The following is a 288,358-nucleotide window of genomic DNA, read 5'->3' as shown; positions in this document are numbered from 1 at the left end:
CAAACAACAATGTTAGATGGTTGTTAAGAGAAATTAATTAACAGAAAAGATGCGTAAAAATATGTAAAGAAACGCAAAAATACGCATAGATACATAAAAATACGCAAAAATATGTATAAATACACACAAACACGTAAAAATATGCACAAATGCATGAAAATATGCAAAATTATGTACAAAAACATGGGAGAAAATGAACAGATGAGGTATGGGAGTATCTGTGTGTCAGGATAATAGAAGAGAGGGGAAGGGGGTTTGTTAGGTCAAGATTCACAAGTTCGTGTGACATAGGTAGGTGTGGAAAATAAAATGCAAAAATATGCAAGGACAGATGCTGCATCAACAATTCACACTGCAGCTTAGCCTTATGATATGTGGAGACAGGATCATTAATACAGTGTGGCTCGGAAGTCATAGCATGTGTGGTTTGGAAGGCAATGAATAAACACAGCAAAAGAGAGAAAGAATGGACACTGAGAAGAGTAATGCTATACAGAATAGTAACAAAGGAAAACATCACAAGGTTGAGGGATAGAAGGAAGGCCATTAGGAAAAATTGAACAACGGAAACTCCAGGTTGGAATATCAACAATATAAGGGAAAAGATGGACTGCTGCTCACCATAAAGATGACATGATGAGTCGCAGAAAGTCACAACAAAAAGACTGCTACACATTCAACTGTTGGCCAGAGCCTTTTTCGGAAAGAGGAACACATATACATTCATTCACACAAGCAAGCACACCTCATGCACCCATGACCATCTTGGACACCACAGACCGGAATACAACTGTCACTTGGAATGAAAGCAACAATTTAGAGGGGGTGGGGAAGGGGAAGGCATAGCAGTGTGGTGTGTGGGGACTAGATGGACACATGACAATATTGCCTTAGGCACAGCAGCGGGAGGCTGTGAGGCCAGGGGGAGAGGGCAGGGGGAGAAAGGGGGGCGGGGGGGTAGAACCGGAAATGAAAAAGGAGAGGAGCAGGGAAGAGGAAGATGAGCAGGTACGTTGGCAGAGAACAGCACACATTAGGGATGGTCCACATGAATAAGGATGGGGTGATCCGACAGAGGGTGGTGAGAACTATTGAGTGGAGGGTGTTGGGAGAGTAAGTTACCATAGGTTGAGGCTGGGATGATTTCGGAAATGGATAATGTGTTGTAAGAATAACTCGCATCTGTGCAGTTCAGAAAAGCTGGTAGTTTAGGAGAGGATCCAGAAGACCTGGGTTGTGAAGCAGCCGTTCAAATCAAGCATGTTATGTTCAATAGCATGTTATGCCACAGGGTAGTCTACTTTGCTGTTGACCACGGTTTGGAGGTGGCTGTTCATCCTAGTGGAACGCTAGTTGACAGCCTTATCATATAAAAAACTGTGCAATGATTGCATCAGAGCTGGTATATGACATGGCTGCTTTCACAGGTGGCCCAGCCTCTGATGAGGTAGTATAAGCCTGTGACAGGACTGGAGTAGGAACTTATGGGTGAGTGGATTGGGCAGGTTTTGCACCTTGGTCATCCACATTGATATGATCCTAGAAGCAAGAGGTTGGTTTTGGTTGTGGTACAGGGATGGGCAAGGATGTTGTGGAGGTTGGGTGGGCAACAGAACACAACTTTGGCTGGGATGAGAAGAATCTTCATTCAGAGCATTAAGGTAGGTAAGAAAATCCCTAACCAGGGATGTCATTCAATTGATCCAGCCAGGGGTGATACTGGGTGATGAAGGGACACTCCTTTGTATCTCATCCTTGGGGGTGATGGGAGGATTGGAGGTGTGTGGGGAAATGGCATGGGAAACCCATTTGCGGACTAGGTCCGAGGGTAATGCTTGTTTGTGAAGGCCTTGTTGAAACCTTCAGCATATTGAGCCAGGGAGTTCGTGTCACTGCAGATACGCGGTCTTGGATGGCGTGGCTGTATGGAAGGAATTTTTTGGTGTGGAAATGCAGGTACTTTTGGTGGTTGGTGGATTTAATGTGGACAAAAGTGTGGATGAAGCCATCAGAGAGGAGGAGGTCAATATCCAGAAAGGTGGAACACTAGGTTGAGATGGGCTAGGTGAAGGGGATGGGAGAGAAGGTGTTGAGGTTGTGAAGAAAATACAGATCATGAAGATATCGTCATGAAGATATCATCAATGAACTTCAACCAGGGCAGCAGTCTGGCATTTAGGGGGGGGGGGGGGGGGCTAGGAAGGACTCTTCTTGATAGCCCGTTAACAGATTGGCATAGGAGGGTGTCATGCAGGTACCCATGGCTGTGTAGTGGATTTGTTTATACACTTTCCTTTCAAAGGAGAAGTATTTGTGAGTTAGGATAAAATTAATAAGGTGTATGAGGAATGAGGTAGCAGGTTTGAGATTCTGAAGGACATTGGGGAAGGTAGTGGTCAATAATGGCAAGACAATGGGTATGAACGATGAAGCTGTATAGGGAAGTGGCAACAACAGTGACAATTAGGGAACCAGGAGGTAAAGTGATGGGGACAGTGGATCGTGAGTGAACTGTGGCCAAAAGTAAAGTAGACCACTCTGTGGCACAACATGCTACTGAACATAACATACTTGATTTAATGGCTGCTTCACAACTCAAGTCATATGGATCCTCCCCTAAGCCATCAGCTTTTTTGAACTGCACAGACAGGAGTTAACCTTAAAACACATTCTCGACACCTGAATTCATGCTGGCCTCAACTTACAGTAGCCTACTGTAGCCTCCTCCTCCCCTCCTCCTCTCCCTCACCAAACAGATTCTGCTACCCTTTGTCCTATCACCCCTGCCCTATTCATGTGCTTGAATCTCATTGTGTGCTGCCATCTACCAATACAACTGCCAGTCTTTTCCCTTCCTCTGTTTCCTCTCCTTCTCTATGTTTTGCAACAACCCTCCCCCTCCCCCCATTTGCTCCCCTTGCTCAACAGCCTCCCAACTTTGCACCAGGTGGCAATCTTGTCATGTCTCCAACTAATCTCTGTACTCTCCGCTAGATAGTGCCCTTCTCTCCCCCTCCCCATACCCTGATATCCTTCCCCTCTCCACCCCTCTCTTCCTCCCCACCATCCAGAGTGCTGCTTTCATTTTTCTTTTCACTTGAATGCTGCATTCTGGTTCAAGCTGCCCAAAATGATGGTCATGTGTGCATGAGATGTGCTTGCTTGTGTGAATGAATGTGTGTGCTTTTCTGAATAAGACTTTGGCTGAAAGTTAAATATGTAACAGCCTTCTTGTTGTGTCTGTCTGTAACTCAACATGTCATCTTTATGGTGAGTAGCAATCTATCCTTTCCTTATGTTGTTAGTGGTTAATTTTTTATGACAAAGTTAGTATCAGTCTTGAGAAGAAGCATAAAATATTCCAGGAACGTGTTTCCATCAATAACAATGAGCTTTCCAGTTATGTTGTTATTGCTAACCTATCACTTTTAACAGGATAGCTAATGGTGGTCTTAAATAAAGTACTAGATCATTTGTGTCGCATGAACAGTAAATGAAAATTATGTAGACATCTCACACAGAATAACAGACTTTATGAGTAATGCCAATGAATGGAATAAATTGTATTTACTCCCTGAACAGTAAGCTATTACTGGGTTCTTTGAGGAGATTTTCTCTTTCTTCACTGAGATGAATGGTACTGAATTTCTTAAGCTTCTCATCACTTGCTTTTAGTTCTTCTTCCAAGTATTGCACAGATTTTTCATGTTCCTGTATGTCTCCAATGTCTGAAAAACAACAAAATACAAATTATTATTTTTTTGTGTTTCAAACGAGAAATTGATTATTTTAGGCAGTAAACAAATATATAACTTTCTAACAAAAATAAAAGTGCACTTTGTCAATGCACCTAATGTTGATTTTGCAATGTATCACTTTCTCCTTTTCATTTTAGAAAATTACGGAACACATTGATTTGTATTACATCATTTTAACCTTGATACTCATCCAACACTCCTTTGCATTTCCTTCTTTGTCTCTGTCAGTAGTGGTTAGGTCCTGGCTCCTCTTAACTTATGTTAGGTTCAGGGACAAATGAACTAATGCTGAATCTAAAGATTCAGTGTGGCACATACAGCATTTCATATTCATATGGCTTCATACCTCTTGTACCCATTGAACTATTGTTCCCAAGAATTTCAATGTTTAATTACTTAATGTTTGCTGTCTCATTTGGTACATGATCTCATAAATGGTTAGTAGTTGCTGTCCTGTCAGTGTCTGCGAGTTTTTCCATATTAATGTGTAATTCTAGATTCTCTAAGTTTTGATATGACCAAACTCTTTCACTGAAGTTCCAAATTTTTTGCCATGATATTTTTCTCTAACAGTTTTAACTGCTCAGTTATTTCTGTCCTTACTCGAACATGTAGATAAGTATGGGGCTTAAGGTTGATAAAGAGGTACTTCCTTCCTGAAAGTATTCATAATTTTCCCAATTTCCACAGGTGTTCATCTTTGGGTTTCTCATAATCCCAAAAGAAGTGTCAATGGACGCACTGATGTTCAAAAGGATGCATCCATTGGTGCAGTGGTTTCCTCCTGTACTGAGATCTAGACTTCATTGTTACTGTACAGGATGACAAGAGTGGGATGTGGGCTGAATGAAAGAGGTGGATTATCAGGGGCAATTAAAAGCCTTACAGTTAATGAAAATGTCTTGTTTATTGTAGGTTTAGATTACAGTGGGACCACCCAGGGAGGATATAGTTTTTCCACATGACAGTTACACAGGCAACAAGGGTGGGCAGCCAAAAGTTAGAAAATATTTGAAAGGAACAATACTGTGGTGTAAGCCAGCTGCCCAGGGGGACAGCTGAAACATGAAAGAGGAAGATTCTGAAGCATCTCTCTGCAGGCAGACATTGAAGGCGGTCACATGGCCTTTTTCACGCCTTCTGACTAGTTATTGGAAGAATGTTGTGCTACGCTGTATCTTGGCACAGACTCTGTACTGCCCCAGACTTTGATCTATCAATTTAGCATGTTTATAGTGCCACTTACAGATGGCTAGAATAACTGGGTATTGATCATTTACAATCTTAACAAGAAAGAAAGCCAATAAAATTTATTAACAGTATTAGAGAAGGAAAGTTGCTACTCACCATATAGCGGAGATGCTGTGTTGCGATAGGCACAACAAAAAGATTCACACAAGTATAGCTTTCGGCCATCAAGGCCTTTGTCAGCAATAGACACACATACACACATGCACATGCATACAAACACTCACCCAAACACAACTTGCACACCTGGACAGTGATCCAAGTGCTAGCCAAGCCCGACAGTGCTTAACTTCGGTGATCTGATAGGAAACAGTGTTACCACTGCCACAAGGCTATTTGCCAAAACATTATGACCACATGCTTAATAGCTTGTTTGTCCATCTTGGAAACAACATAAATCACTGATTCTGCATATCATGGTTCCAACCATTCATTGTAGGTTTGTGGAGATGTCTAAGCACAGGTGATTTAATTCACATAAATAACGGGCCGTTGATTTGCGTATGTGATGAGGGGCCTGATAGCAACCCAGATGGTTTCCATAGGATTTAAATAGGAGAATTTAGTCACCTACACATCTACATGAGTTCACTATAATGCTCCTCAAACCACTGTAGCATGGTTCTGATTCCAAGACATGGGCAATTGTACTGCTGAAAGATGTTGTGGAAGGCATCAAACATGAAGGGATGCAGGTGGTTTGCAGCCAGCTTGCCTTAGATTACTACCACAGGTCCCATGAAAGTGCAGGAGAATGTCTATCATGAAGTAGTGCTGCTCCCACCAGCCTGTGTCCACAATGTGTTGCATGTTTCGAGCTGCTGTTCACATTGATGATGGCATTTGTAGAGACAACCATCGACCTAGTGGAGCGAAAATGTGATTCACCCAAGGAGCTGACATGTTTCCATTGATTGCTGGTTGAAATCTAATGGCCCCAAGCCCATTGCAATCATAATTGATGATATTCCTGGGTCAACATGTTAACATGTAGTGGTGGTCTGGTGCAGGGATCCATATTCAACAATATACGATGAACAGTGTGCTCCGTAACACCTATGTATGGACCAGCATTGTGCTCTTTCCACAGATGTGACACAGATCACAATCTATCTTACTTTACAGAGTAAACAAGCCTCTGAAACCCACATTCTGCAATAAACTTGGATGTACTACCATTTAGCGCCTAATGGTACTTTCACGGCCTTTCTACCTCTTCACATAGATGCTCATGACTGTGGAATATGAACATTTGACCACCTTTGCCATTCACAGGTTCTTAGTAACAATAATCTGCCAATTGTCAAAGTTGCTTATCTCAATGGATTTCCAAGTTTGCAGCTCATACCTTCACCGGGATGATCCCCTTCCATGTCTGCTCTGCTCATATACTTTTGTTACTGCATCGTGCACCCGCAAAGCAACAGGTGGCATCCATTGTCGTGAAGGGCATTAGTTATAATGTTTTGGTTTGTCAGTGTATATCATGAGTATTGTCTGTCACAGTATAGGCTATAAGACTGGCGTAGACAGCAACACATTATTCAAAGTGAAGTAATGCTTGAATTAACAATTGTTTGGTCTGTTATGCAAGGAATAAGTAAAGTTTTGTCAGTAATATTGTTGTTTGTTGCTTTGAGGCTTCATCCTTTAGAGTAATTTTTGTGAATAAGGCAAAGCAGTGATCTGATGTTTAATGATATTGTAATGAAGAAGCATATAGCGAAATAATGATGTAGTAATGGAGCGATAACAAGTGAAACCATCTTCAAAACAACTAACACCACACAAATAGACAAAATACTCAAAACAGAGAGAAGAATCATCAGAATGGGCATCACCAAATCGTACGAGAAAGATGGACACAGGAGAGTAGCTACAAATGAAACAGTCTACAAGGAAATAGAACCGGTAATGAGTACAATCAGGAAGAAACACATTTTATTTTTTGGACATCTAAACAGAACACCAGAGAACAGGATCGTCAGGAGAATAACAGAAAAATTGTGGAATAGTAAGTACAACATTAAGTGGATTACAGAAATCAAAGAAGATATGGATGAGCAACAGATTACATTGGAAGACCTAAGAAACAAAACTGACAAAATCAGGAGACTCACAAACAAACCAGATTGCAAACGAGAATCAACAAACAGACAACAGGAAGGGTGATTTCCAATGAAGAAAGAAGGATGAGATCCAAGAGAATGAACAAGTACTGGGCTGACAGGAAACTGAAAAATTCTTTGTATAAAATTGGTCAGAGTGGTCCAATGAAGGCCATAAAATTAAATAAATGGAGCAATATATTGAGTTATATGAAATGATGAAGTATTGATGAAGTGGTATGAAGTACACGTTGTAATAAGGCAGTAATGAAGTTAGTAATGTATGGTTAGGAACATTCTTAGGAACCTTGTCTTTGTAACACTTAATATTGTGAATACATCCATCAGTTAACAAGTTGTAAATAATGAAGTAGATGGAATAACAGACATTGAGAAGTAGTAAGGTATGAGTATTTACAAGAGATAATGTTAAATCTGGTAAAACCATTAAGTGAGCTGGGAAAACAATTTGCTAATTTGTGTAATAATTATAGCACTACAGTTACAGACAGTGTAGTAATTGCTGACTAGTAACAGTAATGTACTGACAGTGCACACAGTGAAAATAATTGTGACACAAAGTGTTGCAAGTCAGAGCATGATATTCAGTGTTAGCATAACCACTAATGTTCTTTATTCTTTGTTCTTCCTTGGTTGCTAAGTGTATTCAGAGATATCACTCACTCACATTTTTGTGCATGCTGTGTTCATTATATATTGGAAATAAATATCTTGTTGTAAGACCCATCATTTATGCGTGACCCCAATGTGCTTGTTAGATAACCATGCTGGATACAATGTGTTTAGCAAAAAACGATCACACCATGTGATGTGATCAAGACTCAGCTGTGCTGCAATGTGAACACATTAAAAGCTGTGTCATGTACTTCAGCCATGCTGTGTATCTCCTAGGTGATTTATGTACCGTTTCAGACTTTACTGATTGTTAAAAGAAAAGAAAAAATTCCTTAACGTCTCTATTTATGTGCTGCTCCATGACTCTGCTGTCAATATCTTTATTCTTGGCTTGTGTGTAACTTCTGTGTTTTTTCTTACAGTAAATGTGTTTTTTTTTCGTATCCAGGGTGTAATTACAAAGCTAATAAAATGTTTTCTTGCCTTTAAATAATATTTTTCATCAGGTTATGGGCCCAGATTTGAACGTAGCAGTACTCAGCGTTTGAATATGTTGACTGAAACATTTTTCCGTGTTAAACGTGATGAATCGGAAGATGTTAGTGCACATGTGGCCAAACTGCAAAAGTTATTTGTGGACCTGAACAATGAGTTATCAAAACATGAAGAAAATACGCTATCTGAAAGAATCTTAAATGGTCGAATTTTGTCTACACTGGGAAAAGACTATGACAATTTTAAGGATCTCTGGGATACGATACCGACAGAAAAGCAAAGCTTGAATTTATTGATTGAAAAACTCTGTACTATTGAACTGCGTGAACAAGACGTTAATGGAAGTGCAGCTTTTGTCGTTTCTAAACCAAGAAAACGGCAAACAAGTAATCAGCAAGTAAAGATGACGAAGTCACAATTAAAACAGAAGTTTCCGTGTAATAAATGCAAACAATTAGGTCACTGGACAGCAGAGTGTCCACAGAACACTCGTGAAAGCAATAAAAGAAAAGAGAAGAAGCGAGACAGTGAACACGCTGCATTTACTTCATACGCTATGGGTGTGTGTAGCAGTAATCACAGTGACCCAAATAAATGGTATTGCGACAGTGGCGCTACAAATCATATCACTCCCAACAAACAGTATTTTGTTTCGTATAGTGAATTTGATGTTCCTCAAGTAATTTCATTGGGAAAACAAGATGTGAAAATGTGTGCGTACGGTCAAGGAACAGTTTACATCCAAATCCGACGAAACAATAAATGGTACAATGCTAGAATGGACAATGTTCTATACGTCCCTGATGCAAGTGCTAATCTGTTCTCTGTGAGAGCCATTGCCTGCAGAGGCTACAGTACTAATTTTAGTTATAATAATGTCTGTGTTCGAAAACAAGTCAGTGGCAATATTGTTATGACAGGTTATGTGAAAAATGGACTTTATGTGTTGAACATGCGTGTTGTTAGAAATGCAAAAATGAATCATATGAGCTTGATGACTTCATCCGAAACATTGCAAGTGTACCATGAAAGGTTTGGTCATCAGAATAAACAACATGTGAAGAATATTTTAAAAGGAATGAACATTAATGTGGAAGATGCCAAGAGTGAATTTTGTGACGGCTGTGCGGTTGGAAAGATGCATAGGCTGCCATTCAAAGCACGAACAATACGCGCTACCAGTACTGGTGAATTAATCCACGCGGATGTAAATGGACCAATGAGCACGAAATCTTTTGGAGGCAAGCATTATTATGTATGTTTCAAAGATGATTTTAGTAAATTTCGTCGAATTTTCTTTTTAAGACACAAAAGTGAAGTGTGTACTGTGCTTAAGCAGTTTTTAAATGAAGCACGAACTAATGGACACGTTGTCAAACAATTTAGATGTGATGGTGGCAAAGAATTTAACAATAAGAATGTCAATGAACTGCTTGCAGACAGGGGAATAGAGCTACTGATTCCTCCTCCTTACACTCCTGAACAAAATGGTGTGGCTGAACCGGAAAATAGGACCATTGTTGAAGCTGCCCGGTCAATGCTAAATCCGAGTAAATTACCTAAAGGGTTGTGGGCAGAGGCATGTAACACAGCAGTCTACCTAATAAATCGTACTGGAAAATCTTCAGTTGAAAATAAAACCCCTTATGAACTATGGTTTAATCGACCAGTAGGACGACTTGATCATCTCAGAATTTTTGGTACAGGCTGCTATGTTCACATTAACAAACAATTCCGTTCCAAGTTTGATGATAAGGCAGTTTTTGGACGACTTGTTGGATATGTTAATGACGAAGATGGGTTCAGAGTTTGGATTCCATCTAAAAGAAAAGTGGTGTTGAGTCACGATGTAAAATTTAAGCCAGAAATTGTTTGTGATTTACATAGTGATCATGTTGAATTTGAAGTCCCTCGGGAAGAATTTAATGATCCGAATTCATCTAAAGATGACCAACGTAAATCTCCTAGGCTGTACACTTCTGGAGGAAGCCAAACTCAAGAAAAAATTGTCACTCTCGATTCTAGAGAAAGTCAAGAGTCGAGTGAATCTGAAGAAAATAAAGAATTAACAGAATTTCTAAAAGCAGAAGCTGCTGAATCTTCTAATGAAGAAATACACAGAAGAAATTCTGCAAAGATTTCGAATGGCAGAATGCAATACAATCTCAACTCCTATTGGACGTGAGGACAATAATCAAAACGAAGAAGTTTCGTCATCTGTACCCTACCGTGAAGCAATTGGTTGTCTCATGTACCTTTCAACAGTAACTCGTCCAGACATCACTTTTGCAGTCAATAAAGCTGCTCGAGCTATGGAGAAACCAACCACTGAAGACTGGAATAGAGTAAAGCGCATTTTCCGGTATTTGAAAGGGACCTTAAATTTTGGAATTGTATATAATAAAAAAGAAGAGTTAAAGATTTACGCTGATGCAGATTTCGCAGGTGATAACCGGACAAGGCGCTCAACAACTGGAATTCTTGCAAAGTACTCAGGTGGTGCAGTGTCATGGACAAGTCAGTTGCAGAAAGTAGTGGCCACATCCACAACCGAGGCGGAAATAATTGCAGCTAGTGAAGGAGCAAAAGAGTTAGTTTGGTTACGTCGTCTGCTATCAGAATTAGTGGAAATGTCGGGGCAGCCTCCAGTTCTTTACATTGACAATGCTAGTGCATTGAAGTTGGCAAAAAATCCAGAATATCATTGACGTTCTAAACATATAGAGGTCTGACATTTCTATGTTCGTGAAAGATATTTGAACGGTGAGATTTTCTTGGAACACATTGATGGACACAATCAATTTGCAGATATTTTGACGAAACCTCTTGAACGAGTTTGATTTAATTTTCTATGTTCAGAAATTGGCATGCAAGAGACAAAGCAATAATTTCATGATTTTTTCTTTTGGAGGAAGTGTTAAAAGAAAAGAAAAAATTCCTTGACGTCTCTATTTATGTGCTGCTCCATGACTCTGCTGTCAATATCTTTATTCTTGGCTTGTGTGTAACTTCTGTGTTTTTTCTTACAGTAAATGTGTTTTTTTTCGTATCCAGGGTGTAATTACAAAGCTAATAAAATGTTTTCTTGCCTTTAAATAATATTTTTCATCACTGATGACAGCACCAACAACTGCAGACGAGGTGCCAGTGAGCATGGTAGTCAGCCTCATTGCAGTGAACTCACATCCATTTTAGCAACACAATCTGGTCCTTTTGTGTATCAGCTGCAGAACCAGTTTGGGTGGGTACACATTAGTGCCAATGACACCAAACACAGTTACATTGTTGCAGCACTAAATGATGATATGGCCAGCAAAGTGCAGGACATTCTAGCCAAACCACTAACTATGGGAATGGTATACAGCACTTAAAAATGCACTGATTGAGTGCATGCCATATTCTCAAACTAACGGATTAGAGAAGTTGCTGCAGATGGAAGATCTCAGTAATCGCACACTGTCACAGTTGCTACAGATAATAGTGAACAGCGCAATAAGAAATGACATTTTGAGAAACATTTGATTGTTGCACCTGCCATCAGATGCATAAAAAATACTCAAAGTGTGTGCAGGAGTATTGGATGCACTCGTACAGATGGCTGACTGCATTGCCGAAATGCATCTATCTGTGAGTGTGCCGGCTGTTGGACCACAACCAGATAATACAACAATGTAAATCTTTGCTTCACTTCAAGCACAGCTGGTGGAGCTTATTACACAAGCTGCAGTTTCTCACACAAGTATCAGCTGACGATGACGGTATCACTCAACAAGGAGTTGCAGTCAATCATCAGCTACAAAATTATGCTGGTAGCACAGACACTTTGGCACAGAGGCAAGGAAATGCATCCTACCGTGCGAAATGAGAACACAATGGAAAGTCAGAAATGATGGCAACTGACTCTCCAGATAACAGCCATTTTCTCTTCATTAATGAGCAATACAAAGCAACCATTTTTGTTGGACACAGGCGTGAATGTTTTGGTTTACCCAACCATCCACCTGCGTCACTGTAGTCATGATGATTACCATCTGTTTACTGCCAGTGGCTACACCATTCAGATGTATGGATATGTAACATTGGGCCTCAACCTGGGTCTCTGGCTTAGATTTGAATGGTGGTTCGTAGTAGCTGATGTGGTGCTCCTAGATTTTCAACACTGCCGTCTTCTGGACACAACAACCAGCCTAAGCAGCCAGTGTCAATTTCATCACAATTACAGTGCTAGAGTGCAAATGATAACAAGAGACTCACTATATATTACACTCCTTAGGCAGTTTCCAGAAATTATATGACACTCACCCACACTTGCATCGTTGCAACATAATACAGTACATTACATACTGACAACACCAGGTCCACCGAGTCACATGTGGCCATGGTGTTTGAAATCCGAAAAGTTCAAACCAGTGAAACGTGAGTTTGTCTTCATGTTGGCACAGGAAATCTACCAACCATCTAGTAGTAGCTGGGCTTCACTGCTCCATGTGGTGCCAAACGAAAGTAATGGATGATGCACTGCAGTGATTATGATCAATTTAACAGTCAGACTATACCTGAGCAATACCCTGTGCTGCACATCAAGGACTTTGCACATACTGTTCTCAGTAAATGTGTCTTCTCTACAACTGATCTAGTGCATGCATACTACCAATTACTGATCGTGCCAGATGAGACCCCCAAAACAGCTGTGTGTATGCCATTTGGACTTGGCAGATGCAGCACAAACTTTTCAAAGGTTTATGGATGAAATGACTTACAATTTTGAATTTTGTTTCATTTACATTGGCGACATGTTAATAATGTCCAGTTTAGACGCAGAACATTTACACCAGCTATTCAACAGTCTTTGCATGCATAGTTTGCTCATTAATGTGGCAAAGTGTGTTTTGGAGCAACAAAGGTACATGTCATTAGCATTCTGTAGCAAAACTCTTTCCATAGCACAACAAAACTGGCCTACGTATGATCTTGACCTACAGTGAGATGAAAAAAGTCAAGGGATACCTCCTAATATTGTTTTGGACCTCCTTTTGCCCAGTATAGTGTAAGAACTCAATGTGGCATGGACTCAACAAGTCATGGAAGTCTCCTACAGAAATATTGAGCCATTTTGCCTCTACAGCTGTCTGTAATTGACAATGTGTTGCCAGTGCAAGAGATAGTGCGCTAACTGACCTCTCGATTATATTCCTTATATGTTTATTGTGATTGATGTCATGTGATCTGGGGGGCCAAATAATTCACAAAAACTATCCAGAATGTTTTCAAACCAATCGTGGACAACTGGCCCAGTGGCATGGTGCACTGACATTTGTAATCTTATCCTCCCATACATCAGTATTAAATTTTTTTTAGTGTCTTCAGAGTTTCAAAAGCTTCGAGAGGCGTAAGATATACAAAAGAAAAACTTTTTACTTATCTTCATTTTATCTTATTCTTGTTGGCTCCAATTCTTGCATCTAGGCATGCATTTTTGTGGCTGAAATTTTGAATTAATGTAGTGGGTTCCTGATGACTAAATAACTGATGAAGTACTATCTGTTGCTATAATTTTCTTTTATTTCATCCCATTCTTCTATATCACACTGACTTCATAATCTGCATTTTCATAAAGCCATCGATTACATTGTTGTAGACAAAATTAAAAAACACATACATTTCCATCAGAGGCATGCCCACTACTACTACTACTACTACTACTACTACATTCTGCAGTACTCACAATATTCCAAGGAGGTTACAAAGCAACAGAATTTACATACTTTCTTGACCAAAGAAGTATATTTACTAAGCCACATGATTATTTTATAAATGAATCCAGAAATAAATTTAATAATTAGTGTTAGAGTGTGCAGTTAATAACATGAATTTTAAGTGTGCCAGAATGTCTAATGTCAAATATTTCTAAAACAAGAATAATTTTAAGTGTTAGTACATATTGATTGTAACAAATTAATTTCTTTTTATACACTTTAGCCTGAAATATAATACATTGTATACAAAGTATAAATGGTATTGGTTATTCCTATAAAAAAAAGTTATGTTAGAAAAAGGTGTCCCCTCACACATTTATAAAAATTCCATCATTGTTTGGGAAGATCAAGTCCATGAATGGCTGTAAATGATCTCCAAGTAGCCAAACATTTGGGTCAGTGGATCCTGTTCATACCACTAAACGCAGCCCATAACATTATGGAGCCACCACCAGCTTGCACAGTGCATTGTTGGTAACTTGGTTCCATGGCTTAATGGGGTCTGTGCCATGCTCGAACCCTGCCATCAGCTCTTACCAACTGAAATTGGGGCTCATCTGACCAGGCCATGGTTTTTTAGTCATGTAAGGTCCAAGTGACATGGTCACATTCCCAGGAGAGGTGGTCCAGGCAATGCCATGCTGTTAGCAGAGGAATTGCATTGGTTGTCTACTGCAATAGCCCACTGATGCCAAATTTTGCCAATGTTCTAATAGGTATGTTCATCATATAACCCACATTGCTTCCTGCACTTATTTCATCCAGTGCTGCTTGTCTGTTAGCACTGACAACTCTACACATATGCTGCTGCTCTTGGTTTTTAAGTGAAGACTGTCGAACACTGCATTGTTTGTGGTGAGGTGTAATGCCTTAAATCTGGTACTCTTGGCACACACTTGACACTGTGGGTCTCAGAATATTGAATTCCCTAACAACTTCCAAAACAGAACACCCCATGTGTCTAGCTCCAATTACCGTTTTCATTTGAAGTCTGTTAATTCCCGTTATGTGGCTATAATTTTATCACATGAATCATTTGTGTGCAAATGTCAGCTCCATCAATGCACTGTTCCCTTATACTTTGTGTACGTGATATATTAACACTATCTGTATATGTGCATATCACTAAACTATGCCTTTTGTCACCTCAGAGTATATGCTGCATATGTGACATTAAAAGGTTTTGAAACATGCTGGAGGGGCAACAATTTACCATGATTACTGACCATAGGCCTCTCATGTAGACATTTTGACAAAGGATCATAAAGCTTTGCAGTGCCAGCTCCATCAGCTAGATTACAATTGGCAATTCATGACCAAAATCATAAACATCAACAGGGAAAAGCCATCACCTTATCTCACATCCAAGAGATCAAGAGTGCCATGGATTATGAAGCTCTCACAGCAGCACAGTTTGATCCAGAGTTACAAGATATTTTAGTATAACTTTCCAGTTTATAATTAAGGCATACCCAGCTCCTGGCAGAAAATGCATGGATATATTGTGGCATCTCAACATTAAGGGGATGCTTTTTTGAGACAACATGTTTCCAACAACAAGCCAATTAATGACATCAACTGTCGCATCTGGGGGTCCATGGTGCTACCAGTTTCATTGAATGATCTTTTGTGTGGCTGAGTTTAGGTGTAGATTGCAAGATTTATGTGTATCAATCTACATCTACATCTACATTTATACTCCGCAAGCCACCCAACGGTGTGTGGCGGAGGGCACTTTATGTGCCACTGTCATTACCTCCCTTTCCTGTTCCAGTCGCGTATGGCTCGCGGGAAGAACGACTGTCTGAAAGCCTCCGTGCACACTCTAATCTCTCTAATTTTACATTCGTGATCTCCTCGGGAGGTATAAGTAGGGGGAAGCAATATATTCGATACCTCATCCAGAAACGCACCCTCTCGAAACCTGGCGAGCAAGCTACACCACGATGCAGAGCGCCTCTCTTGCAGAGTCTGCCACTTGAGTTTGTTAAACATCTCTGTAACGCTATCACGGTTACCAAATAACCCTGTGACGAAACACGCCGCTCTTCTTTGGATCTTCTCTATCTCCTCTGTCAACCCGATCTGGTACGGATCCCACACTGATGAGCAATACTCAAGTATAGGTCGAACGAGTGTTTTGTAAGCCACCTCCTTTGTTGATGGACTACATTTTCTAAGGACTCTCCCAATGAATCTCAACCTGGTACCCGCCTTACCAACAATTAATTTTATATGATCATTCCACTTCAAATCGTTCCGCACGCATACTCCCAGATATTTTACAGAAGTAACTGCTACCAGTGTTTGTTCCGCTATCATATAATCATACAATAAAGGATCCTTCTTTCTATGTTTTCGCAATACATTACATTTGTCTATGTTAAGGGTCAGTTGCCATTCCCTGCACCAAGTGCCTATCCGCTGCAGATCTTCCTGCATTTTGCTATAATTTCCTAATGCTGCAACTTCTCTGTATACTACAGCATCATCCGCGAAAAGCCGCATGGAACTTCCGACACTATCTACTAGGTCATTTATATATATTGTGAAAAGCAGTGGTCCCATAACACTCCCCTGTGGCACGCCAGAGGTTACTTTAACGTCTGTAGACGTCTCTCCATTGATAACAACATGCAGTGATCTGTTTGCTAAAAACTCTTCAATCCAGCCACACAGCTGGTCTGATATTCCGTAGGCTCTTACTTTGTTTATCAGGCGACAGTGCGGAACTGTATCGAACGCCTTCCGGAAGTCAAGGAAAATAGCATCTACCTGGGAGCCTTATCTAATATTTTCTGGGTCTCATGAAAAAATAAAGCGAGTTGGGTCTCACAAGATCGCTGTTTCCGGAATCCATGTTGATTCCTACATAGTAGATTCTGGGTTTCCAAAAACGACATGATACTCGAGCAAAAAACATGTTCTAAAATTCTACAACAGATCGACGTCAGAGATATAGGTCTATAGTTTTGCGCATCTGCTCGATGACCTTCTTGAAGACTGGGACTACCTGTGCTCTTTTCCAATCATTTGGAACCTTCCGTTCCTCTAGAGACTTGCGGTACATGGATGTTAGAAGGGGGGCAAGTTCTTTTGCGTACTCTGTGTAGAATCGAATTGGTATCCCATCAGGTCCAGTGGACTTTCCTCTGTTGAGTGATTCCAATTGCTTTTCTATTCCTTGGACACTTATTTTGATGTCAGCCATTTTTTCGTTTGTGCGAGGATTTAGAGAAGGAACTGCAGTGCAGTCTTCCTCTGTGAAACAGCTTTGGAAAAAGGTGTTTAGTATTTCAGCTTTACGCGTGTCATCCTCTGTTTCAATGCCATCATCATCCCGGAGTGTCTGGATATGCTGTTTCGAGCCACTTACTGATTTAACGTAAGACCAGAACTTCCTAGGATTTTCTGTCAAGTCGGTACATAGAATTTTACTTTCGAATTCACTGAACACTTCACGCATAGCCCTCCTTACGCTAACTTTGACATCGTTTAGCTTCTGTTTGTCTGAGAGGTTTTGGCTGCGTTTAAACTTGGAGTGAAGCTCTCATTGCTTTCGCAGTAGTTTCCTAACTTTGTTGTTGTACCACGGTGGGTTTTTCCCGTCCCTCACAGTTTTACTCGGCATGTACCTGTCTAAAACGCATTTTATGATTGCCTTGAACTTTTTCCATAAACACTCAACATTGTCAGTGTCGGAACAGAAATTTTCGTTTTGATCTGTTAGGTAGTCTGAAATCTGCGTTCTATTACTCTTGCTAAACAGATAAACCTTCCTCCCTTTTTTTATATTCCTATTAACTTCCGTATTCAGGAATGCTGCAACGGTCTTATGATCACTGATTCCCTGTTCTGTACATACAGGGTCGAAAAGTTTGGGTCTGTTTGTTATCAGTAGGTCCAAGATGTTATCTCCACGAGTCGGTTCTCTGTTTAATTGCTCGAGGTAATTTTCGGATAGTGCACTCAGTATAATGTCACTCAATGCTCTGTCCCTACCACCCATTCTAAACATCTGAGTGTCCCAGTCTCTATCTGGTAAATTGAAATCTCCACCTAAGACAATGCACCACCTGTCAGCGCAGTAAAATTACTCGACATGTTCATGAACCACTTGGTACATTCCTATTGCCCAGTCAACATTTTGAACACATACATCTGGATATAAAGGAATTTTTGCCTCCGTCTGAAGGATTCACCTACTGTCTTACCACATTTGATTGGTTTACACACTGGCTGCAGATTTTCATGATGGCAGATATCACAGACGAGGCAGTAGCTACCAGCTTTCTCTGTGGGTGCACCACCCACTTTGGGGTTCCTTTATATATCACCACAGATCAGGGCTGACAATTTGACTCATGCCTGTTCAAGGCTCTCACCATGCTGTTGGGCACAAAGGGGATTAGAACCAATGTGTACCACACAGCAGCAAATGGACTGATGGAACAAGAGATATAAGGGCACCATTATTTTGTCACTGTTAGCAGCACTGGACAGAAAATCTACTCATCACTCTATTGAACATTTTCGTGTTTATAAAGGAGGATTTAGGAGCCATGGTAGCCAAACTGGTACATGGACAACCAGTTCACCTACCAGGTAAATACTTTGACAGCAGTCTAACTGATGTTATCGAAGTATCGGACTTTGTTATTAAGCTGCTCATACAGCAATTGCATCCAGTGGTAATGAAAACACAGCAGTCTTGCCATCAATTTGTTTTCAATAAGTCATCAAAATACAAGCAGGTTGTCTTCTCAAAATGATGCCATGCATAAATATTTACAACCATCTTATTATGGACCATACAACATGCTCAGCAGAGGTGACCAGCACTTTAAGTTAGGCACTGGAGGAATTCCTACTATAATTTCAGTCAACAGGTTAAATCCCTTTTATTGCATCTCCTACACCAACTCACAGATACACCAACTTTGGTCCCAGCTCTGCTTCCTATGACAGGCGCACCACAACCAATGTCTAGCAACAACAGTGGTGACACCTCAATGGATGAAACCAAGCAAGCTGTTAGGTGGTTGAAGTGCCATATGAGATTCAACTGGCAGTATCATTAATACTGGGGAGGGGGAATGCTGCAGTGACATGGCACATAGTGACAAGTATCATGATGCAAAGTGTTCCAAGTCAGAGGTTTGTAATGCATGTTATTCAGTGTTACATGACCCCTAATGTTCATTCTTTGTTTTTCCTTAGTTGCTATGCGTATTAGAGATATCACTCTCTCATGTTTTTCTGTATGCTAATTAAATGCTGGAAATAAATATCTTGTTACAAGATCCACCAGTAATATCTAAAGAATACAGTGAAGATAGTTACAAGTGCTGAATGAAATCATGAAACCTTTAACACTTTATTTGGTATACACTGCTATAAATTTTGTTTTCGGAATACTGTTGTGCTTACCTCCTGTATGATGTGAAATTGTCATTGATGCTTTTGTACTAATGATTTCAGGTGGTTGTTTTTTATGAAAAAAGTATCCAAGCAATTAATATGAATAAATAAGGAAATGTGTGAAAACATGGAAGAAATTAACAACAGACAGTAATAATGGCATTTGGAAACACAGTAATTTGCTTTAAGTCTGAGACCATTTGCATCTCTAATACAGATCCCAAATGATTAATAGAGAACTTGTGATATAAAATTGCAAAATATAATAAATACTACCTGCTTGTGGCAGGAACTTTAAATTTTTCTGCATCTATTTGTAGATTTGGACCGTTGATTGCTAATGTAAGTTTATTTGTTTGTTTCTCCATGTACTCACCAGTATGGACACTGAGTAACATGTTGACAGCAGCATAAAGGCCTATAAAGGGCTCTCCCCAAGGACTGTTTGATATTGGGGCTTGAGATAAGTAAAGGACTTCTGGAAAAAGGGATCAATAATTCAGTGACTGCAACATGTTTAAAAAGTGAGATTTTGCTCAGTCCTTATAAAACATAGGGAACGTGGAAAATTATGTTAGATGTTTATATCAAGGATATATCAAGACTGAAAGGAAATTTGATAAATCACTTAAACATTTTAGAGATTTTAAAAAATTTCTTAGTATGGCACTGTGATTTTTTTTTTTTTTTACACTGGATTATCCAGCTACTTATTGGTAATAGTTTTATGTCTAATCCATATGGAGGGAGGGCGGCACTGTGGTGTAACAGAGCAAGGTCAAACCATACACTTGTTGTTGTACCATTCCTCTCAGTAATACAATTGTTTTTCTTTAATTGACCATGTTTTACATAAAAGAAAGTACATGAGGAAATTATCTATACTAGTTAATTTTGTACTGAGGCCTTATTTCATAAGAATTAATTTTTTAAGATACAGTTTCTCAATCACAGACAATAGTATTGTAGTTAAATTACACGGAAATAATTTACATACAGAGATTTTTGTGAAGTAAGATGTTTCACGAACATGTGAAGATAAAATTTGTAGTGAGCTAATAGGCGTTGTATCTTAGGTCGAAGCCCATATGTTCCTCTTCTTAGTAAACATTGTTGTGACAGTGCCACAAGATTTAAAAGTGTCGCTATGTCAGTACGCGAACACGGCGATAGAGACGCTCCGCAGCTCGGCTGAGTGCGGGAACGCCATCTAGCTATGAACGGCGCCAGCCGCATGTCACGGCACGGCAGTTGAGTGACAGATACGGAGTTGGTAGTATGAAACTCACTATTGTTTCTATGCTTGTATATCCACGCATATTATTAGTGAACTAAAGGTTATAACACTTTTTGGCGATTAGGTCGGATATTTTTTTTCCTGCGTTGGGGAATTGTGCGTTCGTGTCTGGGCAGACATGGAACAGCTTCTGCAAGCGCTCATTGAACAACAAACACAGCTGACGGCTGCTATTCAGGCGTTGTCGGCGTCGCTTACTCATCGTCTGTCTTCCGCTTCTCCGCCTCCGTTCCCTCCTTACGACGAGGCTGCTGAAGACTGGGAGGATTATGAGAAGCGTTTGCGGCAACACTTCTTGGCTTTCGGTGTTGTTGACGCTCCTATGTGTAAGTCGTTATTTATATCTTGGATTTCCCCACCGATCTATCAGCTGCTGTCTCAGTTAGCCCCTCTGCGGGAACCTGCCTCTCTGTCCTTCCAAGAAATGTGTGACTTATTGTCTAACTATTACCGAAAAAACACACACGTCGTTGCCGCCCGCGTGGCGTTCTACCGGTATCGTAAACAGCCCCATCAATCTTACCAGGCTTGGGTGGCGGAACTACACGGTCTGAGTAGGAAATGTCAGTTTGTCACAGACACTCATCATGAGTCTTACGCTGATTCAATGGTTAGGGATGCTATTCTACGGCTTGCTCCTGATAAAGAAGTTCGACAACGTGCCTTACAACTGCCAAACCCATCGTTGTCGGAAGTCCTAAGCATCGCTCAATCTTTTGAAGTGTCTCACGCTGCTGGTGCGCAAATAGACACGTGGTGTGATGTAGGCGCTATACAGACCACTTTCGACACGGACAATTTGCCTGTTTCCCAAGGGACTGACGATGTGGCGGCGGTTCACTCAAGTCAACAACGTCGCGTTGGGCCGCCACGCTCGCAGCGAAAACAGCAGCCACAGAAGCAGGTTCGTTCCGCACTTCCTTCTTGTCCACGTTGTTTCGTACAGCATGACAGGGCCGCGTGTCCAAAACGTTGGGCCACGTGTAATTCATGTAGGAAAAAAGGCCACATTGCTTCTGTGTGTCAGTCCCCTAAAGTTCCTATCGACGAGGACGAGGCATCGGACATGGATGTTAACTGTGTGCTTTCTCAAACAAATAAGTTGTTTGTTACTGTTCGTGTTCTGGATAAAGACATTTGCATGCAAGTGGACACTGGCTCTGCAGTAACTCTCATTAATTCTTGCATGTATTTGGAGTTGGGCTCCCCTCCCTTGTCTCCAGTTACGCGAAATCTGAGGACTTATAAAAAACAGAAAATTCCTATCGTTGGCCAGTTTGATGCTTCCACTGCCTACAAGTCTGCTGTTCGGCCCCTCACGTTTTATGTGGTGGATCATGCGGGCACTGAAAATCTGTTCGGTTATGATGATTTCCAGTTGTTTGGGTTCTCCAGTGATGATGATGTGCACCTCATTTCGGAGGATATTCCGTATCAACAGCTGGATGGATTGTGTTCTGAATTCTCGTCCGTGTTCTCTGCTGGTCTGGGTTGTGCCAAGGATTTTGAAGCCCACATTACTCTTACACCTACAGCTCGCCCTAAGTTTTTCCGGGCATGCCCTATTCCGATGGCATTGCGTGCACCTGTCAAGGCTGAGATAGACAGGTTAACAGCTTCAGGGATTCTCCTTCCTGTTACCTCCAGCGAATGGGCATCGCCAATCGTGGTGGTTTCTAAACCAAATGGGAGTCTGCGATTGTGTGGTGATTTCAAAGCCACTGTCAATGCTCAGAGCCTCATTGACACTTATCCTCTTCCCCGTCCTGAGGAGTTATTTACCAAGCTCGCTGGGGGCCAGTTCTTTTCCAAACTTGACTTATCGGAGGCGTACCATCAGTTGCCGTTGGATGCGTCTTCCAAGGAATTTCTCGTCATCAACACTCCTTGTGGGTTGTATCAGTACCAGCGGTTACCATTTGGTGTCGCTAGCGCGCCGGCCATTTTTCAGCGGTTTTTGGAACAGCTCACGGCTTCCGTTCCTGGCTGCATCAACTACCTGAATGACATTGTTGTCACGGGGGCCTCCACTGAGGAGCACCTTCGCAATTTGCGTTCATTATTTCGGGTTCTGCATTCGGCTGGGTTGAAGTGCAATCTGGACAAGTCACAGTTCTTCCAACCCTCCATTGTGTATCTTGGTTTCCACTTGTCCCGTGAGGGTATACGTCCTCTACGTCAGCACATTGCGGCCATTACCGCTCTACCCCGGCCGTCTATGGTCAAAGAACTTCAAGCGTTTCTAGGCAAGATTGCTTATTATCACAAATTCATTCCATCTGCGGCGGCGGTGGCTCATCCTCTGCATCAGCTGTTACGCAAAAACGTTCCTTTCTGTTGGTCCGACGAGTGTGAGCAGGCTTTTGCCCGCCTGAAGGCTCATTTGCAGTCGGCGCCTTGTCTTGCCACATTCCGTCCAGGTCAGCACTTGGTTCTGGCTACTGACGCGTCACAGTATGGCCTAGGGGCTGTTCTCGCCCATCGGTATGAGGATGGGTCAGAACGACCCATCGCCTATGCTTCCAAGAGCCTCAACGATGCCCAACGGCGTTACTCTCAAATCGAAAAGGAGGCGCTCGCTATCATTTATGCTCTAAAAAAGTTCAGCGTTTTTTTGTATGGTTCTAAGTTTCACCTCATCACCGACCACAAGCCGCTGGTCTCTCTGTTCAGCCCCTTAGCGTCGCTTCCGGATAAGGCAGCTCACCGCCTGCAACGTTGGGCCTTATACTTGTCTCGTTTTCACTATGAGATTCACTATCGCCCCACGGCCCAGCACGCCAATGCTGACACGTTGTCGCGTTTGCTGATGGGCCCCAACCCGGTTTTCGATCAAGATGAACTACTCTGTTTCCACATTGATGAGGAAGAACATCGTGCGGTCGAGGGTTTTCCACTTACATGTTCGCAGGTCGTGTCGGCGGCTGCGCGGGACCCGGTCCTGCGTCAGGTGATCGGTTTTGTTCAACGGGGTTGGCCGGACAGGACCAAGGGCCGGGCATCAGATTCCCTTCGCAACTACCATGCCTTGCGCCTTTGTCTGTCTGTTCATGAGGGTGTTGTTCTTCTGGCCACGGATGGCGCATCTCCGCGGGTCGTGGTGCCAGCTTCTCTTCGCAAAGATGTTCTCAAACTACTGCATGAAGGCCATTGGGGGATTTCTCGGACTAAGTCCCTGGCCTGCAGGCATGTTTATTGGCCTGGTATCGATTCGGACATCACCCACATGGTCGCTGCGTGTGGTCAGTGTGCTCAACAACTGGCTGCACCCCGTACAATGCCCTCTCTGTGGCCTGATCCAGCGCAGCCATGGGAAGGGGTGCACGCTGGCTTTGCCGGCCCCTTCCTCGGCACTTATTGGCTACTGTTGATTGACACCTTCTCTAAGTTCCCGTTTGTTGTTCGATGTCCGTCGCCCACCACTGCGGTGACGACGCTGGCTTTGTCCAAAATCTTTGCGCTAGAAGGTCTTCCATCCACGATTGTCATGGACAACGGCCCTCAGTTCTCTTCGCAGGCCTTCCGTGATTTTTGTACTGGACAAGGGATTCATCATGTTACAGCACCGCCCTTCCATCCCCAATGGAATGGGGAGGTCGAACGCCTTGTCCGCACTTTCAAAAGCCAGATGAAAAAATTCCTTACTGATTTTTCTACCGATGACGCTCTGTTGCAATTTCTGAGTTCTTATCGCTTCACGCCTCTGGGTGATTGCAGCCCTGCTGAACTCTTGCATGGCTGCCAACTGCGCACTCTGCTGCACCTGCTTCACCCTGTCAGGCCTAGTACTGTGTCCCCTAGTGCGGGAAAATACTCGGTGGGCGCCGACGAGTGGGCACGAGGGTATGGATCTCGCCCTAAATGGATTCCAGGGGTGGTCAAGGCTCTTCGCGGCCGCCGGCTTTGTGAAATACGTATGGACGACGGCATGGTTGTTCGCCATTATCACCAGATGCGCCCACGAGTGGTAGCCACGTCGGTGCCACCGCCCCTTCTTTCGCCTCCACCAGCCCGAGAAGCCAGTCCTGTCGCTGCTGCCGATCTCCCATGCGTGTTGCTGCAGCCAACGTCGCTGCCGCTTCCAAGTACGCCGGAACTGGCCCCAGTCGCGACGCCGCCTTCTCCGGGACCCATCTCGCTGGACCACACCCCAGGTCCATGACACCTATGGATGCTGCTCCGGAGTTTTCACCCATCATCTCATCCAGGAGGCATGTTCCATGCACAAGCTTCCATCCTAGACATTTTCGACCATATTCTCGTGTTTCTCCGCGGGATCTTCTCGGGGTCTCCCAAAAGGCCATGGATGTCTCCGCACTGTCCGTGTCTCCAAGGAAGTGAGTGTCTTTTTTTTTTTTTTTTTCTTCTAGGGGGGAAAAGTGTTGTGACAGTGCCACGATATTTAAAAGTGCCGCTATGTCAGTATGCGAACACGGCGATAGAGGCGCTCCACAGCTCGGCTGAGCGTGGGAGCGCCACCTAGCTATGAACGGCGCCGCCCGCATGTCACGGCACGGCAGTTGAGTGACAGATACGGAGTTGGTAATATGAAACTCACTATTGTTTCTATCCTTGTATATCCACGCAAATTATTAGTGAATTAAAGGTTATAACAAACATCTTACCTTTTTCTAGAACTTGCTATTTTAAAAGTTATTTGTAATTACAATTTTCATATTTTGAATGTTCAATTTTTAACTGGTGGTTACCAGTACTTCCAAAATTTAGTCCCATAGTTTTGTAGCCCTGATCTTTCTGCTTTCAAAAACGCCCATTCATAGTTGAAAACTTATTAGTTTTGCTACTTCTGTGCTCTGGAAAATTTCAAATTTTAGCATTTTTTGGCAGGATATGTGAATTTCTGTATGGCTATACATAATATTCACAACATAGTTTTGATAAATTCACCAGTTTCCACGTTATCCAACCTAGAGTTAAACAGGTTTACTTCTCTGCTCATTATAATTTCATGTCCACTAGTTTTGCTCTCTTTCCTAATATAAATCAGAATGTAATAATACACTTCCATAAATAGTTGTGGAAAACAATGCTTCAGTCACACAGTGTCTATTGGTTAAAGTGTTAACATCTCATGATTGCTACCAATCAAAATGTAAGATTGATTTGCTAGCTAGTCAGAGTCTGATACTGAAATTTGACAACGCTATGTAAGCCACTCATGGGAACTTATGATTGCCCTGAGAATATTGGATGTTGTGTGAATATTAGGCAACTTTGAACTAGTGTGTGGAAGAAGTATTTACATGCACCTTATCTGAGTAACTGTGATTTAATGTCATCTATGAAATGTAATATTGTTTGTTAATGAGTGTAGCTTAATTAACTAGCATAATTTTTGAAACTCATTACTGCTAGAAAGCTTATCATCATAAAAGCAAAAGTGTGTTACAAGAAATGTGATTGAGACTGAAAACTACATTCTGAGGTGTATGTACATTATTTAATGAGTGTCAGTCCAACCACTTAATACCAGGCATGTAATACAAAACATCAAAATGACATGAGACCGCCAAAGACTGACAATCCAATAAATTACAGGGCGATGCATGAATCACATTCGTGTGTGAACATACCTCTCCCTTGAGAAATATTTCAAGTGTTCTATTAACAGGTTCCACGAAATACTCCAGCCAGGGCACATCACACCATTCAAACATTCAAAAGTGGGAAGATAGTCACTCTAGTGTGAGGTGAATTCTCATCAGTGTGACTGATGTCGTCCTTAATTTTCTAATTATGGTTACAATCCAAATTGTTAGCTGCATCCCCTGCTTTTCTTAAAAAAGAAAAAAGGAAAAAAAAATTGTGCATAGTGCATATGGCATCTGTGGCCAGGATCCTCCTTCTGGGGAATTTGGCAGTCTGGTGCAACTCTTTTTAGTTGATGGCACTTCAGCTACTTGTGTGTCAATGATGATGAAATGAAGACGAGGGCAACACATACACCCAGTCCCAAGTGAAGAAAATCCCCAACCCAGCTAGGAATTGAACCCATAGCCCTGAGAGCAAGAGGCAGCAATACTAACCACAAGACCAAGAGCTTCTGACCATCCCCTGCAACTACTGCATGATCTTCTTTTCCAGGATCCTTCCCAAACAAGCTTAGATCCACAGGTGACATCACTAAGCCCAGAAATTGGCTTAAAAATACTAGTTACATGACCATCACTTCTCTAAGAGATCTGTACTAACTCTAACAGTCCTTTCCCATTGCTATTATAACACAATAAGACTATGTTGGTCTTCTTAATGCTTTCTTTTCTAGACTTCGCTTACACCTTATGTACTGAACTTCTAAGATTGTCAGAATCTTTAGTCCACAGTCAGCAAAGCATTGAAGCTACTGAAGATAGATTGAAGCTATCAGATTTGTAGTATCTCCTAGGTATTTTTACTGATGCAGAAGATTTAACTGTAGTCCAGTCTAGCCTTAAAATTTCTGATGCAAAGTGCAGTGCACAAAAGTGCTACTCTTCTATACCTACATGATTATTCTGTAATTCACAATTAAATGCCTGGTACTGCAATTAAATGCATCTTCAGACTATTTCTTTACTGTTACAGTCTCAAACAGGACACAGGAAAAATGAACACTTGAATCTTTTCATTCAAGCTCAGATTTCTCTTAGCTATTATATCATTTTTCACAATGTAGGTAGCCAACAACAAAATATTTTGACATTAGGAGGAGACAGTTAGTGATTGAAATTTTGTGAAATGATCTCGCTGCAGTGAAATATGCCATTGTTTTAATGACTGCCACCCCAATGCACATGTCATATCCATGACACTCTCGCCATTGTTTTGTGATAATATGAAATGAGCTGCCCTTCTTTGAACTTTTGTGGTGTCCTATGTCATTCTACCTGGAAAGAGTCCAACACTGTGCAGCAATACTCCAAAAGTGGAAGTACAAATGTAGTGCAAACAGTCTCCTTAGAGGACGTGAAAAAATACAGTCTTTGATTTGCCGTCTGCCTGCTTAGTTGGGTGGTAACGTGCTCGCCTCCCATCCGAGCGGGCCCAGGTTCGATTCCTGGCCGGGTTGGAGATTTTCTCTGCTTGGGGACTGAATGTTGTGTTGTCCTCATCAACATTTCATCCTCAAGTCGCCCAGTGTGGTGACGACTGAAATAAGACTTGCACTTGGCAGCCGAACTTTCCCTTATAGGGCCTCCTGGCCAAAGATGCCATAATCTCATTTCAAATTCATTTTTAATTTGCTTTCCCCACAACACTATCTATGTGATGATTGCAGTTTAGGTTGTTTGCAATTCTAATCCCTAGGTATTTAGTTAAATTGACAGCCTTTAGATATGTGTTATTTATTGTGTAACAAAAATTTGATGTACTGCTTCTAGTAGTCATGAGGACGATATCACATTTTTCATTATTTAGAGTCAATTGCCACCTTTTGCATTAAACAGAGATCTCATCTAAATAATTTTGTAATTGAACAATGGAAAATCAGGATGCAATAGTGACAGTATTATGAAAATGAAAGATTACTAGTCACCATAGAGAGGAGTTGTTAAGTTGCAGACAGACACAACAAAGAGACTGCCATACAAGAGCTTTTAACAAAAGGTCTTTTCCTAACATAGAAAACACCCACACATTCACACAAGCACAAATTTCTTCTCTCTCTCTCTCTCTCTCTCTCTCTCTCTCTCTCTCTCTCTCTCTCTCTTACACACACACAGACGACCACTCTCTTGCCACTGGAGGCCAGATATAGTGGTCATGTGTGTGTGAGTTGTGCTTGCATGAATTTGTGTGTGTTGTCTGTTTTAGAATAAGGCATTTTGGCCAAAAGCTCAACATGTGTGGCAGTCTTTTTATTGTGTCTGTCTGCAGCTCAACACCTCCTCTACACTGTGAGCAGCAATCTTTCCTTTTTATAATACTATCATTTTGCAAGTGGTTTTGATCTTCTGGTGACTTTACTAGATGGTAAACAATAGCGTCATCTGCATTCAGTCTAAAAGGACTGCTCAGATTACCTCCTAAATCATTTACTATACATTAGTAACAACAGAGTGCCTATAATATTTTTTGGGGAACCCAAATGTCACTTCTGTTTCACTTGATGACTTTCCATCAGTTACTATGAAGTGTAACATTTTTGACAGGAAACATGAATCTAATCTCTCAACTGAACTATTGTCAAATCAGCTCAGAGTTTCCAGATAAAAATCACTGTATCTGCAGAAGTGAAAAGCATCATTCCTCAGATTTGTTGTATTACAACATCCAATATGAAAACCGTACAAATATTTCTCTTGCTGACTGCCATTCCTGATTATTCTTTGGTAGTATGATCATTATGACCATCAGGGTCTGCTTAAGGTATTCAAATAAAAAAGTTTTGTTTGATGAGGGAAAACAACAAACAGGTTTGTAAATCAAATTTTTTGACAGAACAGATGGTAAAGAGGATTATTTAGCAACAATTGTGCTATATAAGTGAAATGTTGGTTTTAAAGACCAAAACTTCATATAATGAAAATTGATTACAAGAGAAAATGAAAATTATTCATAATATATAACTTTATTTGTGAATGATAATTAAAAGTATTTATGAAAGATTATGTTTGCATGATTTGTTTGAATTTTTTGACCAGTTTCTTGGAGTTAAACTGTCATACAATGAACATTATGCAATACATGAAAATGTTTGATGCCACAGTAAAAGAGGTTAGGTTGGTTTGCATCCAACACATATTTGTTGCTAATAATACTAATTCATTTCATTTCTGCTCTGGGTTACACAATAATAATACAGGATAGAAAAATGATTTCAACACAGATGTTGCCTCTTTGTCTAGGGTTCAGATTGGGATTCAACATTACTACGCATCAATACCTGGTTTCAGAGTAAGGACTGTAGTGCAAATTTCTTCTCCTGTCAACACTGATGACCCTCAGTGTTCAGTAGCATGACAAATGACACAAAATTTCTCTGAAAATAAATCATGTTAATGATTTTGAGGTATAAATTTGGTTCTAAATATAACCCAGTCTTCAGAAATCTCACCTTCTGTAGCGTTAACAGTTAATGATTGTAAATATGTTTTAACAATTAATGACTGACTTGCAGAATGTATGTTAGATAAGGCAGAGAGCCAGCTTCTTTTGCTGAATTCCTTCACCTTCTCACAAAATTTCTCTCGATGTTCCCATACTGCTCTCTGCATTTCATCCTACAACAGAATTATCTCTTGAGAGAAGAACATGTTTGTGGATTTATAAATTGAATCAGTTATCTAAAATGCACAAGAAAATGTTGGTGGTTGCAGAGGAACTCACCAAACTACTTTCTTCCTTTTGGAGATTTTTTTCTTTCTCAGAACACATTTCCTTCAGTAGTGACTCTTTCTGTTGTAACATTTCCAGTTCACATTTCTTCTGGCTTATTTCGTTTAGGAGATCATTTTGACAATTCTTGAGCTCTTTTATTTTCATCGAAAGTAGTTCTGTGTCTTGCTTAACTTTTCTTGTTTCTTTCTCAACTGAAAATGGCACACAAGCAGATACAGTTATTGTTTTAAGAATGACAAAAATCAGTTTTTGTTGTAACACATGATTTCAGCTTTCCCTGTAAGGTATCTTAGTAACACACATAAAGAACACAAAGCAGTAACTGAAAAGAGAGCCTCTGTTGTTACATAGGCAGTGTGATGCTATCAGAAAAGAGCACCCGGTCCACAGACATAAGAGGTTAGAATCTCACTTTTGCACACAACAGGGCTCTAACCTATAACCCTTCAGTTAGATGTAACTGGCTTATTAAACATGCCTAACTAGAGCAATGTTTGATGTGGGGGACATTTGTAGTCTTTCTAGTGCTAAATGGAGCTAGAATCTCATGTACAATGAACAACAAACTGCCTGTGTTTCACTATATCATATAATATTTATATCAAAGATACATAATTAACTCAGCATTCTAAAAACTGAATATTAAAGCACTGTGATATGAAAAATGTGATGTTAGTTGTGCTCCACACATTACATTCACAATAAACATTATGATGTGGACTGTGTCAACTAAAAAACATAGAACACATACTTCAGTTAAATTAAACAAGTAAAAAAGATGAAAACATATTTATATGGCTCCATGTTGGTCAGTTACAGCCTTTTTTTCTTTAAAAAATATAATTGTATTCTAACAAATGCTGCTGTATTGTCTATTTTATTTATTGAATGTTTAACATATGCAGGAAGTTTCCTCAAACAGGTTGTCATTATCATAAATACACACTTTTACTTCTGTACTGAAGTTTACAAGAGGAAAAAAATGTAGCCTTGTAAGCTTCTCTGCAAAAGTGAAACTTCATAAGTATTTATTATAATGATAACTTGTTTGGTAAAACCTTCTGTTTATTATAACTTACATGTATTCTGTGTGAATATATAACATTTTTACATATGCTGAAGATTCAAACATTCACCTATGGTACAGAAGAAATAGTGAAGGAAAACTAAAAACTAAATTCTGTCCGAACAGGCCTTGGAAGGCCCAACGGTACTGACTGGCCGCCATGTCATCCTCAGCCTACAGGCAGATATGGAGGGCCATGTAGTCAGCACACTGCTCTCCCGGCCATATGCCAGTTTACAAGACCACAGCCGCTACTTCTCAATCAAGTAGCTCCTCAGTTTGCATCACAAGGGCTGAGTGCACCCCACTTGACAACAGTGCTCGGCAGACCAGGTGGTCACCCATTCAAGTGCCAACCCAGCTGGACAGCGCTTAACTTCAGTGATCTGATGGGAACCGTTGTGAAGGAATACTGGTAACATATTTATCTACATTTGAAAACATTTCTGCTATCAGTTAGACGTTTACTTCAATGGATAGATTGCCAATGATTTTTTTTTTTTTTTTTTTTTTTTTTTTTTGAGAATATCTCAGCTACTCTCAAATTCTGTTGGATTATTCATACTAAAATTTGTTTGTGTGAATAAATGTAGTTGAGACTGTGGTTAATGTTTACAGTTACTTAGAGAGATACTTGAGAGATGTACATGTGCGAACTCCACATATTGTGAAAATAAAGCTAATTACAATACACCCAAGTGTTTATGCAGTTTTGTTATATCTAGCCCTATGCATTATTGATCTTTGACGACTGTCATACTTTTGTGATGTTTGAGAGAAATGTTTCACTTTAATGCAGCATTTGATGTTTGATTAGCACAAACAAAACTGTGACCATTTGTGTTACCCTTCACTGTATGCTTTCCATTTTCCCTGTTAGTCCTATTTGGTATGGGTCTCACACACTTGGGCAATATTCTAAAATGGGCTGCACAAATGATTTCTAAGCAATTTCCTTTGCAGACTCATTGCATTTCCCTAGTAATCTGTCAATAGACCAAAGTCAACAAATTGCTTTATCTACGACTGAGCCTATGTGATCATTCTATTACATATCCCTACATGGTGTTGCACCCAGGTATTTGTATGAGTTCACTGATTCCAACTTTGCCTCATTGATACTGTAGCCATTGGATTACTTTTTTTTTTTTTTTAATGTGCACAATTTTTATATTTTTGAACATTTAAAGCAAGTTGCCATCCTTTGCACCACTTTGAAACCTATAACGCGAGAAGTCAGATTACTATGAATATTGTCTGCAATGTAATTGAAATACAACATGGACAGCAAGAGTCTGAACACACTTCCCTGTGGCACACCCAAAGCTACTTTTGCATATGTCACTGACTCTCCATCCAAGATAACATGTATTGTATTGTATATTTATTGGTCCTGTGAATCATACACTGAACAGGGGTACATAATGATATAGGACAAGTCAAATAATTTGCAATAAATTTTAACAGAAAAAAACTGTTGTATGGTTTTCAGTATATAGCAATATAACTCTAACATATGGGAATAACATTTCACAACTAAATTTTACATGCACACATTTCACACTTTTGGCCTTGATTGTACAGACACACACACATATGTAATAGACAACATATAATACACAGATAAATCTAATGTACACATTTCTTATTTTGGCCTTAATTGTATAAACTATTTAAATTTTTCACATATTTACATTGTAGATAAAAATTCATCAACACTATAGTAACAATTCTGTAGCAAGTAGTCACTCACTGCAGTTTTGAATTTATGCATGCCAGTTATTGCCTTAATTTCTTTAGGTAGTTTGTTATACAGTTTTTTTCCTGCTTGCAAGGGTCCTTTTTGTTTTAGTGTTGTATGTGAAAACTGCATATGTAAATCTTGATTATTTCTTGTGTTGTATGAATGGATATTTTGGTTTTTTGGAGCAATCTTGTTATTTTCATCTACGATTTTCCTTATAAACATTATTGTTTCTAGGATATATAGGCATGGTAATGGAAGAATATGTAGCTTTTTAAATGAGGGTTTGCATGAAGATTGAGGTGCTAAGCCTTCCATGGCTCTTATAATTCTTTTTTATGCAATAAAACAGCTTTTGCTGGGTGGTGAATTTCCCCAGCAAATTAAACCATATCTTAGTAATGATTCTGCTTGGGCATAGTACACATTTTTTATGGCTTGCATAGATGTGCATCCAGCAAGAATTTTTATACTATAACAAATGGTATTTAATTTACTACATAGGTGTTGTGTGTGTTTCTGCCATCTTAGGTCATCTTGGATCCAAACTCCCAAAAATTTGGTGCTGCTTACAATTTCAAGTCTTTTGCCTAACAGTTCTATGGTTGCAGTTAAAGGCTGTTTATTCTGCACTGTGTGTAGATGCAAAGTGTTTGTTTTATGTGTGTTTATTATTAAGTTGTTCATTGCGAACCATTTTGATACATGTGTAGTGCTCTTTTTTATTTCATTTTGGAGCTCTTCTTGGGTCTTTCCTTTGATAAGTATATTTGTATCATCGGCATATTTAATGTACTTATAGTTGGGGCTGGATGGTTCCAGGTCATTTACAAACAGCAAGAACAGGATTGGTCCCAATACGGAACCCTGCGGCACACTGTATTTAACACACTGTTTTTCTGATTGATAGGAGGTTAAATTTTTTCCTTCTTTGTACAAGACTTCAACTATTTGGTGTCTGTTTTGTAGATATGACTTTACCCATTCATAGGCTGGACCTCTGACACCAACATTTTCTAGCTTTCTAAGCAAAAGACCATGGTTAATGATGTCAAATGCTTTTGAAAGATCTAGGAATATTGCTGCTATGTGTTCTTTTTTATTTAATGCATTTAAAGCTTCATTTAAGAAATCGATAATAGCTGTCTCAGTGGATTTACATTTTCGGAAACCATGCTGTGTGGCTGACAAAATTTATTTTTTTCAATGAAATCTACGAGTCTTTTATAAAAGATTTTTTCAATTATTTTAGAAAAAACAGATAGTAGAGAGACTGGCCTATAATTTGTTGTATCTGTTTTTTCACCCTTTTTGAACAATGGCTTCACTTTAGCTATTTGTAGCCTTTCTGGGAAGATTCCCTGAGAAAGTGAACTATTTCATATGTCTACCATGGGCTTAACTACTAAGGGTGCACATTTTTTAATGATATGGTCTGGTATGTTGTCAGTACCATAGGAAAATTTTGATTTTAGCTCCCCTATTGTTTTTAGCATTTCCTGTTCATCTGTTGGGTGTAGGAAGAGAGACTTGTTACTAGGGATAGTTTTAATCTGATTTGCAGTGACAGCATTTTGAAAGTTTTGCTTCACCAGAATCTCAGCTGCCTCAGAGAAATATGAGTTAAAATTATTTTCTGTCTGCTGGGGATCAGGTATTACAGAAGTGTTTTGATTCAGTTTGATATTATGGTATTCTCTCCGTTTTACTCCTGTTTCATGCCTTACTATCTCCCATATGGCTTTCATTTTATTTTGTGCATTTGCTATGAAGGAACTATTTGCCATTTTTTTTTTTTTTTTTTGCTTCTTTTATTCTTTTATGACTTCTGTTAAAATCTTTTTGTAATTCTTAAAATGGGAATCAAATTCTGGGGATGTGGTGTGCTGTCTAGATATTTCATGAAGTAGTCTCTTTTTCTGCAGAGATATTTGTATCCCTGTTGTGACCCATTTTATTTTCAGATCCTTTTTTGTGACTGTCTTTTTATGGAGTGGAAAGCAAAGTTCAAAATAGTAGGTAAAACTATTTAGGAATTTATTGAACTTATCATTTGTACTTTCACATTCATGGATGTCTTCCCAAGTTTCTTTACACAGATAGTTAAGGAAATGTTGTATATTCTGGTCATTATACTTCCTGGATGTAGTAGTTAGACATTCAGTTGAACTAAGCGGTTTTCCTAATCTTATACTAATTTCTTGGGCTGTGTGGTCCCCAAAGCCTGTTTGTGGGTTTGTGTTGTATGTTTCAAGGGCACATTTGTAAATATTCGATCAAGGATTGTGGCTGAGGTTTTTGTGATGTGTGTCGGCGTTTCTATAGTAGCCTTTAAATTGAAAGTTGCTAAGAGGTTCAGCAAAGCAGTTTTTTTATTATACTCACTTGCAAAGTCAATGTTGAAATCCCCACATATAATTAGTTTTCTATTTTTTTGTGTAGTCTTATGTAAGATATTTTCAAGGTTCCTTAACATAATGTTAATATTGCCAGTTGGCGCCCTGTATAGACAAATTATAGCAATTTTTTCGTCGATTTCAATTCTATTTACATCAATATCTTTTCCTATGGATAATTTTTTACATACGGCATACATTTAAAATTTATGCTATTTTTAACATAAATGCAACTACCACCATGTTTATACAATTTATGACAAAAATAACTACCCAATACAAAATTTGGAATGCATAGCATATGAAGTTTCTCTTTGTCAAGCCAATGTTCAGTGAAACATAATACAGAGGTGTTTTTCATGTCACTTTCCAACAAAATTTGAAATTCGTTTGTTGGATAGGGATTGTACATTTTGATGAAATACCGCCAGGTTTGGAGTTAAACACGAGTTTTGAAACTTACTATCCTTAGTACTTATATTTATATTGGAATTTCTGCCTGGAAGATATTTTTTATTTTCAATTTTCACTTTTGAATTTTCACCCCCTCCACATGGTATCAGTTTCCCTTGTTCTTGATGATTTTACAGATGTCTGTAACCATTTTACTGAAATTCATTGAGCCTAGTCTGTTTAAATGCACGCCATCCTTTCCCAAGCATTTGTCACTTAAAAATTTGTTGGGGTCAACGAATATTGTCCCGAGTTTGTCGCACTGTTCCCTGATAGCACTGTTTATGTTGCTTATATAAGAACTGCTTACTGACCTTCTGTGCAGAATTCCACTTATAACCAGTCTTGAGTTTGTGTACAATGCTTTGGCTGAAAGAATGATGTTTCTCGTCTCACTTACAATGTCTCCCTGACTGCTGGTTCATATTGAATTCGTCCCAGAATGAATAAAAACACCTTCGTAATTGGTCTTTGGATTGTTTCCATTTTTAGTTGTAGACTGTTTTGCACTTAAGAGATTTTTAAAATGTTTGTTGAGCTGATGAGGTCAGATACCAGGGCGAACATCTATTTCACAGTTTGGTGAAACTACATTTTTTAATATAGAATCGCCAATAACAAAGAACTCCTTTTCATTACTCTGCTTTTGTGAGGCAATTTCACGTTTCACCCTTTTATTATTTGTCACTGTTTTTCAGCTGTATTTACTTACAGATTTTCCACAGTTTAAAAACCCTGCGTCTTTTTCGATTGTATTTTGCCCATGATAATTTTCACTGTTCCTTTCCACACTAGGCACAGGATTCGTAGCTTGCACACTAGAATTTTCACAGTTTTTTTCCGTGTTTGCTGTCTGTATCCTTCCTGCCACCCAACCTACTCCAAAAATTTTGCTTGATACTCCATAAGTTCATTCTTTTTATGATAAGCATAGAAGTAGTACTAAGTCAAATGCTTTTCAGAAATCAATAAATACTGTTTATCTGCCTGTCTGCCTTGATTCAAAGCCTCCAAGTTGTCATAAGAGAAAAGAGCAAGTACGATTTTATATGATCAGTGTTTTCAGAATCCATGCTGGTTGGCTAGTTGGAGATAATTTTGTTTAAGAGGCCTCCTCATTGTGTTTCAGCTTAGAATATATTCCAAGATTCTACAACAAATGGATGTCAAGAATATTGGATGGTAATTTTGTGGACAGGTATGGCCTGTGCACTCTTCCAACTGCTGAGTACTCCTTTTTGTTCAAAGGATCTATGGTGGATTATGGTTAAAAAGGGGGTTATGTAGCTACAAATTTGGTATAGAATCTGATAGGTATTCAATTGGGCCCTGGAGGTTTATTTAATTTTAGTGATTTCAGCTGTTTCTCAATATCACTGACACTAATATATATATTTGTCTTTGTTGGACTGGTGCAAGAATTAAATTGGGGCAATACCTCTGGGTTCCTCCTCAGGGGACACCACCTTAATGTAGCACTATCCATATGGGTGAGGAGGTTTGCATGCTCTGGATCTGGAGGGCTATGCCGGCAGTATCTTAGCTACAAGAAGAGTCACCCAAGCCGGATAGGCCAAATGGGAGGAGCAAACAAAGTGTGTCACACAATGCCCTATCGCTCCCCCTTTCCTATCCCAAACCTGTCCCCACTATGTCCTTTTCCTGTTATATGTATAAGACCTCAACAGCAGAAAAAAAGTCTCTTGGAACAGTGAAGCTAGCGGAAGAGGCACGTTTTTTCTCTTTGGGTACAAAAGAGTACAAGCAGTGACTGTACTCCAGAGGGACAGCTACAGACAGTGTCTGACTCATAGTGAGCAGCTGATTTTAGGCTGGGCAACCTTCTGCCAATGTGGAAAGTAACGGGAAACTACCACATTACATTCCCAAGCTGTACATGGTATGTCTCTCTATGTGAAAGACTCCGGAGTTAAAACTTCCCCTCATCAGATATCTGGGAGGGGAACACATTGAGAGCAGACATATTTGAGAGGAAGAAAGGGACGATAAAGGAAGGAAGGAAAGATAAGGATTCGAACATAGAATGTGAAGACACTATTGCAAGCAGGAAAGCTAGAGAATGCAAAACTGGAGATGAAAAGGAACAGATTAGATGCCCTTGGTTTGTGTGAAATGAGATGGGGAGAGAATGGGGAGATAGAAAGTGGAGATTATAAGCTCTTGTACTCAGGGGAAACCAAGAGTGGTGAAAACAGAGTAGGAATATTGATAGGGCAAAAGTTGAAAAATAAAGTAATGAAAGTACAATATATTGATGGAAGACTGATGATAATATGACTGAAGGGTAGTTCAAAAGATTTGGTGTTAATACAGGTATATGTGCCAACCAGCCAGCATAGAGATGAGGAAGTGGAAGAATATTTTGAGAAAATACAAGAACTCACCAAGAAAGAAAATAGAAATGCCTGCATTATCATCATGGGGAACTGGAATGCAGTGGGGGTTGAAGGAAGATATGAAGATACAGTAGGTAAATTTGGATTAGGAATAAGAAATGAGAGAGGTGAATGACTAATTAGTTTCTGTAAAGAAAATTCATTAGCAGCGGGTAACAGATTATTTGAACACCACAAAAGGAGACGTTACACATGGATATCAGATTTGAACAGGGAAAGATATCAGTTGGACTACATCCTGATACAAAATAGGTTTAGGAACTGTTTGAAGAATGTCAAAGCTTATCTAGGAGCAGATATAAATTCAGACCACAACCTAGTAGTGGGAGAAATACAAGTAAAGTTGAAAAAAGTCTGGAGAGGTAAAGTAAAAGAAAGACTAAACGTAGAAAGACTCAAAGAATTAGGAAAGACGTCAGATTTGGAAAGCAGCTTTATGGAAAAATGGGAAAGAGGTAGTATTGATGAAAGTGTTGATGACAAATGGATAAAAATGAGAGAAGGATTCATGGGCTCTGCCAAAGAAGGAATTAGAGTATCCCAAAGTACCAGGAAAGAATGGATAACAGAAAATATGTTGAAAAAGATGGAAGAGTGAAGAAAGTGGAAAAATGTAGAAACTGAAGAAGGCAAAAAGAGGTACAGAAAACAGAATAATGAATTAAGAAGAGAAACTGAAAAAGCAAAAGAAACATGAATGAAACAGAAATGTGACGAAATAGAGAAAATGGAGAAAGAGGGAAAGTACAAAATGATGTATAGACTGGCTAGTGTGATAGTTTTTGAACATAAAAGAAAGAGGAATAACATGGAAATAGAAAGAGCAGATGGTACTCTAGCAGAAGAACCACATGAGGTTTTGAACAGATGGCAAGAATATATTGAATGCCTGTATAAGGGGGATGAAGTACAAAGCAAAATTAAGGTTGAAGAGGAGCAATATGTGCCGGAAGATGGAAAGGAATTCACCATCTAGGAAGCAGAAGTGGAAAAGATGCTGAAGGAGATGAAGAATAGGAAGGCATGTGGAATTGATTATTTGCCAGCAGAACTGTTGAAGGATCTGGGAAAAATGGTAAGAGAAGAAATAGTCTACCTCTGTAATGAGATATATGACAAAGGGGAATGGCCTGAGGCCTTCCTTGCAACAGTTATGTTACCAATAGAGAAAAAGAGAAACACTAAAAAATGTGAAAAGCATAGGACCATCAGTCTAATTTCTCATGCAACTGTAAGTTTTGCTAGAGTGTTGAATAGAAGGCTATATGACAAGCTGGATGGAGGGAGCAGTTCGGATTTAGAAGAGGAAAAGTAACAAGAAATGCTATTGGCCTGTTAAGTACTATAGGGGAAAGATATATGGAAAGAGACAGAGAAATCTTTGCTGTTTTTATAGATTTAGAAGAGGCTTTTGACAGAGTTCAGTGGAACAAGTTGGATTTTTTGAAGAGGAAAGGAGTAGATTGGAAAGAGAGATGACTGATACAGAACCTATATTTATGCAAGAAAGTAAGGATAAGGACTGGAAATGAAACATCAGAAGGAAGCAGTGTTGGATGAGGTGTTAGACAAGGTTATTGTCTTTCTCCACTTTTGTTTAACAAATACCTTGATTACTGTGAAAGTCTTAGAAGGGAAAAGAGGAATGTGTATTGGTGGAAAGAGAACTGAATGTATAAAATTTGCCGATGACATGGTATTAGTGGCAGAAAGTGATTGGACAGTGAATAACATGCTAAAAGATCTGAATGAAGCTTGTGTGGAATTCGGGATGCAAATAAACGAAGCAAAAACAAAGGGTATGGTAATCAGTATAAGACACAGACTGTCCAATATTAGTATAGGACAAGCTACCATTGGACAAGTAAGTGCATTTAAATATCTTGGAAGCACAACAACTGAAGACTTGAAATGTCACCAGGAGGTGAAAACTCAAACTGCTACAGCGAAGGAGGCATTCAACAGAAACAGGGGACTGTTATGTGGAAAATTATACAAAAATCTAAGGAAAAGTCTTGGAAAATGTTTTGGCTGGAGTGTGGCACTATATGGGGCAGAAACATGGATGCTGAGACGATAGGATGGAAAAAGGTTAGAAGTATTTGAGATGTAGATGTGAAGAAGAATGGAGAGGATAATCTGGATCAAAAAGAGTGAGTAATGAAAGAGTACTGGAAAGGGTTGGTGAGAGAAGATGTCTGCTGAAGAAAGGAAAAAGAACTGGCTGGAACATTCATTGAGAAGGGAGTGCTTGTTAGTAGATGCTTTGGAAGGATTGGTTTGTGGGAGAAGATTGAGAGGAAAAAGGAGATACAAGATGATAGGCAACATACAGAGAAGAGGAAATTATACGGACCTGAAGAGGATGGCAGAAGACCGGACAGCCTAGAGAACTACTATATGAAAACCTGCTTTCTGGCAGAAGACTAATGATGATGATGACCTCTGGGTTTTCCTTTGTGAAAAAACATTTAAAAATTGATTTCAATGTTTTTGCTTTTTCTTTGATAACCTCAATTTCAGTCCCTGTCTTTTCCATGAGTGTCTGGACACTAATGTGTGTACCACTAAAAGCCTTTACATATGACCAGAATAATACATATGAATATTGTAGAAAGTTAGAATTTTAAATTTTTTGAATAACAGCATAAAGCTGTCCGTTCTTCTTTCATTAGCAATTATTCCGATTGCTACTTTTTTAGGTTTGAAAAGTTAATTGCATCACTCGACTGACCGTATATTTCTTTGCCATAGGCCATAATATCATTAAAATAAGAGAGATATGCCATTCACATAACATCATCTTCTACTTGTGGGTTAATGTTTTAGAGAAAAAGTATGGTGGAACTTGGTTTGTTAGTTATAGTAGCAATGTAGTCTTTCTACAGAAAACAGTTATATACAATGAGTCCTAAGAATTTTGAGCTTTGAATGACATTTATACTCAGCACTTGTAATTGTGAGGATTCCTCTATTTTTGTTCTGTTATTTTTCCTGAACAGCATTGTTTTAGTTATCTCATTATTGAGAATCAGCCTGAGTGACAGACTCAACTATATGTCAGGGGCTCACACAATAGGCAGGAGTGCATAATTCATATAGGTCAATGGACACCACTTTTAACATAAAGTTAGATTTTTTTTCATGGCACATGTACATTTTTTTCCACAGAAATGAAAACTAGATGAACATTTAGTAATGGGAGACTTGCTTTCACTGTTATAAACCTCATACATACTGGGATATTAGATTTTAATGAATGGTAACAGCACTGTGTTTTCTGCCATAATGTGCAGGGCAAGGACTACTTGCACTGTACTGGAGTCTACTGTAAATAGATACTATATATATATATCTAAAAAGAAAGATGATGAAACTTACCAAACAAAAGCGCTGGCAGGTCGATAGACACACAAACAAACACAAACATACACACAAAATTCTAGCTTTCGCAACCAATGGTTGCCTCGTCAGGAAAGAGGGAAGGAGAAGGAAAGACAAAAGGATATGGGTTTTAAGGGAGAGGGTAAGGAGTCATTCCAATCCCGGGAGCGGAAAGACTTACCTTAGGGGGAAAAAAGGGAAAAAAGGACAGGTATACACTCGCACACACACACATATCCATCCACACATACACAGACACAAGCAGACATTTGTAAAGGCAAAGAGTTTGCCTTTACAAATGTCTGCTTGTGTCTGTGTATGTGTGGATGGATATGTGTGTGTGTGCGAGTGTATACCTGTCCTTTTTTCCCTTTTTTCCCCCTAAGGTAAGTCTTTCCGCTCCCGGGATTGGAATGACTCCTTACCCTCTCCCTTAAAACCCATATCCTTTTGTCTTTCCTTCTCCTTCCCTCTTTCCTGACGAGGCAACCATTGGTTGCGAAAGCTAGAATTTTGTGTGTATGTTTGTGTTTGTTTGTGTGTCTATCGACCTGCCAGCGCTTTTGTTTGGTAAGTTTCATCATCTTTCTTTTTAGATATATTTTTCCCACGTGGAATGTTTCCCTCTACTATATATATATATATATATATATATATATATATATATATATATATATATATATATATATATATATATATATATATATATATATATATATATATATATATATATTTTTATATTTATATTCTGCTTGTGTCTGTATATGTGTGGATGGATATGTGTGTGTGTGCGAGTGTATACCCGTCCTTTTTTCCCCCTAAGGTCAGTCTTTCCGCTCCCGGGATTGGAATGACTCCTTACCCTCTCCCTTAAAACCCACATCCTTTCGTCTTTCCCTCTCCTTCCCTCTTTCCTGATGAGGCAACAGTTTGTTGCGAGGGCTTGAATTTTGTGTGTATGTTTGTGTTTGTTTGTGTGTCTGTCGACCTGCCAGCACTTTCATTTGGTAAGTCACATCATCTTTGTTTTTTTTATATATATGTATATTTATAGTTATAATAGAGGGAAACATTCCACGTAGGAAATATATATCTAAAAACAAAGATGATTTGACTTACCAAATGAAAGTGCTGGCAGGTCGACAGACACACAAACGAACACAAACATACACACAAAATTCAAGCTTTCGCAACAAACTGTTGTCTCATTAGGAAAGAGGGAAGGAGAGGGAAAGACGAAAGGAAGTGGGTTTTAAGGGAGAGGGTAAGGAGTCATTCCAATCCCGGGAGCGGAAAGACTTACCTTAGGGGGAAAAAAGGACGCGTATACACTCGCACACACACACATATCCATCCACACATATACAGACACAAGCAGACATATTTAAAGACAAAGAGTTTGGGCAGAGATGTCAGTCGAGGCAGAAGTGCAGAGGCAAAGATGTTGTTGAATGACAGGTGAGGTATGAGTGGCGGCAACTTGAAATTAGCGGAGATTGAGGCCTGGTGGATAACGGGAAGAGAGGATATATTGAAGAGCGAGTTCCCATCTCCGGAGTTCGGATAGGTTGGTGTTAGTGGGAAGTATCCAGATAACCCGGACGGTGTAACACTGTGCCAAGATGTGCTGGCCGTGCACCAAGGCATGTTTAGCCACAGGGTGATCCTCATTACCAACAAACACTGCCTGCCTGTGTCCATTCATGCGAATGGACAGTTTGTTGCTGAATAGAATGCGTCACAGTGTAGGCAGGTCAGTTGGTAGATCACGTGGGTGCTTTCACACGTGGCTCTGCCTTTGATCGTGTACACCTGGGTGGTGGTGGGAGGGTGCAACTGTCTGTATATGTGTGGATGGATGTGTGTGTGTGTGTGCGAGTGTATACCCGTCCTTTTTTCCCCCTAAGGTAAGTCTTTCCACTCCCGGGATTGGAATGACTCCTTACCCTCTCCCTTAAAACCCACATCCTTTTGTCTTTCCCTCTCCTTCCCTCTTTCCTGATGAGGCAACAGTTTGTTGCGAAAGCTTGAATTTTGTGTGTATGTTTGTGTTCGTTTGTGTGTCTGTCGACCTGCCAGCACTTTCATTTGGTAAGTCACATCATCTTTGTTTATATATTCTGTTCAGTCTACTAATGACTTCTGCTTGGCCTGTTGTACTGCTGCCAGTGTCAAACAGGAAATTACACTTTGATGCATTTAATGTATGATTCTGACAGTGCTTTCCCTGCTTTGGTGTGGCTTGTGACATTTGCAGTCATCTCATTGATACACTGGTCTTTAGTAGTGAAGAAAAACCAGATATAATGTTCATTCATGGCAATGTCAAGGAATGCAGCCGCAGCTGTGGCAGTGTATGCTGAACACTACTAATATCGACAGTGTCCTTCATGTTGTACCATTTACAACATCTGCTCAAGTCTCATGGAAACAGGCAGCTGGGCCAGAAAGTGTCAACATACAAATGCAGCAACTAACAATGGCAATAGAACTGCTATTTTGGCTGCTGTAGTGCACAATCCTGAGGTGAGTGTACTACAGACTGCACGGAAAAAAAAGGACCACTGCAAACAAATTTTCACCAGGTTAGGAGTTCCGACTGTTTACAGCCAGTATATATTGAACTGCCTCTTCCACATAAAGAGAAACCATGATATCTACAGTAAGAGAAATGACGTTCACAAATACAGCACTTGCAACAAAGACAGTATCGACATGCCAAGGTGTCGATTAGCAAAGACACAAAACAGCTTCCCAATGGTGGCCCTAAAATTGTTCAATGCTCTACCTGATGACATTCAGTCTTTACCATGGGAGCAGTTTATTACTATTATTTTGTGTAAGCTAAAAGAGCAACACTTCTACAATATTGAAGAATTCTTCTCTAGTAATAGCATAGTGTTTACTTGAGCTGCAGCTCAGTTCCATGACTCCAACAGCAACTGTTATATTTAATTTTATTATACACTTGTATCTATTTTATTGTTGTGATATTATTGTAATCTAATTTATAACTTAAATATGTCTTGCAGTATTAAATTATTATCATAGTAGAGTTGTATTCATGTATTTTGATAATGTTGTATCTTGATGCTGTCTGTCCAGCTGTGGCTGGTGAATGATATAGAATTGGTAATAATAAATGTAATAATAGGCCGTAGGAGTAGTAGTAGTAGTAGAAGTAGTAGTGTGTGGAGAATTTTTTGGCATACATTTCATCTGTATCGTATCTCACTTCACCAAGAACAGTACAGGAATGACTTTGAATCCCACATTGAATTCTACCATTTTGATCTTCAGTGGTTGCAAGGTCATCCTGACTTCCTATGTGATTCATTGTTTATGGATGAAGCTTTGTTCACAAATCATGTTCATGTGAATCTGCAGAAAATGCACTACTGGTTCATGCAAAATCCCCATTGGCTACACATGGTTACTCCCAATGACAGTGGAATGTCACTGTTTAGAGAGGTATCATCGGTACCACCTACTATAGGTCCCTACTATTTTCAGGGAACATTAACCTGATGGTAATATGCATCATTTCTGTAAGACACTCTACCCTCTATCCCTTCTCATGGAGGGCTTGGGATTGAAAATGCGCCTACCAATGTGGTAACAGCATGATGGCTGCTCCACACACTATGTAGATGTTTCCATTGAAGTTGTGGATGCAATGTTTCAAAATAGGTTTATAGGAAGCAGAGATCCTGTGAGCTTACCAGCCCAGTCCCCTGACGTGGTGCCATTACACTTCTTTCTCTGGGTGCAGTGAGAGTGTGTATGTCCCATGCAAAATGGAAATGATTGTATGTCATTGCTGAAAACCCCCAGTGCCACCAAAGGATATGCAACATATTGATATGTGATATGTGGTTTATTCACCTCATTACATACAATTTTCAAATCATTTGATGTGATGTACAGGAGACATGTCAAGGTTTACAAAAGAAACTTTTTTTCACTTTTTTAAGAGAAATACAAAAGTTTACATTATATTTTACATTTCTAAGTTACAGCTACACATGTGCATAAAATAATAAATGTAATACAATCCCTGTGTTCAGATTGTGAAGCTGTCCTCAATGAATTCATCGACAGAATAATAACACTTTCCACCAGAAGAGTAAAGAGCAATCTGTGCAACACTCACTTTTTCACCATCTCCACAAGCATACTGTCACAAATGGTGGGCAGTTCGAACATGTACTGAGGTGACACAGGTTCATTGGATGCAACATCACCAATTATCTGTGAGTGCATTTTCTGTGTTGGATATCATGCACAAACTTTAAGTTTCTGTGGGCTATGTGCCACAAATAGTTGTGTTTAGGACACTAAAACCATGTTAGCCCTAAATTGTATCTCTAATTTTCATTTCTGTAGGGAGGAGGGATGTGCCATTTAAGTTAACATAACTTTGTGTTGGAAGTAATGTTTCTTTACTTTTATTGATTATGCATTCCTGCCCATTGTGTGAGACCTTGACAGCAGGCTCCAAGACAGTGCAGGAAACTGCAGCATTAATTCTACCTCTAGTTTTCATTTCTGTAGAAAAAAAAATATATTTGTTGTTTAAGGAAACATAACTTTGTGTTGAAAGTGGTGTTTGTTGACCTTTATGGATTATGCATTCCTCCACATTTTGTGAGCTCCTAACATAGATGCATCCTTAACCAATTGCATTTCCCACATTTTGTTTCATTTCGAAAATATATGAGATGGCAGAATTAGATGCTAGAACACCCCGTATATATTAGGAACAAGAGAGGTCCTCAATACTGCCCTGTACCATGATTTATTGTTAAAATTCTGATAAATATTTCTTTTGTTTGGATTGCATTTCTGCCGCTTGTTTTTTATTTTTCAAATATGATTTAATGATACCGAGAGCATTTCCTCTAATCTCATAGTGGTGAAGTTTCCTATGTAAAATGTCATGGTCATCTAGGTTGAAAGCTCTAGATAAGTCACAAAATATGGACCTACATTAAAACGATTTTGGCCTTGGTCTAATCCCCTACTGAGTATATATTTAGATATTCAAATGCAGGTAAACTGTTGATTTTCCTCTGTGGAATCCAAGCTGTCTACCATTTATTATAACAATTATTTCAAAATATGACATAAATCTAATGTATGTTTTGTTTCCAAGAACTTTTGAGGAAAGGGGTAGCAGACTAACTATTCTGTATCTGTAAGAGCACACTGGAGCTCCTTTTTTGTGCGATGGCAAGATTCTAGTTATTTTCGTTCCATCTGGAGAACTACCTCCTTTAGACACAAAATAACTAAGTAGTAAAGTGGTTTCAGATTTAAAATTTTATTTGAATGACCATTTACGTCAGTGGAGGTATTTTTATTTTTTTACCATTAACTACAACTTGCTATGTAGTCGAATACAAATAACATGAGTTAATGGTAGAGTCTTGTTTATTTTTAAGCAGCTGTGAGGCTTGCAGAGGATAACTTTTGTTATTTTATGTAATTCGTCAGCACATGTTTGTAAATACTTGCTGAAAATATTGTTAGCAGTTACAGGATTTTTATGCTATTGTTACTTTGAGCTTTAGGCTTTTGCTAATATTGCCTGTCAGTTTACCTGTTTCTCTGTTAATTATCTTCCATATGCTTTGTTTTACACAATATGCAGTAGATTCTGTTCTTTTAGACATTTCTGTACGCCTTGGATAGTAATTCCCATAACGAACTGTTCTACTAGTTACATACCTACCAAGTAGATATGCAACTATTCTTCTAAACCTGTGCCACAGCTCTTCTAATTGCTCATCCCCAGAAATATCCTAGATAAGAATTATATCTTCAGTCATAGTGATGAACATCTGCATCAATGGTTTTCATTGTTTATAGATAAAGTTGTTCTACTCAGCTACAAAAACGATGTACATGAATTTATGTTTTACTGTAAATAATAAGTTTTTCCACGTCTTTCTGAAGAAAGAATGATATTTCACGAAGTCATACATAACACATCATTTTTCATATTTCTATTAATTCGCAACTCTGAATTTGTCAATTACCTACGGGCAAACTACCCCCCATCTAAGTTCGCAACCAATCATATGCGAAATAATCCATGCCTCTTGATGTTTACTATTATTTTATCACATGTAGGGCACTTTCTTACATGCAACACTAATAAATATTCGTGGATAAAATATACGAAATACAAATACTGATAATGACATATTACACATTTGTGCACGTTCGTAATAGTGAAATTTAATGCATTTTTCTCAAATCTTCAAAATTTGTTTAAGAAGGCCTAAATAGGTCTACACTCAGATCGCATTGGACATTGACTGTAAGAACAATAACTAACATAAGGGTTGGTACTGTGCTCAGTGTGACAACAATCACAACAGTGGAGCTTCCAAAGTAGAAGATGAAAGAGCATTAGATATTCACCAGTCACTTCAGTGGCGAATATTGACATGTAGATGATGAACGACAACTTATCGCCATTAATTTCCTTCAACACTGGTCAACAAGGGTGTACTGAATAATATCTGGAAAAAAACCGTGTAGCACTGTTGCTGCAAAGTATGAAATTGGTGTAAAGCGTCGTTTTTAAAGATTCACTAATTCACGCATTTGACAATAGTTCGACACAAAATATGGTAAGTTAAATTACTGCTGCAGCAACAATACCTGTTTGTCTCTTATTATAATGCCAGTACCAAAGTCATGTAATATTTGTGATTTTTCCTGTTACATTGTGAAATAATCACGCATTAACGGACGAAAAGTCGCCATGCTACTTGTTAGACAAATATGGATAAAGTGAACAACTAATGTGATGAAGTAAGCCCCACAACAAGGGCAAAACTATTACTTAGATGGTGACATAGTACGAAGGATCAAGAAAAAACTGGAAATAAATTTAGCTATCTCCTACTTGATAATAAACGTTGTCTTTTTTTCTCCATTAACTGTTCAGTCTCCCGTACTTTATTGATTATAGTGTCGATAGATTCCTCCATTTTTAGATATCCCACGTTCAGCAGAAAACGGTAACGCGATTGGAAAAAAATGCGTGATGCGTTCTTCGGTTCCAGTTCGTTTAAAAAGAGCGCCACCAATATTAAACAGTTGCGCCAACGGTATACATGAAAATACATTTTGTCTTATTATCTTTGCTAATTTGTTTATCAGTTAGTAAAGGACGAGTCTGAGGTGGGCGTTTTGTACAAGTTTAGTGTTCAGTTAAACTGACATTACAGCAGTGAAAGTGAAAATGTCAGGAGGTTTTGTACCAGGAACGGCAGCACAATGCACAGCGGAAGTTGAGCTCTCTATATCTTGCAGGTATTTGTATTGTTAATTGAGGAAGATTGTAATTTGATGTGCTTCTCCGCTGAACCGAAAACAAATGTGACAGTTTTGACATACGCACTGTATCATTTGTATTTGCTGCCAGTCCTCGCACATTTCAATTTCTGTCAAATATTACTCTTTGATTTACGGAATGACTTCGTTATTTATGATCAAGGAAGCTTACCTTACACTGGAATGAAGTTAACTGATGGTCCAAGTGCATCCCGAAACGCATAAACTTTCCCATGACCACGTAATATATCGGGAAGAATGAGCAATGAGGCGGTTAACTGTTGCCAGTATTATTAATTCTCATAGAGTATTTGATTTGCATGAGTTAATTACTCGCGGAGGAAATGGAATCTGTATTTGAGTTTAGAGTGTGAGAGAAAGTGTTGAATAGGCAGAATGAAGATATTGTTAGTTTTGCGAGACCTCCGCAGACGATAGAGCTGTGGCCGCTGACGTTAAAAGCTGTGGGCTAAAACGCCAATTTCCATTCGGCCATACCAGTTCAGCTCTCAATCGACAGGAATACATACGAAACCAAAGTGCAGGTTTAGGTTACAGCATCTTATACGTTAAGAAAGTGTGCTCAGACTGAAAACGCCTATAGAGTGTGGCTACATCTATTTGTTAATTAAGAAAGCACTTAGTCGCTCATATTGAAAGTGTTGTCCTTATAAAACAAACATTCTGTGGAAGCCCCATACAACATGAAGTTTTGATCTAGCAGAGGTTCTTTACTTAGTGATCTTCTGACTACTGCACTTACTGTTGTCTTATATTCTCTCTTTGCGTCCTTTCAGCATATTGTCATTTTCATGTTTTCATGGTATTCACCTGACTGTCACAGATTACTCCCACCTAATCAGTAATTAGATCAATCTTTTCAATTCTCTGCAAGATGCATTATCTTGTACATACCATGTCTTTATATTTCATTATTAGATGGAAAGTGATGAAAATATCTACTTATACCTCTTTATGGTGCCTTGTTAATCAATAATTTAAGATGGTTTATGTTATTATCAGGTTTTAAATAGCCTTCAAATCAAGAAAATGAATAAATTCCCATAAAGATAGACAATGAATTGATCTGAGATAGCTCTCAAATTGCAGAAACTTTTTTTTCTGTCAATAGCAGATAATTTAGGTTTGAACACTTCCTTAGTAGTTGGCTTACAGTTCCTAAGAAACGCTTCCAAAACTAGTTTAACAAAATTCAACGTCATCCAACACTTCCAAAAGAAATTTTCAATTATATCAACTTGCAAACATATATGTTAAAGTGGTTACGATGAATAGGTAAAAAAAAAAAAAAATGTTGTTCAGCTGAAAATAGCCATACTTGGACAATGAAGCTTTTCACAGGTGGGTCATTCCATGTCAAAGAGACCAATATTAAAACGTGTCCCTACTCACCCCTCTCCAAATCTAATGCAATTTGGTGTGAAGGTTCTATATGACCTTTGATGATTATATACCAAATTTCAATCCAGTATCATCAGTGGTTGAATTTTTAGGGACTTTTAAAGAGAGGCTACTCATCTTCACATCACATATGAAGGTGCAAATGTGCCAAGTTTGCTAGGCTTTTTTAAAAGTTCTAGAAAACATTTGGTCATTTGCTTTAATATAAATGGACAACATTTTATCCTGAATCAAACAGTGGCAAAAATTAGGGATTTAGCCACACCTGAATATAGAAACAAGTTTATGAAGTAACAAAAAATTCATTTCACTAATCTGAAAGCCAAGGTTTGACTAACCACTGCTGCTTTTTATATGAACCAATCACATGAAAACTTCAAAGGTTATTTCTGTGTATGATGTCTATGTGTGGATCGAATTTAATTAACATTGGATGCCTAGATGAAAAGATATGCACATGCAGAGTTGGCCAAAATTTTCTACATGCAAATTATCGGATGTTTTTGGGGGGCAATATCTCAATTGTGTCTTGTTCAATCTTTTTTTCTTGGCACAGCTGGAAAGAGCCTGCTTTAAGCTTTCAAAGCTATATCGTTTATGTTCTGGAACTTGCATATTGATGAGTAAGAATAGGGAAAATGAATTATCGATAAATACAAAAAAATTAATACAGTTTGTAGGTGTAAGTCAAAAAATGTGTAATTGTAGTGTCTTTTTAATAGTATAAGATTTGCCTGTGATTTAGGATAGGTAACTATACTAATAAGAAGTGTTTTTACGTTATTTTACAGTATAGACTAAAAATATAATAAAACTTCAGAAACTGCTGTTAAGATTATAAATTCTAGACGATCATAATGGAACATTATGTTGCTTTAGAATGTTTTAACCCTACAATGCACAGTGATGCATATATGGATTTTCACTCAGTTTCCATCACCATTACAAAGCAGTAATAGTTTTTTAAGACTCACAGCAGTGGTACAGTGCTGAATCACCACTTTGTTGGTTTCATTATTGCCAATTTTCATAATGTCAGTGTTCTGTGCAGTGTAATCATTGTTGTTGACGTACAATCTTAGTGTTTGGTACTGAGTGTTTGAATAATCAGTAATCATTGTTGTAGCTGAAGGTAAGCACTAAAACAATATGTTGTGATATGTTAATTTGTATATTTTATATGCAGATAAGTCTGAATCTGCTATGCTTCAAGCCACAATATTCATGAGCTTTCAAAATTGCTTTTTGTAAGTTAATAAACTATTGTAAAAATGAACGAAGAAACTCTTGCACCCTGCTAGTTTGGTGGATCAAATGGAACTGGTTGTCATAAGTCATCACCTTTCTGTTATGGTAAAAGTCTTCTACAATCATTTAAGGAAATGTCACCAGTGGACAAGGAGCTTCTACGACGTAGGTCCGGGCTTGATTTTACTGAAGATGCCCATATTTGTCCATACCATAATGCCTTGTTGATGATAAAATTTCAGTTCCTGCGGAAGACATGCTTCAACCCATTTAGTAAAGAAAAATGTGTAATGAAGGCTCTAACACCAGTAACCATTGCAATGTCTGACAGGTTGAAATTGCTGACTGACCAAGTTTTTAAACTTGGTCGGAAAATTTGTACTAAATATAGACATGAAGTGGCCCAAAAACAATCATCCCACCAGGATAAGCAAGAATCGCTATTCACTGAAGACATGGATGTTGTTGATGCTTGCTTTACTGCTAATACTTCATCATCATCATCAGTTGGAGAGTCACCATTAAAGATTCAGCGGATCAGCAATAGAGATTCAATGGGATACATGAAGCGCAAAGTTCTGAAAGCCCAAGGCAGCATTGCGAAGGTAACTGTCACAGCTGCTGGTGTGAGCCAAGTGGATGTTGCTCAAATGCAAACAGAAGAGTGCCAAAAATGTAAAGACGTGGATGTCGTAGTTGAAGACTCTAAGATTAAGCTTCAGACATCAGGCAGTTGCAGTAAAGCTCAAATTTTGACCCTGACCTCAAATAACAGGACTATTGAAAAAAGGCTAAAGAATTTGCTGTTCCAACTAAAATGATGAAGAAGGCTAGGAAACTTAAAGAAGGAAGATGGGATTTTGGCAACACCTGCAAACTGAAAAGGGAAAAAGCTCAGTATTGAAGTAAAATAAAATGTCCTCGCGTTAGTGAAGATGAGTTTTCTCATTTACGTTATTGCAAAAAGGGTTGTGTTGCAGTAAGAAAGATTCACTAGGAGAGATGCCTGTTCCTTTATAACCTGAAAGATATCTTCATTGCTAATTGTAAGCAGCATGGAAATCAACTGAGATTCTCTAAGTTTTGTGAGGTCAGGCTGAAATGGTGTACTGCAGCTGATGCTTCTGAATCACGTTCAGTATGTGTATGTGCAATTCATCAAAATGTCAAATTAATGTTGGCTTCAGCAACATCCATCCAATATGACTACAAGAATTTGATGAAAAGAACTGCAGGCAGTTTGGAATCAAAAAGACGATGGCTCTGAAGAAACAATGGAATACAAGCAATGGTCCATACTGACACACACATTAGAAATATGTCAGAGAACTGTTGAATATTTCATCTAGGCGCTGATTTTGAAAATTACCGGTTTAAGACACCATCACTTTGTGTCAAAACACCAATGTTTATACCTTAACCAGCTAAAAAGAAATCTTGCAGAAAATTAATTAGTTATATTGATGGAGTTTGCTGAGATTTATATATTTGTTGTTAAAGATGTTGTGCAAGGATTTCATTGGGAGAATAGTCAGGCCACATTACATCCATTTGTTGTCTATTTTGTTGGCAAATAATGTCAGAGTATTAGCATTTATATGCTCAGCAACTGTCTCCGTCATGATACCATTGCTGTTCATGCCTTTCAAATAAAGTTAATAGCATATTTAAAGACAAAGATTGAAAATGTTAAGAACATTTATTACATTAGTGGTGGTTCAGCCGATCAGTATAAGAATTTCAAAAATTTCATTAAATTATGTCTGCACGAAAATATTGAATAAGGACGACACGGGAAATAACTGTCTGCAATGTGTGTATTCATCCAGGTGGTGCAGTACCCTTGAATGTATTAGCAGCACTGATTGATCAACTCCCTAAACCTTTCCTACTTCTGGGAGATTATAATGCCCATAACGCCTCGTGGGGTGGCACTGTACTTACTGGCCGTGGCAGAGACGATGAAATTTTACTGTCTCAGTTTGACCTCTGCTTCTTTTAATACTGGGCCCGCCACACATTTTAGTGTGGCTTGTGGTAGTTGCTCGGCCATTGACTTATCAATTTGAAGCACAGGACTTGTCCTATCTATCCACTGGAGAGCACATGACGACCTGTGTGGTAGTAACCACTTCCCCATCTTCCTGCCACTGCCCCAATGTCAGACTCACAACACCTGCTCAGATGGGCTTTAAACAGGGTGGACCGGCAAACTTTCACGTTTGCTGTCACCGTTGAATCTCCCCCACACGCTAACATTGATGAGATTGTTGAGCAGGTGACAACAACAATTGTTTCTGCTGCAGAAAATGCAGTCCCTCGCTCTTTAGGGTGCTCGAGGCATAAGGCAGTCCCTTGGTGGTCACCAGAAGTTGCTGAAGCAATTAAGGAGCATCAGCGAGGTCTACAGCGGCCTAAGCGGCACCCTTCCCTGGAACACCTCATAGCCTTGAAACGGCTCCATGCCTGCATTTGCCAACTTACCAAATGATGGAAGCAGGAGTGTTGGGAGAAATAAGTCTCGACCATTGGGTGCCATACGTCACCTTCCCAAGTCTGGGCAAAGATCAAACGTCTTTTCGGGTACCAGACCCCAACAGGTTTTCCTGGTGTTACCATAAATGGCGTGTTATCTACTGATGTAAACACGATTGCTGAGCACTTTGCTCGAGCCTCTGGGTCGGAGAATTCCCTCTCCAGCCTTTCACACTCTCAAATGGCGGCTGGAAGGGAACATCCTCTTTCACTACACGCCACTGTGAATCCTATAATGCCCATTTACAGAGTGGGAGCTCCTCAGTGCCCTTGCACATTGCCCCGACACAGCTCCTGTGCCTCATCGGATCCACAGCCAGACGATTAAACATCTCTCATCTGACTGCAAGCGACATCTCCTTGTCGTTTTCAACCGGATCTGGTGTGATGGCATCTTTCCATCACAATGGCGGGAGAGCACCATCGTTCCGCTGCTCAAACCCAGTAAAAACCCGCTATCGGCCCATCATCTTCACCAATGTTCCTTGCAAACTGCTGGAACATATGGTATGTAGGTCCCGGAGTCATGTGGCCTACTGGCTCCATGTCAGGGCAGCTTCCGCCAGGGTTGCTCTACCACTGATAATCTTGCGTCCCTCGAGTCTACCATCCGAACAGCCTTTTACAGACGGCAACACCTGGTTGCCATCTTTTTTTGACTTAACGTAAAGCATATGATACAACCTGGCTACATCATATCCTTGCCACATTGTACAAGTGGCGTGTCTGGCACTCGCTTCAGATTTTTATCCAAAACTTCCTGTCGCTGCGTACTTTCCATGTCCAAGTTGGTGCCTTCCATAGTTCCATCCATATCCAGCAGAATGGAGTCCCGCAAGGCTCTGTATTGACTGCCTCTCTATTTTTACTGGCCATTAATGGTCTAGCAGCTGCTGTCAGGCACTCAGTGTCACCTTCTCTGTATCCAGACGACTTCTGCATTTCGTACTGCTGCTCCAGTACTGGTGTTGCTGAGTGTCGCCTATGGAGGGCCATCCACAAGGCGCAGTCATGGGCTCTAGCCCATGGCTTCCAGTTTTCAGCTGCAAAGTCATGTGTCATGCACTTCTGTCAGCGATGTACCATTCATCCGGACCCAGAACTTGACTTTCATGACGATCCACTCACTGTAGTGGAGACAGATCTATTCTTAGGACTGGTTTTCGACACTTGATTGACTTGGCTTCCTCATTTTCATCAGCTTAAGCAGAAGTGCAGTCAGCACCTCAATGCCCTCTGTTGCCTGAGCAACATCAGTTGGGATGGAGATAGCTCTACGCTGCTGCAGCTCTACAGAGCTCTTGTCCAATCCCAAATTGACTAAGGGAGTGTGGTTTATGGTTCGGCAGTGCCCTCAGCATTACATTTGCTCGACCCTGTGCACCACTGTGGGGCTTGACTAGCAACAGGAGCTTTTAGGAGGAGTCCAGTGACCAGGTTACTGAGGGAGGCTGGGGTCCCTCCATTGCAGACCAGACGTGCACAACTGCTCGCCATGTACACAACACACATTCGTAGTTCTCCTGAGCATCTGAATTACCATCTCCTTTTCCTGCCCGCAACAGTCCATTTCCTGCATCAGTTCCCCAGTTTGTGGCAACGATTGCGGTTTGCATGCAGTCCCTTCTCTCCAAACTGCAGTCCTTCCCTTTACCACCTCTACTTGCGGCCCGTTCACGTGCGCCTCCATGGTGTACGCCTTGGCTGCAGCTTTGTATGGACCTTTCACGTGGCCCTAAGGACTCTGTTAACCCTGCCACTCTCTGCTGTCACTTCCTATAGATTCTTAACGTATTCCGGGGCTCTGAAGTGGTTTAAACTGACATCTTGATGGCTGATGGTCATGTTGGCTTTGCCTAAGTTCATGGCAGCCATATTGAACAGCATTCCTTACCCTGATGGCTGCAGTGTATTCACTGCAAGGCTGGTGGCCATTTCTCGTGCACTTCAGTATCTCCGTTCATGCCCTGGGGAGTCTTCTCTCTTATGTACTGACTCCTTGAGCAGCCTGAAAACAATCGATGTGTGCTACCCTCGTCATCCTTTGGCAGCATCCATCCAGGAGTCTATGCCCTGGAATGGTCCAGTTGTTCAGTGGAGTTCATCTGGACCCCAGGTCATGTTGGAATCCCAGGAGATGAACTTGCTGACGGGATCTCCACTTATGGAAATGGGCATCCCGGAAAATGACCTGCGTTCGTTATAATGCCGCAAGGTTTTTCAGCTTTGGGAGATGGAATGGCAAAATCTCAGTGCGCACAACAAACTGCAAGCCCTTAAGGGGACCACGAATGTGTGGAAGTCCTCAATTAGGGCCTCTCGCAGGGACTCTGTGGTTCTCTGCCAGCTCCACATTGGCCATGCCTGGGCGACCCACGGCTACCTCCTGTGCCATGAAGACCCACTTCAGTGTCGGTGCTGCGCCTGGTTGACAGTGGCCCATATTCTTCTGCTCTGTCCTCCTTTGGCTGCCCTGCGACTTCATCTTCGGTTGCCGGACTCGTTATCATTGATTTTAGCAGACCACGTCTCATCGGCTGATTTGGTTTTATGTTTCATCTGTGAGGGTGGGCTTTATCATTCAATCTGAGTTTTAGTGCATGTCCTTTGTCCCTCTGTGTCCTCCACCCTAGTGCTTTTAGGGTGGAGTTTCTAACGTGTTGCAGGGTGACTGGCTTTTCCTTTTCATTTTTGTGCTCGGCCAGCCACTGTAATCTGCTTCCTCTCTTCCAACTGTTCCTTGCATCTCTCTGTTGTTTTCTTTTTTTTCTTTTAGTGTTCGTTGCCTTTCTTTAGTTCTTGTCTTTCCTTTCTTTCCGTTTTGTGTTATATGTCTCGTCTGTTTTATTCTCACACTTGTGGCATTGTTTTATTAGGAAAAAGGGGCAGATGACCTCATAGTTTGGTCTTTTCCCCCTGTTTTGAACCAACCAACAGTCTCTTTCTATAGTATTTTGAAACTAGAACTTTAATTATGGACAACCTGTATTTTTTAAGTGTATTTAGGTCAGGTTTGTTAGATTTGGTGTTCATTGAAATAGCATTATACAGTTTTTGCTGAAATAGTGAACTGTGTTTTGTACTAAGTTGAGGCTTTTTACTTCCCTCTTGTATCAAATCACACTTATTTTCTATTAAAATAATGGTATACTTTGTTCATTTCTTACAGCCAAAATTTTTTGGTAACAAATGACATAAGAGGAAGAATGTACTGAGCTGTCTCATGATGAGTCTGCGTAGCTGTTTGAATAAGTTTCTCCATAAACATCTTGGCTGGGTTCCACAAGTGATTCTGATCATTTGCATTTTTACAGTAAAGGCTTCTTTTGCATATGGTTAGTTGCCCCAGAATATTATCCCGTGAGATGTGATTGAATGATAATAGCCCAAGTACACAGCTCTGGTTACAATCGTATCACTGTCTCAAACAGTATTGTGGATAAGTAAAGAGTACTGAGATCAGTCTCTTACATGAGTCAGGGATGTGTGCAGACCCATTTAGCTTGCATATTTGTAGATGGCAGAATTATAATGACTGCACTCCCATTACTTAAACAGTACATTTTTTCCCCTCTGCTTTCTGTGATGTGTAAAGCTGTGTGAGTTGTCTGGCTGACATTAGATTTCAGACCATTTGCAGTGAACTAGTCCAGGACTTATCAATATATGATGTATAACATTCTATTTGCATTGCTGTTATGAAATTTGTTAAAATATTTGTCTCATCTGCAAAGAGAGGGAACTGGAAGGTCATTTATAAATATAATGAATAATTAAGTACCTAACATGGGACCTTGAGGGATGCCACAGGTCATGTGGTATCCCAGTCAGATGAGGCTCTCATCCCCTTTGCATTGTTCAGAACTACGTTGTGCTGTATACCATAAGAAACATATTTGCTGGCTGTCCACTTTTGGACATCGTCTGCTCGTGAAATCTCTGGAACATCCATTGAGACTGGCATTGTCTTCACATTGCAGCACCCACCTCTGATCCATAGCAGCTACTTTTGCGTAACAGTTTGCTGCATATAAATTACTGTATTGGTGTGTGAATTCCCACGAAAATATATTCTATAAATGATATAAAGGAGTTAGTGCTGTATCGAGCAGGTTGTTGATAGAAATAGATGCATGAATGAATTTTTGAAGAACTCAGTGCAACTGAAAGTGATACAAAGATATTATTTTATATATTACCCAGAGCTGCCTTCCCCTCCCTCCTCCACCCCCCCCCCCCCCTCCTACCTTGTCCAACCATTTATGAGAATGTGATGGTAATAATGCCAGTGTCGGCAAGTTTGACAGATGGGTGACAGAGCCAGTAAGACGTAATTTTTTACGCAAGATGTGATGAGAAAGTTTTAGAAGTATATAATCGTGATTCAAAGTTACCTGAAAGTTCTAATGAATTAAACTTTTGTCATTATTATCTATTGTTAAAAGTAACTGCACTAACCGAAGAACAACAACAACAATCATAATGAGTCAAATATTTGTGATAACAAAGAAGAAATATTGTCTCATTCTTGTGTCAGTATACCGCAACCCCCAAAATCTTAACACATTTGGAACAAATAGGCAAATATTTGGCAACCAAGATTTTTAATTTGTGCTATTAGGCCCAAACCTAACCACAACCTTGTGATTCACTGTCTTGTCTGCTGCTCTCTCATCGGCTGGACAGACCCAGCAGTTAGCACACCCTGTTTCCTTCCTACCATACATCTCAGCAAGCACGACAAACATCACTGCACGAAACATGTAGATCTAGACTTTTACCTATTTCTCTCTCACCAGACCGAGCGAGGTGGCGCAGTGGTTAGCACACTGGACTCGCATTCGGGAGGACGACGGTTCAATCCCGCGTCCGGCCATCCTGATTTAGGTTTTCCGTGATTTCCCTAAATCGCTCCAGGCAAATGCCGGGATGGTTCCTTTGAAAGGGCACGGCCAACTTCCTTTCCTGTCCTTCCCTAATCCGATGAGACCAATGACCTCGCTGTTTGGTCTCTTCCCCCAAAACAACCAACCAACCAATCTCTCACCAGATATTTTGTAATTCTGAAGAGTACAAGCATTTCTTCTTCTGAAGCAAGCCTTGTCACTGGAATACCATTCAGCTTCTTTTTTATTGGTCTTTTGGACAGGCCTCCGTAAGTGGTGAATAAGAGTACCATAAGTCACGAAATGTTCACGTAGATGACCAAAGAGAAATTTCGTAGTATCGGTGTTGCTTCAAATATCGTACACAAATCTACACTTTACAATTGTGAACATATTAGTATAGTTTCTTCTCTTACCTCAAATCTACTTCACACTTGACTTTCATCAGGTATTTGCATGTCCCATGAATCATAATTGTGACTTACGACAGTTATACGGAACAAAGTCAGTTTTGCAATTATAGTACATCTCGGTGGACAGTGTGGCAATATGCTTACCGTTTATATGATTTATTAAAATATATATATAATATATATATATAATCTTTTCATATACTTAGTAATCTCTTAGACCAAAGGAAATTCCATTTTGACCACAAAACCATTATTCTTTGTTGAACATCTTGAGGACAGGTTTTGGCGAAGTAGCAGTGGTTTTGAAAATCAAATTGGTTCAGTTCTCATTAAGATGACATGCCCTGTTCAGTCATGGGCACTGCTTGCCTGTGACAAGCTGTGTGACATTCCTGTAACTGTCATCCCCCCTGATAGGCTTAATAAGGTACACGGTATCATGGTCCACTGTAACCTCCCTTTAATGACCAATGACAAGTTGCATGTCAATATGGTGTGCCTGGCTGTGCATTTTGCTCTTGTGCCCAGTGGGGACCAAAGAACAATGGATACTGGGCCTTCATCTTGGCCTTTGAAGGCGACTCATTACCTGAAAATATTGATGTTGGTGTATCGATTCCCAGGGTTCTACTGATCTACAAGTGGATATGGCTTTGTGATCCTCCTTTTGTGGCAGCAGATGAGCCTAGGGTATGATTTGCCTTCTTGGTCCCTCCCTGGTCTCCAGTAGCACGATCTTCCAATGTAATTGTTGCAGTTTTTCTCACCACCTGGCGGAGCTACAATGTTTACCCTGCTTTCTGCATTGCCCTCCAGGAAATTCAGTTCTCAGCATTGCAAATCCCTTCTATCCATGCCTATTAAGGCTATTTTAAGAATCAAACTGACTAGACAAAGCATTGGGTGGAGTTTGCATGTACATTCTGCACCATGTCTACAGTGAACACATCCCATTCAATACAATTTTGGAGGCTGTGGTTGTGTGTGTTTAATGTCTACCTACTTCCTGATAGTGAACACAGATCTCCTCTTGATAGTGAAGTTTCTCAGACGTTGTCTGCTCTGATTTCTAAGCTCCACCTACCCTCCCTCTTTTTGGGTGACTTCAATGGGCACAATATTGTATGGGGTGGAACTATCTCAACTGGCCATGGTAAAGCTGTGGAAACTTTGCAACTTTGCTCTCACAGCAAGATTTTTCTCTCTTCAATCCCAGTACCCCACACACTTCAGTGGGTATGTATCTTATTCGGCAATTGATCTTTCCATTTGCAGCCCTGATCTTCTCCCTCCAATCCACTGGAGATTCCATGATGACCTGTGTGACAGTGATCGTTTTCTAATCATCCTGTCCCTCACTCAGCATCATTTGCCTGATTGTCCACCCAGATTTGCTCGCAGTAATGCTGACTGGAATGCCTTTACCTCTCCATTTACACCTACATCGATACTCTGCAAACCACCTGACGGGGTGTAGCAGGGGATATTTCTGGTACCACTAACTGATCCACCTGCGCCCTTCCCTGTTTAACTTGTGGTACTCCTCATTTGCAGCTATGGGCAAAGGTTCAGTACCTCTGCAGACACCAGTCACCCACAGGTGTACCTGGTGTCTCCCTAAATGGTGATGTCTACACTGACCCAGATGCTATCGCTGAACATTTTGCTCTGCATTATGCTTGAGTCTCTGTGTCTGAGAATTGTCAACCTGCATTTCGTGTCCTCAAACAGTGATTGGAGTCAATTCCCTTACCTTTCACTACACATCACCTGGAGCCATTAATGCTTTGTTCAGTGAATGAGAATTCCTCAGTTCCGTAGTCCTTTGCCCCAACATAGCTCCAAGGCCAGAGTACATCCCTAGGCAAATACTCAAACACCTATCGGTGGATTGTCATTGTCATGCCCTTGCCAGTTTCAGCCTTATTTGGAACGAGGGTGTGGTACTATCTCAGCGACGAGAAAGTGTGATCATCCTGGTACTGAAATCTGGTAAACACCCCCCTTGAAATGAAAAGCTACTACCCAATTAGTTTTACAAATGTTTTCTGCAAGTTACTTGAATGAGTATCAAGTCTTTTGGCTCCCCTTCATCCCAGGGTGGTTTTCACCAAGGCCATTCTACTGCTGACAGTTTGGCCTGTCTGGAGTCTGCCATCCAGTCAGCTTTTGCCCAGCATCAACACTTTATCATTGTCTTCTTTGACTTGCAAACAGCTTATGACACTCTGTGGCATCATCACATCCTCGTTACCCTCCATGAGTTAGATCTCTGAGGCCTGCTCTAGATTTTTGCCAGGAACTTCTTGTCACACTGTTCTTTCCAGTTCAAATTCATAAGTCCCACATACCTCTGATATACAAGAAAATGGGGCCTCGCAGGTCTATGTACTAAACAGCCTCCTTTTTCTAGTGTGTATCAATGCTTTTGCATTTACTATTGCTCTCCCACCATGGATGTTGCAGAATGATGACTGCAGGGTGCCATGCGAAAGTTTCAGTCCTCGGCTCTCACGACATCCTGGTTTCAGCCATGAAAACACATGCTATGCACTTCTGTTGCTGTCGTAATGTGTACTCACAATGAGAACTCTACCTCCACAGCCATTTGCTCAAAGTAGTGGAGTCTTATCGCTTTTTGGGACTGTTCTTCAGTGCCCGGTTAATGTGGCTTCACCATCACCACCAACTTATATGGAAGTGCTGATCATGTCTTAATACTCTGTGCTGCCTCAGTACCACCAGCTGGGGCATAGACCTCTCTACCCTTTTGCAGCTTTACAGCGTCGTGATCCTGTCCTATCCTGATTGTGAGTGTCTGGTGTATTGTTTGGCATCGCCTTCAGCACTGTGAATGCTGGGCCCAATATACTATTGTGAGATCCAGCTTGTGATAGGTGCCTTTCGGATCTGCCCTGCAAACTGCCTACTTGAGACTGGGGTCCCTTCTTTGCAGATCTGGCTTCAGCAACTATTGCTCAGCTATGTGAAGCACATTATTCACTGCTTCCCTGAGCATCCGAATAACCATGTCTTTTTTTCCTAGTAGGGAAATTCACCTCCCACATTAGAGGCACAGGTCTGGTGTCATGACCGCAGTTTGCATATAGTCTCTATGCTGTGAACTCCAACTTCCAACACTGTCACCTCTTGTAAGGGAGCAATTGCATACTCCCCCATGGTGTGTTCCCTGTTCTCGGATCTGTCTTGACCTATCCTTTGGACCAAAAGACTGTGTTGACCCCATGATTTTTCGCCACCTGTTCCTGGCTGCCCTTGATACATTTCTGGTTTCGGGAGTGATATACACTGATGGATGGACTAAGGTCCATGGATGGACTGGTTTTGCATACACACATGCAGCTAGCAGTGAACTACGCTCCCTGCTGAAAGGTGTATTCACTGCAGAATTGTTGGCCATCACTCGAGCCCTCAGTCACATTCGTTCTTGCACTGGCGAGGCATTTGTAACTGGCAGTGACTCCCAAAGTAGTCTTCAGGCTATCGATCAGTGCTACCATTGACACCCATTGGTTGTGACTATCCAGGATTTCGTTTCTGACCTCTATCAAACTGGTTGGTTGGTCATTTGGGGAGGTATCAGAACCGAATTTTTGGTTGACTCTGCCGTCAGTTGTTGGAGGCTTGGAACGCAGATTGGTGTGCTCTGGTTTCTCTGAACAAACAGCGAGCAGTAAAGGGGACCATGACCATGCAGCAGTCATCTGTTTCTGCTTGTCACAGGAATCTACCATTCTCTCACACTAGCGTCACTTTACTAACCCATGGTCACATCCTATGATGCAAGGACCTGCTACACTTGTCAGAGTGGTTCCCATCTGATGGCGGGACTCTACTGGACTGCTCTCACTTGGCCATCTTCCGGTAAAATATTAAACTTGCTGACATGCTGCTTTTGGTGCTTGTGAGCTACCCATGAATGGTTCCTCCTCCTCTCCCTGAGGTAGAGCACATTGGCCTCATTAACTGCTTGAAGGAATGGAGGGGTGCCTTGTCGTCTGCTCCTCCAACCCAGGGGGTCCATGGCTGCCCTTACTCGATGGTCCAGCCTGGCTCCTGCTCTTCCCATACCTTTTAATTCTTCCTATTTTTTACATCTGCCATTGGTTTACTGTCTCATGCTCATTTTTCTCTTCCCTGAGATTTTATCCACTAGTCTCTCTCACTAGTTTGCTTGTGGTAATGGAGGGTGAGGAAACATTGATTGGATACAGAGTGCGCATCTCCCATCGCCTAACATGGTCTGAGGGCCTCCAGCTGCGTTCTGGACAGATAATCTCACCCACCTTCTTGTTCGTATCCCTGTCTCACTTCTACTTGACTGAGCAAGGTGGTGCAATGGTTTGCACACTGGACTCACATTCGGGAGGACGACAGTCCAACCCCACATCCGGCCATTCTGATTTAGGTTTTTTGTGATTTCCTAAATCATATTAAGCAAATGTCAGGATGATTCTTTTGAAAGGGCATGGCCGACTTCCTTCCCCGTCCCTCCCCTATCTGATGGGACCGATGACCTCGCTGTTTGGTCCCCTCCACCAAATCAATCAACCAACCAACTTCTACTTGCTTCCATCTCCTGGTTTTAGTGATTCTCTCTTACAGTTGGTTTCAACAGGATTTGTCTTGTCCCGTTCCTCTCTGAGGACTCTTCCCAGCTTGATACATACAGGATGGAGGAACTGATGACATCATACTTTGGTCCATTTAACCCTATCAATCCAATATCCATCCAAGTGTATACATTGAATGCACAGTGTGTGAGGTAACCTAGTTGTCCTATTGCATCAAGGTGTAACGCACAAATTTCTAATAGTTCACCAGCCTGGTGTCCTGAGGATAATGGTGTCCCAGCACAGAAGCAGCATATAGGACATGGTGCCCGGCTCTCTTGATGTGAGGCTGCAATGAAAGTCACTAGCAAGTGTGCTAAGTCTCTCCAGCTACTGAATGCCAGCGTCATTTAATTGTAAATATGGACACTGTAGCAGAGAGAAACTACTAACAAATGAAACAATAAAAGATCGATTACAGTCACGCATTATATTGTTGTAATTAACAATATTGTTAAAGTTCACAAAACTTTATATACAGCCTGTAATAAAGTAACTCCTATTCACACAATCTATTCTGCGTTGTGCACAGAGTTGTGGTCCATTAGTATTTACATACTTGATGAGCAAATAAGATCTTACCCATGTGGTGCTGCCTACACAGAAACATGTAGCCACTGTTAAATGAGCATACACCTGTTTGCATTCAATGTTCAGCGCCAACTATCAGAGCCTGAAATATCCCATTCGGCTTTCATTGTTGGTGCGTTGAAGGCATGTGAAGTGTTTTGTCCACATTGCTTCGTGTTAAAGTTATGAAAATAATGTAATGAAAAGAACTTGAATGTTGTATATGATCTCATATTGTTAAAGGTATTTGCTGTCAATATCAATCAAATAAAAATTTAAATATAAAAGAATGTTAATAAATGAAAATTGTCTCCACCTCAATCCATAACATATATCACATTAGTAAAATAACACACACACACACACACACACACACACACACACACACACACACAAAAACAAGGGACAAACTACTACTACTACTACTACTACTACTACTACTACTACTACTACTACTACAACTACACATTGTATGGAACGTGAGGAGTCGCCAAGCACATAAGATTTTTTTTTTTTTTTTTTTTTTTTTAAAGATTCAATTTTATTATTGCTTATTAATTTATTTTGTCAACCAGTTTCTGTGGACCAGATTGAACTTAACAAAAGTCTGACCCACAATTTTTATTTAATATTGTCTTATAAATGCCTAAACAGAACCTAACTTCCATCCCCCCCTCAGAGGGCCATAGACATAGGTTCCCAGGTAGATGCTGTGTTTCTTGACTTCTGCAAGGCGTTTGATACAGTTCCCCACAGTTGTTTAATGAACAAAGTAAGAACATATGGACTATCAGACCAATTGTGTGATTGGAGTGAAGAGTTTCTAGATAACAGAACACAGCATGTTATTCTCAATGGAGAGAAGTCTTCCGAAGTAAGAGTGATTTCAGGTGTGCCACAGGGGAATGTCGTAGGACCGTTGCTGTTCACAATATACATAAATGAGCTTGTGGATAACATCGGAAGTTCACTGAGGCTTTTTGCGGATGATGCTGTGGTATATCGAGAGGTTGTAACAATGGAAAATTGTACTGAAATGATCTGAAACGAATTGATGCATGGTGCAGGGAATGGCAATTGAATCTCAATGTAGACAAGTGTAATGTGCTGCGAATACATAGAAAGAAAGATCCTTTATCATTTAGCTACAATATAGCAGGTCAGCAGCTGGAAGCAGTTAATTCCATAAATTATCTGGGAATAGGCATTAGGACTGATTTAAAATGGAATGACCATATAAAGTTGATCGTTGGTAAAGTAGGTGCCAGGCTGAGATTCATTGGAAGAATCCTAAGGAAATGCAATCCAAAAAGAAAGGAAGTAGATTACAGTACATTTGTTCGCCCACTGCTTGAGTATTGCTCACCAGTGTGGGATCCGTACCAGATGGGGTTAATAGAAGAGAGAGAGAGAAGATCCAACGGAGAGCAGCGCACTTCATTACAGGATCATTTAGTAATTGCGAAAGCATTATGGAGATGATAGATAAACTCCAGTGGAAGACTCTGCAGGAGAGACGCTCAGTAGCTCGGTACGGGCTTTTGTTGAAGTTTCGAGAACATACCTTCACAGAGGAGTCAAGCAGTATATTGCTCCCTCCTACGTATATCTTGCGAAGAGATCATGAGGATAAAATCAGAGAGATTAGAGCCCACACAGAGGCATACCGACAATCTTTCTTTCCACAAGCAATACGAGACTGGAATAGAAGGAAGAACCGATAGAGGTACTCAAAGTACCCTCCACCACACACCATCAGGTGGCTTGCGGAGTATGGATGTAGATGTAGATGTAGAGGCAGTCAATTTATTTGAAACAACGTCTCTCATTTCACACTATTGGCTAGTTTCAACTGTTCACTGAATTTCAAGTACACGTTTTCATCTTCTGGCACGTATGACGTTATGCCTTAATAAAGAACCAAACATGATATAATACAGCACCAGTACTCCAAGAAAATTTGCATCCCGAAAACTGCACTGAAACCTTAATATCAGGTTGGGGCCTACTCCATTGTGAATCTTGACATATGAATGCCCATTTTAAGTCGAATTATGCATTTTGGTATGATGTACGAAATTCCGATGCTGTTGGAGTAACCTATTTCTTTTATGACGCCATGTAGGATCTCCTAATACTATATATATACAAACATATGGGCTCCCTACGTCATCGTAGCTGCCCACGCGCAGTAACACCTGTTTTCTGGTGTTCTCTGCAGCTGCTGAAACGAAGCTATTTCTAACAGGTTGCGGGAAAATATGGCGAATGGTGCTTTGAAAAGCATTTGTTTCAAAACAAATTTCCTTTTACACAGGATGAATTATGTTATGTGTGCAGATGTTGCAATGAATTTCTTAGATCACAGTGTGTTTGACTCTTATTTAAAATTTAACACATTGAGGACTAGCCACTTAGAAGAATTTTGAGCCCAGTAGACCAGATATTAATCTCATTATTTAAAATTTTACTGGTACATTCGTGTGATGGATCTTAAAGGGTAACACACACAAAAAAGACCAACATTATATGTGAAAGCTTAGCTGCTCTTGTAGCTAAATTAATATTAAAGACCAATATTATTTTGTGTAGCTACACTATGTACATAAATTTAAACTATTAACTTTTCCTATTTGTGTATCGCCACTATTTAACAGTGATGTTGCTATTGGCTGACTACGTCACATGTCACATGCTCTGAATATCTGTTATTGGCTGGTGAGATCATGTGACATGAGCTATGACTGGCTTACAAAAGTGCATTTCAATCTCGATTTCAGTGCTTCGGAAACTAACATGCTGTTTAAAATCTATACTCTCATAATACAAATACAAAAATATGCTGTGTATTGTAATATGAAAATATGCAGTGTAAATGCTGCTGCACATCACAGATCTTTTCAAAACTTTTTTTTTTTATTTGCCGAGTTTTTTCATTCTGTGAAGTTCCACGCTGGTTATAAAACTTTTGCCATACAAAGGTTTGATATTTTTACACCTACAAGGGAAAGTATATTGTCACTTATCATGGAAAAAGTGTATTTTTCAGCTTGGAAGAAGTGTATTTTCATGTGTGGAAAAAGTGCGTTTTTGACTGGGATATACAAGAATTTTTTTTCTACACCTTGTTTCTAATTTTGCCTATGTTATATCCTTTCCCCCTCCTTCCTCTTCCTTGCCCCAGGCTCGTCCCTTTCTCTTCTCCCCCTCCAATGCCCTCCCCTCCATGCGCTGCTCCCCTTCCCTGGCCATAAAAGTGTCCCCCTTCTTTGGTGCCTGTTGGTGATGGGTCTCCCAGAGGGCTGCTTCCCCAACTCAGCCACAGAACACACAGTCTGTGTGCACCAATGTCACTCACTCTTTTGGTTCCAGATCTTCCAGAAGCCTCTCTTCCTCTGTGCCCTGCCCTCCTCAACCTATGAAAGAGGAGAAACATACGTTCCAGGACAGACTCCCCCCCCCCCCCCGTCCGCCCCACCCCCCCCCCCCTCCAGTGCTGTTGGAGGTGCCATCTCCTCCTCATAACCTGAGTCTAACATCTTATTTATGATGTCACCCCATCGTCATTGTGTGGGCTACACTCCCCACATCCAACGTTGTCAGCGGCAGTCTTACATTCTGGGTCTTGCCCTTCGAGGTGGCCTTTGTACAGATCCATCAGTTCTCTGGAACTCCTCGCAACCCGTTTTGTGATGGCATTGGCGACGGACACCTATCCAGCTGCCTCCGGGAACAGTGCTGAAGGTTTCTCTTATTTTTTACCCCTTGTGAGGCAGAATTCTATAATGAAGCTTTTACTGAATGGGAGCTTCTTCTGGCCCTCTCTTCTTACCACGATTCAGTTCCTGGCCCTGATTCCATCCATAACCAATTGTTTCAGTACCTCAGTTCTCCACAATGCCAGTATCTCCTCCAGGTGTTTAACCATATTTGGCTCCAAGGCATTTTCCCTTCTCAAAGGAGAGACAGTATAGCAGCTCCTGTCCTTAATCGTGGCAAGAATTTGTCATCCCTTGATAGTTACTGGCCCATTAGACTGATCAGTATCCCCTGCAAGTTACTAGAATAGCTGGTGTCTCATGGGCTCTGTTGTGTCCTTGAATCTTGGGACCTTTCATTCCTTAACAGTGCAGCTTTCAGAAAGAATGGTCTCTGATTGATCATTTGCTTCAATTGGAAGCCACATTTCGGCAGGTCTTTTCTCTACACCACCATCTTGTTGTAGTTTTCTTTGATCTTCATAAGGTCTGTGACAGAGCTTGGCACCATCATATCCTCCTTACACTCCATGAGTGGGATCTTCAGGGCCCCTGCTGATTTTTGTTTGCTAGTTTCTGTCCCACAATCAGTGGAACTGCTGCAGAGGTAACACAGGTTTCTGTCAGATCACCAAAGTTAAGTGCTGTCGGGCTTGGCTAGAACTTGGATGGGTGACTCTGCAGGTCCGCTGAGCGCTTTAGCAGTGGGGTGTACTCAGCCCTTGTGAGGCCAACTGTGAAGCACTGGTCATGAAAACTGACTCAGCCGGAAGCGTGGTGTGCTGACCACATGCCCCTCCATACCTACATCCAGACACACTTATCGGATGACACGGTGACCAGTTGGTGCTGTTTTTCCTTCTGAACCCCTTTTCTACAGAGAGAGAGTTTCTGTCCCACTGGTCATTCAGAGTCCGGGTTGACACAGTTCTCAGCTCTTCACAGAGCCAGGAGAATGGCATTCCACAGGCTCCATATTAAGTGTCACTCTTTTTCTGATCACTGTTGATTGACTTGGGGCCTCTACCAGCTCCGTATGTGGATGACTTCTGTATTTGGGCTAGCTCACACTCAGTGGCCTCTCCTCCAGGTGCACATCCACATGGACAGTCTTTTACAATTTCCAGTTCTCTCCCCTTAAGTCGAGGCCACGTGGGGTAGCCATGCAGTCTGAGGTGTCTTGTCATGGATTGCGCGGCTCCCCCTGTGGAAGGTTCGAGTCGTCCCTTGGGCATGGATGTGTGGGTTGTCCTTAGTGTAAGTTAGTTTAAGTTAGATTAAGTAGTGCGCTCATAGTCCTTACCACAAATTTCAATTTCCTTAAGTTGAGGGCAGTGCATTTCTGTCGCTGTACTACAGTCGATCCTGATCCAGAGCTCTACCTCGATGCCTAATGCCTGACTGTGGTCCCCCAGTTCTGTTTTTTGGGTCTTCCATTTGACAAAAGTTACTCGATTGCCCCATATACACCATCTGAAGGTTGACTATTTGCGTAAACTCAATGTTCTTCACTTCTTTGCCCATACCTCTTGGGCTGTGGATGTCTCAACCCTTCTCTGCCTTTATTGGGCATTAGTTATGTCTCATCAGGATTATGATCGTCGAGAGTGTGAATTAGCTGCCCCTTCCATGCTGCTCCTCTTCCCCTTGTTCACCATTGTGGTATTTGTTTAGTCACTAGTGCTCCCCTTTAGATTTGGTGGTGCCAGCTCCTGGTTTCTTATGCCATCACTAACTGCTGTTTCACTGCTCACTATTTCTATTCTATTTTTTTCATGCTGTGGGCCATTGCCCACCCGATTCCTGCCCTCTGGTGGGTTTACCAGTTGGGCTCCACCTCACTTCTCTCTGCCGTGACTTCCATCTCCCTTCTTGTCCTCTTCCCCATATTCTCTCCTGCTGCCCCCCCCCCCCCCCCTCCTCCTCCCATGCCACCGTGGCTAGTTCCTCGGCCCTGAATTTGGATGGATCTCTTCCAGGGTCTGAAAGCCTCCATCGCTCCAGTGATGTTCCATTGTTTGTTCCGAATGCTGTTATGTAAGTTTCAGGATGCCATTGTTTTTTATACTGATGGCTCTAAATCCACTGGTCATGTGGGATATGCCCTCACACCTTATGTTGGCACAGAACACCATCTCTTGCCTGCCATGTGTGGGGTCTTTATTGTGGAATTGATGGCCATCTATTGGGCCTCTGTTTTATTAAATGGTCGTCTCTCATCCGAATTTAGTTATGTATATACTCAGTAATTACTCAATTTGCTGTTGATTAGCTGGGATCGGTGGTGGGGGGAGGGGGGGGCGGCGCAATCTCCTACCGCTGTTCTCTATGACCCAGGGACAGATTTACTGCCTTACATCAAATCCCTTTGTTCAATCATGGGCTGACTCTTGGAAAGCCATCCCCTTGTCTAATAAACTACATGCCATCAAGGAGACTCCCACCATTTGGAGTTCTGACCTTTGCCTCTCCAGGCAGGAATTTACCACCGTCTGCTGTCTTCGTATTGGCCATACTAGGTTGACCCATGGGTTTTTACTCTGCAATAAGCCCTCCTGCCCTTTGTAGTTGCGGGGCTCCACTCATGGTGATCCATATTTTGCAGGAGTTGGCTCTTCGCACTAAATATACCCTTACACCTTCCTTGTCTCGGGTGTTAGTGGATGACCCTCGCATGGTTACACCTGTCCTTGGTTTTCTTTGCAAAAATGGTTTGTACTCTCAGGTATAAGTACGTGAATTTTCCACTGGAATTTGAGTCCCTCAGTCAGCATAGGCATTAGTTATGGAGGCCTTCACCTTGCCTTCTCTCTGGTCAGACTCTCCCTGCCTTTTCCCTAAATTTTGTCTGAAGTGTTGAGCTGTTCTGTTTCCCCTTTCCTTGTGTCTTCTTCGTGTTTCATTGTCCCCATTGTATTGTGATTAATAGTATGGTATGGTAAGGGTATCAGAATGGTTCGGTGGTGGTGCTGGCGCCCCACCGCGCGTAGTGTTTCTGGGGCACCCCTGGTCTCCCTTTTCCTCTTCCTGCTGCGCTGACAGCTCTTTTCTCTCTTTGTTTGCTCCTTATCCCTTCCCCTTGACTGGAATGTGCTGTTTCTTTGTTCCTCCCTTGATTTCTGTCATCCTAGATCATGGGACCACTGACCTTGCTGTTTGGTCCCTTCCCCAAATAAATCAACCAACCAACCAACCAACCAACCATTGATCCAGGTCCTCTGCCGGAGAAACAAGTCACGGTCTTTGCATGTGCAATGTAGAAAAAGAGCAGCTACAAGTCACAGTCCTGTGTGTGTGCTGCTGAGTGTTGGCCCCCATTTTAACTGTCCTAATTTCAATCCCCCATCTGTGTTGACTCGCTAGATTCTGTATTCTCCAACTGATGATACCTTAGTAACACCAGTACTGATTCCCAAGTGTTGAAATCCTGTTCTGTGTTTATCAGGTTGTTAGTTATAGGTATTTTGACTGCTTCTTTAATGATAGTCCCAGTACATGGAGACGGACCATAGGGTCATTGTTTTTCCATAGCTCATGCTATGTCCTGTTTCAAGACAGTGTTGAGCAACAGCAGACTTTTCTGGCTGACATAATTTGGTTTGGTGTTTATGTTCGTCACATCTGACTATGTAGTGATGTGTGACATGTCTGGCCAATGTATGGTTCCCCACACTGGCATGGAATTTTATATATTCCTGGTCTTCTTAGACCATTATCCTATGCTATGCCCGTGAACTACTGAAGCAGTACAACAATGAGAAAATTTCAAGCAACACTAATTCTCTTTCCTTCCTTCCTTCCATTTCTCCTGTATTTATGCATTTTATAGTGATTGTCTGTGTGCTCCATGTATTCTATCTAAAATTAACAAAAGGAAACCACTGACCTATAGCTGACTAATGTGTAGTGCATAGAAGTATTCAACAGAAAATGTTATTTGCACTAGCTTGCTCTTTTTCCAGCAAAAGTACACACATTCACAGACACAGGCCTACAGAACCAAAACGCCACACACCCATGGCCGCAGTGAGACTGTTGATTAACTATTATTGAGAGCGGCTGCCTGTTGAATGGACGAGGAGAGCAGTTAGAAGAGACATGCACAGAGCAAGAATGGGGTAGCTGGATATTGTGAGGCAGTCATTTGACAGATGTCTCCAGTGGCTGCACAAGATGAAAGCAGTTCAGAGGGTAGAACATATAAGAGATAGAGAGGAGGAGAAGGGGGTGGGAAGGGGAGGAAAAAGAGAAAGGTGGAGATGAAGGGACGGAGAAGGGAGGGAAATCTGTGTGTGTGTGTGTGTGTGTGTGTGTGTGTGTGTGTGTTGGGGGGGGGGGGGAAATGTTGGGAGACGTTAGTACACAGTCTGAACAGGGAAGGAGTTGTGTGGACAGGAGAGAGAAGGGGAAAGATAAGGTGAGGCATTGGGAGACAGATTAATGGAGGTTTAGGCCAGACAGATTGCGAGAACGCAAAATACGCTGGAGACACAATTCCCACCCTAGTAGTTCAGACAAATTAGTGTTGGAATCTAGTGTCCAAATCACTCGCATAGTGTAGCAGCTGTTGCCATCATTTGTGTTGTGGTGCCCAGCATGCCCACATGAATGCTGCACAGTAATTGTAGCGTAAGTGATATATAACATGACTGCTTTTATTTGTGGCTCTTGCTTTTATAGGGTGGGAAATGCCTGTGACTGAATTGTGATGGGCAGGTGTACGGGGCAGTTCTCTCACCTGCAGGGTGATACGAACCGGGACAACCGGGAGATCCGGGAAAAACCTGGGAATTTTTTCATCCGGGAGAAAACCGGGAATTTTTTAGAATTCCAGGAAGTTTTCATTGTTTTTGTTTTCAGTTAAATTTTTGTCATTTTGACTGGCAAGAACCAATACTCTAACAAAGGATATTACTGTATACCACTATTTCAGAATAATACTGCAACAATAAAACATTCACGAGAGAAAAAACGAAAATAAAACTTAATTTGCAAAGGAAGTGCGCCATATACAGCAACAAAACACAGTGCTCATACAAGTGTCTGCCAACAGCAAAATGTGTCAAATGCTTTAGGAAGATTATGCAATGTTCCGTAACAACAAATTGCCTCCGATGAGCATGACATCACAACTGTTTGCATTAGATTCGTTTTAGCAGTTATGAGCAGGATCATGCGCATGCACAGTTGAGTAGTACCTTCTCCCACTTCTGGCTACAGAAATGTGGCTGTTGGCTGTGTAAGCAGGCGCAGCAAGCAGGTAGATGCTACCGGGAAAAATTTTACTGGCGTGCCCAAGCTGCCAGATTCTTGCATGCGCAGCAGGCCCAGTTCTAGGAGGGAGGGAGGGGGGGGGGGGGCAAATTCATACTATTGAGGGAAAAAACCTTGTTTCACAAAGCGACTATCATCCAGCGCACATTAGTCTATTGATTATTCATATGACTTGGAAATGCATACCAGTCGGTTTTTGAACATTTTTGGACACATTCTAAGTTGATTTCTGAATGAATCTTAAGTTGATTTGTGAAATCATACATAGCGTACATGGTGTCTCTGTCAGCGGAATCCTCGTCGCATGTAGAAACAAACTTTCCTGCAGACAAAAAGGGCTATACGAGCTGAGCGGGGTAGGGCCGAACGGATGAATGCCAAGCGCTGTCTGATTGTGTGGTTGGTTGGGTTTGCGAATGATGAGCGTTGTTATAATTACTAGCTAAATCCATAGATTCAGACTACAGGAGTGGAAATAAACGAGTAACAAGTAAGAAAGATTACGTATTACCTTCTCGGTGTATCCAAGAAAATGAAATTTTGACAGAAAATTTTTGGCCAGATTGCTATACTAGTAAGGGCCAGTTGTACAGTCCCTGGACCAAGCGAGTGGCTAGCACACTGGACTCGCATTCGGGAGGATGACGGTTCAATCCCACGTCTGGCCATCCTGATTTAGGCTTTCCGTGATTTTCCTAAATCGCTTCAGGCAAATGCCAGGATGGTTCCTTTGAAACGGCACAGCCGACTTCCTTCCCTAATCCGATGAGACCGATGACCTCGCTGTCTGGTCTCCTTCCCAAAAAACTACTACTACTACAGTCCCCGGCTAGCAGCCGCTTTAAATTCTAGTTTGGAAGAAGCGCGGAAAACGCGTTTTACGAACATGTAGCAACGCCTAACTGGAGAATAATCGAGGGATAACTAAACCGGTGATTATGGCAAAGTTAGTGGAGTTAACCTGCGAATAAGCTTTGACATTGGCAGGAATAGTTACAGGATTAGTGATAACAAGACTGTTTGTTAGAACGAGGAAGGAGAAGAAACGGGGACATCACACAAATTATGGAACAATATCACGATTCCAAGTTTGTATAAAAATTTCGTACTACTACTTTTCGATCTCATACTTGAGAAACTGGAGTGTATGAATGAAGTGTGGAACTATTTCCTAACGTAAGGCTTTTTGCTTGTAGTAGGGCCTAATAGGCATTTGATATTGGTACTTTGTGAATTATATTCTGTCGTTACAAAAAAAGACCGTTTGTGTCAAAACAGTCTTGTTTATTTGGTGTGTATTACAATTGTTGCAGTATTAGAAAGACCTATTTTGTTTTATCTAGCAGAGAGTGACAAAATAGACATAATCAGATCGGGAAACCACACCAGTCTTAGGACCTATTTGGATTATTAGCTTATTCACTATTAGACAACGACATTTCGACTTTTCATGTAGCAAAACATTTGGCGAACTTTGATGAGGTAATAGATTCTTTCGCAGAAAGGAAAGCACGCCATGTAAAGCTGTAGCAAGATTAGCGAGAAAAAAATCCAGGAACTAAGGATTGAAGAAATGTGTATTGTCTTGCTTGTGTCATGTCTACCGGGTTTATGTATCCTATATTTAATTTTATGTCACACAAAGCAGCAAGTTGTTAGCTGATAGGGAATAAAGAGTGCAAATTTTCTGACGAGTTCTTAACAAAAAAAAAAAAAAAAAAAAAGAGGGACAAGATGTCAAACTGGCCAATTGTAAGCAGGAGAGGCACCACAGGACATTTTAATTTCCACTGTCCTGAATATGGTTTGATGGCATCAGTTACTAAATATACACATTTCAATTCCACAGAGCGAAGTACAGTGACGTGTGATAGAAGAATGCTGTGTGAGGAGGCGAGGCACTGCACTTTGGCGCACTTACGACCAAATAACATGTCATGCATTTCCTCGATCACATGTTTTATGCATCAGACTCTTCAGAAAGATGTGCGCTACTAAATGAACGTATTTTTCAAAACTCGATTTTTTTTAAATTTTTTACGTCCTGTGTCAAACGCTCGAGGGAGTGGCGGGGTATTGCGCCGGTTCGGAAATATTGTAGATCCGGCGCTGATGCGCAGAGCAGTCTTAGTTACAGTGGCGTAGTGGGTAGTCTCCTTGTGACCCGTGTTTACACTTAGTGATTTTTGCTGTTTCCTCTTCGTTTACTGCTCTCACGTCAAATGAAAACAAAACAGATTTCTGATTTCCACCTTTCTGACAGTCAAGCATTAATTGCCTTGCAGAACAATGAAGTTACTTTTGTCGGTTTGCTAAAGAAATTTTCTTTTTAATTCCACACACTGTTCGCTACATTTCAGTTGCACGTTTTCAACTTCTAGCACGTATGGCATTATGGCATAATAAAGAACCAAACATGAGAGAACACAGTACTGGTACTCCAAGAAAATTTACATCCCGAAAACCACATTGAAAAGCTTAATATGAGGTCGTGGCCCACTGAACTGGGAATATGGACATACAGATGTGCACTTTAAATGTGCACATTTTAGTATGGGTCTCAAAATTCCAATGCTCATGGAGTATCCTCTGATGTCTTGTTTCTTCTATGACATAATGTACGATCTTTTCATGTTTTACACGTACGAACATATGGGCTCCCTGCGACATCGTAGCTGCGCAAGTGCGGTGACGCCTGTCATCTGGCGCTCTCTGGCATCTGCGGAGACGAATCTATTTCTAACAGGTTACGGGAAAATATTCCGAATAGTAATTTGAAAAGTGTTACCATCAAAGTACCATTCTGGCAGTTACAACGGAGCTATGTGCGATAATGTACGATGAATTTCTTAAATCGCAGAGCGTTTGACTCTCATTTAAAAATCAACTCTTTGATGACGAGCCATTTAGATGAATTTTGAGCCCAGAAGATCAAACATTTAAGTCGTTATTAAAAATTTTATGATCACATTTGTGTGATATATCTTAAATTGTAATACGCGCATAAAAGACCAACATGGTATGTGAAAGCTTAGCTTCTCTTGCAGCGTATTAATCTTACAGACGAATATTATATGTGAAAGCTTTGTGTTCGTGAGGAAATGTTCAAATGTGTGTGAAATCTTATGGGACTTAACTGCTAAGGTCATCAGTCCCTAAGCTTACACACTACTTAACCTAAATTATCCTCAGGATACCCCCCCCCCCCCCACACACCCCCCCCCACACACCCCCCCCCCCACACACACACACACCCACACACACACACACCCACACACACACACACCCACACACCCACACACACACACACCCACACACACACACACCCACACACACACACACACACACACACACACACACACACACACCCATGCCCGAGGGAGGACTCGAACCTCCGCCGGGACCAGCCGCACAGTCCAAGACTGAAGGGCCTGAGATCACTCGGCTAATCCCGCGCGGCTTTGCGTTTCGTGTAGCAACACTATGTATATTGATTCAAACCATTAACTTTTTCTGTTTGTGCGTTCACGCTACTTAACAGTGATGCTGCTATTGGGTGACTACATAGCGTCTCCCCCTAAGCTCTGAATACCCGCTGTCATCGGCTGTCGAGGTCACGTGATGTGAGCTATGACTGGCTTACTAAAGCGCATCGCAATCTCGATGTCAATGCTTCTGAAAGTAATATGCGGTGTTCGATGGAATTCGAATTTATACTTTCGTAATACGAAAATATGCAGCGTACATGTTGCTGCACATCAAAGATCTATCAAAAACGCGTTTTTTCCCCTGTGTTTAGTTTTATAAAGCGCTGGAAAATTCTACTCCCATCTATAAAACCATAATCATTCAAAGGTTTTATACAGTTTCGAGAGAAAATATACTGTCAGTTAACAGAAAAAAGTATGTTTGCACCTGGGAGAAAGTGTATTTTTAACCGTGAAATCCGGGAGAAATCCGGGAATTTTTTTTCCTTGTCCACGTATACACCCTGATCTGGTTCGACTGCAAGGGTAGGACCCATGGGGTGCAGGATTGGAAGCAGGATTAGGTTGTGGGTGGACAGTGATAGTTTAGAAGTTGGAAAGGTGATGGAACAGTACTTTGGTTGATAGGGTTCAGATTTTGCGGGGGTATCCTTCATGTCGGGGCATATTACTGGTATATTTCAACATTTTTGCTGCTTTCCACTGCATATGTGTTGTAACAAGTACTGAAAATGTAAGGAAGAGACTTTTTGACATGGAATAGAGGACAACTGTCAAAGTGGAGGTATTGTTGGTGGTTGGTGTGCTAGATATGAACAGACATAGTTGTGGAACCATCTGAGAGGTGGAGATTGACATCTAGGACAGTTGCTCATTGAGTTGAGAAAGAGCAGATAAAGTGGATTTGGGAGTAGATGTTGAGTTTATAGAAGAGAGAGCAAAGGTCGTCCCTGGCATTAATCCAGATCATGAAAATGTGATCAGTTAATCTGAACCAGACAAGAGGTTTTGGATGTTGACTGGATAGGAAGGATTCCTCCAGGTGGCAGGTAAATAGTCGGCAGAGGATTATGCCATGTGAGTACCTGTGGCAGTATCATGAATTTGTTTTTAGATTTGGCCTTTCAAGGTGAAATAATTGTGTGGATGCAGTTGGATAGTATGATTAGAAAAGAAGTGGTGGGTTTATTACCAGGAACATGTTGGGAAAGACGATTGTGGGCAAGGGGGGGTGTTGGTTTATAAGGATGTCACACCCCCAGTAACCAACAGGGAACCTGGTGGTAACGGTACAGGAACAGTGAAAAGGCAGTGAAGGAAGTGAGCATGCGAGCCTGGGAGGTTATGGACAATAGTTTGAAGAGGGTGGTCAACAAAGGCAGAGGTTCATTATGCGGGAGCATTGTACCTATCAACAATGGCAGGACCTGTAGAGTGACCTGTGGGGTTGGGTTTGTGGAGCTTGGGGAGTAGGTAACAGGTGAGCATGGGGTTGGGGGGTTGCTGCTTTGAGTAGGGAGATGGATTCACGTGTTACCTTTTGGTTGAACCTAAAGCCTTGAAGAGCTGTTGAGGTCCTGTTAGACCTTTGGGATCATGGTTGTAACATTTGTGTGTCTAGGTGTTGGAAGGTTGTCAGAGAGACTCAGCTGCAATCACTATGATTATGACCACTGTGGGGAAGCCTTTGTCTCTGTGAAGGAAGATAACTTCCAGATTGGTTTTCGGATTACAGATGACTGTGTATTCCATAGGAGTAATGTTGGGCTAAACAGGGAGGGAGTTAGGAAAGGAAGGTGAGACCAAGTTAGAAGTGAGGATTTCGGTTGGAGGAAATTGGAACTGTTTTAAATAAGGTTCTATGTGAAGTTTTGGTTGGCTGTTGTCAGTGGGGTGTGTGGTAAAGAACTGGTTGTATTTTATTTTATATAGAGGACAAGTGAAGAGAAGTAGTATCATCCTTACAGTCTCATCAACCATGACACCACCTCTACAGTGAGAAACAAGTGGTGTCAAAATATACCAATAACCTTAACAGAGCCTGTACTGACAGATTGTATCCTATCCAGCTCATCCGTGAACATATCTTCTGTGCCATCTCCTCCTCTGAAACTACAAACCTGTTAACCAGCCACTGACCAGCTCACCCATTATCACCATGGTCTTGAAAGGCTCAACCATATCATTCACCAGAGGTTTGACTATGTCTTGGTGTGTGAGATGAGGTGTATCCTACCCAAAATCCTACCCACATCATCCAAAGCAGTGTTCTGCCACTTCCCAACCTACAAAATATCCTTGTCCACCTCGAATCCTGTTTCCAGTCTTGCACCCCATGGGTCATTCCCTTATGGTTGACCAGATGCGTCTGTTCGTCTCTCCATCTCTTCATCTCCACATGTCTCTTCATCTCCATCTTCCTGACCTTTCCTCCCCCCCCCCCCCCCCATCCTTCTACCTCCTATATGCTCTAGCTCTACCCTCTGAGCACCTTTTGTCGTGTTGTGCAGCCAGTGAGTCATCTTCTGAAAGATCTGCCTCACACTATCCTGCTACTCCCTGCTCAACTTGGGTGTCTTTCCTACCACCTCCATCTGACAGGCAACTGCTCTGAATATATGTTAAATCAACAGTTAGTTTCACTGCAGCCATGGGTGTATTTGTTTGGGTGCTTGTGTGGTTTATGCAAAAAATCACTTCTGTTGCCTGTTTCCATGCATCACACATCAGTCAACAAGCGAGTTGTGACCTTTCCTTAATTTTACATAATATTCCATCCACGAGTTCCCATTGTTATATTAAATGTATTCTGTTCTTTTATACTACGTACATCTTCCCTACATTAAGAGAAATTTTTCGTACCATGGATATGTAAGTTAGCTTGTTTCCTTGGTACATAATTTAGCTATGTTTCCTGTCACAATCCTCTACTTCATCTTTTACTCTGTTTCTGTATCTCGTTCCTCATGCAAAACCTCTTCAGGCTGTTCTTCAATACTCTTGTCTTGTATTAATTTTATTGTGTGCATTACTTTAATTTAAATGGTTACAAAGGAACTTGGCGAGCCCCCCTCCCCCCCCAAGGGGTTTAGTATTCTTGTTGTTCTGGTTTATTCCCTATACATTTATTTATTGTGTAACTTTAAATTTTTAATTACATTACCACTGCACTGTCAAAGATGACATTTACTTCATGTTTGTAGCTCACTCCCAGTGGGAAAGACAACTGTCAGTGTGTGGTTCGCATATTGTAGCCTCTTTGACGATGATTGTCAGTTAAGATCTGACTGTGGTCTTGCAAGCCGATAAGCAAAAACCTGGTTAAGAGAATATTAATTTACTGTGGAATGTGCACAATAATGTGATTTCCATTTATAATTATGAAATTGTTCTACCAAGAAGCAGTGGAAGAATCAGTTGACATAAAATAGATTTTTTTGTGATTATTGACTACCTCATTTCTTTCTATGCCATACTAAAGCTGAGTTGATTGACAATGTAAATCATTTCTCCTTTTAGCAATACATTTATGAGTGTTGCAGTTGTTTTCAAACTAAGATTGATTGTTGATAGTGAACTTCATAAAGGAGTAAGCGTACTGCGAGGCTGTTCTCATTATGTCCAATGGCTTAAAGCGCTGCCAACAAGAGCTTCTAGAGTAGGTACCACATTTATTCTTATTACGTGCTTCTGTGCAACAGACACTGTTTTCCTCAGTGATAGTTACACTGGAATATGATGCCGTAAGATGTAAGTGAATGAAAATTGAAAATGAAGACAACTTTTTGACATTTGTATCTCAAAAACCTGATATTATCTATGACACAAAAGCTGCAGAGCACAGAAATATAGCATTTGTAACATGTGACCTACAATTCAGTTTCTTATCCGTAAAAACACCAAAGAATTTATTGATTTCCTGTTGTGCAATCTTCCTAATGGTGTAGTCAGGCCATGGGCAGTACTGAACTATGTGTGTTGTGGTTTATCTAAATTCAGTGACAATCCATTTGCAGAGAACAAATTATTGATTTTCAAGAATGTGTGATGTACATTTCTTAGCATTGAAGTTCCTCTATTAGGGTTCATTGTAATACTTGTATTGTCATTGCTGAGAATTTGAGAATTATTTCTGCTTCTTGGTTATGTGATGGAAGATCAATTATACAAAAGAACAAGAGTTAATCCATTATTGATTCCTGCCACACACATGTAGTCGTGTCTACATCTGAATGAGAGTGTTTGTCGCTACAGCTTGAGAGAAGTAATTGATCATGGTCAGTAAAACACCCACTGCCCACAGTGCAGAGTTTGTACACATCACTGAAAACTTCACATTATTATTATTATTATTATTATTTCTTTCCTTTCTCAGACGTTATGTCTGGTTAAAAATGGAGAGTGACGCGGACCTTGATCAAGCGTGACTTCCTTTTAACTGTACGGTATATGTTAAATTGCATTTAGGAACTTTTGGGTAATTGAACATGTATCAATAATTACAGATTTCTGTAGTTGTATATATATATACGTTTGGATGTAGCTGTATTGTGTTGATGTACTGGTGGATATTGTGTGGTATGACTCCTGTAGTTGATAGTATAATTGGTAGAACGTCAACTTTATCCTGATGCCACATGTCCTTGACTTCCTCAGCCAGTTGGATGTATTTTTCAATTTTTTCTCGTTTTCTTCTGTATATTGGTTGAATTGGGTATGGATATTTTGATTAATTGTGTTAATTTCTTCTTTTTATTGGTGAGTATGATGTCAGGTTTGTTATGTGGTGGTGTTTTATCTGTTATAATGGTTCTGTTCCACTATAATTTGTATTCATCATTCTCCAGTACATTTTGTGGTGCATACTTTTATGTGGGAACGTGTTGTTTTATTAGTTTGTTGTATGGCAAGTTGTTGATGAATTATTTTTGCTGCATTGTCATGTCTTCTGGGGTATTCTGTATTTGCTAGTATTGTACATCTGCTTGTGATGTGATCTACGGTTTTTATTATTATTATTATTATTATTATTATTATTATTATTATTATTCAAGCAGTCATCATAATGAGTTGGACAATTCTTTCTGCAGTTCAGATTTAAAGGTCTCAAAAGATTAAAAAATGTCCTTGAGGTATGTTGGTCTGTGTTCGTAATCTCTTTATTAAAATCACTGTAATTGATGGCATTCATTTTTTGGCAATACTGTCACCCAAACATACTGAGGTGACGTTATGAAAATGGAACATATCTACCTGCAACTTTTTCTTGTGTACAAAAAAAAAATATATATATATTTTGTTACTGGGTAATCCTGAGTGAAAGATAAACAATGAAATGAGTGAAGATAACCACCCACCATAGAGTGGAAGTGATGCATAGTAACTAGGTGTATAAACAAGTGAATCGTGTGTACAGCTTACAAACTTGCACCTTCATCTCAGCATGCAGCTATATTGACAAGCTGTGTCATTTAATTGGAGTCAAGGCTTCCGCTGGGTGGATTAATTGAGGTCAACAAGAGAAAGGTGACGAGAGGACAAACGGCAAGGAGGGGCAAGGACAAGGAATGGGAGGGACTGCATTGGAAGTCAAAAGGAATACAGTCTCAGTGAAAGTAAACAACAGTGAGGCATAGATTCTTTAACACATTGGGTCCAGGGTGGATGGGTGGGTAGTGGAGGCAGCATAGAATGAAGTGAGAATTTTGAATTTAGTGGTTGATACATTTTGTACGTCATGCCCTAGAACGAGATAGTTTTGTAGCTTTGTGTACAGGATAATGGAGTTCCCTGAACAGTAACTAGCAATGTGGTTTGAGTCCCCCTTAATTTCTACTGTTTTCATACTGCATTTTGAAAGTGAACTTTTTACAGTTTATTTATGTCGTGTGACTGATCTCACTACAAATCAAAGTCTTTTGTACAACTTCAACAATGGGAATAAAAACTCGGTTAACAATTTTGTCACACTAATAAAGCACAGTTCTTTCAGCTATGATTTTCTATGGTACTTCATTCTAAATAGATTATTATTATTATTATTATTATTATTAAACTGGGATTTCTCAAGGCACCAATTCATTATTTTTTTTCTACACTGCCCAGAAGTCGTCAGCACTGTTTCATAACCATGCTGTTTGTTGCTATGCATTCTCCCTTTGCACTACATTTCAAAAGCTTCTATTCTCATTTTGTCTGTATTGTTTACTGTCCATATTTCACTCCCATATAAGGCTACTGTCAAAACAAGTATTTCTACACAAGATTTTCTAACACTTAAAATTTCTCTTTTCCAGAAAATATTTTCTTGCTATTGTTAATCTGCTTTTTATAACTTTCTAACTTCTACCACTGTCAGTTATTTTGCTACATGAATTGCAAAATCTATGTACTCCTTTCAGTGTTTCATTTCCCAGTCTAATTCCCTGAACATAGACAGATTTAATTCATTAACACGCTGTTACGCTAGCTTTACTTTAACCTGTAATTTTCCCCCCGCTTGATCTTCGTAACACGTGGTTCCCTCTCAACCAGTGGTCTGAATTTCAATTAGGTACAGTAAATGAAGCTCGATAATAAGTCTATTAGTACAGATTATATTTAAATGTGTAGTAGTGTACAACTCAGTGACAGGTGACAATAATGCACAGATGGGATAAATGAATAAAAACAAAAGCTTCTGACATGCGGAAGTTAACACAAACCAAAAAGCAGTGTTGCCACCTTAAAACAATATTAACATTGTACCACTAACACCCTGCCTCAGTATTAATTACCAGTGTTACAGGAACTAAATTATAAGATTTTCCAATGAAAAGTCACTAGTGTCGTTAGTGCCAACCACAGAGAGCGTTTAATGTGCACATGCCAAAGTAACAACTGGCAGTTCTGATTATGTTCCGTTTGGGGAAAACAACATACGATCTACATTTTATTGGCAAGGTTTGGTAATGCATGAACTACACCTTTGTTGTTGTTGTTGTTGTTGTTGTTGGTGGTGGTGGTGGTGGTGGTGGTCTTCAGTCCAAAGATTGGTTTGATGCATCTGTCCATACTACTCTATCCTGTGCAAGCCACTTCATCTCCGAGAAACTACTGCAACCTACATCCCTCTGAATCTACTTACTGTATTCATGTCTTGGCCTTCCTCAATGATTTTTACCCCCCCCCCCCCCCCCCCCATGCTTCCTTCCAATACTAAATTGGTGATTCCTTGAAGCCTCAGAATGTGTGCTACCAACTGACCCCTTCCTATAGTCAGATTGTACCACAAATTTCTCTTTATTCCCAGTTCTGTTCAGTACCACCTCATTAGTTACGTGATCTACCCATCTAATCATCAGCATTCTTCTGTAGCGCCACATTTCAAAAGCTTGTATTCTCTGCTTGTTTAAACTGTTTATCATCCATGTTTCACTTCCACACATGGCTACACTCCATACAACTACTTTTCAAAAAGACACCCTGACACTTAAATCTACACCCGATGTTAACAAATTTCTCTTCTTCAGAAACACTTCCCTTGCCATAGCCAGTCTACATTTTATATCCTCTCTACTTTGACCATCATCATTTATTTTACTCTCCAAATAGCAAAATTCATCTACTATTTTGAGTGTCTCATTTCCTAATCTAATTCCCGCAGCATCTCCTGATTTAATTCGACTACATTCCATTATCCTCATTTTGCTTTTGTTTATGTTCATCTTCCTTCCAAGATACTGTTCATTCTATTCAACTGCTCTTCCAAGTCCTTTGCTGTCTCTGACAGAACTAAAATTTCTTCAGCAAACCTCAAAGCTTTTATTTCTTCTCCTTGAAACTTAATTCCTATTCCAAATTTTTCTTATGTTTCCTTTACTGCTTGCTCAATATACAGATTGAATAACATTGGGGATAGACTACAACCCTGTCACACTCCCTTCTCAACTACTGCTTCCCTTTCAAGTCCCTTGACTCTTATAATGACCATCTGGACTATGCGGTTTCTGCACAAATTGTAAATAACCTTCCACTCCCTGTATTCAGAATTTGAAAGAGGGTATTCCAATCAAAATGTCAAAAGCTTTCTGTAAGTCCACAATTGGTATAAATGTAGGTAAATGTAGATTTCCCTTTCCCTAAATTATCTTCTCTGAGAAGTCATAGGGTCAGTATTGCCTCGCATGTTCCTACATTTCTCCATAATCCAAACCGATCTTCCCCAAGGTCAGCTTCTACCAGTTTTTCCATGCTTCTGTAAAGGTTTTGTATTAGTATTTTGCGACTGTTACTTATTAAACTGTTAGTTTGGTAATTTTCACACCTGTCAGCACCGTCTTTCTCTGGAATTGGGATTGTTATATTCTTCTTGAAGCCTGAGGGTATTTCACCTGTCTTGCCCATCGTGCTGACCAGATGGAAGAGTTTTGTCATGGCTGGCTCTCCCAAGGCTATCAGTAGCTCTAAAGGAATGCTGTCTACTCCTTGGGCCTTGTTTCGACCTAAGTCTTTCAGTGCTTTGTCAGATTCTTCACAAAGTGTCTTATGTCCCTTCTCATCTTCCTCTACTTCCTCTTCCATTTCCATAATATTGCCCTCAAGTACATCTCCCTTGTGTAGACCCTCTATGTACTAATTACATCTTTCTGCTTTCCATTCTTTGCTTAGGACTGGTTTTCCATCTGAGCTCTTGATATTCGTATAGGTGGTTCTGTTTTCGCGAAAGGTCTCTCTAATTTTCATGTAGGCAGTGACTATTTTATGCCTAGTGATATATGCTTGTACATCCTTACATTTGTCCTCCAGCCATTCTTGCTTAGCCATTTTGGCTTCCTGTTGATCTCATTTTTTAGACGTTTGTATTCCCTTTCACCTGCTTCATTTATTGCATTTTTATATTTTCTCCTTTCATCGATTAAATTCAATATATCTTGTGTTACCCAAGGATTTCTGATAGACCTCGTCATTTTGTGTACTTGGTCCTCTGCTGCCTTCACTATTTCATCTGTCAAAGCTACCCATTCTTCTTCTACTGTATTCCTTTTCCCTGTTCTTATCAATTGGTCCCTAATACTCTCTCTGAAACCTTTTACAAGCTCTGGTTCTTTCAGTTTATCCAGGGTCCATCTTCTTAAATTCCTGCCCTGCAACTTGCTACCCCTCTGTAGGAACCACATGTTTGTCTGGCCTCTCAACACATACCTCTCTGTTGCAGTTGCTCCTATGGTATGGCTACCTGTATCATTGGGGCACGGAAGCCTCCCCAACTATGGCAATCTCGATGGTTCGTGGACTGTTCAAGAATTCAGATTGTCCATTGTTTGACAATAAATATATACTTTTATCTAACACTGTTTCTACCAAAAAAGATTAGAGTTTCAGCTTAGATACAAAAAGCATTCCACTAAGTACTGTTTTGATAAATTTCATCCTGTTCCATGCATGTAGTTCCATAGTACTGTGCCCAGTCATGTAAAGTAGTTTACTGTCATCCACAGCAACTTTCATAGAGGTTTGCACTGTCAGGTTTTTTTAAACAATCGTCTTATTGCACTTATAGTCACTAACAGCTGTATCCATTAACTGATAATCGTGTGGGTCAGCGCCTTGACTTCTACACATCAAGGAGCCTTTTTGCCTTCTTTGTACTTCAACAGTCTGCAGTCTGACTTGAAACAAACTATTTTTTTTCCAATAACAGGAGCCTCTCATTTCTCTGTTCACTTTATTTTTACAGTCCTTTGCAAAATGACCCACTAACAGATAATTTTTTGTTTTTTGCTGTGTACTTAGAGTGGCCGAAGCTACTTCTGGCTGATCAGACTGATTGTTTCATGTTTCTCACTGGAGCAACTTGACGTTAACTCATTAAGTGTTTGTTTCTCAAATGGGACAGGTTCCCGTGCTGAATGGAGATATTTGTGTATCTCTGGCAACAACAACAACAACAACAATAACACCTAGATTATCATTATTTTCTCTGAAAGTTTTTCACCTTTCTGCTTCTGTTTTCAACATTACTGTAACCACTTAGTTATCACTAAACTGGAGCGAGAAAAACTTTTGCTGAATTAGGTGATTGCTCACTGTGGACTCTTCCTCATACGTGGTCTTCAGTTTAGTCCACAAGCCAGCTGATGCACACGAAAGTAAGTGGGTGATTGGCATTACCTCTATACACATCAGAATATGTTCCTGTGATTTTGTATCCTTTTCCATCCATGTTTTTACATCAGCTTCTTTCTCCTTTAGAGGCTTAATAGCTGTGCTATTGGCAGTATCTAGAAAGTCTTTTTCTCTAAATCTCAATTCCATTTGGAATGTCCACATCGCTCATTTGTTCACTCCAGATAACTTCAAACATTGATGCATAGACTGTTCCATCACATCATGCTGATAATGTTAAATTTGCTGTTGCTTACAGTGCCACCAAAAACTATGCCACTACCAGAAAAAGAGACTTGTGTACCTGGGCCCATAACCCTTACTCAGGTGCGGTAAATGGAGGTTGACTTTTTTTATTAAGTCTTTGAGTGCGTTGTCAAGTTGTTGTTGCAGTATTATGTCATCCATAGCATTTTCATCTTTGTTCTCATTTATTTTCATAATATTATCATAATGTTTCCTTCCTTCATATTACCCCTCTGTATATTCCTTCTGGCATTCAGCCTTGTCTTCTTTGGTTGGTACTGCCTTGTCATCACAGATCTTATATTCATACATCTGCTTGCCTTTTCCAGAAACATTTTTTTAAAATTTTCTTTAACTGGCATCTACATTTCCTGTAGTTATGCATGCTTCTGCAGCTTTGCTTTTCTTCTCCAACCATTCCTGCTTTGCCACCTTGTGTTTCCTCTAAATCTCATTTACTGTATTGTGCCTATTTCATTTGCTAGATTTATAAATTGCTAGATTTTCTACATTCATAAGTAAATGTGTTATCCCAAAGATTTCTGCTGGGTCGTGTCTGTCATCTTAGTTATTCCTGCACTTTCACTATTAGATGTGTCGCTGCTAGTCATTCCTCTTCTATTATTTTCTTTTTCCTATTTCGGTCAATCATTGCTTAAATCTCTTTTTCTGAACTCTCAGTAATTTATACAGATCCCTTCTCCTTGATTTCCTCATCAATTTCTTCAGTTTCAGTTTGCGTTTCATAGCCAATAAATTGTGATCAGAGTCTACATGTACAAGCATAGTCACAATTTGTTTCACTTCCTAATATGCCTGTAATAATATTTCCACCCTGCAACAGATATATTTTTTGACTGTCAATTTTTGAGCACTTTCTGCTCATAACTCTGTGATATCCATCGGCATTGTCTTCAAACTGCAGCATTCACCTGTGATCCATAGCAGCTGCTTCAGCTCAACAGTTTGTGTAGCAATCATCTGCCATTATGCAGTGTTGTTGCATGCACATTGTGCATGTGTTTACAAACTCTGCACTGTCAAACATTTCATGCCAGACACCAGAGGCACTGTGTTCTATATATGTGTTTTGGTTTTGTTTACACTTTGATTTATGCCTTTTATGTTTTTGTTTCTTCTATGACTAGTTTTTAGTGGGTAGTTACAGGATAGCTTGAATATTCTGTTACTGGTGTATTAATGTTCAGTTTTGGGTTGCATTGTCTGAAGCTGTTATATTTCTTCACCGTTTCTCCTGTTACCACATTCAGTAAAGTTTGTCACTGGTAGCGCAAGTGAATTTATTGTGTAGTCCAGTTGTGCTGTGTTGAGACATGAGTGAATCATAGGTTGGCAAATTGCTCAGCTTGTACTGGCAGTTTAGTACAAATTACTGTACTGTTCTGTGATTTTCCACAGAAAAGTCTACTATAAACAGTTAATACTAAAACGTTTTCAGTGGCATTAAGCCACAGTCATACAATACTTTTAAAAATGGGGAAACTGCCATTGGACTATGTATTATTATATTTATCTTTTGTACTATCCAGATTTTGGCCTTTATACCATTGTCAACTACAATGTTAAAAGGTGTTAGACCATTATTAAGCCATATCTGTTAAGGCAGTCCAAAGGCTAACACATGTCTTTATGATGTAATGTTCATCAAAGACATTAAATTAGCCCTACCAAAAACAAAAAAAACGAACACCATCGAAACAGGCTTTGAAGTCCCTACAGTACCAACTGGCCACCATATCATCCTAAGCCCTTAGGCATTACCAAATGCAGATACGGAGGGACATTTGGTCAGCACACCGCTCTTCCGGCTGTTGTCAGTTTTTGTAACTAGTGCGGCTATTTCTCAGTCAATGAGCTCCTTAATCGCCCTCACAAGTGTGAGTGCATCCCACTTGTTACCAGCACTTGGCAGACCTGGACGGTGACCCATCCAAGTTCTAGCCAAGCCCGACAGTGCTCAACGGCGGTGATCTGATGGGAACTGGTGTTAACACAGGGGCAAGGCTGTTGGCATTGACTCCGTTACTGAATCATATTAAGCTGCAGATGGAACAATGCATAAAGTAGCAGTTTGTTCTTTAAAAGTTTTGATGATCTGAATGTGAAAATATCTGAATTAGGAATAAACAGCATCAGTTGTGGGCACTGTTTGAACCCATCACTTAGCTAAGCTTGGTAAACCACTGTTGTGCAGTTTATGTTATAGGTTGGCCAACAATACATCTCAGCACTGTTTGTAGCTTCACTTAAGCTTATTTTGGTGCTCCTTCGACTCCTCACCCAGCAGTGCCTCATATGTCTGACAGCCATACTGTGCTTAACGGAAGGAGATACTCAGATCCATTGGAGATTGGCTGTATTGACATCTTCTTCCTACTATTGGTGTTGTTTATACTAGGCAGAATTCCAGGAAATTTTGTCATACACTGATAGCCTGATGTGAAGTTGAATTACATGATTAATTTCACTTGCTTTTCTGTCAAATTCATGACATATTCTCCATTATGTATACATAGTTGTATACGTAACAGTTGTTCTTACCTTTTATGTTACGTGCTGTCTCCCATACTTGCTACTATGTCCCCAAGTCGCTGGATACCAGTGCACATGACAGAAAAAAAAAAAAAAAAAAAAAAAAAAAGGTGAAGAATCATGACGACGCAAGGTGGGAAGGCTGCCTGCAGATGGGACTCAAACCCATACTAGAATCAAGTAACAGGGCAGACTGAACTGCAGACCCGACACAAGAAGAGCAAGGCAATAGCAATGTAGGCTACAACAAAGTGTGAACAACTTTTGACTCAACACTTTCAGCAGATCAAGTGAGAGCCACAATCCAGTTCGAGACCAAACAGGAAAACCAGTACCAAAGTAAAGTCGTCAGCAAGTAGTCAATAGTGCAGTGGAGATAGTGTTTGTTACTATCATATATTGTACATGAATGACTGAGTGGCCGAGGTGCTGCAGTATTTATACCAGCTACTCGGGACACTATTGGTCGATGTATTCACATGGCAAGATGATGATACACTCACTAGGCAAATGCAGTGCTGTGATGACACTGCCCTCTATCGTCCATCAAGGTCCATTTGCTCTGGCTGGCATTCAACTTCTGTGCAGCCCGATTCCAGACCTTCCATCAGAGAAATAAGAAGAGTATTCATAGCAGTAATTACTACATAAACAGCTCTGTTCATGACCATTTATGTGGACTGTACTTAACATTTACCACGAAGGAATAAACTTAAATGCAACGGAGCTTTTTGTGCAAAGGAATAAAGTTGTATAATAGATTACATAAGGAGAGAAAGAGATTAATAAAAAAACTTATTTAAAAGGGCAATTAAAAAGTACTGGTTAAACTATACATTCCATACAGCATAGGCTTTTATTAGATAACACATTTTTACCAAACTCCTACTCTGTAACAGAAGTAAATAACAATAAAACACTTCTGTCATTTAACAACACACTTTCACACTGCAACCTCCCTGAAAATGAGATACCAAATATCTGCAATGGATAATACTAACATTATCTTAGTGTGTTCAGCATCTCACTCATTATTGAGGGATGCTGACTCACTTTTTCAGGCAGACTAATGGAAACCATACATCATTGCTATGCCCCTGATCTGAGCTGATACTGTATGTGTAATGCATACAGTAATTGGTGTTGAAAAAAATGAATTGTATAATGGTAGATTTTTACATTATGGAGGAATGTGTTTAGTTGAGTAATGATGTTGAGAAATGAATGTACACTATATCACTAGCAGTTTACATTATGTATTAGCTTCTTTGCAACAACTTATAAACAAAACATTGTATGGCAGCAGTAAACTGAGTGCTGTTTGAAGCAAGCTTTGTATTTAGTAGGATGGCGAATGTTAGCTGCATCTGGCTGTCCCGATTTAAATTTCCTTGATTTCCCTAAATTATTTTAAATGGGGGCATGGTCTCTGGTATAAGATCCAACTAGACCTGTAAATGTGTGAATATATTAATTATGTTTTAGATATTTAATTGTAAAACTATGACATGTCCAATACGTTTTTAAAAGTGATCCACTACTACTACAACTACTACATTTCAAAGCAGTCAGTTCCATTGCCCGAGTAAAATGCCATGAAGGTTAGCTGTGTGTGTGTGTGTGTGTGTGTGTGTGAAATAGATGAGACACAATGACAAATCTACATAGAAGAGAATTATAGTCTTCATTGTAATCAACAATCTCCTCTTGCATAATTTATTTTAGGGAGGGACAGATGCGTTTTTACATTATGGAGGAATGTGTTTAGTTGAGTAATGATGTTGAGAAATGAATGTACACTATATCACTAGTGCGCGCAAACACACACACACACACACACACACACACACACACACACACACCTTCCTTAATAATAGCAGATGACAGTTACTGCCAATTTCATGGGCTTTTCCTCTTCTTTGTTTAACAGTCAAGCTAAATTTCACAAATATTTCGTATTCTCATGATTTTTGTGTATTTATTTTATCACCAAATTAATTATTTTCCAGGAATCTAATAGGTAAAGACATATTGAGCAAATCGGACCCCATGTGTGTAACATATATGAAACCATTTGGTGAGTCTCGTTGGGTTGAATACCATCGAACAGAGCATATCAAAAACACACATGATCCAGATTTTACAAAGAAAGTTCACGTTATGTACCGATTTGAAGAACAGCAGCCAATAAAGTTTGACATCTATGATATCGATTCCTCAAGTACAAATCTTACTGATCATGATTTTCTTGGATCAGCATACTGCACCTTGGGACAGATTGTGTCAAGTGGAAAGGTGAGTGCAATTGATTGTGAACTGCATTAAGCACCTTTAATTACTGTTAATTATAATTTCTCAAAGGATGTATCCTATGTATTTGTAATGATTTTCACCTTTTGTAATGTGTGTATCTGGCTATAATGTCTCATTATAGAACACAGTAACAAGATGTAAATGCAATGTGTAACAAATATCAGTTTACAAACTCCTCTGCACTTGAATCGAAGAAGAACGGCCAAATCACTGTTTACATAAGTATGTTTCATAGAATCATGATCTGAGACAAAATACATACCATCAAAGCCTGTAAAGTAAGTATTTCACAAGTACCTCATCACACGTGCGACTTGACATGTAATGGTAGTGGGTGTGTGCAAGATTACTTATAGGACGACAGCATGCATTTCACTCATTGCTGTTTTTGCCAAATGATAGTATTTATCTGAGTTGTAAAATTTGGTGATCATTGTCTTTCAGCCAAGATGATTAGTATTTATAAAATGGTGAATCTTGTGAGATGTTTGCATAAAAGCAATTGTGAGAGGATTAGTGGCACCTTAGGGATAACTATTCTAGAAACTATGGAGATCCACATGACATTATTGTGAATGTGTGTGAAGGCCGTCAGACATGTCATCATGTGCTAATGTGCTGCAGCACATTATAAATATTGCACTTAAATTGTGTTATTTCTCTTCAAACATGTGCTGCTATGCAAATGCAGTGGACAAAAACATGTTCAGAAACCAGTGAAATAATGGTCAACCACACTGCAATCAAATTAGAGAAGGGATGCACCTCTCTATTTTCTACTGTACATGCTTTGATGTGACGCCATCCCTTCTGACACTGTGGGTACTCCCCCATTTTTTGTTACTCGGTGACTTTAATTCACATCACTCCCTTTGGGTTCTCCCAGGACGTGTCAGAGAGATGCCCTCTTGGCTGACCTTCTTAACCGACTTAACCTCTTCAGCCTTAACACTGTAGCACCCACTTTCCTTTCTGGCTCCTCGCCCACCTATTCCCATTTGGGCTTATCCTTCTGCACTGCCCAGCTTGCCCATCGTCTTGAGTGGTCCTACTCGAGCAACCATTTCCTGTGTGCTATCCATTTGCTGGTTCCTATCCCATGCACGTGCACGCCTAAATAGCAGCTTCTTAAGGCTGACTGGCAGCTTTACTCCTCCTTGGCGACATTCGAAGTTGTGTTGACTAGGTCGAATATCTCACAAATGTTATCCTTACTGATGTAGAATGTTCCATCCACTGCACTTCCTCTCTACCACGTCCTGTCCCAGTCCCTTGGTGGACTGAGGCATACCGTAACGTAATTTGCGTACGTAGACGTGCTCTCCCCATTTTTAACTGCCACCCTATGCTGGCAAACTGCATTCATTATGAACAGATGGATACAAAGTGCCGTCGTGTTCTTCGGGATAGCAGAAGAGCTAGCTAGATTTCATTCACTAGTTCTTTTAACAGTTCCACACCTTCTTCTGTTGTGTGGGCCAACCTTAGATGGCTCTCTGGCACCAAGATCCATTCCCCAATTTCCGGCCTGACAGTCGCTGACGGTGTCATCGTGGACCCTATTATTACCTCAAACACCCTGGGCCACATTTTGCAGAAGCTCTACCCACTATCACTCTGCCTTCCTCCATCGGAAACGAGTGGAGGAGGCTCGGGTGATACTCTTCTGTTCTCCAAATCGTCAGTGCTACAGTGCTGCCTTTACTATGAGGGAACTAAATCATGCTCTCAGTTCATCCTGATCCTCTGCCCAAGGGCCAGATGCCATTCACATTCAGATGTTGCAGCACCTTTCTCTTGCGGGCAAGCACTTTCTGCATAGCACATACAACCGCATCTGGGCAGAGGGCACATTTCCTGGATGCTGGTGTGGAGCCACAGTCATACCCATACTGAAGTCTGGTAAGGACAAAAGCCTTCCTTCTAGCTACTGCCCCATCTCTCTTACCATCTGCGTTTGCAAGGTGATGGAATGTATGATTCATGCCTATCTAGTGTGGTGGCTTGAGTCTCGCCATTAACTAACGAATCCACAGTATAGATTTTGAGCGCGGCAATCTGCAGTTGACCATCTCGTTACTTTGTCCACCCATGTCATGAATGGTTTTCTGTGGAATTCCCAGACTGTGGCTGTGTTTTTCGGTTTGGACAAAGACTACGAAACCTGCTGGAGTGTTGGTATCCTCCGTACTCTTTACATGTGGGGGCTTCCGTGGGCGCCTGCTCTGTTTTCTTTGGGCATTTTTACAAGACCGAGTTTTCAAGGTGCATGTGGGTTCTGCATTGTTGGACACCTGTATCCAGAAAAATTGTGCCCCCTAGGGTTCGGTTCTGAGCATCGTCTTTCTTATTGCCATTAACCCTATAATAGCCTGTCTCCCGCTGGGCATCTCTGGCTCTATTTTTGTTGATGATTTTGCCATCTATTGCAGTTCTCCACGGATCTGTCTCACTGAGTGGCATCTTCAGCGCTGTCTTGATCGTCGTTACCCCTGGAGCATTGATGATGGCTTTCACGTTTCCACTGACAGAACCCTCTCTATGAATTTCTGGCGGTGCAAATGGTTTCTCCCACCATCTCTACACGTTGGGCCTGTTGCCCTTCCGTTCGTTGAAACTACGAAATTTCTGGTGCTCGTGCTCAGTAGGAAACTCTCTTGGTCCTCCCATGAGTCTTAGCTGGCAGCCTGGTGTACGCGGTCCCTCAATCTCCTGCGTGTCCTTAATGGTACTTTCTGGGGTGCTGAACGAATCACCCTCCTCCATTTGTACCAGTCCCTTGTTCATTCGAAACTCGACTATAGGTGCTTTGTTTATGCTTCTGCACGCCCATCCCTCTTGCGCTATCTCAACACTATCCACCATCATGGCAACCATTTGGCCACAGGCACCTTTTACACAAGCCCGGTTGAGAGTCTGTGTGCTGAAGCTACTGAACTACCACTTTCCTATGGCCGTGACTTTCTTCTCAGCAGGTATGTATGCTGTTTGTCTGCCATGAGTGGCCACCTCTCCTAGGCCTCCTTCGTTGCCGATTCCTTTGATCGGTTGTATGGGGCTCGTCCCTCTTCTCTGTTACCTCCTGGAGTCTACTTTTGCCACTTGCTACAGTGACTTAACTTCACACTACCTGCAGTGTTCCCAGTGGGTGTGAACCTTTCACCACTTTGGCTTCATAAAGTGGCCCGTGTTAACCTTGGCCTTCATTCACTTCCTAAGGACACTACTCCAGCCTCAGTCTATTGCCTCCAGTTTCACGACCTTCACCCCGGAACTTCGCGATAGTACCTTTGTATACACTGATGGCTCTCGGACTGACCATGGGGTTGGGTGTGCGTTCATCATTGGCACCCCTGTCTTTCGAATCGACTTCCGGCACACTCCTCAGTATTTACATCCGAGCTCTTTGCCTTGTAATTAGGCCATGGAGTACATCCAGCGACACAGCCTTTCCAATTGTGTTCTCTGCGCAGACTCACTCAGTGCCCTCCAAAGTTTCTGTGCACTGTACATTGCTAATCCCTTAGTGCAGCAGGTCCAGGAAAACTGTCACTTGCTCACTCTTGGTGAAGCCAGTGTCATGTTTCTGTGGGGCCATGGTCATATCAGTCTGCCAGGAAGTGAGGCTGCTGACACTGCTGTCAAGGCTGCAGTCCTCATACCTCATCGCGCGAGTACCTATATTCCCTCTGGTGATCTCTGCATTGCTATCTTTCAGGAGGTGGTGTCCCTTGGGCATCGCCAATGGCCCTCCCTTCACAGGGACGACCTCCTCTTGGCCCTCCCTCTGGGCGGATGTCATTTTAACTAGGCTGCATATTGGGCACTGCCTTTTTAGCCATTGTCATCATTTGCTAGTGGCTATTCCACCACTTTGTACACATTGCGCCCAAATTTTAACTGTCCGTTACATCCCCCCTCCCCCCCTCTCCATGAATCATGGACCTTGACGTTGGTGGGGAGGCTTGCGTGCCTCAGCGATGCACATGGCCGTACCGTAGGTGCAACCACAACGGAGGGGTATCTGTTGAGAGGCCAGACAAACATGTGGTTCCTGAAGAGGGGCAGCAGCCTTTTCAGTAGTTGCAGGGGCAACAGTCTGGATGATTGACTGATCTGCCCTTGTAACACTAACCAAAACGGCCTTGCTGTGCTGGTACTGCGAACGGCTGAAAGCAAGTGGAAACTACAGCCATAATTTTTCCCGAGGGCATGCAGCTTTACTGTATGGTTATATGATGATGGCGTCCACTTGGGTAAAATATTCTGGAGGTAAAATAGTCCCCCATTCAGATCTCTGGGTGGGGACTACTCAAGAGAACGTCGTTATCAGGAGAAAGAAAACTGGCGTTCTACGGATTGGAATGTCAGATCCGTTAATCGGGCAGGTAGGTTAGAAAATTTAAAAAGGGAAATGGATAGGTTAAAGTTAGATATAGTGGGAATTAGTGAAGTTCGGTGGCACGAGGAACAAGACTTTTTGGTCAGGTGAATACAAGGTTATAAATACAAAATCAAATAGGGGTAATGCAGGAGTATGTTTAATAATGAATAAAAAAAAAATAGGAGTTCGGGTAAGCTACTAAAAACAGCATAGTGAACGCATTATTGTGGCCAAGATAGACACGGAGTCCATGCCTACTACAGTAGTACAAGTTTATATGCCAGCTAGCTCTGCCGATGATGAAGAAATTGATGAAATGTCTGATGAGTTAAAAGAAATTACTCAGGTAGTGAAGGGAGACGAAAATTTAATAGTCATGGGTGACTGGAATTAGAGAGTAGGAAAAGGGAGAGAAGGAAACATAGCAGGTGAATATGGATTGGGGGTAAGAAATGAAAGAGGAAGCCGCCTGGTAGAATTTTGCACAGAGCATAACTTAATCATAGCTAGCACTTGGTTCAGGAATCATAAAAGAAGATTGTATACATGGCAGAATCCTGGAGATACTAGAAGGTATCAGATAGATTATGTAATGGTAAGACGGAGATTTAGGAACCAGGTTTTAAATTGTAAGACTTTCCAGGGGCAGATGTGGACTCTGACCACAATCTATTGGTTATGAACTGTAGATTAAAACTGAAGAAACTGCAAAAAGGTGGGAATTTAAGGAGATGGGACCTGGATAAAGTGACTAAACCAGAGGTTTTACAGAGTTTCAGGGAGAGCATAAGAGAACAGTTGACAGGAATGGGGGAAGAAATACAGTAGAAGAAGAAGAATGGGTAGCTCTGAGGGATGAAGTAGTGAAGGGCGCAGAGGATCAAGTAGGTAAAAAGACGAGGGCTAGTAGAAATCCTTGGGTAACAGAAGAAATATTGAATTTAATTGATGAAAGGAGAAAATGTAAAAATTCAGTAAATGAAGCAGGCAAAAAGGAATACAAACGTCTCAAAAATGAGATCGACAGGAAGTGCAAAATGGCTAAGCAGGGATGGCTAGACGACAAATGTAAGGATGTAGAGGCTTATCTCACTAGGCGTAGGATGGATACTGCCTACAGGAAAATTAGAGAGGTCTTTGGAGAAAAGAGAGCCACTTGTATGAGTATCAAGAGCTCAGATGGAAACTCAGTTCTAAGCAAAGAAGGGAAAACAGAAAGGTGGAAGGAGTATATAGAGGGTCCGTACAAGGGCGATGTACTTGAGCACAATATTGTGGAAATGGAAGAGAATATAGCTGAAGATGAAATGGGAGATACGATACTGCGTGAAGAGTTTGACAGAGCACTGAAAGACCTGAGTCGAAACAAGGTACGGGAGTAGACAACATTTCATTAGAACTACTGACGGCCTTTGGAGAGCCAGTCCTGACAAAACTCTACCATCTGGTGAACAAGATGTATGAGACAGGCAAAATACCTTCAGGCTTCAAGAAGAATATAATAATTCCAATCCCAAAGAAAGCAGGTGTTGACAGGTGTGAAAATTACCGAACTATCAGTTTAATAAGTCACATCTGCTAAATACTAACGCGAATTCTTTACAGACGAATGGAAAAACTGGTAGAAGCAGACCTCGGGGAAGATCAGTTTGGATTCCATAGAAGTGTTGGAACACGTGAGGCAATACTGACCTTACGATTTACCTTAGAATAAAGATTAAGGAAAGGCAAACCTATGTTTCTAGCATTTGTAGGCTTAGAGAAAGCTTTGGACAATGTTGACTGGAATACTCTCTTTCAAATTCTAAAGCTGGCAGGGGTAAAATACTGGGAGTGAAAGGCTATTTACAATTTGTAGAGAAACCAGATGGCAGTCATATGAGTCGAGGCACATGAAAGGGAAGCAGAGGTTGTGAAAGGAGTGAGACAGGGTTTTAGCCTCTCTCCGATGTTATTCAATCTGTATACTGAGCAATTGCCGATCACACTTTAATTCTGTGAGAGACAGCAAAGGACTTGGAAGAGCAGTTGAATGGAATGGGCAGTGTCTTTAAAGGATATAAGATGAACATCAACAAAAGCAAAACGAGGATAATGGAATATAATCGAATTAAGTCAGGTGATGCTGAGGGAATTAGATTAGGAAATGAGGGAAATGAGACGCTTAAAGTAGTAAAGCAGTTTTGCTATTTGGGGAGCAAAGTAACTGATGATGGTCGAAGTAGAGAAGATATAAAATGTAGACTGGCAATGGCAAGGAAAGCGTTTCTTAAGAAGAGAAATGTGTTTACATCGAGTATAGATTTAAGTGTCAGCAAGTCGTTTCTGAAAGTATTTGTATGGAGTGTAGCCATGTATGGAAGTGAAACATGGACAATAAATAGTTTAGACAAGAAGAGAATAGAAGCTTTTGAAATGTGGTGCTACAGAAGAATGCTGAAGAGTAGATGGGTAGATCACATAACTAACGAGAAGGTACTGAATAGAATTGGAGACAAGATGAGTTTGTGGCACAACTTGACAAGAAGGAGGGACCGGTTGGTAGGACATGTTTTGAGGCATCAAGGGATGACAAATTTAGCATTGGAGGGCAGTGTGGAGGGTAAAAATCGTAGAGGGAGACAAAGAGATGAACACACTAAGCAGATTCAGAAGGATGTAGGTTGCAGCAAGTACTGGGAGGTGAAGAAGCTTGCACAGGATAGAGTAGCATGGAGAGCTGCATCAAACCAGTCTCAGGACTGAAGACAACAACAACAACAACAACAACAACAACAACAACAACAACATACATTCCAGTTTGGGTTTGCCATCTGATTTATCAGCCATTTTAGCGAAGGACGTGTGGGCTGTCGACCGCGTTTTACTATGGCGAAAGCAGTTTAATTATTAGTTTTTGATCTCCACTTCTGTATGACGTTTTTAGCTCTTTTTCCACGTGCCTGTTTTTAGCTGTCTCCTATTCTGTCTATTGGGACTGGCGTACAGTCGTTTAACTCCTCTCTGTGTGTTCATGTTCTATAGTTTTGACTTTGGGTGCGTGTGACCCCAGTTGTTTTTTGCGCCCTAAAACAAAACATAACAAGCTATGTTGTTCACATCAGATCAGTGTTTTTCTTTGAAAATTTGTGTAAAGTATTGTGCAAGCGTAGAGTATGAGGGATTTTTGAGGAGCAGTTCACGTGGCCCAGTGGTCAGCTGCACCAATTGGCAGTTCGTCAGCTCTGGTTTGATTTCTGCCACTGTCAAATTTTTTTCTCCAGTTTATTGTATTCACACATTGTTAAACTATTTATTGTAAAATTTAAATGTGTTTGAACAGTTCACTTTATACACGTAAAATATATTCAATTTACTTACAATCACTACCCTTTAAGTGAAAAGGCTATAGGTGATTGTAAAAAAAGTGGTTCTATAAGTAAATTTAATGTGGAAGTCCATGAAAAGAGTCGGATTTCTGTGTGTGATGTTTGCAATGCACCTCTTCATTTTCAGTGTTTGTTATTCAGTAACAGTGATGTGTGAGATAGAGAGGAAGTGAAAGATCTGGGACATATTAATGCATTAATAAAGAAACAACAGAATCAAAAAAACAACATACTTGACCTTAGAGTATGAGAGAAAACTAATATTGTTACAATATTAAGTCACATCTATCATGATGATGCCGTGAAACACAATCTTTTTTTGTAATATTGTAGCACAGTTATAAAATTTTGCAAGGGCCGCTACTGTATCCAAGTACAAATTGTTGGAAAAATATTTCTGATTAAATGATATATTCTGAATATATATGTTCCTTTTTTGTTATGAGAAGAATTTGGTATTCTACGAAATTTATAAAAATCAAACATAACTGCCCTAAAATATTTAGCTAGAGCAGCTTTCTCTAAAAATTGTCTAGAATGAACAGTCAGGCATCCAATCATGATTGAAATGCACTTGATTTATTGACAACAGACAGACTTGACCTGCTTTACAATGTTCACATAATGATGGGATCAGTGATCACAGTATAACTGTAGCAACAATGAGCAAGGTACAAAGGGCTAGAAAATGAAACAGGAAAGTTTAAATGTTCAGTAAGTTTGATGAGGAGGATGTTATCTCATTTCTCAGAAAGGAATTAGAATCAATTTATTCGTGTAGTGGACATATAGTGAAACAGTGACTCAAGCTAAAGTGAATAACTGAACAATCACTAGAAAAATACGAACCTTGCAAAGTAATTGTAGGTGGGTGACATCCCTCTTGGTATTCAGACATCAGGAAACTTATTAAGAAACAACACCTGTTGTGCAAAAGATAACAAAACACAAATCTGCAGACAGGCAAGTGATAATTGAAATAATTTCAGCCATCAGGAGGGCAATGCATGGAGCCTTCACTTAGTATCATTCCAAAATACTATCACAGGGCATTGGAAGAAAATCTGATCATGTGTTAAGGCAGTCAGTGACCCAGAAGACTCACTGTATAGGCACTTGAAGTCGAGAAATAAACCAAAATATAAAACAGTGAAACAAAAGCCAGGATGTTGAATAGTAACTGATAAAAACTGCAATAATATGCAGTTAGATCTCAACAAAATTTCAACCAACTTCCGCTTATAGGGAGATGGAAAGCTGTTGTTATCCCTATTCTGCCAGTGCCATTTCACCCTTTGAATAGGTGCACTTCTCAAAAGAACTGCGAGTGTGCAGACTCTAAAATTTTTGCTGAATGTATGTAACGTATATGCTTGCATTTACATGTAAAATGAACAAAATGCCTCTTATAGATTGAAAATAGTTTTTATTCTTTCACTCATAAAATTTCGCATTTTTAAATACATTTTTTAAAATACATTTTTTAAATACATTAAAGTACCTGTTGAGTTGGTGGTTCTCAATTTACCTGTAATAACTTGTTACCATGCTGAATACAAATTGGCCAAATTTATGAAATGGAAAGTTGCAACTCACCATACAGCAGAGATGCTGAGTCCCATATAAGCACAACAAAAAGACTGTCACAAATAAAGCTTTGGACCATTAAGGCTTTTGTCAAAAATAGGTATCTCTCTCTCTCTCTCTCTCTCTCTCTCTCTCTCTCTCTCTCCACACACACACACACACACACACACACACACACACACACACACACACACACACACACACACATGCAGACTCGTGTGTGTGTGTGTGTGTGTGTGTACACCTTTATTTGTGACAGTCTTTTTCTTGTGCCTATTTGCGACTCAGCATCTCCAGTATATTGTAAGTGGAAACTTTCCTTTTCATGATATTGTTGCATTCCATCCTGGATTTTCCATTGTTTGAATTGACCAAATTTCATGTTTCTGGCCAGTTAGTTTAGAGGATAATGGTACCTGAAAGTCAAAAACTGTAGTTTTGAGAAAAAATCAATTTAAAGTTTAGTATTGCAATTTTAGTATAGTTATTGATGAGAATTACTTTCTACTAATATTTTCCTGCACCATACTGAGCATCATGTGAATCATACTGATCTTTCCTTCTCTTGGTCTCTCGTCTTTTCTCTATAGATTCTTTTGTGCATTTTAAATTAGCAATTTTTGCTTAGCTGATCCTCATTATCTATTTGCACCAAGGATTTTGCAGTATTTCCACTAATTTTGTGCCTAGTACTTCCAAAACATCCAGTTTTCTTGTTAAACTATAATTGAAGCATAAAATAGCATCATAAATGCCAAATTTCTGTCTGACACACCTGTTTGCCACTGAACAATTAAAGATCCTGAAAAAACTCTTGCTGCTTCCATCCCACCACTTGGACTAGTACAATTCATCTGACAATTATGTTCGTGCTCTTTCTCAGTTTCACTGCCACAAGTTTTACAGTACTTGCTTACAATTTCTAGATCAATTATCTTACCTGTATCAAATAATGTAGCTGCCATGACACCATTTAGTGAAGTGTGGCAAAGTTTGTGCCAGCTGCCATCAAAACATGCACCACTTTCACTGTAATCAATTTTCTGGACTTCTTCTTCAACTTCTTCCTTCATTGAGATGTTACAAACTTTAGCAACAACAGTTCCAATAATTTTATTGGTAAGACATAAATTTTGCAAGTGGGTTTGGAATGTCAGATAATGCACATAAGTTTGCCTGCTTCCATCCCTTTACTAATAGATCTGAGACTATGAACTAGCCTTATGTTGTTATTCTCATACAAATTATTATTTGCCATTTCTGATGTCATTGTTGTAGCAACTGCACCATATTTTGTACAATTCAATGCCAGGTTTGACACAGTCCCTTTGCGAAGGCACTGATTCTCTCCCAAGGATACTTCATCACCACATATTCTGCACACAGTATTTTTGGAAATGAAATCACAGAGCACGCTAAGGTTCACCACAATATTTTCAAACAAGTGTTCATCTCCACTATCTGACTGGTAGGAAACTCCTAGAAAACACTGCAGTCTCTTTCTGGAGGTGCTGATTATGTTTACGTCTAAAGTTCTTGGTTCGTTTGACCCACTAATGTCATTTACCATTACATATTTATTTCCTCTGAATTTTAATTTAGGTGAGAATTTCTTCATTCACAGCATTTTTGTGAAAACTTGCAAAACCAGAGAAAATATAAACCAACACATACATCATCACTTGCAACAAGTTTCACTAAATACAATCGATAGTGCTTGGAAACAATAACAAACATGATCAGAATGATGAGCATCGATAGTAGATACCGGGTAGGGAACCTCGACACAATATAACTTCAGAAACAGGGAGTAATGTGTAAAGAATAAAAGGAGCCTGTGCATTATCTCTGCATGATGCAAAAAAGGAGGTGTGGCATTTAAATGACAGATTGCATAAAGTGTGAGAAAAACCATCATAACTCATGGAAAAAATTGTTATATTTATATGAAACAAAAACTGCAGGAAATAGCAGGCATATCAAATTCACAAAAATCTAAAAATTGGTTTTTTTGAGCCTATTTGCCTACTGCCTCCCCTTAATAAGGAGCAGGGCTGGATCTGAGTTTTATGAAGGGGGGCAACCTTAAATTTGCCGCCCCTTCTTTCACCCCCACTCATAAAAATAAAAAAATTTTGAGAGTAATTTGGGTAATATATTTCGAAATAAATATCAGTATCTGACAATATTAACTTATTTTGTTAAACGAATTAATGTCAAAGAAAACAAACATAAACAATTTTAAAATATACAAGAATATACCATAAGTCTCATACAGTAATCAATTTAAAACTTTGCTTTCAGACCTTTTTTTGACTGCAAAAACATTTATGATATCATCATAGTTTATGGAAGCAGCTCATTTGTTCTCTATGGAGATAATACTGAGATATGTTAATCTTTGTTCAGCAGTCAAGCTCCTCAAATGATTTGTAATTAGTTTCAGCTTGCTGAAACTTCTTTCTCCTGAGGAAACAGATACTGGTATGGTAAGGAATATTCTTAAGCTTGCAGTAATGTACCAATTTATTTTAATACATCAAACTTAATGTGGATGATGCAGTGGCATTTTGCATCTCTCTCTCTTTTACCAGGGCATGGTTTTTGAAACTTTCAATTTCAAAAATAAATTCTTCCTTGTTTAGCTCTTCTTTGTAGATATCAGACAGTTCTGTTGCTTTGGCCTTTAAGTCTTCCACTTCCATTTCTTGAATTTGAACACCACACAGAAAACTATATTTTGCACTAATGTTCTCTAGTGCAGTAAACTGGGTACTCAGCTCCAGTATCACTCTGTCAATTATTTCTAACAGGGACATACTAAAGAAATCGTCCTGCAAAATGTTTGGATGCTTCATCCTCGCAAAGCTCATCCGTCATTTTTTTTTCTTTCTTTCTTTTGGTCCATTTTTCTGAGAATACCATTGATACCTCATAATCTTCTGCTAGCACTTTGGCCTCAGAAATAGTTTCAGAGGTACAAGAGTCACTGGAAATTTTCAGAAAGTTCAAAAGGCCTTGAATGTTTCGGACAGCTTTATCAATTGTAAGGTCTTCTCTTTGCAGAAACTGATTAACATGATCTATTTTTTTCAATATTGCATACCAGAAACAAATTAAGCCAATAAATTTTAGTTTTCTCATATTTTTTAAAAAGGAGCTTGCCTCTGTTTTTGTTTCTAGTGTTGAGAATTTATAAGTTTCAATTTCTTCCAGAGCCTTTACAACTTTATGAAAATGCTTATAAACTGCTTCAACTGCCTCTACTTTTGCAGACCACCTAGTCTTGCTGTGGGGTTTTAATGTTGTGGGTAAATGTTTTTGTAAGATTTCCCATCTCGATGTGTAACCCACAAAGAATAGATACAAACGGTGGACAGTTCCAAAAAAGGTTTTTGCATCAGCAGATGTGTTGGCTGCATGTGTTCCTACTAAATTTAAAGAGTGAGCAGCACATGGTACGAAATAGGCCAGGTTATTCTTCTCAAGTAATCTTGACTGGACCCCTTTGTACTTTCCAGTCATGTTTGCCCCATTGTCATAAGACTGACCTCTGCAGTATTTAATGTTCAACCCATCTTGTTCCACTTTTTTAGTATTTCTTGACCAAGACCTTCTCCTGTTTTGTCTGTAACTATAAAAAAGTCAACAAAACTACTTGAGTCATCTGCTCATTCTGGCTGATATCTGGAGTGCAGTTAAACATCAATGAAAAGTATGTAGCATCTAAAATATCTTTAATTATGTCTTGTCTTATTTTGTGGGCAATCAAGTCAAGGAACTCACCCTGTATACGTTTGGAAAAATAGCTAATATGCCCTTTTTGTGTGGCGTTCAATATGCAGATGAAGGGGGACACTATAGTGTGATACAAGAGCAATGGTATTTAGAAATTTCCCACTGTGGACCACCAAAATCATCAACCTCTTTTGTTCCTCTAAACGGACTTCTTTGCTTGGCTAGAAAAACAGCATCAATAATACAGTGCAACATTGCTCTCCAGTGAGATTCCTCTTTTTTTTATCTGGTCTTGCATCCCTCTGTCAATGCTTCCTCTTCCGAGAGAAGACTCTAGAGCCTTCGAAGAGCAAAAGCAAAATTTATGGTTTGGTGATCTTTCATGGGCAGGCAATTTTTCACCAACCTTTTTCCAATTAACAATCCCTTCCTCTTTAGCTGAGAATGATTTTGAATGAAAACGAGCCTAAGTGACAAGATAACCTGCAGGGAATACAATATAAAGTGTTTTTGATTTCGCTATAACCTAGCCATGATATTTTAACTTTTGTCCCATTTTTTAACTGCTTTAGAAACCAATCTTTACTTAAATTGCAACCTTCTCTATAGCTCTTACTGATGTCAGGATCATGTTCATTTTCTGCTCTCATTTTTGTAATGTTACATCTTCCAGAGTCAGAAAACCTCTTCGGCCATGTACCAGGATCGTTAAAATCAAACTAAAACTCAGAAGTTTCATCCTTTTTGCTGAACACTAGCCACTGTTCTAGAAAGTTATCTTTCACATTCCTTCGCAGTGTCATCTATTACATTTGTACTCAGGCCATAATCCATAATGAACTTGGGAGATTTACTGTATGAGTAATTTGTTTACATCATTCTCTGTTGTGGTAGTGTTACAGTAACTTCAAGGGATTGATCCCTGAGTCAACCCATATGAAGTGGTCCAGTGAGGATTGCTTGACCACTTTTAATTATTTCGATTTTTTTTATGTGATTACCCTATAATTGAGAAGTTCAAAGCACCCTTTAAAAAAACTAACTTGCACTATTACTGAATGGCGGCCATTTTTATTTGTAAGTGCAAGACGATTTTCCAGTTTGGAGACTTTAGCGATAATTTGAAGATCTCAGATTGGGATTGAGTTACAACTTTGCAATTGGCATGCTTGTTTTTAGAAAAGTCTCCTTTACAACCTTGTCCATTACACAAAATACCCTAAATACAATTTACATTATATAATCTTACCTGATGTTTTGTTTTCTTTACTGACAGCAGGTTTTGTGAAAAAGGAATCCAATTTTCATGTATAACACCTCACTTATTTTTTTCTTCCTCTCTTCTGCTATTTTTCTATACGTCGCCCCACTACTCCGTTTTCTGCCATCCATCACTGTACAACTTATTAAGCAAATTTAAATACACAACAGAAGAACAATAGAGATCAATACCAACTTGTACTTTTTCGCAACATGTAAAAGAGTGCTGTCCTTAAACTGCTGGACTAATAAGCCACGGTAGTCAGTCATGTTGAACAAGTATTTGGGGTAAGCGTGTACAGAGACATGAAGTGGAAAAATGTTTTATGCTCAGTTGTAGTTAAAGCAAATGGAAGGGCATGATTCATTTGGAAATGGCAGTTTGTCGTCAAAAGAGGTGGCATTCAACACAGTTGTGCAGTCCATATTTCATTACTGTTCACACATGCCAGGTTGGAATAACAGGGAGCATGGTGTGGGTACAAAGACTGGTGGTGGAAATATACACAGACCTGTTTGACTGTCAAAGTGTGTCTGAAATGATGAGAAATAACTGGCGCACACACACACACACACACACACACACACACACACACACACACACATGAAGAAAGCTGTTGTATTTCACATGAGCACATGCTTAGAAGAAAACCTTAAGAACAGTCTTTCAGAGCAGAAACAATAAAAATATTCTTTAGTGCCTTCATCACAGAGGTAAAACTAAAGCATATAACTGCTTGGACAAAGGCATGCAAACAGTCGTTCAGTCATGATTGCTGTCCTCCATCTATGAATGGAATGGGGAAAACCTTAACGTATGGTGCAACAAAATTACTCTGTCACACAATTCATAATGATTCACTGAATATAGATGTCAAAAGTTAAAAACGTCTATTTTCCTTTTCCTGTTAGAATAGAATAAATTTTTGCACGTTTGTGGAATACAAATTATGATGACCCATTGTGCTTCAACATATGGCAACAGTAGTTAACGTTGGTATCCGTACTAATGGAAAACTTTTATTTATATTATAAAACATGCATTAATTTATGTCTGTTTTGGTGTTACTTATAAAGTAACCATGCATCGTGTAGTGACAAAAAGGTTAACACATTTTATTAACTTCTGTGTGAAAGAGGCTTCAGATCCCCACAATGGCATTCAAGTTTAGATTTTTTGTAGCTTACTTTGAAAACTTTTGATGAATCCTTGAATGGCTCCTTCAAATAGCATGTAGCTGATTCATTCCTCAACTGCATCTAATCTTTAATAAGAGTCTCCTTTTTGTGTGTGTGTGTGTGTGTGTGTGTGTGTGTGTGTGTGTGTGTGTGTGTGTGTGTGTGTGTGTGAATAATTAAAGCAAAATTAGCTGTGGCAGAAAATGAGCAATTGTCAAAACTTATATTTGTCTGTTATAGGAATCAGTATAAATATGTGTCATTATTCTTCCAGCATCGTTATTCAAAAACCACTAAAAATGAGGAATCTTGAATTTTCAAGCAGACGTAGCCGCTGCAACGGTGTGATTTGCAATTTTCAACACTAATACTAGCGTAGTTCAGATAACTGGACTAGAACTGAAGCCTTCCAAATGTCAGAAAGATACAGAATAGCCTGCAAGTCTGATATCTTCATTCTAGCTATATGCAGTAAATTGCAGAAGCCTTCATAATAAATTCTCTGAATTTATTGCTCAATGAAAAAACTTAAAATTGTGCTCAGAATTGAGAACTGGGTGAAACCCAAAGTAGAATGCTCAGACATATTTTACTAAGCATGAAACATATGAGTACATTAGAAAGATGTTCGTTATTACAGGAGGGGGAGTGTTCATTGCAATGAACATTTATGTCTGTTGAGATCAAAATTGGGTCTGACTGTTAAGTTATCTGGGCGTGAATGACCAGCCTAGGTGAATTCAAATTAATCGTTGGATGCTTTTACAGTACTCCTCCAGTACAAAGATGTAGAATAGCCAAAAGAAAGTCTTTTTTCAGTAGCACAGCAGTACCTTGATCATGCAATATTAGTTGGATGTGACTTTAACGTTCCGAGGATAGCCTGGAATGTCTAACGATTCCTTGCATGTGGTAGGGCAGACAGTTTTGTGAAGACATTCTGAGTGCTTGCTCAGACAACTGTTTTGAACAGCATCACAACCCATATGCATGGAAAAATTTGAGACTCCTCATAGCTACAAATAGACCTAATCTTATTGCAGTGTGAGTACGGGAACAGGAATTAGTGGTCTAGATGTCATTGTAGCCCATTAGTTATTAAAATAATAGCTAGTAAAGTTAATAAATCCATCAAAAAGACTACAGGAGTTTCTATGCTGGAAAGAACAAATAAACAGTTGTTAGCATTGTACTTAGACAATGAATGAACATCATTTAGTTCCAATATGATGGACATAGAGGAATTATTTGCTCTGGAGAACTATGTGCTGAGGGATGGGCAGTACAAACTGTAATTTAATAACAAAATTGAAAAAGTGGTGAGAAAACAAATAGTTGCACCCTTGGTTCAAAAAAGAATGCCAAATGCAGGTTAAAGTTAGTAGAAATTCCAGCATTTATAAAAAGATTGATGCGAGAAACATATAACTGTCATTCTCAGGTGTTAAAGATCTTGCTAGAATCCGAGAAAATCACTAAGTTGGTTATGAAGACTTCTATTCAGTCATTTGTAGAAAAGTCTGGTGTGATAATAGAAAACACCAAAAGGAATGCTGAACTTTTAAATTTTGCGTCTACAAAATCGTTCATGCAAGAGGGTTATAAAGGCGTACCGTCCTTTGACTGCTGCACAAACTCCCAAGTGGAGGACGTGGAAATAAGCATTCCTGGCATTTAAAAGTAGCAGAAAGATTTCAAAGCAAATTAGTTGCCAAATTGGAATGAATGGAATGTCGATCCAGATTGAGATAGAATATTCTTTAGTATTGGTCCAAACTTAGCATGCATTTATTGTGAATCTTCAACCCAACGTAAAATTTAAAGTGACTGGAAAAACACACAGGTGAGTCCCGTATACAAGGAGGGTTATACAGGAAGAGTAAAAGAGTGGACTTACAAAATTGCAGACCAATATCCTTAGCGTAGATTTGCTGCAGGACTTGTCAGCCCATTCTAAGATCGAATGTAATAAATTTCTTTGAGAGTGAAAAGCTTTTACCCACAAATCAACACAAATTTAGAAAGTGTCACAAGTGCTAAACACAACTTTCTCTTTCCTCTCATGACGTTCTGTGAAGCATGACTGAAAATACAGGCAAAGTCCATATTCCTGGATTTCCAGAAAGTATTCATCTCAGTGCCATGTTGTACTGTTAACTGGCTGTTAGGTACGTGGCTATAATGTTCTGACTGATCGCTGTATGTGCTCTAAGATCCTGCTTTTTTCATTTTGTTACAGCTTTCTAATAATGCGATCTTGGTGGATAGAACTGCATCGATATTTATTAGCCTTTGAATGTCACCAACATGATATGCGAGTCCATGTAAAATCTATAACCCAGTTGCATACTTTGTCTGGTATTGTGTGGGCAACTATTCTGTTTTAAAGTTTATCAGGCTGGATTCTTGAAACATTTAGGATTAATTATTCTTCATTGTTTCTCTTCAGTTTCAATTACCCAGTATTTTCCCTGATACAGCAAATATAACCTGATCTACAAAATTTGTACCCTTTACAACGTGTTGTTGCAATTCTTGGCTTGAAAATTTTTTAGGTCATATAACCCAGCTGTATTGTCTTCGATGGCAGGCGACAAAGGTATTATCAGGAGTGCCCCAGGGAAACATGGTAGGACCACATTTTTTTCTCTATATACATAAATGTTCTGATGGATAGGGTGAACAGCAATTTGTAACTTTTTGCTGATGATGCTGTAGTGTATGGAAAAGTGTTGTCTTTAAATGACTCTAGAAGGGTACTGGATGATGCGGATAGAATTTGCGTGTGGTGTGATGCAAGACACTTTTCTCTAAATATAAAAAAATGTAAGCTAATGCAGATGAGTATCAGAAACAATCCTGGAATGTTTGAATACAGTATTAGTAGTGTGCTGCTCCCCTCAGTTGTATCTTTTAAATATCTAGACATAAAGTTGCAAAGCAGTATAAAATGGAACGAACATGTAACATCAGTAGGAGGAAAGGTGAGTGGTCAACTTCAGTTTATGATGAGAATACTAGGAAAGTGTAGCTCACCTGCAAAGAAACTATGTTTCTGTATTACTAACTGACTAACGCGATTCATGGTCCATGATTCACAGATTACAGTCCCAGTTGCAGGTTGCATATGTAACAGGTTCCAGGGGCAATAAAACTTTGATTTTCAGTATTTAATATAATTATTGACCAAATTTAAAAATAAAAAATGTGTCATAATTTAATCATTAAGAAGTATAATGTTGTTCAACGTTTAACAAAGTAAGTATTACAGTTAGAAACTGTGTGTGTGTGTGTGTGTGTGTGTGTGTGTGTGTGTGTGTGTGTGTGTGTGTGTCTTGATGCAGCATAGTTCACTACACGCAAATTACCCCAACTGTATTCATATAGTGTTTGAGAATGAGAACACTTCGTGACTTCCAACATGCTTCAAATTTAATTTCAAAGAGCTTCGAAACTTTTTCTCACTTACATGCTCAATGTCCAACATTTAACATATTGACTTACCCGTAAAGTAATCAGATGTTTGAAACTGTTTTATATGTGGGAGTTCGATCCTTTAAAGAATCGGGGGTTTACTGGGAGAACAGGATGAGACGCATTTTTGAGTGCTACGAGAGTGTGTGGGATCTCCACCAAATCAGGTTAAAGGAGGACGTTGACGCAATCCAAAGGTGTGCTGCTAGAATTCTTTACAGTGTGTTTGATCAATGCACGAGTATTCAGGGAATAGTCAGTGAACTCAAATGGGAATTCCTGGAAGATAGATAATGATCTTTTTGCAGAACACTGTTGAGAAAATTTAGAGAACCAGCATTTGTAACTGACTGCAGGGCAATGCTACTGTCACCAACGTACATCTTGCATAAGGACCCTGACCACAAGATAAGAGAAATTGAGGCCCATGCAATAATTCTCTTTCTCTCATTCGATTTATTAATGAAACAGGAAACAAACTGACGTCATAGTGGTACAAAGTACCATACCGTCTGTCACTATGTGGTGGCTTGTGTAGAGAGAGAGAGAGAGAGAGAGAGAGAGAGAGAGAGTGTGTGTGTGTTTGCAGATGTGGATAATATGACAAGATCAGAAAAAATCTGACAAAATAACATGCAAAATGCAAGTGAAGATCAGAAAGAAAGTTTTAGAAAAACCAAGATCATCTTGTTGCCATATAACAGTCGTGGGAGGACAACATCAGAACTGATATAAAACTGTTTAAATGAAGAAAGCCACATGTGTAAGTGAAATCACTTGTGAAATAGGTTCTCAGGTTATTAGCACTGTCAGAGTATAGCCTGCCATGTGAAATAGTGTCAGTTTCATTCAGTAAGTCAGTGGCATTATTAATAAGGGCAGGCAGAATGAACTGGAGTTTGTTATGTTTTCTTGTGCGATAGTACTGATTAGGTAGAAATAGAGATTTTTCAAGTTTTTGATTATTTCCCACAATAAAGTTTAGAACATGAGTAGAAGGGATTTGTGCAACAGCCCATTACAGGTTGTTTTTAGACATAACAACTTCCAGTGATGTAGTGTGGATGGGGGTAGGGGAATATTTAATTGGCCATGCCTTATAGACTACACACTGCCAACTTATTGGTGTATATTTGTCTGTGTAGGCATAATTGACTGTCAGTATGGGGGTCATGTGTTTAGTACATCACTCTTCTGGCAGTTAATATCTAGTTTCCCAATCAGACTGGAGAAACAACAGATACTTCGTCTTCCAGGTATCCTTCTGAGTCTGTGCACACTGTTCTGTTCGTCCGTACCAGGGCAAAGGTTTATGGCAGGTTTGTGTACCAATAATGAATAATTAATATGATTATAATGGCTAAATGTTGACAGGGAAACAAGCCAATCAGTTAGGCTTACACAACAAAAGCAAAATACTTTGTATCAGAATCACAATTAATGAGAACTTTAATGCTGCCTTAAATATATTCTTACACCAAATTTGACTGTTATTTATTGGGTATGGAAGGTGGGAGTAAAATTATACAGAAGTAGGTAGAAAGGATGGAGTACATGGATGTGCATACCTGCTGCTACATAGGGTATGCACAGTGCGTATTATGGCCATGCCAGCTGACGCGTGTTTACCTGTGGGCGTCAGTAAGTCGAGCAGGCCAGTGCTTGTGCCAACTACTGTGGACTTCGCCCTGCACATTATGCTGAGAGTCAACAGCCACCTGCTGTGTTACCCCTGTGCACCACTCTAAGAGGGTCTGACTTTCTGCTTCCTGTAGATTGACTCTCACAACGAGTTTCCATTTCCTCTCACTGTGTTCTGTTCCCCTGTTATTATCCAGCCACTGTCAGCCCATGAAGTACCCATGCTGACAGTGTAGTGTAGTGGCATTTTCACACCAATTTAGATACTAAATAGACATTATTAGATTGCTGGAAAACAGTCAGGCTTGCAGCTATGATAGTGTTCCCAATCTAATATTAAAATTTTGTACAAGAGTGTTACGAAGTACTTGCTCTTCATCCCAAACCATTTTTGTTATATGGCAGTGACTCAACTCTGATCTATAAAAACAGGCACTTCAATATAGCCTCTGACTGCAGACAAATTTCTTTCTTTTCAATCTCTCTGAGTGAGATATCAGTGTTTGACACTAGACTTCTATTTAGGAGGCACTGAAACCATTTTCCAATCATCCAGATTTACATTTTTTCATTACCATCAACAGTGTCACATTCATGAGACACTACAGAGAGGTTTGAAATGTAATCCAGAAAATTGACACAAAGGCTGGTGATAAGGGAGTACGCCAACACCTCTTTTTCCTTGTGCCAGCCAAATATTGGCGGTGAAAATTTCATCCACACCAGGATTTGACCTGGCTTACCTGATTTGAACAGCACTGCACAGGCAATGAAGTGTTTTGTTGTTTGTGGAAATGGATAAGATTTCAGATTACTGTCTAGGATGTTCTTAATTTCTGAACCAGTATCTCTTGAATTACCATTCTGCTAAACTAAGTAGTTCTTCTGATGGATGTCTTCTTCTCCACTGTAACTTTACTTGTGCTGAAATTTGAATATGCTTATCTACTTCTTAGACTTTTTTCTAAATTAATAGAAAACACTCCCATAAAAAGTTATACTGAGCCATCAGATACAATATGCAAACACTTCAGTGTCTTACAAACATGAGTCATGACATTACATGCATTCAGTACAATGTGACCGACAGGTCTTTTTAGAATGACATCTCAGCATGCATTAGTGACCTCAACTATGGAGACAGGCATTTCTCCTAAAACATTAACAATTGAATTCTTTAATCATCTTTATCCAAACTCCCCCCTCCCCCAATGAACCGTGGACCTTGCCATTGGTGGGGTGGCTTGTGTGCCTTAGCGATACAGCTAGCCTCACCATAGGTGCAACCACAACAGAGTGGTGTCTCTTCAGAGGTCAGACAGATGTGTGGTTCCTGAAGAGGGGCAGCAGCCTTTTCAGTATTTGCAGGGGCAACAGTCTGGTTCATTGACTGATCCGGCCATGTAACATCAACCAAAACAACTTTGCAGTGCTGGTACTGCAAACAGCTGAAAGCGAGGGGAAACTACACTCCTTATTTTCCTGAAGGCATGCAGCTCTACTGTATGGTTAAATGATGATGGCATCATCTTGGGTAAAATATTTTGAGGTAAAATAGTCCTCCATTGGGATCTCCAATTTGGGACTACTCAGTAACATGTTGTCATTAGGAGAAACAAAGCTGGCAGTTTACATACTAGAGACTGGAATGTCAAATCCCTTAATTGTGTTGATAAGTTAGACAATTTAAAAAGGGAAATGAATAGGTTGAAATTTGATGTAGTGGGAATTAGTGAAGTTTGATGGCAGGAGGAAAAGATTTCTTTTCAGCTGAATGTAGTGTTATAAATAAAAAATCTAATAGGGGTAATGGAGGAGTAGGTTTAATAATGAATAAGAAAATGGGAATGTCGATTAGCCTCTATGAGCAGTATAGTGAAAACAGTGTTGTAGCCAAGATACACACACAGCCCACACCCACCACAGTAGTAGCTCCTCAGATGCTGAAGAGGTTGAAGAAATGTTTAATGGCATAAAAGAAATCATTCAGATAGTTAAGGGAGACAAAAATTTAATTGTGATGGGGGACTGGAATTTGATAGTAGGAAAAGGAAGAGAAGGAAAAATAGTAGGTGATACGGACAAGGAGAAAGGAATGAAAGAGGAAGCTGCCTGGTAAAATTTTTCACAGAGCTTAATTTAATTATGACCAACATGTTGTTTAAGAACCATAAAAGAAACTTGTATACATGGAAAAGTCTGGAGATACTGAAAGATTTCAGATTGCTTATGTAGAGTCCAGAACCAGATTTTAAATTGTAAGATATTTACAGGGGCAGATTTTTACTCTGAACACAATTTATTGACCAGTTCAGGGGCTGCAACCAACATGTGTGCTAGACACACTGGACCTACCTTTCAAGTTATGGTCTGGGGTTTGGTTTCGTATGACAGCAGGAGCACTCACATGGTTATGCCACACACCCTGATTGCAAAATTGTATGTCAGTCTGATAATTTGATCTGTTGCTACCAGGGGTTGTTTTCCAACAGGATAACACTTGCCCGCATATGGCTGTTGTAACCCAACATGCTCTGCACTGTGTTGCCATGTTGCATTGGCTTGTTCGATCACCAGATCTGCCTCCAATTGAGTGCTTATTAGACAGTATTGGGTGACAACTCCAGCGTCATCCACAAACAGCAGTAACTGCTCTTGTATTGACAGACCAAGTACGACAGGCATGGAACTCCATCCCACAAACTGACATCCAGCACCTGTGCACAATGCATGCGTGTTTACATGCTTGCATTCAACATTCTGGCAGTTACACCATGTATTAATGTACCAGCATTTCACATGTGCAGTGGTTTATCTCGCGCTTACATTACCCTGTGATCTTTCAATGTTAATCACTTAAATGTGCTACCCAAACAACTATATTCCCAAAGTTTCATTACTCTAGATTAACTATTTTTTGGTGTTGCGATTATTTTTTTCCCTTCAATGTATATTCATATATACATTGCTTTAGTAAAAGGACAGATACATTGTTGGACAGGAATAATCACAGGCAATGTTGGACGACACGATACAGTATGCATGTAACAGAGGTGGAGTGGTATATTTATAACAAAAAATTATACGTATTTCACCACTTAAGAAAGCAGCTTAACAGACATAAATAATGTTTGTGTTTGACACAGATCAAACTCCCGGCATAAAGGTTGATAACAGACTCTGAGTAAGGACTATGCCCTCCTTTGGAATTAATGCACATTTTGCAACTGTTATTTGTGCTGGTTACCAAACTGTTCAGGAGTCCTTGGGGATTTATACCACTACTGTCAGGGCGGTTTTTCAGTTCTTGCGTGCTTTGGGGATAGGTTGTTCATTGGGAAACACATCTGCTAAGAGCATTGCAGGCATGCTCTAAAGGGGTTCTATCCAGGATGTATGCAGCCCATTCCATACATTCAATATCTTTACTTTCCAGTGTGGCAGAAACCCCAGCAGACTTATGTGGGTAGGCATTGTCATCCACAAAGTTGGAACCTACTGCACTCCTAAACGGATGAACAGGATCCAGAATAATCTCCCTGCAGTACTGCTGTTCTGTAACGTACCTCCTGCAAAGATATGCAGCGCTGTTTGGCTATTTTGCGTAATGCGTGTTCAAACCATTAATGCTATGCTATACCGATGACATTCGTGAACATTCTTTGGTGTATAACATGTTTCTCCTCTCCCTCCACACTAACTGGTAGCCAAAATCACTTTCCACAATAAAGCAGGAAGAGTCAGAGAACATAACTGTGGACAACTGTTGTTGACCGCAATCAACATGCTCCCTACAAACGAACTCTTTCTTGATGATGGTGTGGTTGAAGCAGATGAATGTCACAAGCTTCTGAGCATACAAAACAGCCTGATTTAATCACTGCACAATAGATCAAGCATAGTCACTTATACCAGTAGTGGTTGAAGGGTCTGCAGTGGTCTGGCTGGGAGTGATACGTCTGTTCTCTCTTGCCACAAGAGCTTCATATTGACCCTCTTGCAGTGTGGTGGTCTGTGGCCACCTGCATGCTTTCGCATAGCATTTCCACCTTCAGTGCCCCCCCCCCCTCCTCCTCTCTCTCTCTCTCTCTCTCTCTCTCTCTCTCTCTCTCTCTCTCTCTCTCTCTTTTCGTGGTATGACATTGTAGGACACACCCATTAGTGTGGGCAGGGAAGTGACACTTTTTCAACCCATCCAACTGCTCATCCGCCATCGTAAGCACTCAGACGATGTCTTGCAGATATGCTGTACCACATGGAATGTTGCATTAATCGGTTCCACAACGACCTTCATCAAACCCGACTTTGCTGCAGTTAATACACACACCCACTAAATTTTCTTGTACTATAATTGGTCTGTTGTTCCATAACAATTGTCGGTTGTTCCATGTAACTGTTGGTTGTTCCTTAGCAAGTGTCAGCTGCTTCTTAGCAATGTCAAGAAGTGTAATATACACAGAAAGATTATATAACATATGCCCATCCTAAAGCTCATTCATGTTGTTGTTAACTTCGGTCCAGAGAATTGTTTGATGCAACTCTCCATGCTACTCTATCCTACACAAGCCTCTTCATCTCCCAGTAACTACTGCAAGCTACATCCCTCTCAATCTACTTACTGTGTTCATGTCTTGTTCTCCCTTGGCAATTTTCACCTTCCACGCTTCCCTCCAGTACTAAAGTGGTGATCCCTTGATGCTCCAGTAGGTGTCCTACCAACTGATCCCTTCTTCTAGTCAAGTTTGCCACAAATTCCTATTCTCCCCACTTCTATTCAGCACCCCCTCATCAGTTACATGATCAACCCATCTAATCTTCAGCATTCTCCTGTAGCACCACATTTCGAAAGCTTCAATTCTCTTCTTGTTTAAACTATTTATTGTCCATGTTTCACTTCCATACATGGCTACACTCCATAAAATTACTTTAAGAAAAGACACCCTGACACTTATATCTAAACTCAATCTTAACAAATTTCTATTCTTCAGAAACACTTTCCTTGCCATAGCCAGTCTACTTCAACCATCATCAGTTATTTTACTCCCCAAACAGCAAAACTCATCTACTACTTTAGGGGTCTCATTTCCTAATCTTATTCCCCTCAGCATCACCTGATTTATTTTGACTGCATTTCATTATCCTCATTTTGCTTTTATTGATGTTCATCTCATATCCTCCTTTCAAGAACCTGTATATTCCATTCAGCTGCTCTTCCATGTCCTTTGCTGCCTCTGACAGAATTACAATGTCATTGGCGAACCTCAAAGTTTTTATTTCTTCTCCATGGATTTTAATTCCTACTCCAGATTATTCTTTTGTTTCCTTTACTGCTTGCTTAATATACAGATTGAATAACGTCGCGGATAGGCCACAACCCTGTCGCACTCCCTTCCCTACCACTGCTTCCCTTTCATGCCCCTTGACTCTTATAACTGCCATCTGGTTTCTATACAAATTGTAAGGAGCCTTTCGCTCTCTGTATTTTACCCCTACCAGCTTCAGAATTTGAAAGAGAGTATTCCAGTCAACATTGTCAAAAGCTTTCTCCAAATCTACAAATGCTAGAAACTTAGGTTTGCCTTTCCTTAATCTGTCTTCCAAGATAAGTCGTAGGGTCAGTATTGCCTCACGTTTTCCAACATATCTACGGAATCCAAACTGATGTTCCCTGAGGTCGGCATCTACCAGTTTTTCCATTCGTCTGTAAAGAATTGGTGTTGCTGTTTTGCAGCCCTGACTTACTAAACTGATAGTTCGGTAATTTTCACTTCTGTCAACACTTGCTTTCTTTGGGCTTGGAATTACTACATTCTTCTTGAAGTCTGAGGGTATTTCACCTGTCTCGTACATCTTGGTAAATATTTCTTAGGGCTAGCTCTCCCAAGACCATAATTAGTTCTAATGGAATGTTGTCTACTTACAGGGCCTTTGTCTTAGGTCTCTCAGTGCTCTGTCAAATTCTTCACGCAGTATCATTTCTCTCATTTTGTTCTCATCTGTGGTCTCTTCCATTTCCATAATATTGCCTTAAAGTACCGGGTGATCAAAAAGTCAGTATAAATTTGAAAACTGAATTAATCACGAAATAATGTAGATAGAGAGTTACAAATTGACACACATGGTTGGAATGACGTGGGGTTTTGTTAGAACCAACAAAATACAAAAGTTCACAAAATGTCGGACACATGGCGCTTCATTTGATCAGAATAGCAATAATTAGCATAACAAAGTAAGACAAAGCAAAGATGATGATCTTTACAGGAAATGCTCAATATGTCCACCATCATTCCTCAACAATAGCTGTAGTCGAATAATGTTGTGAACAGCACTGTAAAGCATGTCCGGAGTTATGTTGAGGCATTGGCGTCGGATGTTGTCTTTCAGCATCCCTAGAGATGTCGGTCGATCACAATACACTTGTGACTTCAGGTAACCCCAAATCCAATAATCGCACGGACTGAGGTCTGGGGACCTGGGAGGCCAAGCATGACGAAAGTGACTGCTGAGCACATGATCTTCACCAAACAACACGCGCAAGAGATCTTTCACGAGTCTAGCAGTGCTTTGGTTTTTTTTTTTTTTTTTTTTTTTTTTTTTTTTTTTTTTTTTTTTTTTCCCCTATTAAAATCCCACGTCATTCCAAGCATGTGTGTCAATTTTTACCTCTCTATCTACATTATTCCGTGGTTTATTAAGTTTTTAAATTTATACTGACTTTTTGATCACCCGATAAATTTCCCTTGTATAGACCCTCTGTATACTCCTTCCACCTTTCTGTTTCCCTTCTTTGGTTTTCCATCTGAGCTCTTGATATTCATACAGGTGGTTCTCTTTTCTCCAAGGGTCCCTTTAATTTTCCTGTAAGCAGTATCTATCTTATCCCTAGTGATACATGCTTCTACATCCTTACATTTTTCCTGTAGGTATCCCTCCTTAGCCGTTTTTCTCTTCCTTTTCGTCTGCTTCATTTAATGCATTTTTATATTTTCTCCTTTCATGAGTTAAATTCAATATTCTTCTGTTACCCAAGGATTTCTACTAGCCCTCGTCTTTTTACATACTTGATTCTCTGTTGCCTTCACTATTTCATTTCTCAAAGCTTCCCATTCTTCTCCTACTGTATTTCTTTCCCCCGTTTGCGTCAGTCATTCCCTAATGCTTTGTCTGAAACTCTCTACAGCCTCAGGTTCTTTCAGTTTATCCAGGTCGCATCTCCTTAAATTCCCACCTTTTCGCAGGCTCTTCAATTTCAATCTACAGTTCATAACCAATAGATTATGGTCAGAGTCCACATCTTCCCCTGGAAATGTCTTACAATTTAAAACCTGGTTTCTAAATCCCTGTCTTACCATTATATAACCTGTCTGAAACCTTCCAGTGTCTCCATGCCTCTTCCACATATACAACCTTCTTTCGTGATTCTTAAACCAAGTGTTAGCTATAATGAAGTTATGCTCTGTGCAAAATTGTACCAGTTGGCTTCCTCTTTCATTCCTTACCCCAATCCATATTCACCTACTACTTTCCCTTCTCTTCCTTTTCATACTATTGAATTCCAGTCCCCCATGACTATTAAATTTTCATCTCCCTTCTCTATCTGAATAATTTCTTTTATCTTACCATACATTTCTTCAATCTCTTCATCTGTGGATTTAGTTGGCATATAAACTTGTACTATAGTAGTGGGTGTGGGCTTCGTATCTGTCTTTGCTACGATAATGTGTACGCTATGCTGTTTGCAGTAGCTTACCTGCACTCCTATTTTTTTTTTTTTTAAATTCATTATTAAACTTACTCCTGCATTACCCCTATTTGATTTTGTATTAATAACCCTGTATTCACCTGACCAGAGGTGGTGTTTTTCATGCCACCAAACTTCACTAATTCCCACTATATCTAATTTTCACCTATCCATTTCCCTTTTTAAATTTTTTAACCTACCTGCCCAGTTAAGGGATCTGACATACCACACTCTGACCCGTAGAATGTCAGTTTTGTTTCTCCTGATAATGATGTCATCCTGAGTAGTCCCTGCCTGGAGATCTGAATGGGGACTATTTTACCCCTGGAATATTTTACCCAACTGCATGCTCTCAGGAAAAATTACGGCTGTAATTTCACCTTGCTGTCAGCCGTCCACATACCAGCACATCAAGGCCATTTTGGTTATTGTTACAAGGCCAGATTGGTCAGTCGTCCAGAGCGTTGGCCCTGCAACTACTGAAAAGGCTGCTGCCTCTCTTCAAGAACCACATGTTTGTCCGACCTCTCAAACAGGTACCCCCTGTTGTGGTTGCTCCTACGGTATGGCTATCTGTATCGCTGAGACACGCAAGCCTTCCCACCAATGGCAAGGTCCATGGTTAATGGGGCTCATTAGAGTATCATGTAAAACTTTGAAGTAAATTGTCAAGTACATTTGAAGATTTTTGGTAACATCATTAAATAGTGACTTATCTTATATAGTAGTATATATTGCGTAACAATAGGAAAAACATTACAGAAATCTGTAATCAACATTCAGAAACATTTGTTCTTTCAGAAATAACTGGCAGAAGTAGCAGATTGAAGAGAGTTGAAGTAATATGGATGGTTTGCAGTGGTGTCTCTCTTCAGCTTTCCCCATATTGTCATGTTTTATTTGTTTGGTGTAAATTTATAAATAGTTAACTTGTGAACAAAAAGAATGAGCTCAAATAATATAAGTTAATGGCAGATACGTTCTGTAAGCTGTTCGATAAAAACTGCCAATATGAATCGTGTAAGCATAATAAACAAGTCAGAGTTGATGTCAACAAGAAAAACTGAAGAGCTATACCATAGGAAACTTCTCAAAGTACGCCATCTGTCTCATACCTGCTAATATTTTTCAGTTATTGCTAAGAGAAATCATCTCCCTGAAATTTCCTTACAGATTTCTACATGTCCCTTTTCTTTTGGTTGCAGAATAACAAATAATACTCCCTACTCCCCGTGACCCTCTAGGGATAGATTTATGGCTGTACATCAAATTCCTTTGCGCTAAGTCGCAGGCTGAGTCTTGGGAGGCCACCCCCCTTGTCTAAAAAATTTTGTACCATCAAGGAGACTCCCACACTGTGGCATTCTTACCTCTGCATCTCATGGTGGGAATTTACCATTCTCTGCCATCTTCATATTGGCCATACTACGTTGACCCAGGGTTTTTTACTCCACAATAATCTGCTCCTTCCCTTCTTGCTAGCAGTGGTTGGTGTAGACAGGCTTCATTTCACATCTGCACTTGAGTTTTTGGCATTCTGCTTTATTTCCTGTGTGGCACTATTTACACTTGACTTTCTGAAATGTTTTTCATTTTTCACTGCCTCAGTTTTTATGCCTATTCAGTTTTTATGCCTATTCGTTTGTTTTCATTCACATTGTGTATGTTGCCAACCTATGAAAGGATTTGTGTGTGCGTGTGTCCCCCCCCCCCTCCCCCCTCCAAGTGCAGGAGGGGGGGGGGGGGTGGGGAGCGAGGAGGAAAGACAGGGATGTGTCTGGACAACGAGTCTGTCCTATAATCACTGCCCAGACCGATAATATTTCTCTCTCTCTCTCTCTCTCTCTTTTTCTCTGCGCGCGCGCACACACACACACACACACACACACACACACACACACACACACAAATCCTTTCATAGGTTGGCAACACTCACAACGTGGATGAAAACAAACGAATAGGCATAAAAACTGAGGCAGTGAAAAATGAAAAACAATTCAGAAAGTCAGTTGTAAATAGTGCCGCACAGGAAATAATACGAAATGCCAAAAACTGCCAAGTGCAGATGTGAAATGAAGCCTGTTGACACCAACCACTGCTAGCAAGAAGGGAAGGAACAGATTATGTAAAGAAACACTGTAAGTAGCTTGCAGACCTACTTTATGAAGAAAACGCTGTAGTTAACCTAAGACAATAAAAAAAAAAGTACAAACGTATGTATCCAATTTACAGAATAACCACAGAGGACGCTTTTTAAATAAAAGCAAAACGTGTCTGGAGTAATTCTTTTTACGAGGGTAATCCCAAAAGTAGGGTCTCCTATTTTTTTATAAGTACAGAACTCTGTTTGTGTGGCAGTTGGTCACACTGTTATGAAGAGTGCTTCACGTGCTGTGTGTAAACATGCGCAAGGCGCACTGAGGTGCTCAGTCTTGGCTTGGCTGCTGTTGAGAATGAAGCTCCCATTGGATGTTACCGCCAAGTGCAAATTTCGCGCGCAGTTATTTGGTTTTTGAACACAAAGGGCACTGCGCCGATTGAAATCCATCGCCAATTGATGGAAGTGTGTGGTGAGTCGTGCATGGATGTCAAAAATGTTCGTAAGTGGTGTAGTGTGTTTGCAGCCGGTCGGACCGAAATTCACGATGAACAAAGGAGTGGGAGACCGTTAATTTCTGAGCAGACAGTGTTGAAGGTTGAGCAAAGCCTGCGTGAAGATCGTCAGATTGCCCTGGATGATCTCTGCATGTTGGTTCATGAGGTTTCCCAAAGCACTGCTCACAGAATTTTAACGGACACATTGAACTACCAGAAGGTGTGCGCAAGATGGGTGCCACTCGTGCTGACTGAGGACCACATGCGGCAACGAGGTGATGCTTCCCGCGCACGTCTTCACCGCCTTGTAGCTGAACAGGATAACTTTTTGGACTCAATTGTCATGAGTGATGAAACCTGGGCATACCACTTTACACCTGAGACTAAGCAACAATCATGCCAGTGGCATCATCCTCCTCCGCCAAAGGTGCGGAAAATTAACACACACAGTCTGCCGGTAAAGTCACGACAACCGTTTTTTGGGATTGGAAAGCGGTATTGTTGGTCAATTTTATGCCCACTGGGACCACAATTAACGCTGACAGGCACTGAGAGACTCTGAAAAAACTCAAACGGGCAATTCAGAACCGGAGAAGAGGAATGTTGAGCAAGGGCATACACATTGTCCATGACAACACTCGCCCCCACATCGCTCTGCAAACCGTTGCTCTCCTGCGACAGTTTCGGTGGAACATAATCACCCACCCACCCTATAGTCCTGACTTGGTATCTAGTGACTATCACCTGTTCCCTAGGTTAAAAGAACATTTGGCCGGAAAGCAATTCAGCTCCAACGTCGAGGTGAAAGAAGAGGTTCATAACTTTCTGAACACCATGGTGGTGAGCTGGTATGACATGGGCATACAAAAACTGCCACAGCGTCTACAGAAATGCATCAACAGAAATGGTGATTGTCGAAACATAGCTAAATGTTAAAGCTGTAAACTGATGTAAACCATTGTAGAAATAAACAGGTCTACGTACTTATAAAAAAATAGGAGACCTTACTTTTGGGATTACTCTCGTAATTAGATTGGAGTCAGCTCAAGACAGATAACCTAAAGTAACGGATGTTAACAGCTGCTGCAAAAGATGTCCACAAAAACAAATGTAGCTACTATTTCGTTGTGACATAACTTCATGAGCCCTATTCACGGACACTTAGTTTATGAAAATCACACAAGGCACTGTGGAGTTATAGCTAAAAATAAAACTTTGACATTGTATAACCTAAAAACTACTTGCTTGATTGAGGGTGAATTTTCAAACATGTGTTTGTCTTATTTTTCTCTTTGTAGCAATGATATTGGCTTTTCAGTAACTATTTGGATTGATTTTTATTGAACTTAGGTTTACTTAACATCTCTGCTGGCCATTTAGTTCAGCCGTGTGGGGTACCCCTGCTATATCCCACGCCAATGTCTATAACTGGTTGGGTTTTCCCAATCATCTTGCCAAACCATCAGTTTATCTACTCCCATCCTGTAGATGTGGATTTTTCATAGTCTCAATCTCTGTCAGTCACTGAGACTAAGAACTGCCGCTATCTATTTTGGATGCTGTGACACTTGCACAGTGCCTCTGAGCAAATCCCAGCATGGGAACAGTGCCTCTTTTTCTGTCAAAAAATCTCATGCACAGCTGTCTTTATGCATTCCCCCCCCCCCCCCCCCCCCTTTCGCCTTCTCCTCTCCCACCTGTGCATGGCTGTACTCTCCTATTGCCCAACGGGTTTGCCACTGCTTAGTGCGATATACTAAATATGCAAATCTAAAAATCAGTGTAAAGGAAACACAATTTCTCACCTTTTATGAAGTAGAATATTCCTTTTCAACTGGAGGTGACCATTATTGCTCTTGTTAAAAACGAAAATAAAAACCAGTCTGAAGGACCTTACTACTTGGGTCACCTTTATTATTTTGGCCATCAAGATGTCCACCTGCCAGCAGAGTGGTTACTCATTTAATAAAGTTTTGGCGTCAGTGGTTATCGTAGAAGAATTTTTGCCAAAATAATGAAAGTAGCAAAAGCATAGCAAAGTGGACTGAGATATGTATGTAGCTTTAAGACAACCAAGTGAAACATAATCACTAAAGACTGCCTACATTTTCATGTTCTACCTGTACATAGTACAAGTAGCCCTATGCTAACAATGAGTGTGATTATTTCGGTCAATTTCTGAGAGTGTCTCAACAATCAGTAGCAACATTTAAACAGTCAGTCATTTAACATTCTGTTAGTCACAGACTGTTCTAACAGATCGAAACACATTTATTTTCTCAGAAAACTAGAGAACGTAGTCTCGCTATTCCCTCCAATTTACATTCCTCTGTTAGGAGGTATGTTTATCAGTGTCATCACTTTTGTGAAAGATGCATTATCATTGGTGTGAGAATCAAATTGCACCTACAAGGTACAGTATGACAAACTGTGTAAATTTTATTACTGCAGAGTAATTTAATTTTTATTTTAACTGTCTATAAGTACTTCAATTCATAAATGCATCAGCTTATCACATTATTTAAAAATAAATGCACTTTAAAATTATCCATATATCTAAAACATGACTGACCATAAGTGTTGGACTACTTCTTTATATTTCCATATATCAGTGTTTTCGTAAATTTAAGATGCATATGCAGTAATAAAGGTAAGTATAAGGCTTATGAAGAGACTTCAGAAATTAGTACAGTTATAAGGAGGAAGAACAATAAAGTCCCAATATTTACTATAGAAAAAATGACCATACCAAATTTTCATGCATGCCTTCCATTAGTGAAGGGTGCTGCAGTTCGTTCTCATCATACTGTTGACAATCTATAACTGGTCAAAGACCTTTGTTGATATTATCACATTTGTGTTGAGTTATTCTTTATTGCTATGTAAAAAAATAATAAAAAATATTTGTAGCAGGTATGATGTAATTATTAGTGCCTTCAAAATTTGGAAAATAAATGACATTTTCACGTGTACTATTCATGCCCACATTCGTGATGGAGAAGTCATAGTGAGGGTAAACTATTTTATGAGAAACAATATGACTAATGTGTTATTACTGTTTGTGAAATAAGTATATTTTTAATTAAGGGGTTATAAAACTTTAAAAATTGCATGCACTTAATAGTATTTTTGTCAGCAGATAAGGGGGAAAAAAAAAAACAGGTTATAAGCTCACAAGTGGTATAGTAAGTTAAGAATAATGAGTGCGAACATTTCCATGGGTCTAGAACAAGACCATACAAACTTAATGTGCAAAGTAATTAACAGACTTTGAAGAGTAACACATTGCAAAGAATTTATGCGTGATTTTTTATAAGATTAGGTAATGAATCCATATGAATTGGACGTTGATGGTCCTGTATTCTTATTGCATATTTCATTCCAGATTCCTTCCAATACTCTTCCAGTTGGCAATGATAAATGCTCCAGTTATGTAAGAATGACAAATTCTGCTAGTGGTACTAAAAGTTTACAAACAGTCCTACCATATAAGTTTTAATGATGAAAATTCTCTGTTCCATAGTTTCAGCCCCAGTGATGGAGCATTCTTACAGATACTGTGCTGCCTGTATTTCTATAATCATGATATCGTCTACTTAACACTCCATTAATTCTGTCTCCTGGCTAATAACGTTTGTCGCAAAGTCTCTCCGATAAACATGTTTAGTTTCAGTTTAAATAAAATCAAATAGCAAATGAAGGTATCTTGGACAGAATAAAGCAACATAGTCAACAGTATCAAACTTCATGAACCCTTCTTTCTTTACAAAATACATGGTAAAGTGTACAGAAAACACTGTGTGGCAGTAGCAGTTAACATCTCATTGATTTGTATATCTTCTCTGAAACAGTTGTTTCGTCCTCACAGCTGTTTTTGCATATTAAAGTGCATGCAGGAGACAGAGATAAGCAAACTTTTCATGTTATTGGAGATTTATTTTCCTTCTGTCATTATTTATGTTTCATCTGTGTGATTGTAGCACTTTGTTTGGTTTCACTTGTCGATTTCCTTCCTTTCCTTATTAATTCCTAGAATTTGCCAATCCGTAAGGGGAAGTCGAATGAAAACAAGACAGATGGAAAAAGTAAGTAAACTGTTTATTACTTCAAAAGTAATTTCTATAACTGATTAAAACATTTATCCTACTGAGAGATGAGGCTGCCAGTGCCTTCATGGAAGAATGTTTGCGTTTTCCTACGGAACTATGATTGTACCCAGATGTGCACTTCATCTGAAGCAAATTGAAGGTTATAAATATTTTTCTTCAGGGCAGTAAAAACACAGAAACTACAAGAAGACAGATTGGAACAGTATGGAGTGTGTTTAAGGGCTTCCCAGTGAAACTTCCGCAGCATAATCAAAACAACCTTAGTGACATATCTCATATATAAAGATATTAGTGGATAGTTAAAAGAAAATTTAATTTTTTCTTAAGTAATAGAATTTATGCATTTTGTAGATGCAGTTCATGTCTCACCTGTCACTAAAGTCAACCTATTTCCAGATACTAGTAGGTAAATAGGAAGGGGGGGGGGCTGAGGATCGTGCTGTTTTATAATTTTCTGAGAAAATAAATGTGTTTGCTGCTGTTAGAACACTGTGACTAACAGAATGTTGAGACTGATTCAGTTTCCTTCTGTTTAACTGTAACTAGATTGCAAAAAGTGCCTGATAAATATTTCAAACATGGGAAGGTTGGCTTCAAAACACATTTGCAGAGAGTAACAAGGATATTATAAATAAGGAATTGGTTTCATACTCCAATTGTGAATAATTCCATCCTTATGGACATTTACCTTAGACTGTGTTTATTCCTCCTTCCATTATTATGTTCAGTTATCAGAATTTTCCTCTTAATTGTAAAATTGACTCAGTCTTTTGTAATTTTAGATAATATGCCAGCCTATCCTTCTTGGCCATTTTTTCCTCATAAAATACGTAAATGGTGCGGGTAGGCTTTTGACAAAAACCTTTAATAATTGGTGAATGTAGGTGTGACTGAAACCCATGTAAGCAAACTGTTACGTGACAAAACTCGCTATGGGCATCTCCTCTTTGTCTTATCATCTTTTCAACAATGTCTTTGTTCCCCCAAAAATACTGTTGCCTTTGCCAGCAATGAATTTTTCTTTGTGACTCAAACTTAAATTTATTTTTTCATCTTGCCACACCATCTTTGGTTGTAGGACAATATGATTCCAGAAATATTAGAGTGGTGTGCAAGTAAAAAGTGGATGTGTGCTGCATTCTGTTCAATCAGATGGGGACGACTTCAAGTTTGTGGCAGTATTGTCCTTATCTCTGGACACCACTCTCTCCAGCTATTCTCTCCTCTTGTAGTTGCCAATACACGGGTACTTTCCATCTGGGGCAACTGTTTCTGCTCCTGACTTCCTCCCAAAAAACTATTGCTGACATTTGTTTACCTAATATTTCATCCAGTGGCATTGTGTCACCCATGATCAATATTATTATGTACAGATAGCTTTATCATACTAACATGAAATCATTTCTATATGCAAGCCAAAGCACTCACAACAGACAGATGTAGCTGAATGGAACTATTATCTTGTACATCACGTAGTATCCCAATGCAAGGCACATCCAGAAATTAAGTTTTGTGATGGTGTTTCCTTTAAAATAGGTGTATTTAGTCGGGAAAATTGTGCATGTGCAACAGATCTATGACATGACACTCAAATGCCGCCCAGACACGTCATTCCTGGCAGCAGTACCGCAGCAACAGTGCCCCGAAATGGCATCTCTTGTTCATTCTCCCGCTGCCTGCCTGCCAGTGATAAGGTTCTTTAATGCACAAGACATAGTGCCCATCGAAATTCATCGTGAGCTCTGTCAGGTCTATGGGCAGAATATCATGATCATACAGATGGTGCATCGCAGATGTAGGCTTTTTTCTGAAAGTCATCAAAGTGTCCATGATGAAGAGTGCAGTGGGTGACCTTCCCTCATCAATGATCACTGGTTGAACTGCCATTTTCCAGGGATATTGCGATTCTTGTTGTATGAAATTGTCGCTAAGCACCTGCTGTTTGAGAAATTGTGTGTCAGGTAGGTGCTAAGAAGCATGACACCCGAGCACAAAACAAAATGCTTTGGGGCAGCATTGGCACGTCTGCAGCAGTATCACGATGATGGTGACGAGTTCCTTGACAGGATCATCACGGGTTATGAGATGGGGATTTCTCCCTTGACCACAGAAACCAAGCAGCAATCAATGCATTGGCATCACAGTGGATCTCTGGTCAGGACAAAATCCAGACTGACTGTGTCAGTGCGGAAAGTGGTGTGCACGGTGTTGTGGGACAGGAAGGGCATTCTGCTCATTGACTTCCAACTCAGAGGTGAAACAGTGAATACTGACTGTTACTGTGAAACAATGTGGAAACTGTGACGTGCCGTTCGGAACAAGTGGTGTGGAATACCTACTGCAGGTGTTGTACTGCTCCATGACAACGCTCGTCCCCACACAGCTCGGCACACAGCAACTGTTTTTGCAGAAGTCTGGGTGGGAGTGTTTGATCGTCCAGCATACTGTCATCATCGTGCTTCCAGCAATTTCCATCTTTTCTTGCACCTCAAGAAATTCCTGTGTTCCGGCCAATGTTTTGACAACGATGAAGAGCTGAAGACGACTGTCACACGGTGGTTCCATTCACAGGTGGCAGCCTTCTATGAGACTGGAATACAAAAGTTGATCCCAGGATGTGACAGAGTCTCAATTCATTTGGTGAATACATCAAAAAATAGCTCAGACATTTCTGTAGGTGTTGCCAACAAAGTTTTTCATGTAACTAAATTGTCTTTGTTTAGAAAGAAAAATAGGGAAACTTACCGTTGGGATGTGCCTTGTGCTTGTTACTATACAACACCCCAGAATCCCATTCTATATGTCCATCATTCTAGCAGTGGATTCAAACAACCCCAGTGCACAGAAGTAGACAGCTTTGAGACTTTCAGCCAAGGTTGTGTCTTGTATAAGAGATACATATATAATAGTCCAGTACCAATTCTTTAATTTTAGAAGCTCTGAGAAATATCCCACTCAAGCATTGCACATCAGTATGAGACAAGGAAAAAAAGCACTAAATATTAATTGTTTCTGTATTAATGTTTTGAATAAATGGGGCACAAATGTAAAGCCAAGAAAAATGGTTTTTGTTCATATTTAAATCTCTTTCTTAATGTAATCTGTGCACATACTAAAAATCTTTTGTAGTTAGCAAAGTTTTCAGTCTCTTTTATTTTCCTTTCAATGACTCAAGACCAGTTTCACTTGGTTTGTAGTTACCTTTATTTCTTAAATAATTTGTTTGAATTGTATTATTAAAAGGATAGATTGCTGTTCACTGTAAAGATGTCACATTGTGTTACAGACAGGCACAACAAAAAGACTTGCCGACATTGAGCTTTTGGCCAAAATCTTCTTCAGAAAGGATAGCTTACACGCATTCATACGAGCAAGGACACCTCATGCCTCACAGCCATTTTCCTTAGCCAGAGATACAGTGGTCATGTGAGTGTAATGTGTGTTCTCTCTCTCTCTCTCTCTCTCTCTCTCTCTCTCTCTCTCTGTCTGTCTGTGTGTGTGTGTGTGTGTGTGTGTGTGTGTGTGTGTTTGGGGTGGGGGTGGGGGGAAGACTTTGTCCAAAAGCTCAATGTGTAACAGTCTTTTTATTTTGCTTGTCTGTAACTGTGTCATCTTTACAGTGAGTAGCAATGTATCCTTTTCATAATATTGTTAACATTCCAACTTGAACTTTCCATTGTTTGTCATGTTTGAATTGGATTATTTGTTCTAGTTAGATTCAGAATTCATTCAGTAGTGTTAGTTTCAAGGAACTTATTGCATATGATGATCTTAACTTATAGCTGGACTTCTATTCAGGCATTTGATGAACCATGTTACATGAAATTTGGAACTGCCTTCTAATGCCATCTTTGATAAGGTTACAAAAGGAAAATCGGATATTATGCATCAGTTTGATAGGTAACTTTTAAAATTTATCGTAGTTACGTATAATAGACTCAATATGTTTTAAAGATATTTAACAAATGTAATATTACTTTAAAATATTAAACCTGAGTTTGTATAGAATGAAACTTAGGTATTATAATGCATGCAGGGGCTGCATTTTACCTGATATTCACATAGTAGTGGCTTTCTGCACCACACCACATCTTATTTAACTAGATAGAATTCAGAGAAAGTCACAATAATATGGTTATTTGTTACTCTAACTGAGGAGAGAACGAGAATGTTCTTATGACCATGAAATGAAATAGCAGCTGCAGAATGCTAAAAAAGGAGGAATAAATGTGAACAAATGTTTTCATTGACAAAGTACTGTAGTGAAGTTTAAAGAAGAACAGATGTTTTGAGCTTCTGTAAAGAACTGACCCAGGTCAACAGCTACCAGCCAGTGGAGTCGCTGCTCTTAGAACTTAGTCATGTCTCTTATATGTAAAACATTCTCAGTTTTCTTGCTGCGTCAATTCGGGATAAAATCTCAAGCCTTTGACGATTACCTGTATCGTCGTCATAATCATCATCATCATCATCATCATCATCGTCGATGGAGGTAATCGTCGAAAGCTTGAGATTTTTTCCCGAATTGACATTGACGCAGCAAGAAAACCGAGAATGTTTTACATATAAGTGCTGTTGTGAAAAACTTCGTTTCTATGTCTCCTATATTACTCTTGGGTCATGCTGCTATGTTGATATTACTAGGCACAGTTTTTAAGTACATTATGTGAAATTTTGCCTTGTTCTTTTGCGCTTCCTCATGCACTGTGAGCTATTCTTTGGTGGACTGGTACCTTGAATACAAAACCTAAATGAGCCATACTAAAAAAATACTTCTTCTGATGGTTGTTAATTGGTGTTGAGAACTAACATGCAGCTTGTTACAAGAACTGGAGAAGCTAGCTCATTAGATAATTGTAAACTATAAAAAAATTATGATGTGTGTCTCAGAAGAAATTCTCTTTAATCATAAGAAGTAGAATCTATTTGATGACGTGTTATCATTTCATTTCAGAAACATCTAGAGAATTTAGATGCTAATGTATCAGTAAAGAGACTGCAAAATGGGTCACTTTCAGGTATAACTGCTATCTCTTGGGCAACTACCCCCCTTAAAATAATCAGGCTAGAAGGATGTCTTGTTACACTGGAATTACACACCACCTTCAATGTTGGTATGATGTTCAGTGCATACAACTTGTGCACATTCATGAATCAGAAGTGAAGGAAGAAAGGGGATAACATTCTAAGGTTATAAAAAAAGAAATTCATTGCATATTAGAAAAAATACCTATCTTCACTTTTAACTTCGACACTTAAACATTGCCGTGTAATATCGAAGTTGAGTTTATCTGCCTTGCAGTATCATCATATATTCCAAGTTATGGTGCCACAACTGGTAAAACTGTGGACATGTCACTGTTGAATGTAGAGGCAACGAAACTTGTGGTAAATGTGTCCCGATGGTAAATGGAAGTGGGATACTGTGCAAAATCCATAGTGCAGCTAACAGGGTGGTTTGGAGTAACAACTGCTTTGAGCTCCCTTATTAGAAAAAATAGAGTTAAGGTTTGCCAAATGAATATGTTGTAATGAAGTGTGAAAATCATTTCATTTTAAGCATGCCAAAGATTTTACAAAGCCAATTGCTGGGCCTTGAGAAGACATTACTAAAGATAAGGCAGCATCTCAGCAACTGCCAGTTGCATATGTAATATGTTTTGTATGACATTGTACACAACATTAAGGAGTTGGGGGCTACAGAGTGGTGCGGCAACTGTCATCGTAGGAAAGCTGGACAGGATCAGAAATTATTAATGAACAAGATAATACAATAAACAGAAGATTCACTTAACTTGTATTTCTCTAAGCTTATGAAGACTCATGACAAATAATGCAGCAAGAAACAGAGTCCACGTATCACAGTATCTACGAGGATGAGGCTCGCTGCACTAATCATGAATGATGGTATCATAGCGAAGAGGCTCAAAGTGCAAGTGGGGCTGGGCTGAGCAGCTGCTCCCATCTGTCCTTTTATTACGGCGGCAAAGGCTGCTCGTAGCCTGGAGCCACTAGAGGTGTGGCTCAGAGAGCGTGTTCCTTTTCTAAGGGACTAAAACTTGTGTACGTAAAATTATCTTGATGGCTATGTGGCTGAGAGTGTGGTGGTTACATTTATTGACAAAACATACCAGTGTTCACCATTTACAGTTGTTGCAGTGATCTGAAAATACATAGAGGTTCTTAGGTATCTTCTTAGACAACTCTCCCAACAATTTTATGGTTGAATGTGGGGTTGTGTACTCTATTATAAAAGGCATTTTAACAGTATACTATAAAATAAAAGCAAGAAATTGGAAATATCTGAAAATTCAAAATGAAATTTTAGAAAATTGAATTGCTTCAAGCTGCAGAACGTGACTCAACTAAGAACTGAGGCAAACAACCTTGTAGTTGGGGCAACCACAGTCATGAGTCTTCACTTTGGGTATCAATAACTGCTTCAGCTGTATTTTGGTCCTTTTTATTACTGTACCACTACCGTTTTAGTCGCCTTAAAGCCACATCTTCAGGTGACTTACGATCAAACCATAGACCGGGAAGACTCAGCATCTTTTATCCCAACATTCGATGTCTGTCAAATACAAAACACCGCTAAAAGACAGTATGTCATAGATTAAAAACTGTCAAAATCCAATATAGTGGATGGGTCCAAAGCAAATTGTATCATAGTGGCACTTCTCCATCTATACGGAACTGCGTACAGGGGACGCAACCATGTGCTCTGTCATACTGAGAGCGTCGCCCGTACGCGGTTCCATATAGTTTGGAGAAGCGATCATTATGATAAGATTTGTTTTGGACCCATCCACTATATTGTATTTTAGCAGTTTTTAATCCATGACATACAGTCTTGTAGTGGTGTTTTGTATCTGACAGACGACGAAAGTCGGGATTAAAGATTCCGAGCTTTTCTGTTCTAATGTTTTAATCATATGTCACCTGAAGATATGGCTTTAATGCCACGAAACCAGTAGTGGTGCAATAATAAAAAGGACCAAAATACAGCTGAAGCGATTAATAATACTCAAGATAAGAACTGAGGAGAAGCCATAAATTTAACCTTGGTGGCAATTAAGGGAACCAGTGAGGGTAGATTCGAACAACCAACTCACATTATTGCACTGTGCAGCTTTTAATAATCATAAAGTAACAATCATGACTGATCATTTAGTGGGGAACAAATATACACAGACTGCTCACTACAATGTGCAGAAGACAGCAGTCGGTTACACTGTACCCTATCAAACAACTATTTTACAGGAGATGTAAAGACTGACAGTTAACTGATGAAATTGATCAGAGGTGAGAGCTCTGCTAGCATATAATAATGTGAAATGGCAATACTGATAATAGAGTAAGAGATTCAGAAGCACTCAGGTCTGGGCAGAGACTGCTGTGAGTGTATCTTGCAGAGGTATAAGACAGATCATTCTTCTTGCCAATCTCTTTGATTCCTTGCAAGTTAATATACAATGGGAAAGGTTGACAGAGACCTTACTGTCATGATTTCATGGGACACTTGTATTCTACAAAGAAGTGTTAGGGGTTAGTGGAGTTAGAAATCTGACAGTGGCTTCACGCCCAGCTGCTCCTGTGCGTGCACCTTGCCGTAAGAAATTTTTTCTGAATATTACTAACCACATTGATCATACTGCAACTATTACTTTTTGTTTAGGGTTGTTTAATTGGAAACAGGGAGAGTAGTACTGAAACTACTTACAAACATTATCACAAATGAGCTCTTTTGGTTATGCTTCTGTAAACGTATTGACAGAAAAATGAACTTATTGTACAATGACAGTGAACACTGAAAATATATGTTAGCAAAAGGCAAGTATGATTTTTAGTTCTACAAATTTTGTTCTATAGAACCATTGTTCAATCTTTACTGTTGGCTGCATTATTGTGTTTCCTGGTTGCCGCTTTTGGTTTCACCTTACATCCTGTGCAAACGACTATAAATGCAGTAGAACAGATAAGTTACTAATTGAAGGAGTAATCTTCCTGATTGCCATACAGTCTATACCAGGAAAGGAAATGGTCTAGAAAGATCAGGAAATTATTCTCCTTTTATGGAAACGGAACAAAGTGTTGTTCTGTTAGGTGCCTGGGCTTAAAGAAATTCAGTCAGTATAGTGGCAAAAGTGTGATCCTAAGGACACTTGTAGCAAACTGCCTCACCTTGTACATGCAATCACTTTTCTGCTGAACAGAAGGGTTCTTGGGTCAGTGTGAAATGGAGTGGCTGTAGGTACATAATAAAATGTTTTTCAGTCAGCAGTTGCCTAATTCTCCCTTTCAAACTGTCGACAACTTCTGGTTCTTTCAATGTACACTCCTGGAAATTGAAATAAGAACACCGTGAATTCATTGTCCCAGGAAGGGGAAACTTTATTGACACATTCCTGGGGTCAGATACATCACATGATCACACTGACAGAACCACAGGCACATAGACACAGGCAACAGAGCATGCACAATGTCGGCACTAGTACAGTGTATATCCACCTTTCGCAGCAATGCAGGCTGCTATTCTCCCCTGGAGACGATCGTAGAGATGCTGGATGTAGTCCTGTGGAACGGCTTGCCATGCCATTTCCACCTGGCACCTCAGTTGGACCAGCGTTCGTGCTGGACGTGCAGACCGCGTGAGACGACGCTTCATCCAGTCCCAAACATGCTCAATGGGGGACAGATCCGGAGATCTTGCTGGCCAGGGTGGTTGACTTACACCTTCTAGAGCACGTTGGGTGGCACGGGATACATGCGGACGTGCATTGTCCTGTTGGAACAGCAAGTTCCCTTGCCGGTCTAGGAATGGTAGAATGATGGGTTCGATGACGGTTTGGATGTACCGTGCACTATTCAGTGTCCCCTCAACGATCACCAGTGGTGTACGGCCAGTGTAGGAGATCGCTCCCCACACCATGATGCCGGGTGTTGGCCCTGTGTGCCTCGGTCGTATGCAGTCCTGATTGTGGCGCTCACCTGCATGGCGCCAAACACGCATACGACCATCATTGGCACCAAGGCAGAAGCGACTCTCATCGCTGAAGACGACACGTCTCCATTCGTCCCTCCATTCACGCCTGTCGCGACACCACTGGAGGCGGGCTGCACGATGTTGGGGCGTGAGCGGAAGACGGCCTAACGGTGTGCGGGACCGTAGCCCAGCTTCATGAAGACGGTTGCAAATGATCCTCGCCGATACCCCAGGAGCAACAGTGTCCCTAATTTGCTGGGAAGTGGCGGTGCAGTCCCCTGCGGCACTGCGTAGGATCCTACGGTCTTGGCGTGCATCCGTGCGTCGCTGCGGTCCGGTCCCAGGTCGACGGGCACGTGCACCTTCCGCCGACCACTGGCGACAACATCGATGTACTGTGGAGACCTCACGCCCCACGTGTTGAGCAATTCGGCGGTACGTCCACCCGGCCTCCCGCATGCCCACTATACGCCCTCGCTCAAAGTCCGTCAACTGCACATATGGTTCACGTCCACGCTGTCGCGGCATGCTACCAGTGTTAAAGACTGCGATGGAGCTCCGTATGCCACGGCAAACTGGCTGACACTGACGGCGGCGGTGCACAAATGCTGCGCAGCTAGCGCCATTCGACGGCCAACACCGCGGTTCCTGGTGTGTCCGCTGTGCCGTGCGTGTGATCATTGCTTGTACAGCCCTCTCGCAGTGTCCGGAGCAAGTATGGTGGGTCTGACACACCGGTGTCAATGTGTTCTTTTTTCCATTTCCAGGAGTGTATTACTCTTCAATTTATAACTGATAAATTATGGCCTGAGTACATACCTTTCCCCCAAGTCCATGTTCTACTCCTGTTTTTCCTTCTCTTCCTTTTCCTACTGTTGAATTACAGCGCTCCTGTAACAACTGTATTTTTGTCTGCCTTAATTACCTGAAACATTTATTTTGTATCATAGTACATTTTTCAATTCCTTAATCATCTGCAGAGTTAGTAGGCATGTAAAGTTGTACTACTGTGATGTGTGTTGGCTTTCTGTCTATCTTGGCTATGATTATGTATTCTTATTCCTTTCTTTCTTGTTTAACCTACTTGTTGATTGCTCCTATTTGATTTTGTGTTGATAACCGTGTACTCCCTTGTCCTGGAATCAACATAATCGTTTCTATTTTTTTAAATTCTCTAACGTAGACATCTCATTAAGGGTTCCAGCACTACATGCTCTAAATCTTGAAAAGTCAGTTTTATTTTTCCAGTTGATACATTCCTTCTGAGTAGTGCCCACCTGTAGATCTGATGGGGGACTATTTCACCTGCAGGATAATTTTAACCCAAGAAGATGCCATCATCATTAAGTCATACAGAAAAGGTAGATATTTTGGGAAAATGACTGTAGTTTCCCCTTGCTCTCACCCATTCGCAATACCAACTTAACAAGGCCATTTTGGCAAAAGTTCAGATCAGTCAATCATCCAAACTGTTGTCCCTGGAACTACTGAAAAGGCTGTCACCTGTCATCATGAATCACATTTTTCAGCCCACTCCACAGACACTCCTGTGATATGGTTGCTCTTATAGTATCGCTGTCTGTAGCGTTAAGAGACACGCGCCACCCCTCCATGGCAAGGCCCACAGTTGATTAGGAGGTAAAATACTTCATTCCGTTCCAGTGCCCACCTTCCCTTCAGTCTGTTGTTGGAAAACAACTGACTCATTCTGTTGTAGTTGTGCATATCAGTTCAATTATTCATTCACTCTTTTGAGTGACATTAGTCCATGAGAGAAACTGTTTTTGAGTTTTTAAATGTGTTGTTTAAAATTTCTGTGAGAAGTCCTAAAGAGAGGAAAAGTATATACAACCCAATGGGAATCCCATTGACAGATAATAAAACTATACTCTCTCCTGTTCGATGATGACTGGGTGATAATTGATGAATGACTGATTGTATTCAATGGGAGCCTTATAAAGACGTGGGGCTTAAAAATAAACACAAAGAAAACTGTCAGACTGTAGGTCCCCCTACAAATGGCTAGGTTAGTCAGTTGGAGGAAGGGAATGGCATACCACCCCCAACTGGACTATGCCTAGCAAAGCACAATGATTTTTAAAGAAATCTCCATGTTTGTTACTTTTTTCTTTCTTTAGATTCAATCAGTTGGAGTAATAAGGTCCCACACAAAACTAAAAGTACATTAGAAGCCCCTTATAACGCGATAGTCAGGTGACGTGTTACGCCCACGGTACATCGAGATTGAGCTGTGTAATGACAAACTGCACATGGAAAGTGAGGAAGGACGAACAATGCAATATTATACATACTTTATTTGACTTTAAAGAACATTTTCAACAAACATCACTCAAACGCTACCAAACAATAATATGAAATTCAATGTGGCATATAAAATACATTATCAAATACAGTATGATGGTATACAACACTGCTTGCAAGTTAAATTATGTAATTATTCTGCTGCTTGAAAGAAGTCATTCTGCTTTCTTTGGTGAGTCATTTCACTCAGTTTCTTTAGTATGTATTATTTTATGCTTATCCAGTGCAACAGCTTAGCTTAGTTTGGTTTGGTCCACTGTGTTGATCCATCCACGTAATCACTTTATCTATATTATCCAATATTTTGCACATACTGGGGACATCATCTGTACATTCTTCTTCAGCTTCACCATCCTCATCTTCGACTGCTTCACTTTCTTCATTTCAAAAAGCATCCATTATGTCCTTGTTACCTGTGATCTCCGCACTTGGCTCTTTTTGTCGACAACTACATAATGATTCATGTCTCGAAGATCAATACTGCACTGTAGAACATCACATACAGACTGGTGTCACTGATATTGAAGTCTATGTCACTACAGAGTTCATTTCTTGCATTTTCTTCAATGGAACACTTGTTCCAGCAATTCCTAGTAGCAACTGGACTGATGCTTTGCCATGCCAGGACTACTGAATATGCAACACTCTTAAAATTTATAGATTTTAATAAAACCTCCAGTTTCTCATCTGTATTTACTATTGAAGTGAGCAGTTCACAGCAATAATGAACGTTAAATGCTCGTATGATGCGCTGATCCAGCGGCTGGATTAATGCCAACATCATTTTTAACAAAAATAAAGTTTTTATTTTTCCATCTTGTGATTGCAGCAAATCAGCAAGTGGATGAGCTGGACAGTGATAAAGGATTAGTAGAGCTCCTTTTCTCACCTTAAGTGACTGCAGGTGCTTTCTCACTGACCGAACAAAACTGAACAAACTCTTGTTGAAACCACTTCATGAAAACGTCAGATATCACCCAAGCATTCTTTGAATGCTTCTGAATGAATTGTGTAAATACGAGATGCTTGAAACATATTGGGCTTTTATTTTTGTCTATACAAAGAGGTTTCAGCTTATGGTTGCCAATTTATTTGTGGCAAAGAGGAGAGTCTATACTCATTTTCAAACCCTTATTTCCGGATTTTATCTTCAATAGTAAAGTACCATTCCATCACAATTATACACTTGATCATATAAATTTTCATCCACCATTATTTTGTGTAGAATTTCAGGAAGCTGTGTAGCAGATGCACTGTCAAAAGGTTTTATTTCTCCTTCTGTGGTTGTTTGGCAAATTCCATGGCAACATTTCCATCTAGAAAACAATCTGTAAAATCTTTGTTGCCTTGTAAATCAAAGTGAAATTTTTCTGGTTGGGCTTTAATAACAGGCCTATAAAATGGCATACTTTTGCTTCTCTTCATTGGAAACCACCTATAAAGGCATTTGTCAAGTTCATTATTGTTGCTAAGTGTATGCCTTTTTCTGTCCTTTCCAACATCAGTTTAAACTGTGTTTAGAAACTTCTAAGTTTATTCTCTTCTGTTACCCATACCCCAATTGTTCCTGCAGCACCATTCTTCACACAATCAATAATTTTTAGTTTAACACTCACAGAAAACACTTTCCCTTTTTGTGACATAACGTAACATGAAGTGGGAGAATTATTTATAATCCACATGACAGTTATGCTCATTTCAATTATTGCCAAGCACTGTGTACAGTCACTATGTTGACTGCATCACAGTATTAACCATGAGATGTGTATTCAAAGCTTGTGTCCAGGAACAACCCCAATATGCTGATAAGCTAGGTTGAGCTTAATTGCGTTGATCCTTTTTCACTATTGTTTCGAGAGTATGGAGATTGCAGCAGTAAATTATACTGCAGAGAGACTATATGTTTCAAGTTAATAAAATGTACTTCAAAAATCATTTATCAATGATATTTTATTTTGGAGGACATATTTTATACTGTGTTAAATCTAAATCCACGATATATCGGCTGACGGTACATCAAGCTTCTACTGTGTTTTATATGAAACAATAATAGAAAGAATGTGCATTTCTGTCAGAAGCTTGGGACATATGGAAATGGGTAGAAATCGAAGTCAACTTTTGTCCAGGATAGTTCATTACTTGAGAGTAAGCGCTGGTTTCTCAAGCTTAGACCATGCCAGAAATTCAGAAATAAAATAAAAATGAAAAAAATGGAAGTGTGAAGGATCATTGTGGAAAGTATTGAGAGGAGACATTACCATGTGTTGCCATTTAGAATGAACAGATAATAATAGACAGCCAAAGAAGATACAGAGATGGCCTCTAAAGGGAAAAATGAAATGTTTTTGACTGCTTACGATATTTCAAAAAAGTTTTGTGCTTCGGGAGTCTCAAAGAGTGGGATGGGGAAGACCTCAGATGTTGAGAGGTGAGAAATGGCATTAGCTGTTTGCAAAAAAAAAAATATATATATATAATCACACACACACACTGTCTCTCTCTCGTTCTAAGACAAGACAAGACATGACATGAGAATAGTTAGCAATTAAGACATATCCAAATTTTATAGACACAATATAATGAAGCACGGCATGACACATTTTCCATTTTTTTTTTTTTTTTATGTTGAACACTCAACCCTTGCAGATGGTACTTACCTTACAATTTACTTTTCAGCAAAATAGCAGCCTGAGGAACTAACAAATTAATCTGATGATTTCCTTTTGTTGCCATCCAGGTTCAGCTTCCTCTACAATCAAATGCAAGTCAACCTGTGGGGGATCATCAGAGCTTTATGGTTATTACTTCTGAGGAGCTCTCATCCTGTAAAGATGAAGTTATTCTAGAGTTCAGTGGACACAACTTGGAGAAGAAAACATTTCTGTTCTTCTTTGGACATTTAAATCCATACCTTGTATTCTATAAATCAACTGAATCTGGAGATTTCTCTGCAGTTTTCAAAACAGAGGTTTGTATCTTTTCAATGAACGTCATGAAATATATACATATAATATAATGTGTTAATAGGCTTACACCATACAGGAGTATTTCCTTGTATCTTTTCAATGCATTATTTTACTGTCTTTTCAAATTTTGAAACAAAATTGCTTTTGTATGTTGGATCTTCACTTATCTTTAATACACAACTGACCAAAATTTAGATTCTAGTTATTATCTCTAGGATTTATTGTGGCATCATAATATTCACTGCTGGCCATTGAAATTGTGACACCGTTAAGGCGGCACACTACAAATGTCAAATTGGCATAAATGTACACACTTGGGTATGCAAATTATTAACATTTCAGTGCAGCCACACACTTTAGGTTGGAGTAACACTGGCTACTTTCTGTACATAAGAAAATTTTATGCAGCAGGATTCTCATTCTGAAAATACATTTGAATGTTGGTTGTTTATGAGAAAATCATGTTATGTTCCTTGCAAGGAGGGGAAATGTCTACAAGCATGTGTCGAAATTTGAAAACAGAAGAGTATTGTGGCCCCTCAAGGCTGCAATTTATTGTTTAGCAGTATTGCTGCTTGCATTCATCAGGGGGGCACCACCCATATCTAGTGTAGATGTGAAGGTGAAGTGCAGAGCAGTCTGAGTTATAGTGGGGAAGTAGGCAGTCTCCACATGAGCTGTGTTTACATTTAGTGATTTTGCTGTTTCCTCTTCATTTACTGCTCTCACTTAAAATGAAAACAAAACGGATTTCTGTGGCCGGGAGCTATCAGGTGAATTAAAATACATCCACATAATTACGGAAGGATACTTGCTCTTCCAGGAACACATACTACCGTCATATATAGGCTAAAATATGTTATTAGTTTCAGATTTTACTTTATTTCCACCTTTCTGACAGTTGAGTATTAATTGCCTTGCAGAACAATGAAGTTATTTTTGTTGGTCTGCTAAAGAAATTTGGCATTTATTAATCTTTTCCACCAAGGCAGTTTGTATTTGAAACAAAGTGTTTAATTCCACACTATTGGTTAGTTTCAACTGTTCGTTGTATTTCAAGTGCACATTTTCATCTTCTAGCACATTATGGCATTATGCCATAATAAAGAACCAAACATGAGATAATACAGTACTGGTACTCAAAGAAAATTTACATCCCAAAAGCCACACTGAAAAGCTTAATATCAGATCAAGGCCTACTTCCTTGGGAATCTGGACATATGAATGTGCACTTTCAGCCAAATTATGCATTTTAGCCTGGTTTACGAAATTCCGATGCTCTTGTAGTATCCTCTGATGTCTTGTTTCTTTTATGATATAATGTAAGATCTTTCAATGTTTTACACATAAAAACATAAGGGGTTCCTACGTCATCGTAGTTGCGCAAGTGTGGTGGCGCCTGTTATCTGGTGCTCCCTGGCAACTGCTGAAACGAACCTATTTGTAACAGGTCGCGGGAAAATATTGAGAATGGTGGTTTGAAAAGTGTTACTTTCAATGCAAATTTCCTTTTACGCAAATTGAACTATGTGAGAGATTATACAATGAATTTCTAAAATCACAGAGCGTTTTATTCTTGTTTAAAAATCAACTCTTTGATGACGAGCCATTTAGAAGAATTTCGTGCCCAGAAGATCAGACGTTTATGTTGTTATTAAAAGTATTACTAGCACATTTGTGTGATATAGAAATGTAACACGCGCAAAAAAGATCAACATTATATGTGAAAGCATAGCTTCCCTCACAGCTTATTAACCTTAGAGATCAATATAATATGTAAAAGCTTTGCTTTTCTTGTGGCAACACTACATACATTAATTTAAACTACTAACTTTTCCTGTTTGTGTGTTCGCACTACTTAACAGTGATGTTGCTATTGACTTACTACATCAGGTATCCTATGCTCTGAATATCTTTTGTAATCGGCTGGTGAGATCATGTGACATGAGCTATGACTGGCTTACAAAAGCGCATCACAATTTAGATTCCAATTCTTTGGAAAGCAACATGTGGTGTTTGGTGGAATTCGAATTTATGCTTTTGTAATATGAAAATATGCAGCGTACATGTTGCTGCACATCAAAGACCTTTCCAAAACGTGTTTGTTTTCTAAAGTGCCAGGAAATTCTATACACCATAACCATTCAAAGGATTGATAAGTTTTATAGTTCCGAGGGAAAATATACTGCCACTTAACCTGGGAAAAGTGTATTTTTAACTGGGAATTTTTTTTCCATGTTCGCGTGTACACCCTGAATACATTAATTGTCCCTTTAGCTCAGCTCAAGGATTAAAATTCATTAAAAGGATTACTGCAAAATGCAGTCGAATACCTATAACAAGTGTATTGAAGGTTGGGCTCACTCCAAACAAGGTCAGGATACATTGTCGTACATAATGAACCTGGAGTTCCTAAGCTGTGGGCTGTCCAGTGCCACAAGACATCTGTGAACTCTAAACATGCTTCAGTTACCACTGTGGGTCGTACAGTGGAATGCTGTGTGTTTCAGAGAGCAAGGCTCTTGGGTTTCACTTCCTGGATTGTGGGGATGGTACGAACCTCTGTAAACAAATCATTCCCAAGGGGTGCTGTGAGCTGGTGAGATGGAAAGTTGTGGAGGCAAAACTATTATTAGTTGTCAACCTGTTGTGAATTTGCCGCACCTCAGTTGCATAATGTACACCAATTCAAGCTTGGCCATTGATTGAATAGATTGTATTGATGCATGGGTGTTTATGAGGACGTAATGGATCCTCACAAATTAATATCTCAGTGATATGGGTGTTCAACATAGCCATCTGAACATTTTACAGTAACCTGATTATTTTCAAATACCAGTCCAACATCAAGGACATGGTGAAACATCTCTCAATCAAGATCCACCGTGATCCACAGAGCTTCTGATGCCTCTGTTTCAGTCGTCTGACAAATGGCCAGGTCCATGTTGGAGCAAGGAGAGGCATGTAGCCATCAGGAACACTTGGGCAGTACTGTGAAAGATCCATTATGATCTATCTGCAGGGAGTCTTGTAGCATATCGCATCACTCAGGCAAATGGTTGTTGCAGTATCAGAGATAGTGTAGAGCTCTAGAAATGTAACTAACATTCTGATGGCTAGTGCACATTATGGACTAATACCACAGGTTTCAAATTATACCCATGTGAATGAATTTAACTACATGTATCAAGTTTTCAATTAACCTGAACTGCAATTGAGTGACACCATTCTTAGTCCAAGGAGTTAACGAAATCCCCAGCCCTCTTTTCTTTTTTTTTTTAATGAAAAACTCATTTGGTTATCACATCTGAAAAATCACCGGGCAGGAACTCTAAAGGTTCTAAGGACCTTAAAATATCTTAGTGGCAGATGCTGCGGGCAGAAAGTCCTCCACGTTATTATATTATAGAGCCTTTGCTTGCTCACAGCTGGTCTGTGGCTGTTCTATTTATGGTTCTACATCTACATCTACATCTACATTGATACTCCGCAAGCCACCCAACGGTGTGTGGCGGAGGGCACTTTACGTGCCACTGTCATTACCTCCCTTTCCTGTTCCAGTCGCGTATGGTTCGCGGGAAGAACGACTGTCTGAAAGCCTCCGTGCGCGCTCTAATCTCTCTAATTTTACATTCGTGATCTCCTCGGGAAGTATAAGTAGGGGGAAGCAATATATTCGATACCTCATCCAGAAACGCACCCTCTCGAAACCTGGCGAGCAAGCTACACCGCGATGCAGAGCGCCTCTCTTGCAGAGTCTGCATGACTATCCCGCCTATAGACCTTGAATCCTGTTCACTATGAGAATGTAGGATCCTTCAAGCAAGCCACATAGCCAGCCTTAGTACCGAGTCTCTATATCCACCTTTAACCATCTGGCGGCATTTCGCGAACATCTCTAAAAATCAGGTTAATTCCTATGTCCCTAACCCTTAAATTATTTAACTGTAAGGAGAAAAAGTGTATGTAAATTATGAAATAGTAACTGGCTCATTCAGGATCAGGGCAAAGAAGAAACTTGCAGGAGTTCTATGTGTCGCACTCAGATGTTTTAACACAAGGGTGGAGCAAGTATCCTCCCTTATTAGTAATGAGGTCCAGGCTGTTTTTAAATTTGACAAATTAAACTAAATGTTACACACAAGATTTTATTTTTAAACAAACCTTTCACAAATTTTCAGATGAATTCTGAAATTTAGCAGTTATTTATACCAATAACCCTATACAGGGTCATTCAGTTACCTGCTCAGTAGACTGAGTCAGTAGGATTTGACTTCAAAACACATTTAAAGCCTTTGATTCAATGCTTCATGCAATCCTGAAGACACTGGAGCAGATGAAGGGCAGTCAATGTTTCCTCTACTTTAATTTATGAGTGCCCAGACCATTCAGCAAGTGTTTCCAGCTGGCATAATGAAAGAAAGATACAAGATGCCCTTCACTTATTAGAATGACAAAGGAAGTAAATATCATTCTGCTGGATACTGGACCATGTAGGACCCTATGGAAATGAACAAGATGACTTGACAGCCATGAACTTTACAATGAAATAGTGTCCTAACATGTGCTGTGGTCATGGGTTTTACAATCTCTTTGTTGATGGGGAAAGTTGTGTGTCAAGGGGATTATGAGTGGCCAGAGCTACAAAATAACAAACTACAGCAGTTAAAACCAACAATTTTTCTATAATGAACATCCTTCCAGACACACACATGGAAAGAAGTTGCTTTAAAGCAATTAATAATATCTGTTTCACTGTCCTCGGCAGACATCGCCTTAGTTGAGAGTACCCATCAGTCAGTGTAGTGGCACCACCATTTAAGATAGGAAAGTTACATTCAGTGCAATATTTCTCAGCACACAAGTTACAGCCAGGTGCGGGCCTGTTGACAGTAAGTTACACTGACCAGCAGTTGCAAAGTAGAATGGAGGCCACAGGACAGTCGAACCACTGAAAAGAGTAAATGCAGCAGTTTGCATGGCGCAAGTTACAGGCAGAAGGGGCCCACTTACCCAACCTAGGTGTTATGAGTACGTGACTCGGAGTGGCATGTTAGCGAAACAGAGGCGCACAGCTGCGTATAAATAGGTGCCAGTTTTCTAATGAGGGGGGATTAAAGTGTGGCAGCTCTCCTGAACGGCGGGGCATGTCACACCACCGGCTACATGCAAAAGCAGATGGGCACCTACATTTCAGTCCATGGTGGGTCGCTGGTTCGACCCTCTGAGGCAAACATGGGGTCCCTTAGCCAGCCAGTGGTGGGCCACTCGATGGCTTGCTACCGCGAGCAGTCTTGTTGGCTCCCAACACGTGCCAGAGGCATCCCAAGGCGAGGGCTGCAGATTTGGCTGTCGAATCACAGGCACTTGTCACCCGTGATCTTAACCACAACGGCAAAGAAGCACACAGCAGGCCGCTGAGTCGGCTGCGGGCGCATCCTGACGTCATCAAAACTCTGCGGCTGTACATGGCCAGCATGCTGCAGTACGTTGCGCGGGTCACTGAGGTAGCCCTTCTGCGCCAAGCTGTTTTGCAGACAGCGAAGTGGCATCTTCGGTATCATGGGATCCTGTGACATAGACAGAGAGGAACGTGGCACTGTAGCTGGGTATAATAGAACACTTGAAGATCACAGCTGAGTTTTAATATGGCGCATTCTGACAGTTTCCATCCATGTCCTACATTCCTCCACAACACACCATCATCTACGTGTGGCAGTGACAGCTACAGCCAGTGAGAAGAGCATGGAAAAAGTTTTAAGGTTTTATGCATTACCAGTGCCCCTGTCCAAATTATTGGTTAGATTATTTTAATGTGTCTCTGAGTGTCTGGTTCATTCCTTTTTAGTCAGTGGTTATCTGCAACACTTGTCTGTATCTTGATTTTACTCTTTCAATTGCTTGTCCAGCTCTCTTTTAAATTTTTTAAAACTAAAACTCAGTTTTTATTTAAGCAGCTTTAACATCAAAGTATAGAACAGCAAGAGGCTGTATGTTAACCAACATAACTTTTTTTCTCTAGGGTTGCTTTTTCTATGTTTCGATTGGGGTACAAGTGATCAAGCCAGCTACATGTACCTGGAGAAAAGCTTTAGCACTTTTATACAGCTAATTTGTGTTATATTTAGTATTTTCTAGTTTGACTATATATTTTTATTAAGATGTGATAAAATATGCTTGTTTTTATCCTCTATTTCAAGATACTGATGAGCTACTATTTACGTGTTTTGGACTTACTGAGTCAACAAAAAGTTTTCAGGATGCTTGTAACGGAGCTTTAAAAGATGCTGTTGGGAAAAGGGGCACGCATCCATTTTAATATCATTGATATTAGTATTTTGTGTGTTATATAGCTCAAAGTGTTTTCTCATCTCCTCCACGGTGACTGGTTGGCCTGTTTTTTAGTGTGAAAACCACATACTTGTCAGAAGTTTACCACTTTAACAGTAGTTTTGTTCTTTTATAAACATGCAATGGATCAAACTTATTCATTTATTCCTCCCTAATATGCAGTTTGGATCATTTCTGCTTGTATAATATTTTACTGAATTGTTCATCATTGTTTTTGTAGCATCAGACCCACTTATTTGCTAGTTTCTTAACAATGAAGAGGAAGGCTATGAACTGGCCCCAGTTTCTGAAAGCAAGTATGACAGGTAATGTTAGTGTTGGTATTGGTATTGGTATGGGATGTGAGGGTCAGCTCTTGCTGCAAGTATGTCCTCAAGGGGCAGCCTTTATTACTCTCATAAATTTTATTGCGATGTAACATTCATAATAAAATGCTGATTAATCAAAACCATTTCACATAGCAATAATTTGAATTGTTGTTCATAATCGTTAGTCATTTAACTTTTATCTGTGGACTTTCTGGTGTTAAAGAGGAAATGCTGTGAGTAGCCTATCCTGAGCCATTAGTAGAACAGTCTACGTTGGAACTGAACTGGATTTGGAGGGCTGGTTCTTGTTGAACTTCTGGCACTGAGTTGTTCTTTTTTTGCCCTACCAAAATTGTACCATTCAAAAATTTGTTCTTTTTCCAGTATTATAAGGACCTGCCTAAGTTTACTTTCAGCAGGTACACTTAGCACACTATCCCAGTAATTGGAAGTGCAGATCAAAACCTCAGTGGTGTTATAGTTCACGTGATGGCCAGAATTGAGGCAATGTTCTGCGATCACTGATTTGCATGGCTCTTTTGTGTGTAAAGCTTACATTCCACCCAGCGGTCTTCAACTATCCTGGTAGTCCGACCAGTGTATGCTAAGCTGCAACTGCAAGTGATACAATAAACACCTGCCTTGCGTAGCATTAGATAATCCTTCACAGACCCCTAAAGACCCCTGATCTTTCAGGGAGATTGGAAAACTCTCTCTTAAAGACATGACCCATCTCCTTCAAAACGCTTCCTGCATATCGAAAGAAAGCTATTCACTTAGAAGCCTTCTTCTCAGTCTTCTCATCCTCTGGACTTACTGTGAGTTGGTGGTGCAAAGTGCATCTTATGTGTCATTCACTGTATCCACTCTGGCCAAAATCGCAATGTATGTGAACTAATTTAGCTGGCACGCTTGGAGAGGCAGAGAAGGCATGAGCCATGCACACCAAGGTATGAAGTATTGCCTCAGATTGAACCAAATGCTATCATGTGTCAGCACTGAGGTACAAATCAGTATGAGTAAGCTTTGTATAAATTGCATGCTGTAGTGTCCCATCACCCGCCTGATCAACACATCAAGAAAGGGGAGACAGCCATTCTCAGCTCCATCACAAAGCAAATGATGTAGTGAACAGGCTTGAGGTGTTCCAAAAGGATGTGCAAATTCTCACTTCTGTGACACCAGATAACATTTGTCATCAACATACATAAAAAGAAAGATTCAATGGTTTGTTACTCAGAAGTTTCTGTATAAAGATTAGCCCCTATGAGGGACAAGGAACTTTCCACAATCACATCATCAATCTGGTTATTAAATAAAAAGTATGTGGATATTAACACTAATTGCAACAAATTAGTCAGATAGTTGACACACACAGCCACAACAACTCAGGAATTGGAGCACGAGTTAAAAGAGATACTACATCAAAACTCTAAAACATCTTAATTTTTAAGGGTTTTCATTACATGAGGAGGTATTGATTCACGCACAATCACAGTGGAAATGTCTGCTAAAATATTTTAAGCTTTCAGAGAATATTCTTCTTCTTGTTATTCCATCTTGGTATTATCCTTGCAGTTGGCATCGAAAATCTAAAGTGTTCATGAGCTTCTCTACAACATTGCAAAAAAGTGTAGCAAGATGCTATACATTATATGTAGGAGCATCTTTGCAGTTGGCAGTAAACCAAAAAAGGGTGTTCTCTTTATGGATTTTGATAATGACATATGGAAATGAAATGAGCGTTTGGCGTCATTGGCTGGGAGGCCCCTTTCGGGGCAGGTCCGGCCCCCTTCGTGCAGGTCTTATTACATTCGACGCCACATTGGGCGACCTGCGTGCCGAATGGGGATAAAATGATGATGAAGACAACACAACACCCAGTCCCTGAGCGGAGAAAATCTCTGACCCAGCCAGCCGTGTATCGAACCCGGGCCCTTAGGACAGCAATCAGTCACGCTGACCACTCAGCTATCGGGGCGGACATAATGACATATAATCTGTACAGTAGACTGATTTTGGTTTTAATACTTTCTGTAAATCATCCCCCCCCCCCCCCCCCTTTCTAGATCCAGACTAATTGGAGACCTTATTTTGCTGCTGCTCACCAGTATGCAGAATTTCATTTCTGTGGCCTATTGCATCAAAAACCTTCACTGTGTTGTATGGAAATTAGTCTCACTGATACGTCTGTAGATGATGCACCTTTATCCACACTTCAGGAAAGTTTGAATTTTTCACTGACTCCCAGTTGTTTGCCCATCATTGACTTTATTAGTTATGTTGACCAGACGGTTTTTAATTTACTTTAGGGCACTAGGTGGTAAGCATGCGGATTTCTGAGTGGGACAAATCTGCCCAAGAGCGTCAGCTCATTATCAGAGAAGTCAGTCTTGTATTCTCGTAGGGAAGACCATAATACAGTTTTGTTACTTGCTGATAACAGCAGTGTCACTGTTTCTGGATAAATGGGGCTATATTAAAAATATAGGGTTTGTTAAGCCATACGGCTGACCCCAAGTTCAGATACAAAAAAAAAGGGGTGGGTGCGGGTGGAAATAAGAACCAACACACTCCATAAAAAAATCTCGCTGTTACAAGAAACCATTAAAAGTCATACTCCTTATTTTCCATTCCTCTGTAGGTAATACATATTTCACAAAACCCATTATGAGAGCGTCCATCTTGGGCCTGTCATTTACTGCTCAGCATCTTGCTAAACATCCAACTATTGGGGCAGTGTTGCAAGGGAATGCATTGAAATTAATATGCTACATGCCTTTCTAAAGAGGGACAGAAGAGTTTGTTTGAATTCTTTATATGACCTTGCTCTTTTTCTAGTGAAACAGCATACTGTTAAATGCAACTTACACACACATGACCACTGTCTCTGGCTGCTGGCGCCAGACTGCAAGCAGCTGTGCATGATGGGAGAAGTAATGTGGGTGGTGGTTAGATTAGATTAGATTAGATTAGATTAATACTAGTTCCATGGATCATGAATGCGATATTTTGTAATGATGTGGAACGAGTCAGATTCTCCAATACATGACATAATTAAGTTAATTTAACAATGAAATGATAATTAAATAGACACCCTAGCTGCAAGCAGGCGTTGATACACTTCATTGGGGACATGTTGAAAATGTGTGCCCCGACCGGGACTCGAACCCGGGATCTCCTGCTTACATGGCAGACGCTCTATCCATCTGAGCCACCGCGGGCACAGAGGATAGTGCGTCTGCAGGGACTTATCCCTTGCACGCTCCCCGTGAGATCCACATTCCCAACATATCCACAACACTACATTCGTAGTGCGCCTAATAGATGTTTGCCCATCATACTCATTACTCGTGGCAGATTAATCTACCAAGTCCCGTACGAGTTCGGGCATAGCGTGTGCGTTTGCACAAGAAGGCCAAAGGCTGGGAACCCATATTTTTAACTATATATGACTGTAGTATCTGTTCCCGAAAGTGTATCAATGCCTGCTTGCAGCTAGGGTGTCCATTTAATTATCATTTCATTTCTAGCAAAGCTGCATGGTCATTGACGGTAACTGTTCTTTCGGGAACAGATACTACCGTCATATATAGTTAATTTAACAATATACTTAAGTTAATATAACAACTTTTGTATTTTTTGTTTTTTTATTTGTTATTTTTAATAATTTTTTTTTGTTTTTTCCTTTTTTTTCTTAATTCATATCTAAAAATTCCTCTATGGAGTAGAAGGAGTTGTCATTCAGAAATTCTTTTAATTTCTTCTTAAATACTTCTTGGTTATCTGTCAGACTTTTGATACTATTTGGTAAGTGACCAAAGACTTAAGTGCCAGTATAATTCACCCCTTTCTGTGCCAAAGTTAGATTTAATCTTGAATAGTGAAGATCATCCTTTCTCCTAGTACTGTAGTTATGCACACTGCTATTACTTTTGAATTGGGTTTGGTTGTTAATAACAAATTTCATAAGAGAGTATATATTCTGAGAAGCTACTGTGAATATCCCTAGATCCTTAAATAAATGTCTGCAGGATGATCTTGAGTGGACTCCAGCTATTATTCTGATTATACACTTTTGTGCAATAAATACTTTATTCCTCAGTGATGAATTACCCCAAAATATGATGCCATATGAAAGCAAAGAGTGAAAATAGGCGTAGTAAGCTAATTTACTAAGATGTTTATCACCAAAATTTGCAATGACCCTTATTGCATAAGTAGCTGAACTCAAACATTTCAGCAGATCATCAATGTGTTTCTTCCAATTTAATCTCTCATCAATGGAAACACCTAAAAATTCGGAATATTCTTCCTTAGCTATATGCTTCTGATTAAGGTCTATATTTATTAATGGCATCATACCATTCACTGTACGGAACTGTATTTACTGTGCCTTATCAAAATTCAGTGAGAGTCCGTTTACAAGGAACCACTTGGTAATTTTCTGAAAGACAGTATTGACAATTTCATCAGTTAATTCTTGTTTGTCGGGTGTGATTACTATACTTGTATCATCAGCAAAGAGAACTAACTTTGCCTCTTCATGAATATAGAATGGCAAGTCATTAATATATATTAAGAACAACAAAGGACCCAAGACTGACCCTTGTGGAACCCCATTCTTGATAGTTCCCCAGTTTGAGGAATGTGCTGATCTTTGCATATTATGAGAACTACTTATTTCAACTTTCTGCACTCTTCCAGTCAGGTACGAATTAAACCATTTGTGAACTGTCCCACTCATGCCACAATACTTGAGCTTGTCTAGCAGAATTTCATGATTTACACAATCAAAAGCCTTTGAGAGATCACAAAAAATCCCAGTGGGTGGTGTTCGGTTATTCAGATCATTCAAAATTTGATTGGTGAAAGCATATATGGCATTTTCTGTTGAAAAACCTTTCTGGAAACCAAACAGGGTAAGGAGGACGCTGAGACGGGGGGGGGGGGGGGGGGGGGGGGGGGGGGGGGGGGGGGGGGGGGGGGGGGGGGGGGGGGAGGAAGAGCAGGGTATGGATGGAGGAAGGTAAAGTGCTGATTGTGGGAGCATACAGGGGGGAGAGGATAAGGGCAGCTAGGAGCAGTCGGTAAGCTAGACAGAGGGTTGGGGGAGAGAAAAAGGAGTGAAAAGACTTTGGCTGCGCTTGTGGAATAGAAAGCTGTGGAGGGGAAACAGGAAAGGGAATATGTGGGTGAAGGACAATGACTAATGTAGGTTAAGGCCAGAAGGGCTATGACAACATAGGATATATTGCAAGGAGAGTTCCCACCTGCACAATCCAGTTGCTCGCAGTCTGGCCCTGGCAGCCAGAGACAATGGTTTTGTGTGTGTGTGTGTGTGTGTGTGTGTGTGTGTGTGTGTGTGTGTGTTTTATTTATTTATTTATATCAGAAGGCCGCCTGGCCGAAAGCTTACATGTTTAGTACTGTTTTGTTGCACCTGTCTGCAACTCAACACTCAACATCTCCATTATACATGGAGTAGCAATCTATCCTTTTCGTAATAGTGTCATTATTCAATCCTGGATTTTCGATTGTTTGAGCATGTGGATAAAGTAAGACCCAAGTCCTTCATAGACTGATAAGCAAAAGCATTTTAACATCCTGGAGTAGCATGTTGGTCCACCTGTAGTATACATTACAGCAGCTATTCTACATGCCATGGATTCAACATGTCGTGACATGTTTATAAAGGTATGTGACACCTGATTTCTACACACAAGTCACGCAGTTCCTGTAAGTTACGGCCTATGGTTTTAGGGATGTGGAGCTGATACTTAATAACATCCCAGATGTGTTTCATGTGCTTGATGATGATGTTGGATGAACACGGGTACATGTAGTCTTCATTTGCTGTGGAGCCCCATGTTCAACAGTGTGCACTGAACGGTGTGCTCTGAAATACTTGTACCTGCACCAGCATTCTGTCAATAGATTGCTGCATATACTGTTTTCAGAGTGACGACATTCTGTGGTAAGATGTGGATTGTTCAATGCCTTGTCACCTGATTGTAGTTTCACTGCCCTTCACTCAATTTCCATAGATGCTTAAGACAGTAGCGTGCAAACCGCCAATCATCTTCACTGTTTCTGAGACATTCGTCCCAGGCACTTTTGTGAAAGTCCCTTAGGCCAGTGGGTTCCCCGTTTGCAGCTTCTATTGTCACTAGAATTATCCCCATTCATTTCTGTTCCTCTTAACTTTTCTTTTTTGTCATTTGCCCATAATGTCACCAGGTGGCATTCAATGTCATGGTGAACAGTAGTCATAAGGTTTAGCTCATCAGTGTACAGGCCACTAGAGTTTACTGTTGGTACATCCTGGGGATAATTACTACTGTTGTTGACAGTGGGTGGTCCGTCTGTTCGCATTACATGGCTTGTGAGCCTTGCTCACCATTAGTTTGTATTGCAGATCACCAATAAATTAGGATCAAGTTTCTGTATTGAAAATTACGAGGGGTCTCTTTGACAAAAATGTTCAGGTTTTGGTTAATGTATCTGGCAACATTCCTGCGAGTTCTTCAGAAAGGTGTGTCCATGGCTTTTTTCTCAAGAAGATTTCTTAAGAGGAACGACTTGGTTCATCACAATACATAATTTGTATTCAGTAAGGACACTGATAACTCTGCTGAATGCCCTAAAATTAATGTCAGCAGAAGCACCATATAGCATTTGCTAAGACTGGTGCCACAGGCTGCATGGATTCGATGTCAAGTGAATAGTAAGCATTCATGAGAATGATATTTTGGAATTCAGATCCAACAGTTCTGAGTTGTGCAAGTGCCCCCTTCTGTTTTGACATTATCACTGCTTCTGGTCAGACATTACAAGCAACATATTTTCTGATTACACAGCAACCACAATTAACACCATTGTTGCACATGCAGTATCAGCAAGTGCCACGGTCCCTGACGGGTGTTTACTTGAAGATGGGTTTATGAGCTTGACTACTGCTCACAAGGCTTCCTCTTGTCAACAGCACCATGCAGCTTACTTCTGAATGACACAACTGGAGGTATGAATTTTCATACAATTACCAGATTGCATTACAGTCGGAGAAGTCTGTAAATGTTACTGAAATTTTATTTGTGTGTGTGTGTGTGTTTGTGTGTGTGTGTGTGTGCGCGCGCGCGCGCGCGCGCATGTCATCTATTTTTGACAAAGGCCACATTGTCCAAAAGATTATTTGTGACAGTCTTTTTGTTGTCCCTATCTGCGACCCAGCATCTCCGCTATATGGTGAGTAGGAATTTTCCTTTTCATATTATTTGTTCCATTCTATCTTGGATTTTCTATTGTTTCACTTTTTATTTTCTGTATTTGTGAGTTGCCAACCGAGATTTTTGCAGTTTTTCTATTCATTCATTTCTTTATTTGTCGTCTTCAGTCTGAAACCTGGTTTGATGCAGCTGTCCACAGCAGTCTGTTGTGTGCAAGCCTCTTCATTTCCAAATAATTACTGTGACATATCCATTTGAACCTACTTACTTCCCTCCTGTACCAAAATGACAATTCCTTGATGCATCAGAATGGTCCCTATCAGCTGATCTCTTCTTTTAGTCAAGTTATCACAAATTTATTCTCTCTCCAGATTGATTCACTACCTCCTCATTAGTTACGTGATCTATCCACCTAATCTTCAATGTTCATCTGTAGCAACACTTTCCAAAGGATTCTATTGTCTTCTTGTCTGAACCGCTTACCATCCATGTTTCACTTCTGTACATGGCTACACTCCAAGAAATACATTCAGAAAAGGTTTCCTAGCACTGTAATTCATTCATATTCAGTGTTAACAAATTCCTCTTTTTGAAAAATGCGTATCCTGCTGTAACCTGCATTACATTATCCTTGTTTCACTTTTGTTTATACATTGCTGTCTTAACTCGGTTACAATGTCATTGACAAACCTTAAAGGTTTTATTTCTTCTCTTCAAAGTTCATTTCTTTTCCAAATTTCTCTGTTGTTGCCTTTTCTTCTGGTACTGTCTCAAATCACTTCTCAGCTGCTTTTCTTCTATGTCCTTCAAGTCTAATAACTGCAATCTGGAATCTGCGTAAACTGTTTATATCATTTCATACTGTGTATTTTATTTGTGCTACCTTCATAATTTCAAGGAGTATATTGCAGTCAACACTGTCAAAAGTTTTTTTTAAGTCTACGACTGCTTGTCCATGGTGATGACGATTTTACTGGTGCTCCAAGAAGCAGACAAAACAAGCACTAGTTGAAAGATATTCATTTATCTTTGATCGCTGCCAACATTAAGTTGCCCCTAGATGTGAAGTATTACTGTACACATAAGGGAAACAGTTCCATCACTGCAGCAGGTAGCTGATGCTTACTTCCCCTACCCCTCCTCTCTCCCAGCAGTCAGACTGCTGGGACAAGGCGTGCCATTCTCAACAGCAACCGTGTGAATCGTAAATGTATTGTGGACAAAAAATAAGATTGCCCTTCTTTAATACACGTCCTAAGATAAGTTGTGGGGTCAGCATTGCCTCCAGAACCCAAACTGATCATCTCCGAGGTCAGGTTCTGCCGACCTTTCCATTCTTCTTTAAATAATTCACATCATATTGAACACGGTGTTGAAGCTGTATGTCATCAAATCATCCAAAGAATAGATATGAGGCTGAGAGCAGTTACAGAGGAGTCAGTGCCTGTTGTAAAATTGAAATAGTGACTAGGATTTTGATGTGAATTATGGATTGAGCTATAAATTTTCTTGCCATTTTCTCTGTTATTTCTCAACACGTGTAGTGTAAAATGTGCAATGCAGACATCACATTGCAATCTTAGGCTTCACAATAATTACTGCTCGTCCAAAGTGCCCAGAAGTTTTTATACTAAGTAATAAGTTTGAATGGTCATGAAACTGAAATTGTCACTAGCAACATTTCTATCATTCTGTGTTAAACTAGTGCATACGATTTCAATTGCTAGAGCAGCAGTACAACACACTAGTCGTGGGATATCAGAATAATGATAAAAGTTTTCTAAAAGTAGAATTTTCTTCATTAGTTGATGTCTATGACATTTTAAAAGTTAAGATTCATTTTTCTTGGAATACGATTTTTCAAAATGGCATGAAGCGTAACTTCAGCAGTTTTCAAACTTTATATTTCAAAATTTAATCACAGCTTTGAAATAATGTTCACAAGTTAACTACTTAGGGGATTTTCAGTTAGTTAATTTAAACAGAATTTATTAACAAATGTCTGTCCTTTTTTGGTGAAAATAGAACATTATTCAAAAACTCACCAATTACACAAAAATCAATATTTTTAAAATACGCTACATGGTTCATTACCTACACTCATGTAGATTATATTTCTTTTCTTTCTTTTGTGATTCAAATTGGCACCAGTTATAGGGCTTGTCACAGTTTGCCTCAAATGCATCATGCCTTGGGATGATTGCTACAGTATCGCTATTTTGTAATATTTTCTGCCAAAAAAATTTTTTTTAGTATTTGTAAATGCTCAGCTACTAATCCAAGTATTGTTTCTCTATCACCTTTCCTTCTGCCCCCCCCCCCCCTCCCCCCCCCCCCCCAACACACACACACACACACACACACACACACACACACACACATACACAAACAAACAGTCAAGGAAGCTCCCTTTTTAAAGGCTGTTACATTGGTGTTACCCTTTAAGCTGATACATAATATTGACATCTGTGTGAGGATGAGACTTTGCAGACATTTCATGTACCAATTTTGAGCAGTTGCCATGTGTAACCAGCAGATGAGAGAGATATTTGTTTAAATAGTGTATTTTTTAAAGTATAAAGATTTGTGTGTCAGTGGATGTTACAGCAGTCATGACTGTTTTGTGTGCATGCAAACCATTTCTGAATGATCACAAATGATGATAATACTGTAATTGAAAAGTAAACTAAAGCTCACTGGTAATTCTTCTCCATAATTGTTTTGTACAGGTAGTGCATCACACCAATAAACCACATTGGCGTCGCTTTTCAATTCCTGTAAGACAGCTTTGTAATGGAGATTATGACCGCAACATAAAAGTCGCATGTTATCATTCAAGTTCATATGGAGGTGATGACTCACTTGTTGGGGAGTGTAATGTTACCTTGCGAACACTATCTTCAGGTCCTTCCAGCAACACAAAGCTCCAGCTTATTCATCCTGAGAAGGTAAAGTGACAATCCTGAGAAGGTAAAGTGACAATCCTGAGAAGGTAAAGTGACAATCCTGAGAAGGTAAAGTGACAAAAATGTGAATTTTTTAAAAGAAAAATACAAAGTGTAAACAGAATGCAGCAATACATATTTTCAGTCTTCACGGGAAATTAAGCTAGCAGTAAGGTGTTAGATTACAGGTATTTTGAAAGATTTTATTATTTTTCATGAAAGATTTTTATTGAGTTTTGTATATCATTAATTTGTTAAAACTACTAAATTGAAATAAAACTGGATCTCACATATAAAACGAAACTGCCAAGAAATATCATTTCTTAGGTAAATTGTAGCCTAACTCAAGATTATTATTCACCATATGAATCTCAACTCTTATCATTACAGATGTCTAATCACATTCATCTTTGTTTAGTATGGTGTCTGCATTGTATGTTGTCTGTGGCTTTTCTTAAAACATGTTTCTTGTACTCTGTCAGTCCAAAAAGTTTTGAGATTGGATTAATAAAAAACAGAGAGAAGTTCAGATAGTGATTTTAATGCTTCAGGTGTTCTACATAGTCTGCCTCCACTTGAGTGAAACACATAGCATGTTCATACAACCACGTGAAACTGTCAGAAAAGTCCTTCCTAAATTATTGTTCAGCTTGCATGTCACTGGCTTAAATGTCAAGATTTGACACTTCTTGTAAATTTTTATTTTTGAGGATTAAAAAAAGTCATTTAGTGCCAAACTGCATGTAAATGAAGGGTGATTAAGAACTAGCACTTGTTTTTGCACTAGGAAGTGCACTTAACCTGCAGTGCTGTAAGCGTGTGCATTGTGATGCAGCAAGAAGACATCTCATCCCTTCCATTGTTGCGGATGAATGCTCTAAATCCTCTTGCTCATCTGGTCCATTGAACCGAAATAATACTTAAAATTTACAGTGGTCCTGGTAGTAACAAATTGCCTGTGGCTAATGCTGTGCATGTCAAAGAAAGGCAGTGGGCATTGTCTTCACTTCTTATTTTGTCCTTCCCCACTTCTTCAGTCTTCGCACATCATCAGAGACACAATCTGTACTTTGTCATTTTGTGGTAGGTTTGTAACAACAATTATCCATGTTTTTCATTTCAATCAAGATGTGGCAGGCATCAACAGGTTGTTTGTGTTCTAGAGTCAAGCTGTGCAGGACAAACTTTGCATGCACTTTTCTCTTCTTCAAAACATTCTGGAGAATATCTTGAACTATTTATTGAGAGATTTTCAGTTCTCCGGTGATAGCTCTGCATGAGGAATTGCTACCAGTTTCCAAAAGATCATGAATTTTCTAATGTTTCAGTCAGATAAATTTGAGGAGGAATCCCCTGACCTCTCTCAATCCTGAAGCTATACCTGTCCTCCTTCAAAATGTTTAAGCCACTCACTCTTTCTTCGATCAAACAATTATTGCCATAAGCTGTTTTCATCCACTTATGTGTTGTTGTAGCAATTTACTGAGTAAAATGTGAAATCAAATAACTATTCACTGTTCCATTGTGATTTGTGACACAAGAAGTTGACACACTATGGCCGTATGCCTACTATTTAACGGTGCCTGCTTACAACATGAGTATTTGTTGCTTACAGTTGTTAGTAAAAACTGCTGCCATACATTGTTTGTATGCCAGGAATAACATCAGTCTCTGAGCTTTTTGGATGGACAGTATATGTTTGATTTTACAAATCTCTCTCATATTACCGGTATTCTCTATTAGTCTGTTGAGACTGTTGTTATCATGTTCACAATTTGTAAAGAATATAGACTGATACTATTGTAGTGTTTGTTTTAAATTTTGCCATAGCCTTCCTTTACCTTCGACAACAATCTTAATTGCCTTTTCTCCAGAGTTCATAATTTTGATATTGTGTATCTGTTATATTTTTTGTCATACAGTAACCAGCTAATCCAGAGTGAAACGTAACATGTTACTTGAATGTTTATTCTTGTAGATAAATTCCGCAATATTAAACAGTTAATATATTTATTGTTTTGTGCAGATTTTAGAAAGATGCAAAATATTTTCAGTGTTTTTTTTAAAAACCTAATTCTGTCTTGATAACGATTATAATTCTGCTTTGATTATAATTCTGTCTTGATTATCATTCATAGAAGAGAAAACCATCCTATAGAAATTCTGGTGAAATTTGGTTAGACAATTTTGAGACAAGGAAGATATATTCTTTCATGGACTACATTAAGGGAGGTACTCAGCTTCATTGCTCCATTGCTATTGATTTCACAGGTATTAAATATGTTTTACTTTGTGTACTCAATACTTAATCAGTATTTGCACCATAACTAAAACTGTATCACATTTCAGCTTCTAATGGCAATCCACTTGCACCTGAGTCACTGCATTTTATTGGTCCACATCCAAATATGTATGAGCAAGCAATACAATCAGTTGGAACGATAATCCAGGATTATGACACTGACAAATTGTTTCCTGTACTTGGATTTGGAGCTCGTTTACCTCCTGATGGCAGAGTATCACATGAGTTCTTTGTCAACATGAACCCAACTAATCCATATTGTGATAGAATTGCAGGTACTGTTAATACAAACTGTATTGCACATTTTATTTATTTATTATTTTTTTAAATATTACCACATCTTCATTTCACCATATTGATTTCTAAGTGTTAACATGATATAACAATTGATTTGAGTTACACTAATGAACCAAGTGTGTTTAATTTGGTGTTTGCATTGCTATTCATTTTATTTGAAGATTCCCAATGATAACCAAGTAGTAAAGTAAAAGCTTCAGTAATGTTGTTTTTCAGTGTGTATTGGTTTTAGTGTACCTATGTTTATGATTGTGACTATTTTCCTGGGATTCAGCCATGTCAAGTATGTATAACTGAGTATTTTATGATGTTGTTGTTGTTGTTGTTGTTGTTGTTGTCGTCGGAGTTGGCGATTGCAGAGGCACTACTGATAAACACCCAAAAATTAATTGCAGCTCTCCTGGCTTTCAGAATAATATGTCCCTGTTTCAAAGAGGAAAGAAAAATGTGTTAGGAGAGTTTGGACAGGGAAGAGAGAATGAGCAGGAAGTCGTTCAAAACACACAGCTGGCTGGCAGGCAGGCAGGCAGGCAGGCACTGAGAATAATCTCACCCTGTGGGTCCAGGGGTTAGAATAGGCCCAAGGTATTCCTGCATGTCGTAAGAGGCGACTAAAAGGAGTCTCTCGGGTTTCAGCCATTAGTGATGGTCCCCTGTCGGGTTCGACCTACATCTTTTTTAAATTTTCCCGAAGAGCGAGTCAATTGGGGAAAGGCGCCTTACATGGTGCTTTGTGTCCATCATGCATTGAGATCTTCAGCCCACTTTCTTATCGTCGCACTGCAGTCCCATTCATTCTCCATCTCTTGAGTGAGGACACCATCCTGGGTGCATTTTCCACCATGCACTATGCAGTGCTGCTTTCTGCACCAACAATGACCACGGTCTTCTTAGCACCTCATATCCAGCACGGTCAGTCCGTTGCGGTGGGGCCGCCATGTGCCCTGCCCATGAGCCGGATTGCTCTGCTGACGCCTGCGCCGTTAACTCCCCATGTATGCCATGGAGTAGATGTCCATCTCCCTGGGGCATTGGGACTCCCGGCAATGGCCATCCTGTCAGGTGGCCCTTGCTGAGTCTGGGTGGAACCCGTGGGGAGGGCTTCTGGTCAGAGTGGGTGGCATCAGGGCGGATGACATGCCATGAAACGCAGTACGTCATCTCTTGCTGGTGGTCCGCCGCCAGCAGTCTCTAAGCGGTCAAAGTCTTAACTTCAGCGCACAGAAGTATGACCCCAAATCGTTCCCCTCCCTGGCCAACCATGTGAAGCTTACTCGCCCCAGTACCACATATGTACGAGAGTTGATGGGGAATCTTTCATGTCCATGAAGCCTCAGTTTTTTGTGGAGCATTGGGAGGACAAGTTTGGGGAGGTGGAGGGCTTGTCCAAAATGTGCTCCGGGTCAGTCTTGATGAAAACAGTATCAGCTGCCCAGTCATGGGCATTACTCGCTTGTGACAAGTTGGGAGATGTTTCTGTAACCATCATGCCTCCTAAGAGGTTAAATATGGTCCAGGGTGCTATATTCCACAGGGACCTTCTTTCTGTGTCAACTGCAAAGAGCATCTTTCACCTTGTTCTCCAGACTGCAGTATTTCACAGAAAGAGAGGAAAATCATGGAATATAAGACCTACACTGAGGCTAAGAGGAAAATTGAGCGCCTACATCCTGTGGCTATGACCACCTCTTACACTGCCGGTATGAGAATAGTTGTCGCCCCATCAGTTCTTTGCAATCCTGTCATCTCTCAGAACCAGAGGACAATACCTGCCCCCTTGACAGTGGGGGGCACTTCCCTCCCTGTTGCTCCTGCACGACCTACTTTGGCAGCAACACCCCCCAACCATCAGGGATATCAGTCCCCACTTCTGAACCGGAGAAGCCTAAGTCTTCTTCAGCTTCTCTTGCTAGGAATGGGTCCCTTGGGTCATTCCCTTCCCAGGTTTCTGCTAGTGGGAAAGACTACACCCGTCAGTGGCTGAAGATCCCAAAAGCAACTGGTCATAGGACTTCACGCTCATCCTCAGTGCTGGAGACTGAATCATTGAAGTCTTCCCAGCCAGGGAAACTCTGGGAGCAGCGAGAGACATCGAAAAAGGTCGCCAGGATCGAGGGAATTCTGGTGGCACCCACACCACCACCACTACTACAAGCTCTGTGCCTGCGAATGTGGTGGAGATTCTGTCGTCTGCTGAGGACCTAGGTCTTGCTGGACTCTAAGGCACAATGGATATAGACTGCTCAGGCAAAACGTCGGTGGCAGCAGGTGACCCTGAGGTGTAAACTGCCCCATTCAATGTTCCATGTCTTCCCAGTCTCACGATATCATCCTCCAGTGGATTTGTGGCGGTTTTTCCATCGCCTGGCTGAGGTACAGCAACTGTTAAGCTTTACACATGCTTTCTGCATTGCCCTCCAGGAAACCTGGTTCCTGGCAATGCGGACCTCTGCCCTCTGTGGCTATAAGGGATACTACAGGAACTGTAGCAACTGTAATAGTGTGTCAGATGGAGTTTGCGTTTATGTCCTGAACTCAGTCTGTAGTGAAACTGTACCCCTTCAAACCCCTCTTGAAGCTGTGGCTGTCTGGATACGGATAACACAGGAAATAACTGTGTGCAATGTATATCTTCCTCCGGATCCTGCAGTACCCCTGAATGTATTAGCTGCACTGATCGATCAACTCCCTAAACCTTTCCTACTTTTGGGAGATTTTAAGGCCCATAACCCCTTGTGGGGTGGCACCGTGCTTACTGGCAGAGGCAGAGATGTCGAAACTTTACTGTCTCAGTTTGACCTCTACCTCTTAAATACTGGGGCCACCACACATTTCAGTGTGGCTCATGGTAGTTACTCGGCCATTGATTTATCAATTTTGTAGCCCAGGACTTCTCCCATCTATCCGCTGAAGAGCACATGATGACCTGTGTGGTAGTGACCACTTCCCCATCCTTCTGTCACTGCCCCAGCGTCAGGCCCATGGACGCCTGCCCAGGTGGACTTTAAACGAGGTGGACTGGGAAACTTTCACCTCTGCTTTCCCCGATGAATCTCCACCACACAAGAACATCGATGTGCTGGTTGAGCAGGTGACTGCAACAACTATTTCTGTGGCAGAAAATGCAATCCCTTGCTCTGTAGTGTGTCTCCGGCGAAAGGCAGTCTCTTTGTGGTCCCCGGGAGTCGTTGAAGCAATTAAGGAGTGTCGGCGAGCTCTACAGCAGCATAAGTGGCACCCCACCCTAGAGCACCTCATAGCATTTAAACGGCTCCATGCCCGCGTTCGCCAACTTATCAAATGACGGAAGCAGGAGTCTTGGGAAAGATATGTCTCAACCACTGGGTGCCATACATCACCTTTTCAAGCCTGGGCAAAGATCAAATGTGTTTTCGGGTACCAGACCCCAACAGGTGTTACTGGAGTTAACATAAATGGCATGTTATCTACCAATGCAAACGCGATTGCCGAGCACTTTGCTGAGCACTATGCTCGAGCCTCTGCATCGGAGAATTACCCCCCAGCCTTTGGCACTCTCAAAACGGCGGCTGGAAGGAAATGTCCTGTCATTCACTACACACCACAGTGAATCCTAAAATGCCCTATTTATGGAGTGGGAGCTCCACAGTGCCCTTGCACATTGCCCCGACACAGCTCCTGGGCCGGATCGGACTCAGTCAGATGATTAAACATCTCTCATCCGACTGCAAGCAACATCTCCTAGACATCTTCACCCGGATCTGATGCGATGGTGTCTTTCCGTCACAATGACAGGAGAGCAACCATCATTCTGGTGCTCAAACCTGGTAAAAACCAGCGTGATGTGGATTGTTATCGGCCCATCAGCCTCACCAACGTTATTCGTAAGCTGCTGGAACGTATGGTGTGTCGGTGGTTGGGTTGGGTCCTGGAGTCACGTGGCCTACTGGCTCTGTCAGGGCGGCTTCCGCCAGGGTTACTGTACCACTGATAATCTTGTGTCCCTCAAGTCTGCCATCCGAATAGCCTTTTCCAGATTCCAACACCTGGTTGCCATCTTTTTTGGTTTAGGAAAAGCATGTGACATGGCGTGGCAACATCATATCCTTGCCACATTATACAAGTGGGGTCTCAGAGGCCCGCTCCCGATTTTTATCCAAAATTTCCTGTCACTTCGTACTTTCCGTGTCCAAGTTGATGCCTCCCATAGTATCCCCATATCCAGGAGAATGGGGTCCCTTAGGGCTCTTTATTGAGTGTCTCTCTCTTTTTAGTGGCCATTAGTAGTCTAGCAGCAACTGTAGGGCTGTCTGTCCCACCTTCACTGTTTGCAGATGACTTGTGCATTCCATACTGCTCCACCAGTACTGGTGTTGCTGAATGGCACCTACAGGGAGCTATCCACAAGGCGCAATCATCGGCTCTAGCCCATGGTTTCCAGTTTTCGGCCTCAAAGTCGTTTGTTATGCACTTCCGTCGACGACATACCGTTCATCCAGAACCAGAACTTTACCTCAATGATGATCCATTTACTGTAGTGGAGACGTATCGATTCTTAGGATTGGTTTTCGACACCCAGTTGACTTGGCTTCGTCAGCTTAAGCGGAAGTGCTGGCAGCAACTCAGTGCCCTCTGCTGCCAGAGGAACACAAACTGGGTTGCAGATTGCTCTAAGCTGCTGCAGCTCTACAGAGCCCTTGTTCAATACCGCCTCAACTTGGGAATCTGGTTTATGGTTTGGCGGCGCCCTCAACATTGTGTTTACTCGACCCAGTGCACCACTGTGGCATTCACCTAGTGACAGGAGCTTTTAGAACAAGTCCAGGGACCAGCATCCTTACAGAGGCTGGAGTCCCTCCATTTCAGGTTAGGCATGCACAGTTGCTGACCAGTTACGTTGCACATGTTTGTAGTTCTCCTGTGCATCCGAATCACCATCTCCTTTCCCCACCCATGGCGGTTCATCTCCCACATCGACAGCACAGGTCAGGGCTTACAATTGCAGTTAGTGTCCAATCCCTTCTTTCCGATCTGGAGTCCTTACCTTTACCATTCATGTACATCTCCATGGTGTACACCTAGGCTGCGGCTTCGCATGGACATTTCACATGGCCCTAAGGTCTAATAACCCCACGGCTCTCTGCTGCCACTTCCTCTTGATTCTTGACATGTACCGAGGCCACAAACTGGTTTACACAGACAGCTCAGTGGCTGATGGTCATGGAGGATGTATTGCACAGCTTTCCTTGCCAAATGGCTGCAGTGTTTTCCTTGCAGAGCTGGAAGCCATATATCGTGCTCTTGAGCACATCCGTTTATGCCCTGGGGAGTCGTTTCTATCCACTATCTATTGACCAGTGCTACCCTCGTCATCTTTTGTAGCGACCATCCGGGAGTCCATCTGTGCCCTGGACAAGTCCGGTCGTTCAGTGATGTTTGTTTGGATCCCACGTCATTTCAGAATCCCAGGCAATGAAATTGCCGACAGGGTGGCCAGAGAGGCTATGTGGAAACCGCTTATGGAGATCGGCTTCTCCGCAGCTGACCTGCATGCAGTATTGCGCCTCAAGGTTTTGTGGTTTTGGGAGACGTAGTGGCATAACCTCAACATGCACAACAAACTGTGTGTCATTAAGGAGAGTACGAATGTGTGACAGTCCTCCATGCAGGCCTCTGGCACGGACTCTGTGGTTCTCTGCCGGCTCCACATTGGCCATGCTTGGATGACACACGGCTACCTCCTGCACCGTGATAACCCACCTCAGTGTCAGTGCGACACCTGGCTGACAGTGACCCATATCTTGGTGAGCTGTCCTTTTTTGGCTGCCCTACGACGGACTATTCAGTTACCGGACTCGTTGCCATTAATTTTAGCTGACAACGCCTCATCAGCTGATTTAGTGTTAAGTTTTATATGTGACTGTGGGTTTTATCATTCTTTATAAGTTTTAGTGTATGTCCTTCGTCACTTTGTGTTCTCCACTCTAATGCTTTTAGGGTGGATGTTTTAATGTGTTGCAGAGTGGCTGGCTTTCCTTTTATTCTCGTGGTTGGCCAGCCAGAGTCATCTGCTCTCTTTTATTTACCCCTTCTACCTGTTTCTTGCTTCTCTCTAGGGTTTTCTTTTTCTGTTTTGTCCCCTTTTCTTCTTTGCCTTGTGTGACTATTTTACAGGGAACAAGGGACCGATGCCCTCATAGTTCGTTCCATTTCCCCACCTCTTTTAAACCAACCAACCAAAATCATCTGAAGTCTTCTTCTTCTTCTTCTTCTTCTTCCTCTTCCTCTTCTTCATCATTGTTGCCATCTTCATATATAAGATGGCAAGAGCAAAGATCGTTATTTATGCCACACTCTTTGATAGATTTAACAAAATGTCTTCTCTCACTCTAGACCATGGCTGTTTTATGCACTGACACACTTGTTTGATTATAGGTTGTTTTAAAGCTCTCTTCAACTAGAGGGGTCTGACATATGCGTGCAAAGATTTAGTCAGAGTGAATTCCACTCCTTACCACGATGGAAGCAGTAGTGGTGCAAGTGCAGACTATCCTAGCCGTCACAACTTGTGACATTTATTTACTTCCAGGCAGGCACTAAACTTCTCTTGAGATACCCACCTCATTACAGCAGTTACCCCTCCTCCTCCCCCCCCCCCCCCCCCCACCTCCTGTTCTACTACTTGATCATTTCAGTGCGCACCACCCTCTGCAGAGAAGTAATGCTTTGTCTGCTATTGACCTTCTGACTGACGAGCTGCTTTCCACTCTCAGTATGCATAGGCAGTGGTGGTACTTGTGCTCACTTCAATGCCACTAATGGCACCTTTATAGTTTTTGGCCATTACATTCTCTGCCGCCAATCTTGTGGCTTCGTGACATTGGTCACTACACTATGTTCTTTGTGACAGTGACCACTTTCCAGTGATCATGTCACTTCCTTATCACCGTCTGATGGACCAATTACCATGATGGGTGCTTTGGGGAGAACTGGCAGTTACATATGTCTGCTCTGACCTTTACCCCCTCTCTGTTAAATTGTATCAGCAAGGTTGTGGGAGACCTCTCCAACATGACCACTGTGCTGCAGGAACTGCTATTCCTATTTTTACAGGTATGCTCTGTCAGCAGCCAATCCTGTTGTTGTTGTTGTTGTTGTTGTTGTTGTTGTTGTGGTCTTAAGTCCTGAGACTGGTTTGATGCAGCTCTCCTTGCTACTCTATCCTGTGCAAGCTTCTTCATCTTCCAGTAACTACTGCAACCTACATCCTTCTGAATCTGCTTAGTGTATTTATCTCTTGGTCTCTCTCTACGATTTTTACCCTCCACGCTGCCCTCCAATACTAAATTGGTGATCCCTTGATGCCTCAGAACGTGTCCTACCAACCGATACCTTCTTCTAGTCAAGTTGTGTCACAAACTTCACTTCTCCCCAATCCTATTCAATACCTCCTCATTAGTTATGTGATCCACCCATCTAATCTTCAGCATTCTTCTGTAGCACCACATTTCGAAAGCTTCTATTCTCTTCTTGTCCAAACTATTTATTGTCCATGTTTCACTTCCATACATGGCTCACTCCATACAAATACTTTCAGAAACGACTTCCTAACACTTAAATCTGAACTCGATGTTAACAAATTTCTCTTCTTCAGAAACGCTTTCCTCGCCATTGCCAGTCTACATTTTATATCCTCTCTACTTCGACCATCATCAGTTATTTTGCTCCCCAAATAGCAAAACCTGTTTACTACTCTAAGCGTCTCATTTCCTAATCTAATTCCCTCAGCATCACCTGACTTAATTCGACTACATTCCAGTATCCTCGTTTTGCTTTTGTTGATGTCCATCTTATATCTTCCTTTCAAGACACTATCCATTTCGTTCAACTGCTCTTCCTAGTCCTTTGCTGTCTCTGACAGAATTACAATGTCATCGGCGAATCTCAATGTTTTTATTTCTTCTCCATGGATTTTTATACCTACTCCGAATTTTTCTTTTGTTTCCTTCACTGCTTGCTCAATTTACAGATTGAATAACATCGGGGAGAGGCTACAACCCTGTCTCGCTCCCTTCCCAGCCACTGCTTCCCTTTCATGTCCCTCGACTCTTATAACTGCCAACTGGTTTCTGTACAAATTGTAAGTAGCCTTTCACTCCCTGTATTTCACCCCTGCCACCTTCAGAATTTGAAAAAGAGTATTCCAGTCAACATTGTCAAAAGCTTTCTCTAAGTCTACAAATGCTAGAAATGTAGGTTTGCCTTTCCTTAATCTAGCTTCTAAGATAAGTCATAGGGTCAGTATTGCCCCACATGTTCCAATATTTCTATGGGATCCAAACTTATCTTCCCCGAGGTCAGCTTCTACTAGTTTTTCCATTCGTCTGTAAAGAATTCGCGTTAGTATTTTGCTGCCATGACTTATTAAACTGACAGTTCGGTAATTTTCGCATCTGTCAACACCTGCTTTCTTTGGAATTGGAATTACTATATTCTTCTTAAAGTCTGAGGGTATTTAGCCTGTCTCATATTCTAATAATTTCTGGGTATGCAGCCAGATCCCGTCGACATTCTGTCATGATATTTCATCCCAGAGACGTCCGGCCATCATCAGTTGAGTACACAACTACTGAAGAGCCCAGGTGCAGTCACGGTATTTATGCCGAATCTCGTGCATGCGAAATGTACTGGCATCCTACAGCGCATGCGTCGGAAGTTGACATGCGCGGCATAGCGAAGTTGTACGTGCTGCCCTCAGTGGTGAAAGTAAAAGATCATATAGTCATTGAGTATCGAATGACGCTATCGATTCCGCTGTGATTGTATAATTTTAATCACAGGATTCCAATTTTTATCCAGCTGAAAGCTGTTGTCACGATTTATAAGATTATCAGCAAGACGTATTTCCACTGATTCTTTGACTACAGAATCCCAAAATTCGGAAACCGGAGCTAAAATTTTTGTTCCATTGTATTCCATCGAATGTCCCAAAGAAATACAGTGCTCTGCTACTGCCGATTTTGACGGTTGCCGCAGACGGGTGTATCTTTCATGTTGTGTACATCGTTCATGGACAGTTCTTGTCGTCTGACCAATATTCGCAGAGCCACATTCACAAGGAATTTTATAGATGCCTGCGTTCTTCAGTTGTAAATCGTCTTTAAGGGATCCAACCAGGGCCCGGTTCTTTGCTGGTGGACGGAAGATAACCTTGATTTTATTTTTCTTCAATAATCGGCCTAGTTTCGACGACACATTCCCGGTGTATGGAAGGAACGCAGTTGATTTGAAGTCGTCATCAGCGTCCTCAGTGCTTCTTGTTATGACAGTTGCGCATGGCCTTCCTTATTTGGCGTGAAGTGTAGCCATTCTCTTTAAAAATCTTCTCCAAGTGTTCTAATTCTGCACAGAGGTTTTCATCATCTGATACTACATGTGTTTGATGTATTAAGGTACTGAGAACACCGGCTGTTTGTGCTGGGTGATGGCAGCTGGACGCCTGGAGATACAGATCTGGTGAGTCAGTTTCCTGTACACAGAATGTCCTAATGACCCATCGTTTTTACGACGTACTAGTAAGTCTAGAAATGGTAAAGTGCCATCTTTTTCAATTTCCATCGTGAATTTGATCATCTCATGTAATGAGTTTAAGTGATGAAGGAATTTCTCCAGTTGCTCCTTGCCATGAGGCAATACAACAAAAGTATCGTCTACGTACCGCCAGAAGATCGTAGGCTTTAAAACAGCAGACTCAAGTGCTTTCTCCTCCAAGTCCTCCACAATGAGATTAGATACCACAGGGGACAAAGGGCTCCCCATGGCGACGCCGTCTGTTTGTTCAAAGAATTTGTCATTGAATAAAAAGTACGTTGAGGAGAGTATATGTTCAAACAAGGCCGTCATTTCTGCACTAAATAAGTTACCAACAAGATGTAACCATTCCATTAAAGGCACTTTGGTAAAAAGTGAGACCACATCGTAGCTGACTAATAAATCCGAGCTGCTAAGCTTAATTTCCTTCAAGCCGAATATCGCTGAATATCAAGGAAAACTGCTGCCCTTTTGAACGACTGTTCTCTACCTGAACAAGTTATCGAGAGATTGAGACAACACAGTGCAGTACCACCAAGACTCTATGGTCTTCCCAAGATACACAAGGATGGTGCCCCACTACGATTAACAGTGAGTAATATTGGTGCTGCAACCTATTCTACAGCAAAATATCTGGCCTGACTACAAAAGCCGTATGTGGGTACCGTATTTACTCGAATCTAAGCCGCACTCAAATCTAAGCCGCACCTGAAAAATGAGACTCGAAATCGAGGAAAAAAAATTTTCCCGAATCTAAGCCACACCTGAAATTTGAGACTCAAAATTCAAGGGGAGACAAAAGTTTTAGGCCACATCTCCAAATCGAAACAAAGTTGGTCCATTGTAATATGAGACACAATTTAGATCGAATGAATGACGATACAGCTACAGTAGTTTGGTTCGAGTCGTAAGCTTAGCAGTTACGCTTTGCCAGGTAGCTATTGCTATGCGTCAGGCGCTCCGTCCTTATTTATACGGGTACGATTCCTTTTTCACGTGCTTTGTCTGGTTTGAATTGATTGCTTATTTTTCTTTGATCTGATAAGTGCCGTTTTCTTTGTTATAGGTGTTTACGTCTCTCTAAGCTGAAAATGCATTACTGTACTGTCATGCATTGTTTGTTGCAGTCTGATAGTGCGTGTTTACGGCCTGTCGCCGCTTGCAGCATGGCTTCCTTTTGTGTGTGCTACCGTCGCTTATAAAAAAAAAAAAAAAAAAAAAAAAAAAAAAAAAAAAAAAAAAAAAAAGGAGAGAGAGAGAGAGAGAGAGAGAGAGAGAGAGAGAGAGGAATCGTCTCATTAGCGAATCAATGGCAAGAGACTGGTATTTGTTGTTACTTACACTGCTGCTTTCTTTGCTAATGATTAACAAGAACCAAATAATAGACTGCGTATGATAGATGTTCTGAACGACAGTTTAGCGAAAATTTTTCTCCGTTTGAAAATCTTTGCAGGTGCCTCTTTAGTACATTACATTCTGCACAGAAATTAGAGTCATCTTAGATTTAAAAATGTAGTCAATTGCCATGCTTCATTTCTGACTGTATCACTATTAGGCATAAGAATAATACGAATATAAAGATGGCATGATATGTATATTCTTCCGCGTTTGCTGCGTTGTCTCACTCTAGTTTCGTAGTTTATTAGGCAGACAGGATTTAAATGAGGTAGCAGCAAACACGAAAGAATACATGGCGAAATGTTTATATTCGTACGGTATTATTCTTATGGTGAAAAGAATACTGCATGCGATTCACAATTCATAAAAGTTCTTATTAGCAACGATCTCTTGTCACAAGTAGGAAAAAATTCAGAGCATAGAGTTGGCCATATTGACAAACATCCCAAACAGTCTTGCCAGTCGGATTTTCGTAGTACATTGAAATGCTGCTACTACATTCGAAGATGAACAATACGGAATTTGTATTTACTTCGTTGGATAATGTACGAAAATGCAGTGGTCGAAACTCGGGGCGGAGAAAAAAGCTCATCTTCCTCCTTTTTGTTTTAATTTTATTTACTGACGCAGCGGTTTTGGTGCCAGTATTTATTTTTGTGCCTACAAAGCATGCCTATGTAGCGCTACATATATTCGACGGCAGAAGTTAGTTGTGGCGGCACCCACCAACATTTTTCAGAACTTCCGCTTGCTTTGCACTCGATTCTAAGCAGCAGGCGGTTTTTTGTATTACAAAAACTGGAAAAAAAGTGCGGCTTAGATTCGAGTAAATACGGTAAGTGTTGCCACCATATACATAATTCCGAGGATTTTGTCAGTCGCTTGTAATATCAGATGATGAAAACCTCCGTGCAGAATTAGAACACTTGGAGAAGATTTTTAAAGAGAATGGCTACACTTCACGCCAAATAAGGAAGGCCATGTGCAACTGTCATAACAAGAAGCACTGAGGACGCTGATGACGACTTCAAATCAACTGTGTTCCTTCCATACACCGGGAATGTGTCGTCGAAAATAGGCCGATTACTGAAGAAAAATAAAATCAAGGTTATCTTCCGTTCACCAGCAAAGGAACAGGCCCTGGTTAGATCCCTTGAAGACGATTTACAACTAAAGAAAGCAGGCGTCTATAAAATTCCCTGTGAATGTGTCTCTGCGTATATTGGCCAGACCACAAGAACTGTCCATGAACGATGTACACAACATGAAAGATACACCCGTCTGCGGCAACCGTCAAAATCGGCAGTAGCAGAGCACTGTATTTCTTTGGGACAATCAGTGAAATACAATGGAATAAAAATTTTAGCTCCGGTTTCCGGATTTTGGGATTCTGTAGTCAAAGAATCAGTGGAAATACGTCTTGCTGATAATCTTATAAATCATGACGACGGCTTTCAGCTGGATAAAAATTGGAATCCAGTGATTAAAATTATACAATCACAGTGGAATCGATAGCGTCATTCGATACTCAATGACTATATAGTCTTTTACTTTCACCACTGAGGGCAGCACGTACAACTTCGCTATGCCGCGCATGTGAACTCCTGGCGCATGCGCTGTAGGATGCCAGTACATTTCGCATGCACGAGTTTCGGCATAAATACCATGACTGCACCTGGGCTCTTCAGTAGTTGTGTACTCAACTGATGATGGCCGGACGTCTCTGGGACGAAATATCGTGACAGAATGTCGACGGGATCCGGCTGCATACCCGGAAATTATTAGAAGAAGAAATACGCCGGGAAAATTTCAGAAGTCACATCATATATCTTGCTCACCAGGTGGTAGAGTTTTGTCAGGACTGGCTCTCCCAAGGCTGTCAGTAGTTATAATGGAATGTTGTCTACTCCCGGGGCCTTGTTTCAACTCAGGTCTTTCAGTGCTCTGTCAAACTCTTCACGTAGTATCATATCTCCCATTTCATCTTCATCTACATCCTCTTCCATTTCCATAATATTGTCCTCAAGAACATCACCCTTCTATAGACCCTCTATACACTCCTTCCCCCTTTCTGCTTTCCCTTCTTTGCTTAGAACTGGCTTTCCATCTGAGCTCCAGATATTCATACAAGTGGTTCTCTTTTTTCTCCAAAGGTCTCTTTAATTTTCCTGTAGGTGGTATCGATCTTACCCCTGGCGAGATACGCCTCTACATCCTTACATTTGTCGTCTAGCCAACCCTGCTTAGCCATTTTGCACATCTTGTTGATCTCATTTTTGAGACATTTGTATTCCTTTTTGCCTGCTTCATTTACTGCATTTTTATATTTTCTCCGTTCATCAGTTAAGTTATTGTTCTTTTGTTACCCAAGGATTTCTAGTAGCCCTCGTATTTTACCTATTCGATCTTCTGCTGCCTTCACTATTTCACCCCTCAAAGCTACCCATTCTTCTTCTACTGTATTTCGTTCCCCCATTCGTGTCAGTTGTTCCCTTATGCTCTCCCTGAAGCTCTGTACAACCTCTGGTTTAGTCGGTGTATCCAGGTCCCATCTTCTTGAATTCCCACCTTTTTGCAGTTTCTTCAGTTTTAATCTACAGTTCATAACCAATAGATTGTGGTCAGAGTCCACATCTGCCCCTGGAAATGTCTTACAATTTAAAACCTGGTTCCTAAATCTCTGTCTTGCCATTATATAATCGATCTGAAACCTGTCAGTGTCTCCAGGATGTTTCCATGTATACAACCATCTTTTATGATTCTTGAACCGAGTGTTAGCTATGATTAAGTTGTGCTCTGTGCAAAATTCTACCAGGCGGCTTTCTCTTTCATGTCTTCCCCCCAATCCATATTCACCTACTACGTTTCCTTCTCTCCCTCTCCCTTTTCCTACTACCGTATTCGGCACCCATGACTATTAAATTTTCATCTCCCTTCACTATCTGAATAATTTCTTTTATCTATTCATACATTTCATCAATTTCTTCGTCATCTGCAGAGCTAGTTGGCATATAAACTTGTACTACTGTGGTAGGTGTGGGCCTCGTATCTATCTTGGCCACAATAATGCGTTCACTATGCTGTTTGTAGTAGCTTACCCGCACTCCTATTTTTTTTATTCATTATTAAACCTGCTCCTGCATTACACCTATTTGATTTTGTATTTATAACCCTGTATTCGCCTGATCAAAAGTCTTGTTCCTCCTGCCATTGAACTTCACTAAATCCCACTATATCTAACTTTAACCTATCCATTTCCCTTTTTAAATTTTCTAACCTACCTGCACGATTAAGGGATCTGACGTTCCACACTCCGATCCGTAGAACGCCAGTTTTCTTTTTCCTGATAACTACGTCCTCTTGAGTAGTCCCCACCCGGAGATCCGAATGGGGGACTATTTTCCCTCCGGAATATTTTACCCAAGAGGACGCCATCATCATTTAACCATACAGTGAAGCTGCATGCCCTCGGGAAAAATTACGGCTGAAGTTTCCCCTTGCTTTCAGCCGTTCGCAGTACCAGCACAGCAAGGCCGTTTTGGTTAGTGTTGCAAGGCCAGATCAGTCAGTCATCCAGACTGTTGCCCCTGCAACTACTGAAAAGGCTGCTACCCCTCTTCAGGAACCATACGTTTGTCTGGCCTCTCAACAGATACCCCTCCATTGTGGTTGCACCTACGGTACGGCCATGTGTATCGCTGAGGCACGCAAGCCTCCCCACCAACGGCAAGGTCCATGGTTCATGGGGGTAGGATTTTCTGAAAGTGCACAATAAATAAATGCTCGTATAGTGTAGTGGTAAGCTACTATAAAATACTGTAGTGGAGACAACGGGTTTTAGTAAAAGTAATAAGACAACCAAAAGTTTGTGAAAACGCTGTTCACTGGTACCTACTGTGAATATGAACTAGGTATTAACAGAAAAGTCGTGCACAATATGTGCTTAAAACAAAATATTAAAGTCTGTAGATTAACTTCCAATCCCATACAGTGTAGACCACTGTAAATTTCTAAGTTTTGAGCCCTGAATCTCAAAGTAAATCAATGTTGTGTAGACGGAGGATAAATAAGTCCCGACTTTCTGTTGTACCATAAAAAAATATAATCTCAACTGTGGCTAACACAAATAATTAAGTCCCAACCGTTCATCAACCTAGAAAGCACTGAATGTCCCAACTGTAATTGACACATGCAAAATTAAACATTCAACCACCATTCACTACCGGATATCTTCCAAACCCTTTGAAATACATTTAAAAAATCCACAAAGTTAAAAAAAGTCACCAAATAAAATCAGTCTCAACTTGTGACTAGACAGATTATTATTATTATTATTATTATTATTTCTCTTTCCTGTCTCAGACGTTATGTCTGGTTAAAAATGGAAAGTGACGCGGAACTTTATCAAGTGTGACTTCCTTTTAACTGTACGGTATATGTTACATTGCATTTAGGAACTTTCGGGTAATTAAACATGTATCAATAATTACAGATTTCTGTAGTTGTATATACCGGTATACGTTTAGATGTAGCTGTATTGCATTGATGTACTGGTGGATATTGTGTGGTATGACTCCTGTAGTTGATGGTATAATTGGTATAATGTGAACTTTATCCTGATGCCACATGTCTTTGAGTTCCTCGGCCAGTTGGATGTATTTTTCAATTTTTTCTCCTGTTTTCTTCTGTATATTTGTTGTATTGGGTATGGATATTTCGATTAGTTGTGTTAATTTCTTCTTTTTATTGGTGAGTATGATATCAGGTTTGTTATGTGGTGCTGTTTTATCTGTTACAATGGTTCTGTTCCAGTATAATTTGTATTCATCATTCTCCAGTACATTTTGTGGTGCATACTTGTATGTGGGAACGTGTTGTTTTATTAGTTTATGTTGTATGGCAAGTTGTTGATGTATTATTTTTGCTACATTGTCATGTCTTCTGTGGTATTCTGTATTTGCTAGTATTGTACATCCGCTTGTGATGTGATCTGCTGTTTCTATTTGTTGTTTGCAAAGTCTGCATTTATCTGTTGTGGTATTGGGATCTTTAATAATATGCTTGCTGTAATATCTGGTGTTTATTGTTTGATCCTGTATTGCAATCATGAATCCTTCCATCTCACTGTATATATTGCCTTTTCTTAGCCATGTGTTGGATGCGTCTTGATCGATGTGTGGCTGTGTTAGATGACACGGGTGCTTGCCATGTAGTGTTTTCCTTTTCCAATTTTCTTTCTTCGTATCTGTTGATGTTATGTGATCTAAAGGGTTGTAGAAGTGGTTATGAAATTGCAATGGTGTAGCCGATGTATTCATATGAGTGATTGCTTTGTGTATTTTGCTAGTTTCTGCTCGTTCTAGAAAGAATTTTCTTAAATTGTCTACCTGTCCATAATGTAGGTTTTTTTTTTTTTTTTTTTTTTTTTTTTTTTTTTTTTTTTTTTTTTTTTTTTTTTTTTGTCGATAAATCCTCTTCCTCCGTCCTTTCTGCTTAATGTGAATCTTTCTGTTGCTGAATGTATGTGATGTATTGTATATTTGTGGCATTGTGATCATGTATGTGTATTGAGTGCTTCTAGGTCTGTGTTACTCCATTTCACTACTCCAAATGAGTAGGTCAATATTGGTATAGCATAGGTATTTATAGCTTTTGTCTTGTTTCTTGCTGTCAATTCTGTTTTCAGTATTTTTGTTAGTCTTTGTCTGTATTTTTCTTTTAGTTCTTCTTTAATATTTGTATTATGTATTCCTATTTTTCGTCTGTATCCTAGATATTTATAGGCATCTGTTTTTTTCATCGCTTCTATGCATTCGCTATGGTTATCCAATATGTAATCTTCTTGTTTAGTGCAATGAATGACTTTGTCTGAAAGCTAAATGATTTCCAACTTTCCTGTCCACCAACCAGTACGTTATTTGGTTCAGTGAGAGTTGCAATTTAATATTGAGTGCATATTGCAATATCATTATTACGTACTTCATATGGTCTGTGACAGCAGTTTGGCAACTCGCATAAAGCAGAAATGTTGTACAAGTACCTATGATTAGCAAATATTTTGTATTATTTGAATATGGATGTGTACTACATTGGATAACAATTGTTTTAGGCTCAAATCAGTGTTGCATGCAGTACCCATTTATATAATATACATTATTGTCTGGTACAAACATTATCCTCTCCTTTTTTTCTTGTAGGAGTTCTTGCTGCATACAGAGATTGTATAAGACAGATCCAGTTATCTGGTCCAACTAATTTTGCTCCAGTTATAAATCATGTTGCCAGGTTTGCAAATGCCTACAGAGATGGCTCCAGCTATTTTATTCTCCTGATTCTTACTGATGGTGTCATTACTGACATGCCACAGACCACTCAGGTAATATTGAAAGTGTTATTTTACTTTTGTATTATGGAGCCACAGTCATATAAAACCTTCTGAAAGATACAACCACCATTTGACTGCACAACAGGTTTTATTTTACTATCTAGTTTTCGGCCTCAAGCCATTATCAAGTGTTAAAATTGCAACAGATTAAAGCACAATAAAAGTACAAGTATCAAAGTACCAGAGAAAAAGCAAGGCCAACAGTTTCCACAACCATATCAACAGAGATGCTCATTGCTAGTAAATTAGCACATTACACAAATGTTCTTACATTTATTTCACCATGATTGGTTTATATAACACAAGATACATGTTTTGACAATGACTTAGGTTTTACTCAAGTCTAATCATTTATAATGCATAAGTGAACAAATCATGCAGCCCATACATTGATTCAACTGTTTGTCCTGCTATATTTCTGGTACTTTGTCTGATACTAGTGCTTTTATTGTGCTTTAATCTTCTGCAGTTGTAACACTTGATAAAGACCTAAGGTCAAATTCTAGATTGTGAAATAAAACCTGTAGTTAAGTCAAATGGCAGTTATATCTTTCCGAATGTTTTGTAAATTATTCTTTTTCTACATTTTGATTTTTTGAAATTTCTGTCTGTATGATGTGTCATTAATAGTAAATAGGTCATCAACATATTATGGGCATAAAAATATTAAGCATACCCTAGGATAGAAAAGGGGGGGGGGGGGTGACAGAACCAGAAAATTTTATTAATCAGAGTAAGAATTTTTAGGAGATTACCTTCATTGTGTGTTCATTACTGTTTACTGTTCTTTGCAGCTACTCAGTGTAACTTACGTATTGTTTGCAGGCCATTGTGGATGCATCCTGTCTTCCATTGTCTATAATAATAGTTGGCATTGGAAATGCTGACTTTAGTGCCATGGAGACCCTGGATGCTGATACTGTTGCACTGTCTGCTGGTGGCCGACGGGCTGTTCGTGACATAGTACAGTTTGTTCCATTCAACAAGTTTGTGCATATGGGTGATCCCCAAACTGCTAGGCTCAGGTTAGCAAGAGAAGTGCTTGCAGAAATCCCGCAGCAGTTTATTGGTTATATGAAGGCTAACAATATTGTTCCAAAACCACCTCAAGAAAATGTAGTTATGCTGCCACCTGATCCAGCTCTTACAGCAATATCATAAACATTTGCATTTCATGTTTGTGTGTGTTTGTATTTACAAAACTGGAATGATAAACTTATTACACTTTTATTCCAATGTGCTTTTGTTTGTTTCAGTATTACAAAAGCATGTCAAAATATTTGTACCAAAAATTGCAACTGCACACTTCAGTCCCACAAACGTTGTATCCATGGTATTGGGGTTGGTTTCGACTAAATAGATCAAAATAATGTGTTCAGTAAAGATGTGTATGATATGTTTGCCAGTTAGTGAAGTTAAGAAATTTGATTACAGTGGTGGTTTTGTATATCTCAAAAATATATTTATTGGATATTTTTATAAGTAACGAAATTTCATTTAGTGTGAGGTATACGTGAATTACTTAGGATTCACTTAAAACCTAAGAAACAAATGCTTTTTAAATAATGGAAAGTACAGGATAGAGTTCCATTAATATGGTAAAGATAGATTGCTCTCACCACATAGTGAGACATTGACTCTCAGACAGGCACAATTAAAATGACTGCTAAAATGACTGAGCTCTTGGGCAAAAACTTTGGAGACTGTGGCCATGCATGTGTGGGTTGTGCTTTTGTGAATGTGTGTGTGTGTGTGTGTGTGTGTGTGTGTGTGTGTTTTCTATATCAGAAGAAGGACTTTGTCCAACAGATCAAATATTTTAGTTGCCTTATTCATTGTGCCTGTCTGAGAGTCAATGCTGCCTCTGTGTGGCGAGTAGCATTCTATACTTTCAAAGAGTGCTTTTTTCATCTGTATGTGTAAGACCTGTTCAGCAGGACTCATATGGTCACAGATCTGTGATCACAAAAGCTGGTCAGTCAATTACACTGCCACATTTTTTACTTGTTTTCTTTATTTTTGAAAATTTTAATTCCCTATTGTCTCATTTTTTACTGAAATTCCTCTTACACTGAAAGTAGTGAGGTACTTAATGTAATCAAGGAATGTGCATTAAAGGAAGTTTTGCTCATTAATGCAGTTGAAATACTGTGTTAGCTAAAGGAAAGATAGTACTTGTTGTTTCAATGAGGGGTGTGATTTCTTGAATCAGGTTATACAAATTGAACACATTTTCATCCAGTAGAAAACTGCCACTAACAAAGATTTTAAGTAATCTCACAAGAGATTCTTATTGAATGTTTCAAGCCAAAGGAAAAGTCTGTAACAAATTCTTACTTACTGCATTTCATAGTATAGTTATAAAATGTTTACATTTTCTGGGTAAAATTTGAATTTAAGAAATGACCACTAAATGCGCAAAAAGTTTTGACAAAAGATTGCATTTATATTTTTATAAACATCTATTACTACACATTTGAAAAATTCCTTATATTAGTTAAGAAAATACTGCTACCATCTATTCATCGGCATCAACGAAGAGTATAGCAATTTTGGCAAATGAAAATCTCTGACAGTTGCAGTGGGCTTCGCAAGGCTACTTTTGTGCCTGTCTCAACTGTTCATGTAACACGATTTTGTATACATCTCTATGGCAATGCTTCTGCCTCGTCACAACTCTGTAGAAGACTAGTGCAGCTGTTTGATCTTTACAGCTGAAAACCAACTGTCAGGTATCTCTTTCTGCGGTCTCTATTATAAATGCTATTTGACTCTGCTTCCTGTCCATACTTGACAAGAGTAACTGGTAAGGTATTTTTCATATCTGCATGCCAGAAACTCATTGTGTCGGAGAGCTCTCCTCACTAAAACAACAAAACACATTTAATTCTTCTTCCTTTTGTGGGAGTTGGGTGTATTAAACACTATCTTGGCCAGCAAACACAATTTATTAGAGTAACAAATATGATTATTATTGGGTGCTAGACTAAAAGGGTATGAGTAAAAGAAACCTTGAAAGATATGTTTTCAAGTTTGTAAACAAATTGACAAATCCAGTTTTTACACAATTTATCGATGACTTACCTAGTCATCAAGACATAGGCAGAAATAGAATCATCAGCCCATCTGGATACACAAAAATGCGTAGTCCACCATATGTGCCAAGAGAATCTCAGAAATCATGTGTAAAATGATGTTATTGCTCTCATCCATATATAAATGTTGTAGTAGCAAGGATTTGAACATTAAAATTAATTTGTGCTTGTTATGATGGCTCATAGTGGTGTTTAAGTAATTCCATGGTCCAGGTGGTTTGTGACAAATATGCCACCATGCCACTCGTAATTTTAATGATAGGAGCAATCACCTCAAAATCTTCAATAGCAAATAGCCATGTAATATCTTCATAAGATTGCAAGAGAGTGGAGATAATAACTCTGGTTCAACACAGATTTGATAGCTGCCAAGAAATTAAAAAAGAAAGGTAGTAAGGATAAAAAGTAATACAGATGTCCTAAACCATAAATACTGTATTCTAGTGGCTGACAACATAGCAACACACATTTTGAAGCACTTCTAATGTCACATATTAACTAACATGAGGAAATTTCCTTACTAGATTAGTGTGCATCTAAGAGTCAGTTGGTGGGTGAGAACAGTAGTGATACACTCCACCATATGCTGGACCAGCCAATAACATCATCCGTTCACATGTCTGCAGTAAGCACAAAGATAATTTGGAATTGATTTTTCAAGTCATTGTAAATATGGGAAGGCCACTTAGGTGTCGTGGTTTCCTTATGGCTGACATAATGCACACACATAAGTACTCTGTTAACAGGTGGTACTAATAGCCTTTAAAAATCTGTATATTCCAAAAACTAAGTCAGAAACATGAATAGTGGCCTCATGGTTCATACTCTTAGTGTTGCCAGTTGTTTGGGACAAAGCAGAGAACACACTTGTGCCATGACAAAGTATTCTGTCTCTCTTTGCAGAGAATGCATCACAGATAGGCCTTCTAACTTGCAAACTTCTTTAGCTGATGGCTTAAGTACACACTTTTCAAAATTTCATCCATAATTATAAATGTGCTGTGTGGATTGATGTGCTTTCTTTGAGACTCAGTGTAGTCCTTGTGGTCTGTCTGTGCTACAGCTTATTATTAAAGAAAAAAGGTCAGCTTCTGAATTCTTTCCTAAAATTTTAAGGGGATTTTTTGAAAAATTTATCTATTTGAAATGGGGAAAAATGTTGTAAAAAAATTTTCCTGTAAAGTGACTTATTAGCCAATACATAAGGTGCTTGTTACTTTAGGTGCCATATATTGTAGATAGATGCTAAATGTTAGTGCCAAACTGCCAGTGAATTGAATATATATGTATGTATGTATAGCCTATTTCTTCAGTTCAAATGTACTAAGATTGGGAAGAATATCAAAATAATCTAATACTATGTTTCATGGTACTCCTATTTGTTACCAAACCAAGCATTCTCTGATAATTCTGAGAGACCCTTACATATATACTTGATGTTCCTGTACAGCACAAAGATGATAAATGCAATGGCTATCAAACTATAGAGAATTACATATACGTTTATTTTATTGTAATGGTATAAACATGTTTTAAAAGCTTATCAGAATCTGAATTGACTGTCTTCTCATTGTAGCTCTGTACACGTCAGATGTTTAAAATTAACTTGTTATTGAAACTATCATGGCTCACATTTGTAAATAGTTTGTACTGCTATGTTGCATGAATATTCTATTTTTACAACTAATTTATGTAAAAAGATGTTGATATATTCTTTATTGTGATCAATTTATAGAATAGAATTTTAATATATTATAGCTGTGAATTCTCGTGTTACACCATTCCATGAAACGTCTTCTAGTATTAAGAATTTACTATGCCAGTAACATAATCGTACATTGTGAAAATGAGGTATCTTGCATTATAAATGTTGTTTATTGTCACAGAGAGAGTTATGTAAGTCCACAATCAAAATGTACCACTACTGTACTGGGTAAAGCTGCTGGTTATGTGCACTTTCTAATATACACCTGAAATTTACCTTGTTACTCATTGCTCATTCTCCAGTCAGTCCCTCATCTTTGATATGGACATACTGTAGCTGTTTACAAGAAAACAGTTGTGATAAATTCTCTTTTAGACACTTAGTAAATGAGCACCCAGTGTTCTTGGTGTGCTATTCATTTCAGTCTCATGCACACTGTCTTAACCTAAATCCATATATACCTCCCCACTTTCTCCTCCCACCATGTACACCTCTCACCCCCACACGAGCAAGAGAAAACTCTTGATTAGTTTAGCTCTGTCTTTATGAGAGAATGAAAGTGTACACTTCAGGTCAGTTATCTTGTTTTGCAAATTGAGTTCTCTGAATATGCTTCATGGATGCTTCCAGTTTCTAAATTGCTAGTCATCTCATAGGATTTTCATCCCTGAGAAGACAACCTAGTAGAGAATGGTTTGGTCCCAGCTTTTGGGGCTGTTTCCAAAATGGAATCCCCCCCCCCCCCCTCTCTCTCTCTCTCTCTCTCTCTCTCTCTCTCTCTCTCTCTCTCTCTCTCTCTCTCTCTCTCTGCAGCAATGTGAGCTTTAATAGTAAGCCTGTGTGTAACATTGAATTTATATATCAAACGGGTTCATAAAGTTTTTTTCTGGCAGATCCTCTCCAAACTGTAGCGACTCTTCTGTTAACCATGCAGACTCGGAACCATTGCATTCTAAATAAGTCTCCATTTATATGAGTATTGGTATTTTGCTCATGATTGTGTCCAGCCTAACATTTAGCTTGTTAATAGCAATGAAAGCGTGGAAGAGGCTGTGATACCTAGCATAATGTCAACAAATTTGTGCATGAGAAACCTTAAGTAGCTTTGTAAGATAGAGATTTTGAGTGATATTCAGTAAGGACAATTATGAGAATTGACACACCCCTTCCATATGAAAACTTGTGAAAAAAATTCACCAGTCTGCAGTATCTTTCAAAGAATGATGGAGAGAATGCACATTCCATGAATCATGTGTAACATAGCTGATCCCTGCATATGTCTTGAAATTCTAGCTTGATTTGTGTCGAAATCGGGGAAATTTCAACTCAAGTGTTCTTGAAAGATGAAATATGTTATTCAAATACACTGTTGGAAAGAGAGACTGGAATGGATTCCCCGCCTACCCTATTTCTTGGATAGGTGTGTTTTAATAAACTTTCTTTTTCTGTGAGAATTATTACATACATGAAAGCACATTCATTTCATTGTAATGTAGACATAACAGTTGGTTATCTGTTTCATAGTACAAAATATATCCCCTTACAATGTGCATGTAATGACTAGTGTATAGTTTATAACAAATATATACACTTGTGTTTCTTCCGTGGATGAAGATGTCAGGTAATAGGCATTGTAGCCTTTTTTGCATTTCGTGTAGTGAGTTGATTCCTCATCACACAAATGTCAGTGACTGAGATCAGCACAAGCTTTTCCTTGAATTGTGCACTGCAAGTCACATGTGGTTCGCTTTTATTGGTACAATGGTTCAAATCGTGTCAGCGGTGCACATTTCAAAACAGAGGTATCTCCCCCCACCCCCCCCCACCCCCCCCCCCTCTCTCTCTCTCTCTCTCTCTCTCTCTCTCTCTCTCTCTCTCTCTCTCTCTCTCTCTCTCTCTGAGCATTTTTATGCTAAAACTGAAAGACTGTATTTATATTTAAGGGAATTTGCATCATGCTTACTTCCCAATAAAAGTTATTTTAATTTTTTGTGTAAATGTATTTTTCATGTTACTCTCTATGTACATCTGCTTATGTATTACCATTCAGGGTATACTTTCTTGCCAGCTGAAAGTTTTTCTAGTTTATCACTGACTGATATGAAACATTGTAGGTAGAATATATTAAAACTGTTTATGATTTTTTGCACAATCAGAATAATAGTCAAAAAGGAATGATCAAGATATATGTGTGTGTGTGTGTGACAGTGTATCAGAAAATTCTAATGCCTCTTAAATTTCCTCTGTGCGCACAGAAAATATTGAAATGATAAGCCTGCTTGAATAATTCATTGTTTAACACCAGTATATACTGATTATAGTGTACTGAAGTTTGAGCAATATTAGTTCGGTTAGTATCCCATGAAATTTAGCAAATATGATCTTGTCCACCATTTAACTACTCTGTTCAAAATGTACCAATGCAAAATATGAAATGGGCAGTGAAATATATTGATTTACTTCTTGTAACTTCGCTGGGTAGAAAACCTGTGCCACTTTTCCCAACCTTTGACTATAGCCTCATTTTTTTTTTTTTTTTTTTCGTTAATACTGGAAGAATAGGTTGAGAGTTCTGTTTCCTCTTCGCCACTTTATTAGTGATTATGTTATCACCACAGTTACTTGATCGGTATTGGTATGATGATGTAGTTGCTTACTTGAAGTATGTATATGCTTACTTTAAGTATTAAAAAACGAGAAGTGAAATTTTAACATACACAGAATTAATACAGGGCTTCCAGTGATTATGTCCTTCACCCCTCTTGATTTCATATATGGATTAGACTTAGTTGTCCCAAAATAACTGTATACAGAGACTTGCATAATTCACAGCTTCATTGTATTATGTTTGTACAATATAATTTCTAAATTAGATTTGGATGGACAGCTATTGCAGAGTATTTGTTAAACAATGTTAACTATTTATCTGGAATTTATAATCACCGAAGTTCATTATACAGCACTGTAAAATATTACAAAAACAATGAAATGACATTACTTAGTATTATTCAGTCTTGCTTTTATGATTCATGTCTCTTTATGAGTCATAAATTATGACACTATGTAATGACTGTTGATGTTTCAGGTTTGATGTTTTTATTATTGTACTGTTGTTATTATTAATGGCATAACTGTTGTGTTTCTTTTATGTACGTATTACAGAAATTATGTTGACGTAAACTGCTGCGGAGTTTAAATTCTTATTTTGAAAAGCACGTTTCTTGCAAATCAGGGAATTAGCTTTTTGGAGAGTTCTCCTGTTACCTGTCTGTTTACTTTGCTAAAAGTTTATCATGTTAAATATTTTGCACAAAATAAAACTACAAATATATGCTTTTGTATTAAATCAACAAAATGTGTTTTTTTATTAGTTTTAGCTCCGTAAATGATGAAGAAATGAAGTCTGTCACGATTTAAGAATTACGGTATACAAATTACAGCACACAACCAGAGGTGTGTGTGTGTGTGTGTGTGTGTGTGTGTGTGTGTGTGTGTGTGTGTGTGTGTGTGTCTTTAAAATAGAATTTTTAATAACATTCATTACATGCCACTCTCAAAGATATTTTTGTAAAGTTAAAAAAATGTTGTTGACTAACTTTTACAATACTGCTCTACTTATGGTAAAAATTAGGCCAGTTATAAATAGTCTGGAAACAAAAACTTGGAGGGGGATGACAAAGAAATTTGATATTTTGAAAAATAGGCCTTACCCAAGTGGACAGAAAGCACATGTAATCTGTTGTTCCATGTGAATTGCATTTCAGCGGAAAACAGGTGAATATTTATCCACCAAACCTACATTGACTAAAGTGCACTGATGTTCAGCTTTCAAGTAGGCACATATTTTGGTGCATCAAATGTTGGAACAGTTCACCAGCATGTATGACCCACAGTTTCTGAAACTCACACAAGTTGCCCCTCACAGTTTTAGTTTTTGATGTACATAGAAATACTATGTACCAGCACTCACTGTGCTTCAATACTAGATTGCTTACTTTAACGCAGAGTGTAAATTAATATTTATGAAAGAACATATTAAAATGAGAAGAAAATAATACTCCAGTAGTAACTAGATATTTCTTGTAAAAAGTTCATGTTGACCATTAACATAAACTAGAAAACACACACAGAGCTATTTTTGGAAGTCTTTCAAAATGGGATCTGCCAGGGCATTCCCACATGAGATTACAACAATAGATCACTATGATGTATGCTTCCCATCAGTCGTCAATATTTTCTTGAAAACAATTTACATGTGTAGGTAATACTACTAAATTAAGAATGATGTTAAAAGAAAGTGACAAGTAGAATAAAAATTCCTGTCCGGAAACAGCAAGGCCTTCTTACCTCAAAATACAGAATGCAGTTACAAAGGTATTAGGCTGTCAACAGTGGCATATTTGCATGGATCTAGTTTCTAGCATATGTGCAGAGGCTGGTAAGCCTCCACTATCTATTCACCATCTCCTTCTCATGGTATGCCCAGCTTACAGGGCTCTGTTTGAAAATCCATTGCCCAGACACCAATGGAACACTTGTTCCATAACCACGGGCAGTGAGGCTGTTTGGTATCTATGTGAGGAAGAGCTGAGTTATTGCAGGTGGAGGGCATTATGGTCCAAAATGAGTGATGGAGAAGGGAGGTGCCTGTGGCTACTAAAGAGGTCCAGGTTACTTCTTGAATTGAATGGGTACAGGAAGAGTTGTACTCGAGCTTACATTTTGAAAACTAAGTTTTACAATATTTTGAATTACTACACGGGTATATTGATGTTTACAACGACAAGTGTAAGCCAAGAGAACTTCGTGGCTGGTCCTTTGTGCTCTCCGAATTTGTCCTCAATTTGAGGCTCCCAGTGCAGTTTTCCATTTACGATGTGGAATCCATATTACTAAACTGCTGTCCTGGAACTTGGTATCCGCTGCACGCTATCTAACACCTTCCAAGGGCAAAAAAATTGATTTCAATATTTTGCATAACTAGTGACCAAATTTAAAATGCTGTCATAATATGCTCAATAAGAAGTATAATCTTATTTTAAAAGTTTAACGCAATAAGACAAGTACTACAGTTAGAAACTGTGCTTGTCCTGATGCATCATAACTGATGGCATGCAGATGCTTGAGCTATATTCATCCAGTTTTTGAGAATGAGAGCACTTAGCGACTTCCAACTAACTTTACACATAATTTCAACCTTTTATCAAACTGTTTCTTGCTGACACCCACCACACAATGGTGAAAGGAAAGAAAGATTTTTGCTTACCACATTTTTGCTGTTTGTTCAGTCAGACTTCAAAATTAGGCATGGAATTTTAATTTATTATGTCCTTACTACTGGCTCTATTTGCAGCGCATTTGGCGGGCAGTACCTATATACAGGGTTATTACAAATGATTGAAGCGATTTCACAGCTCTGCAATAACTTTATTATTTGAGATATTTTCACAATGCTTTGCACACACATACAAAAACTCAAAAAGTTTTTTTAGGCATTCACAAATGTTCGATATGTGCCCCTTTAGTTATTCGGCAGACATCAAGCCGATAATCAAGTTCTTCCCACACTCGGTGCAGCATGTCCCCATCAATGAGTTCGAAAGCATCGTTGATGCGAGCTCGCAGTTCTGGCACGTTTCTTTGTAGAGGAGGTTTAAACACTTCACCATTAAGAAAAAATGTTGCTTCATCACTGAAAACAAGTTTCGCACTGAACGCATCCTCTTCCATGAGCTGTTGCAACCACGCCGAAAATTCAACGCGTTTGACTTGGTCATCGGGTGTCAGGGCTTGTAGCAATTGTAAACGGTAAGGCTTCTGCTTTAGCCTTTTCCGTAAGATTTTCCAAACCGTCGGCTGTGGTACTTTTAGCCCCCTGCTTGCTTTATTCGTTGACTTCCGCGGGCTACGCGTGAAACTTGCCCGCACGCGTTCAACCGTTTCTTCGCTCACTGCAGGCCGACCCGTTGATTTCCCCTTACAGAGGCATCCAGAAGCTTTAAACTGCTCATACCATCGCCGAATGGAGTTAGCAGTTGGTGGATCTTTGTTGAACTTCGTCCTGAAGTGTCTTTGCACTGTTATGACTGACTGATGTGCATTTCAAGCACGACATACGCTTTCTCGGCTCCTGTCGCCATTTTGTCTCACTGCACTCTCGAGCGCTCTGGCAGCAGAAACCTGAAGTGCGGCTTCAGCCGAACAAAACTTTATGAGTTTTTCTACGTATCTGTAGTGTGACGTGACCATATGTCAATGAATGGAGCTACAGTGAATTTATGAAATCGCTTCAATCATTTGTAATAGCCTTGTATATCAATGAATCTACCTACAAAATTATATATCATTCTGCGACACACATCTTATGATGTCATAAATATTATTCTTATTATTATTATTATTTTTATTATTATTTTTATTACTCTCATGTCTGAAAAATACAGGTACCTGTACATACATTTTACACAGTTGTAATTAAATTACTTTGACAAAAACTTGGTCACTTCCAGCGCATTTTCTTTTGCTTGTTGAAGATCATCTTCTGTACAGGAGACTGAAGACAATCTACACTGTAGCATGTGCCGAATTGTCTGTTGTTCTCCACAGTCACACCAAATAGAATTTGGATCAGTGTATCCCCATCTTGCCAAGTTAACTTTTGATCTTCCAACTTGGGTCTCAGTCTGTTCAGGGATTTCCAAGTTGTACATTCCCCGTCATGGGATGGAGGTAGAGCTTCAACAAGGCTATTCAAATCAGGGGGTGGTGCTATTAAAGCCATTCGACTGGATTGGATTTCAAGCAACCTGTTATAATTCTGCAGGCTTCGTTGCGAGCTACATCCATCTGTTTGGCATGAGATGAATTATACAAAACGGAACAGGCATATTCTGCTGTAGAATAGCATAGTGCCATTGCAGATGTTCGGATTGTCAGATTGACTGCCCCACTGTGATCTGGCTGGTTTCCGTAGGAGATTTTTTCTGGTAGAAACTTTAGACTTACATTTTATGCAGCGCTTTTTGAAAATGAGAGTTGTCAAATGTCACACCTAGGTATTTTGGAGTCCAGTAGTGTTCCAGTTCAACCCCCAACCATACTATTTTCAGCTTGCAAGTGGCTTCCTTGTTTCTCAAATGAAAAGCACACGCACTTGGGTCTTTGAAGGTTTTGGTTTAAGCTGGGAATTTGTGAGGTTGTTTGCCACTGATTCAGAATCTGTGCTCTGGGTGGCTAGAGCGAGGTTGTCAGCATATAACAAGCTCATGGTGTTTGAGGCTATAGGTTGGTCATTTGTGTATATATTGAACAGAATTGGAGCCAAAACACTTCTTTGCGGGAGGCCATTCTTCTGTAGTCTACATCGACTACGCTGTCCTTGAAAGCTGTAGTCTACATAGACTACGCTGTCCTTGAAAGTCGACGAAGAACCTGCGATTCTGCAGAAGGAAGGTGATGAGTCTGGTTAGACCTAAATATTTGGACAGATTGTAGACCTTGACCAGTAGTAGCTGGTGATTGACCGTATCACATGCCCCTGATAAGTTGACAAATGCCACTCCTGTCACCTTCTGAGCTTCGAAGTCATATTCTATAAACTGAGATAGATTTAGCAATTGTACAGTACAGTTTTTACCTGTACGAAATCCAGATTGCTGAGGTATAAGTGAGGGGTCAGTTGCAGGTGATAGGAGATTTAAAATCAGTCTTTCAGCATTTTGTAAAGATGACAAAGTAGTGCAACTGGTGTAAAATTGTTTGAATCATTTCATTCTTTGCCAGCTTTCAGCAAAGCAATCACTCGACTCTTCCGCCATATCTTTGGAATTTGGTTTCTGCTTACACAGTTATCGGATAGTCGGAGAACCCATTTATTTGTATTTAAGCTGAAGTGTTTAATTTGCCCAGTTGATGTATCATCAAGCCAGCTGATTTGCCATTTTTACTTTGTTTGATAGCCTTCTGTAGTTCTTCCATGCTGGATATGATATAACATAAACATTGAGATGCATGAAGAACTAGCTTTTGCTTAAAGCGCAGAGTTAATTACCCAGATTATATTCATCCGGTGTTTCATAATGAGAGCAGTTAGTGACTTCCAACAAACTATAATCATAATTTAAAACATTCCCTAAACTTTTTTCTTGCTTACCTGTGTAAAGTCAAATTTGTAACACATGAACTCATTTGCAAAGTAATCAGATGTTTGAACTTTTTGTATACATTGGAGTTTGATTCTTTAAAGAATTAGGGGGTTTATTGATTATTTGCTTTGCTGAGAATGCTAGAGTAGATGAGACTATCGTGGCATGAAATTCCTCGTCTGCTTAGAGTCCCAAAGTGCCCTTCTTTCTGTTGATCAGTAGTACCCAGCAGATAGGATGTTGCAAATAGTTCCATTTGCTTTCCTCCTGTTGCTAAAAGAGGTAAAATAAATCATTTTCTGCAGTTCCGTGGTACATTGAGATTTGGAGAAATGAATTCATGATGCGGCTGCTAAGGTGGTTTGCTACCTTCCAGCTCCTGCTCGTTGTTTGATTCCCCTAAAGACTATTACTACATACATGACACAGAAGAGATGTGTTAGTGGGAGGTTCAGCGGCTGGATGTGAGGAATAATAAGCTGTGGGCAGTGAAACATTTCTGTGCAACAATGGCTGATCTCCTTCCAATCAAATTAAGCTGAAGAAGTAGCACTTGCTGGGCTCAGAGTGCTACACTGCCCAGTGACACATGGCTTGCTCTCCCACTCCAAAGAGCCACCAGTGTGTCAAAGATATTGCACACACAACTATTGATATGACATATTTTAATTGAGTTTGTATTCTGTGATAACCTATTAGAAGTTCCCCCTGTTTCAGATGATAAATGAGATGCATGTGGCTCTTGTTTTAAGGTTTTGTGTGGTGCAAGTACGTTTCCTCAAAATATTGTGTGTAAGATTTTAATGTGTCACAAAGTGGCTTGGTCACACATTATTTCTAAGTAGTTACCAAACCACAATAATGTGGATGCTTTTTACTGTATATGTACTGGTATTTTACCCTTCATTTTATCTAGTTATTCTGATGTGTTTTATCTGCATTTTATGCTTGGTTTTTTATGAATCTCAAAATGGCAGTGGTGTATTTTAAAATCTTACTTGTTGCCACAGCTTGGTTTTAAAATTTCTTGTTATTAATATTTTTTCACTGTCCTAACCCTATTATTTGATACAAGGGCACTAATGACCTCAACATTTAGTGCCTTAAAATCGTCATCATGATTGCCGTCGTCATGGACACTGAAGCAGGCCACTCAGAAGAAAATTGTTTCTTTTGAAATTTTTGCTGTTTTTAATGGGACAAACTGATGCTGCAATGTCGATAGTTGACATACTTGTGTAAACTAGCTGAGTGCAAAATCGGTGCATTATGCACATTTATTTATACACATAAGGTGACTCCAGTTTTTCCTATGTGTACATGTGAGAGCATGTGTGGCAAGTAAATAAACATTAAAAATTCTAGTGTAGCATTTAACATACCAACTAAAGATGCTGATTCATACATTTGCTCATTGTTCTTCATTGTGTGTGTTAAAACTTGGGCATATATAATGATACAGTGTGTACTTCTGAAAGTTAACAAGTGCTGAAAAAAAATAAAAATGCTTACTATAAGTCAGTTGTAAACAACATCTGTGCTTCCTGCAAATTTTGACATTAGTATATCAGACAATAATTCCCAGAAATTTCAATGCATATCTCCTTGCGAAAAGTATATTTTTGAGAATCTTACAAGTGTTGTGCACAATGTATTTCATAGTAAATCAACATTTGTGAGATACAGACATGGAGTATTCAAATTTTAGCAGCACTATTTGATTCATGAAGATGTTTCCCCTTGATTACAGTGTAGATATTTATGTAATTAGCACGATATTTCTACCTTCACACCCTCAGTGATGAGTTTTATCCAAGAACCTTTTCAAATATTTGAAATTATGATGTAAATGCAGCTCAAAATGAAATGCTGTGGTGTAATATTGTGTTATGTGCATATGATGATTGCCATAGCATGTCCCATTTAGTTTCCCTATCAAGAGCAGTGTATATTTTTTGCAGTTATCAACAATTTACACTATTTTCCAATTTTTTACACGAGTTTGTTAATGAGCGCAACAAAGAAAAATTGTAGGTCTGGGGCCCAAAATTGCCAGTAATTTCAGAAAATCAGTAAATTCTGCATCAATTTTGTTTCTTGTTATAACAAAATATGTCTTCCTTGGGACAAAAATAGCTTCAGTTTAAACCAGACATGTAATTTTCGTAGTGTAATAAATCAGAAAAGATATTTAGCAAGCTTAGTTTAATGTTATTTGTTTACTGTTCAGAAAACATTGCACCAGCCACAATGCAGCTTCACTGTGAATGCTGTTCTCTGACACAAGATGAGTTTATTGTTGTTCATAAGCAGCTGCAAATGTCCTGATTGCTGCTAAGCAATCAGAAGCTGCTGAAAATGGGTGTGATTGAATGGCTGCTGACTCTCATATATTACAGAGATATCAGACATACTTAAAGTACTGTCATTTCTTGTGAATACTGCCTTCTGTCCAGGGGAAATATAGAACCTATTTTTGTGTCCTCGTTGACATTGTTGAGTCTTGTACCGTAGGAATCAAGGAAGAAGGTGTTGTTTGGTGGCCAATATCCTCTTCCTACAACACAACTGCACACATGTACTGACAGGGTTGTTTATTTACTTAGACAGATAGCTGCTACTTAACCTGAGTCCAGGTGTTGTGGTACAAGCTCTTCAAGTAATAGTCCACGTTAGCCTCTCTGCTGGTGAAGTACAAATCCAGCTAAGTGATGAACGACACATGCCACCTAGGATCCGAGTTAGTGCACCAGTGACTGAGCTATTAACTGAGACTGAGCCCTCTGGTCCACAGCAGCGATCTAAATACTTGTAGTCGAGAGGGCGTTGGTAGTGCATTGCTTGTGAGTCTGTCTTTGGCCTCTCTCCTGATAAGTACGCTTGATCCAGCGTCTACTATCGATCTTCTTGCTACATCTTTGCCAGCCGGTGTGCTGGCGACAGCTTATGCCTCCATTGTCATGTAGGGAGGATGGAGGATGTGAACGACAACTGGGAAAGAGGCAGGACACTGGATGTTGTGATCAGCTGGGAGCCGTTGCTGTGGAGAACAGCATACTTCTGACCGTACTCCACCATCCAGCTTGTGAGGTAAGAGAAACATCCTCTGGGAAACTGCTGCCAGGGCACACGTCCAGGCCTGAGGGCATGTCCTGGGGTGATGACAGTGACAGTGGTGTCAGGTCCAGGTCCATTGGGCCAGAAGGTGGGGATGAGGGCATATCATCCATCCGCTCCTCCTGGGGTGCCCTGGTGACACCAGCGGGCGGCTGCGTGGTCCCATGAGGCCATGAATCTGGTGAAATAAAAGCAGCAGAATCACGGGGCAATTGACACGCAAAAATGTGGTTCTGCTGGCTGTGTTGCAAACAATTGGGACCTGCAATCAAATACGTAAAAGAGCGAATATGTTTCTAGATCACGCCTCTTTCCCAGCACCCATGGTTTCCATAAACCCTGAAAGGAACAAGATCACACGGTGCAAAGTGATACTTGCAGATCATTGGTGGTGCTGGATGTTGTGGTGGGTGTAGCAAGTGTGGCAGCATCCGATGGTGGTGGCAATGCAGAAGTTCCACAGGTGATGGTCCATCTCATGAGTGGGAGCGATAGGAGGCGAGAAAGAGTTGCAGCACTTGTTCCTGTGTGTGGATGGTGTGAAGCTTGGCTATCTGTTGTTTAAAAATGCGTACGAAGCGTTCTGCTTCTCCGTTGGAGGGGAGGTAGAAAGGAGCACTTGGTAGATGAAGAATGCCATTTTGTTCACAAAACTGTTGAAAATCATGTGAAATGAACTGTGATCTGTTGTCAGACACAAGTACTTCTGGTAAACCTTAAGCAAAATATGGAGGATAACACTTGAATGGTGCTATGTGATGGGGCAGAGTTTATAGGCATCGCTAATGGAAACTTGCCAAAAAGAGTCTACGACTATGAGCCAATGAGTGTTCCAAAATGGGCCAACAAAGTCTATGTGCACTCGCTGCCATAGCAATTGAGTCTTAGGCCAAGCTGAGAATGTCTGCGGTGGAGTGGACTGGTTCTCCGCGCATGTGCTACACTGTGGGGAACCTCCCCATCGCACCCCCCTCAGATTTAGTTATAAGTTGGCACAGTGGATAGGCCTTGAAAAACTGAACACAGATCAATCGAGAAAACAGGAAGACGTTGTGTGGAACTATGAAAAAAATAAGCAAAATACACAAACTGAGTATTCCATGTGCAAGATGGGCAACATCTGGGATAGTCTGAGCTCAGGAGTGCCGTGGTCCCATGGTTGGCGTGAGCAGTTGCGTAACGAGAGGTCCTTGGTTCAAGTCTTCCCTTGAGTGAAAAGTTTAATTTTTTGTGTTCAGACAATTATTGTCTGTCCGTCCATTCAATGCGAGGTAACTGCGCCATAGTATGGGGGCGCTACACCTAAACAAACATCGAAACACACGACTTCAGTCGACTACAGCGCACGGAAGAGAGAGTATTCCTGCTAACAAGGCTCCCTGGCTGGCAGTTGACTGTTCGCTTCTTTGGACGAGAGTGCATTAAATATGTGGGATGTATTCCATGGGCAATATGAATCCATCAAATATAGCTCGCAACTTCAAGAACAATCGCATGGGTTTGCGGTGCGGTCACAAAACACAGACACTAAACTTATTACAGTGAACAGAGACGTCAATGAACGAACGGACAGATCATAACTTTGCGAAAATAAAGTAAGTAAACTTTTCACTCGAGGGAAGACTTGAACCAAGGACCTCTCGTTCCACAGCTGCTCACACTAACCACGGGACCATGGCGCTCCTGAGCTCACACTCTCCTTGATGTTGCCTATGTTGCACATTGAATACTCAGTTTGTATATTTTGCTTATTTTTTTCATAGTTCCACATAACTTCTTCCTGTTTTCTCTATTGATCTGTGTTCAGTTTTTTAAAGCCTATCCACTGTGCCAACTTATAACTGAATCTGAGGGGGGTGCGATTGGGAGGTTCCCTTGTAAGTACGGTGCCGTCATGCTAACTGTTTAGTGTGAACAATTGCCTAATGTCCTTGGTGGAGCGATCGCAACACATCCTTTTGCAACACTTTAGGAGTAAGCATATGCAATTGTCCACTGTCATTTTGAATGAGAATCACACCCTGTTGAACTGAAAGCTTATGCCGACATGCAAAATATCAGCGCACAACTGAGTTCTGAATACTGTTCAATGAACAAGGCCAAGATGTATAAACGTAATGCAACAAAATCTTGAGGTCTGGGTCTGCTTTTGTGGCCTGTGCAATTTCTCTGCAGTGCAAGGGAAAAGATTCCAGCAATTCAGAATCCCGTGCATCAATTGGGCAACAAGATGCAGCAAGTGCATCAAAATCAGAGTCTGGATCAATCAGAAGGCGAGGTAGAGTGTCTGCCTTGTCATGCTTTGCCATAGATCTGTATAAAATTTCATACTGAAACTGCAAAAGCAACAAAGCCCAACGATGCAATTTTTAGCAGTGCATGTAGGAACCGGCTTTGATGAATGAAATAAGGATGCAAAGGCTTGCAATGTGTCACTAAATAGAACTTGCGACTATACAAATAGTGATGGAATTTTGTCATACCGTAAACAATAGAGTGAGTTTCTGTTTCAGTTTGAGAATAACGGCACTGAGTGTGAGTTAACAACTTTGAGGCAAAAGTAATTTGTCTGTCTTGTGCGCCAATTCTGTGCGAAAGCACAGTGCCGATTCCATAGGAAGAAGCATCGTCTTGTAAAACTACTGGTTTGGCAGGGTCAAAATGCACTGAATATCTGCCACTTAGCAAAGCATTTTTGAGTTTCTGAAATGTGTCTTGACACTCTTTAGTCTACACGAAAGGCACATTTTTGTGACTCAAGCGATGCAATGGAGCCACGATCTGAGCAACATGCGATATGAACCGAATGTAGTATGTCATCTTGCCTAGTACTGACTGCAGTTCAGGCATATTGCGAGGAACAGGCAGGTCACAGATTGCAAGTGAATGAGATTGGAGGGCGTGCATACCCTGACTGTTTATCACATGACCTACGTATTGTTGTTCAGTACTTTTTGAGATGACGCTTGACACTTGACTGCTTCTGACAACACTCGAAAAGGAGTATACAAATTGGCAATGTGTTCCTCTGGTGTATGACCTGAGATGGTAATATTGTCAAGATAGTTTGAACAAAATGGCACTTTTCCAGTCAGCTGTTCCAAATAACGTTGAAAAATGGCGGGTGCAGAAGCGTTGCCAAAGGGCAAACGCAAATACTTGAACAGTTCTAAGTGTGTATTTACAACAAACCGTCTCTGTGCTTCTTCATCCAATCAAATTTTCAAGTAGTCATCACGGAAATCTATGCAAGAAAAGTAATGTCCTGCACCAAGCCTGTTGATGAGTTCCTCAGGGCGAAGTAAGGGATAAGTGTCAACTACTGTCTGTGGGTTGATTGCAGGCTTGAAGTCAACACAAATGCGAATGTGACCAGAAGGCTTAGGAAACAAAATGAGAGAACTTGCCAATTGTCCAGCTTGAATGAGAGCAATTACACCATTATCTTGCTATTCTTTCTATTCGCTGGCTACTTTGTCTCTTAAAGCAACTGGAACAGGGGAAGCCCAGAAGAACTTAGGCATTGTCTTTTAGTGTAACATGGGCTACAAAGTTACTAGGTTTTCCCATTCCTTTTGAAAATACAGGGTTATTCTAAATGATGGACCCATTTTTAAAAGTTCATATGTATTAAAGTACAAACCCAAAACAAACAAGCTCTATACCAATGAAAACGGTCAAGAATACCACATACTAGCCGGGAGAGTGGTGTGCTGACCCCACGCCCCTCCTATCCGCATCCTCCTCTGAGGATGACACAGCAGTCAGATGGCTCCGGTAGGCCACTTGTGGCCTGAAGACGGAGTGCTTTATACCAATGAAAAGAGTAGGTTTCAAACTTGTCGGGGGGCCGCCGGCAGTGATGGTTTCAGAAGTGGCCAGTAGAGTTCGGGGGCAATAGGGCCGTCATTCCGTTTCACTGTCAGTTGTGAGTGAGATGGCAATTGTGTAGCACTAGGTTTTCTGCGTTATTGAGCTCAAGAAAAGTGTGTTGCAAATTGTAGTGCAGCAGGCTATTCATACCAAATTTGGTTTTAAACTACCAACTCACAAAAACATTAGCCATTGGTTTAAGCAGTTTAAACAGACTGGGAGTGTGTGCAAAGGAAAAAGCACAGGCCAACCTATAATGGGACACCCCCTTTTTTTATTATAATTTAGGCTAAAATGTCTAAAAAGAAATTAATTTGTTACAACCGATATGTACTAACGGTTAAAATTATTCGTCTTTTAGAAATATTTAACATTAGAAATTCTGGCATACTTAAAACTCATGTTATTAATTGCACAGTCTAACGCTAATTATTAAATTTATTTCTGGAATCATTTATAAAATAATGATGTGGCTTAGTAAAGATTCTTCTTTTGTCAAGAAAGTATGTAAACTCTTATACTCTGTAAACTCTTTGGAATATTATGAGTACCACAAAATGAAGTAGTAGTGGGCATGCCACTGATGGAAACACACATTTTTTAATTTTGTCTACAGCAATGCAATTATTGGTTTTTTTGAAAATGGAGATTGTAAAGTTGGTGTGGTATAGAAGAATGGGATAAAATAAAAGAAAAGCATAGCAACAGATAATACTTCATCAGTTATTTAGTCATCTGGAACCCGGTAAGTCAACATTTCAGCATCAAGAATGTACCCCTGTATGCAAGAACTGGAGCCAACAACTAGAAAAAATGAAGATAAGTAAAACGTTTTTCTTTTGTATATCTTACACCTCTCTAAGCTTTTTAAACTAATGAAGACACTAAGAAAAATTTTATAGTGATGTGTGGGAGGGTAAGATTACAGACTGTGTGTGTCAGAGAATGATGTCCGACAGATTAAAGAAAATTTTGTGCGCAGTCCCAGTAAGTCTACCAATAGAGCCAGTCAAGAACTTGGAATACCTCAACCAACGGTATGGAAAGTTCCGGGATGGTGTTTGCCAATTACAACTTGTGCAGGTTCTCAACCACAATGACAAAGAGAAGTGTCTTGCATTTTAGGCTGGTATACTCTTCCTGCAACACAACTGCACTCATGTATTAACATGGTTATTTATTTACCTAGACAGATAGCTGCGACCAGATGTTGTGTTACAAGCTCTTCAAATAATAGTCCACATTAGCCCCTCTGCCAGTGAAGGGCAAGTCCCACTAAGCGATGGATGACAGACGCCAACTAGGATGCGAGTTAGTGCACTAGTGACTGAGCTAGTAACTGAGACACTGACTGACTGAGAGTGAGCCCTCTGGTCCGTGGGCGATCTAAATACTTGTGGTCGAGAGGGCATTGGTGGTGCATTGCTTGCAAGTCCATCTTTGGCCTCTCTACTGATAGGCACGCTTGATCCAGCACGTACTATCGACCTTCGTGCCACATCTTTGCCGACTGGTGTGCTGCCAACAGCTTATGCCAGCACACGTAGCAGCAGTCGTCTACTTGTCTGTGAGTAGCATGTCAGTGATAGATTTAAAGAGGATCCAACATATGAGAGGCAAGAACCATGCCGAACTCAGGGTACTACACCCTCGCATGTGCAAGACTCTAGAATTGCCGTTTTTGATATAAATAAGTTTGTCAGTTTTGGGATATATTATGCCCCAAAAACTAAATTTTATACATGACACATATTACAATTATATTCCAGAGAGTTGCTGGTCATATGTTCATTTCCAGAAGTGTATGAGAATTCGGTAATTAACAAAAACTCTGTACCCCAGTTTCCATGGGGGGTGGCCAGTGACCTCACTTGCCCCCACTCCCCTTGGGGACACCTGACCCCCACTTGATGGTACTTTTGCTTATAACGTTGTTGTGGTATCAATTCATATGCTTTCTGAAAATCAAGAAAGACTGTATCCATTTGATTGCCTTGAGGTATGGCTTTTAGCTTGCTAGCAGAAATGGAGGAGATCATTCTGTACAAGGTTCCTCATTGTGTTTTAGCTCAGAATATGTCAGAAGAACAAATCGACATCAATGGTATTTTATGGTAGTTTTGTGGCTCACCCCTGCTACTGTTCTTGTAAATGGGTGTGACAAGTGTTCTCTTCCAGCCACTGAGAACAATTTTTTATTTGAAAGTTCTATGGTGTATTGTGCTTAAAATGAGAAATAAATCAGTTGCTAGCTCTGTGTAGAATCTGCCAGTGATTCTATATGGCTGCAGAACCTTGCTGGATTTTAATAAATTCAGATGTTTCTTTATGCTGCAGACACTAATATCTACACCACTCATTTTTACAGCGGTACAAGGATTAAACTGGGGACATATTTCTGTATCTTCCTTTGTAGAAGTGCATTTGAGGGATTTAGATCTGAGAACAGAGTTAAGCATTTCTGTTTTTGCTTTAGGTGTCTTAACTTCAATGGTACAGAGTCTTTACATACAACCAGACTTTCTTTGGATTTTGTGAAAGCTCTTTCAATACAATTTTGATACAGTACTCATTGCAGGCATCACGCATTCCTCTTTTCCCTGCCAAAGAGGTTTCATTCTGCATCCCTCTTAGAACAGTGTGTTCAAAAGCCCCCTCTTGGTGTAAATATATTACATTAATAGCAGCAAATAGACCTAACATATTTGAAGATGTCCAGATTTAAAATGCTATTAGTGATCATGAGTCAGTTGTAGAACAATGATTACAAAAGTACAAATGACAACTGAAACAAGTAGAAAGATTTACATGTTAAGTGAATTAGGTAAAGAGGCACAAGCGCCATATCTCAAGGAGGGACTTAAAATTTAGCTCTGGCAGGAGAATGTAGAACTGTGGGTCAAGTTTAAAACAGTTGACAATCACTGGATAGATGGATTGTGATGCAGATGGAATACTGCAACACCAAAGAATTTTGGGACACAGTAATCCACTTACAGGCCTGAAAGCAGGTTGCTGATGACCCAGCTGACCTGCAATCTGCCTCACGTTACATCAGCATGTGGCTGGACTCCAATGCTGCAGCATCACCACAGCACTGCATTAGTGGGCTGTTTGTGCCACTGCCACCTGACAGCAAAACATATTGGCACAATGTGGCTACAAATAGCTGCCTACTAGCAGTGAAGGGGTCAGCCAGGCATTCAGCGACAAGAGTACAGCGGACCTGTCTGTCAGGCCAGCTAGCTAAATGGATAATAATTATCAATGGGAAATCCAGGATGGAATGTAACAATAATAAAGATTTTTCCTGAACTCTATCTTGCTGCCAGCTTCACCCCCAATGAATCAAATACTCTCCATGAACCTATCAAACCAACAATGCCCAGGTGTGAGAGCAGAGCACCATTCTGACAAGCAGAACAACAGCTCCCAACCCCACCATAGCAGTCATAATGTTCTGGACTGTTAGAGAGACCCTCCATGGTACAGAGTCTCTCAAGGGCAGCGGGGAGGGGGGGGGGGGTGGCGGGGCGGCGACCTTTCTAAATTAACCATGACTTTTGCACAATAGGTGTCTAACAAATCATAGGATTGTAGCTAGAGATATATGGTTGTTAGATGGGCAGTGTGAGCATAGCCTTCAGATACTTCTGTAGCAACATCTTTTTGAAAGATCTTTCACAGACCCTAAAACTTCTGTTCATATGTAAAGGCTATTAGTAGCCTCGAGGTAGTGCATTGACACTGTTTGATGCCACAAGTTGTGAAACTGAGAGTAACAAAGCAAAACCAGCAGAGCTGAACTCTCTTCTCAAGCATCCCTTTATGAAGGAAGTTACAGGAGTACTGTCTCAGTTTAACTCTCATCTCAATAAAAAGGTTAATGTTATAGATATTACTGTGGCATTGAGAAACAGCTAAAATCACTATAGCTGAACAAGGCTCCAGGACCTGATGGAATTCCTCTCAGATCTTATAAAGAATCTGCAGCTGAGTTAGAACGTCTCAGAGACATAATATACCATACATCAGTTAAACAAAAAACTGTGCTCTGTGGTTGGAAGAAAGCACGAGTCACACTTATCTACAAGAAGGGCAGAATTAGTGATCTACAGACCCATCATCCATTTGTTCAGTATGTTAGAACAGATTATGACCTAAATAAATAAAATGTCGTGTGACTAGGGCCTCCCGTCAGGAGCAAAATATTTGACACCACTTCAGCAACTTCCGCATTGATGGGTATGAAATGATGATAATTAGGACAACACAACACCCAGTCCCTGAGTGCAGAAAATCTCCGACCCAGCCGGGAATCGAGCCCGGCCTCTTAGGATTGACATTCTGTCGCGCTGCCCACTCAGCTACCCAGGGCAGACATTCTGAACTCAAATACTTTGATCTCTGCCATGCCAGTCTGACTGGATTCCAAAGACATCGGTCACACAAAACCCAACTCATACTTTCCATACCTGACACTCTGATAGCCAGGGATCAGGGTAATCAGGTGAATACATTACTTTTTGACTTCCAAAAAACATTTGACTCAGTACCACACCAATGCTTATTAATGTAATGACAATCATAGGGGGCATCAAAATAAATTTGTGACTAGACTGGTGGTTTTTTGGTAATTAGGACAAAGCTTATTATCTTCAATGGGGAGTCCTTGACAGACGTATAAATAACTATAGGCGTGCCTCAAGGAAGTGCGCTAGGACTTTTGCTGGTCATTTTTAGGGTTCCATACCTCAGTTCGTAAAAATGGAACCCTTATAGGATCACTTTGTTTTCCATCTGTCTGTCCATCGGTCTGTCCATCCGAATGTTGAAAACCCTTTGTCTCAGAAATGAATAGACGTATCAAGTTGGTCCTCTGATGGTGTAAAAAAACAGAAGCTTCTCAGTCAATGTCATCAAAAGATATAGCCATTTATGTCACATATTTTGATACTCAAAAACTCTGTCGCCAACACTCACAGGGTACTTGTCATTGACCTAGAAGCATCAGATTTGGCAGGAAGTAGGGTTTAACAGTACAACTAAAGATAAATTCGAAAGTGGTTGATTTGTAATTATATCACAATTTTTCTTAACATTTATTATGTGACTGTCTGTCTGTCTGTCTGTTAATACCCCTTTTTCTCAGGAATTGGTTAAGTATATCAATTTGAAATCTATGTCATGTACTGTGGTCTACAGTACCTTGGCAGTGTAAAAAGTTGGAGCTTCTAAGTGAATACAATCAAAAGACACAGCCATTTATGTAAAATATTTTGATACTCGAAAACTTAGTCATCAAAACCTACAGGGTACTTCCTGTTGGCCTAGCCTAGTGAAATTTGGCAACAAGCAAAGGAAAAAAAAATAGAAAATTTTTAATTATGTCACTTAAAATTAAAACATTCCAGGTACCGATGTCTTGCCAGTATCATTGTTGATAACAGCCAAAATTGTCGAGATTCTCGACTCCAGTGATGGCTGAACTGTCTACATACATAATTAAATTTGTAACGCTCAGAGCGAGAGTCCTACTTGTGCACAATTTTATATTAATGACTTGGCAGATAATGTTAATATCCCCTTAATATTTTGTTTAGATCATGCAATTATCCATAATGAAGTACTAGGTTTGTTTGACTCTCAGAAGAGCATCACTGAAATGTGGATGAACTTGAACTTGCAGGCAGACCCATGAAGTTACTTGTCAGCTATCCCTTAAGTGCCTATTTTCACGATCTGAAGCAACTGTATTAAGTGAGGAATATACTTCCGCCCTCTACATGTTGTCTTCGTAAGGACTGTGAAAACAACTTAAAACAATTACAGTGGACACAGGGACATTAAGTCAGTCATGCTGTGTTCCATATGAAAATGAAACAGGAAGAAACCCTAATGCATTTGCACAATGCCATGCACTTAACAGTGGTTTGCTGAGTATGGATGCAGATGTAAATGAAGAGGTAGATGCCACCGAGTTATGTGGAATATCACATAGCTCAGTTTGAAATTTCACAACATGCAAAAAGGTAATATTAGCTATAAATAATAACACTTTTATCATAGCTGAACTGAACTCCATCTGAACAGGCCTCAAAACAGGCCTCAAAATGCCCAGCAGTTCTGACTGACCATTGTGTCATCCTCAACCTTAAGGTGTCACTGGATGCAGACAAAGAGGGGCATGTGGTCAACAAACCACTCTTCCAGCGGTTGTCAGTTTTCGTGACCGGTGCCTCTACTTCTCAGTCAAATAGCTTCTCAATTGGCCTCAGAAGGGCTGAATGCATCCCACTTGCCAACAACACTTGACAGACCCTGATGCTCACTCATCCAAGTGCAAGCAAAGTCCAACAGTGCTTAAATTCAGTGATCTCATGGGAATTGGTGTTACCACTGTGGCAAGGGTGACGGCTGTTTCATCATAGCTACTGCTTTCAAATATTTCATTGTAAGCTTATGAAGAAACTCCAAGTGAATATTTCAACAAAAGCATTTAACTCTAATACATATTCTTACCAGGACTGTCCACTCACATTGTTTCATTACTGTAAAATGTTCATAAAGGAAGCTAAGTATTTACAGCACTTTCTGTATACAAAGTGCCACTATCTTCTGAAATATGCAAACTAGCATTGTTATACAAGAGTGGGGAGAATCATTTAGCTTGAATGGCAGCCCTACTGGTTACTTTTGTGATCTGTCTAAAGCATTTGACTGTAAAGATCACAAAATTCTTCTTAGGTACACAGAATACTATGGCTTAAATGGTAAACTGGGGATGTGGCTGGAGTCATATGTAGATGACATAAAGCAGAAGTGTGTTCAATAAATCTACAATAGCATCTGTGTGCTCTGACTGGGACACAGTGAAATGTGGAGTACTGCTGGGGTCAGTGCATGGTCCTTAGTTACTCTTAATCTTCATCAATGACCTGCCATGGTTATGAGCCAAAAAACATATTTTGTCCCAGTAGCAGTTGTTGCAACCATTATGACTGACAACTATTCGGCTGCACTCTAGAGCACACTACAGCCACTATATTCAAAGATGCTCTAGACTGGTTCACTTCAAGTGATCTTTTCTTCAACATTAACAAGACTCAATTCATGCATTTTCTCATTGCATATAAAACACATGATGATATTGAAATAAATGGTGGTGACAAATATTGAGAGTCGAGTCTTCAAAATTCCTGGGATTACATAATAATAACCTAAACTGGTCAGTTCACATCCTCGAACTAAGTGAAAGACTAAATTTGGCAGTCTGTTTCTGACTTGGAAACAATTCCAGCTGCATTCCTTGGATGACTTCACTCACTTAGGGCATATGACATAATATTCTGGTGAAACCGCTCTTTATGGTACAGAAGGTTCACCTCCATAGCTGAGTGGTCAACACAATAGAGTCTTATCAGAGGTCTCGGGTTCAATTTCCGTTACTTCTAGGAATTTTTACTTGGTGGAAGGACTGGAGCAGGATGCACTCAGCCTTGTGATGCCAATTGAGGAGTTACCTGACTGAGAGGTAGCGACTCCAAGGTCAGGACATCGACCACAGCCAGAAATGGATTGCACTGACCTCATGCCTCTCTATGCTGCATCCGCTGATAAGGATAACATGGCTGTTGGTCAACTATCGCATGGTTTGCAGAGCCTTATCACAGGGTTTCCTTTACTTTTTTTTTTAAATGCACAAAGGAGTGTCATCAGAACTATTAGTGGAGTTCACCTTAGATCCTCTTGCAAAGATTTATTAAATTTATTTAGGGATCCTTCCCATGCCATGTTAGTAACTTTTTCCACTTCTGCATTTTGTCGACAAGAACAATATGATTTGTAGAAAAATCAGCGCATATCATGATCCCGATACAAGAAGTAAACATGATATAAAAATCTGAGCATGGCACAGAAGACAGTACATTATTCAAGCATGAAAATACACTCCTGGAAATTGAAATAAGGACACCGTGAATTCATTGTCCCAGGAAGGGGAAACTTTATTGACACATTCCTGGGGTCAGATACATCACATGATCACACTGACAGAACCACAGGCACATAGACACAGGCAACAGAGCATGCACAATGTCGGCACTAGTACAGTGTATATCCACCTTTCGCAACAATGCAGGCTGCTATTCTCCCATGGAGACGATCGTAGAGATGCTGGATGTAGTCCTGTGGAACGGCTTGCCATGCCATTTCCACCTGGCACCTCAGTTGGACCAGCGTTCGTGCTGGACGTGCAGACCGCGTGAGACGACGCTTCATCCAGTCCCAAACATGCTCAATGGGGGACAGATCCGGAGATCTTGCTGGCCAGGGTAGTTGACTTACACCTTCTAGAGCACGTTGGGTGGCACGGGATACATGCGGACGTGCATTGTCCTGTTGGAACAGCAAGTTCCCTTGCCGGTCTAGGAATGGTAGAACGATGGGTTCGATGACGGTTTGGATGTACCGTGCACTATTCAGTGTCCCCTCGACGATCACCAGTGGTGTACGGCCAGTGTAGGAGATCGCTCCCCACACCATGATGCCGGGTGTTGGCCCTGTGTGCCTCGGTCGTATGCAGTCCTGATTGTGGCGCTCACCTGCACGGCGCCAAACACGCATACGACCATCATTGGCACCAAGGCAGAAGCGACTCTCATCGCTGAAGACGACACGTCTCCATTCGTCCCTCCATTCACGCCTGTCGCGACACCACTGGAGGCGGGCTGCACGATGTTGGGGCGTGAGCGGAAGACGGCCTAATGGTGTGCGGGACCGTAACCCAGCTTCATGGAGACGGTTGCGAATGGTCCTCGCCGATACCCCAGGAGCAACAGTGTCCCTAATTTGCTGGGAAGTGGCAGTGCAGTCCCATACGGCACTGCGTAGGATCCTACGGTCTCGGCGTGCATCCGTGCGTTGCTGCGGTCCGGTCCCAGGTCTACGGGCACGTGCACCTTCCGCCGACCACTGGCGACAACATCGATGTACTGTGGAGACCTCACGCCCCACGTGTTGAGCAATTCGGCGGTACGTCCACCCGGCCTCCCACATGCCCACTATACGCCCTCGCTCAAAGTCCGTCAACTGCACATACGGTTCACGTCCACGCTGTCGCGGCATGCTACCAGTGTTAAAGACTGCAATGGAGTTCTGTATGCCACGGAAAACTGGCTGACACTGACGGCGGCGGTGCACAAATGCTGCGCAGCTAGCGCCATTCGACGGCCAACACCGCGGTTCCTGCTGTGTCCGCTGTGCCGTGCGTGTGATCATTGCTTGTACAGCCCTCTCGCAGTGTCCGGAGCAAGTATGGTGGGTCTGACACACCGGTGTCAATGTGTTCTTTTTTCCATTTCCAGGAGTGTATATAATAAACTATCAGTTCATGTCAAATAAGTCGTTGGTGTCTGACTAAATTATAGAAAAACAGTTAAAATTTTGGCTTTCAAACAGCTCCTTTCTATTCTTTACAGGAATATTTTGACAGAATGTAATAATTTGTGAACTGTGTTTGAGTTTAAGCACAGATATGTGAACTTACTATGTAGCACTGGCAAACATTTATTGAAAGAGCTGAGAGAATATGCAAATCAGAGTGTAAACCACATGATTTGTTTGTATAATTATTATTATTACTATTATCTGTGTTGTTATCTGTTCACTTGGACCTCACTTTTCATGCATCTGTTTACATATTGTTTAGATTGTATGCCTTATGACCATTTACATACATTTATAACTGGAACAACTTGACTCATTCTACATCCTAGCAATGCACTCATGTCAAAGATCCATGGTACACAAAAATAAATTAAAATTATATTGTAACAGAGCAAGGTGGAACAATCCTGCTTGTTGTTCTACTGTTCAAGGGTCTGCATCTCGTGGTCGTGCGGTAGCGTTCTCGCTTCCCGCGCCCGGGTTTGATTCCCGGCGGGGTCAGGGATTTTCTCTGCCTCGTGATGACTGGGTGTTGTGTGATGTCTTTAGGTTAGTTAGGTTTCAGTAGTTCTAAGTTCTAGGGGACTGATGACCATAGATGTTAAGTCCCATAGTGCTCAGAGCCATTTGAACCATTACTGTTCAAGGTATAGAACATATAAACAGTAATACAAAACTTAACAGTGAAAACAATCAACTTTTGACAAAATAAGGTAATTGGATAGATAAAAAATGTACTCACCAAGTGGTGGCAGAACACACACACAAAAGAAGATTACAATTAGGCAAGCGTTTGGAACCAGTGGCTCCTTCTTCAGGCAGAAGGGTTGAAGGGGAAGGAAGAGGGGTGAAAGAAAAGGACTGGATAGGCTTAGAAAAAGGGGTAGATTTCAGGAAAGTCAGTCAGAGCTGGGGGTCTGGGGAGACTTACCAGATGGGATGAGAAGGAAAAAGACTGTTCGGGGCTGAACCAGACGAGATTTTAATACCTGAGAGCTTAAAGGTAGAAGACAATGTAATAGGCAAGGCAAGAATTAGAATTACCGATTAAACATTGTGCATGCATTAATGAGAGTGAAAAGCTAAATGGATTGTATGTAACAGATTTGGGCGCGAGAGGGGGGGGGGGGGGGGGGTGCTGTGAAAAACAGACAGGTGAGAAAATGAAACATGTAGGAAACTTAAATGGATTGAAGAATGGAGTAGTTACTGTGAAGAAATGTTGAGGCAGAAGAAATTACCATAAATTAAGGGCAGGTGAGTGGTGAGAACCAAGGACATGTTGTAGCACTACTTCCCACCTGTGAAATTTTGATAAACTGGCGTTGGGGGGTTGGGGGGGGGGGGGGGATCCAAATGGGGCATATAGCAAAACGGGCATCATGCTCTGGAACAAGATACTGTGTGTTGCCTGAACACACTCTCTGCCTGTGCCTATTCATCCGAACTAATAATTTGGTGGTAGTTATGCCAATGTAAAAGGCCAGTGTTTACATAACAGTTGGCATATGATGTGTCATTTCACAGGTGGCTCTCCCTTTGATAGTATACGTTTTGACAGGTACAGGGTATAGGTGGTAGGAGGGTGCATAGGACAGGTCTTGCAGTGGGGACAGTCACAGGGGTAAGAGCCATGCGGTAGGGAGATGGGAGCATAGGGTCTGACAAGAATATTGCGGGGATTGGGAGGGTGACAAATAGCATTGTAGGTGTGGTGTGCAATATCTCTGACAGAATGGTTCTCATTTGAGGGCACGATTTTAGGAACAGGGTGTATATGACCCGGGACAACCTGAAGATCCAGGAAAAACCCGGGAATTTTTTTAGAATTCCGGAAATTTTTCATTGTTTTTGTTTTCAGTTAAATTTCTGTAATTTTGACTGGTAAGAACCAATACTCTAACAAAGGATATTACTGTATCCCACTACTGCAGAATAATACTGCAGCAATAAAACATGAACGAAAGAAAAAACGAAAATAAAACTTAAATTGCAAAGGAAATGCGCCATATACAGCAACAAAACACAGTGCTCATACAAGCGTCTGCCAACAGCAAAATGTGTCAAAGGCTTTAGGAAGACTATGCAATGTTCCGTAACAACAAGTTGCCCCCCCCCCAAGAGCGTGACGTCATAACAGTTTATATTAGATTCGTTTTAGCAGGTACGAGTGGGATCATGCGCATGCGCAGTTGAGTAGTACCTTCTCCCGCTTCTGGCTACAGATATGTGGCTGTTGGCTGTGTAAGCAGTCGCAGCAAGCAGCTAGACGCTACCGGGAAAAATTTTACTGGAGCGCCCAAGCTGCCAGATTTTTGCATGCGCAGCAGGCCCAGTTCTAGGAGGGGGGTGGGGGGCAAATTCATACTATTGAGGGAAAAAACCTTGTTTCACAAAGTGACTAGGATCCAGCACACGTTAGTCTATCAATTATTCATATGACTTTGAAACGCACCCCTGTCAGTTTTTGAACATTTTTGAACACATTCTATGTTGATTTCTGAATGAATCGTAAGTTGATTTGTGATTGCGCGCATAGTGTACATGATGTGTCTGTCAGGGGAATCCTCGTCACATGTAGAAACAAACTTTCCTACAGACAAAAGGGGCTATACGAGCTGAGCGGAGTAAGGCCGAACGGATGAATACCAACCGCTGTCTGATTGTGTGGTTGATTGGGTTTGTGAATGATGAGTGTTGTTATAATTACTAGCTAAATTCATAGATTCATACTACAGGAGTGGAAATTAAGGAATAACAGGTAAGAAAGATTATGTATTATCTTCTCGGTGTATCTAAGCAAATGAAATTTTGACAGAAAATTGTTGGCCAGATTGCTATAGTAGTAAGGGCAAGTTGTACAGACCCCAGCTAGCAGCCGCTTTAAATTCTATTCCGCAAGAAATACGGAAAACGCATTGTACGAAAGTGTAGCAACGCCTAACTGGAGAATAATCGCGGGATAACTAAACCGGTGATTCTGGCAGAGTTAGTGGACTTAATCTGCGAGTAAGCTTTGACATTGGCATGAATAGTTACAGAACTAGTGCTAACAAGACTTTGTTAGAATGAGGAAGGAGACAAAACGGGAACATCACACAAATTATGGAACAATATGACGATTCCAAGTTTGTATAAAAATTTCTTACTACTACTTTTCGATCTCATACTTGAGTAACTGGAGCGTATGAATGAAGTGTGCAACCATTTCCTAACGTAAAGCTTTTTGCTTGTAGTGGGCCTAATAGGCATTTGATATTTGTACATTGTAAACTATATTCTGTCGTTACAAAAAAGACCGTTTGTGCAAAACAGTCTCGTTTATTTGGTGTGTATTACAATTGTTACAGTATTAGAAAGATTAGAAAGGCCTATTTTGTTATATCTAGCAAACAGTGACAAAATAGACGTAATGAGGTAATAGATTCTTTCGAAGAAAGGAAAGCACACCACGTAAAGCTGTAGCAAGATTAGAGAGAAAAAAATTCTAGGAGCTAAGGATTGAAGAAGTGTGTATTGTTTTGCTTGTCTCATGTCTTTACTGGGTTTATGTATCCTGTAATGTCACACAAAACAGCAAGTTGTTAGCTGGTAGGGAAAAAAGAGTGCAAATTTTCTGAAGAGTTCTTTTTTTTTTAAAAAAAAAAAAAGAGGGACAGGATGTCAAACCGGCCGATTGTAAGCAGGAGAGGCAGCACAGGACATTTCAATTTCCACTGTCCTGAATATGGTTTGATGGCATCCATTACAAAATATACGCGTTTCAATTCCACAGAGGGAAGAAGAATGCTGTGTGAAGAGGCGAGGCACTGCCCTTTGGCACACTTACGACCAAATAACATGTCTCACATTTCCTCTAACACACATTTTATGCGTCAGACTCTTCAGAAAGATGTGCTCTACAAAATGACATATTTTTTAAAATTCAATTTATTTTTTATTTTTGACGTCCTATCTCAAACGCTCGAGGGAGTGGCAGGGTATTGCACCGGTTCAGAAATATCGTAGATCCGGGGCTGATGGGCAGAGCAGTCAGTTACAGTGGGGAAGTGGGTAGTCTCCACGTGACCCGTGTTTACATTTAGTTATTTTGCTGTTTCCTCTTCATTTACTGCTCTCACGCCAAATGAAAACAAAACAGATTTCTGATTTCCACCTTTCTGACAGTCGAGCATTAATTGCCTTACAGAACAATGAAGTTATTTTTGTCGGTTTGCTAAAGAAGTTTGCTTTTATTAATCTTTTCCGCTGGGGCAGACAATATATTTGAAACAAAGTGTTTAATTCCACATACTGTTCGCTGCAATTCAAGTGCACATTTTCAACTTCTAGCATATATGGCATTATGCCATAATAAAGAACCAAACATGAGATAACACAGTACTGTTACTCCAAGAAAATTTACATCCTGAAAAACCGCATTAAAAAGCTTAATATACGGTCGTGGCCTACTTAACTGGGAATATGAACATACAAATGTGCACTTTAAGTGTGCACATTTTAGTATGGGTCACGAAATTCCGATGCTCTTGGAGTATCCTCTGATGTCTTGTTTCTTTTATGACATAATGTACGATCCTTTAATGTTTTACACATACGAACATACGGGCTCCCTACAACATTGTAGCTGCGCAAGCTTGGTGACGCCTATCATCTGGCGCTCTCTGGCAACTGCAGAAACAAACCTATTTCTGACAGGTCGTGGGAAAATAATCCGAATGGTGGTTTGAAAAGCGTTACCATCAAAGTACCATTCTGGCAGTTACAACGGAGCAATGTGTGATAATGTACGATGAATTTCTTAAATCACAGAGCGCTTGACTCATTAAAAATCAAGTCTTTGATGACGAGCCATTTAGATGAATTTCGAACCCAGAAGATCAAACATTTATGTCGTCGTTAAACATTTTACGGACACATTAGTGTGATATATCTTAAATTGTAATAAGCGCAAAAAAGACCACCATTGTATGTGAAAGCTTAGCTTCTCTTGCAGCGTATTAATCTTACAGACCAATATTATATGTGAAAGGCTTTGCATTTCGTGGAGCAACACTATGTATATTAATTTAAACGATCAACTTTTTCTGTTTGTGCATGTGAAGTTGGTATTGGCTGACTACATCACGTGTCCTAAGCTCTGAATACATGCTGTCATATGCTGGCGAGATCACGTGACATGAGCTATGACTGGCTTACAAAAGTGAATCACCATCTCGATTTCAATGCTTCGGAAAGTAACATGCGGTGTTTGCTGGAATTTGGATTTATGATTTCGTAACACAAAAATATGCAGGCTACTGTTCCAAAACACGTTTTTTCCTCTGTGTTTAGTTTTCGAAAGCGCCGGGAGATTCTACTCCCGTGTATAAAACCATAATCATTCAAACAACTTATAAGTTATACTGTTCAGAGAGAAAATATACGGTCAGTTAACAGGGAAAAAGTATGTTTTCACCTGGGAGAATGTGTATTTCTAACCGGGACTCTGAGGAAGTCATGGCCTTGTCAAACTAGCTGATTAATACAGTCCAGGCCTGGATAACCGAGTGACCAGTGGTGTGTTCTTAAGTTGTTTTTTGGAGGGATCAGTAGTACCAGAAATGGATGTGGTGACCCAGGAAATCTGCTTTTGAACTAGGCCGGTGGGGTGATTATGTCCAGTGAAGGCTGAGGTAAGAATGATGGTGTATTGCTCTAAAGATTCTGCATCTGAACAAATACATTTCCCTTGAATGCCAAGGCTGTATGGGAAGGAATGTTTGACATGGAAAGGTTGGCAACAGTCAAAATGTAAATACTGTTGTTTGTTTGTAGGTTTAATGTGGACAGGAGTGTGTAGCTGGCCTTCGGTGAGGACAAGAACAACAACAAGGAAAGTGGCACGGGATTCGGAATAGGCCTTGTGATATTGAATTGGGAGAAGGCACTTATAGTTTCCAGTAATTTTAACTGGGCAGCCTCACCACGGATACATATGGTAAATATGTCATCAATTTACCTATACCAAACCAGGGGCTGAAGACTTATGGTTCCCAGGAAAGCCCTCTCCAAGTGACCCATGGAAAGGTTGGCATAGGAAAGAGCTGTGGCGGCAGCACCATCCAATGCACGAAGGGCTGAACTACGGCACTGCCGACACAAGAAGGGCAGCTGTACCGTTACACCGAATTTTGGCAACGGTGCGTCGCACACCGGACCGCACGGGAACAAAGCAGGCGCACAGTGCGAGCTAGTCGACGCGACTGACACACGTCTCTCAGTTCTCCTGCCGCGTACCATGTGCGTCGAGTCAACGTGACTCCGCCGTAAATGTGTACGCGCGGTTGTAAATGCAGTCGCTGTTCCGCAGTGTGCACCACACTGTTAAAGTGTCTTTCGCTCCTTCGCAGACGTTACGGCACCTCCAGTCGTGCCAGGAGCAGAACATTCAGTGACGCGGCCTTTTGTCTCACTCGGTCCACGTGGTCGCGCCATGGCTCATCACTGGAGTGTATACCCTCCGGGATCGGTGATCGAGCCATGCCGCCAGTGCAACCCACCTGTACGGATGGACATTAGTGACGAATGGTATTTGTCATTTATTGTAATGCTAGGAAGAATAAATGTGTCCTGACCCGAAAATGCTTTAGTCGTTTTTTGTCACCATGCCTCTCCCTTGAGCATAGTGCGTGGGCGTGGCGATAAAGCTGGTTCACTGCACGTGAGTGACTGTAAGCGGAGATACCACACGTTCTCGCTCCACTGGTGACCCCGACGTGATCTGAGGCTAAAAAAGCATGTGGTGACGAACGTTCGTCGGTACGAGAGACGTGGAACCGCATGTACGCTTGCGCGTACATGCCCGTACCGAACAGTGCTCCGTAGTGAAAAATTTTTTTTTTAACTATTTCTTTTTTTGTATTGTTTTTGTGCACGTATGTTTTGATCGCGAACTGCTTAGTGTTATTCTTTTTGCGTGTGTTTCCCTTGTTGTGTTATTTTCACTGTGTACTTTCCTGTTGTGCGAGGATTCGACTATGAACTAAGATGGCGACATTAGAGGAGTTGCAAAAGACTGTTGAAGAACTGCTCGCACGTAACACGAGGCTAGAGAGTGAGCTACAAGCACGGACTACATGCGCGGACGCCGCGCAGCCACAGACAGCTCAGGACAATGTTGGCGCGCAAATCCCTGCCACACCGATGCCTCCTACGACCGCCAGAACGCCAACAAGCGCTGGACGGGTATTGATCAGGCTGTCTCCCTTTTGGCCATGCGACCCTGTAATGTGGTTCAGCCAAGTGGAGGTGGTATTTATGAGCAACCACGTGACCTGCGACCTGGCGAAATTTGGGCACGTAGTGAGCCAGCTGGACCAGAACTATGCGGCCGAAGTGCGGGATATAATCACCGCCCTGCTGACGCAGTCAAGCTACAAACTGCTCAAGGAAGAGCTGATCCCGCGGATTTCGTTGTCCGAGGAACAATGAGTGCACGAACTGCTGCGGCAAGAGGAATGCGGCGACTGGAGGCCCTCGCAGTTCCTGCACCACTTGCGGAAACTCACGCAGTCTGATATGGTGCCAAATCCGCGCACACTATCTGGGTGCGCAGCCTCCCAGCTCAGGTGCAGGCAGTGATAGCCGCACAGACGGAGATACAGCTGGACGCCGTCGCTAACTTGGCCGACAGGGTGCACGACGCGCTGACAACGGCGCCTAGCATCACGGCTGCGACAGCTTACGACTCCGTCCCCACACCTCCGTGGTGGCACCTGCTTCCCTCACCCGCATTGGATGCCGACCTGCACCAGCTAGTGCAAAACTTGACCGCACAGGTGGCAGCTCACTCCACACAAGTCGGCCGGTTGGCGCGCTCGCATCAAGAGGGCAGCATGCGCCGCAGCGGCAGCAGACCGGGCAACAGGCGGCACGGCTCGCGCAGCCGGCAACGCAGCAACAGCCGCTCCAACGGTACTCCACAGATGTCGGAGCACGCACAAAGCGGCTACTGCTGGTACCACACCCACTTCGGCAACGAAGCAACCAGGTGCCACGCTCCTTGCTCGCAGCCAAACGCCAGCTGCAATGGGACCTAGGCGCACCCAGCTGCAGTGCGATATCGAAGCGTCTGTTTGTTGTGGAATGGGGGGCGGGTGTGAGGTACCTCGTCGACACGTGTTCCGACGTCTCGATATTCCACCGTTCTATGTTACTACACCACAGGCGGCCGAGGCACTCTGCCTCACAGCGGCGAACAATTCCACTATTAAAACTTACGGCACACACAGCCACAATATACACTCCTGGAAATGGAAAAAAGAACACATAGACACCGGTGTGTCAGACCCACCATACTTGCTCCGGACACTGCGAGAGGGCTGTACAAGCAATGATCACACGCACGGCACAGCGGACACAGCAGGAACCGCGGTGTTGGCCGTCGAATGGCGCTACCTGCGCAGCATTTGTGCACCGCCGCCGTCAGTGTCAGCCAGTTTGCCGTGGCATACGGAGCTCCATCGCAGTCTTTAACACTGGTAGCATGCCACGACAGCGTGGACGTGAACCGTATGTGCAGTTGACGGACTTTGAGCGAGGGCGTATAGTGGGCATGCGGGAGGCCGGGTGGACGTACCGCCGAATTGCTCAACACGTGGGGCGTGAGGTCTCCACAGTACATCGATGTTGTCGCCAGTGGTCGGCGGAAGGTGCACGTGCCCGTCGACCTGGGACCGGACCGCAGCGACGCACGGATGCACGCCAAGACCGTAGGATCCTACGCAGTGCCGTAGGGGACCGCACCGCCACTTCCCAGCAAATTAGGGACACTGTTGCTCCTGGGGTATCGGCGAGGACCATTCGCAACCGTCTCCATGAAGCTGGGCTACGGTCCCGCACACCGTTAGGCCGTCTTCCGCTCACGCCCCAACATCGTGCAGCCCGCCTCCAGTGGTGTCGCGACAGGCGTGAATGGAGGGACGAATGGAGACATGTCGTCTTCAGCGATGAGAGTCGCTTCTGCCTTGGTGCCAATGATGGTCGTATGCGTGTTTGGCGCCGTGCAGGTGAGCGCCACAATCAGGACTGCATACGACCAAGGCACACAGGGCCAACACCCGGCATCATGGTGTGGGGAGCGATCTCCTACACTGGCCGTACACCACTGGTGATCGTCGAGGGGACACTGAATAGTGCACGGTACATCCAAACCGTCATAGAACCCATCATTCTACCATTCCTAGACCGGCAAGGGAACGTGCTGTTCCAACAGGACAATGCACGTCCGCATGTATCCCGTGCCACCCAACGTGCTCTAGAAGGTGTAAGTCAACTACCCTGGCCAGCAAGATCTCCGGATCTGTCCCCCATTGAGCATGTTTGGGACTGGATGAAGCGTCGTCTCACGCGGTCTGCACGTCCAGCACGAACGCTGGTCCAACTGAGGCACCAGGTGGAAATGGCATGGCAAGCCGTTCCACAGGACTACATCCAGCATCTCTACGATCGTCTCCATGGGAGAATAGCAGCCTGCATTGCTGCGAAAGGTGGATATACACTGTACTAGTGCCGACATTGTGCATGCTCTGTTGCCTGTGTCTATGTGCCTGTGGTTCTGTCAGTGTGATCATGTGATGTATCTGACCCCAGGAATGTGTCAATAAAGTTTCCCCTTCCTGGGACAATGAATTCACGGTGTTCTTATTTCAATTTCCAGGAGTGTAGATCTAGGTCTACGTCACACGTTCTCATGGACTTTTACTGTGGCCGACGTCAATGAGCCGATCCTGGGCGCAGACTTTCTCGGCCACTACGGGCTGCTAGCCGACATCGCAAACGGCCAGCTCATCGACACAACAACGAATTTAAAGATAGCGAGACAGCGCCAGCAAGCTGCATACTACAGTGATAAACCCGTGAAGCACCCGGACCGTATGCTGACATCCTTGAACAATTCCCCGACCTCACCCGCCCAGCCGATGCACCGAGAGACATCAAACATTCGACATTGCACTACATAATAACCACGCCCGGACCCCCCACATCGTGTCACGCACGTCGACTTGTGCCTGACAGACTTGCAGCAGCAAAGGCAGAGTTCAAGGCCATGCTGCGGCAAGGCATCGTGCGACCATCAAGCAGCCCATGGTCATCGGCGTTGCATTTAGTGCCCAAAAAAGACCATTCGTGGCGCCCATGTGGGTACTATTGCGCCCTTAATTCGCGAATGGTGCCGGCCCGATACCCAGTCCCACACCTTCAAGACTTCAGTTACGCCTTGGCGGGCTGCGCGGTGTTCAGCAAGATAGATTGTGCAAAGGCATACACCCAAATTCCAGTGGCGCCCGAAGACATTGAAAAAACAGCCATCGTAATGCCCTTTGGGCGTTTCAAAAGCCTGTTTATGACTTTTGGTCTTCGGAATGCTGCCCAGACTTGGCAGCGGTTCCTGGACGGCGTCTTGCGAATCTTGCCATTTTGTTTCGCGTACCTCGACGACATCCTGGTGTATTCCAAGTCGCCCGAACTCCACCACTGCCACTTAACGACCGTCTTTCAGCGCCTGAGTGAAGCCGACATCGTTATTAACCCCGCTAAATGCGAGTTGGGTGTGATGGAAATGGAGTTCCTCAGCCATTTAATTATGCCCACCGGGTCGACACTGCTACCGGAGAAAGTGAAAGCAATACTGAACATGCCGCATCCACAGGCACACAAAGAATTACGACATTACCTCGGCATGTGGAACTTTTATCGTTGACACCTGTCCAACACTGCAGCCGTGCAAGAGCCGCTGACTAAGGCGTTACAAGGTCCTACCTCAAAAGGAAAGTCCCTCGTGAATTGGACAGACGCAATGGAGCAGAGCTTCACGGACTCAAAAAGGAATCTCGTGGAAGCGACGCTACTCGCGCACCCGGTACATGACGCGGACTTAGCTGTAGTCGTGGACGCCAGCCAGGCCGCCATCGGTGCGGCGTTACAACAGCGCATCGGCGGGAATTGGCAGCCTCATGGTTTTTTCTCTAAAAAGCTTTCCGAATCGCAACGTGCTTGGAGCGCTTATGACCAAGATTTGCCTGCGGTGTATGCAGTGGTGAAATACTTCCGACCGTCCATAGAAGCCTGACAATTCGTCATTTTCACCGACCACAAACCCATTACCCGCGCGTCCGAGAACAACCGCACTAAGTGTTCACCAAGCCAACTCCAGCAGTTCGCAATTCACGACAGACATCCGACACATTTTGGGGGTAGACAGTATCATCGCCGATTGTGTGTCCTGAGCGTGTGCCGTTATTTCACCCCCTGTGAACTTTGAGGACGTGGCCCAAGTACAGGAGAGTGATGATGAACTGCACCGTTTCCGTCACGACACTTCCAGCAGCCTGAACTTGAGCTGGTGCCTGTCCCCGGCTCCACACAGAAGATTTGGTGTGACATCTCAACCGGCATGCACCGACCATTCCTCCTAGAGAAATTCCGGCGCAGTGCCTTCGACCATGCCCAGGGACTGTCACACCCCGGCACCAACACCACTGCGAGGCTCGTGGCTGCGCGTTTCGTCTGGCCCGGGCTTCGGAAGGACTGTTGCGAATGGGCGCGCACATGCACCGCATGTCAGCGCGCCAAAGTCGGGAGGCACATCCACGCACTCGTGGGCACCTTCCCAGACACGACACGCCAATTTGTGCACGTTCACGTGGACCTCGTCGGCCCGCTTCCTCTCTCACAAGGCAAGCGGTACCTCCTAACTATGGTGGACCGCTTCACTCGCTGGCCAGAAGCAACGCCCGTCGCGGACATCACAGCCGAGACCGTCGCCACCGCATTCATCGACACCTGGGTGGCACGCTTCGGATGTCCCAGTCACGTGACAACTGACTGCAGCCGCCAGTTTAACTGCGTGTTGTTTACGCACGTCGCCAGACTGTGTGGCACCTGGTTACACAGGACAACCAGCTACCATCCGGCGTCGAATGGCATGGTCGAACGGTTCCACAGGACTCTGAAAGCCGCTCTAACCCGCCACGACACCTCATGGCCAGAGGCACTCCCACCAGTGCTGCTCGGCCTGCGAGTAATGCCGAAGGAGGAGATTGGCGCGTCACGTGCCGACCTCGTTTACGGGCAATCTCTGACAATCATGGGCGATTTTGTCGAAGATGTAAGACTCCCACACGACGCTGTGGCACCCACTCTGGCATAACGTTTGCGCACTCACATGGCCAGCCTCCGAGCACATGACCGATGCGGCACGGCACCAGAAAGATATTCGTTCACGCCGACCTGCAGCGCTGCACGCACGTCATGTTGCATACCGATGCAGTACAACCACCTCTCCGACTGCCCTACAGTGTACCGCACCGCGTGATCGCCTGAGGAGACAAAACGCTGGTCAACGAGTGCAATGGGAAGCTGTTGACAGTGTCAGTTGACCGCGTCAAACCAGCCTACGTCTTGCCCGCTCCATCAGCCACGCATTTCTTCGACCCGGCAGAAGATCTGATCATGGAGGACACTCCCTCTGCCAGCGGTCAGACGGAACCCGCACCCGTAGCCGCTGGTGACACTCAGCTGCAGCCTGCTGTCATCGCGCCGCCATGTGTGCCTCCCACCACCACGCCCATGCAGCTGGCACGGCCGCCCGGACCGCACCCACCACAGGCGCACTGGTCACCCCCACCACGGCCGCCAGCGGACTACATCACGTGCACTGGCCACCGTGTCCGATTCAAACGGCCGTGCTGCGTCACCAGCACGCCACGACACCCAAACCAGCAATCATGCGCCTGAGCCGCCGAGCGCCATCAGAATCCGGTGCCTGCGAGCTGCCGTCCGCTGTAGAGACCCGGCCTCCAGCTGCAAGTGCCTTCGGCCGGTAACTCCAGTCGAGACCCGGACACCGCCTCCTGCATTCGTCACAGCTCCTGGACCCGCGTCGCGTCGCTTTGCCTGCGCCGCGTCGGGCGTTGAGGCCGGATCGGCATCCGCGCCAGTTTACCACATTCGCTTCGCCGTTGAGCTCCGGACATTGCTCTCCACACCGCCCGGTTTGTCCGTAGCAGCTCCCGGGCCCGCATTCGAGTCCGGACAGTACCGTACTCGCACAAGTGCCTTCGAGACGTCACCACCAATGACCTGCAATGCATGCCTTCACGCGCATTGCTACGGTCAGTTGCAGCCAGTGCCTGCTGCCGCTGTCACCAGCTGACAGCGCGAGGACACGCCCACCCCACGCTCGCCGGTCCGGCGTGCTGCCGTCACGGGCCGTTGCCCTTTCAACACCGACCAACCCCCACCAACGCTACCGCACTGCCATCACGCAGCGCGCGGAGTTTTAACACACGCGCACCACCGAACGATTGCCGCTTTTTCACAGCTACGGAGCTCCGCTCTCCAAGGGGGGGATCTGTGTGGCGGCAGCACCGTCCAACACACGAAGGGCTGAATTACGGCACTGCCAACACAAGTAGGGGCAGCTGTACCGTTACGCCGAATTTCGGCAATGGTGCGTTGCACACCGGACCGCACGGGAACAAAGCAGGCACACAGTGCGAGCTAGTCGACGCGGCGTGACACACGTCTCTCAGTTCTCCCACTGTGGACCACGTGCGTCGAGTCAACATGACTGCACCGTAAATGCGTATGCGCGGTTGTAAATGCAGTCACCGTTTCACAGTGTGCACCATACTGTTAAAGTGTCTTTTGCTCCTTCGCAGATGTTATGGCGCCTCCGGTCGCGCCAGGAGCAGAACATTCAGTGACGCGGCCTTTTGTCTTCCTCGGTCCACGCGGTATCGCCACGGCTCATCACTGTGTATACCCTCCGGGATCAGTGATCGAGTCGTGCTGCCAGTGCAACGCACCTGTATGGGTGGACATTAGCGACGAATGGTATTTGTCATTTATTGTAACGCTAGGAAGAATAAATGTGTCCTGACCCAAAACTGCTTTAGTCGTTTTTTGTCACCAAGCCTCTCCCTTGAGCATCGTGCATGGGCGCGGTGATAAAGCCAGTTCACTGCACGTGAGTGACTGTAAGCGGAGATACCACACGTTCCCGCTTCAGAGCTGTCCTGGTACCCATTGCTGTACCCCTGATCTGTTTGTAGGTCTGCCCCTCAAAGATGAACTAACTGTTGCTAAGTATAAAGTTGATTAAGGTGATAAGGAAGGTTGTCATAGGTTTGGAATCAGGTGCACACTGACTGAGGAAATGTTCAGCAGCAGACAGACCATGTACATGGGGGATGTTGGTGTAGAGAGATGTGGCATGGGGATGTTGGTGTAGAGGGATGTGGCATCAATGGTGAAAAGCGAGGTGTGTGATGGGAGTAGGACAGGCATGGATTTCATATGAGCTAGGAAATGTTTAGTATCTTTGATATGAGAGGGAAGCCTCTGTACTACAGGTTGCAGGTGCTGGTCAACTAAGGCGGATATATGTTCAGTGGGGCTTTGAAGCCAACAACTATAGGATGAGAAGTTCTGTGGATTGAGGAGTTAGTCCTTGTGAGGAGCCTGAGGTTTTAAGGATGGACTGCAGGTGTTTGAATCACAGGGATGGGATCTTAATGGCAGACGCTATATGTAGATGTGTCAGACTGCTGGCATAAACCTTCACTAACATACTCTTTTCGATCAAGTACTACAGTGGTAGATCCATTGTCTGCTCAGAGGATAATGATGGAGTCATCAGCTTTTATGGAATGTAGAGCTTGGAATCCTGCAGAGGACTGGTTAGGGTCATGTTGTAAGGACCTGAGGAAGGGTTGTGAAGCAATGCTGTGAGGAATAATTGGAAGGCTTTAAGGGATGATTTTGAGGTAGTGGTGGTGGATCAAGTTGGGATCATTATCACAGTTGTTCAAGGCAGGGTTCAATGTCACGTTTGCTGTTGGAAAGGTTTTGTGATTGCGACTCAAAGTGATATCACTAGAAATGTCACTTCACAATCCAATCCCAAAATCTTTCCAACAGCAAACCTGACATTGAACCTTGTCTTGAACAGTTATGACCATGATTCCAACTTGATTCACCACCACTACCTCAAAATCATCCCTTTCTCAGTCAGCACCTACCTGATTGCAAACCTATGACATCCTTCCTTCACACTTTAATCAACTTCTCACTTACCAACAACTACTTCACCTTGGAGTGGCATACATACAAACAGATCAGGGGTAGAGCCACAGAAACCAGAATGGCTCATTCCTAACCTAACCTTGGCTTGGAGGGGGCTTTACTGGGATACGTAAGTCTTCAGCCCCAGGTTTGATTTAGGTATATTGATGACATATTTACCATATGGACTCATGGTGAGGCTGCTCTGTTAAAATTACTGGAAACTATGAATTCCTTCTTCCAATGAAATACCACAAAGCCTATTCTGATTCCCGTGCCACATTCCTTCATGTTGTTCTTTTCCTCACCGAAGGGCATCTACACACTCCTGTACACATTAAACCTACAAACAAACAACAGTATTTACATTTTGACAGTTTCCAACCTTTCCATGTCAAACATTCCCTCCAATAAAGACGTGGCATTCGAGGCAAATGTATTTGTTCAGATGCAGACTCCTGACAGCAACACACCACCATTCTCACCTCAGCCTTCACTCGATGTAATTACCCCACTGGCCTAGTTCAAAAGCAGATTTCCTGAGCCACCACATTCTATCCTGGTACTGCTGATCCCTTCAAAAAACCACTTCATGACAGGCCACTCAGTATTATTCTGGTCTGGAATGTATTAATCAGCTACTTTGACAAGGCAATGGCTTCCTAAAATCATACCCTGAAATGAGACCCATTCTTTCTGAGAGTTTACCCACCACACCTATAATTTTTTTCATTGCCCTCCCAATCTCTGTAATATTCTTGTCAGACCCTATGCTCCTTCTGCACCCATCTCCCTACCCTATGGTTCCTGTGACCATCCCTAGTGCAAGACTTGCCCTGCGCACCTTCCTACCACCACCTACACCAGCCATGTAACTGACAAACCATATATCATCAAAGAGAGAGCCACCCGTGAAACAATACATATCATATACCAACTGTTATTTAAAGACTGTTCGATCTTTTACCTTGGCATGAGTACCACCAAATTATCAGTTAGGATGAATGGACATAGGCAGAGGATGTATACTGGCAACATGCAGCATCCCGTTGCAGAACATGCTCTATAACATAACGGTCATGATCTCGGTGTCTGTTTCACGATACTAGATTGCTGAAATGGGGCATATTTATATCCAAAAACCAAATACGTAAAACAGGTACAAGCAAAATTTGTCAATAGGCAAAATTGAACAGCTTAACAACACAAAGCAAACTCCACAAGTCAACATACACGGTATAGCATTTATGTTTACCAATATGAACAGTCACTTGTCACAGAGATAAAGGCATACAACGTTGGAAAAAAAAAACACTGTCTAATTCCGCAAAGATATCCTGCTTGCAGCCAGTGAGCGGCGCCATCAGAGGTGACACAACAAGTCAACTTTGCAGTGATAAAAACACACTTAGAATTCACTTAGAAGGGTGAAACTTGATTTGTTTTATTCAGAAAACTCCTAACAAATTTACAATGAAAATGACCAAATAAGTTAATTTTGTCATTTTCATCGTTCCGGCTCCCCTTAAGCTCTCAAGTTTTAAAATCTTGTCCTGTACACTCCTCAACAATCAGTTTTTCCTTTTCATCCCATCCAGTAAGTTTCCCCTATCCCCAGTTCTGGGTAACTTTCCCGATATCTACCCCTTTTCCTAGACCTCTCCAGTCCATTTCCTTCATCCCTCTTTCTTCCCTTTCAACTGTTCTGTCTGAAGAAGGAGCCCCTGACTCCAAAAGCTTGCCTAATTATAATCTTCTTGTACCGTATGTGTGTGTTCTGTCACCCCTTGGTGAGTAGATTTATTATCTAGTTATACAAAGCAGCTACTTTCTTATTCGAGCAGGAATTCATAAACCTTTACTAATCACAGTGTAATTTGCAGATGGCAATAGGTTAACTAGTTTACCTGCACGTAACATTAATAAGGAAAACACATGGAGGTGAAATTTTTGGTAAGCAAAGAACTATCTGTTTCTTACTTCAACAATATGAGAGAAGGAAAGTTGCTACTCACAATATAGCAGAGATGTTGAGCCGCGATAGGCACAATAAAAAGATTCACACAATCATAGCTTTCGGCCATTAAGGCCTTTGTCAGTAGTAGACACACACACACACACACACACACACACACACACACACACACACACACACAAGCGCAACTTGCACACACAGCTGCAGTCTCAGAGAGCTGAAACTACACTGTGATTAGCAGCACCAGTGCATGATGGGAGTGGCGACTGGGTGGGGGTAAGGAGGAGGCTGAGGTGGGGAGGGGGAGGGATAGTATGGCGGGAATGGCGGACAGTGAAGTGTTGCAGTTTAGACGGAGGGTAGAAGAGAAGGTGTGGAGGGGGGAGGGGTTAAGTAGCGGAAAGGAGAGAAATAAAAATAAAAGAAATTAAAAGAGCTGAAACCCCACTCTCTTGAGACTGTGTGTGTGTGTGTGTGTGAGTGTGTCCTTTTCCATTGTTTGATTTTTGCCAGAAGGGCTTGTTAGTTTGCTAATCACCAGATCTGGAAAATTAATTTTTTACCAACCTCTGGCAGTCTCTTTGAATCCTGCAGAAAATCATTTACCAAAAACAGCACCTACAATCTTGCCCTTTTTTTTTGGTAATGCAGGCCATAGTTATACAGATCTGCTGTTTTGTTTATCTTGGTTTTATATACTCTAATAACATGTTATTAATTAATGTTAACATCAAATTTTTACTATTATTCTTAAATTCGTTAAGAAATAATTGTGCAGAACAATATTTCAGTCAGTCCAGTGTTACTTATCAAAATGTATGGATGATATTGTAAGTTCATGTTTAGTTATCAATGTTAACAAAATGTTAATAACTCCATGTCATCATCAGTTGGTCCACAGAAATGTGTACTTCCATGTGAATCAGTCACAACAACATGAAGTTAGTCTAAAGGCATCAAACATCATGCTACAATCATGTAATTATGAATTTGTGTGTTTGAGAGAAGTGTCTATGAACATAATCTTTGTGTATCTTTAATCCTATCTGCTACCAATGAAATGTTAATGAGTATACCTCACCAGTCTGGTTTAAATATTGAGACTCCAGTCTGTTCAAAAACTGATCATAAAAGAAAAAGTGTATTGCAGTAAACAAGAAGAAACTGAAAACTGTGGGATGCAATACAGTGTATGTTCTTTAATGAAAGTCAATCAAACCTAGTATTAGCAGGACTTTTTCAAGGCATATTATGAGACAACTGAAAGTGAATTACCAAATCATTTGTTACATGGTCACAAGAAAAATCTTCATTGATATTCTACTGTAAATGTCAGTACTTGTGCTCTTTTCTAAACGAGTTTACTTAATCCACAAGAAATTTTACTTATTTTGGTGTTAATGAATTTAACATGGAACTCAACCATAACTCTATGTATTTGCAATCTGATGTGAATCAAACAATCCTCAAAATTATAACTGTAACATAATCGATTGGTACTAAGAAAATGTTGGAAGACTCAGCTAGTACAACAGCTGGAAAAATGTAGATGATCTTTATCCTCACTCATCTCATCCCTCATTTTTTGTTTAATAACCTAAGTATAATGTAATACTAACATCAACCCCCCTATGAACCATGGACCTTGCCGTTGGTGGGGAGGCTTGCGTGCCTCAGCGAAACAGATAGCCTTACCTTAGGTGCAACCACAACGGAGGGGTATCTGTTGAGAGGCCAGACAAACGTGTGGTTCCTGAAGAGGGGCAGCAGCCTTTTCAGTAGTTGCAAAGGCAACAGTTTGGATGATTGACTGATCTGGCCTTGTAACACTAACCAAAATGGCCTTGCTGTGCTGGTACTGCGAACGGCTGAAAGCAAGGGGAAACTACAGCCGTAATTTTTCCCGTGGGCATGCAGCTTTACTGTACGGTTAAATGATGATGCTTTACTGTATGGTTAAATGATTATGGTGTCCTCTTGGGTAAAATATTCCGGAGGGAAAATAGTCCCCCATTCGGATCTCCGGGCGGGCACTACTCAGGAGGATGTCGTTATCAGGAGAAAGAAAACCGGCGATCTACGGATCGGAGCGTGGAATGTCAGATCCCTTAATAGGGCAGGTAGATTAGAAAATTTAAAAAGGGAAATGGATAGGTTAAAGTTAGATATAGTGGGAATTAGTGAAGTTCGGTGGCAGGAGGAACAAGACTTTTGGTCAGGTGACTACAGGGTTATAAGCACAAAATCAAATAGGGGTAATGCAGGAGTAGGTTTAATAATGAATAGGAAAATAGGAATGTGGGTAAGCTGCTATAAACAGCATAGTGAATGCATTATTGTGGCAAAGATAGATACAAAGCCCAAGCCTACTACAGCAGTACAAGTTTATATGCCAACTAGCTCTGCAGATGACGAAGAAATTGAGGAAATGTGTGATGAAATAAAAGAAATTATTCAGATAGTGAAGGGTGACGAAAATTTAATAGTCATGGGTGACTGGAATTTGGTAGTAGGAAAAGGGAGAGAAGGAAACGTAGTAGGTGGATATGGATTGGGGCTAAGAAATGAAAGAGGAAGCCGTCTGGTAGAATTTTGCACAGAGCATAACTTAATCATAGCTAACACTTGGTTCAAGAATCATAAAAGAAGGCTGTATACATGGAAGAAGCCTGGAGATATGGACAGGTTTCAGATAGATTATATAATGGTAAGACAGAGATTTAGGAACCAGGTTTTAGATTGTAAGACATTTCCAGGGGCAGATCTGGACTCGGACCACAATCTATTGGTCATGATCTGTAGATTAAAACTGAAGAAACTGCAAAAAGGTGGGAATTTAAGGAGATGGGACCTGGATAAACTGACTAAACCAGAGGTTGTACAGAGTTTCAGAGAGAGCATAAGGGAACAATTGACAGGAATGGGGGAAAGAAATACAGCAGAAGAAGAATGGCTAGCTCTGAGGGATGAAGTAGTGAAGGCAGCAGAGGATCAAGTAGGTAAAAAGACAAGGGCTAGTAGAAATCCTTGGGTAACAGAAGATATATTGAAATTAATTGAAGAAAGGAGAAAATATAAAAATGCAGTAAATGAAGCAGGCAAAAAGGAATACAAACGTCTCAAAAATGAGATCGACTGGAAGTGCAAAATGGCTCAGCAGGGATGGCTAGGGGACAAATGTAAGGATGTAGAGACTTATCTCACTAGGGATAAGATAGATACTGCCTACAGGAAAATTAAAGAGACCTTTGGGGATAAGAGAACCACTTGCATGAACATCAAGAGCTCAGATGGAAACCCAGTTCTAAGCAAAGAAGGGAAGGCAAAAAGGTGGAAGGAGTATATAGAGCGTCTATACAAGGGTGATGTACTTGAGGACAATATTATGGAAATGGAAGTGAATGTAGATGAGGATGAGATGGGAGATATGATACTGTGTGAAGAATTTGACAGAGCACTGAAAGACCTAAGTAAAAAAGAAGGCCCCTGGAATAGACAACATTCCATTAGAGATACTGATAGCCTTGGGAGACCCAGCCATGAATAAACTCTACCATCTGGTGAGCAAGATGTATGAACAGGCAAAATACCCTCAGACTTCAAGAAGAATATAATAATTCCAATCCCAAAGAAAGCAGGTGTTGACAGGTATGAAAATTACTGAACTAACAGTTTAATAAGTCACAGCTGCAAAATACTAACGTGAATTCTTTACAGACGAATGGAAAAACTAGTAGAAGCCGATCTCGGGGAAGATCAGTTCGGATTCCGTAGAAATGTTGGAACATGTGAGGCAATACTGACCCTACGACTTATCTTAGAAGATAGATTAAGGAAGGGCAGACCTACGTTTCTAGCATTTGTAGACTTAGAGAAAGCTTTTGACAATGTTGACTGGAATACTCTCTTTCAAATTCTGAAGGTGGCAGGGGTAAAATACTGCTCTCTTCTGAGGCCTGAATATCGTACTTATTTAGACTGTGGGTGTTGCCCCATTCCAAATTCCAATCTCATATTGCAAATGAGAGTGGATTTCTTTTAGGAAAGGTGAAATTATGATATCATGATGTATTTTAATAAGTAAATGTTGCAGCTAATCCTTTACAGATGTATCCGTATGTTCTTTCCAAATAAGATGTTCATCCATCACAATGCCTACAAAGTTATTGTTTATCAGATGTTTCAGCTGTAAACAAGGAAATAGTGATTGCTGGTGATTTTCATGTAGATTTATTGCAAAGCTCTTTCAGTGAACAATTATTGCAGTCAGTAACACTATCATTCAAATTAGTTCCTACTGTGAACTTTGCTACTAGGATATGTAAGTGCTCTGAGACTGCTATTGATAATATCTTTGTAGACAAATATAGGGAAACAAGTCATATCACAAAACCAATAGTAAATGGGCTATCTGATCATGACATGCAGCATCTTGTGTTAAATGTTGAAACTTGTCAGGATAAAAAATCTATTAAATCTGAGTGCAGGAGGGTAATAAATAAGTCAAAAATTGAGAAAGTCAGGAAATTGCTCAAAGACATGAACTTGACAGATGTATACAATACTTCTGATGAAAATGGAAAATACAAAGCATTCATTAATAAGGCTACCTTCAGTTTTGAAAATTGTTCTCCCCTAAAGGTAACTCAAATCACACAGAAGTCAAAAAATAAACCGTGGAGTACACAAGGAATAAAGATATCATGTGGGACAAAGAGGAGACTCTAGTACCTTCCGCCGCGGAAGTCGAACATGTGCCAGAAGAAATGGACGTGGTCAGCCCATAGAGAGCTCCGCCTCCGCGGCGCCACTGCTACACCACGTGCAGACAACGGTCAATAGCCGCTCCCTCCAGTTTCGTACATAGGGACCCGCTCTGCCCTAGTCCAGTCATTCTGGTACTCGCTCTGGATTACGTTTCTATCTCGGCGGTACTGCGTTCTGGTCGTTGCTCGTTGTTGACATTTGCCTGGCTCTGGTTCTGAGTGGATTTACTGTTAGTGTTTGGTGTTTGGTGTTGTGGTTTCCACAAGCCTCTGTTGTTTATCTCTTCCTTGTTGTGTCGGTCATAGTCAGTCGTAGTCAGTTGTTGTCAGTGGTTGTTGGTCTGTTGTCCAACTCGTCCTTGTGTTTACCCGGTGGTGCGTGCTCCACCGCCGGCGGCTTCCCCCCCTGGCGGCTCCGATCTGCAGCCCAAGGCATTCCCGCGGTTGGTTTTGGTTACTACAGAGACTGTATCTACTACCTAGGAACAGCTCTGATGTTAGAATTGTAATGTATTACAAAGAATAGAGCAAAATATTGAAGCAAGTAATCCAGAAATCGAAGCAGCTTGATTATGAGAAAAAGGTAATTACGTCAGGCAACAAAATAAAAACTGTATGGGATATAGTGAGGACAGACAAGTGGGGCCAAACAGGAAGAGGAACAGATAGCTCTAAAAATAAATGAGACTTGCATAAGTGCCTAAACAAGTCTGTATTTGCCATGTCAGATGTAGAAGATATGAATATAAAAAAACTTGCATACTTTGCTTACTTTCATTCTATTATGTCATATGGGATCATATTCTGGAGCAACTCATCAAACTGAGCTAAAGTTTTTAGGGAGCAAAAGTGTGTGATAAGAATCATTTGTGGTGTAAATTCAAGAACAACATGTAGAAACCTGTTCAAGGAACTTTGAATTCTAACCACTGCTTCTCAGTATATTTTTTCCTTAATGAAATTTGTTGCAAGTAATACATTTCTATTTCCAACCAATAGCGCAAATACATAGTATCAATACTAGGAATAAGAACAATGTACATAAAGACCTAAAATAACTTACCTTGGTCCAAAAAGGGGTCCAGTATTCATAAACACAAATTTTCAATAAATTGCCAGTGACCGTTAAAAACTTGGTTTCAGATAAAACATGGTTTAACCAGAGATTGAAAGACTTTGATAGGCAACTCCTTCTACTCCATAGATGAATATCTTAACAGAGAGCTTAAGTAAAAATATCTGTTAGATTTCTGTTTTGACAGCACTTGGTCACAACAGTGAAGATTAGGTATTTTGTGTATGATAAATTTATTAATAGTACATAAGAGTGTTTCATTCTGACAGTGTGTTAATTCTGTAAATATTAGCTGTTCGAGTTTACCACATTGTATTAACCTACTTTGACAATCTCCTGACAAATGATCATGGTAGTAAGTATTATATTCAAATATTTTATGGTTTTTTTTATGTTATACTTTCTGATATGTTCCACACCCTCGAGAATCATCACATTTTTTGGGTCTATGGAACGAAAACTGAATTTAATCTAATCTACTCTGATTTATGTCCACTTGAGATTTATTATAATTTAACAGGAACTTCATCTCAACTGTCTTGTAATTTGTTCACAATTAGGAGTGGAAAGCCTGGGATTCTATAACAACAATATGAAAAGGATAGAACTCACCACATATTACTCAGCTATCAGACTGAGCTCTTTATCAGATGCAGACAAAACATAGCTCACCCACTTTCACATGTTGTTTGGAGGACAGGTTCATGACTGTGTCGCAGGTACATTTAGGATCTTGGTTCTCTATGATAGTAGGAGGGAGTTTCTGAAGGTGTGATAAATGCAATATATCTGCAAGACAGGATTTGGAGGCTATGAGGGGAAGTGGGTAAAGTTTGATGAAGACTCTTGTACTAGTGCTGGTTGTAGTAGTCAAAGGAGGAAGTACAAAGTGAATAGATTGGACAGTTTTTTGAGGATACATTGTGCATGCTGCTCTAGTTCACCTGTGTCTAAATCTACAAACATAACCCAAAAGCCACTATACAGCACATGGCTGAAGATACATGCCACTACTAGTGACTGTCTTTCTTGTTCTACTTGCTAACAGAGGAAGGAAAAAGGACTATCTATAAGCCTCTGCATGAGCCTTGATCTCTTTTGTATTATCATCATGGTCCTTAAGCAAAATGTCTGTTGGCAGCAGTGGAATCTTCTGCAGTTGTCCTCAGATTCCAATTCTCCAAATTTCTGCAATGATGCCTTGCAAGATTAGTCTCATCCTCCCTCCAGGAATTTCTATTTGAATTCACGGAGCATCTCCTTAATACTTGCATGCTGATTGAAGCTACCGATAGCAAATCTAGCAGCACACCTCTGAATGCTTTGATGTCTTCCTTTCATCTGGCCTGGTGGGGATCCCAAACACTCAAGCAGAAATCATGAATGGGTCTCACTAGTGTTCTCTACACCATCTGCTTTATAGATGACCTAGACCTTCCCAAAATTCTCTCAATAAACAGGAGTCAAGCATTTGCCTTCCCTACGACCAATCTGACATGCTCATTCCATTTCACATTGCTATACAACATTATGCATAGATATTTAATCACTGTATGTCAAGCATCACCCTACTAATGCTGTATTCAAATGTTACATGATTGTTTTTCCTACTCATCTGCACTAACTTACATTTTTCTACATTTAGAACAAGCTGCTATTCATCACACCTACCAGAAATTCTGTCTAAGTCATCTTGTTTCCTCCTACAGTCACTCAATAATGACGTGCACCTGTACACCATAGTGTCATCAGTAAATAGCCGTAAGATACTGCTCACCCTGTCCATCAGGTGATTTACGTACATAGATAACTAGTGAACCTGGCAATGCTTTGAAATTGCTAAATAAGTATGGGAATTGGATATACATCCTTACGAACTGGATATACATCCTTATCTCCTGCACTCCCCCCCCCCCCCCCCTCCCCCTCTGTGTCCAGCTTCTAACCCCCCTCCCCCCAAATCCCTCTCCACGTCCTCCTCCCTCTCCTGTCTGTCCATTTCCTTCTTCCCACTCTCTATATCTATTCTGCTCCATCATCTTCTGTCCATTTCCTCCCCTACCCCCATCCTCGCAGACCTCAGGCGCTATTTATTGATATAACTAACAAAGTCTTGATTGGGAAATGAAGTCACTTAAAATAAAAGGGTGAATCAGATAGGCTCATTGAAGCAGGATGGACTACTACCGCTGCTAGATCTGTGAGAATAGTAGCTTCAGTGACAGTATTTTGCACAGTTTTAATCTGCAAATGGGTAGGATTACAAAGTTCAGATGATTCAGATTCCACAGCAGTATTCTAATCATATGCCAATAAGCTATAAATACAGCTTTCCTGTCTTCTGTTAAAATCAACTGCGAGGAAGAAAAAAACAGCACATAGTTGTGTACACAATTTTTGTTTAAAATTATATGTAAGAAGAAAGAATGTACATGGGAGAAAAAATCTGTCTAATGGTTTAAATGCCCTGTTACCATACTTAAAACTGACTGCAGGAAAGAAAACACCACATTTTTGCAGCATAGTATAGAACAGAATTCGCTTTGTTACTTTTGGTTTTAACGAAAATGTGTCCATTGTCTCACTGTCTTGAAAAATGAGATTTCACTTTGTATCAACTGAGTTTAGCAAGGTGCATCTACTGATGAGGTGGTTTGTTGATTTATCAACAGATTGGAAAGTAATATAAGCATTTTTTACATAATCAAAACTTATTAACGTGATTTATAGAGTTTTCCAAATCTTTAGTTTGCTCTCATGTAAAGTTTACTTCTTATGGCTTAGCCTAGACTTGTTCTGAGCTTTTCATATATTAAATAAGTACCCTATGTCTGGCCAAACATTTATTAGAGTGTCACATAAAAATGTAAAGTAAATTGGTGAAGCCTTTTCTGGTATTTTTGGTTGCAACATAAAGTGATGACTTGCCTTTACATAGTAGTACAGATATCAGCGATACTGTTACACTTCCCTGGGGCACTACTGATGATACCCTTGTCTCTGATGAACACTCACTGTCAACAACAGCATACTGGGTTATATTATTGAAAAAGTCTTTGAGCCACTCACATATCTGGGAACCTAACCTGTATGCTCAGACCTTCGTCATCAGTCTTCAGTCAAATGCTTTACGAAAGCCTGGAGTATGGAATCTGCCAGTTACCCTCCATCCATGGTTTGTAGGATATCATGTGAGGAAGTGGGAAACTAAGTCCATGGAGGACAAGTGTTTCTACTTGGGAGATGTGTTGCATGAATTCGATATTACAGAGCAACAGTATTTTACAGAGGGATCAGATGTAGTGCAAGGAGGTTTGAGCCTGATTTATGTTTTTGAAGGATTAGATTGTTGAGGACTAAGGAGGAATGGAATTTGAACAGATACAGGCCTTAATCGGACAGCTGAATAATATCTAGCAGTCTTTGTCATTGGGGCTAACCGCCACTCAACACATCCAGCATGTGACGAGTAGCAAACTATTCTTTTGAAACTTCCTGGCAGATTAAAACTGTGTGCTGGACCAAGTGTCAAACTTGTGACCTTGGCCTTTCATGAGTAAGTGCTGTACTAACTGCATGAAGTTTCATATAAGTGTACACTCCACTACAGAGTGAAAATTAATTCTGGAAACAGTCGCTCAGGCTGTCGCTAAGCCATATCTCCACATTATCCTTTCTTCCAGGAATGATACTCTTGCAAGTTTCACAGCAGAGCTTCTGGAAGGTAGGAGATGAGGTACTGCTGGAAGTAAAGCTGTGAGTATGGGTTGTGAGTCATACTTGGATAGCTTGCCCATGAAAGGCAAAAGTCCCGAGTTCAAGTCTTGGTCTGGCACATAGTTTTAATCTGTCAGGAAGTTTCATATCAGCACACTCTCTGCTTCGGAGTGAAAATCCATTCTGGAAATCTATCCTTTTATTCATAATTAGATATTCTCCAATCAGACCAGTGTTCTCTTTGCTGTTTTGGAAAGCTATCTGTTTTGTATAGCCCCGGCTAATAAATGATGTATCATCAAACAGTTCACTAACTTCAAGTTTTGTGACCGTATTATGTCATTAATATATGGGTAGTAACAAAAAGATATGGCCAAACTTTCAGAAAACATTCCTCACACACAGAGGAAGAAGATATGCTACATGGACATTGATCCAGGAACAATGTATTTCCATGTTAGAATCAGTTCTTCAACACAGTAATCATCTGCTTTGAAACAAAGTCTCATCCATGAACAGCACATATTCACTAAAGTGAGGGTTGATACACTGTTGAGTGGACCATCCACATAAGTGTACCCGTGCAGGAAAATCAGCTACTGATAGCACGTGTACATGCTGTACAAAGTACAGATACAGCAGGTTCTCTTGTAGCACTCTCCAGAGAGTCATGTGGTCAACACTGCTTGTTGTAGTAAATGTCTTATGCTGGCACAAGAGTTGTCATCAATTGCATGGAGAAGTTCCTCTTCCAGTTGGGGCATCCTCATCCTTCTAGGCCTCTCCCAGTTATGAGTAGTAGGCTTAAACTTCCCATGCTTCCTAAGATGATGATTAATTGCTTCCAACATCCTCCTATCAGGGCACTGTTGTTTTGGAAATCTTTCCTGATAAAAACATTGAGCACTACGTCCATTACCGTCAGCTAGGTCTATTACCATCAGCTAACCCACACAGCAAATGGACGTCTGCCAACTATGCATTTGGATACCCCTGTGTTGCACTACACAGGAAACTAAGTCTGTAATGAATACTAAACAGTTGATGCTACATGCTTGGCATAATAGAGGAATGTAGTTGGTTGCTCATATGTCAACACAACATACTGTACATACTAACCAAGAGGGCATTTTGAACATTACATGCAAGAAACCATTTCCTGTAATGCTGGTACATTCTGTTTCTGTGTCTCACATTAACAATATGATTATGCAGAGAAGTGGAAAATTAACTCTAACATGGAAATAAAGGATTTCTGGGCACATATCAGTATAACATATTTTATTCCTCTATGTGTGAGGAATGTTTCCTGTAAGTTTGGGCAAATCTTTTTGTCATACCCTGTGCAAGGTGTATCACAATTAATAACATAAATGCATACAACTGAAAGTACATGATACTGGAAGCAAAAAAGTCTCAGTAAACATGGGCTCTAAAACACAGACCTGAAGAGCTATGAGCTCTTGTTCAGTAGAGGAGATGTGTTCCACAGTAGCAAAGATGAAGAAGTGTTCCTAGCTCTTAAGGTATGCATTTTAGAGACCATGTTTACTGAGACTTTTTTGCTCTACTATCATCTACTTTCAACTGTAAGCATTTATGCCATTAATTAACAATACATCCTGTATACAAGAAACAAAAAAGGCCCAAGATCATGTCCCTTTGAGATCCCTTAGTTAAGAGTCTTGTATGTTGAGTCTACTGTTACAATCTTCCTTTCATTCTTATAGCATAGTTTAGCAAAATGTCTTCTATCTAAGAGATGAGAATTTAAGAAATTTAGCACCAATCCTCTTACATCATAAGTTTCTTATTTGCATAAAAGTACTGAATGATTCGCAGAATCAAAGGTCTTAGACAAGTGTGGGGAGTAAAATTGTAGAGGGAGACCAAGGTTTTACTACAGTAGGCATGTCCAAATGGATGAAGAAATGAAAAGGCTTGCACAGGATAGGATAGACTAGCATGAAATCATTCTGGACTCAAGACAACAATAACATATATATGCATAAATTTGGGTAAATCATATACTGCACTGGAAAACTAGTTTCATTAAGAAGCACTATCTTAATATATTCTAAGTAGATGCTGGTAAATGAAAAAAACTTCCTTGCAATCATAGTTAACAACTAAAATTGCTGTTTTTTAAGAGTTTTCAGTTATATTATTTTATCAAAAGTCTCATAAGTAAGTCTTGATAGCACTGTTTTATTTCAGTAAAATAATATTAAATGTACATCTCCTTAGTTAATAAATTTTGTTTGGTTACTATAGAACCTGCTTGGCATAAGTAATTTAGGTACAGGGCTAAAAAAAAAGAAAGAGTATCAAGCTATAACATTCAAACCTGCAGATTGTGCTTCACTGAGGCTGATTTTCAGAACTCTTTCTACTCTCTTAATAGCAGCCTTTATTTCTGTGAGCAGTTTTTCATAATATTCTGGTTCAAATTTGTCCTGGTTTTCCTCAGAGGCTACAATTTTATCTGTTTCTTCAATATCTTCTTGTGCACACATTTTTTCATACAGGTCTTTGATTGCTTGTTTCACCTGCATTATAAATATAATGGTGTTACTGCTAATATTAATACCTTATTTCCATCATGTGTTACACCTGTGAGCATATATATAACCCTTGTAAAGAAGTAACGTGATAAAACTTTCAGTATGTTGGAAGTGGCATAGAAATCCACATGTCTTTGTGAATACATCTAGAGAAATAATTATAGCAAAAACATTTAATTAACAGAAGATGTATCGTAACTGATTTTGTACATAGTACCTGCATTGCTGTTAAGAAAATACAGGAGATACCTGGGAAGATTTTGCTGAGGAGAATCAAGTAGCGACAGTTCAGTGGCTTGTGAATAAATTAACAAGCATCAAATGTCATCGTAGGTTTGTCTTAGACAAAACAGTAAATGCAGCTGAACACACAGATGTATATGGTTTGAAGATGTAGCTACTGCTGAAATTTGAGCAGAAATGTACATTCTGTGAAGTAATTTAAACAGTTTTCTTGTAGATATGCTAAAAAAAGTAGGTGTTATTTTCCTAAACCAGCTGATGGTCTTCTGGTTTGGTAGCAAGACAGCATGAATGAATTTTTAATCTACAGTGGAATGTATTTTTACTCTACAGCAGAATGTGCACTGCTCCCTGGCAGATTAGAACTGTGGGCCAGGGTGGGACTTGAAGCTGGGATCTTTGCCTTTTGTGAGAAAGTGCTCTACCAACTAAGCTATTCAAGCATGTCTCAAGAGCTTCACTCATAAGCTTTGAGTGTGGGTCTTGAGTTGTGGTAGGGCAGCAAAGTTGGAAGAGCACTTGCTCATGAAAGGCAGATGTCCCAGCTTTGGGTCCCAGTCTGGCATATCGTTTTCTTCTGCCAGGAAGTTTCATATCAATGTACACTCAACTACAGAGTGAAAATTCATTCAGGAAACAATCCCCCAGGCTATTGTCTTCACAGTATCCTTTCTTCTCGGAGAATTTGTGTGAAGTTTGGAAGGTTGAACATGAGGTACTACTGAAAGAAAAGCTATGAGTATGGATCCTAAGTTATGCTCGGGTAGCTTACTTGGTAGAACCCTTGCTCATGGAAAGCAAAGGTCCCATATTTGAGTCCCAGTCTGGCACACAGTTTTAATCTATAGGGAATTTCAAGATAATATGAAAATAATCCAGGCAACATGCAACTAACACAGCAGTTAAAGCATGTGAACATAGATCTGAACATCTAGCAAGCTACATTAAGATTTAGCAAATCTAGTGTTCTTGAACTGTGTGGTGGCCATCACCACTAGTTATTTATTGCCATGAGTCCATCCTGTGACATAAGTTGTGTATTTCAAAGGAAGAGGGGGAGGGGGGGGAGGATGGGGAAGGCATGGAAAGGTCATCTTGGTGTACCTGCCTCAAATGCAAGAACAACAGAAAATGTTTTAAAAAATTCTCATCATCGTTTGAGCTGTGTCAATGAAATGAATAGATAATGAAGTGAAACACTCACCTGCAATGACATGGTGTATTTGCTGTACCCCAAATGTATAAGCCTTATGCATATGTGGAGAACTGTGCTTAGAATCTAAATCTACACTGATACTCCACAACCCACCTTACAGTGTGTGGCGGACAGTACTCCGTACCACTACTAATCATTTTCTATTCTGTTCCATTCGCTAACAGAATAAGGGAAAAACAACTGTCTATATGGCTCCAAATGAGCCATCATTTCTTTTATCTTATCTTTGTGATCCTTATGTGAAATGTACTTTGGAGCCAACAGAATCATTCTGCAGTCAGCTTCAAATTCCGGTTCTCTAAATTTCCTCAATAGTGTTACTCGAAAATAATGTTGCCTTCCCTCCAGGGATTGCCGTTTGAGTTCCCAATGCATCTTTGTAACACCTCCATGTTGTTTGAATCTACCAGTATCAAATCGAGCAGCCTGCATCAAAATTGCTTTGATGTCTTCCATTAACCTGAGCTGGCTGGGTTCGCAAACACTTGAGCAGTACTGAAGAATAGGTTGCACTAGTGGTCTCTTTTACAGATGAACCACACTTTCCTAGAATTTTCCCAATAAACCGAAGTCAGCCTCACATGCTCGTTGCATTTCATACCACTTCGCAATGTTGTGCCCAGATATTTAAATGATGTGACTGTGTCAAGCAGGACACAACTAATGCTGTATCTGAATATTACAGGTTTATTTTTCCTACTCATCTGCGTTACCTTACTTTTTCTGCATTTATAACTAGTTCCCAAACATTAGACCAACTAGAAATTTTGTCTAAGTCATCTTGTATCCTCCTACAGTCACTCAACTTTGACACCTTTCAGTACATCACAGCAAACTGCAGATTGCTGCCATTCTGCCTGCCATCATTTACGTATATAGAGAATAATAACGGTTCTAACACACTTCTCTGGGGCACTCCTGACAATACCATTGTGAACACTCACTGTTGAGGGCAACATACTGTGTTCTTTAACTTCAGAAGTCTTTGAGCCACTCACATATCTGTAAACCTATTCCATATACTCATACCTTCTTTAAAAGCCTGCAGTGGAGCACCATGTCAAATGCTTTCTGTAGATCTGGAAATGTAAAATCTGCCTGTTATCCTTCATCCATAGTTCAGAGTATAGCATGTGAGAAAAGGGCAAGCTGAGTTTTGCATGAGCAATGCTTTCAAAAACCATGCCGATGTGTGGACATAAGCTTCTACGTCTCAAGAATATGTCTGCTTGTGTCTGTATATGTCAAGAAATTTTATTATATTCAAGCTGAGAATATGTTCAAGGGTTCTGCAGCAAACTGATGTTAGAGATATTGTTCTGTAATTTTTGTATCCATTCTTTTGCCCTTCTTATACACAGGAATCACCTGCACTTTTTTCAGTCACTTGGGGCTTTGTGCTGCGTGAGAGATTCACTATAAATGCCAGCTAAGTAAAGGGCAAATACTGTAGAGTAAAACTGAACTGTGATTTCATCCAGATCTGATGACTTATTTGTTTTCAACTACTTCAGTTGTTTCTCTACAACGGGGATGCTTATTTCTATATCATCCATATGGGAGTCTGTTAGATGGTGAAATGATGGTATGTTTGTATGATTCTCCTGCATAAACAATTTCTTGAGTGTGAATGATCTGTGTAACCAAGGTGTCTCATAAGAAAACTTACCAATCTCAATTCACAGACAGATATTGTCCCCAGTAGCGTTGGTGTACAACAGCCAACCAAGAAAAAGAGCCTTAGTAATCCTGCAAGAATATTATTTTATAAAGCAACCAATGAATTATGAGAGATCATTTAATGCTTTGGAAACATCTTACATGATTTTGAAAAGATAAAGTTGTTCCTTTGAGATATTATCAGTGTTTTACATGTATGCATTTTACAGATATGCAAAGCACTACAAGAGAGCTTTCAACAGACCTACTGGGACTTGGTAAGCTCCAACTGTAAATTAATGTCTTTCCATATTACTATCACTAACAAACTGTGCATAGTGGTCCCAGAATGAGATTTTCACTCTGCAGCGGAGTGTGCACTGATATGAAACTTCCTGGCACATTAAAACTGTGTGCCCGACCGAGATTCAAACTCGGGACCTCTGCCTTTCGCGGGCAAGTGCTCTACCATCTGAGCTACCGAAGCACGACTCACACTCGGTACTCACAGCTTTACTTCTGCCAGTATCCTGTCTCCTACCTTCCAAACTTTACAGAAGCTGGTTCGCAGAAGAGCTTCTGTAAAGTTTGGAAGGTAGGAGACAGGATACTGGCAGAAGTAAAGCTGTGAGTACCGGGCATGAGTCGTGCTTTGGTAGCTCAGATGGTAGAGCACTTGCCCGTGAAAGGCAGAGGTCCCGAGTTCGAGTCTCGGTCGGGCACACAGTTTTAATCTGCCAGGAAGTTTCATATGTGCATAGTGGTGACTGGAATAAAACTGACAGATTATTGTGTGATACTGAGGAGAAATGTATATTAACAATGTCTGTAGACAGAAGGACTTTGACAATCTACATTGTTATCAGATGAGCCAGGATTTACATGCTTTCTGCAATGTTATGAATTTATCTGAACATTCATTATCTGACAATAAGAGCTGTGTGTGTGTGTGTGTGTGTGTGTGTGTGGGTGGGTGGGTGGGTGGGTGGTCTTCAGTCCTGAGACTGGTTTGATGCAGCTCTCCATCCTGTGCAAGCTTATTCATCTCCCAGTACCTACTGCAGCCTACATCCTTGTGAATCTGCTTAGTGCAATCATCTCTTGGTCTCCCTCTACGATTTTTACCCTCCACACTGCCCTCCAGTACTAAATTGGTGGTCCCTTGATGCCTCAGAATATGTCCTACCAACCGATCCCTTCTTCTAGTCAAGTTGTGCCACAAACTCCTCTTCTCCCCAATTCTATTCAGTACCTCCTCATTAGTTATATGATCTACCCATCTAATCTTCAGCATTCTTCTGTAGCACCACATTTTGAAAGCTTCTATTCTTTTCTTGTCTAAACTATTTATCGTCCATGTTTCACTTCCATACATGGCTACACTCCATACAAATACTTTCAGAAATGACTTCCTGACACTTAAATCAATACTCGATGTTAACAAATTTCTCTTCTTCAGAAACACTTTCCTTGCCATTGCCATTCAACATTTTATATCCTCTCTACTTCGACCATCATCAGTTATTTTGCTCCCCAAATAGCAAAACTCCTTTACTACTCTAAGTGTCTCATTTCCCAATCTAATTATGAATCTAGTTATGAATGTGGCTAAGTATCATAGCAAAATTACTGACATCCTAGATCCACAGAAATATAGGGAACTGAGTGAGGACAACAATGACAAATTTTTTAGAAGTGTCACATGGTTAATAAAAAGGTCATCAACTGAACAAAGCACTCAGAAAGTTTTGTTCACTTCCATTGTGCTACCACAGAGACTCTATTGGTAGCTAAGAATTCATAAGGAAAACATTCTGCTGAGACCTACCGCAAGTGCCTTTTGTCCATCCACCTGTTCGACTGCCATGTTCTTGACAACATTATTATCACTGCACATGTATTGATCAGTCTCTTACCTCAAGAGTTCAGTACATTTTATCGGTAAATTAAATGGCATAAGGTCCAGCCAGAATGCATATTAGTCAGTTCTGATGTAGTATCACTGTTTACCATGGATCTGCATAATGAAGTGCTGCAACATCTGAATTAAATTTTTCTGCCGATATTGCAGAAGTGACCACATACTCATACTTGAAAAGAATGAAGAATTTTTCGAGCAGGCAGATGGCATCGTTATGGGAGTGCCTTAAGCCCAGAGGTAGCAAATTTCTTTATGGAAAAATTCAAAGAATTGCCAACAAAAAAACAAAATATATAGTTTTGTTATGTGTATGATATGTTTGTGTTGTAGAGACATGACAGAGAGGAATTAGGTCATTTACATAAACATCCCAATAAGATTAATCCAAAGATTCAGTTCACACTGGAGTAGAAGGTAGACAACAAATTGCATTTTCTTGCTTTCTTTAAGACAGAAGATGGTAGTTTGGTCACATGATATACCAAAAACCCATGCACACTATTACCAAAACTATGTTCAAATTACCATGCAAGACAAAAGCAGTATGTTATAAAACATTAGCAGACAGAGTGAGGAACATCAGTGAACCAGAGCGCTTGATGTGGAATTGGAATATCTCACCAATGTGTTTCTAAAGAATGGATATTTGTCTGCTGAGACAAAGAGCATTAAAACAGCCACAAAAAGATTGTAGTAATGAAGTTTTCCTGCCATTCATTGACATCATTATTGACCATATGGGAAACATCTTATTGAAATTGAATATTGCTTTAATCTAAAAAAAAAAAAAAAAAATTACACTCAAAAGAAAAAGCAACAATTGAAGACACACAGGAACGCTCATTATCTGCTGAAAAAAGGAAGAATTTACAATGTGCTATGTGAGTGTAGAGACATGTATGTGTACTACTAAAATAATGGTTGAAAAGCTGTAGAAGGGGAGAAATTGGTAAATTTGCTGTGCGGAACATACTTTGCAGCCTGGAGCCCACCAGATTCAATTTAATAAGGCTTGGGTGCTGGCAGCCACAAGTGGATACTGTGAAATAAAGGGTGTATAGATCGCTAAACACCCCATTAATTTTAAATGGAAGGAGCTAGATGTGAAACTAAATGGTATCTGGATTCTGGTGCTGAATAAATGAGTACGGGTCTTCTACCAAGAGGTGGTGGCAATAGTGCATGATAGCAGCCAACAATGGCCAATTGCATTCAAGTTTTCAAAACATTTGATGTCATGCCTTTGGGTGTGAGCACACAAAAATTTAATTTTACTGAAGTTAGTAGCAAAGCCAGGTTGTACATCAGATTTTCAAACAAACTCCAACCTTCCTTGGAGATGTCCTCTGTAGAAGGGAAGAAGTTGTAACAATAGCCCAGAGTATTTTAATAAGTGGTGCAAAGTATCACAAGAATGTTAGAGCCAGCAAAATATCTTAGGTAGGAACACTTGTAGTAGAAACATCTCTTTCATGAAGCTGCAGAACTAAAACTTGTCAAACTGCTCAGGTATTGCCAAAATCCATGAGATCCTTAATTTAAGTAAGGGAATTGTGTCTGGGAGGCATTAATTAGTGTGCACTTTCTGAAGATAAAAGATAAATGAAGTGTCATACATATGGAAAGAATAATAAAGACATTAAATGATCAACAACAAAAATGGCTCATCAATTTTACTTCAATAGACAAAAGCATTCACTCATCATAAAGTGAGACTTTGTAGTCTAATTGTAATGAGGTACTTCAAATGTCAATGTTTTGTATGTACCACGTTACCACATCATTTTGCAAGTTCCGAGCAATGTAAGATAAATATCATTAAGCTGTAAGGACAACATAATTTCCTCACAAGAATGTAAACCATTCTTGCATCCTTGTTGCTTACAGCTGAAGTAGCCAAATACAAGAGATGTTATCCAAAATTTTCAGGACTGGCGCTGCCACCTGTTAACAACCTTACCTTTGGACTAATGGTCACCATCACCCTTGAAGTAGTTCCCATCCACGCGTACTAACTTGTCCCAGTGCTTCTGCCATTGATCAAACATTTTCTGGAAGTTCTGTTCTTTGAGGGTGTTTATCACTGCCAGTGATGCTTCTTGAATCCTCTCTAGTGTCGAACTGACGGCCTTTCAACTTGAGTTTCAGTTTTGGGAATAGCGTGAAGTCGCAAGGTGCCAAATTTGGTGAGTATGGTGGGTGGCGTACAACCACTATGTTGGTTTTTGCCAAAAAGGTCCTGGTGAGCAAGGATGTGTGACAGGGTGCATTGTCATGCTGCAGCAGCCAGTTCCCTTGATGCCAAAGTTCGGGCCATCATCGCCACACGTTTTCACAGAGCTGTCCCAAAACATCACAGTAGTATGTGGAATTCACTATTTGGTTCGGTGGGATGAATTCTTTGTCCACATTTCCCTTGGTATCAAAGAAAACGATAATCATGCTCTTCACTTTGCTCTTTACCTGTCTCGCTTTTTCGGGTCTTGGAGAGGCTGCTCTCTTCCACTGGGACGATTGTTGCTTTGTCTCTGGGTCGTAAGCATAAATCCAGCTCTCGTCGGCAGTGATAACGGGTGACGAGAAGGTTGGATCATCAGATGCTGTCTGACAGAAGTCCGTGCATACTCCAACATGCTGCTCCTTCTGATCGGCAGTCAAGATCCTTGGTACAAATTTTGTGGTGACACGATGCATGCCCAATTCATCAGTCAACATTCGTGGACATGTCCCATATCCAATATCACTTCATCCACAAGGTCTTGAATGGTTCGATGTTGATCCACATGAATCGGACTGTTGAAGTTTGGCAATAATGTCTGGCATTGTGCGGCTAACGGGCCTTCCAGTGTGAGCATCATCTTCGAAGTCTGTACAGCCGGCCCTGAACCGAGCATGCCACTCAAATACACGCGTACAGCTCGTGCTCTGTCCCACAAACACTTGTTGAATCATTGCAAGGGTCTCCGTAGCACTTTTCCCAAGATTCGCACAGAATTTGATACGCAAGCGCTGTTCTGTTCATGTATCCATTGTAAAATCGCCACACACCAAAAACAGAGTATTACGGAAATCACTGTGGACACACAACACATCCTCCCAGCTGAATGCCGCTCTGCACACCGGCTCATCAGATATGCAGCTCTCGCCACATAGTGGTGCAAAGATCTACTACTCCTACTTTCCAGATGGCAGCACCAGTCACGAAAATTTTGGATTCCACCTCGTATACTTGGGAAAATAAAATATAGAAATCAATGTCACAATGCAAAAATTGTATTTTGTATGTAGCAAAACATGCCAAGCTCAAAAGCCACTCATGTTTGTTAGTGAAAAGGGGTTGCTAATGTAAAGATTGTCAACTTTTTTTATATGCAGGGTATACTGAGGTAAACCTTCTAGGAAGGAGATGTGGATGGCCTTCAGTGCTGCAGTATTTGCAGAAGTTATTCCACCATTATCAAGAAGGAGTAGCTGATACTGAAACTCAAAGCTGCTGGGGCAGTAGTACAAACAGAATTAAAACAGTTGAGCACTGCAGCTGGTAGCAATAATCTTAGGTATAAGGTAAAAGATTGGACCAATGACAAACCTGTCGATTTAGTACACGATTTAAGAGACATCGCAGGTCTGCTAGTCTTAATCTAAATATCTGCAACAGCTTTATCACACTGAAAACTGTGAAAAAAAAAGCTCAAGCAGTTCTGGAACAGTGGGATAAGACTGGTAAAAAGTGCAAGTCATGGCTAATAGTAATCAGGAAGTTAAAAACACCAAGAAGGTCCTTCAGCTGAGGAGCAGTCTGGGCCGGATATGTCTGAGTTAGTAGTGAAAACCTGGTAACTACCATTTTTAAGCAAATGTTGGCCTTCACAACATCAGCTATGATTTCGGCTTTCAAGTGTCTTGACAAAGGTCATACAGTATATTACGGGGGAAGGGGACAGCAACAGTAACCTTAACTCCTTAACTTCAAGATGGTGGCAAGTGTAAAAGTAAATCATTCTTCTCCGCAGAAAAAAGTAAATTTCGGAGGTAAAAAGAAAATGTGTGTAAATTGTAAGGACAAAATTTCAAGGCTTAATGAACGTATTTCCAGTTTACAACTTATAATCGGTACTTTAAAAACAAACATATAGAAACATCAATCCTGAATATGTGAGATGCTGATGAACAAAGAAGATTCTTCATCAGGAAACAAGTGGAAAACGGAAAAAAACTGTTTCCAGGAAATGCAATCTCAAAATAACACGGAAATTTTCATGTGTAAAAACAGTTAAACCTTAGTGCTTAAAAACATTCAATCACAAGTGCATAAAAACTTTATTGTACACACTGCTGAAGATTCATTGAACACACCAGTCGGAACCAAAAAGTTTGGAAAGGAATCACAAGAAGTAAACAGACCGTTGCTAATTGAAACTTCCGTGTATAAAAACAGTGAAACTTTAGTGCTTAAAAACAATCAATCATAAATGCATAAAAACTTTATTATGCACACCGCTGAAGATTCATTGAAATCGCCAGTCGGAGCCGAAAAGTTTGGAAATGAATCGCAAAAAGTAAGCAGCCTATTGCTAATTGATCCCCTGAGTGCAAAAATTGGAAAACGCGAGAAGATCTGTGTATTAGGGGATAGTCACGTCTGGGGAATTTCCACAGTGTTAACAGAAAAATACAACTTCAGGGCATCTGGATTCATGAAGCTTGGGGCCCCATTGCGAGAACTAACAAATCTAACAAAATCTAATGAAGTAACTAGCTTGACTAAGGATGACTGTTGTTTTGCTCGGTGGAGCTGATGAAGTTTACAGAAATGAATCATACAAGGCTATCACAGAACTGAGAAATTGTGTAAATAATTTAACTCATACAAATGTTCTCTTTGTGAATGTCCCACAGCATCATGACTTACTGAGTTGGTCATGCGTGAACCACAAAATTAGTGTTGCTAACAAGAGTTTCACGGAAATATGTAATCATTTCCAGAATGTTGATGTTACAGACACAAACATTTTAGAGCAAAGGTTCTACACAGTTCACGGCCTTCATTTAAATGCATCAGGAAAAGAGGTTCTTGCTGATAACATATTTACTAGTATCTCACCTGACAATGAAGAAACCAGGACAAGTAGTAATCTAAGGCAAATTATAAACTGTTTTTGGCAAGCAGTAAATAGTAAAGCCCCCAATCAGTTGCAAATTACGAAGTGCTTTAAACTCAGTAGGCCAGAAACGAACAATCAAATCATAACACAGCCTCAAATTACGAAATGGTAAAACCAAAAATGACAGTGGTGAATGAAGCACAAATTTTGCAAGCTCTAAAAATAACTTCACCACTTGATCCTCACCACAAAGCAGAAGCCATACTCAACAAATAGCAGAAGCCATACTCAACAAATACACCATGAATTTTTTAGGCATAACGTCACCTGTAGAAGTAAAAGAAGCAAAAGAAATTCCACCAACAACAGAAGAAAACACAACCGCCAAGCAGACTGCACATGGAACAATAAGCAGACGGAAAGTAGTACACCCACTACATCTCAAAGATTTTTTAACTACAGATACAAAGAACAAGAAGCACCCAAGATAGTGACACCTCTACAAACAAGTCTAACCTGTCCATCTTTCATAAAAACATTAGGGGACTTAGCAGCAAAGTATATCAGCTGTCAGTTAATATAAATGACAGAAATTGTATAAACAATGCTCAAATATTATGGTTTACAGAACATCATACCGCAAAGGGCATTAACTTATTACATTTATATTCTAACTACAACATTGCAGGCTACTACTCTAGAGACAACAAGGAAAGGGGAGGTGTAGCTATATTTTTTTAAAAAATAATGTCATATTTAGATCTATAGATGTCTACTGAACAACTATTTGAACCTGTGCAATAGAAGTTACAGTAGATAGTACCCCAGTAATAGTAGTGGTAATTTACAGGGTACCTGTACAGGGGGCCTCTCTGATGCAAATAGAATTATTGTTATCCACTTTATTTTCTACAAATTAGGAAATAATCATTCTTGGAGATTTTAATGCAGAATTTTTAACTGAAAACAACAAGAAAGTAGAGCTCCAGCATCTGATGAATTCATATAATCTTGTTCCAGTAGTTGACTTTCCCACCAGAATCACACCTGAGAGTCAGTCTTTGATAGACAATATTTTTATAGATTTATAGATATAAGTAGGCACCATTGCTTCACTGTCATCCCTGTCTTGATGACAGTACACCCCTCAAGAAACTAATCCCCACCTGGAAACCTATTTCGATAATGACTAGCGATTCACTTGAAGTCTTTAAACACAAACTGCAACAGATGGACTGGAGCCCAGTATACAGGGTGAATGATGCTGATGCCAAATCTAATATATTCATAAATGAGTTCTCAGCCTTATTTGAAGAAGTATTTCCAAAAAAGTTTGTTAGAAGTAAAACTGGTACATCTCAGAACAAACCCTAGATCACAAAGGGAATTAAACAATCCTGTAAAACATTGAGGAAACTTTACATTGATTCTCAGTTGAAGTGGTGCGAACACACAAAGGTACTTACAAACAGAACATCATCAGCATGTTATGCCCTTAGAATCAAATCATCAGTGTGCAACAAGCAGCGTCTTTTAGTTACATATTATTCATATGCACACTCAGTTCTTAGCTATGACATTCTTTTTTGGGGAACAAATGCACAAAACATGAACACAATTTTCAAACTCCAGAAGAGACCCATAAGAATAATAACCAAAAATACTAGTCAAGCTCTTTGTAAAGATCTGTTCACAACACTGGGGATTTTAACTGCTCCATGTGAATACATTTACTAGTCAGTTTTACACATCAAAAATAACATTGGTAATTACTGCACAAACAGCTTTGTCCATGACCATGCAACAAGAGATAGGCTCAACTTACATTCACCAAGAAAAAAAATAAATAAAACTCAAAACAGTATTTTCTACCAAGGAATAAAACTGTACAATAAATTACCAAAAGAGATTAAAAATATTGCAAAAATACACTTTTTTAAAAAGGGCAACTAAAATAGGGGTTTGATAAAAATGTTATATAAATAAATAATAATAATAATAATGATTATAAAATATCCAACATTCCTCATAACACCTTAACTTTATGTTTTTCCTTCTTTTTTCCTTTCTAGAAATACTTACCCTCAAGCTATGCATAACACAATACTAACACCTCTTCCTCTTTCTGAGCTCAACATTTCACTCATTGTGGAGGTATGCTGACGCAGTTTTTCAGGATAGCAAATGGGAAGTTGCAGTACAGAAAATGACCCAGAGATCACCAGTATGTGTGTGTGAGTGTGTGTGTGTGTGTGTGTAGTGGTGTAGTGATTGAAGTGTTATGAAACAATGTGTGTATAGTGTGCGCAGTGACTGATAGTGAGATATGAGTGAACAATGTGGCATTACATTATTTAATAAGTTATTTGTAAAAAAAGTATTTTGTACCAGGAGTAAATCCACTGATTGTCTCTAACTAGGAGTCTGTAAATATATGTGTATATGAATTAGCTTATTTTAAATTGATCTAAATTTGTAAATACTTTGACATGTCCTATACCCTTGTAAAAAGAGATCTACGGATGAATAAAGCTACTACTACTACTACTACTAACTGGAATGTCTAAGGACACTACAAAAACTAGCCACTGCAAAATGTACTGTAAGATACTAAAGAAGGTAATACAAAAATGAAAAGCATTGTACTATGATCAAGAAATTGATAACTCTCATAACAAAATTAAGACTATCTGGAACATTGTTAGAAGGGAGACAGGGAAAACAATAAGAACTTCTGAAGAACTCAAAATTAAACATTAAGGTAATCTAGTACACAATCCTGATAACATAGCTAATATTTTCATCAATCACTTCTTGTCAGTTTCAGAACAAATAGGATGCAAGGGCTCTGTTAATGAAGTTTTGAGTCATATGCAAAAGACTATACCCAAACATCCAGGTAAAATTCAAATTAGACCTGTCACAGCATCTGAAATTAAACGAATACTCATTTCCCTCAAGAATTCTTATTCCACTGGGGTAGTTAATACCTCTAATAATTTACTAAAACAGTGCTGTGCCTAAATTAGTGATGTACCTAGCCAAATTTTTAATGCATCCTTACAACAAGGAACTGTGCCTCACACTCAAATATGCAGTTGTAAATCCCCATTTCTAGAAAGGTGACAAATTACAGCCCAAATTCCCTTCTAACGGCCTTTTCTAATATACTGGAAAAGTTTATGTACTCGAGAATTTTATAACATCTAAATAAATATAACATTCTCAGTAAAAATCAATTTGGATTCCGGAAGGGACAGTCAACTGAACAAGCAATTTATACTTTCACAAATAAATTTCTGGAATCAATTAATGACAAAATGGTAACAATTGGATTATTTTGTGACTTGTCAAAAGTGTTTGATACTGTAAACCACCAAATCCTATTACAGAAAGCAGACCTACTAGGAATGTGGCTTAGCAAATAAGTGGTTAGAATCATACCTCAAAGATAGGAAGCAGAAAGTAGTAGTAGAAAGTACCGATGAGATCCAAAGTGGCCTGGTTTCATCTGAATGAAGAACCATTAAATGCAGAGTGCCCCACGGATCCATTCTCGGTCTTGTACTATTCCTCATATTTATAAATGACCTACCTCAATGTCTAATGTTACAGTGCTTCTTTACCATTTTTGCCGATGACTCCAACAGTGTGATTGATAGTCATACATGTGAAGATCTTCAAGGATCTGTTAGGGATACTGTTACTGATTTAGTGAAATGGTTTAGCTTCACTGGACTCTCATCGAACTTTAATAAAACTAATTAAATTCAGTTCATTGCAACTGCTAAAATGGAGGATGAATTAACTGTGAAAAGTGGAACAGAATCAATAGAAAGAGTTGAATCAACAAAGTTTTTTGGTGTTTTAATTGACTCCAGAGTAAACTGGTCTCATCACATAATAAATCTTTAGAAGAGACTCTGTTCATTGACTTTTGCTCTACGTGTTCTCTCTGAGAGCGGAAACGTACACTCAACGAAAGTAGCAACTATGAGTATTTCCATTCTCTTATAACACATGGTATTATATTTTGGGGAAACCAAACACTAGCAAAGAAAATACTCCTGGTACAGAAACGTGTTATAAGAATAATGAGCGTCGTAGACTCCAGATGTAATTGTAGAAACCTTTACCGGAAACTAAAAATTCTTACTGTCACGCCCCAGTACATATTTTCTCTTATGGGGTTCATCAGCAAAAACACTGAATTTCATAAAAGAAATAGTGAATACCATGGATATGATACTAGGAGGAAGCATGATTTCCACAATGAATGTAAAAACCTGACCATGGTGCAAAAGTTTTTAATGCTCTCCCTCCAGATATTAAAAACAAATTTGATAACCATTTCTCTTATAGGGAGCATCTGAAGCAGTATCTACTGGAAAGGTCATTTTACAGTTTAGAAGAGTATTTTAGCCACAATGAAAAAACCACCTAGGTCTGTGGACCAGATATTTTGAATATGATATACCATAGTTTAAGTTTGAGCAATGATGTAGTTACCATACCCATGTAACATTCATAGTCATTTTCACTAGTTTTTAATTTGTTTTCACTTTCTATGTGTAATGTTTGGTGTAATCTGTCACTCTTACCACATATGTGTATAGCAAACATGTAGTATTACTTTTGTCTGATTGACTGCTTTACTACTGCCTTTGTATTGATTGTTTACTGACACACACTATATCCTTGTGAGTTTATCACAGTTGGATCAATGGAGTAATAAATAAAATAAAATAAATCTATTCAATCAAGGATAAAATCACAACACATCAATGAGAATGTTTCTCACTCTTATGTAAAGACTGTGTCATTCTTTTAAGTGGTGACACAAGCCACTGGTGCAATGATCTGTTGAATGCATGGATGCAGAACTTCAGCAAGGGGTGATCATACATGTATATGATTGATGCTCATACCTGTATATGATTGATGTATTACCATTAGATAGTTACAACACTCATGGCATTTGAATGTTTCCAGTAAGATGTTGAATTTCCAGATGCTTTCAGTGTAAGAACACTTTCTGTCCAGTCCCTGGGATTCACATATTTTCACTAGACATTTTCCATAGTAGAAGTTTCTGAAAGGGGGAGCTGCCAAATAACTAATTTTTAATCTTGTGCCATGGAGAGAGGACTTTATTTAATGCAAAGGAATAACTCTAATCAGCATTCAAAAGCACAGTTGAAACAATCCTGCAAATACCAACCAAAGAGAATATCTGATCATCACTAGCCATGATCCATATTAACTTGGATATGCATATGATTCCCATCTCCAGATGAGAAAAGCAGCAAGACAGCTGTCAATTAATTCAAATTGTTAACTAATAAACTTAATGTATTCTTCCATACAATAGTGAAAAACACAGAGAGAGAAAATTGAAACTTGAAAGAGGATTCATTGCATTTACTTAGACAGGAATTGCATAGTCCATAAGCAACATTACATTTTTCAAATTATTTGTTAAATGTGTCATAAATATCACTAGATCACTGAAAAGCAGTAGCTGTTCTTCTTTTGATGGTGAAATAAATGTTAGTGTCAGTGGTGTTGAGAAGCAGCTGAAATGGTCAAAATTGTACAAAGCTCAGGGCATGATGGAATCCCTGTCAGATTCTATACTGAACCTGTGGCTGCGTTAGTCTCTCTTTTAACATTAATCTATTGCAGATTCCTCAAACAAAAAACTGTGCCCAGTAGTTGAAAGTGTGGATCACACCCATTTACAAGACGGTTGGTAGAAGCAATCCGCAAAACTACTGTCCAATATCCTTGACACCTATTGCTCGTAGAAACTTATAACATATTCTGAGCTCAGACATAATGAAATATCTTGAACAGAATGACCTCCTCCATGCCAGCCAACATTGATACTGAAAACATCGATGTCATGAAGCCAAACTCACACTTTCCTTACATGATATACTGAAAGCTTTTGATCATGGCTGTCAAGTAAATGCAATATTTCTTGATTTCCAAAAAACAGCTGATTCAGTGCCACATCAATGCTTATTATCAAAAGTATGATCATAAGAGGTATCAAGTGAAATTTGTGACAGTATAGGGAACTTTTTGGTAGGAAGACACAGCAAGTTTATTTTTGATGGAGCGTCATCAACACCAGTAAAAGTAACTTCAGGTGTGCCCCAGGGAATTGATGCTCATGTTGTATATTAGTGACCTTTTGGACAACACTGATAGTAACCTCAGACTTTTTGCAGATAACGCAGTTACCTATAGTGAATACTATCTGAAAGAAGCTGCATAAATATTCAGTCAGACCTCGATAAGATTTCAATGTGGAGCAAAGATGGGCTTTAAATTGTGACTCTAGGAATATACTATGTATTACTCCCACAGGGACTGTGAGGACAAAATTAGATTAATTAGAGCATACATGCAGGCATTTAAACAATCATTCTTCCTATACTTCATACATGAATGGAACGGGAAAAAATCTTAATAACAGGTACAGTGGGATGTATCTCTGTCACGCACTACACAGTGGTTTGTTGAGTACAGATGTAGATGTAGATGTAGACTTTTATAATCAAGATGTAGATGTAGATCTTTGTAATCAGCCAATGCATCAAAATATATTTCCTGAAAGAGTGAAGTTCAGTGTGTTGAGAAACTCCTTTACAAACTTCTAGGACTTGTTGACGCGAATGAGTACATGATATTTTGAACAGTACCATTTCCATTCTATGACAGTTTCAATTCAGATGTTAAACTCATCCAATTTTACTTAAAGAACTGAATTAAACATGATGCAATGCAATTATCAGGTTGTTGTTGTTGTGGTCTTCAGTCCAGAGACTGCTTTGATGCAGCTCTCCATGCTACTCTATCCTGTGCAAGCTTCTTCATCTCCCAGTACCTACTGCAACCTACATCCTTCTGAATCTGTTTAGTGTATACATCTCTTGGTCTCCCTCTACGATTTTTACCCTCCACACTGCCCTCCAATACTAAATTGGTGATCCCTTGATGCCTCAGAATATGCCCTACCAACTGATCCCTTCTTCTAGTAAAGTTGTGCCACAAATTTCTCTTCTCTCCAATTCTATTCAATACCTCCTCATTAGCTATGTGATCTACCCATCTAATCTTCAGCATTCTTCTGTAGCACCACATTTTGGAAGCTTCTATTCTCTTCTTGTCCAAACTATTTATCGTCCATGTTTCTCTTCCATACATGGCTACACTCCATACAAATACTTTCAGAAACGACTTCCTGACACTTAAATCTATACTCGATGTTAACAAATTTCTCTTCTTCAGAAACGCTTTCCTTGCCATTGCCAGTCTACATTTTATATCCTCTCTACTTTGACCATCATCAGTTATTTTGCTCCCCAAATAGCAAAACTCCTTTACTACTTTACGCTTCTCATTTCCTATTCTAATTCCCTCAGCATCACCCGACTTAATTCGACTACATTCCATTATCGTCATTTTGCTTTTGTTGATGTTCATCTTATACCCTCCTTTCATGGCACTGTCCATTCCGTTCAACTGCTCTTCCAAGTCCTTTGCTGTCTCTGACAGGATTACAATGTCATCGGCGAACCTCAAAGTTTTTATTTCTTCTCCGTGGATTTTAATACCTACTCCGAATTTTTCTTTTGTTTCCTTCACTGCTTGCTCAACATACACATTGAATAACATCGGGGATAGGCTACAACCCTGTCTCACTCCCTTCCTAACCACTGCTTCCCTTTCGTGCCCCTCGACTCTTATAACTGCCATCTGGTTTCTGTACAAATTGTAAATAGCCTTTTGCTCCCTGTATTTTACCCCTGCCACCTTCAGAATTTGAAAGAGAGTATTCCAGTCAACATTGTCAAAAGCTTTCTCTAAGTTCACAAATGCTAGAAACGTAGGTTTGCCTTTCCTTAATCTAGCTTCTAAGATAAGTCATAGGATCAGTATTGCCTCATGTGTTCCAACATTTCTACAGAATCCAAACTGATCTTCCCCGAGGTCAGCTTCTACCAGTTTTTCCATTCGTCTGTAGAGAATACGCGTTAGTATTTTGCATCTGTGACTTATTAAACTGATTGTTCGGTAATTTTCAAATCTGTCAGCACCTGCTTTCTTTGGGATCGGAATTATTGTGTTATTCTTGAAGTCTGAGGGTATTTTGCCTGTCTCATAAATCTTGCTCACCAGATGGTAGAGTCAGGACTGGCTCTCCCAAGGCCGTCAGTAGTTCTAATGGAATGTTATCTACTCCCGGGGCCTTGTTTCGACTCAGGTCTTTCAGTGCTCTGTCAAACTCTTCACGTAGTATCATATCTCCCATTTCATCTTCATCTACATCCTCTTCCATTTCCATAATATTGTCCTCAAGTACATTGCCCTTGTATAGGCCCTCTATATACTCCCTCCACCTTTCTGCTTTCCCTTTTTTGCTTATTACTGGATTTCCATCTGAGCTCTTGATATTCATGCAAGTCGTGCTCTTTTCTCCAAAGATCTTTTTCATTTTCATGTAGGCAGTATCTATCTAACCCCTAGTAATATGCGCCTCTACATCCTTACATTTGTCCTCTAGCCATACTTGCTTAGCCATTTTGCAATTCCTGTCGATCTCATTTTTGAGACGTTTGTATTCTTTTCTGCCTGCTTCATTTACTGCATTTTTGATTTTCTCCTTTCATCGATTAAATTCAATATCTCTTCTGTTACCCAAGGACTTCTACTAGCCCTCGTCTTTTTACCTTCTGCTACCTTCACTATTTCGTCCCTCAAAGCTACCCATTTCTTCTTCTACTGTATTTCTTTCCCCCATTCTTGTCAGTCGTTCCATAACGCTCTCACTGAAGCTCTCTACAACCTCTGGTTCTTTCAGTTTATCCAGGACCCATCTCCTCAATTTACCACCTTTTTGCAGTTTCTTCAGTTTTAATCTACAGTTCATAACCAATAGATTGTGGTCAGAGTCCACATCTGCCCCTGGAAATCTCTTACAATTTAAAACCTGGTTCCTAAATCCCTATCTTACCATTATATAATCTGTCTGATACCTTCCAGTATCTCCAGGCTTCTCAGGGGGGGGGGGGGGGGGGGGGGGGGAATTACAGGTAACAATTTGAAAGGAAACATAACAAAACATCCATTGTTCACTTAAGCACATTTGTTTGTATTAACACTTGAACATTTTGAGTTTACATTATTCCAAAACAAAAAAGAACCCAGCATACTGTATGTACAGAACATAATGTTTAAGTGTTAATACAAACAAATGTGCTTCACTGATAAATGGATGTCTCATTATGTTTCCTTTGGAAATGTTATCTAATATATGTACTGCATCATGCCTAATTGAGTTTCTCAAGCAGAAGTGGATCTGAACTGAGACTATTATGGAACAGAAACAGTAAGTTTCCAGACATGGGCACTATTCAAAATGCTATATACTCCCTTTCCTCAACAAGTCCTAGAAGTCGGTAATTAGAATTTCTGAACATCCTGTATGTAGTAATAATATCCATTTCAAGACTATTTGTTACAGTCAGGAACCTAATTCTCTTTGCATATAACTCTACAATCAAGGACTTTACTGTTTTTGTATATAACACACCACAGAAGTTACGTATAACTCAATTAGTAGGTGTACATGGTGTAAATAAACTTATTAATGCATTAGCTTTTTGCAGATGTCTGACTGTATTTACTGGCTGCCTCAACTACTGATACAACAGACATTAACTGGCAAGAAGTTCAATTTTTCCACTGACTGGTAATGTATATGATTATTCCCATCAATTGGTGATGTATCTGGTTCTTGAATTGGCTGTGTTCAGCACATCACAATTTTTTTTCATAATTATTTGTTTGTGTGGAACTCAGATCTATTTCAAGTGTCTTTAATTTGAGTATGTGGCCAATTCTGGAAATCAATCCCTCACTGCACTTATTCAGATTTAGAACCAACAGATTACCTCCTTGCTCACTGCTAGTGGCAGACTTATGGAAGCACAATAACCTCTGCAAACTATGATGACTGAGGCACAGTTGCCAGCAGCCAGGTGCTGTCTCCTCAATCCTTATGTTTCGATGCACAAGAGGAATGGAAAGAGTACCACAGATTGTGAAGCTTCATTTCAAGATGAAATGCTTCAAGATGCCATTATTCAAAACACTGCCGGTAACACAATAAAGGCTGAAGCTCTAAATCAGTTCAACCCTGCCTTCAGCAATGTGCTTAAAGTAATTGAAACTCAGAAAATTTAAGACTTTCCTGAATGTAACTTTAATGTGCCCGTTGCAACACTGACTGTTGATAGACCACAGCAGCCCCAGTTTTGCAGGCATGAAACAATTTCCACTGTAAGCAACAGAAGTATGCACAGCTACTTCATTGGCTCATTCAAACCTTCGAAAGTCTTGTGTAAAATGCTATGTAATGCAGGACTGCAAAAACTGACTTTTCTGCCACATGGTATGCCGATAATGCAATAAATCAGGACACACACAGCAAGTTTGCGTGCAAAAGAAATGCAAAGTAAATTTTGTTTCACATAAATCTTGATGATTTGAGGAAATGGAAATAAATATGGCATCTCATTCTCAGTCTGTATCCACTCCTTGCAATCCACTCGGGAGCCATGGGCTACAGCAACGTAAGCACACAGCAAAATGCTCAATCCAAAGCTTGCCTCATTCTAACCAACTCCCGTTTAATAGACATACAGCTGAACACTTTGTCAATCACAATTTAGACAAAGCCAGTCTTCTGAATGTCAGAACAGATACTCAAATTGAGAGAACCAATTCAAATTGTTCATCTCTCTGCAGATCTGCAATCAATCTGCAGCATATCAGTTCAATACTAGTGCTTCAGTCACACTGATTAATAAAAATACTTATGAGCAACTGGGACACACTAAACTCCAACAATTATATCTACACTTTATGATCTACAACACTGAAAGTATCTCTGTTCTTGGAATGTGCACTTTGCAAGTAAAATATAGAAATATAATTACTTGTACATTCGTGCCATTCATAGTAGTTTGGTCATGTACTAGACAGAATATTTTTGGCATTGATGCTTTTGATTTATTTGGTTTAGATACTCAGAACAATGTGCATGCTATTGATACTCAGCTTTCCCATTCTAGAAGTATGGGTGAAAGCAGTTGTATGAAAAATATGAACATTTGTACAATGGCACACAGGAACATGCGAAAAATTTTCATGTGTATATTGTGCTCAACGATGATGCACAACCTAAGTTTTGCTGCACTCATCTGGTACCTCATGCGCCATTCATGATGAAATTGCATCTGAACTCAACAGGTTAGAAAAAAATGAAGTTTTGAAACCCATTTCTGCAAGTCAATGGGCATTTCCCATTGTGATCACAAGAAAATCAAATGGCAAGATCAGACTTTGCACCAACTTTAAAGCTACAGTTAATGCTCAAACTGTGATTGATTCCTTCCCGCTTGCACTTACTGATAAGCTTATGGATCACCTAGCAGGTGGGCAATTCTTTTGAGAAACTGATTTTGCAACTGCTTATCTTGAACTTCCCCTGGATGAGGAAACAAAATAAGTTATGGTGATTGGCACGCACATCAGCCTGTATCAATACCAGAACCTTCCCTTCAGAAGCACATCTGCTCCTGCATTTTTTGAACGCTTTCTTGAACAACTGATATCAAAAGTTCTATTCTTTTCAAATTATGTAGATGACATTATTGTATCCAAACAAACAGAGGAACAGCATCTCACCAGTGTGGAGTCTCTTTTTCAAGTTGTAATGGATGCAGCACTCAAGGGTAATTTACAGAAATGTTAATTTTTCAACAATCAAAATGAATATTTGCGATATGTGATCAATGCCCAGGCACTTATCCCATGATTAATCTTTTAAAGGCCATACAGAGATTATAGCTTGTGCACGATAAGGTGGCTGACGTACAGTGACAAGTCTTTATCCAAGGCGCTAAACAAGTTCCTTTGTTTGTTCGGAAGAGGAGGCAGGTAAGTGTTTTCCACCTTTCAGCCAGTCAGAGATGACAGAACTGAGGCGCGCACCCTGTAATCTTTTTCAGACAATTTTACAGAAACTATTTGGTAAAAAAATCATTTTTGCTTTACTTATAGCTTTATATGTCAGGTTCATGATGATGTGTCCATCATTTCATTACGGGGGGGGGGGGGGGGGTAGGACATTAAATGGGCTGTCTTGGAGCAGGAGAGACACCACATGACTTTTTAATTCGCACTGTCTATACTTTTATGAATAAATTCATAAAACTTTGTCAGCATGACCAGAAAGGATTCAGGATTCACACTCATAGCAGTGGAAATTCAAAAAAAGTAACAAAATTAATTTTGTTTTACATGTGAAATTTCATCATTTTTTCACTTACTATTGGCTGCTTTTGTTGCTGTAGGTACACGTTTCTTCACAAGTAAGAGAGATTCTTCAATGAATTTTGCACAGCATACAAACCATACTTACAGATGTATGAAACTCTAGAAATTATTTAATTTATGAAAAAATGAAGGTGCTGTTAGATTTTAAACTTCATGTTTAGGAAAAACTAAAATTTTATGGTTAATTATCTCAATTTTTATCACAGTTTTCAATAGATTTGGAAAATTCTAGAGTTTCATACACCTGTAAGTATGGTTTGTACGCTGTGCAAAATTCATTGAAGAATGTCCCTTACTTATGAAGAAAAGTGTACCTATAGCAACAAATGAAGCCAATAGTAAGTGAGAAAAGATCAAATTTTAAATGTAAAAAAAAAATATATTTTCTTATATTTTGAACTTCCTCTGCTATGAGTGTAAATCCTGAATCCTTTCTGGTCTTTTGACACAGTTTTATGAATTTATTCGTACAAGTATAGACAGTGGACATTAAAATGTCCTCTGGCGCCTCTCCTGCTCCAAGTCGTCCTGTTTGATGTCCTACCCCCTTAATACTCATTGTTACTGTGATATTTACGTGAAAATAAGACACTGCATGACATTCAGAAAAGTGTGCAATGAAAAATAGAGAATGCTATGATTTTGTGTTTGGTGCATATTACATAATGTGTTGTGCATATGAAATTTAGCTAACATATTGAATTTTTCTTTAGACTTGGGTAGTGGTATCTATCTGCCACCAATTTCGAGAAAACTGATCTGAGGTAACACACTCGTTTGCAATCATGCTGCACCAGCCATAAAGCCAGAGTGAAATATCCCCATTCCTCATATTTCATAAACGGTTTCAGGTATCGAAATGAGATTTTGGCAAATGATAGCATGTAAACAGGACAGTATTTTATCATATCGTTATTATGTAAAACTTCATTATCTACCATTTTACTCCACTAAGTACAGACTTTTTCGGCGAAATAGTGTAATTTTTAAGGCCCTCTGATAGCTGGTGAAACAAGGAAGGCTATAGGTTTTGGAATAACATATGTGAAGACATTACACTTTCTTTGTATTGAGGACGTCGTTTTTCATAAGCTACTGTCTTTACTTTCCCTCAGTTCCTCACTTAATAACATTAACAAACCACTGTTTCAGAATTCTCTTGCAATTGTGTCTGCACAACATGTTAGTGAGGTGAGACAGTGTAAACCATTGTGCTTTAGCAAAAGAAGCAAATATTAAAATGGCAACAAGAGAAATATGTATGTTTTACTGAAAATTCACTACTAGTGAAACTTTTCTGGAATTTACAAATGGTTAACAAACCAGGTGAAGATAAATTGCTGTATTTTCAGCGGAATTCGTTTTTAAGATACTAACAAAGGCAGAGGTGGAAGTGGATCTTTTTGAATGGTCTCCATGCAAGTGTCGGTTTCGAGAGGGCCCACTTAATATTTACAAAAAATGTGAGCATAGGCTTCAGTTTAGAATGGCACTACCCCTCCAGCATTAAATATTTCCCCCACAGCACTCTGAGTGTCTCCCACCACTGCTGCTCCCCCCATACTTCCCCAGCTGATTGCACATTAGCAGCCACAGCATTTTGTGCACACTATACCTTCTCCTACAAACGAGAAAACCAAGCTGTTTTTGTGAAACTAACATCAAATTAATCCTTGTGAAACTAACATCAAATTAATCCCAAATGCAGTGCAAATAGCTGCTCTTTGGCATTACCTCCAGTGTAAAAGTGCTCCTTTTTAAATGGAATGGAAAATGCAAACAATCTTCTCAGAAACTGAAACAAGCATTGCTTAGTCATCCTGTTTTATATATGCATTTCATTCCACAAAAGCAGCAGTGTTTACAGTCGAGGCATCATCACATGGAATAGGAGCAGTTTTATCTCACCACACAGAACGCCCAGTAGTATACACATTTAAGGCAGTGAAGAAGTCCCAAGTCAATTAATCAGCTGGAAGAGCAAGCCTTAGACACAATTTACGGTATCACAAAATTTTATCAGCTTCTATTAGGTAGAAAATTTTTTCTACCTTCATAAGCCACTGACTGCTCTTTTTCATCCAGCGAAAGATGTATATAATCATACAGTACATAAGCTGCAGCATTGGTCACTGCTGCTTCCAATTATCAGTATGAGATTCTTTATCATCTTATGCCACATCATGCAAACACAGATACTCTGTCTTGCTTACTTACATAAAATGATTTGGATTTTGATCATCAGAAGTTTCTTGTCTTGAAATTTATAATTCTGATTCCCAGGCACTGCAAGCTTTTCCCAGTGATTCTCAGGGGATCACGTAGGCAACTGAACATGATTAAAAGCTACAACTGCTCAAGTACTGCCATCAGATGGGTTGGCCTCATAATCCAAAATCAATCTCAGATGCAATAATTGGCAAATATCTTTCACAACACAACAATCTTTCTCGTCAGAACGGAGTAATTTTATAGCATTCTCATAGTGAACAAACATGAGTTCTGATTCCCATATCTTGGCCAAAACATGGATTGAAACTATTCAATAAGAGGACACTGGGGAACTATTAGAATTAAACAGCTAAAATGCCAGCATTGTACACAGCTTTTTGGGCTGGGTAAAAAGTTAGAAGATATGACTGCCTGCTGCCATGCATGTATGTATAACCAGCCAGCACTGCACTAAGACTTTTTCAATTGGCCTCTACCTGGTGGTACTTAACATTGTATCCTTATTATACATATTGATGTTGCTGCTCCTGTCTGGAACACAGGATGGCTCATAATCATTGATGCACTCAGCAAACATACTTTTGTTGTTCCCATGCATTCAACCACTAGAACTTGCACAATCAGTGCACTTGCTTCTGTCTTTTGCCTAAAAGGTTTGCCACAAACAATTATTTTGGAGAGTGGTCTGCTATTTTCTTCATCAGAATTTCAGCAGTTTTGCCAACAAAAGGGAATTCAACATATCTGAACAGCACCATTCTCTCTTCAATTGAACAGTGAAGCTCAATGTTTCATTTGCAGTTTCAAGCCTCAGTTGTCCAAACATCATGCTTCGCATTCAAGGGAAATTGCTTTGTTGTTTTTGAGCACCTATCACACTATAACTCATGTTTTTCATGTTGCTCTTGGTTTTGAGCACCTATCACACTAGACCGTCTGATGACACTTTGCCACCACAGTTCTTACAAGGTCATCACCACCCTACTGTGCAGCATCTCTTTCATCTTCACCACTCTGTTTCCATTGCTAACTTTGCAATGAAGATCTGCAAAAAGGGCAAAGTTTTCTATCTTGTCTATAACAAGTCTCACAATTGGGAATCTGTGTCATCACTCAAGACATCTGGCCACACTCATTACACCCATTGATGGCACAAAACCAACTTTGTTTCCATGATTATAGTGATTTTCATTTTTCAGACACTCTCTCCACAACTCATTCTGCTACCTCTGAGCAGCCCTTGCTGTGACTGATATCTGGGTGTATCAGTCTTCTGAAGACTCTGACATGGAGATTGACCCCTGCCTAATTCTGCAGCCGCTGCCACCTCCACAACCACTGCCGCCTCCACAGCCACTAAAGCAGCTGCCTCACCCATCGCTGTTCGCAGCAATGGCAGTCAAGGACATAAAGCCTGCACTAGCTCTACAGCTATCTGTGTCCTCAGCAGCACCAATGCTGCACCTACCAGTGCCATTGGATGGACGTCCTACCTCCAGTTTCTCAACAGATATCTTCGGTAGTTTGCAAGACAAATGTTGGGATGTGGATTGGGTGCAACCCTCTGTCATTGTGCCACAGCCTACTTCATCAGTAGCTCCATGACACAGACCTCCACTTGTCATTGCCGCACCAACACTATGTGATAATAGTTGCAATTTTTTGAGGGAGGGAGGAATGTGATCCACACAGCTACATGGGAAATGACACTTTTGAACCTCCCATCAAAGCACTCTTTCTTCACTTGCCATTCTGAGAATGGTGGTAGCATGCATACACACCACCAGAGGCCATTAAAATCACCTGACCTCACAGCATGCAATTCAAATTGGCTGACAGTTGCACTCAGAGTTTTGCACTCATGTAGAGTGCATCTATAGACTTGTCAACATTCATTTGGAAGACAGCAGGGAGGACAATACCTTGATGTAGTATGACACTATAAAGCATTACTAACATTCAGTATCTTCTACAAGTGTATCAGCAATCAAAACTATCTGTTGCAATCAAGGACTCTACCCTCTGTGTACATAACATAGCACCACATGATAACCCACAGCATTCAGAGTTATAAATAACTCAATTATTAAGTCACAAACTTCAACAAGTCAAATAACATCAAATATTATGGAAAGGACTGGGGCAATCAGCAGCTGCTGGCTGCTGTGGTCAAGCGGTTCTAGGCACTTCAGTCCAGAACCACTCGGCTGCTAAGGCCACAGGTTCAAATTCTGTCTCGGGCATAGATGTGTGTGATGTCCTTAGGTTAGTTAGGTTTAAGTGGTTTTAAGTCTAGGGGACTGATGACCTCACATGTTAAGTCCCACAGTGCTTAGAGCCATTTGAACCAATCAGCAGCCAGCCTAGCAATGCAGACAACATACCATAGGTGTTACAGAGAACACAATTTGACATATTATTCCATTACAGCAGTTATATAATGGCAAAATTTGTGCATCAAAGATTGCACAACAACTTGGGAACATGGAACATATTGGTCAAAATAGCAAACTGTCAGATTAGCTTCAAAGCTGAGACAGATGCCAACATGATATGGCAGGCTGTTCCAATGCAGCCCCATTGGGCATGGATGCCCACGAACACCCTTCTGTTCAGCTGCATGCAGGTGAAGGTAGTGTAGGCAAACTGTCAAATGACCTGACTGAATGGATTCTGTACTTGAACAACCCACTTGGCCGTTGCCTGACCACCTAAGTTTGGCCAGTAGATTATGATCATGTATGCTGTGGCACAGCAGCAGGATTGCTTGAGCATCAGCCATTTGTCCACCCTCTGCCCATGCCTGCCTGACTGCTCTCAGGTGGACATGTAAGCTGGAACAGCTTCCGAGAAACATGATAAAATTCTCTTCAACAATAAAAGATAAACCTGCCTCCATGGCTGAGGTCACTAAAGCATGGTGGTGTGGTGGCACTTGACCTGGTTACAAACTGGTTCAAATCCTAGTGGTGCAAAAATTTTCACTGGCAATATCTGGCCAGCAAGGGGAGAAGAGGTGGTGGTGTAAAGTTCCTGTTCACCAGATTTTGCACCGATGTCCTGGTTTAAATACCAGACCTTCCCACAGTGTCTCATGAAGTGATGGTTTGGACATTGTTGATGCTGATCTGTCAGTTGGATGGAGACATTAAGCATGGTGGCCCTCTTGGAGCTATTCACGAGGAGTAGGCTACATGCTGGCACCAGATGTCACTTTCTCTCATCACATCATCGTCATCAGCAGCAGCATCATCATACAACACAAACATTACACTCAACATTCCACACACACACACACACACACACACACACACACACACACACACACACACACACACACACACACACAATACATACATGTAGTACTACAAATATTGTAATGGAGCATGTTTCACATAAATAAATAAATAGAAGATGACAATAGTAGAAAATAAATGAGCTTATAAAGCAGATGGTAATTATTGTAAACGCTGGGATGCTTCTAAGGAAACGTCAGTTACAGTAGAGAATCAGTACAATGTCATAATGGGAGTGGGTCATTCACTGTTTCATAACAATATGATTATGGAGCTTGGCTTAATCACAAGAATTAACATTAAAGGTATACATTCACATAAAACAAAGAAAATATCCACCGATCCAAGTTAAATGTATCTAAAACTGTTCAATGGTTTTGGATGTCTTGGAAGTTCTGTGCCAATGTAACCCTGAAACAAGACAGAGTACCACATGCTTTAAACTTTCCCACAGGTACATCAATTGTCCTGAAGTATGAAATTAGAAAAAATATTTACAACGTAGTACTCCTGGAGTCACTGAACATGTGGAGAAACTGACAGGGTGGTGCTCAGTCTTATCTTGGTACCAAAATCAAGTGGAAGGATCAGTTCAATCATTTATTGTTTTCTATAGAGTCTAGCAAGAAGGAGAACCTTTAGGGTGTAGAATGAGTAAAGGACAAAGTAATTAACGCCATATTTCTTTGTTCACATCAAAAATGTCCTGGTCTGAGATACAGGCCATTACAGATGACAACTTGGGCTACAATTGTCACTCATGTTGAGTACTCTATCTGTGGAGCAGTTCAAGGTATTTTGTCATTTTTTAATTTTATATATAATAATTTACTGATTAAATCAATATTCTAAGTTTGGAAATATATGGCCAAGTTCTTTTACTGTAGTTTAAATACAGTTCTCCAAAAACACCAGCCCCAAAAATTTTACTTTTTATATACTACTTTCCTGATTACAGGCGATTATAGATGGCACCTCTAGCAACATTTGTCACATGTGTAAAATATTAAATACTCTTCTCCTGGAACAGTACAGGGTATCCTGTCAGATTTTTAATTTGTGAGATAATACTTTTCCGGTTAAAATGATGTTCTCAGTTCAGAAATATATGGCTGTTACCTAATATTTATTTAAAAAAAACCTCCAGAAAAGTCAAGCCCAAAAGTTTTGATTTTTTCCTCTGTTGACCAGTATCACAGCGCCATACAGTCCTTGTAAAGGAGAATTTCCAATTTGTTACTTAACAGGTTTTATAAGCAACCAAAAATTTTGACATACATTAAACCAAAGAAACATACTGGCCTCTTGTAATCAATATCTGACTTTATTTCATGTAACTTTTTCAGTTTTCTTAAATATAGATAACTGAAGCCTGGTCTAACATACTAAAAGCTTCCAAAATAAATATGCAAATTATAAAACACATAGGTTTGAAATAACAGCACGTATGTGCTTTGTGCTTATTACTGAAATTAGCAATTCAATGAACTAAATATGAGATCAGTTAAGTCAGTATCTTCCTTTGACAGTGAGTGGTGTTTTCCCATTGAGGCAATAGGAACTGAAGTACCTACAGTCTTCAAAACATTGCTAACCAGATGTGAGCACTGTTGCTGTCTTGCTATTGAAAATCTATATCCAGCATACAATGGAGGCTGCATTTAACTCACAACTGATGTTTACAACCTCACCTCAACTTCTACACATTTTTTTTCAGAAGTGGCCAATGAGGCATGTTTATAATTGTTTGAATGTGTAGGTATACCCAATTTCTTGTTTTATGTCAGACAGAAATTTGTTGATTACCTCTACATAATTCCACTATGAACCCTAGGCAATGCAGTGATGTCTACAGGAAACCTTTTTTTGTGTCTTTTATTATGTTTTTGCAAATCATAGTTTAGCTGAAACTTATTTTTACTGTCTGTAACAAAATGCAGTAAAGAGTAAATGTACTGGAAGTGGATGTGAAGGATTGCAAGATCCTTGGCGATGCCTCTGCAAAATGTATTGCTATCTACTTTACACAGCATGCGTATTGCTTGTTTTGCTGAATGTATACATTACTTATTTTAGGTAAATTGTTTGAGAATATAATACAATAATACAGCAAAAAGTGAAAGTATACAAAATAAGCAGACAACCTACTCTTTAGCTCAACACAGTATGAGATGCTTCTAAGGAAAAAGACACTAAAATAAACTTTTTTATTAATTTATGTGTTGGTTTCATTTTAATGTGTCATCCAGCTGAATCCCAAGGTCATATACATCGTTTTTCTAATTGTCTCACCAGTAACGACTTGTAACTGTAAGAGGCAGTCAAATGAAAATGAGAGAGTTGGGAAAAAAGAAAGTGAACTGTTTATTATTTCAACAGTAATACCATAATTGTGAACAAATTTGTCCCACTATGAGACCAGGTGGTCAGATCCTTCATGTAAAAATGTTTGTGTTGACCTACAGAACCATGATTGTACCCAGGCATGCATCTCTTCATCCAAAGCAAATTGGCAGCCACAAATCTTCAGAGTTCCAAAAATATGGAAAAGCCACAGCTACAGGTGGTCGGTCCCATGTTTTGCCAAGGATGCTTCAACTATGCTGCAGAAGTTACTCTGGGAAGTCCTTATATGTCCTCCATACAGTCTTGATCTCTCCCCATGCAATTTCCATATTTTTAGATCCCTGAAGAAAAATGTTTGTGGCCGTCAGTTTGCTTTGGACAAACAGGTGCACATTTTGGTACATCATGGCTCTGTAGGCAACCATAAATATTTTTCCATGAAGGCACTGACCATTTTGTCTCACAGTGGAATAAATGTATTAACAATTATGGCAATCGCTTTTGGAATAATAAATAGTTTACTTACTTCTTTCCATCTGTCTTGTTTTGATTTGAATGCCTCTTATAATTATATTCCTAATGCCAGTTTTATATGGTTTCAGTTACAGTTATTTAGGATTAAGACTGTGGTGTCACCGCCAGACACCACACTTGCTAGGTGGTAGCCTTCAAATCGGCCGCGGTCCGTTAGTATATGTCGGACCCGCGTGTTGCCACTATCAGTGATTGCAGACCGAGCGCCGCCACACGGCAGGTCTAGAGAGACTTCCTAGCACTCGCTCCAGTTGTACAGCCGACTTTGCTAGCGATGGTTCACTGACAAATTATGCTCTCATTTACCGAGACGATAGTTAGCATAGCCTTCAGCTACGTCATTTGCTACAACCTAGCAAGGCGCCATTACCATTTGCTATTTATCTTGTGATGCATGTACTGTCAGACCGATGTTCACCAATTATGGATTAAAGTTAAGTATTCCAAAAGCTACGTACTTTTTTTACTAGACTCAATTCCTTTAACTGTTCCAGACCTCACGCCAGCCTGCGTGAGCTTAAACGCGTGCCTTTCGGCTACCTCATAGTGGCTTGGCTGTCTTGCCAAGTCACAACAAAGACATCATTAAAGCTTATACACTCCTGGAAATGGAAAAAAGAACACATTGACACCGGTGTGTTAGACCCACCATACTTGCTCCGGACACTGCGAGAGGGCTGTACAAGCAATGATCACACGCACGGCACAGCGGACACACCAGGAACCGCGGTGTTGGCCGTCGAATGGCGCTACCTGCGCAGCATTTGTGCACCGCCGCCGTCAGTGTCAGCCAGTTTTCCGTGGCATACAGAGCTCCATCGCAGTCTTTAACTCTGGTAGCATGCCGCGACAGCGTGGACGTGAACCGTATGTGCAGTTGACGGACTTTGAGCGAGGGCGTATAGTGGGCATGCGGGAGGCCGGGTGGACGTACCACCGAATTGCTCAACACGTGGAGCGTGAGGTCTCCACAGTACATCGATGTTGTCGCCAGTGGTCGGCGGAAGGTGTACGTGTCCGTCGACCTGGGACCGGACCGCAGCGACGCACGGATGCACGCCAAGACCGTAGGATCCTACGCAGTGCCGTAGGGGACCGCACCGCCACTTCCCAGCAAATTAGGGACACTGTTGCTCCTGGGGTATCGGCGAGGACCATTCGCAACCGTCTCCATGAAGCTGGGCTACGGTCCCGCACACCGTTAGGCTGTCTTCCGCTCACGCCCCAACATCGTGCAGCCCGCCTCCAGTGGTGTCGCGACAGGCGTGAATGGAGGGACGAATGGAGACGTGTCGTTTTCAGCGATGAGAGTCGCTTCTGCCTTGGTGCCAATGATGGTCGTATGCGTGTTTGGCGCCGTGCAGGTGAGCGCCACAATCAGGACTGCATACGACCGAGGCACACAGGGCCAACACCCGGCATCATGGTGTGGGGAGCGATCTCCTACACTGGCCGTACACCACTGGTGATCGTCGAGGGGACACTGAATAGTGCACGGTACATCCAAACCGTCATCGAACCCACCGTTCTACCATTCCTAGACCGGCAAGGGAACTTGCTGTTCCAACAGGACAATGCACGTCCGCATGTATCCCGTGCCACCCAACGTGCTCTAGAAGGTGTAAGTCAACTACCCTGGCCAGCAAGATTTCCGGATCTGTCCCCTATTGAGCATGTTTGGGACTGGATGAAGCGTCGTCTCACGCGGTCTGCACGTCCAGCACGAACGCTGGTCCAACTGAGGCGCCAGGTGGAAATGGCATGGCAAGCCGTTCCACGGGACTACATCCAGCATCTCTACGATCGTCTCCATGGGAGAATAGCGGGCTGCATTGCTGCGAAAGGTGGATATACACTGTACTAGTGCCGACATTGTGCATGCTCTGTTGCCTGTGTCTATGTGCCTGTGGTTCTGTCAGTGTGATCATGTGATGTATCTGACCCCAGGAATGTGTCAATAAAGTTTCCCCTTCCTGGGACAATGAATTCACGGTGTTCTTATTTCAATTTCCAGGAGTGTATGTGCAGTGAAATTCATTATCATTTTAAATCAAGCCTGACTTGCTCAACCAAATAAAGAAATCTTTGAGCATCGAAGCTAGTGTTTTTATCACATTTTGTTGATGTTTGTCTTCTCTAACACAAAGTATGCCATAAATTTGGATGTTCTCAAACACAAGGTATGCTGAAAATTTAGATGTCTGTACCTGATTAAAAGAACACCACCAGAATTTTGTGGCTGACATATTTAGTGATTTTGATTATGCACCTTTGTAAGTTGATAAACAGAAGTTACAGGAGATATATTTGACTGATACTATAAAGAACTGCAGTGTTCAAGAAACATGTACACATTTTACAATTCTAATTTTAAATGGTAAAAGTTAAACACTAAAACAGAACTTTGTTGTTATATTTTTAGTCATACAATGTTAATGCCCACCAATAATCTTTATAAATTAGGCATGCTGATATTTTATTTTCACAGTCAAATATAATAATTAAAAATCTCTTACCAGTTTCATCTAAAACAGTTTACAAATTTCTTGTCGTAGGAAATGTTGCTGAAACAGTAGGGAATTGTGTGGGACAGTAACAATGTAGATTTACTGCATGATGTTATTGAGTGTAAAATAACAGCAGCTACTAGTCACAACAGCTGATTTTATTTAATGCAAAACTGGTTTCAGGCTTATGCCCATCTTCAGGTAGTTCACATTCTATTATGTGTTGTAATGTACTATGTTTGGAGATTGCTTTCTAAATGAAAAGAAAATAAAGTTGTGATGAGTAAATGACCCAACTGAAACAACTGGAAGTTGCTAAGTGAAATGTTTGTAAGGTATTATAGGCCCTACATACATCATGTTTCCTTTTTTTAAATGCTTACTTCATTCTACTCTTTTTTCAACATATGTTGTTAGGCAGTTCACATTCTCTTGATATAGTTCTTTCTCCTGTCTCAGTCTCTTGTAGAATTTGCACTGTTGTATCTAAGAATCCATTTAGATCCACCGTTTCTGTGGCTTTCCCATATCTCTTGAGGTGACTGTCATGATGGTCAGTTCATTGAGGTATGGGCTGATTTCCTTTCTCTTTTAACTTTCCCATCTTGTTTTGTGGGCACAGACATATATTTTCTCATTTTACAGTGTATCAACAGTGACACCATAAAAAGCCTGTAGCAGTTTATTTTAAACTAATCTCAAAAAGTGCAGAACCAAAGACAAATCTCAGATAGACAATGTGAATAATAATACAAACACGACTAAACCTGTACACTGATATTAAATTTCTGTGGAAACTGGTAACAGTTAGTTATTTTTATTTTTCTTCTGGTATTATTGTTCATGCCTATGATTAGCCATCTTTGTAAGGGCTACTTGGAAATGTATAACCATTCTTACATATAAGAGATTAGGATGGCCATTGTGTATATAGTTCATGAATAATGTTTAACATTAAAACTTTTAGCAATAGTCTTAATTAGTTTTCACAGAATTTATAAAATGACAAAAAAATGAATATCTCACCCTTTCAGTATCTGTATTGCAAGACAGTGTTGTTTTCAATGCTATTGCAAGATTCCCCTCCCAGAATGAGACATCTGCTTTGGTAGCATTGCTCTTTTCTTGAAGATTGGCCCAAATTGTTCGCAAACCAGTGAGCTTTGCTGCATGATTTTGATGTAGGTTTTCCATTGTTGCACGGGCACCATCTGCATCACAATCTAACAAGTTAGCTCTTTCTGCAGCATGCTTCTGTGCATCGAGTAGCACCATGTAGCGCAGTATTATATCATCCTGGTTCTTGAATGATGTATTTGCTTTCTTAAACAAAGAATCACTGTGCACAACCTATAAAAATATGTTTTGGTTAATAGCATATATTCCAGAACAATTTATTCAAGAGTTATTTTAATTTTGTATACCCTATCATCTTGTGTCAAAATAGCACAAAACAGAAATATTATTTATATCATGAATAATATGGATGAGCCACAAACAGATGAACTTAGCAACAGGTAAAGTAACAATATTGTGCTTATTGATACCAACATAATAATGCTTCATACTGTTTATCATTAATTCACATTTTGTTTTCTGTACATCTTGTCTTTAGGAAGAATCCTTCCAATGCAGTACAAATCATCAAATGCATCATAAAAGATATGGTACTCTTTTGGTAGTGTACAATAGTTACTAAAGATAGTAAGCAAATATCATTTGCAAAAGTATTCACCGCAGTTCACTCTTTGCTTTAAAAATATACAAATTAATGTCTTACATAAGTAGCAGAAAAGTTTCTGTAAGTACTTCCAAAAATCAGAAGCTTTCCTCACACGACTATTCACAGTACTACAGTATGTGGCCAACATCTCCAGATAACCTATTGAATATTGTATGTGGCATCAAGGTGCTCATGCAAGAACATGTAAGTGCAGCTACAATGCTACAACACCATAAATGAATTCTCTGTCAAATTAATCAATGTTGAGTCTGGAATGCTTAGAGAGGACCAGAAGTTCATGTTTCCACCAAAATGATTTCACTGAATTTACATGTATCACTGCCCATTTTTTGTGATTGCAATGGGGAAAGATGGAAGGATTACTAAACTTAAGTGACAAGTGCTGCAGATGACATCAAGTGCAACTTAGATATAGAACTCAGTATAATAATCTACATTTACATCTACATAATACTCTAACAATGAAAACACTCAAATATTGACAAAATTATTTAATTGAATAGATAAAAAACCGACTCACCAAGTGGCAGCAAAACACACACATAAAAGATGGTTGTAAGTGGCAAGCTTTTGAAGCCAGTGGCTCCTCCTTCAGGCAGAAGGGTTGAAGGGGAAGGAGGAAGGGTGAAGGAAAAGGACTGGAGAGGTCTAGGAAAAGGAGTAGATTCTGGGAAACTCACCCAGAACTGCGGGTAAGGGAAAATTACCATACGGGATGAGAAGGAAACACTTCTGGGTGACTTTCCCGAAATCTACCCCTTTTCCCAGACCTCTCCAGTCCTTTTCCTTCACTCCTCTTCCTTCCACTTCAACCCTTCTGACTGAAGAAAGAGCCAATGGCTCCAAAAGCTTGCCAATTACAACTGTCTTTGCTTGGTGAGTAGATTTTCTATCTATCCAATTACATAATTTTCACATAACTTCTCTGCAATTCAGAGTTAAGTGCCTGGCAGAAGGTTTACTGAAATATGTTTAGACTATTTCTCTGCAGTTCTAATCTCAAACAGTGTGTGGGAAAAATGAACATTTATACTTTTCTGTGCAAGTTCTGATCTCTCTTATCTTATTACAATGTTCATTTCTCCATATGTAGGATGGTGTCAATAAAATATTTTTACATTCAGAGGAGAAAGTTAGTGATTGAAATTTCACGAAAAGATCTCACCACAATGAGAAGTGCCTTTATTTTAATGACTGCCACCCCAACTCACTTATCATATTCATGACATTTTTTCCCTGGAAAAAAATGGAAATGAGCATACGGCATTGTGGACTGGGAGTCCCCCATTTTGGGGAAGTTCGGCCACCAAGGGCAAGTACTTATTGCATTCGACGCCACATTGGGTGACTTGCATGTCGGAGATAGGGATGAAAGGATGATGAGGACAACAGAAAATCTCCTGACCCAGCCGGGAATCGAATCCGAGCCCCTTAGCGTAGCATTCTTCTGTGCTGACCACTCAGCTAATGGGGGCAGACACTTTTTTCCCTATTTTATGATAATAAAAGAAGAGCTGGCCTTCTTCAGAATTTTTAAGCCCTCCATCAGTCCTATCTGATAAGGATTCCATTCTGCACATAGCAGTACTCTAGCAGAGAATGGATAAGTGTAGAGCAGGCAGTCCATTCAGTAGACCTGTTGATATTCTAAGTATTCTGCCAATAAAATGCAGTTTTTGATTTGTCTTCCCCACATCATTATCTATGTGATCATTCCAATATAAGTTGTTCACAACTGTAATTCCTAGATATTCAGTTGAATTGACAGCCTTTAGATTTAAGTGATTTACTGTGTAGCCAAAATTTAATGGAATCCATTTAGTACTCATGTGGTTTTAGAGTCACCTACCACTTTTTGCACCATACAGATGTAATGTCTAAGTCATTTTGCAATTGATTTTGATCTCCTGATAACTTTACTAGATGCTAAATGACAGCATCATCTGCAAAAAAAATCCAAGAGGGCTGCTCAGATTGTCTCCTACATTGTTTAGATTAAGAACAGTAGAGTGTGTATATTACTTTGTTGGGATATGCCGTATATCATTTATGTTTTACTCGATGATTTTCTGTTGATTATTGTGAACTGTGACCTTTCTGACAGAAAAATCATGAGTTCAGTCACACAACTGAGATGATACTCCACAGGCAAGCAATTTGATTAGACATTGCTTGTAAGGAAATATGTCAAAAGCCTTCTGGAAATCTAGAAATACGAAATCAGTTTGAGACCAATATTAATAGAACTCATTACTTTGTCTGAATAAAGAACTAGTTGTGTTTCACAAGAATGATATTTTCTGACTCCATGTTGATGTTGACTATGCATCAATATACTGTTCTCTTCAATGTAATTTACAGTGTACAAACACAGAATATGTTCCAAAACTCTGCTGCAATTGACATCACTGATACAGGTCTGTAATTCATTAGATTACTTCTATTTTCTTTCTTGAGAACTGGTGTGACCTGTGCAAGTTTTCTGTCTTTAGGTATGGATCTCTCATTGAGTCATCAGTATATGATTGCTAAGTATGGGGCTATAGTATCAGCATACACTAGCAGGAACATTTTGGCAGGAACCTAAATGTAACAGTTTGGGCTGGAAGACTTAATTTTAAGTTGCTTAAGCTGCTTCACTACACTGAGGATATCTACTTCTAAGTTACTCATGTTGCTAGCTGTTCTTTATTCAAATTCTGAAATGTTTACTTCATCTTTTCTGGTGAAGGAATTTTGGAAAACTGTGTTTAATGCCTCCACTTTAGAGGCACTACCATCAGTAATATTACATAGCTATTGTGCAGTGAAGGTAATGATTTTGTCCTGCCACTGGTGTACTTTATGTGTTATTAGAATCTCATTGGAGCGTCTGCCAGATTTCAATATGGAGTTTCAATGTGGAAGCTATTAAAAGCATTTCACATTGAACTCTCTGTCACTGACTTCTGTGCTAAGTTTTGAGCTTCAGTAAAACGTCACCAGTCTTGAAGATATTGCATTCTACAAGAACGTGCTTTTTTTCAGTGTTTCTGGAACAGTGTTCTGACCTGTGTACCGCAGTGGTCAATACCACCTTTTATTAATTTATTCGGTACAAACCTCTCAACAGCTGCTGATACTACATTAAGAAGTGAAAGGATTTAGTTTTCTTGATATTTTTACTGTCCAGAACCCACTGATCAGAACAATAGAAGCACAGAATTTTGCTGGTTACAGAGCAGTTCCCTCTTTTACTAGAACAAATCAGTGACTGACTGACAAAGATCAGCACCTCTGTCCATGGAAAAAGTGCTTTGTAACTTTTCTGTCGTTGTGGTCAGGAGCTTTTGGTCAGTAAAAATATCATGAAAACCAAATCCTTTCACTTCCCGATGTATTATTTCAGTGATTTCTGTACCTGAATTGCACTGGAGATACTCTGCAACATTTGAGAAGAAAATCTGGCAGCTGATTTCTACAGGGTGCTTTAGAGTTTTATCGTCCCTGTTGCAATCAGATTGCTGATTAAATGTAGTATTCACCCCCTCCCCACAGTCTTTCCACATTCCAATCACAAACAATTGGCACTGATACATGTAAGCCCTCTAAAGTAATTCTTACGAAAAGCATTAATTTTTGGTCCTCCCTTAATATTCCAAACTCACCATTGGTTGGTTTGACAGAACATTCATTTATGGTGTTGAAGCATTGTAGCTGCACTTAAATATCTGAAGTCAATAGATGTATCTCTGTGTGCCACTCAGAATATACCATAGCACACAGTGTGAAATTGCTCTCAGAGCTGCCCATAACCTGCTACGGTAGTACTGGAAGTACCCAGAGGAAGCACACTAGTCAAAAACTCCTAGTGTAGGGCAAAATATATCATCAATGGTCTGCGCAAAAGTAGAAAAAGGTTTTATTAGGTTATGTGTCTGCATATGAAGGGTAGCCACAGAAGTTTTAACTATCACCCAAACAAAATTTGATAGCCCAAAGAAGCATCATGTGTGACTATGTCTATGCAGGATTAGCTGGATGTTGTTGTGGAGCAAAATTACTCCATTGGACATATTCCAATTGTGGTGGTCCTGAAGAAAGATGTCCCATGTCAAAGTTGGTACCTCATGACAGAAACATGAGTAATGACAGTCAGTGCCTGATGCAGCAATGAATGAGAGATGTTGGAGTACACATGTCCTTACGAGTTTCCATACACCACCACTTCCAGAGGAGTCCAGTGTCACTCGGCCAAGACTGCAATCACTGCTTACAATGACAGCATTTTCTTACTTCAGACCAGAAGCACAAGTTGTATTAGAAGTCAGAACTGTAGTGAAGTTTACAGACAACTATACATTGTGATGAGTCTACCATTCTATATAGTATCGAGCGACAGAGTTCAGCGACAGTAACAAATTCATACACATTCCTATGGACATGGACTCTTTCAAAGTTTTAATAAAGTGACCTAATATTTTGTGTGTATTGTGGTACCCACTTTACCTCCTCCACAATAATTATAGGCTTGCTACAATCCACTACAGTGCCGTGGCGAATGTCTAAATCATATTTACATATGGCGCTACACCAATGACACTTTGTCTTGATAGTTTCCTATAACCTCATCAGGAGACTTTGATTGTATACTCACATGACTGTTTGCCACTTACAAGCATAATATGTTAGCACCACAGCATGACAGCCCTAAAAAACACTCTGAATCACTTTGCCTGATGACGGCTGGGTCTTCGCCTTCTTCGACAGTGGTGAACCCAGGTATCCACTGCTTGCTTTGCTCGTTTTCTGTCATGGTCATGGTGATAAATCCAACATTCATCCAGGGTGATTATATGGATAAAGATGCCATGTGGATCAGTCTGACAGAGTTGCCACATTTCAGTGGCTGCCTCAGTTCAGAAGGCTTTGTGAATTGGTGTGAGGAGTCAAGAAACCAAGTGTGCGCTGATCTTAGTCACGTTCACGATATCAAGCATGTTGAAAACTGGTTTTAACTTTTTCCACTACTCACTTAGTTGTGATACACAGATCTGTGATAACCAGTGCCTCTATTCATTTCTTGTCATTTGGGCATGTTTAGTCACACTGGTAACATTTGTGCTACATTCCACTGTTGCATATGATGATGAATTTTTGTCATAAGCTTCCATCAATTCAGTATGGATTGTTGCAGCATTATTGCTGGAAAATGCGATAATGAATAACTGCATGATATTCCATTTTACCAATGAGCTGCATCATTTTGTTTTGATTCATCTCATGGTGTGCTGTGGTGCTAATGGATGGAGTTTCCATGTGCACCAGAACTGCAGACCTTTACCTGCAAACTAACAAAAAATTAATTAGGTGGCATTATTTTTGAGGTTATAACTAAAATTTGATAACTATTCCTCATATGTGATGTGGCAATCGAATGGAACATTGTTTCAGTCTGAATATATACATCATAGACGTTTGAGGCTGTAAAAGGCCTCTGGAACCATAATAGTTTCGTTTGACTAAAGCACATATGCCTGAGTTTCAGGCAGGATCCCCTCTTCCATTTGATGCTGAGGTACTAATACAGTACAGTTGGGGAGCCCCTGCAATGCTGTTTGAGTTTAGGGGGAATGCCTAGTGGGCTCAGATGTGAATTGGAATGTTGTTCGAGGAGGAAGGTGTGCTAGGATAATCCGTGCAGTTGTGCAAAGCACTGCATCAGGGTGGTGTAATGGTTAGCACATCTGCTTATTGAGCAAGCAATATGCATTCAAATCCCAGTGATGGTACAAACTTTCATTCATTACTTCAGTCTGCATATACACATCACACATGTCTGAGACTTGAAAAGATCCCTGGAAGCATATATAACTTCATCTGCAAAGTATTTGGTTAAGCAGTTTGTGGCTCGTGCACTGTCATAGTGTGGCTGATCAAGGTAAATCAGACAGAGCACCTGGACTGTTGCAGCAAGCCTTGAGCAGCTGCAGGCTTATTGGAAAGCTACAGGTAACAGACTGGTTACAAATCCTGAGTGTAAGGGGAAGAGTGTGCACCACAGTGTGTTTGGTGAGGCAAGTCAAGATGGCAAAGTAACTGCATCTATAAAACTGAAACCTGACATATTTACTGGAAACACCAAAACTGCTCACAGGCATCGTATGTAAAATCTTAAATTGAATTTGAAATTTAAAATGTCGAAACGAAAAGTACATTTTCGAGAAGAATATACTGATGCGTTGCCAAGTATTAAACATGGAAGAAACGAACATGAGTGATTCAAAGGTAGCAGTTCAGTTTTCAAGTGCAAAAACTGAAACTGAAGCAATTGTTAATAATGTTAACACTGATTCACAATAGTGACACATGTTCATTATAATTATTACCATGTTTATAAAAGTATTATTAATAACATTACTAACATTTAAAGTAATATTGTTTATAAAACCCATAATTAATCATGCAGGTGTGCATATGGTTGCCATATGTTGTGGATTTCATGAACAGTCCGCGATTTTATGCTCGAAGACAGGTGTCCTGGACAAAGAGAAAATGTCTGCAAAAAAAGTGGCTGGTAAGTAAAAAAAAATTTTTATGCAAGTTTTGCCACTGGCCACTGATCAAGTGTTTCATAACTCCTGCAAACTTGACGACAGCCATTGAAACCAGGGCTGACATTCCGTGTCACTTCAGAAACGCTCGGCTATTTTCAGAACAGACTGTGGAAGCAGTGCAATAACCGATTCTTTGTGATTGTTTCAGTTGTCTGCTGTTGGTTTACAACGTCTCTGCTGTCGGTATCTGATATTCTTTGGTCGTGTAAAGTTAACATTCAGCTGTGCGAAGTGTACTTCTGATGTTGTTATTGCACAGAATTTGAAATTTAAAATGTCGAAACGAAAAGTACATTTTCGAGAAGAATATACTGATGTGTTGCCAAGTATTAAACATAGAAGAAACAAACATGAGGCTATTTGCAAAGTGATTCAAAGGTAGCAGTTCAGTTTTCAAGTGCAAAAACTGAAACTGAAGCAATTGTTAACAATGTTATAGCACCTTTCATAAAAGGCAATGTTAAAAATAGTCTATCAAAAGTTAACTATGTTGGGATCAGTACAGATGCTAGTAATCACAAGCATGTAAAAATGTTTCCTGTTCTGGTCCAATACTTTGACATTACACAAGATGTTCAAAGTAATTTATTACATTTCAATGAGTGTGACAATGAAACCTCCAGTACAGTGTCTGAGTGTGCGTATAAAATAATTTTAGAATTCAACCTTAGTGACAAAGTTTGTGCTTTTGGTGGGGATAATACAAACACTAACTTTGGAGATGTTGAAAGAAAAGGGGAAAACAATGTATTCAAGAAACTTGATCACAAACTAAACAGGTCCATAGTAGGGGTAGGTTGCCCAGTTCATGTACAGCATAATGCTATTCAAAGTGGAACTGACATACTTTCACAAGATGTGCAATGTATAATTATTAAGGTCTATAACAACTTTTCAATTTATACTGTTCGTGTAGCAGCATTAGGGGATTTTTGTGATTTCCTCCACATGACTCACAAAGATTTACTTAAGCATGTGAAAACTAGGTGGATGAGCTTATTTCCTGCAATTGAAAGATCCATATACATGTTTCAAGCTCTTAAATCATACTTCCTGTCTCTCAATAAATGTCCAAGTCTTTTTTTCTGCTCAGATGAGTCCTTTTCAAAAGGCTAACGTCAACATTGAGAAAGAGGACATCTCTGTGAATGAGGTTAGGTTGGAACTTAAAAACTTTGTACATGTTTTAGAGGAAAGAAAGAAATGTAAATTCATGACTGCGAAAGTAAAAGAGTTAATGTCAGATCCCTCCCGGTATCTGCAGTCAAAATTTCAAGAGGATGTCATGGCATTTTATCAGACAGTTACAGATTATCTGATAAATCCAAACTTGAACATTTTGACTGGATAATGTCGAAGGCTGTTGAATGTACACTGAAGTGGATGCAAGAAAACACAACTTGCAGAGTGGACGAGAGTTTGCTATTTGACCAAATAGTTAAACTGAAATGTGCTCTTACACATGAAGATAACCAGAATTTGGAGATGATGCCTCATAAAAAGTGGGTTAAATTTTTTGAGGATTGTGTTTCTAAAGAGCAGTATTCAAAACTGCTTGCTATTGTGCAGTACTATTTCTCCATTCCAGGGCATAATGCCAATGTGGAAAGAGTGTTTTCCCTAGTGAAGGCACAATAGACAGAAGAAAGAAACAGGGTAGCTTTAACTTTCAGTCAATGCAATGTTGCAAATCCAATATAACATGAAAAACACAAATTGCACAGATTTTCACAGACTGATTCAGAATAGGAGCAAGTTTCTTTCTTCTGTCCAGGGCTCAGAGAAATATGACTGGTTTAAAGCATAAAGTGAAAGATATATATCAATTGTTGCAGCATGATTGTATACATGTTAATAATTTGTGTTCAGTGCTTTAATTAAAAAGCTATTTAATGTCAATTGAAATTAATTTTCTTCGTCACTGACCACTCCTTTATAGACACCATTAATGCTTGGATTAATTTTCCTTGTTAATTACAACTTCTTTTCTGACAGAATTACTGTTTGAATTATGATAATTATGAAGATTTGGCTGATGTGCAGAAAGGTGAAAGGACATTGTGTGATTCCAGGTTTCAACCACATCTTCATAATTACCACTGTAAAGTACTGATGAAAGTTCAACTGAAATGCAAACCAATGGTCACTTGCACAACATATAAATCTGTGTTTCAACTACATCGTTATAATCACCGCATTTTGTCCTTGATTTCATCCTTGGATTATGGCAACCCTAAGTGTGCAATGTATACATGCGACACACCATTATAAAGCAGATGTTGGAATGAATAAGTCTCCATTATTGCCAAACAAATAATCAGGCAGTTATGAATTATTTAGTCACTAACATGAGAAAGGATGCCTAAACAAAGATTTCTCCACACGTACAAATTTATTATCACCAGTGTGAGAATCCCATCCCATTACTGCATCAATCCACACATTTATTTAATGATGCTTTAGTAACTTTATATATGTAAATGTAATATTACATATATGTAATATGTAACATTGTCATTTGATTAATGTAGGACTACAGTGCCAATGTGTGTACAGATGTATTTACTAGCTTTAGCTGCAGTTCTGGATATGACAGGGAAAATAAATACTTCAAATTGTTAATGATAAATGTAGAGAGAACATTGTAAGGCAAAATCATAAATTTAATCAGGAGTGTTTAATGTATATATTTAAATTTGTTTAAATGTTATGATACATCTAATTTCATGAATGGTAGTTAGGCTGAAAGACTCTAGGCTGACAAAAATAGTGGTCATGCGACTAAGGTTTAAAATAGGTAAGCCAGTCAGAGTTTAGAGGTCTTTCATTAGTGTGCGGGTGAACTGATAGTATGTTTTGAAGGCATTGTGTGGCCACAGAGTCCTTGAGCTTAAGTACATTGCAAGCCAGAATTGAGAGCTTTCATTAGTGTGCAGATGGATTGATAACGTGTTTCAAAGGTAATGTGCGACCACAGAGTCTCTTGGGCTTCAGTGTGTTAGGGCTTAGAAATATTTCAGTGCCCTCCAATTCAGGAACTCTCAATGCTGGTGAACAGAGTCACTGCCTGGTTATCAGTGAATGAATAATTTTTGACTGTGGTAAAACTGCAGTTGTTGAACTCCAAGATTTTCACTGCAGATTTTAGTGATTTTTTTGCTCAGCTCCAAGAATTTAGTCCACACTTGCTAATGCTTACAAATAATCAGCTTGTACTACAAATTAGTCATCCTGTGCCAGAGGGTGATTTGAGGGTAGTGGTGGTGGATCACCCATTTTTAACTTTCTAGAATTTCCTAACCTCAAACATTGCCTAATCATCATTCCCCAAATCCTTCAACATGGAAATCAAATGTACATCTGCAGAAAAAACCAGAATCCGTTACCATAAAACTGAACCCAACCTTATAATCCTACCTGCTGACAAAGGTTCTACTACCATAGTTATGAACCATAGGCATTACCTGGTGGAGGGACTCCACCAGTTGTCACATATGTCCACTTACAAACCTTACCACAGTGACTCAATTCTAGATATCTGGTGCAATCTCTGTTCTCTCCTCGTTTCCTTAGGCCCATCCCAGAACCTCTGCCCACCACTCCCTGCTCTCCTACCTTATATATGTTTCCTAAGACCATAAACCAACCGACACAGGACATTCCGTTGTGGTCGGTTACTGTGTCCCCACTGACAGAATATCTGTTCTTGTATACTGACACCTTCTATGTATCACTTATATCCCACCTTCCTGTACAAAAGAGACCAATCATTTCCTCCACTGGCTCTTCACAGTTCCTGTTCCTTTACCTCCTGGCAATCGGCTCACCTTTGTTGATAACACCTCTTTCTACACTAACATCTGACATCCCAAATTCCCTTGGCGTGATTGAACATTACCTATCCCAAGGCCTGACTGACTCCAAACCTACAACCTCCTTCTGGATCACCATGGTGAACTACATCCTCACCCATAATTACTTCTGTTTTGAAGAAGGCATTACCTATAAACAAATCCAATGCATGGCAAAGGGAACCTACATGGCACCATTCTTTGCCAACCTATTCATGGACCATCTAGAGAAATCCTTCCTAACCACCCAGAATCTCACCCCTCTCACCTGTTTCAGATTCACTGATGACATCATGATCTGGACCAAGTGTGGGGACATCCTCCAAAATCTCAACACCTTCTCCTCCATTTGCATCGCCTGGTTCTCCTCAACCCAAAAAGCAACCTTCCTCGATGTTGACCTCCACCTCAAGGGTGGATATCAGTACCTTTGTCCACTTCAAACATACCAACCAACAACAATACCTCCACTTCAACAACTGCCACCAAGTCCATACCAAGAAGTCCCTTCCATACAGCCTATCCACTTGGGGTCATCATGTCTGTAGTGATGTGCAGTCCCTCTCCAAATATGCCAAGGATCTCATTGAGGCTTTCACAGACCAAAATTATCTTCCTGTGCCTTGTTTCTCATCACCTACTGCTTCCCACAAAGCACTCACAAACTGTAAAGGAGCACTCTTCTTGTGAATCAGTACCACTCATGACTGGAGGAACTAAATGACATTGTCCATCAAGTTTTTGACTACATCTCATCATGCCTTGAAATGAGAAATGTCCTTCTCACTATTGTCCCCACCTCTTCCACAGTGATAGTCTGCTGCCTGATGAACCTACGCAATATCCTTGTCCATCCCTACTCCACCCCTGCTCCCAATCCCTTGCCTCATGGCTCATATCCCTGCACATCCCCCACACATCCTCCCCCTACCAACTACTCCATCCTGTGACAGGCCTCTCCTATCCCATCAAAGGCAAGGTTATCTATGAAAGCAGCCATGCGATCTACAAACTAAGCTGCAATCACTGCACTGCTTTTTACATAGGTATGTCAAGTAACAAGCTGTCTGTCCGCATGAATCGCAACCACCAAACAGTGGCCAACAGACAGCTGGACCATCCAGTTGCTACACGTCACCCGACATGATGTTCACTTCAATGGCTGCTTCACAGCCTGGATCCTTCCACCCAATACCAGCTTTCCCAAATTGTGCAGGTGGAAACTGTCCCTACAACATATCCTTTGTTCCCGTAATGCACCTTGCCTAAACTTTCACTAGCCTTGTCCTGCCAACACACCTACAGTCTTTTCTCCTTCTATACTTCTCTCCCCTCTCCCTTCTCTCCTCCATGCCCTCCCCAGCACAGCCTCTCAACTCTGCACCCAGCAGCACTATCCTGTCCCCACCAAGTCTCTGCACACTATCACAGGCAGCACAGTGCCCCATGCCTCCTCCTTACCTCTACCATCTACCCCACAGGAAGTCTAGAGCAAATTAGGTTGCATGCTAACTGCTGCTGACGACAGACACAGTTGCAGTCCACAGTCAGGCCACAGGGGCTGCTGACAGTGGCCATATGTGTGTGAGTTATGTTTCTATAAATGTGTCTGTGTTTTCTATTTTGGAGGAAGAACAATTTGCCTGAAGTTTTAGTCCAAGGTTAAGCAGTCTTTTCATTGTGGCTGTCTGAGACTCAAAGCCCCCTCTATGTGGTGAACAGCAATCTAACCTTTTTGTAATATTGTTATTGTCAGAGAGTGCTCCAATTTTTAAGCCAATAAATTGAGCTCAGGAAACCAGAATGATTCATAGGCTCAATTTGTATCAAAATGATTAGAGCAGAGTCTGCTGGAATGGATACCTACATTGAACTGTGAAAGGACACATTATCACATTGCCCCCAGAAATAACAAAGCAGCAAAATAAGTCAAACAACTAAAAGAAAGATGCTGCTGCATGCCAAGAAGGAGACTGAGATAGATACAGTATGACCAATATGCAGCAATGAGTTACAAATATACATATGAAAGAAAGGTGGTGGAAGAGATAAAGGCAACTCCTAAGAATGACCAAAATGCTAAGATCAGAGTTAAAGGAAAGTTGAGAGAGCGTAGTCACAAGGAATAAGAAAATGAATATGTACTGACAAGGGTCATATATTGGATATCTAGAAAAGGGAAGGGATGAATATTCAACAATTCTATACAAAACATGGATAATTATACATTGGACGATATTGCCACATGAAGTTTAGGTCAAATTAGTTTGAATGCTAACTGAGACAGAATACCAAGTGTGCCAAATATTATCACAAACAGAAAAGATCGGAGACCACAGAAAGAAATGGCATAGCAAATAAAAGAGGGCATGTTTATTGGCATGAAGGAGAATGGAGTATTTTCTACAAATTTATCTCTGTAGCCACATTGTATAACATGATGGCAATAGAGAAAGGCATAGCAGATGTTAAGTAGGTAACTAACAATAGATCTTTTGCTGTGATGTAGAAAGTCAATTTACAAATGTAATACACTTTATGATTCTATTAGGAAATATTGATCAAATGAAAAACCATTTGTTTTATTGTAAAACTAATATTATGTAGAATATGTGTAAATAATGTCAAGTTGTATGTTGTAAATATGTATCACAAGTTATGTAAGCACCAGCTGAGCTGAGTGGGGAGTAATAGTAGCAGTAATTACTGTGGTGGCAGGAGGCATCAGTCACATTGTTGGAAGCTCAGTACATCAACAGTGTATATATTAATAATAAAATATAGTGTATTACGTAAATGATTCTACAGCTTTATTCTGGAAAGAATTTCACTGTTCAAAAACATAGTATTTGCAGCAATAAAAAGCCCATCCAAGGGAACTGAAGAAGTAAGAAGATTGAGTGATGAGTACTTCACCTCTACAGAAAAACAACCACAATAAGTAAATGTTTTAGTTCATATTATTATTATTATTAGAACTAACAACAAATTGAACAATATGTCTCTATTTCTTTTTATTTTTTGCAGCAGGAGAATAAAATTTTTTTGAAGGTACTTGAAACATTTAGCTATTAGTTGGTGCATAAAAGTATTTTCTTTTATTTGCAGGTGAGCCATAATGGACCATGAAGTAGATGTCAGGTTGTGAGAACGGTCAGTGATGAAGTTCCTCTTCAGGACCGGCGATGACTCTGCCACATTGATTTACACGGAGTTGCTCCATGTTTATGGATCGCAGCGGTATCCAGCAGTGGTTGCAGAGGTTTAAAGAAGGTGATTTCTCTCTACTGGACAATCCACAATGTGGTAGACCATCAACGACAGTGAGTGTTGTGAATAAGGAGACCATTGATCAAATCATCCAAAATGACAGATCGGTAATGACACGAAAGCTTGCTGAAATGACTCGTTTGGCATTGGTAGTGTGGTATCACTGGTACAGTCACTATGGTGCAGAAAAATCTGTACATGTTGGGTGCTTAGATCATTGACAAGAGAAATGAAAATGAGGAAGAAAGTGTGCGAGGGTATCAAAAATGTTTCAAATGGCTCTGAGCACTATGGGACTCAACTTCTGAGGTCATCATTCCCCTAGAACTTAGAACTACTTAAACCTAACTAACCTAAGGACATCACACACATCCATGCCCGAGGCAGGATTTGAAGCTGCGACCCGACCATAGCGGTCTTGCGGTTCCAGACTGCAGCGCCTAGAACTGCACGGCCACTCCGGCCGGCGCGAGGGTATCATGAAGACCTTTACTGAATAAGTGGAAACAGTGCTTTGACAGTGTCATTACCAAGGAAGAAACATGGTTGTTTTTGTCTGAACCTCAGAGCAAAACCCAATCCATGGAGTGGCGTCAGCAGGCCGAAAGGTGATGGCCTCCATCTTTTGGGATCAGTGTGGTATCATTTTCATTGACTTTTTGAAACCTGGCTCCACAATTAACTGGGACCATTACTGTTTGTCATTGGACAAGCTGTGACATGCCATCAAGACCCACAGACCACAGCTGCAGGGTCAGCTCATCAGACTATATGATGACAATACCAAACCCCATACAGCCGTTATGACGTAGGAGAATATCAGGAAAATGGGTTGGAAAATTGTTCCTCATTCTCCCGACAGTCCGGACTTGGCTCCATCTGATTTTTACCTCTTTGGTCATCTTAAGGCCCACCTGAGTGGTAAAACATTTGATAGTGAGAAAGATCTTATTTCCTGTGTCAAGTGATGGTGTAAAAGTCAATTCCCAGAATTTTACCAAAGTGCATTTACATCATGGAAAGAACGTTGAGCCAGATATGTCACAGCTGATGGAGGATACATTGAGTAGGCTCAATGTGTAGCTAAATTTTTCAAGTATGTTCACAAAAAATTTCATTCTCCTCCTGGAAAAAAAAAAAAAAAAAAATTTAGAGATAACTGTGCAAAACTTTTTGAACGCCCTTTGTACATACTCGCTAAGTAGTAGTACTGAGTTGTAATCTGAACATGAAGTGAATCAGGGACATATACAACTGGTACAGAAATAAACTGGATTGTCCAAGCTTGAACAGTAACTAGCTGAAGTTGTATATTGGGAAGATACATGAAACAAAATAACAAACCTTGCAGCTCCAAATATAGAAATCTCTGTAAAGCCTGTGCAGCACCGCATAAACTGAATGTCCTGAAAAGACTCTTGGAGAGGTCAAATGGTGTAATTATAGCCATCTTCAGTATGTCTTCATCAGCCACAGGAATTTGTGTGTAGGCCTTGGCACAGTCTAACACGCTGAATATAGTTGTGCCATGTAAAGTGTAATTAATTATAGTCTCTCAACAGGTGTATAAGACAACAGTCAGGAACTGTTCTAGCATTAAGGGTGTGGTAATCTCCACATGGGCACTATTTGCCATTCTTTTTGGGCAGGAAGAGTAGAGGCAATGGCCGTGGACTACTAGAAGGGTGAATGATGCCCTGCTTCAGCATAGTCTTGAATCCTGCCTTGGCAGTAGCATAATGGTGAGGTTCAAGGCACCTTGGCCTACATAAGATTGGTTGGCCTGCAGTAGTCTTAATATAGTGCACACTGCTGTGGTGAACCTCTTTCGGAGTGCCTGGAGGCCTTGTTATACCTCGGAACTGCTTCAGCAGGTTGGCGTATCTGCTGCCTGCCGACTGGATAAATTATTGTTGTGCATCACAACACTGTGATGAAACATGGTAGCAGCCAGACCAGTGATGTTATCAATGAGATGTGCGTTGGCAATGTCTGGCAGCAGATGGTAATGTGTGGGGAATTCAGCAACAGTCACAGCCACCATGGTAAAGTTCCAAGCAAAAGCATGTCATAATCCAAAATCTAATTCTGTGTGTTGCGTACCATAGATTGTTATGGTCGAGTTGTTGGACACAGAGAGTAGAATGAAGCCAACGGCCAATATTTATGCAACAGGGTCCATTGATAAATATGTAAACTAGATCCTGTATGTGCCAGAATTTCTGTTTTTTCTTGTGTAATGTGCATGAAACGTAAATTATTAGTCTCATTACATACAGATCATTAGCTCTGCTGCATAGGAGACACGTCAAGTTTGAAACGAAATTAATGATTTACAAAAGACCT

At 40.3% G+C, this 288,358-nt stretch overlaps 3 protein-coding genes, 1 long non-coding RNA gene and 1 other non-coding gene across 5 annotated transcripts; 3 read left to right on the top strand and 2 right to left on the bottom strand.

The window, feature by feature from the left end:
• The first annotated feature begins 10,494 nt into the window (after positions 1–10,494).
• On the top strand, positions 10,495–10,953 carry LOC124795970 (secreted RxLR effector protein 161-like). The gene has a single exon (XM_047260052.1). The coding sequence runs from the start codon at positions 10,495–10,497 to the stop codon at positions 10,951–10,953; it is 459 nt and encodes a 152-aa protein (XP_047116008.1).
• Positions 10,954–29,777: 18,824 nt separating this feature from the next.
• Positions 29,778–30,239, bottom strand: LOC124794631. The gene is made up of 2 exons (XR_007016591.1): positions 30,050–30,239; positions 29,778–29,943 (listed from the first exon to the last, which is right to left on the bottom strand). It is a non-coding gene; the product is annotated as an uncharacterized LOC124794631 (long non-coding RNA).
• An 18,472-nt stretch (positions 30,240–48,711) lies between these two features.
• On the top strand, positions 48,712–179,719 carry LOC124794886 (copine-8-like). The gene is made up of 8 exons (XM_047258582.1): positions 48,712–48,850; positions 92,054–92,339; positions 141,479–141,709; positions 158,322–158,540; positions 160,676–160,808; positions 160,887–161,114; positions 178,302–178,480; positions 179,315–179,719. Exons 1-8 carry the CDS (start codon positions 48,780–48,782, stop codon positions 179,648–179,650), a joined length of 1,683 nt encoding a protein of 560 aa, XP_047114538.1. The 5' UTR covers positions 48,712–48,779; the 3' UTR covers positions 179,651–179,719.
• Trnat-ugu lies at positions 151,517–151,591 on the bottom strand. The gene has a single exon. It is a non-coding gene; the product is annotated as a tRNA-Thr (tRNA).
• A 40,646-nt stretch (positions 179,720–220,365) lies between the features above and the next one.
• LOC124795969 (cell death-inducing p53-target protein 1-like) lies at positions 220,366–220,650 on the top strand. Its single transcript, XM_047260051.1, has one exon. The coding sequence runs from the start codon at positions 220,366–220,368 to the stop codon at positions 220,648–220,650; it is 285 nt and encodes a 94-aa protein (XP_047116007.1).
• The last annotated feature ends 67,708 nt before the right edge of the window (positions 220,651–288,358 follow it).

This window comes from Schistocerca piceifrons, chromosome 4 (assembly GCF_021461385.2).
Source record: "Schistocerca piceifrons isolate TAMUIC-IGC-003096 chromosome 4, iqSchPice1.1, whole genome shotgun sequence".
Taxonomy (NCBI): domain Eukaryota; kingdom Metazoa; phylum Arthropoda; class Insecta; order Orthoptera; family Acrididae; genus Schistocerca; species Schistocerca piceifrons.
Note: the sequence above shows the minus strand (reverse complement) of the source record. Positions and strands in the feature narration are given on the sequence as shown.

Excerpts from the sequence above, each read along its gene's own strand:
- LOC124795969 (XM_047260051.1), top strand. The coding sequence starts at position 220,366 with ATGGAGGACACTCCCTCTGCCAGCGGTCAGACGGAACCCGCACCCGTA.
- LOC124795970 (XM_047260052.1), top strand. The coding sequence starts at position 10,495 with ATGTACCTTTCAACAGTAACTCGTCCAGACATCACTTTTGCAGTCAAT.
- LOC124794886 (XM_047258582.1), top strand. The coding sequence starts at position 48,780 with ATGTCAGGAGGTTTTGTACCAGGAACGGCAGCACAATGCACAGCGGAA. Across the intron at positions 48,851-92,053 it reads GAGCTCTCTATATCTTGCAG|GAATCTAATAGGTAAAGACA; the intron begins GTATTTGTATTG and ends ATTATTTTCCAG. Across the intron at positions 178,481-179,314 it reads ACATGCCACAGACCACTCAG|GCCATTGTGGATGCATCCTG; the intron begins GTAATATTGAAA and ends TATTGTTTGCAG.